Source organism: Corapipo altera, unplaced genomic scaffold, assembly GCF_003945725.1.
Source record: "Corapipo altera isolate COAL_440 unplaced genomic scaffold, ASM394572v1 46, whole genome shotgun sequence".
Classification (NCBI taxonomy): domain Eukaryota; kingdom Metazoa; phylum Chordata; class Aves; order Passeriformes; family Pipridae; genus Corapipo; species Corapipo altera.
The window spans coordinates 16,761,956-16,994,336 of record NW_020884883.1 but is presented as its reverse complement, the minus strand read 5'-3'; the positions used below and the strand labels follow the sequence as shown (position 1 = coordinate 16,994,336).

Below are 232,381 nucleotides of genomic sequence, written 5' to 3'. Positions count from 1 at the left end.
CCTCTCCTCTCCTCTCCTCTCCTCTCCTCTCCTCTCCTCTCCTCTCCACCAGCAACCCCAGTACAAGAAATATCAGGGGAGTTTCCAAAATACACCAAGACTGTGGGTGGCAGGTTTCAGGGTCTTGTCAGGCAGCATTTAACCTTCCCTTCCAGGAAAAGTATCCTCTGGAAGTTCTGTCTGGTGAGGTCTGTAGTCTTCAAGGCAGTATCATTAGGAATCACTTTTTCTGGTTTTTCAGTCAGTTCTCAGAAGCAAACTTGTCATTGCCAGACCACTTCCAGTTCCAGGAGAAAAATCCTGCACTGGCTTTGGATCCACCAGTTCTGACTCACGTTGGTTTGCTTGATCCTTCTTGAACTTTTTCTCCTAAACTGCCCTTTCAAAAGATGCCAGGAATGCACAGATGTTTTACTGGTACCATAATCACATTGGGAACTTGGACACTCAGGACAACCACACACAGATATGGCTGGGTCTGTTCCTTCAAAGCAGCACAGAGTTTTTTCCAGAAAGGAAAGAAATTCATACAAAGAACAGTTCTGAAAAACCATAAGATGCCTCTGAACTCTGCTGTTCCTGGGTGGTCTAGAGGCTTCAAAAATGCAGGAGCTGGAGGAAGGAGAACTACTTCTGTCCTTTCTAAACAATTCATTCATTTAACAAGTCCCCTCACATTGGGAATGAGAAGAGGACCATTCCTCATAAAAAAGGGATTTTAAAGACTTTTGGAAAAAATGGAATGTACAAATTACTGCCTTTTCAAAAGTCAAAGGATGTTTTTCCAGCATGGCACCACATCTCTAGGAAAGTGCTGCAGGGAGTTTTTGTTTCACTCATGACACAGAGTCACATCAGACTCCAAATACAACCAGAAAATAAACAAGCCAAGTCAATACTCTGCCAGAAACTGCAAAGGAATATACCTTTTCAAGTAAATGTCAGGTTTTTTTAAATGACACTTTCCATCAAAACCCTATAACTTGTATTTCTTCCTGACGTCATAATGGAAAGGGAAAGGTGTTTTCTCATAGCTCAAAGAAAGAAACTTGACTTTTTTTCCCATCTGCTGTCACTCTTTTTCCTCAGAAAATTTTTGGTCCAAAAGCATAAGCTTATTATGTAGGAGAAATGATTGAAGCTCTCAGGAGGTGCCAAAGTGGCAATGTTTTCATTTAGCAAAGGACACAAAACCTTGGCAGAAATAGGTTCCCCTCAAGACCGCATTTGCCCTGTTCAAGCTCAGCCTCAACATGAGAATTTCCTTCTCAGTCACCCAGCTTTGCTCAGAACAATGTCCTTTAACAGAAGAAAAACCAATCCAAACCAAAGTTTTGAGATTTTTCCTTCCCCCCCTCATCCCTGCCCCCAATCCACAATAGAACAATGGCAGATGAACTATTGAAAGCCAAGATCCATTCCAGTGCCACGACTCCATGTTTCCTCAGCAGGAAGTGGAAAACAGGTAGCACAGGTCCCTGGCCATCCAGGAGAAGTAAAGAAGGAGGAGAAGTCAGCCACGGGAACGTGGTCTGCCACAAATTACAGCTGCAGCCATAGCTGGGCAATCCATGGGGTAAAAGGAGGTAAATGCTGAGGGGTTACTCAGCAACGCAGCTGCGATGGGCCGGGCACGTCTCAAGGATGAAGGACCACCGCCTCCCTAAGATCTTGCTCTATGGTGAACTTGCCACTGGCTGCCGCATGAGAGGAGCTCCGAAGAAAAGATACAAGGACTCCCTGAAACAACATCTCAGCCTTGGCCATATTGATCACCATAACTGGTCTACTCTGGCCTCAAATCGGGAGGCCTGCAGACACACCATCTATAACGCAGCTGTCTCCTTCGAGAACACACGGAGGATCACTCTGAGGAGAAAAGGCAACGCAGAAAGAACCGTGCCTTGCAGAATACACCATCTAAGGAGTCTTTCTGCTGTGCCTTTTGCAATCGGATATGTCTGTCATGTATTGGCCTCATAATCCACCAGCGTGCCTGTAGCAAATGTGGATAGTGCCTTCCCAAATCTTCATTCGCGAAGCCTAGCCATGAATGACTCAGCAAAGGAGTAACAGGAGCGACTGCGAAATATAAAAAAAAAACACTTCCAAAGAATGATGGATTGGGCATTAGCACAATAGCAGGCCCACCTCCACTGATCAGAAGTTCCTTTAGAAGGACAGCTGATAAGAAAATATGACATATTCTTTGGAGAACTCTCTTTTAAAATTAATAGCTTTAAATCAAAATTAAAAAATCCCTACCTGACTATTTTTCCAAGTGCTTTATTTACACTCTGTTACCGTAGAATGAAAAAAAAATAAAACATACTTTTATTTGCTCAGATCTTGGGAAGGGATGATGAGGCTTTAGTTTTACCAATTCATTTTGTCATTAGGATGGGAGGGAAGAAGAGACAGCAGGTGTAACAAAACACCTGAGTGGTTTGGGAAGCAACCACGTGTTTGCAAGTGCACAAATGCACTGTGAAGCCATCACTGACAAATGCATATAGGTAGGTAATTTATACCCCAAATTATGTTTTCTCCAGCACTGAAAAATCAGACTGTCCCTCAGGTCCCTCAGGAACTGGTTCTAGAAGAGCAGGCCAGTAAATCTTGCCCTTTCTGGCAGGCTGTAGTAGTAGTAGTGATAAATATCACAGGTGCCTGGCCATAACCACAGCACCCCAGTACTACATCAACAGCCTTCTGCCATCAGAACACGCCTCCATTCTCCTGGCTCTTGTTGAAACTTCAATGCCAGGAAACCTTCTTTTGGTGATTATGGGTCTGGCAGCAAGAATCCCCTGTCCCTCATTCCCAACCTGTCAAGGGGTCCGATCAGAAGTTCAGTGTTGAGCATGTTGGTGCAGGACCTCCTCTCCTGGGGACTTTCTGGAGCTATCCACTAGTAAACAGACAGAGGGAAAAGAGAATCAGTGTTGACACCCATCAAACCTGACTCTGGAGCAGTTCTGTCCAAATTTCCAGGTACTCAAACAAGGAATGTATCTATGCCTCCCTTCAGCAAGCAGACACCTCCCAAGGGGAATCATGAGCCAGTTGCACTCTTCTAGCCTTGAGGACAAAGCCACATATCCTTCCAGGGAGGTCCACATGGGAACTGGTAGAGAATCCATGGCACATACACGTCCAAGCAGCTTTCATGGTCAGGGGTCAACCCACATGCAATTCCCAGTGACATCACACCAGTGCCCGAGGGCTTCCTGATGCAATACTCCAAATGGTGACATTGCATCACTGTCACTGTCAAAGATCCATTCAGTGGTGAGTAACTAAAAACCCCCAAAGTAACTGATTTGCTTAAATACTCCTAAACCACCACATCCACTCAGAGTGAATGAACCCCTTCAGACCAGGGGTGTAGCAATGCACACATAGTGCAACATAAAAGTGAGCTGCCATGTGAGGAACCAAAACCATTATTGCCTTTTTGATTCATTCTGTTTAACTGAGAGTCATTGAGACAGCCACAAAAACAGACTAATGGACAAAAAGGGAGGAAATTACGTGAAGGGGCAAGCTGCACCAATTCTAATGAGCGGACAAGAAAAAGCAAACACCACCAAGAATTATTTTTTGGGGGTATCTAAGGGCACTAGAACCTCAGACTGCATTATTAAAACTTCACTGCGATGAAGACCTCCATAATGATTCTGAGCAGAAGGATTTCTGGGCCAGCCTAAGATGATTAATTGCTTGTGACACCTCCAGAAACTCAAGACACTCCATGCAGCACAAAAGGAAATTCAGATTCCCTGCAGCACCACGGGCATATGCTGTATATCCTGGCAGTACAGCAGCTCAGAGAGCTCATTTTATTTGTGTAGCCCCTGGGGTGCTGGGAAAGATGGCAGGCAAGGGGTTAAGTAGTGGCACTGAGGTTTCTGGAAAGGAAAGCCATGCCTCATTAACCAGCTGGAATTCATCGAGGATATGAACGCTGGGGTGGACATGGGAAAGGCAGCAAACACCATATTACTGAGATTTTCAGGGTACATTGAACACAGGTCTGCAAAAGAGGTCAGTGCTGATGGGCCAAATGATAGTGGGAGGGGAAATCAGCCCTGAGAAGACAGGGGTAATGGGGAGTGAGCAAGAGAGCAGAGTGGGTGTCTGACTGGAATAACCTTCCTCTCTGCCATCTCTCCACACACAGTTGTGACTTCTTCTGTAACCAGCCCCATCTGTCCCACCAGACAGGAGGATAATGAACATCCAGTAGATCCTTTGAAAGCCTGACCCATCACTCCCATGTGTTTGGCTTCTCCCAGGAGGATGAACTGTAATTTCCCACCCACCACATTCATATCCAAAGCCAACATGGTACAAGCTACCAAACTGCACAGTTCTGTGGCTACTAATCCTGTAACTTGTAGAGGTGAGAAAGTATCCAGCACAGGCATTTTACTTCTCAAGGCTCATCTGCCCCAAGCCTGCAGCCCAGCTGATGGTACATGTTAACCACAATGTTGACTCTTTTAAATAGTGTCATGTGCTTCCCCCTTTTATCAAATGGCCGAGCAACTCAGAGTCTAGGATCGCTCTGTTATCCTCAGTTATAAAATTCTAAACTTAAACTGAAGCATAAAGAACAGATTCACATGGAAAATTACCTCAGCATCTTTTTAGCCAAAAGGTCACTGACTAAGAAATTCATTCATGAAACAGGACAATTTTATTTCAACTCCTTTACCTGTCTCAGGGAATTTGAATAGTATTATTCTGGAAATAATATTTCACTTTAATGTAAAAAATTAAATAAGCATGGAAGTAAGAGAGAAGAGCATAATCTCCTACAAGAGAGATTCACAGTAGGCTGATAGAAAAGCATTTATTCTCTGCTCTCTAGTTCTATGAGTGTTTTAATACTTCATATGACACGGTAAGTACAATACAAAAGATGGAAACTAGACAGGTCCAAACCTCTGTAAACTTAAGATACTTTTTTGTGGGGTAAGAAATACAGATTTGACCCAGTGAATCCAGCTCTTTTATACTCCAGGTGACTGATTTTGCTCCACTGGTAGATCTAAAGGCAAACCACCAACTCCTGTCACACGAATTTTGATTGTGTTTTGTCCCCCAGACAAATATTCAGTACTTTCGGGACAAATCCAGAAATAGTTACAGAATGACTTAAAGTCTTTTTATTATGCTCAAAGGATTGCACTTTTTTCTTCTGTCTTCTAAGAAATGCACGTCCCTGAGAACAAAAACAGGAGCCAGAAGGTATATGAAGGTATTGCACGTGCTATGAAGGCAGTGAGACTACTTGTGTTACATCTTCTTACCTAGGGCAAGCTTGGGATGGGCTTGTCTGCTCAACTCAGCTCCTTTGTATTGCAGACTTCACCTGGAAGATTTACAGCAGCACTAGCAATGCTAAGGGAGAACTGCTCATCCATTTGTAACTCAAGTTCTGTTGTGATTTACATTTGAAGCACATATTTTAATCCCTCGGATGCATATCAGGTATACTCAGATTTACCACTGTTGCTCTTACCTCTGGTCAAAAAAAAAATCCTTTGGGAAAATCATACCCATAAATCCATTCATTTATAACATTTTTAAAATCAGTTTTGCAAGCTATCTCCCAGGACACAGCACTCTAAATCTGTAAATATGCTGTACTTTAGTCGCCAAGGCTAAGGGACTGTATGGTTATAGGGAAAACACATGGCCAACAAAACTGATCCCTCTGACTTCAACCCATCATTTTGCTCCTCAACACCTTCAGCAGAGTACAATCAACATTCCAGCTAAAGCACCTGGCGATGGGAATCGAGGGCTTGGGACCTGCCTCCTACTTTATTTCTAAATAGTAGCTGCAAAATTACATCCCAGTTCAACACTGAGTGTTTTCATTTGAATATTCATGGGACCAGGACCCAGAATTGCCCTGCAGTGCTAGAATTGCCTTCCCAAGTGAAGCCACCTCTCACCAGCCAGTATGACCAGCTGCAGTTACTCAACTTTGCTCTCACCCTGCAAGAGCCAGAAGTAGTAGTTGTGGGCACTTCAGGTACAGCTTTCCTTAGCCAGGGAAAGAGCCCCATGGTGATCCCAAAGAGTGCCAAGAAGGCCCCTGGTGCCAGGGAACAGTCCCACCATGCAGCTGTTTGTCACAGCACATGAACCCTTGCAGCCCCACTCAAACATCCTCAGTTATCTTGTACTAAGATCTCCTTAAGACTCAGGGAAAGCTGTGGGTAGTCAGAGTTTTTTATCTTTATTTGCACTGTCAGCATTTGGTGAACCCTTAATATATATATGTTATATATATATAACCCTTAACATGCCTATTTAAGAGAGAGGAACAAACCCAAAGCCATGCAGGCGACAGCAGTGTCACACAGATTCTAAAAACAGCAAGTTCTATGACTGAAGTGATGTGAACTGGCACTTGGGAGTGAGCATGGTGGTGATATCCCATGGAATACTCCACGGGACAACTGAAGAAGCACTAAAACACTGCACCTTTTCTTGCATATGTTTTGGGGGTTTTTTGGTTCGTTTAGCATTTGCTTCTGGCCCACCTATGACTTGAGTCTTGGGGATAGGTAGGCTTTAGGGTGGCCCCTTGAGAACCACCACACTGCTCAGCTGCTTCTGCCCATGTACACCACAGAAGTGGACTGATGGGCTGTAGCCAAAGAAAAAAAGTGCCTCCAGTTTCCAGCATGCAGAAAACATCAGACTTGATTGCTTGCAGAGGTGTGCTGCTCTTTTAAAGCATCTCCCTCAAGCAACACTTGTGCCAAAACTGAGGATGCAAATTCAAACCCATTGAAGTAAACCAGAGTTTATTTAGCATTTATTACCCATTTTGTTGTCATGTGATTTCTTCTGTCTTGATTTTTCCTCTGGTAAACACAGACCTTTTATTTTTTTTATTTTTTTTTAATAAAATATATAAAACATTGTGCATTGCTATCCATAGGAAAACTGTAGTTTAACAACAACAACAACAAAAAGAATAAGGCACATTCCTGTGCAGCATCTTCAAATATATATATATATATATTTAAAACAAAACAAAAAGAAAACCTTTTTCAACCTCTTTGAGGTTGCTAACTTCTCACCAGTCACTGACACATCTCTTATATTACCGTAATTTCACTGTTGGAGGTGGATTGGGTTGTGTTTGACAGGGGCCAGCAGGGAGAACAGACTCAAAAAAATAATAGGATTTTATCCCTGAGGTGTCAGTAAAAAAACTAAATGTTCCCATTGAAAAGGAAGATGAAAAGACAGCCATAAATAACTGAATACACTATGGCGAACATCCAAGCACCGAGATGATTTCACGATGGAAGAATCCCCCTCCCCCCCACCCCGCAGTTCTTAACAAGTCATATTTGCTGTTGGGTTTTAATCAGGGTAATCTCATGGCTTCTGAAGTCACAAGACAATCCGTCAGGATGCACTTCCCCCTCCCTCCTCAAATCATCTTTCCAGATTTGTCATTTTGTTCATAGTGCTCCCACAGTCCTCAGGAAAGGGAAACCAAAAAATCCTAAATGAAAACCAACTCCTGGGAGACTTCTCTCCTCAGCCAAGAGAGGAGTACTCATATTGCAGCGTGCTGAACACCATATCCCATGTGGGATGACTGTAACTGTCACCTTCCTCCCTGCTACTAAGAAATGAAGCTGGCAACCACCTCTGTGGAAACCAGAAAGTGTCCATGAAGAGGGGTGATAGCAACATGTCGGGGAGAAGGAGATGGGGAAAGCTTTATTGCTGTCCATCCACACCACTCCAGGTGGCACACCTGATAGGAAAAGGGGACACACCCACAAAATATTCACCCCCCCTCCTCTATCACGTGTGGAGTAGCCCCAGGGCGTAGGGCAGGACAGTTGGACTCCCAATCACTTTAGTAGTAGCGGTTGAGACTCCTGGTCCCTGGGATGTCGGGCTGGCCGTTCATCCAGATCTCCCGGATGATGCGCTCCCGCTCCTCCAGCCGCTGTGCCCGCTCCAGCTCCTCCGCCGAAGTGAAGACGTTCATGTTCAAAGTCCTCTCGAACCTGCGGTGCCTGCGGGCGGACAGGTCAGAGGTGGTGTCCGAATCATCGTCGCTGTCACTGCTGTCGCTGTCGCTCTCCCGCTCCCGAGGAGGCTTTTTGGAGGAGGAGCGTTTGCAGTCCGTCCGGCAGGACACCCTGAGCACCAGGGCCAGCAGGGTCAGGACAAGTCCAATGCACACTCCAGAGACAAAATACAGGGCAGCCCGCTCGGGGTTTTCTGGTAGGAGAAAGGAAATGGTGGTCAAGAACAACCCTCAAAAGAACAGAACACACAGCCTTTCCACGCTCACACCGGGCACTGTCTCTGGAGGGGCAGAGTTTCCAGTGACTGCTTTTACTTCCATGCCCTCCTTTGCCTCCTCCCCCCAAGGGAATCAGGAAGGAGAATTTAAACAGCGGATTTGCTGCCAAGGCATTTTCCCACATGCAAAATGTGGGTTTGCTGCAGCCGTGTCTTGGAGTCGTCTGGAAGGCAAGAGAGCAGTCCACAGAATTAAAAGCTATTTCTCACAGGGTTTTCACCAGCATGCTGCACACCCAGCAGCAGGTAAGTGCATCTTGCTGTCACATCCACTATCTTCATAACAGGCATAAAGATGATTACAAAACTTTATATGCTCTCTGTGCTGTGGCCCAGCTGAAATGGGAGGCTTGGCAGTATGGAAAAAATGCATATTATTTATTCATAGGTTTCATTTGCTTATCTAAGGCAAGTGTGCTGGCTTCCCGCCCAGACCACCAAAAGGTATACCTGTGCTCCACAGGCATAGCTGGAGTCAGTGCACTAACAGGATGAATCCTGCATAGCCACATTTCTGAGGTGATATAACAGGACTCCAAAGGATCCACAATGCCTTTCAAACTAGGCCATCTTGTTTATTTACCACATTCTTTTCTTTTTTTTTTTCCATGGGACTACTTGGAAGTGTAATTATCATAAATGTTGTAACTGCAATTCCCCTGGGCTGAATCACCTTTTTTATAGGCACACTAAATGGGTAAAGGTGAACCCAGTAGAAGTCCCAAGGCCACTCTGCAGTGTCTGCTGAACATCCTGAGTTGAAGGATGGAGTCAGCTCCTCAGATGAGTTTTATTCCCTTGAACTGAGTGATGGATCTGTAACAGTTGAGAGCCTGAAATTTGGCCTCGAAAGATCTCTGTAGCTAAAAGACTACACTCTACTTTCACTTCCCCCACTGTGTTTTTAAAAGCTGCCCTTTCCAGCTGGTCTCCTTAAAGTAAAGTTTGCAGAAGGTGAACTGGAGACTATTTGGAGATGTTCAAAACTCAATAGGACAAAATCCTGCTCTAATTTCAAAGCTGGCTCTAAATCTGAAGTTAGTCATGTTCTGAGTAGGAGGTTGGACCGGAAGACTCCCAGAGGCCTCTTTCAACCTAAATTATTCTCTAATTTTGTGGTCAGAACCCAAACACTGTTTCGTGTACCATTCAAGGTAGTGTGTAGTTCGGTGCCTGGATGTGCTCACGGAACAGTTACAGAGACAAAACAGCATTGTGCTCTTCACTTCTCTCCCAAATGAATCTCAAAGGTGACTGACAAGCCAAGGTGGAGGAAGATGTCAAGATAGTCTGAAAATTGGCTAATAAAACATAAAACTGATGCAAGAGTGGTTGACGTGGATGAAATGGGGAAAAAATCAGGCTGAAGAGAGGGAGAAAAAAGGAGGAGGAAAGTGCAGCAGACACCTTCAGTAAGCCTAAAAAGAGAAAGAGGTGGACCAGTTTCCTGCAAACTCTGCTGTGACACAACAAACAGGACACTAAACTGAATGTGCCAGTGGGCTCATGAAGGGGAGGCTGAAACTAGATGATCTTTAAGGTTCCTTCCAACCAAACCATTCTATGAAATGCAGCAGTAGTTAGATGGAAAGCCAAGTGAGATCAAATCCAAAGGTTTTAAACTAAGATATTTTGACAAAAGTGAGATAGTCAAAATCCAAAGGTAAAAGAGAAGATGCCAGTGCAGGCATGAAGGATGTGCCAATGACCCCTGCAGCAGCCTGGCCAGTGAAATCCTTGCTCCAATGAAGCTAATGGCTACCCTGAACTCAGGAGACAGGACTCAAATTAAAACTTCAGCCTTGTTTGTGCAGTAGCAAAGCTGCTGCTGCTGTCCATCTGGTCTTGTGTGAACAGTGAAGAAGTGGCTTAAATTTCAGAGATTTGAAAACTGCAGGGAAAGCAGAATCACTCCTGATGACACTTTTACTTCCATGTGCAATGTAACTGAGGACACTAATCACCAAGGTCCTTTTGCAAGTAGCCCTAAGGAGGGCTCTGGGGACACCTGGAGCTTGGAAGTGTGAGAAGAGCAAACAAGCACAGTTGATGTGTTGGTAGTAGAAGGCACTGGGTCCAGCCTGCCTCGGCTCTGCCTGGCTGACAGGACACCAGGCACACTTTCCTGAGTACCACGTTCTGCACACACGTGGGCTTGATTTGGTTGCATTAGTTCCACTGCTTGTTCCTTTAAAGCAACTCATAAAAAAAACATGGATGGGAGCCTGAGACACAGACACATGCGGTTTCTGCGCCCCCGTTTTAGCCCGTGTCCTGCTTTTCCTTTCTCCTCCACACTCTTTTTTTTTCATGCTACTGTATCCAGCTCATGAACAAAACGCACTTCGATTGCTACTTAAGTAACCATCCTTCATCCCCTGCTCGTTCTTGTACTACAGCCCTTCATGCAGCACGATGGTTGTAATTGAATCTTTGGGTTCCAGTGGCATTTATGAGCTCCTACAGCTACTCTGTCAATATCTGAGACACTGTCTGGATTTCCTCACAAAGCTATAACCTTACATTCAACTGCAGTCTTGGCATTTATCATACGTACACTCCACTTGCACAGCAGCAGAATCTCTTTTTTTTTTTTTTTTTCACAGCAGAAAGAGCAACTTAAGCTAAAAACCATGGGCTCAATCTGTTTTTTCTCAGTTGAAGTAGCCAAGTCAGCAATAGCGTAGATTTAGCAGTTTGACAATCCATAAGTGATTTCGAGAGCCTCCCCCATTGCATGTTCTACTTGCAAAGACCAAGAGGGGCACCCTCTTCAGCAAATGGAAAAAAGTTCTTAAGAAGTGTATGGACATCAGTAGCAGGAATTAACATAATTCTGATATTCATTCATATGTGTGTGTGTGTACACTCATTAACACATAGATTTTAACCAGTATAGCTTTTTCTTCCACTGCTGTGGGTGACAGCTGAGAGCTTCTAGCAGGACCCAGTTGCCATCAATTTCTTTAGCTGGGGTTACCTTTCCCCTTCCTTGTCTTTCTCTTTCTTGGTTGAAAGCATTGATGAAAATGTCACAGATTCAAGCCTGAATTTAATCCATGCAGACAAATATATATGCTCTATATAACCCTCTATACAAAAGCCACCGTTTTCTAGGAACTTAAACTGGCCAAAAATTAGAAACACATTTTATTTTATTTTTCCAACCAAACCAGCAGCAATTACAGAGCCTATTTCCTGAGGGCTAACAATCTGCTGGGAGCATCAGCCCAGACTCTCATCAATTCCCAAGGAAATGCCACAGGCCAAGGTTGTTACTGCTATTATAATAAATTGTTTCAATAAATAAAAAACAATCAAGACATTAACGCTGCTGGCTTCCTGTGATGGCTTCATGCATTCTGAAACCTCAGTTGGGAGGAAAATTTCAGAGGGCCCCCAGTAAAAGGTGCAGCATTAAGCATGGCCAGACAAACAGTAGGAGCGATATCTTCCTGGGAACTCACCGTTAGCCCCATAGGCTGTTAAAATCCCCTTGTAGAATAGAAGAAGCTCTCCAGGAGCCCCTTATTAATAAGGCTCAGGCCAAGCAGTCTAAAAGTTGGAATGATATCTCCTGGGTTGTATTTTAGAAGCTCCTTGTTAACACCTTGGCAGCAAAGCTTTGTTTATGGAAGAAGAATAAAATAGCGATTTGTGGAGTTTTCCCTCCAACCACTTCATCCTGAGTGCAATGACAAAACTGGAATAAGTCCCTTGTCCAAGAAGGAGGCACTGGAAGAGCTCTGATACAATTTAAATGTTTAATATTTACAAAAGCATGAGGAACGGTTCTGCTCTTGCTGATAGACTGTGACTGCAAAGACTGTTCCAGCTGTCACTGAGACTGGTGAAGTCTTTCCAAACACTCAGACAAGTTTTGGAACAGGTCCACAACAAATAACAGGTCTGAGGTTTGTAGGCAGAGATTGCATCCAGTTAAAAACCTAATTCTATAATCAGCTTTCAAATTAAGGGTGTGTCTGAGTCTTGTGTAAGACTGAACTCTAAATAATGTTTATCTGTTTGATCAGCTACTAAATTCGCTCCTAATTGACACTGTTCACACTTTCTCCCTGGTTCTGAAGAGATAGATTCTGGAAGCTGGGATAAGACTAATACCTAACTGGCTTTGATACCTAACCATGATGACATGATCATCAGCTGTGCTGTGATTTTTACTACTCAGTTGTCCATATGAACATTCCCAACTTTTATATGGGAACATCAGTCAAAAAGATGGTAGAAATGAGCATGGAGGCTTTCACTAGTACTGGCACTTCTCCCCTCTGTGCACTGCAAGACTCTGCATATGGAAGTGACCAAGCCTGCAGACTCTTCGTCTGCAGCTGCCCACCCAGAACTGCCATTTTGTGCTGAAAATGTGGACAGCATTGAGCACAGAAGTGATCCCACCATTTGTGGATGCTCTCCTCAGGCTAAGAGACATCCCAGCACCAGGAGGCAGGAAAAGTAGCAGAGCGGATCATCTTTTCAAGCATTCACTTCACCTATGAAATAGCCTAAGCTCATAGCTTCTTTTTCCTGCAGTGTGTCTGAGGGTATCCACGACCCTCTGCCACAAGAAAAAAAAAACATTTTTCTATGTCGCCCCTGCCTATTTACAATTTTCTTCTGCAAGCTCCTGTTTTGAGACAAAAATCATGACAAATCCATCATTTCTGCTAAAAGCAGAGGGCTAAATTACATGTAGCAGATAAAGATGGTTTAGGACATCCACTGTTTCAATCCATGAGGAGGTCCATCAATTATTTTTGTAATAAGTAACAAACTGAATATATATATCACTGAGTCTAAAACCCATCTAACAGCCATGGTTAAGAACATCGAAACTAGATGATCTTTAAGGTCCCTCCTTTTGTGATCCCAAAACGTTCTGTGATTCTACGATACACTGTAAAACACGAGCAACCAGGTCCTGAACTGAGCACTGGAAACCAGTCATGAGGTCTCACTTCATCTATGTGACATCCAGTGAATGTGAACTCAATACAAGGACACCACATCATGAGAGGGCAAGCAACAGCAAACAAAGCAAATCCCCAGCAATAAGACAGTTAAAGCTGTTTGTGCTACAGTAAAACCTAGAGGCTCCTTCCAAGACTGACACCTCAGGAAAGGGAGGTGCCCTAAAAAACCAATGCAGAGTCAAAGAGTTCTGCTGTGATCAATGAAAGCAAAGTCCATGGGGGATGGTCAGCAACCCTGAATCATAGTCCCAACTGACCCTGACAATAAATCCCACAACCTTCTCTTGCCTGTTACTGTTCAGATGGGGAACATGATATTAAGAGCATTTTGTTTTATAGTAAGATTGGGAATGCAGGTATTTTCATGCCAAAAAGTGGCAGCTGGAGGTAAGGGAGGGAGAAGTGCATAGGACAGAAGACGTCTTCAAGGCTTGTTTCCTGTATTTTTTCCTTAGAGAAACCCACGCAAGAAAAAAATACACCCTACTCAGCTATCTTCTGTGAACACCACTAATTCCACTTAATCTGCCGGATTCTTAGAGGTGTCATGAAAAGATGGATCCTGATGACACCACTGGATGTGCAGAAGAGCAGAACTTCGTATAACCATTCATGGTCCTTTTAGAATGACACTTCACTAAGTAAAGTGCAGAAACACTCTTACTACTCAGTGACTCCAAAATGCGAAGCCCAAGTTAGCTGCTTCAAATCCAAACATTTGTCTGTAGCAGCATGGTGGCATCTCACCAAGATCAAGAGCAAGGCACCAGGAATGCACTAGTATTTAATGAATTAGCAGGACTGAATGGCACACAGACACCCAAGAAAAAAGTGACCAGAGATAGTATTTTCTGCCTTGAGAGGCTATTTAGACAGTCACCAGGGCCTTCCTTTTGGGAAAGCAGCAGAAATTGGCCTGAAATATGCTGAATTAGTGCATTTGATGCTATTCAGCCAGTGCTCCTCTATCCTCCATTTTTTGGGTTAGTTCCTTTAACTAATGTAGGCAACTAGTGTAGGCAATCCCTACTGCTGACAAGGCACCTCATGTTGTGGGAAATATTTGCACTCTATCACCTGCCTCTGCTGTCCTGTCACTACCAGTGGTACTGACCCCAAGCACTCAGTAGGGCACGCAATCTTTATTTCATAGAATCATAGAATGGTTTGGGTTGGAAGGAATCTTAAAGCTCATATTGTACCAATCCCCTTCCATGGGCAGGGACACCTTCCACTAGACCAGATTGCTCAGGGCCCCATCCAACCTGGCCTTAAACACTACCAGGGATGGGGCAGCCATGACCTCTCTGGGCAACCTGTGGCAGTGCCTCACCATCCTCACAGTAAACAATTTCTTCCTAATATCTAATATAAACTCATTCTCTTTCAGTTTAAAGTTATCCTTCCTGGTTTTATCACTTTTCTTACACCTTTTAAAGTGAATCCTTTTAGAAGACTGCTCCTCTGTTACTTGAAAGATATATGTGGGTGAAAGATAAGCTGTGATCCAAGGAAATCTTACTCTAAACTAAATTTAAATATTCAATTAAGTAGATTCTCAAGTTACTTCATCTTCACACTTCTACTGAAGATAGGCCAAATTTTCTTAAGCAGTGTAATGTTCTGAGTGCCACTTATTTTCCAAATTAAGGGACAACAAGCTTGCCTCCCTAATGAGCCAGCCTTTGATCTCCAGGAAAATGAAGCATTAGGAATAATACCACATGTAAGATTACATTGTACTTAACTGCAGATGAGAGCAAATCCAGTGGAAAGCAGAGCACAATAAACTCTGGTATGTATACTGCCTGCTAGAGCTGCCCCGGTCAGGTCTTTCAAGGGAGAGTTTGCAGAGAGACGAATGAAATACATAAGCAGTTCAAAGAGGCAGATTTAGCCTCAGGCGACTGCAAAATGAGGGTCTTCAAAAAGCTCGCAAGAGCCCAGAGAGATGGCAGCCACAAGACCTACCTGTGATGAAGGCATAGGCTGCCAGGATGTTGCTGAGCAGGGCCATCTCCGTGCTGACGCCCACAGGCTCCATGCTGCTGGTGAGCACCGGTGGTTGTGTCTCATCCACAGGAAGCAGGAGGGGGGTGTTGTCTAGAGGGTAGAAAGTGGCAGATCTCCCTTTCTTCTTCTCTGCTTTGAAACAGAAATGGAATGAGGAACGATGAACGTGACCCAGCCCTACCCTGCCCTAGCCCCACCAGGTCAGCATCTGTGTTCAGAAATCTGGAGCTGCTCAAGAGCAAGCCACACAGATTTGCCCTTTTTCGGGGGGTAACTAAACCTTCTCAAGTAGCTTCAGCTACTATCCTGCCTGCATCCAGGCATCATCTTCTCTCCCCCATCTCCTGCTGTTTCATGTCACCACTTAGACACACCCATCTACGCTACAGTAAATACATAATCAGGTTTCTTTTCTCTTACGTAAATCAAAGGAGCCTTTATCAACAGTGGGTTCAGCTAAGCTTGTAAGGAGGACTGGGAAACACAGGCAGAGCCAGCAACCCTCTGCCGGCGCCGCACTGTAGTGACCCATCCACACCTGGCAAACAGACGGGCTTTCTCTCCAGCCTTTGTGGGGAAAGGCAGACCTTGGTTTACGACTTCCTTCAGAAGCCTGCTCGTATTGTATTTCACCTAGACACCATTGCCCCTTTGGAGAGGTGAGTGAACACGGGTTAATGATTTGATTTTATTTGTTGAAGACTGAAGCTAAGGAGGCAGCTCATTCCAGGAGGCTCAAAGAGACCCTTTCAGATCTTATCACCTCATTGTTGAGGGCTCCCTGCACCTTGATCTGCAGGCAGACACCCCCCTACTGACAAAACTCTAATTGTTTTCAACACAGGAAAAAGTCAGTGCAAAGGATGCAGCTCTGTCATCCGCGTGAGTGTTTAACTGCAGTTATTACAGATTTTTGGGCTCCCTTCCCTGGGTGTCTAGTTCTGAACAAAAGCAAGCATCGGTCTGTAAAATCACAGACTTGCACCAGACTCCCAGTTATCTGCAGGTATTAAATTCAGGAAACTGCCAACTCCACCTCCAGTGGTGCCACCAGTGCCATACATACAAAGGCATTCTGTCAGCAGCCATGATGCAAGATGGTCTTTGTTCATTGGCTGCCTAATCTGTCTCCTCTCCCTGTAAATCCAGCAGTGTGAGATGTCACCTTCAGCTTCCTGCTGTGGATGCCAGGAAGCAGCTCAGCCCAGGGAAGCAGCAACAGAAAGTGAGGGGTGTCAAACAGAACAGGTAATACTGGATGGAGAGGGACTGAGTGCATGAACGTGCATGCTGTGATGCCAACTCCTCATCTGCCTCAGAGGAGAAGCGATGGGGATGGTTGTCCAGGTGTCGCTGTAAGAGATCAGCCCCAAGGAATGCGGGTGCTGCTGCATCTCTGCCACTGAATAGCTGCATGGCCTTGGGAAACCTACATTTTAAAGGCCACCAAGGTGTTAATGACTGGCCTTCAAGCAAAGTTTTTAAACATGGGTGGCTCATATCCCAACGGATAAAATATTCCAAGAACCTGTTGCTTTAGGAGACTAGAAATCACTGTGGATCACTTGTGCAAATGGAGGCAATGGGACATGGAAGGTCAAGGGCACAATCAGCAGGAAACCAACAGCAAAGTCTTAAAAAAATCTGTCAATTCAGATGTAGGCACTAATGTGCCCTTTAATCTTTCCTTTATTCTCCGTCTGGCAAATCTGTCTGTACTAGTTGTTGAATTTTTCCCTACCACTGTTCCAAAGAAATCCACAAAAGCAGGGTAAATATTTCATTTCTAAAAACTGAACCTAAAACCTGGATACTTCAGAGCAACTCATATAGCACCATGCATCTAAACTTAGGCAATGGAATCCTGATATTAGTTGAGGGATATCAGAAAGCCATTCAGCTCTCCCTGTAGCAGACACTTAAAGCTTGATGTATTTGCTCATACATAGCCATCTAAGACACCCCATGGAGGACATCCATGTAGAGATGACAGGTATGATTTAGGGGAAACTCTCACCCTTCTAGAAGCCAGGTAAACACCCCAGGTCATCACAAATTACACATTTATATGGGGATAACTGATCTTGCCTGAGATGTGTCCTTACTGAGGTCTGGGTCTGAACTGGTTAATTCAAAATCCCTTCACAATAAATGAAGGGCACCTCCAGGATATAATCACATATATATTTCATAGCCATATGTCAGATGGACACCTCTGCTGGGTATGATGCATCCCTTGTAAACCATACTGTGCAATAATAGTGTATTTAAGACACTTCTCAAGTGAGATGTAGAAGAACCTTTTTTTTTTTTTTAACTTCTAACTTATCCAAAGAAGAGATGCAATCAAACCAGTTTTAAATGAATACTCATCTGCATACACTAAACTCCAGCAAAGAACACCACAAAACCACAGAACTGGTTTTATCATTGGCAGATTGTACAAGCACAGACATGTAAGACAGAAAATAACTGGACTTATGCAGAAGGAAAAAAACAAACACACAATTTCACAAGGGCTATGTGTTGCTAAACTATGTGGTTCCCTGGCCCCACAAGTCGCTCCAGGACCATAACAGAAAACATCCCCTTTCCTCCTTGCTAGCTTGGAAAACTTGTCTATGCCTAATCAGCTCACTACTACTGGTTCTCCTCACCCATCTTAGCTGTTCTCAGTCACTTGAATGGTTTCTCCATGAATTTACACCAAAGCTGAGCAAAATTATTTCAGCCAGCAATACTATGCCCAACACCACAGTATAAACACAGCAGAGGTTATTCATGATACCAGGCTGACTTTAGCAACTAGTTTTAATAAGAGAAACAAAACAGAAGATGTCCAAGTATTTGCTTTGTTATTTTTCAAACATTTTTTTAGCTTTTAATTTCAAAATGACATCTTTGTTTGAAAAGTGGTGCATATTTTGAAAATGAATGAATAAACAATGTGAAAACTAAATAAAAGGTGTCACTTATTGAAGTGAAATGTTTAGATGAATGAAAATGAGTTCAGGATATTTTTTTTCTTGTTTAAAAGTATCTCCAAGATCACAATATTTATTTGGCGCTAACTCAAAATTCTTTTCCTTGGCGATTTTTCAGTAAGGCCTCCAAAGGGACAAATTTGTTATTGTCAGTTTTTAATTATTTGTGGATTGACTATCCAAGCTGCGGATTAACATTGTCAGGAGTGTAGACAGAGACAAGGTAGCTTAGCCCATACCCACCCTAGAGCTGATCCTCCGGGAGCACAGGCTGGAAATTTCACTAGTATCACATACTATCCACTGCATGTTGGGAAACAATGCAAACCCACCGAGTAACCCAATACATGCTCACTTCTGCTTTTCCCTTATTCATACAGCGCCTCTTCCTTCTACTCACCTATCCCTCTAGATACCTGAGACTTCATTCACATCTCTTCACTTTGCATTTTATGAAAATAGCATCATATTTCAAAGCTCAGTTCAAAACTTCTCCATCCCCTGTGAGGCAGATCTACTGTCTCTGCCCTGTGGTTTTTTTTTTTTCTTTTGCCACTGTATTAGACAGGTCTGCAAAGTATTTCTGTGATGAGTTTTGACATGCATGGCCACGACTGCTATTTCAGGAAACTCAGTGTTTCTTGAACAGTTTCACAGTTCACTTTAGCCCGTCACTGATCAGAGCTCAAAGCTTCCTTTCTGACTGTGACATGGATGGAGTTTGAGCACAATAGAGAAATCCAGATGAGGAGATAGAAAGGAACAGTTATCACAACACAGTTAAGTTTGGGCAACATCACAATAGTCACAGCTACCTGGGAGAGCTCGTCCTATACTGGAAGGAGAGACATCAGAAAGGAACACTCCGTCCCCTATAACATTGGGATCAAATACTCTTGGCTGCAGTGGAAAATGTGGCTTCTGATATCCTTGGTAATTGGTTGATCTTGGCTGAGTTTCATGTAGAAGCTTCTTGGGAACTGAAATAGAGGAGTAAGAAGAGCACAGTTGTTAGAGTGAGTTATTTCACCTGGTCACAACGAGAATTGTCACATTATGCTACGGGCTCAGCTGATACTTAATTACACCATGTGCAGCCCAAACAGACATTCATCTTCCACTATGATGAATGCTCTCCAAGTGCCAGCACAGAGACATTCAATGAGAGAATGCTGGAAACTATAAAGTGATTAAGATATTACTTATTTACAATTAAGCCTTGAGACTAGGCTAAGGATCAGATTCAGACATTTTATTTATTCACACATCTTAGAAACTTAAATGCCTAGTAAGACAGACTTTGGCCTCAGCCCTAAGCTTCAGAGCACTTCGGGAAGACACCTTTATTCCTACCATGACAGGGTGCTGGGCGGGATGCCCTATAGCAGTGGGAGCTATAGGCTATGCCTGAAACACTGCCTCTCTCCAGCCATGAAGTTGCTGGCTCAAGCCTGAACATCAAAGATTTCTGTCCACTCCATATTCACAAAACCAGACTCTAGAGGATGCTGTTCACATGAAATCATAAAGCTTAAATCATCCACCACAAAAATAAAAAATCCCACCTGTAAGAAACGCTCCCTACCCCGTGAGATCCAAAACACACTGTTCCCCATTGGGCTTTAGGGCTGTAAGTAAGCTGCAAAAGCCCACTCCCACCACCCTGAGGAGGGTGAAGACTCAGCTAATCACTACTGCTCTCAGTGTTTTGTCAGCCACAGCATTAGCAATATCCGGGCAAGATGATGAGTTAATATGTGACAGTTTTTTTGGACATCTCTGGTCTCCTCTTTGGACCAAAGCACGCATCAATAACAGTATTTTCTCCTACTCGACATTGCAAGGCCAGTTCTTCAGCTGTACATCTCAGGTAAAGAAATCAAAGCCGGTGTAGCTACCTCCAGGTACACCCTCTGAAGGTGAACCCACACAGTAAATTCACTAATTTCCCCCATAGGGACAAAGCACAGAGTCATTTACAGAGCTGAACCAGTTCTCTGCCTCAGCCACAGCCAATACCTCAGGCTATTTCAGAGCAAAGTGCTTCTCCATACAAAGATAAGAAACACGTATACAGGCCATTCTGTTCAGAAATCAGAGGAAGAGACTGATGAAAGACAAAAATAAATTAAAACTTCCAGAGGAGAAAGATTTATTTCCCCATCAGTGACTATATATTAATATATACATAAAAGCAGACAACCAAAACTTAAGTGTGTTAAAGACACAGACTGTTAAGAACAAGGCACAATTTCATTAGACCAACATGAACCCCAAGAGAAGGTTTCTGGGATGCTCATCTCCCCTTTCTCCAAGTCTAACGGCACCAACCTCTCTCATTCCAAGCAGGCTGCCACCTCCCAGTACCTCAGTTGTCCCATGGCTCCATTTGGGATCATACTATCTCTCATCTCCACTCTTCACGGAGGCGTTAAGAAGCATAATTAAAAATGCAAAGCACTTTGAGATGCTTGGCAGAAGCACGAAGGAGGGTTTGGAAAGAGTGCAACTCCAGAGCAGAAAGGAAATTCCTGCCTGCCCCCTGCAGCTAATCAGCTGCCAGACTGGAACAGGAGATTTAATCATGTCCATTAAATTTGCCTGCATCACCCACCACATTACTACTGGTGGGTGAAGTGATCCAACCACCTTGTTTACATTATGTTCGACTTACTGCCTTTACCGAGGCAAAGAAAACTGTAACGAGATTTACAGACTGACCTCCTGATTTAGGCTGCCAGGACATCAGCCTTGAAGTTTTTGCATTATTAGTAGAGTCATACTAGGTCAGGAAACAGACAGAAAACCCCACAGCTTCTGAATATCAAAGAGCTGGCACAGTGGTTTCTAGTGAATCCTGAATTGGCAACTGTTGGAAGGCAGAAAAAGAAACATAACCCCTGGTAGGAACTAGACAGAAGTGAGGAGGATACCTGTGCCAGGCAAATATCAGAAAGTCTGGGGAGGAGGTGAATAGAACAGAGATTATCCAGCAAACCATAGGCAGGGAGAACTGCAGTTCTGAGCGCCTAATTCGAGACACCCAAAGGGACCCAGAGGGCACAGAGCTCAACACTCTCCAAAAATAAACTGCCCTATTACTGTATCTCAGACTGAGGCCTGAAAGGCATTTTTCCTTTACACAGGTTTCATCCAAACTGCATCCCAGTAACACATTGATAGACATCCAATGAAGAAAATGAAGCAAAAGGGACACAATGACAATTTTTAGCAGGTTTTGACTAGTCTTTCATGTTTTAGTCTTACTTTTCTTCATAAACATCTACTTTCACCTCCCGACACTCATGACCATCTCCAGGGCACAACACAGGCTGGGTGGGCCTGCATCTTTCTTAGAAAATGTGACACCACCAGACACTTAAACAATTGAGTCAAGTAGGAGGAAGAAACATCATCTTTTCTACATTTAACACCATCTAAGCACGCCCAGGGAATGAGCTACAGCTTTTCCACCTTGGCATCTGTGCCATCACCATTCAAATGGTACCTACAGGATTAGGGGAAGAGTCAGGTAAAGCAAAACATTGTTAAATCAGTCAGCAATTGGTCAACAGCATCCCAAGGAAGAGTAGAAATGGAGAAGTATTAAGGGGGAAGCATTCATAGAGACTATTTATTGTCACCTTACTGGAGTAGGGCTGTGCTCTCATCTCTTTGGGATAGCTGAGGAAGTAAGAAGACTATTAAGTAGTCATATGGTGCCTTAAAACACAGATGGCTGTGAGGACAGATTCCCAAAAGCAGGCATGTGCTTAACATCCGTGGTTAGTACACCCTTCGGTACTTTCAAAAATCCTAAGAGGTGGCTTTCTTCACTTCAGCAACTAGACCAGTTTAAAACCCTGGAAGCAACTTCGTGCAACACAGGATGTCCACAGCATATAACCTTGGACTTTTCCATTTCAAGGGATCATTTTTCTCTGTGGACTCCATAAACATCTTGAGGACATTTTGCCAGGCAAGGCCTATCTTTGCAAAGAGTAAACAGAGAGATGGCATGCAGCAAGTCTGTTCTTTTTCTGGTTTATATGATGCTCAGCCAATACACAGCTTTCTTTTGATTTAGAAAGACCGTGAAATGGAAAGCCTTTCTCAAGCGTAAAACACCTCACAATTTCCAGTTAGCTCCTGTGTGGCAGCCAACTCCACAAGAAAGATTAAACATCTGGTTCCTTTGAAATGCCCTCCTTAAATTCTCCAGAGAGGAGTGCATCTGACACAAAGCATGGCATGATTTGAAGCAAGATGTCAAGAAAAGTTATTTATTATTAAAAGCAGCAGAAAAAAGTACCTGGGATTTTAGTCTTATCTCAGTATTAAACACAGAAATCCTGGCAGGAAAGAGTTGGCACTTGGCCTGCTCCATTCAATCAAGCAGAGAAGTTAAAGCAACTCAGTCAGCAGAAGAAGTGATGTATGTGGACAAGAGGGGAAGAAAGAGGGATTCAATCAAAGTGTTAACACACCTCATAGTCAGGAGCCTTGCACCTAAAAATGCACAAGAGAAATGATCTGGGATATTCTGGAAGAGAGGAAAAGAGTTGTTATAGGGACCTCTGGGGACTTTCAGTCATTCAGGGGGTAGCAGTCAGCCTTGAGATATGGATATTTATCCAAAAGATAAAATTCTACAGTAACTCGTGCTGGGCAGCTGAGCAGCACAGGCAGAGATGTAATTTTTCAATTGCAAGCCCTGCTCTGCCACCCACTCCGGGGTCCAACTGGGCATCACCACACGGACTCCACGTCAGCCAGGACTTGATCTGGAGAGCAAAGTGTCACCATCGCTGTGACACTCCGTGAAGGCACCTGCAGAAGTTGGTTCTAGGCTATAAATCTGCACGGCAGCTTTTGGAACAGCATTCCTCTGACATTACAGGTTTTCAAGTCCTTATATAATCCCTCTGTGTCTGCTTTAAAAGCAATGCTAACTACCAGCTCCCGCTGCTCATCTGTCTGAATCAATGTCATGCTAGCAATAATTTATACCAGTTCCCAAACCAAGACCTGCAATACCCATTTGCAATGAATTAATGGTACCAATCTCACAACAAAACCTCTCCTCCACTGCCTGGCACTTTCCCCCCTCTCCTTCCCCCAGCAGAAACAGGGTAAAGGAAAATCAAGTGTGCTCTCATGGGCAGAAGAGATCCATCAGAGTCAGTACAAGCAACCAGCAGGACAGTGTGAAAAGGCACATGCTGGTGCTGCTGACAGTATCCTTATTTGTACTTGGTGGAGACTCCTTCTCCTGGGATTTTCACACAAGCACTCTCTTGTGTGGCCAGAAAACCGAGGGCTGATGAAAAGAAAAAGTTACTGTGTCTACAAGCAGCCACATTCTGAAATACAGCGCTAAGAGAAGGAAAAGGCCAGCAGATACCTCGCCTCTGTTCATCAAGAGCAGAGAATGACAGAATGGTTTGGAAGAGACCTTAAAAATTATCTAGTCACACCCCCCTGCCATGGGCAGGGACATCTTCCACTAGACCAGGTTGCTCCAAGCCCCATCCAACCTGGCCTTAAACACTTCCAGGGATGGGGCAGCCACATCTTCTCTGGGACAACTTGTTCCAGTGCGTCACCACCTCACAGTAAAGAATTTCTTCCTAATATCCAATCTAAAATACTCTTTTTTAGTTTAAAGCCATTCCCCCTTGTCCTATCACTACATGTCCTTGTAAACAATTCCTCTCCAGATTTCTTGTAGGCCCCCTTCAGGTCCTAAAAGGTCGTAATGAGATAATTTGCTGTGTTTTCTACTACGTTGATCTATCTAGTTTTAAACACTCCAATCCTGGGGATTCAACCAATTGCCACAACATATTATTTTCAGAGGAATATTACTCTTTCTGAGGAATTCTTTTCAAATATGTTGCTGAGTGTTTTAATTTAAGGAAATATATTATTTCCCTAATCAAAACACTGGATGCTATAGCCCCCAAATTTTATGGGTGGGGAATTGGCTCAGGGACAGAGTTTTAAAAGGGTTTAAATATCAAAATTATTTGTCCCATCTCACAGAGGGAGTCTGTGCCAAAGAAAGAAAACCAGCTGACGCTCGCTGTATTTCAGCCTTGTACTCAAAATCATTCCTTCTCTTCACTAATTTGATAATTTGGTGTTTCCTGATACTTGCTCAGTCCTAAACATGCTTTAAGACTTCCACTCCAGGAAGAAATTATCCTATGACCTCCACCTTCACTGTATATACACATCAGTCAACTGGAGCGGATCAATGAAAGCTCAGGCAAGGGGGTTGTCATTCTCCAGTAGTCTGCTGTATATTTTCCTGTGCATTTCCAGCCCATAAGGTTTGCTCTCAAAGCTCAGAATGGTTAAAGCAGATCTGCAGGACCTTCGGCAAATCCTCCTGAGCCTGCTTGAAGCAGAGTGCAATTTGAAAACATGACTCCCTCACCTAGGAAAATTACAACCAAGCCTTTTATCTGGGCAGGTTGGGGCCAGGAATTTTTAAAATAATAATAAAAAAAAAAATCCTCCTGTGAGTAAACACCCAGTATAAACTACTGTGGGTTTTTAGAGGGAGTAGCTCTGAAGGATTTTTGTTTGAGACTTGAAAATGCATGGCATCCAGCCTGTAATGGGATCATTCATGATTCTGAGTTATCACAAGAAAGTAATTCCTTTGCACACATGTATGGTATGTGGCTCTCTCAGACTGCAGAATTAAAAGTGTTTTATGTGCTGTAAAACCTAAATTCACTAAACACTAAGTCAACAATGCCTATTAAAATAATAGGTCTTGGCTGTGCCAGACCACAAAATAACACAATACAATCACATAAGAAGACTCTGCACCTGGTGTCAACACTAACATCACTGTGTAGCTAGAAACATGGGGGTGGGAGATGCTAATTTGACTAACAAAAGCAAATTGAGGCACAACCTACCCCCTTGGCTTTTTCCCAAGGGTCTCAGACATGGTCAAGGAACAAGCTGAAACCTTTTCCAGTTGCCCATGCCCTATGTAACTCAGTGCTGGATGAGCCCCTTTCAAGTGAATAAAGCACCTTCTGCATCACACTGAAAGAGGTTTTGCCTCTTCTTGTGTTACATCAGACATCCAAAGTCTACCTTCAAGTCCTGACTTCACACCAGACATTCTGACGGGGGGGGCTTTTTTGGTCCGATGTAAGTATAATCACTTGATAGGAGACAATCAGATCCTACGGCTCTTAAAATGTCTCCATGAACATCCCCATGGAAAAGGCTGAGTGCACCCAACATCACCTCTCTTCTTTGTCTGCAAAGCCATATCATATTTAAAGTAAATATATCGTACAGTTTACACAAGAAGTGTAAAGGATCCCAGGAGACAACAGGAGACATGAAAGGACTATGTGCAACAGACCATAAGTCTGAAACTTGGGATTTGATCAACAAGCTGCCACGAATAACCTTCATTTCCAAAAAAAAAAAAAAAAAAAAAAAAAAAATAGAGCAGAGGCTCAACAATTGCAAGTGGTCCAGACCTCAGCTTCCATCTCTTTCAGTTATTTTTAAAAAGGCATTTTTTTCACCCAGCATCAATACAGTCTGCAATCCTGAAACCGAATGCAAAACCCAAGAGAAAGAGGGAGTTCCTCAGCCTCCTGCAGGCATGTTTTCCAGGCAAGGTGGTTCCAAACCACCAATAACAAGGAAGTGACTCATGCCAATTACAGTAAGTCCACTTCCAAGCACCATGCAGAAAGCAAGTGAGACTGTCTGGGAAAATAGCCCTGTCATAACCAAAGCCACCTACACTTCCCCAAGCCCACAGCCGGTGCCAGGGCCATCCTCCTTGCCCCTCCCTCCAGACACTGCCTGAAGCAGAAATCCATCTATTCTGCTGGTGATTTTGGGGCTGGTGGGGAAAAGTACAAGCTGGGACGCCTGACACAACCCACGCAAACTCTGCCAAGACTCCTCCTCAGACAGCCCAGATGCTTTGCCCTTTACTGTATATCCTGACAGCAGTGAACTACAGAAATGTTGTGCAATAAGAATATAAATACAATACAGACAACCCTTTCTCTTGTTTGCTCTCCTCAGAAAAGGCTTATCTTTTTCTCATGCAGCTGTAACCAGAGAAGTGATTTCAGAAGTGGAAACAATTCCAGTCCAGAAACAAAGCCCATGCAACATGAATTAGCCCAGTCTCACCATTCCTCCCAGTGAAATCTCTCGCAGGTATATGGCCCAGTGATGTGAGTGGCTTTAGGAGATGAAGGAGATTTAGGAAACAGTGCACCTCCAACCAAGACTCCACAGGGCAGAGACAAACACGAGCACTGTTCCCTCCCAGCCTCTCCCCCTCCTGCACAGGGCAGCAGGAGCACCTTCCCCTGACTCCTCTGATTTCTGCCTGCCCAGATATGCAATAAACTTATTAAAAGATCCAGTTTGCCTAATCTGGAAACTCAACCCAAGCATGCCCTGTAGGTACCAAGGGAAGAAGTCCTCCTTAAATAAGCTATGTTCCTAAGCTCCCCGTATCATCAACAGTGAAAGGTGGGTGCCTTTGAAAGCCTCCAGGGGAGATTCTGTCTACTTAAATTTAGGAGCCTAATTAGGGATAGTTAATGAATCATAATGTTACCTTTGGATTTATTCTCCTGAGTGTATCTGAGTTGAAATCTTACAAAATGCCTCACATCTTTTACTCAGATATTTTTCTTCTATGTTAAACTTTCCAAATCAGGATTTGAAGCTATGAACACCCTAATTTCTACCCAATGATGCATGTGCTCGATCTATCCACAGGCAGTTTTCCTACTGCTTTCATAGCCTTGAAAGTCATTGTTCTTCTTTCATCGTCTTAAATGTAATAACAGAATATGAAGCATCTATTGCCAGCAACTCATAAATCTCCTGCTTGATGTGGCTTTTGGTCTCCAAAGGGCACAGGGGAAAGCATCACATGCACCAGTCTGCTCCCTACATGTTCTACTTGGAAAGAAAAATGGATCAAAAGGAAGAAAGCCTTGTAAGAGATACCTGCAGATACAAAGAGTTACTTTCATCTGGCAGATTTCTGACTGCTCCCAAAGTCAGGAGTCTCCATTTTCACAAGATAGCTCATCTTGAGGAGGATGAGACTCAAGCTGAGTCTTGTCCAAATTCCAGCATGCTCAGCTACATCCCCCATGGGACCTTCTGCCAGCTGTAGCTGTAGGACCTCTCTAGCAGTACGGCTGCATCATTTCTCCATGAGGCTCAGAAGAATAAGATCAGTAAGGAAGTCAGGATCATTCTGCCAGTGTTCCCTATTCCCTGTATTTGGGCTGCATCTGTCACACACTTCCATTGGTACACACCAGCCCACTCATGTATAGATTTCTTTGGCATTTATTGGATACTCATTTGTTGGTCTCTTCAGAGGAGACTTATTACAGACTGTAATTTTATGCAGTGCTCTAAGTATACCCACTCGACTTTGGATCAAAGCAGAGTAATGTTAAATTTCGCACTTTGACACAATTCCTATTTCTTCTCATCATGTTCACTCATTTTAATCACACATTTAACACTGCAAGATTTTATTATTTTATATTACTCAAAGTACAGAACTGTTGTGACTTATTTAGGCTATAGAGCTTGGCAGAAAGTCCTTTGTGTAGCTTATCTATTTTTCAGGAAAGTATGTGACATAATATGTGGCTCCCAGGAGGATGCCAACAGAGCAGCAAGTATTGTGTATTCAAGTGTGGCTGATCCAGAGCCAGGGCATTGCTCATATGAGGAATTGCTCACCAGTAAGGGAGAGTCTCTGTGCTCAGGATGCCAGCACATACCCAAGTGGTTCCAGCTCTGCAAGTCATCAGGAATCAGCTAAGTTGTACAGCAACCAATTCCATAAAACTTGGGGCAAAAGATACTCCCTTAAATTTCAGTGAAAAGTATAGACAAGCACTGTCAGGGAAAGTGTCCCTTGGAGATCTTTATTACTACGCACCCAGAGGTAGCGGTGGGTGAGAACTATGTATCACTGTAAGACACTTAAATGAGAGCCCAGGCAAGGATATCCAAGACAAAGTAAGGAGAAAGGGGTGGAATAAAGGGCCAGAAGCTCTGAAGCACTCTAGAGCTGATGGGAAGCCAGGCCAGCCTCTACCAAGGACAGTAAAGGGATCGCAGGAAAGCCAAAGCTCCAACAGGAAAGGAAGGTACCAGGGAAAACAACATCTACAGCTACACTGTACTGCCTAAATATTTGAATAAAGCATAAGAAGCCTCATGCTTCATCATCTGAGCCAACAGCTAGCCTGATATGATCCAACCATTATATTCCAAGAGTTAGGAATATCATTTCTCCTCTGAGACTACTAACCAAGACAGACACCTAGGGAATTTCCTGTGCCCATCTCTGTAGCAATATCACCCTTTCTGTAGTCCACAGACCACTGTGACCTGTGAGGCACCAGAAAAGTGATCCAGAAAAAAACCCCATAATTCTAAGAAAAAACTACAACCAGCATACCCCTGGATGTTCCCCCATGTTTTGTCTTGGTGTCTGCTGGCAGGCACAGCCAGGAGATTCTTCCCATCTGCTCTCCCTGCCTAATTAAAATGTTTGTAATTACAGCAGTAAAACTATGCTCTGTACAAAAATATCTTCTTTTTATCTAGGTGCTACTTAACCAACGGTGTGTGCTAGTTCTTTACCAGTCCATCAGCTTTTCCTCTCTGCAATCAAACAGCAGAGAACTAGACAAGGGACTAGAATTTTTTCCCAAATACATAGCGGTGCCTTGATAGCAGGAGCTGAGGAATGTCATCAGAAAGCAGCTGGTAACCTCTGCCATTAAAGGTAGTAACTTTGTCTGGCCACACGGCTGACTTAGTGTGGCAATTCTCAGGATCCCATGAGATGCCCAAACTGGGAACCCTGCACAAGGGAAGGTTATCAATTGCATTGGGGTAAATAGTAGGAATGAACAAAACTGTGTAAGGCAGCTACAGTGCTAAATGCCCTTCAGTTACATACAGATGAATGCAGATCAGTATTTACTGAACAAAAACACAATTTATTTTGAGATCCAGAACTCAGTGTTGGGATCACTGGCTTCTCAGTGGTTCAGCACTTGGCTTATAGAAGCCAGGCTACACTAACAAACTTGAAATTCAAGGATCTGTGAACAAAGTGGCAAAACTGTTTTCAATATAAATCCTTCCATTCACATAGTCATAACCTGTGAGACATCCTCCTTTGGGGTTGAGACTTCCTGAGCACAGTGGAAAGTTTGAGGAAAAACCCTATAGATGTTTTTTAATTATGAGAGTATTAAACCTCCCCTGTTTTTTCAAAGAAGTACATTTACAGGCAGAACCTCTCCAACACACAGCATAACCTTTAAATCATTTGGCTTGGAGACTGTGAAAAGTTCTTTGCATGGTTTATGTATTTTATTTTATTTATTTTTCTGATAGAAAAACACGTAGCGTGCATCATCTTGCTTCCATGCATATCCTGAGGGAGCAGTAAGGACTGCAAGCCCAAATCTTACTACAATTGCTACTGTGAGTAACTGCCAGTTTTGTGAAACAGCAAATTATAGTCACTTTCCTGACGCCACATAAAAGCAGATACACACCATGGAAAACAATGCCAGGGTTTTGTTATAGCCCAGCAAGGATGTTACTGAGCACCTACCCTACACTCTTATGCAACTTGCCCTGCAGCTACAGTCTGGGAGCACTGGAAAGAAACTGTGGGAATACAAAGTGCTGGATGCTTGTGGCAGCTTTCCAGTACTTAATAGTGGTTGGGGTTTTTTTTAAGAGAACACAAGTTTTTTAAAGCTAAACGTTTGTTTCTATTAGGCTTCATGAAATGTTCAGCCAGGACATTTCATGCACACCGGTCTGTTCTTTTCCACCTTCACACGTGTTATTAAGATTCACTTCTATGAATATCTCCATCACAAATGAGACCTGAATTCATGCCACCTAATGGAAGGCATTTTACTGGGACGGGAGGTGGTTAATTTGTCCCTTCATCAATTATACAGATAGGCTGACTAATCCCTCAGTTTAACCACTTCAGCTAAATACCTGCATTAGTGTAAGTAAGGCTTTGCCAGACTGAGCTTCAAGCATGTAAATTATATATATGTATATATTCAGAGGTAGGACATTGCTGGGCAAAAAGCTTATCTCATTTGTTCCAAATTTAACAGAGCTAAACAATCCTGAATCAAATTCTACCCATCAATTAGTATATAAATTATTTCAGGACTACTTGGAACCCCCTTGAGTCCTCCCTAACAGACTGGCAGGTCTCTGACAGATCCTGACTACTTGTAATACCTGATTCACCAGGTTGCCACCCCAGCAAAGCCCCAGGGGTTCATTCTGGGAATGTCAGCAATTCCCTCTTTCTGGTGGCCTTTGCCAAGCACAGCCCAGTTTCTGCCTGTTTGGGTAGCAAGGCCCATCCACTGGCATCTCTCACATTTCAAAATTACTGAATTCAGCCACTTAAAAAGTGTAAATGGAGACATATCTTAACCTTCCATGTGTTTGAAAGTGTTTGTTATCACGTATTCCGCAGGAAATGCAGATTGCTAACTCATAGCCAAGGAATTCACTTCATACTGTAGGACCTCTATTTTTAGGTTTCTTTTTTTAGGACTCTTGGAAAAAAATTGAAGATTTCAACACATACCTTTGCTGCTAGTAACTTTAACCCAGAGTAGATCCTTTATCTGGCTTGCACTCAGTTTAAGTTCCCACTTCTTTCAAGTGGAATATAATGCTCTGTATTGGAGTATTTGTTCCTTCCACTGGATATCTTGAACCCACCAACCCTGATATCTTATCAGATGAAAGGATTAATCCAATACAAAGAGGCTGTGAACATCTTTTGAACAAGTAAACCTTTAACAAACAAATTTCCTGAAGGGGATATAGGCAGGGATGGTTTATGAGACCCTGTAAACAGCAAAGAAACTCATAAACACAATCCTTCAAAGCACTTCTGTCCCATGCTGGGATAATCCCTACTCATACCAGAAGAGCCACTGCCCATCTCTATAAAGACACATTCTTCAGAATTTGCTCACCTCACAAATAAGACTTGCCAGTCCTCCAAAGGAAAATTAATCCCTATCAGTGCAACTGCATAGGATAAAATCTACCTCACAACCTGCTCAGGTTATAGGGACAAGATGTAATTAATTGCAATTCCAATAACCATCCATGTAACTTAAAATGTGAAGTAATCCACCTTAATTACCCTAACTCTAACAACTGCACGGAATCATAACAGCTAGAGGAGAAAAATAGTTGTTAACTTGTTGACTGCCAGATGCAGACTGCTGATAGGAGATATATCAGATATTGAAGTATTAAAACTGACCTCAGCCCGGCAGGAGAAGGCTGTGATTCATGACCATAACTCCTGGGCACAGGAGGAGTACAAACAAATAACTGAACAAAGATCAAAGCATTAGCTTTATTAGTGGAATAAGACAGGAGATTAATCTCATTTACTCTCAGGTAAACCTCCTTCCTAACTTTCTCCCAGTTCAGCAAGAACTTCAAGTCCCATGTAGAAATCTGTTATATCGACCCTTTGTTTACACTTCTACCATTACATTAAAATCAATGTTACAGTGGAGGGTGAAAACTGGATCACTGCTCTGTCTATTCAGAGCTTTCCATGTTTGTTGCTTCAGACTTTTTTCTGTGAAAAATAAAGAACCTATCTGAAAAAATATGTATTTAAGAAAAAGTCTTGCTTGAAAGCTATTTTCTTCACCCTTGAGCAAATTATTCACTTTCAATTACGTTCCAGGTAATGGAAAGTCTAAGACAAACAGAGTTCAAAGTAAGGCCCACTGTGAAAGAGGCACACTAATTACAAACACAGTATGTAGAAGAAATGGCATTTTTGTGCTTGTACAGCAGTTGGTGCAAAGAACTGCCTGCCCAGTTTCCCAACAGCAACGTAAGCTTTGGAGGCACCTACATATTGATTTGCAGCCAAGTTTCACAGAGCTGGAAATCAAACCCCATCATCAATCTGGTCTCCCTACAGGAGGCTGATAAAAGGAGTGAAATGGCTGGGACATCATTCAGACTCAGGCATCTAATGGTATGAGTGGTAACTGATATCTCACTTGTTTCCCAGGCTCTTTTAAGGGGAATCACAGGAGTTTGCAGAGCAGGGTCTTGCACCAGCCCTCATGCAGCTTGTACCACACTGTAAATCTGCTGTCACAGGACTGAAATGACAGAGGTGACACGAACAGTCAGATTGACTCTTCGTATAATCACAGAATAGGGGTTGGAAGGGACCTTTAAAGGTCATCTAATGCAAACCCCTGCAATGAGCAGGGATATCAACCTGGCCTCGAAGTCTGAGACCCAGCCTACCTCCTTCCCTGCAGGCCAAGCAGGCAATGGAGTGGCTGGTGCTGACTGCTATGCATGAAGACAATGTCCACCCTCAGATTTTGTATTTCTGCTGATAGTCTTCAGAGGCAGAAAGGATTCTTCTTCCTCAGTGGGGTCTTGATGTCACCTGAGGATGTTTTGTTTTGTTTTGTTTAGCTTGTTCTGAAAGGTCAGAGACTAAATATACAGTATCTACAGCTATCTGCAGGCAACAAGCACCTGGCTGTAGAGGAAGAGGGATGCTGTGATCTGGAAAGGAACCCACACGTAGGAAGGATGACCCTACCCTAATCAGCAGACTCTGACCTTCAAGCAATGGGTGCCTGAAGTGATCACACAATCACGGAACGATTGAGTTTGGAAGAGACTTTCAAGATCAACTAGTCCAACCATCAACCCAGCGCCACAATAATCACCCTAAAACCATGTCCTCAAGTGCCACATCCAGACACCTCTCAAATGCTTCCACAGACAGTGATTCCACCACCTCCTCCCTGGTAACTCATTCTAATGCCTGACTACTCCTGCAGTAGAAAAAAATTTTTCTAATACCTAATCTGAACCTCCCCTGGCACAACTTAGGGCCATTTTCTCTCATCCTTTCACTTGAGACACGGCAGAAAAGACTGGCCTCCACCTCTCTTCAACCTCCTTACAGGTAGTTGTAGAGAGCAATGAGGTTCACCCTAAGCCTCCTCTTTTTCTGACTGAACACACCTCCAGCTTCTTTAGCTGCCTCTCATAAGACATGTTTTCTAGACCCTTCACCAGTTTCATTGCCCTAAACAACGAGGAAACCTGGGAAAGGAAATGTGTGTGGTCCTTCCAGTGTTCTGTTTAGACCTGTGAAGATTTTGTGATAGATAAAATAAAGATCATCTGATCCTTGAAACTGTTTACAGAAATACATTACAAAAGAGGCATTAACCTTCACTCTTACACGTTCTTAGAAGTAAACTGTGGTTACTGTGATGCAAGAAAATTAAACACACCATTCACCTGATACAGTGTGACCTTCACAGCATTAAACTCTCTTCATGTTCAAAACAAGGTGACTCCATCCAAAATGCCTGCTGGGAATAGGATGTGGTACATGCTAACTTCTAAGCCATGTCCGGACCATGCAACATCAAATGTCATTTCTACAATTTGGCAGGAGGGTGCATTGAGTTCCAGTGTCATAGGATCATAGAATTATGAAATCCTACAACGGCTTGGGCTTTAAAATCATCTAGTTCCAAGCCCCCTGCCACAGGCAGTGATGCCACCCACTAGATCAGGTTGCCCAGGCCACCTTCAACCCAGCCAAGGTGTCAAGAGCTACTGGGGTTGACTCTATTTTGTTTGTCAGTACAGACGTGTTCAGTGAAGCCCAGAGGTCAAACAGAAGACTAAGCAGCTGTCCAAGCTTGGGAGGTCACCACTGCTCCTCAGGGCTCAAAACATGTGGGACATCAAATCACAGGTCTGTGGCAGCAGAACAGACATGGGACCTGATATGTGTCAGGCCAAGCACAGAATTGGATTTTCAGTCTGTCCACAGCAAAGAAAGCTGGAATAGCCCTGTGGGACTGTACCCAGAGACAGGGCCATGACACACATTCAGCTCAGGAATGTTATCAGCTGTGTGTTATCTGAATAGACAGCCCTTTAGAAACACTGAATGCTGAAATGCTCCACAGGCAAAGAAGATGGCTGAAAAAATTTGTGTGGACTCCCCTGAATTGTCCATGCACACATGTTCCAGCCATGTCTGTGACAAAGAATTGATTTATACAGAGGTACCTGCTCCAACTGCCCATCTGTGCTGCACCATCTGCCCTCTTGGAGCAGTACACATCCCTTTAACTCGTCAGAGCTACACAGAGAGCAGCATTCAAAGTCGTCCGAGAATGAAGAGACTGAACTGAGCCAGCCCAAGCTGAACACTGTTATCAAACTACTTTACAGTGTAGAGCTGCTACTGCCCAGAAACAGGAAGGACATGCATTACCATATCTTTCCCTAATGTCCTCCTTTCCCTTTAAATATAAGAAACACAAAGGTTGTGTTAGAGAGTCCAGTAGGCTCCCGTGATTGCGAAAGGATATTATACTGGGCACTTCATCCATCAAGGACACCAGCAGGGTTTAAGTGAAAGATTGTGGGATAAAATAGTCTCCTGGGTCAAATTCAAGCCATAAATGTTGTTCCTCTTTATGTCAAAGGGAAGGTTTTGACTTTTAATCTTTCCATATTTCAATTAAATGATGCAAATGACAGATAGCTTAATTAGATGATAGATGCACAGCTAAACCGCCCCCATGTTCTTGAGTTCCTAAGATTTCTCTTTTAAATACCATTACAACCACTCTGTGAAACTACAGTGGAACTTATTCTTAAGCCATGCTTGTATCAATCCTTTGATTTAACAAGCTACCCCAAGACTGTTTCCCATCAGTGCTTTTCTCCAGTTATGGCTGTGGTAGAACCAGCTGTAGAGATAAAAGACAACTTCCTATGTTCATGCTCTCATCCCCCAGCCATTCCCAACTAGACAAGGCTTTAAAGTCACACTTGGACACAACTAATCATAATTGCATTTTCCTCTCAATTTGACTGAGTGAAAACAGAAGTCCATTTTCTGGCGAATCTCCCTCAGACCAACATCTCCATCTCTTTAAAGAAGAGTGTCCTACCTAAAGAAGGTAGATTTAGATTGAGTATTACAAAGAAATTATTTACTGTGAGGGTGATGAGGCACTGGCACAGGTTCCCCACAGAAGTTGTTGAGACCCCCTCCTTGGAGGGCTCTGCAGAGGGACCTGGACAGACTGGAGAGCTGGGTTGATTCCAATGGGATGAGGTTCAACAAGGCCAAGTGCCGGGTCCTCCACTTTGGCCACAACAACCCCCTGCAGCGCTACAGGCTGGGCACAGAGTGGCTGGAGAGCAGCCAGGCAGAAAGGGACCCGGGAGTTTGGATTGATAGGAAGCTGAACATGAGCCAGCAGTGTGCCAAGGTGGCCAAGAGGGCCAATGGCATCCTGGCCTCTATCAGGAACAGTGTGGCCAACAGGTCCAAGGAAGTGATTCTTGTGAGGCCACACCTGGAGTGCTGTGTCCAGTTCTGGGTCCCTCAGTTCAGGAAGGATATTGAGGTCCTGGAGCAGGTCCAGAGGAGAGCAACAAGGCTGGTGAAGGGACTCGAGCACAAGTCCTATGAGGAGAGGCTGAGGGAGTGGGAATGTTTAGCCTGGAGAAGAGGAGGCTCAGGGGAGACCTCATCACTCTCAACAACTACTTGAAAGGAGGTTGTAGCCAGGTGGGGGTTGGTCTCTTCTCCCAGGCAACTATCAGCAAGACAAGAGGGCATGGTCTTAAGCTCTGTCAGGGGAGGTTTAGGTTAGATATTAGGAAGAATTTCTTTACAGAGAGGGTAATCAGACATTGGAATGGGCTGCCCAGGGAAGTGGTGGATTCTCCGTCCCTGGAGGTTTTTAAGATGAGGCTGGACGTGGCACTTAGTGCCATGGTCTAGCAACCACAGCGGTGTTGGATCAAGGGTTGGACTTGATGATCTCGGAGGTCCTTTCCAACCCAGCTGATTCTATGATTCTATAATGGGAATTCTTGAAATGGGCTTCGAGAAACCCCATCTAGTGGAAGGTGTCCCTGCCCACAGCAGCAGGGTGGAACTAGATGATCTTTAAAGTCCCTTCCAAACCCAACCATTCTATGATTCTATAATGCTATTAACTCTTGCAGGAATGTTTTGCATTTACTTATTTTCTTGTACTTCTATTAGTACTTATCAGTGGTTTCCTGGCAGGGAAGACCTTAATTGCACTATCAGAAAAAACAACAGAGGAAACAGTCTTAGAGAAGTAAAGCCACATCAGCACTAAGCATGTGGAGCAGAGATACAGCTCTGGCAAGATGATCACTCACAGACATGACAAACTGCATCTCCCCACTTCCACAACAGCCAAAAAGTATAAGCACTCCAACTCTCTTGAGACAGAAATATTCCACCCAACCTAAATACAAGGTACACCTTGTGGTAAGGTACACCTTACCACATCTGTGCTCCCAGGTCTGACTCGAACTCTGGAGAGCACAACCTCATCCTAGAACTAATTATTAATGGAAGTCTTGTCCTAGAACACCTTGGTACAGAGTTTAATGGGACGTCTTACACTGGCTTCTGCTAGTGCTAGCACATGCACACAGATTGACAAAAGCCACCATGAAAGATGGACTGTCAGGAGAGGGATTAAAAGCTGGCTGTACCAGTAGATGCAGCCTTCTTCTCCTTTGTTCTGTGCTCCAGCTTTAACACTAATTGCAGAAAAGAGCTGTAAAAATGCTGCCGACAAATGTGGGCCTTAATCAAACAAAGCACTCATAATTATTTTATTAGGAATCATTTTCTTTTTACAAATATAGAGTAAATTTAAAACAGTTGTGCCCTTGTGCATTCATTGTGCAGAAGTAACCACTATGGAATTTGAACAGAGTTAGTTGAGGTTTCTGATTGCCAGGCCAGCATGAACCAGATCACGTCTTGGCCTCTTGGGAGGAATGTCTGGACACAGGAATTGCTCTTTTCCCTGCGTGGACACAGCCAGTCAGCTGGCCATGTAAAAGGCATCAACAGATTGCGATTCAAGCACTACACAGATGTCAGTCAAAAAATATATAAAAAAGGCAAAAGATTATGTCTGAGTGATGAATTAGATGAAATGAATGTGCTACCCTTGTTCCAGGAGTCAGTAGGAAAAGTCATAATTACAAACAGTGCTAACGGGAAGACTTGCTGGCTGTCATGGTTTACATGCTAAAATCATAATCAATGTCCCCTATACCCTGGGACAGCATGACTCTCATATGCAGAGACGGTCCTTCCAAAACAAGCTCATGACAGGTAGGTGATGTGTGAAGCTTTCATGTCTGAGACCGCATCATTTCTGCAAATAACCAGAGCACATCCACCCCAGGCTACAGGGCTGTCAGTGACCATAAAAAAACAAAGTAAATTTGATTTGCATTTTAGATTCAAATATTCCAGTGCCATATAAGCACTACCATCAAAACTTATGTGACTCTTGGGGATGGTCCTCTGCAGGGTCAGAAGTTGTACTTGATGATCCTTGTGGGTTCCTTCCAACTCAGCATCCTGTGATTGAATGAAAGTATTCTTTTGTCAAGGAGAAAACATTTCCTTTTAAAGTCTTCAACCAGACTTGGTCCATAGCTGACAATTACCAACTGCTTATGCTCAAAAATGAACCCAATCAAAACGTTTCCCCAAAGAGAACCATGCATTAAGTCCATGGGCACCAGGTCTCAAAGGCGCACTGGCTCACACCACAAGCACTGTCAGCTCTCAGAGTAACCACAACACAAGGGAAGATGGGGTTAGACCTGGCACCAAGCCTGTCTGGGTGCTCCCAGCTGAGTGGCTGGATACCCAGTTAAAGCATGGGGAGCACAGCATGGAGCTTTTGACATTAGTTTAGAAGAAGGTTTGAACCCCAGATTTCTACTCTGAGTCATTAATTGCTGCATCAGTACAGGCTTCAGCTGTGTGACAGACTGCTCCCCCAGGATGGAACTCCAGAGCATCCTGTGGAGCAATGCTGCGTGGTCCTCCCAGCCCTGGTGGGCTGGCACTCCTGCTGTAGGTCCACGAGCTACACCCCCTTGCAAACTGAGGAGGCCCAGGGCATTGGTCCAAGCACTAGCAGATGATCATTTGTACTCTTTAAATGTTCACACAGTGCTCAACAGAAACTTGGCCCATTCCAGCTAGAGCTCTCCCCAGTCACAGCTGGCCACAGACTGGATCACTGCCCTTGGTAGTTCGGGTACGTGTGACTGCCCTGTTTTGAAGGAAAAACATCTAGCTAGATGCAAGTCCTGTTACACCATTCATCCCCAGGATAGAGGCTTTGGCATGTCTTATTTCACAAGAGAGGTGCAGTCCCTGTGCTCTGAACAATGCCTTTTCATCATCATTCATTAACACCCTAACTCAAGGAGTTTTAGTAAGGAGTAAGACCTCCCCAGCACACATGCTCATACCTTCCCATTTGCACAAGAGAGAGCAAGCCAGAGTCTGAGCTGATTTAAATTGTCCTGAGAAATCTGGCTGGGAGTCCTGTGCTATAGAGTGAAGCCAGCTGGAAAGTAAAGCTCTCCACTGCACGCTCTGCATACCCAGCCAAAAATCACATGTGGGTAGCGTCACCAAAAACCAAACACCTTCTCCTGTCCTGCCTCAAGTTCTGTGTGAAAACAAACGTCCGCCTTCACAGTTGGAAAACTCATATTTCAACATAGTTTTGTGCTTCAGGAAAAAACATCCCGAAGTGAAAGAGCACCATTAGCTTTGGCACTGCTGAAGAGAAGTCCAAGGAGAGTTTGACTGGCAAATAGTCAGAGGAGAAGCACAGCAGATCCTGGCCCTCTGAACAACACACTCTGTAGTTTAGGCAAGTCGCTAGTTCAACCTGAGGCAACTGCAAAATGAAGTTGAGTGTCACAGAAAAATAGGGCTGGAAATTACCCCACAATAACCATTCAGACTGCTCCAGAATATCTTTCTTTTCACCACTATAACATTTTTTTGAATATAGAGCTTGAAATTCCTCTGCTACAATTTATGTTCTTATCCTCTCCAGCAAGGTGACCAATAGGTAGTCCTCCCCATCTCTGCCAGAGTCTTTTACGTATCTGAAAACTACTAACCTACTCTCTTCCCAGACTTCTGGGCTAAAAGACTACAAATTAGGATTCATATTACAATTGTACCCAAAGGCAAAAACAAGGCTGAGGTCCTCCCTAGAACCACATAAACACAGTTTAAGAGGTCCCTGCTCCAAAATGTTTATAGTCAACACAGAAAGTAAAGGGAAGATGAAAGTGAAAAGGTCAAAGAAATATATTTTCCTATTTTAAAGGTAGGAACTTGGTGCAGAGAGACGTGCTTAGTCTTTTCAAGAACTCCCACAGCTGCAAAGGAGTTTACAGAGGGCTTAGTACCTAACAAAATTATTGCATTTGAAAATATGGTTATTTCTGCTTCTACTGAGCTGCTAGATAAACTATTTTGAAATACAACCTGAAGACGTATGGATGTTTGTGACAGATCTGGGAAACACAAACCAGATCCTCCAAGTGCCCCTCCAAAGCCCTAATCTCAAAACCATTCTTCCTTGTGGGAGAAGCAGTGATGATTAATTACATTTTTCAAAGCTCTCCAAAATTCGTATTTTTTCTACAGGAGCTTGAGACAAAATGATCATAACTTACTTGAAGCACTTACATGCATCCTCCCTTGCAATGCAAACTATAACAACGAATACAGGTTGAAAGGATTCTTCACATCAAATTTACTGTACATGCAAATTTCTTTCAGACAGAACCATTAATAACTACTTGAATGGTCAAATTTAGGATTTTCTAAAAATGCCTTCTCAGTTTGTATGTGCATTCCTTATCATCCATCTGTTTCACTGAGCAATTATTCACCAATTTAATTCATTCTTTTTGACATTAGCACACACATAAATTCCCTGCTTGTTGCAATTTTATGCTTTAGCAACATTTTACATGTCCCACACTGCCATGGTTTCAAATCCAAATAAATCCCACAGTAGAGGTGAGCATAATTCCAGCATATCTACAGAATACCAGACAGTTTATGCCAATCTGGAGGACTACAATTTTAGAAATTATGAGACCTAGACTATATTGTAACAAATGCAAAGTTAATGCTAATGACCAAAAAAAACCCACTTAGGGAACAGAACATTTCTGAATAAATATAAACACTACATAGTTGATTTTGTGTAGGGGTAGAAAGTTGCACGTGAGGATGGAGTTAGACAAACAATTCGACAAAAAAAATCTGGTCCTAAAAGAACCTCGGGGGAAGCAATAAATCTTGGAATTGTTCAGATATAAAACATATCCTCCAAATAGAAAACCTGTTGCTGGTCATTGGCCCCAGAGTGTTCTTGGGTTGATGACCTCAGTCTGCTTGTGCCCACGTAACTATGGCAGCAAACCATCACTCAGCACACCAACAGCATAGGAGTCAAGTCGAATCCTATCTAAAGGATGGAGCTTTCCTTCACTGAAGGGGTGTTCCAGCATTGGAACATGCTGCCCAGGGAGATGGGGAAATCCCCATCCCTGCAAGCGTTGAAAAAGGTGTGGATGTGACACTCAGAGGTACAGTTCAGTGGTGAACACAACAGTTCTGGCTTAACAGTTGGACTCTATCTCAGAGGCCTTTTCCAACCTTAACCATTTTATGATTCTATGATTCTATATATTGGGAGAAGCAGCACTAGAAAGAAACAGAGAGGTCAGAGTAGATAAAGACTACACAGTGCAACGCTCTGCACGTTTCTTGACATAAAAGGAAGGACATGTTACCTCTCCTACGTGGAATGGGTGAGACTGAAACTGGAACATCATGTATAATTCTTTCAGTCTATTTGTTTTTACTTGGAAAAAAAATGAATGAAGACAGAGGTGAGTTTGTGGTGTGATTCAAGACCTAAAAAAATGCTTTAGGCTGGAAAATGGAAAGAGCCTGATGTTTAGTGATGAACACAGAATCTGTGAAAGATGACTGGTCTTGATGTATGATGAGAAGGAAACTGCCAGCTTCCAATGAACAGTTCAGTGTAGCACGAGTCATAATACACATCCCAAAGTATAGAAACAGTTCAAGTCTTAAACAGTCAGGATCACTAACCTTGACTATCACTGCCACAGGTATCTTGTCCAAATCAGTTCTAAACCCCTAGATGGGATGTGCTTATTGTACTGAGCTTAGTATAAAAGCAAATGGATAAGATGTAATAACATGTATTAGATCATGTTGGATGATCCCACGGTCTCTTCTGACTTTTAAACTCCACAAATGAGCCTATGACCTTTGTAAAGCACGGGTTGTACTAGAGAAGATATTTAAATGTATGTATAATGAGTTTCCCATTATGCTAAAGCATGAATCTTCAACTCTGCTTCTAAGATCACTTAACCTCATGTTTTTCCAAACATGGCTTACACTCCCATACTATCAGCTTCTTCATTGCCATTACAATTTATATGCACACGAAGGTAATGTTTCCTGTGATCTCAGCACCATAAGACTCCTTTCTTTTCTGCCAAAATTGTCTGGTCCCCTCCCCAGCTCTTCCCCATGTACTCATGCAGCCAACACTCTTCCCTCTCCTGTTCCCCCTAACTGGTGTCTCTCTTGCTGTTCCACCCTGCTGTCTCTAAGGAATTCCCTAAATGAGACATCACTTCTTAAGCTCTCTGCCTTACTTCAGGCCAGTCCTCTAGGAGCCAGATTTCTCCCAGTACACAGACAGATGAGCCTTCCCTAGCTCTTAATCCTCTCTCTCTTCCCATTCCAGACCCTGCATTGCCAACACAGACAATTTAAGGCATTTTACACAAGTTATGTTGTATCCATATCTATGTGCACAGTAGTGGCTGAAGATGACTATACAGTAAGGGGTCTTAGTCCAAAGCTCTTTAATTGTGGTTCAAATAGAAACGTCTAATTTAAAACCAGACTGGGCCAAAGCTAAAGGCTGAGATTTTCAGTAAGCAGAGAGAAAGGCTATATACACCATCTCAGCATTTGTCCTGTTTCCCAATATCCTATATGCTGCCTGCTGCAAAGCCACAAGCAACCCAATCTGCCCTCATAGCTGATCCAGCTTTAAGCAAGAGGTAGGACCAAAGCCCTTCAGAGCTCCCTCCCAACCTGACTTACTGTATGCCAAATGATCCTATGATCCTATTTCATTGCCTATTTGTGATGGAGTGCTGCCTGAAGCCACTTGCAAGAATTAGGGTTTATTTTACCTGGTTTGGCTCTGGGTGTGTTCCTGCTCTCAACACCGTAGATCACATGCTTGGAGGGGAAAAAGTAAATGAGAAAAAAGGCAGGCAGTTTCACCTGACCATACATAGTATACTAAGCAGGCAATGGAGTCTTTTACACATAAACCTCTCTCTAAGATGAGCTAAGGAGACCCTTCAGCCTAAATAAATGCATTTTGCATGTGTTTATTTCAAGCTGATGCTCTTTTCTCACATTCCTGTCTCCGGAAGCCCACTTAAAACCTTGCTGTGCCTGTATTTCTCTCATGGAGACAACATGCCAGTTACTGTGTCTTACCCTGCTTGAAAACCCAAACGCAGCCCCACTGACGCCAAGCCCCTCTTTGTTTGCTGCCTCTTTGTTTTCCTTCACTCTCGCTTGCACTTGCAAAGCGAGTCGTTAATGGCAATCACATGTGCACCCCAGCACAGCCCTGACTGGGATTTATCACCCGCCACTTCCTGGCACACCAGGCAGCTCCACATCTGGTTGTGACTAGTGCCCCGCTTTGGCTCGAGGTTCCTTTCCTCCCACAGCGTCTGAAAGCACTGAGAACCAGCAACGATAGAGGGGGCAAACCAGCCCACGCTGTGCTGGAGCAGGGCTTGAGTCTTCCCAAAAGCAAGTGGGGAGCAACTTTCAGCATCGTGCATCTACAAAACACAGTCTGTTTAATTCTATCTTTATATGACCACACACCCCTCTATGTCCTGCTGACACCCAAGATGAGGTTTGCAAAACACTCAGAAATGGCTTGTTAAAGAAAACTTATTCTCTTCACCTTCAACAATTTGAGGAGCTTCCCAGTCTGCTTTCACAGCATGCAGATGGCTTGAAAATAGCAACTTACGTGGTAGAGGGTTAGGTCAGGGTTAGATCATTCTCACTGCCCAACTCAGACATCCTAATTATCATGAAATCTAAATCCAAGATGATGATGAGCAATTCAGAAAACTGCCAGAGGGTCAGAGCTTGGCTCATGACATCGTCTACAGAGAAAAATAATCACTGATTCTATGCTGGAAACCTGTAACAGACACACCTCATAACTGCCAATCAATCAGAAGTCTGAAAAAAAATCAATCTTTAATCAACATCAGGAAGCTGGTGAATCTTGAGTTGGATCAGTTCCTGTTGGAGCTTCTAAGGACATTTCAGAAGGTTTGTCTAATAGACAATGATTGAAGTGGGGACTTCAGAGACTCAGAATTTTTAGAAGCATCATCTGGAAACAAAACCCAATACCCCAATACAGTTCTATTCTGTTCCATTAGGTAATTCCCATGGGAGTTTTTACGCCTCATTAAAGGTGCTGGTGTGACACAGTAGGTGCTGGTACACAGGTCCTTTTCAGGACCACTACATACACAATGTCAGAAGAAAAGCAATTATCACCTCTAGTCTAATGACCTGAAATGGCCTCTCAAGGCAAGAACAGACAGACAATGCTGAGAGCTCTAGTACAAGGAATGATAGCCTGGGAACAGGCCAGGGGCTGAAGTTACCATTAATGCACCTGAACTCCAAACAGAAAACACCCTTCTGATGAAATGTTTCCTTTAGAGCTTAGGGTGAGTTATTCTTCCTTTCACATTTTGGCTTTGCATGCTTCCCCAGACTGTCTTCCTGACGCAATAGAGACACTTAAGAACAGCAAGCCTTAAATCCAAGCCATAGGACAAGAGGAGACAGGCAGAAGCTGATGCCCAGAAAGTTCCACCTGTACATGAGGAACAACTTCTTCACTGTGCAGATGATCATGCACTGGAACAGATTCTCCAGAGAGGGTGTGGAGTTTCCTTCACTGGAGATATTCCAGAACCATCTGGACACAACCTTGTGCAATGTGCTCCAGGATGACCCTGCTTGAGCAGGGAGGTTGGACCAGATGACCCACTGTGGTCCCTTCCAACCTGACCCATCCTGTGATTCTGTGAAATCTGCAAAAGAGAATTGCAAAGAGATTTGATGCATAAAATAAACTGAAAACCTCTCAAGACTTGTTATCAGGAGTCCAAATCATAGAATCACATAACAGTTTGGGTTGGAAGGGACCTTAAAGATCACCTGCTTCCAACCTCCTGATATGGGGGCTGACCAGGTTGCTCACAGCCCCATCCAACCTGACCTTGAACACTTCAGTGATGAAACATCCACGACTTCTCTAGGCAACCAGTTCCAGTACATCACCACCCTCATAACAGAATTTTTTCCTTATATCTAACCTATATCTACCCTCTTGCAGTTTAATACCATTGCCCCTTGTCCTGTCTACAGGTCTTCACAAAAACTCTCTCTCTGTTTCTCTTATAAGCCCCTTTAAGTATTAAAAGGCTGAAATTAGGTCTCCCCAAACCCTTCTCTTCCCCAGGCTGAACAACCCCAACTTCCTCAGCCCGTCTTCATCAGAGAGGGGTTCCAGCTCTCTTACTATTTTCATAGCCCTTCTCTGGACCATCTTTAACAGGTCTATGTCCAGAGCCGGATGCAGTACTTCAGGTGGAGTCTAACAAGAGTGGAATAGAGGGAGAGAATCACCTCCATCAACCTGCTGGTCACACTTCTTTTGATGCAGTCCAGGAAACGGTTGGCTTTTTAGGCTGCAAGTGCACATTGCTGGCTCACGTCCAGTTTTCATCCTCAAGTCCTTCTCAGCAGGGCTGTTCTCAATCCATTCACCCTCCAGTCTGTATTGGTACCAGAGATTGCCCAGGTGCAGGACCCTACCTTTGGCCTTATTGAACTTCATGGGACCTGCCAAGGTCCCTTTGGCTGGTATCCCTTCCCTCAAACTAATCAACTGCATCGCTCTTCTTGGTGTTGTCTACAAACTAGCTGACACAAATGAGGCACAACATCAAACATGGCTGGTGTGGGAGCATGTGGCGACCAATGGCTTTTAGCATAAGGAAATGCTTCTGCTAATCAGTTTTTGTATCATTCCAGGTAAGAAAAATTAGCTCCGTTAACAGAAGGAACAGAAATTTAAGTTGAAACTAAACATACAGAAATGTCTCGCTTCATCTTTGTCTTGACTTTTTAATGTTGAAGCACCAATCTGATAAATGCTACACGTGTATTGGTCTACCATGATGCTTCACCCACTGTCAGGTCCAGTCCAAAATTTAAAAGGTTAGTTTAAACTAGATGATGAAATCCCCTATGTCACTAACTGGTGAAGACACTTACCTTCTCAAGGCAATTCAGCCCATCCTACAATAGGTGTTATGGATTCTTGGATGGACCTTTTCTTTCAAGTCAGCCACCTCCCTCCATCACCCAGAAAAGCAAGTTCTCACCAAAACAAATCAGCCATTAAAGAGTCTACCTTGACAAGAAGGAGAGGTTGTTCTTTCCTTCACTTCTTCCCTGCTTTTCTCTCCTTCTGACCCTGATTCCCTTTCTTTACCTTCTTCTAGCTATCCCCATATCCACACTTGATCTCTCCCTCTTGCCTAGTCAAATGTACACTGGTTTTACTTACAAATTCAAAGAGACACTTTTTTGCCTGTTTAGTTTTCTGCCTTTTCAGTGAATTGAACGAGCCAATTTATCAAACAATTGGCAGGAGCAAGCAGCCAGGTTTGCCCTGCTTTGGCGTTCAAGAGCTTGTAATTAGCTCAAGTCATGTCATGAAGCACGTGTAGACAGGGTTACTCAGCTGTTCGTGCAATAAAGTTAATGAGTCAAAAATCTAAACAACAAACTTGCTTTTCTCTTCCTCCACACCATAAATTAGGTATTAATAACACTCATGAAAAAAACTATTTTGAAGACAAACCTATGGCTCACGAAGCACTAAGCCTCCATCACAAAAGAACCTTTGTCCAAAGACATTCATGTGAACAGTCATGAAACTCACCTACGTGCAAGTATTAACATCTGGACTTAAAACCAAGCCTGGCGGAAGCACAAAGGGAAGGAGACCCTGAGAATAATTAAAAATGTGTATTAAAGTATTCTGTACCTTTTCTTACAATGCAAGAGTTCTGCAGCCGTTAGGTCTCTGCTTATAAATAAGACAAGTTAAGGCTCATTCTCTGACCCTCAGGGCAAGTGACACAGCCCAGCTTGTGTCCATATGGCTAAATTTTCTCCTTTGCATCCTCCCATGTGGCATGGCTTCATTCATACTGCTTACTGGGAAGAACCATGGATGGACAAGGGCTATACAGCAGTGGGCAAAGCCAGGGCAAAGAGCACAGAAACCATTTGGATGATGCTTGAGCCCACACCTTGGAGCTATGCAGTTTGCTGGTATGGATGAGAGTAGTCAGAGACACAGACAAAAAGCCATGTGTCTTTATATTTAATATGAATAAATTTTGATCAGCGATGAGCTAAACCCAGAATCTGCAATGCAAACACCACAGAAAGAAAATTAATTTTTATCCATCTCCCAGATAATGCAGTTGCACTATAAAAAAAATCTAACAGCATATTCCAGCTGAGCACTTATTTATATGCAGTATCATAGAATCATAGAATAGTTTAGGTTGGAAGGAACTTTAAGATCATCTAGTTCCAACCCCCTGCCAGGGGCAGGGATGCTGTTCACTAGACCAGGTTGCTCAGGGCCCCATCCAACCTGGCTTTGACAATTCCAGGAATGGGGCATCCACAGCCTCTCTGGGCAACCTGTTTCAGTGTCTCCCCACCCTCTGAGTAAAGAATTTCTTCCTGACATCTAATCTAAACCTGCCCTCTTTCAGTTTAAAACTATTGCCTCTTGTCCTGTCACTATCTGCCCGTATAAAAAATCCCTCTTCCTCATTTTCCAGGCAAGGCTGACTGTCAGCTTCCAACTGTGCAGCTCTTCAGAAAGGTGTGGGAACACCAACACTCATTTCTACACAGTATTTCCCTGTCTTGGGAAAGGTGTTTTGGAGAGGGAAGACTCCATGTGCCTCTAGTATGAAAGTCCATAAAATGTTCTGAAAGATGCACTGTTTGCCTTGTAGCATCAAATGCTGTGTGGTCTTGAGAAACAGAGCTGTGCTGCTGCTCAGAAAATGAGGTTAACAAAAATAAGCAGTAGCCTTCAGTGTGGCCACTGTGTGTTCTAGCATTCCATTTACGGTCTGCCTTCACCAGAGGATTAATTTGGTGCTAATCTGAACCTTCCCTATTCAGAGGCTCCACATCAGCAGTGTCCTGGAAAGAACAGCGTCTCTCAGGACCTTCCCAAAATCAAACTACAGAAGCACAGTGTGCTACTAGGGCAGGAGCTAAACTAGCTGGAAAAGTGTTTAGCATGTCGTTATCAAGGATTCATTTTTCACAGTGAAAGGATACATCAAGTGGGGTTTTGCAAAGGTCAGTCCTAGATCCTGTTCTAATGAAAATATTTTCATTTTCCTGAACACAGAGTACCTGGATGATGACCAGGATGCTGGAATATGGATAATGTTTATTACATTTGCAGATGACACCATACTAGGAAAGACTGCAAAAAGTAAGAGGGAGAGAATTCAATGTTATCTTGAGAGGCTGGACATACAGGCAAGTCCAAGATACCAAAATACCAAAATCAACCAGGAAAATTCTACTAGGCAAATGCAGGATGAAAATCAGCTTTCCACATAGCAATCCTGCAGATCACAAGGGATCTGCAGGACATCAACCAGTGATGTCAAGTGGCTGATGGATCTCAGATCAGAACCCTTTCCTTTTGCTCAAGAGTAGGATAATCTCGGTTAGAGTACTATGCCTGCTCTGGAGCTCTTGGCTGCAACTGAAACCTCCAGGAGACACTCCAGAGGAAAGGAAAAGAACTATCACTGATTTTAGACAGAACTGATACTGTCACCATAAACAGTAGAAGACTGAGAAGGACCTGGGAGACATGAAAACAGTCTTCAAAAATATAGAGGTTGCTAGACAGGAGGAAGAAATAATTCTGTTTTCTGTGCTCATTTGGACACATGGCAAGCAATGTGTCATGTGAGAAATTACATCATGAAAATTTTGGTTAGTCACTAGGAAAATGCTTCTAATGGAAAGGAAAGCATGGAAGTGCCTCCCCTGACTGAATATCTGTCAGGAGTGGTCAATGTCCATCCTGCTTGGTGACTAATAAGCTCCTAAAAGGAGCTCACAGTTGCATGACTCAGGAGTGAACTGGGAACAAGAAGATGCTGACAAAGTCCAACTCTGTTAGCACCTTTAAACTGGCTGCTAGTCATAAACACAGTACTATTACAAATCATTCTTGGTTTCCCAGTTGCTTTCCACATATCTCCACAGCCTTCCAGATTTAATTCAGGCTAATTCAATCACAGTTGTTTGCTCAGTCATCAAATCCTCTTACCTGGATGTGACAACTCAGTTTTGATCATCTCTGTTTTCCAAAGTGTCAGTGCTAAGGTCTATAGTAAGTCACCGAGGCATCATGTTACCAGCAGACGAGGAGTTTTAACCAAAACACTTTTCAACCCTGTGTCTTATAAAGTGGAGTGTGATTTGGACGAAGTTTCCACACTGAGACATTTCTAAAATCATCATGTAAATGTTGCAGAGTGCCAAAGCCTGAAATAACCAAGGACTCAGCAAGTGACCAGCAGTGACCTGATTCTGGCAGCCAGAGGTGTTGTTCTAGCAGAGGATGTTGCTTGACACTCAACCTAAATAAATACATCATCCTGGCAAAACAAGAAGAAAAAGAATAGAAGCAGACAAGGTGGCCTTTCTCTGCAGACACTGCAACAGACAGAGGAGAACTCCAGAGCTGTGACCACCGGCATGAAGGATTTTATTGGTGTTACCACATCAGCCATAGCAAAGACAAAGCCATAAGGTTGGTCCCCAGGAGTGGGAAAACCCTGGAGAAGCAGCTTGGACTCTGCCTGCTTTTTCTTTGCCCTCATTTTATTTCTCACTCCGGGAGCACCATTAAAAGTAGGATTCATGATGCAGCAATCAGGCACACGAATTTCACTTCAGGGAGAAGGTAAGTGCTTAACACTAACAAAATGAGTCACAGAAAAAATACTGATTTCCTGCTCGGGCACCTCACTAAATTTCTTCACACCTAGACTTACTTTGACATCCAAGGCTGGTACGCCCTGCGCATGCCCAGGAATGCCACTAGCTCAGCTTAGTGCCCCTGAAGGGCCCATCACCTCCAGTGGGCTCCTGTCACACTGACAGCACCGGCTTCAGCAAAGCCCAGCAGTCACAGCCACTCTCCATCAAACCAGTGCACACAACAGCCACCTTCTGCAACTTTGTCAGTGGAGCTCAGGAGGCAAGAGCTGCGCTTCCAAATGTCAGCTCAGCCTCGGGAGGACTTGATAATTTCCACACTCTGAAGGGACCAGAGAGCCCTGGTGGAGGAGTTGCTTTCTCCTCCCGGGAAAGTTCAGCTGCTGCACAGCCCTGTGCCTTTTGGGCTCAGAGCCCTGCTGTGAAGCTTCATCACCACATGGGTGGATTTGATTTTGGAGGCCCCAGTGAGGAAGGGCTGTGTCCTGACAGCAGCCAGGATGGTCCATACTGCTGCTCTTCTTCCAGGAGCATCAGCAACAAAAGCTTGGCCATCCCAGCTACCCCATCGAGGGAAAGAAGACCACAAACAGTTCCTTGCTTCAGCCATCAGCCACACAAGGCAGATGCCTACTGGGTACCTCAAGTGGGGCTGGGCCAGGGAGGCAGAAGAATTGCTGGCAGCATGGCATTTGGCTCCTGCAGCCTTCAAACTGGGACTGGGAGAACTGGTGTGTGGTTCTGACTCCTGGCTGATGCACACAAGCACAGAAGAGCTCACAGGGATCAGGATTTACACTCCTTCTGGCCTCAGTCCTGCATTCAGCAGCTCTGGGGAGGAACCAAAGCTGAGACAAAGCTTTTTAATGACAGTGAGTGGGACTTGTAAGTTGCTCTCATAGACAGGTACAGCCTTTCCCATTGCAGCACTATAGGAGGAAACAAGTGAAACCATATTCATGTTCCCTTGGACTTCCAAAAGAACCAAATTCTCCAATCTATTTCGTGCAGTTACTGGCTGGAGGAGTCTTCATAGCAAGAGTCCAAAAGTATAATGAGAAAAGAGGAGCTACAGCTCCTACAGCCCTGTCATGCTCTCAGGACTGTGTCATGCTTTCACTGGCCCCTACTACAGTATTTTTATGGTTTTCTTGCTTTCCTTTCTGCTCTCTTTCATGCTCCCCTGAGTTTCAATCAAAGTTGCATTTCCCTGCTTCTCGTTCTCCCCAGCCCCTTGCATTCCTGGAATGAAAACAAGGACAGACAGAGCTGGCTGGCTGTAAAAAGCTGTTCTTACAATGAAAGCAGTGCTTTCCAATAAAACTTAAGCAGTCTGGCTGCACTGCCTGTGCTCTGCTTCCCTGCTTTAGGGCACATCTGCAGAGATACAGCAACCTCAGATGAGTGACATAAATAATATAGAATCATTCTTAATAATCAAGCAACATCAGCATTGCCAAAAAAGTAGCCAATACACCCAATCCAACTACTGCACACTTATAAATATGTTGATCTCTGGAAGCCCCCCTTCCCCCAGAGCTGGTGAATGAACCAATCCCAGGTTTGATTTTTCTCTTAGTTGAGTTGTTTATTGCCAAATTCTAAAACAAAACCAAACAAAACACATACACACAAAAAGGCACTTTCCAAATGTGATTTATGAAGTGCCTCTAAGTAAGCACATGCTTGGACACATGAAAACACCCAGGGCTGGGGTTCCAGCTGCACAGGAAAAGCGGCAGCAGGAACTCTCACTGCATAATAAACTACCTGAGGCCCTTTGCTTCGTCTGAGAAGGCTTGAGGACAGATCTTCAGGGAGAGGCATAACTGTATCACTTCATTAGCTTCCTTCAAGTTGTGAAATTATGCCCTTTTTGTTTCATTTTGAAAAGCTTTTTTGTACACAGTCACACACACATGAAAGGCAACTATCAGTCTTCGGTAAGTTCACACTACAGCATCCCTGCATATCCAGATAGTTCAACAGTCCTAACTTTAAGCCTTTACCAGCATCTCTTCTATCAGCAAAAAGGAAGGCTGCTTAAATTTAATTTTAAAGGGCAAAAGAAAATCACATTAATCTTCAATTCATCTTTGGTTAACAAGAATGCTGTGTACTCTATCCCAAAGCACTGTCCAGGACACTCTCACAGCTATTTGCAGAGCTCTTGTATCACTCTTGTACGCTCAATATGTAAGTCACTGAGAAGCAAAACAGGGGTTTCAGCAAAGATAGAGGTCATTTGCTGTAACTTGTCTGCTCCGAGTGGCTAAATTCAGCAAAGCATTTTGAGCACTATGACAAACTCCATGGTAATGCCTGGTCCACAAAGGTGGTGTGGCAGGGTGGCAGGGACCTGCAGCACCTGCTCAGCCCTTTACAGAGCTCAAAATTGCATCTCCAGAGGTCCATGCTCTGTGCTTTACCCCGACTCCTTCTCTCCTCCCCAGGCCTGTGGAAGTTCAGATATTTTTAGCTATTTGCCATGAGTGAAGGAATGTCTTTTCCAAAGTTACCTCATTCATAAGGGCAGCTCCGCCAAGACAAACAGGTCCTAAGTGTGATTACACCAACTGCAGCCAGGGGAGAGAGCTCACACCACAGTAATGTGCAGGCTCGAATCCTAAGTACCTGGAATTATTAGTATTTATGGTGCATGAAATTACGTTCCTGACTTCCTCACCTGGCCACACAGATAGGAGAGAGAGGGAATTTCAGGTCCTTCCTGCCCTTACATGGCTGAGAACTTCTGAAAGCAAGTGAGCAGTCCTGAAAGCTCCAAGATAGATGAAGGATGGGATTCATCAGGGGGTGCTTCCTGCGCTGGGGCCTTTTTGGGAATACATGCTAAAAAGAAAGCCAGCAGCCAACAGCAACTCAATTTCTCACCTGGGAAATCTACCTCGGGCTTGTTTTGTTAATCACACACTCAACTCCATATGCCTTTACCCTCCTCTCATCAGGACCATCCCATAAGCATACAACAATTAACACCCTCCGGAGCAAAGGGACCAAGAACTCAGTGAATAACTCCTATGTAAAACTACTGTGCCTCAAACACCAACTAATTAACTCTCATAAACACCATCAATGTTGTAAAACCAGTATAGCACTTACCTTTCACGAGTGAGAAAGCCAAAACATGGAAGTTTGACATTGACTTGCCCAAGGCCACCAAAGCAAATCAGTGTCAGAGTAAACTAAAGCTGGCAAAGCCTCTTCCTTGCTCCACCCCACATTGCCTATGCGATCCCAGACCTGATGGATCATTTCATTTCATTAACATAAATTGTAATATAGGTGATGATGGACAAAGAGACAATGGCATCCATCCCCTCAAAGGGCATGAGTTTGTCCTGGTGTGTCTCCTGCACAGCATTTAGCACGCTCTCAGCAGTGACAAACTCAGGAAAAACAACAACAACAACTAAAAAAACCTTAATCCCTTCCCAGGGAGTTCTTGTCTACAAAATTCTCCTTATGAAAGACAGATGTGAACCTGCCAGTCCAGTCAGATGCAGAAAGCCCTGGTAAATGCAGGAATGAACATTCTCGCACACAGAACTGGCAAGGAATAACGGGGAGATTTGAATAATGAAAGAAGTAAATCATTTCAATATGACAGGCTGGATTTGAGAACCATTTCAGGCCACGGACATGGAAATCAAAGACCATCATCTCTGGCAATCCCAAAGGAAAACAAACCTTTCCTTTCTCCAGAAAGTAAAGTTAGGAGTGAAGGTGAAGCAAATTGAGAATGAGGAAGGGAATGATCCCTGTTCAGCAAGGCACATTGCAATAATCAAAGCACACACGTTACCAGAGACATAATTTAAAGCAGGGATCAAATTCTACAAAGCAAGACAAAAAAGAAAAGTAATAGTAAAAGAATTCCATGAGCAACAGGAAACCTCAGCACTGACAGGGCCTTGCTGAGCACTACACAAACCACATAGCACAAGCTGCACCTGAGAGGACCTTTCGTACTGCACAAATATTCAATCCCCCTGCCAGACTGCGAGTGTGATTTTGCTTTTCTTTTTATTAGCTAAGATCAAAATCCAGCATCTAATGAAAGCTCTAAGTCTCTCTAACCAGCAGGAATAAGAAAGATGCCAGCTGAATTTCCTGGATTAAGAAAAAACAACAGCAAAGTTTGGGAGGTCTAAGTCTTACCTTGGACTCCTGGCAGCAAAGTGTGACGGCACCACATCTGCTTCCCATATCTAGAAAATGCCCAAGCCCACTTTCAAGGTAATGTTAACAGCAGTTTCCCAAATTAAAAAATCACCATTGTTCAGAAATCCAGAACACCCAGCTAAAAACAGCGAGGTAACAAACATCAGCTCAGCCAAGCTCAGCCCATTGCTGGATGTCACAGCACAGACACACCGACCCCCCAGATCACTCACCCATGGAGGAGAAGCTTCCCACTCTCAAAAATGCATGCTCAGGTAGTGACTTGAAAAGCCTGAAAAATGCATTAGGATGGAGAACTCCAGGCCCCAAGCAATGCTCTCTTCATCCACCAAAGGTCTCATCCCTGCCTACCAGTTCTCCAAGGACAGGAGATGCTGGTTGTATTAATTCTCAGCCTCCACATCTTGTCTTTTTTTTTTCTTTAACCATTTTGAAATCATATTTCAATTCTCCCCTCAAACATATTATTAACTCAATTACTTTCTTGTAAGCTTCTTTCATTCATGTTAAATTGTTCTCAAACTTTCCAATCAAAATAACAGCAATTAATTTAGAAAGCTTTAGAAAGGTGAATTAGGCCCATTCACACCTCTCCAACCTGCAAACCAACCAGCTTTGACTCTTACAATACCCCTGGGAAATCAGGATCACATTTTAGGGAGGGATTCTGTGATTAAGAAAGCACAAAATATATATAGCATTGTTTGCTATTCTTGCACCTCCTCAAAGCCATTTTGGGCTAACATGGCACTTCTACACTTGCTTCCTTTGCGTCAGCTTTCACATCTGGGTGCATAAAATTTCTTCAGTCTTCCAGTTGTTCTTCTCCCCAGAGAGATGCCAAACCCTCTTCTCAAGCTGCAGGAATGATCTCACAAGTTTCTAATCACAAGGGTTTCTGCTGAGGGTGACTGCAAGTGACAATTCGAACCATGCAAGTCCTGTTCCAATACAAGAGTGTAAAAATGCAGCTGCTGCTGCTTGGAACGTGGCCACTGCTCAGCAGAGCAGAAACACAGAGTACAATTCTGGGAAAAGCAAGAGGGACTCCTTTGTGCAGCATGTGAAAGGCTAGGTAAAGGGGGGGAGATTTGCAGGCATAGAAGAGATGGCAATTCCAGGACCATTGGCTTCAACAGTACTGACTCCTGTAATGACCCCCACAGCTCTTCCTTAACGCCCTCTTCTTCCTTTAACCCCTCTGCATTCCACTGCTGAGGTAAAGAATTCAGGTGGTGACTCCCTGAAACATTAAAGACTCTAAGTACAGTGTAAAATTGCCCTTTTTCAGCCTTTCTTTTTTTTACAATGAGGATGATAAAACACTGGTACAGCGAGGCGGTGGATGCCCCATCTCTGGAAACATTCAAGGTGAAATTAGACAGGGCTCTGAGCAACCAGATCTAGCTGAAGATGTCCCTGCTCATTGCAGGGTAGTTGGAGTAGATGACCTTTAAAGGTCCCTTCCAACTCAAACCATTCTATGATTCTATGATAAAAACAATACTTGTCCTCCCCCTTCCACCCCACATGCCTGCAGGCTGCCATAGCTAAGGAGAAAAACATAGGCAGCTTCAGATCATTTGTCTCCTTCCGTGGTTCTTGTTCACCCACTATCAGTCTCCCATATATATCGCTGTGAAGTCAAGTTATATAGTTGAAAATATATATCAACTGTCTGACATTTGAAAATCTATTTACAGCACTTTTCTTCTCATTACCCTGTTTACTTTACAACGTTGATTTTATTGAAATGCCATTTTGGAATATTGATTTCACTCAAATTGCAAATAAAAATGGGCTTTCTTGAAGAAAATTAAATATATATTTCATAGGCAACAGACAGGAAAATCTCTCTGAGTCACTCTTGCATAGAGAAATAATTGGCCCATTTAAGAGGGTTGTGTAATGCTGTATAACTCAGGAGACTGAGGGCTAAATGGTGTGCTGGGGAGATTGGGAGTTTAAAACCTGCTCACAGTCCAGTATCATCAGACCCATTTAGTCAGTCTCTGTGTTTCCATTTTTCATGGTCCTGACGAGGAAAATCTCTGCAGCAAAACTTGGCATTTAACTCCTTCTGTTCTCTATATGCCACCATGCCACTAGCTCTGCAGCTCTCTCTGGAAAGCTTTTAGTAAAAGGTGAGTGAGTGGGACTGGACCTTCTCCAGCGGACAGAGAAGGTACGTGACATCGGTTCATTTTGTACATAAACATTTTGCCAGTAACACTTGGTCCAGGAGATGTGTGAAAAATCACACAGCTGACAGGGCTAAGCAAACAGTAACTCATGCTGGGGCCAGGAACTCTATTTGCTGCTTAGTTTCTCCCGTTAAGCAATAGAGTTAAACTACATGAACAAGAAGAAAAAAAAGAAAACTTCTTGGCAGAGACTAGCTATGTCTTTACTGGGAAAATGTATTAATAGAGTTTGGTTGATGGAGTTGTAAATCAAGTTAAGTAAAGCAACCCTGTATTTGAGGAGGAAGAAAAAAGGTGTCTGTTACAAAGGATGTGTTCTTTGCAGGGTTGTGAACAGCCACTAGATGTGGGTTCACCTTTCCACCAGAGGGAACCCCTAAAATCTGTGTCTGACAGATTTGAAGTGCCTTCCCACCCCAAACGGAGGCTTATTTTGGGTGCTAAACCCTGCATATCACTCTTTGCCCTACCACAGAGGGAAGTGTCCATGTGTTCAAAGAAGGAGCTTTGCAAGCCCTTATGGGGCTTCATATATGGAGCATTCCCATGCAGACTTTTGCTTAGGAAAAAAAATCCAAAACATCCATTAGAACTGTTCCAGAAAGAAACAGACCTTGAAAAGCTTAAGGTCAGAATTTCAGATTCAGGGAAGTCTTGTACATCTGAGAAAATGGGACAACTGGAAATATGGGAGCAACACAAACTTGCCACAAAGTGATCTCTGCAACTTGCTGCAAAGTTGACAGATCTGTATTCCCTCATGCTACTCCTGTGCTTAACAATGAAAATAAATCAATAGCTGTAGTTAGCTGTGTCCTGAAAGAACAGCCACACTATGCAACAAGTTCCCCACGGTGTCAGGATTGAAACTGGGCCCTGTGAGGACCCAACCACTGCTCACAGTCATCTCAGCAGCACAGCTAAACCCACAGCTGCAGGGTCAGCTCCAAGGGGATGGGATGGCATGTGCTAAGACAGCATAGCCCTGAGAGACCTTATGGATTTACATCTGGCCCCTACAGCAAGTGGGCTGGAGCTAACAACTCAGCCAAATCTCCAGCTCAATGTCTTATTAATGTAAATCCTTCCATAACGCTGCTAACTCATTGTGGCAGATGCCATCTACTGCTTACGAGAGAGGTAAAAGAAGCTTCTGGATAAGAGGGTCCCCTGGATTCAAAACTTGGTGACAAGGAGCAATGTCCCACTTTTTTGAGAGCTCATATGTTACCAATGGGCCAAGCACCAAGAGGAGAAGAATTCTGAAATTTTTGAAGCAGTTCTTTATCACAGGATCATTAACGTTGGAAAAGACCTCTGAGATCATTGAGTCCAACAGTTAATTCAGCTCTGCCAAGTCCACTAGTAAAACCAGTCCCTAAGTGATACATCTACGAACTTTTTCACACTTCCAGGGATAGTGAATCCACAACTTCCCTGGAAGTCTGTTACAACACCTGACCACCCTTTTAGTGAAGAAACATTCCATAATATTCAATCTAAACCTCATCTGGTGTGACTTGAGGCCATTTCCTCACTACCTGGGAGAAGAGATCGACTTCCATCTCCCTTCAGGTAGGTAATGTCTCCACTGAATTTACCCAAAGCTACCAGAAAGACATTTGAGTTCACTCTTAACTTTACTATAGTAAACAAAATCCCCATTAGCCAAAGCTGCCTTTGAAATGACAGACAGTATATATACACAAATCCCAGTGTATACAATAGGGGGATCAGAGAACAGGTAGCCTATACTGTAGATACTTGCCTTGAAAATGCTGTCATTGTAATGCTTGCATTTGCTCCTAATCCATCTGCAGGAAACTTTCAAATACAAAAAGTTGTTAAATACAGAAACAATAAATTATCTACAAGGAAAAGGGAGAAGAAACAGCTTCTTTAATCTCCCAGTAAAGAAACAAAGGAAATTGCATCATACCCAGTGTGGCTGGCCAGGCAGACAGAGGGATCACTGCGTTGGCATCAGTGGTATTGCTTCCACAGATCCAGACAGATGGACACAGCTCTAAAGAAGAGGGTTAACCAGAACGCCTAGATCCACCTCCCTCCTGCCCATCCAAAAGTCTTGACACAATTTTTGTATTTGGTTACTCTTTCTTATACAAAGAGCATCAAGCCCCCGGCCCTAATGCATGGCGGGAGTGAACTTTGCTATGCAGACATGTTTCTAATGTGGTTCTCAAATAACATGGGAAAGAAAAGTTAAAATTCTCTTAGGCCAAGTGCAAAGCCCACCAGCTAAAAAGCAAAGCTAAGCTGAAAAAACTACACTTGTCTTAATTTTCAGAGCAACATAAAAAAGAAATGAGAAACAGCTTTTTGACTCAGGTTTTTTTTAGCACTGTCATTTTTTTTTTCTGAACCATTATCTCATCAGTAGCAACACAGTTTATTTTCTGGCCTCCTTCCACAAGCTCTCTGGGTCAGATAGTGGTATTTGTTTTAATGCAATAAATATGGTTGTTAACCAAAAAGAGGCAGATGTTTATCCCCAGAATGTTCCCTACACTTTCCCAACCCCCCTTTCAGCAGGATTTTTTTCTGTCTAAATTAAGTGCATTTAAAAACCTGTCTGAAGTAACTACTCCAGACCCAATAAATAACTGTTCCTTACTGGAGAATGACATCCTCCAGCCTCCATTCCCTCTGGCCATGCCCCTCTGTTTAGATTTCTTCAAAGCAGGGTAACTATTGCCAAAACAGAGAAGCACCATTTCAGATTCGGTCTCAGAATCACAGGACGGGTCAGGTTGGAAGGGACTGCGATAAGTCATCTGGTCCAACCTCCCTGCTCAGGCAAGGTCATCCTGGAGCACATGGCACAGGATTATGTCCAGATGGTTCTCGAATATCTCCAGTGAGGGAGACTTCACATCCTCTCTGGGTCACCTGTTCCAGTGCTTGGTCACCTGCACAGTGAAGAAGTTGTTCCTCATGTTCAGGTGGAACTTCCTGTGCATCAGCTTCTGCTTCTTGTCCTATTGCTTGGCACCATCCTCGGACACTCCACCTTCATACACATATATACATTTATAAGAGTCTCCCCTTCTTATTGCCAGGTAAGAGGTTTTTCTATGCATCACCCCCTTGAAGACTTGATGTATGGAGGCCCTTACACCATTAGCTTTGACCCAGTTACAGTAACTCTCCAAAAAAAGGAAAGGAGAAGCAGAAACCTACAGGAAGCCATGTTCACAGCTGAAGGCAGATAGTCTGCCACTGCCTGAGACCAAACTCACAGCCAGTTACTACAGAGCCACCAAGAAGCAGTAACTACTGCTCATCTGAGCCCTGCAAAACCCTGATACTCCACCTGCTTCTGCTCCATCAGACATCAGAACTGCAGCTTCGGGCTCACCAGAGAGCACTGACAGCTGAGTCATTGATGCTCTCTCTCTGATACAAGATCCAGTTTAAGCGAACAGTTCCTTACCTTGCCTAAACTGGCCATTCCTTAGAATCTGATGGAAAACGGGGTGCAAGATGAAAGCCAAGTGTAGATCTACCTCTGGAGGAGCAGAACAGACATTAACAGCAGTGACAGGGAGCTCCAGGTTTCTTCAGGGAACTCAGCACCTACCTATCAGCCTGAATGACTCGACATGGCAGAAGTTAATAGAGAGTCACAGAAGTGGGAAAAAATTTCCGTGTAGAGGTAGGAATATTTATCAGCTAAAGAAAAACTTCCCCCTCAATTGGGATTTGCCTTGGTAAACACAGAAGGTACAAGGCAACCAAATCACCTGGCCAGCCCCTCACCCCACATCCAGCCGGCGTGCAGAGCCAGTCCCCTCTGCTCACTCCGGCAGGATGCTCTGCAGCTTTGCTTCTCTGAAGTTTGCTTACATTACTGCCTCCCTTTGCTGACATTGGCAGCCTGCTCGAGCCTTTGCAAAACTATTTTTTCTTGGATATACTTAATCTATCTTACTTTTATCCCATCTGTAAGAAAAAGTGGCCGCAGCGCAAACCGATCCACTTGGCAACACCGCCAGCCCCACGGGTCCCATGACCTCCTCACCAGGCTGCTGCAATGTTTTCTGTTTATATGGTGCTGCTCTTGTGCACTCACCCATGTCCTATCCCAAATGCATCAGGAATTTGCAAGTTCTCCTAAAGGCCTCTTTCAAGGTGAATTAACCAAGCCTCATGCATACAAAATTGCTGAGTGCGGACTTTCAGAGTTTTCTTTTTCCATATAAAGTTTTAAATAGGTTTAGACTGAAAATCTTCCTGAGGGACCTCACGTGTTCTTCACACATGGGTTCTGCAAATGAAGTTGGATGTACTCCCTGAGAGAATCTAGTGCAGCTCAGGGGGTCTCTAGCAAGGATACATGGACCACTAATGTCACATATGCTACTTCAAAGGGATACAGGGCCAAAAGGAGAGACAGTAAAGGCTGTACCTACATCAGCTGCTGGCAGTGCTGGAAATAGCACTGCCAAGAATGGTACCACTTGAAAAGCAGAGGTGGGATGCCTGCAGTAATTGCATTGGGAGTTAATTCAAGGAAAGTCTGTGGCTGCCATTATCCAGGAAGATGGACTGATTGGTCTCACCTTTCATTTACGTACCTGTGAAAACAGCTGGGTCTGCCTACTTTGTGAGACAGTGTCCAGAAGGATGTGAGAAGGTGACCAGTGATGGGTGCTACATGCAGGACCGTGCTGGCTTGCCAAGTGCTGGAAAAGTCTCCAGGACACAAGGAATCATAGAATCATTTAACTTAGGAAAGTCCTCCAAGATCATAGAGTCCAACCATTAACCCAGCACTGCCTAGTCCACCACTAAACCACATCACTAAGTGCCACATCTTCACGTTTATTAAATCTCTCCAGGGATGGTGACTCCACCACTTCCCTGGGCACTCTGTTCCAATGCTTGACCACCCTCTCTGTGAAGAAATTTTTCCTAATATCCAATTTAAACCTCACCTGGTGCAACTTGAGGCCATTTCCTCTTGTCCTGTCACTTTTTACTTGGGAGAACAGACCAATCCCCACTTGGCTACACCCTTCTTTCAGGTAGTTGCAGAGAGCAAGGAAAGTGAGACTGTTTCTCTCCTTCTGTTACCTAAGGTAAGTGCCTATGGTTTGGAAGCAGGAACAATATGTCATTATCACAAGGAGATCTTCAAAACCACTTCAAGCAACTATTTGCAAATCCATGTGTGTGTTTCTAAGTCCAAACATTTGTAAATCCACTCCCACCAGCTGAAAACATGTGAGTCAGCGACTATGACAGGCACATATCCACAATTTTACAGGAATGCAGAAAGACATCATCCTTTTTTTAAATCAATATTTCAAATCAAAATTTCCTGAAGTAAATGGGTAAAGCAAAAGTTTTTTTTATAAAACAATGTACTTAAATACTTAACTCCATCTTACGCTGTTCCCACTTCCAAATGAAAAAGCAAGACACAAGATGGTCTTTCTATTAGAAAGGACTGACAGGTCAAGTGATACTCTTACACCACTTCAACATCTTACTTTAAAAAAGTCCATATCCTAGCTTGCACAACATTACAAAATTATTTTCATTTATACATATATAAAAAACCATGTAAACTTTGAAAATTTACCTCTTTATTTTTATTTTCCCCCTTTCCTTTGCTGCCTCCTTGGCCATCATGGAAATGTACAGGTACGGGTAACCTTCATTTGTTTGCAGAATGCTTCAGACTTACAGATTAATTAATTCCAAAGAACTAGAGTACATGGAGTTCTTGGGAAGAGGGATATAATTACTGCATTTTAAGTTCTTCTGGAAAAATGTTAAAGTGGCATTTTTTTTTGAGTTAATGTCTTTTCCTGCTGCTCATTCTGGCTGGAGGCATCCTCCTATCTTTCCTGACTAGCATTCATTTGTTCCTTACTGAACTGCAGGAGATAAAGGAGATGTCTCCTGAGATTGGGTGGGTAAAGAGTTGTGGTCCGCAGGTGAAGCAGGGAAACCCAAAAGACCTGGAAAGCTCATTTTCCTAAGGATTTCACTTAATCAAATTATCACCAAACTGCAAGCCATTTCTAACCACTAATTACTCACCGCCTGGAAACTATTTTGAACAAATGTAAATGTACAAAATCTGGTTGATGATAGCCTTGAAATGTAGACCCTGGGAAGTCTGTGGAGAAACAAAAACAGACTTTCTTTTCATAACTTTGATCCTGTTCTAGGGGCAATAACACAGGCACATGTAATGAATCTTTCTTTCCTCTCCATTTTCTTGCCAAGGATGCTCTTTGGAAACACCACTATAGCTACGCTATGCTGTCTATCCTTCACAATATATTAGATGTAATTTAAATAAATGCATGCTAGAATTTTTCTACAGTGCCTCCTGGTAAACAGCAGCTCTGATGAGCCTGATGTTCAGACTGAAGGGGTCAAAAAAAACTGAAGTCAAATGGAACAATTTGGTCTCGTCCTACAGTACTAGACTCTACAGAGTGATAGATAAAATACTTAAAAGAAGGAACAAGAGATCACAGATGTTTCCCCACAAAAAAGTGCATCCTGCCTTAGCACTGACTTCTTCTCCTTCTCCTCTGAACCTTACAGAAAGGACTTCTCACTGTATATTGCACCACGGCAATGCCACAGCTGAATCCATGACCCATCCATGGACAAGGCAGGAAACAACCCCACAGACACCTTCAAGCAGCCCATGGCTCTTCCTGAGGATTTCTGAGCAGGCTTACTCCATACTTCTCTAAGTCACACAGTTCAATGGAAACATCAAGGTAGAACTTATTCCCTTAAAAGATATGGAGATTTTATTTTAAGTTTTCCCATACTATGAGTTGTTAATCTGAAGGTCCTTATGGCCCAAACTGATTTTTCAGATTGAAATAATCAGGCTGTTTTCTGTAGACAAATGTTCACACGCCAGTGGAAGTTCACATTTTCCATGTAGTCATCTAGTCCTTACAGTATCCATCACAATATTTCTGCTCAAAAGAAAATCCCAAAAATCAGAAATTGAGTGAAAGAGAGGATGGAAGAGATGATGCAGCTCCTCAGCTGCCTACCTTGAGACCAGGTCTTGAAACTATAATTGCCCAGAAATAAAATATATGGAGATAAACAGGACAAAACCACAACACAGGCAAGCTGCATCCATTCATCAGTAAAGCAAAAGCAAATATGGATGAAAGGGGAGATTTTTTTCCTGAGCTCCTGTTTGAAACTGCTTTTTCTTCCAGGGTCAACAAAACCTCCAGTTTCAAACTTTGCATATATGCTTTAAGAAACAGCGTGCTGTGAGGTCTCGCCATGGACAGCACGTGTTTTCTCAAGCAACATGTACAACAGAAAGTCATGAGGATTCTTTTCACCCTTCCCTCATTATTAACTCAAAGCAGTCACATAGAACTTCTCATTTTTCCAGCGTGTCACAAGCAAAAAGGAATGAAACCCTCTGATAGACAGCTTTGAGGTAGGACCCCCATCTTACAATTGGATAAGATGACCTTCCTTGTGTCATAGATGTTGAACTGGTGGAGGACATAAGCATCTTTGCTCTTCCAGCATTACTTAATCTCCTCCCCAAATCCATAGTGGTTCTGTGGGGCACATTAGGTCCCAAGGAGCCACTGCAATAGGGATATAATTTAGGGTGCCTGCTTCAAGCTGTGCTTTTGTGAAATAACTCTAGGCTGTCCAAGAGACATGGAAAGGTAGTACAAGAAGTTTTATGTTCACTTTTCCAGGGTGCTTGTCTCAAGTAGGTGGTTTTCTTCATATCTTTGCCTGCATTCCTTTATTTTTTAGAAAATATCTTCATTCCTTCCAGTTCACGTTGTCTTTTGCTGGTTGCTGTATGCTTTTATTTTATCTCCAAGCTGATTCAAACTATATGACCTCTTCCATGAGGTGAAAGAATCAAAGGTCGTGAAAGCTCTTGTGGTATTTCTGCGGTAGTGAGTTTTATAGTAATGAACATTTCAAGACACGAGCATAGGTTCTGGAACTTTACCATCTATATCACATGATTTGTGGTCAAGCATTAGAACAGGCTGCCTGGGGAACTGGTGGAATAACGATCCCTGGAAGTATTCAAATTGTGTAGATGCGATGCTTAGGGACACGGATAAGGGGTGAACATGGTGGTGCTGGGTTAATGGTTGGACTCCATGAACTTAGAGGTCTTTTCCAAACTTCACGTTTCTATGGTTCCATGATTTTAGTCCAAGCGTACTGGTACCCACTCAGATAAGGCTCTGCAACCTGCATGTGTCAAGTGCATGGGAAAGATGAACACCTGGAGCACTCAGCGTCTACAGACACAGGTGCTTCGACCTTCCTAAAATTTCCCTCCAAACATCCATTGTGGCCACCAGACATCAGCACTTTGTCCTAAGCACCTGTCTCAGAGGTACAGATGACGATTCACAGTTTGACATCCATCTCCCCACAAATGTTTGCAAAACATACTCACTTCAGGGTAGGGAACCTACTTGTCTGATTCTGGAATCCACTTGGACTAGTTTGACAGCATCACTTACACTTGCTTTAAGGATATTTTATATACTCAGGAGGGGGTAAAAGCAGCTTAGTGTACCTGAAAATTGGTCCCACAAAACCTCCACCTTTCCTTTAACTGCTTTTATCACACAAAATTGGAACAGCAAATGTTTCAGAGAACAAACCGTACTGGTTCAGGGTAAATGGGTGCAGAGACTTTACCATTGTTGCAATGCCAAGAAAATGAACAAATTTGCCCCCTGGGTTGAAGCTAAAGGAACAAAATTCTTGAGCCCTGCCTAAAATCACATGGTTCTGCTGGGCTCGTCTGATGTTGTTCCATGGTGATTCACAAGCACTGCTCTGCCTTGCTGTGTGATGCTTGGCAGCCAGCTGCACAGTCAAAGCTGTGCAGAGAGCAAACGAAGGCACTGATGCATACTTTTTCTCTTTTTTTTTTTACTGCAAGTAAGCTCCTGCCTCAGAAACAACTCTAGAAAACTACAGAACAGGCAAGGTCTGGGCAGAATCAGCAAGTATTTAGTGTTGCTGGAAACTAAAGCCAGATTGCATAGCATGATAGCCATATGATCCCCTTCTAACATGCATCACTTCTCTTAGGAACAACAACAGGCACTGCCTTGCACAATGTTTTGCAAGTAGTGATTAAGGCCAGCAATCCTTCTTGGGATTGTAGCCTGTCCTTTGCACCTGCAAAACCTGAGCTGTGAAAAGTTGACTTGAGGCCACATTTAATGAAAGGCTTACCTGTGTGTCACAATAACAAACCCGGAGCCACCCCACCTACCAGTGTGACCTGGAGCAACTATCTCAAGTGTTAAGGCATTCAACACAAGTCAGGAGAGCACCAAATTTCTGAGTGACTCAGAACCTGTGAGAGTACATGCAGGTCCAGGGAGACAGGGTGTCTGTGTAGGGCAATTAGGTGTTCCCTTGTACCCAGAGAGGAACTGCTGAGAGCCAGCCAGCTGGAAACACTGAGCCCAGGGATATATCTGAATAGGCAGCTACCTCCTGGCTTGCTACTCTCAGAAGCTGGCTGAAATGGCACAGAAGCCTTTCCTAAATATCATCTGGAAGTTCTCACTAGTGGAGCATGAGATATGCACCGCCTGGCACGGCATCCACCTGAAGGACAGGTGATGCAGAACCACGCAGAGAAGCACAAGCTGAAGATGGAGGATAAGGCCACAGTGTACTTCTCTTTCTCTGGGAAGGGTTTCTGCTGCCACTGTTAACTGTCACTACATAGAACCCCTGTTTTGATGGAGTTTGTCAGGAAGCATTAGCATGCCTGGTAGGTTTGCCTAGACTAGGCTTCTTCAAGTAAGCAAACAGAATAGAGGGAATTCCCAATTTTGCATGTTTAAACAATAAGACTGAAAGCTATTTAGACTCCTGCTGACCAAATCTCATACCCAAATCTTGCAGGCTCAGTGCTGTTCAAGCCTCCTTAGCAGGCTGAAGAGCACCCTTCTGACCTCTGAGTTGGAGCAGAGAAAGAAAACACTTATAGAACTGTTCAAGAAAAAGAAAGGAAGGAAGAAGGACTGGTCACCGGCAGGTGATCACTCTCTGCTTCCACCTCCTGCTTGTGGAAGAGGGATAAGGGATCTTTCCTACACTTCAGGCATATCTTTACCCTTTTACTCCTGTGTACATCTGGCACCTGGCACCACACACTGCTGTGACATTCATGGCATCATGGCTCTCAGGAGAGCTTTTTGTACTTGCTCTGTAATCTAAATCTACTAAATACATATTAATCTAATTGTAACCAGAGGAAAAGATTTAAGAAATTTCAGTTTACAATCTGCGAATTATTCAAAAAAATCAGAGATTGTGGATAGTAAACAAAGAGAAACAACAAAACAGGAGTCAGAGGAAGTGGAGTGTTCCATAGTCATTGATATAGTAAATCATCACTGCAGCTTAACACAGGCAAATGTAGGGTAAATACATTTATGTGTAATATATCTGATGGAAAGGACTGGACTTGAAAGCACATATTTAAATGTGACATTCATGCAGTACACTAGCCAGGAAAATGAGGCTGATTTCATTAAAGAAAAATAAATCTCTGAAGACTATACAAGTCCATGGAAGCATTAAAAAAGAAGAAAAAAAAAGTAATCCAAGCATAATTTAGGCTATGTCAGAGGGGAATCACAGAAACTAGTAAAATAAAAGGAGCACAAGATAGATTTTATTAAGTTCGTGAATTACATCCAGCTGGGAAATGCCAGAAGACTGTCTTACAGGTAGTGTGTCAAGTACCAGTGAGGATGAGAAATCAGCTTCAGCTGCGATCTCCAGCCTTAGTATGGTGTCTGATGACCAAGAAGGAAACTCAGATTTAATTAGCAAGCTCCCTGCATATATTTAAGGTACAGCCTGCATATTTAAACTATGACAATTTCCACTGCACCAGTCCCTATAGAAAAAAAACCCACTTCAAAGACAGAATGGTGGTCTTTCCATTGCCAATGGTCAGTGGAAGAGAGAACGCTGAAATACTGTGGTCACAGAAGAAATCAGAGGCCAGATCTGTGTTTTTTTCATAACCACAGAACACCTCTGAGAACTCTCCAAACTGCAGGTACAAAGACGTGTTCGCTCCAGTGAAAATCAGCTGCTGCTTGTGTGAAAAGGGACAGACTGTTCTGTGCTCCTCAGCTTAAGAGCAAACTAACTCTGGCCAAGGACACTGGAAGAAGATTCCTTGTTTTTAGCAATGCCATGGTTCTGCAATGGCCTGAGATACACTCAGAGATTCATCCCCAGTAAACTGCTGGGAATTTCCGTCAGGAAGATGAGGTCCAAACAGCTTGAGCTGTGATTCCCGCTAGCAGCTCTGCAGAAATCAAGTATCTTAGGGTGAACACCACAACACTGACCTTCCTCAAAGGCCAAATTTATTCTCAGCAGGGAAAGGAAAGCTCTCACAATCACCAAATTAGGTAGATCAAGAACTAACAAGAACTGGAGAAGCAACAGGAGTGGCCTCCTCCACTCTGCCTCCACAGAAAAATCTGGCTTTTATTACAAAATTCCAGCCTCGAGCTTCCTCCCACAGGATAGACCAAGGAGGCCCAGACTTGTATGAATTAACCAAAAATAACACTTCCAGGGAGGGAGAGCATGACTGAGGGAATTGCTGATGGGCTACAGAGGCCTCTCACCTCCTTCTCACCAGTTCCACTTCAAAAGTTGGGAGGAAGAAGGCAAAGCCCCTGGCTTTGAGCAATTCTGTGCCCTTAGCCAATTTACTGGGAAGCAAGGGACTGCCACAACCACCATCACATCAGGCAGCTCCAAGCCAGCGGACAGAAGAACAAAAACTGTCCTTCCTATCCCCACAATAACCTGCTTTAAACAGCTGTGAGTCTCACAGTGGCAGTGCTCAGACTGATAGTGAACTTCAGGCTCCAGCAGCAAGCATGTTTAAAAATAGCCAAAGGAAACAGGGTTCTGTTTGGGGAGGGGAGGAGGCAGGCACCTTTTTGGCTACGTTTGGCCAGCAGCAGCGATACAGTCTGGTTGATCCTGACCATCCTCACTACACATCCTCATTGCTATGGCAATGTCCCATAAACAGAGCAGGGATCAGCAGCTCCCCGGAGCAAGGAGGCAGCACTGTCCTCAGGTAGTGGCACTGCATTAGAAGAAGGAAAACAGGAGATTTGTGCAGGCGAGCTGAAGACTCACTAGAGCGTGTAAATGTTACCTTGATTTGTGCATCAGCATTTAAATACCACAAGAACTGGAGCTGGAGCTGCAGCATGAGCAAAGCAGATGAACACAGTGTGTCTGCCTCAGCCTGGGGAGACAGGGAAGCACAGGGAGCTAGGAAGAACCCACAAGCATTAGTGGGCCAAGGCTACCCCAAATGCTGCTGCTGTTCCCTGGGAGAATTCCATCAGAAACCAAAGCTGATGGCAGGCAACATGCTGCTGATGGCTCGGTGGCAGCAGTAGCACATCCTTGGAGCAGCCTCAGGCAGAACAAGGAGCCAAGCTCAAGCACTGAAGCAGCTCAGAGAAAAGGACCACCAGAGCCATGAGAAGTCACTAACGATGAGAGATCTCTCCTGGTGGTCTCAGTGGCCATCATGGGCTTCTGGAGCTGCAGAGGGATCTGGCTCAGGGTCTAGAATTAGCACAAACCCACTGTTACAAAGCCGGACTTGTTCACCCTGCCCTTGTGCAAGACAGGGAAAGGGGGAAGGGAAGCACGTGCTCATCCCACCTTCTTGCAGAATCTTCACAACCTGCAGCCTCTCACAATACTGGTTCCGCCACTGTAGTGGAGTGGCCGTAGAGAGAGGCTTTGCTCAAGGTAGTACTTTGGTGAGGTAATCTAAGACAACAGGATTAAACTGAAACAGACAATTTATGTTGTGCAACAGGAAATATTTCCAGACAGTAAAGTCTGTTGGGCTCCAGAGCACTTTCCCAAGGTAAGGAGCAGAACTGGAATTGCCATTCCTTGACTCATCTGTCAAGGCTACACGAGCACCATGTGGTGTGGAGAACACGCTCACACAAGGAGAGGAATGGGATGGGGACCTGTCTTTGCTTTTACAGCAGTTCTATGTAAAAGCAGGGACCCAGCATTTGCTTTTACATAGAACAAGTCTCCATTAACAGAAGAAAAAGCTGAGATTTAGGGCAAGTCAGAAATCCAAAAAAGTCTTGGTGGTATTCGAAACCCTTCAGTTCCTGTCATGATCTCATCCTGAGTGGGTTTTTCTCATCTTGCTTTCTCCTTTGCATGTGGTAGAAAAAAAATAGGATTAAGGGGCTGATTCTTACCTGCCCTCCACTGTCATAAATAATCAGGAGTAACTTCACTGAAATCAGTGGAGTGATGCCATCTTAAAGTGAAGTGTGTTCACATTTAAATCCAAAAAAAAAAAGGATGAAATTATGTTCATCTCCAACTATAACTCCCATAGGTAAAGTTTTAGGATAGTTTAGAAACAGACTCCCAAAAACCACATTTGAGACAAAGGCTCATCTCTCAACACCTGTATAGACATATATATGGGTGGATTTCTAAGAACTTCAGTTCCAGTCTCCCTTCAAGCACCCAAAGCAGCCCCTGAAGCACAGTTAGCCCCTCAGTCCCCTTGTGCAGGCAATGATACCATTCACCTCAGAGCTGACTTGACTACTGGATCCCTTAAAAAATGCCAGTTTGTCACACCATTTCCTTTCATATCAAGAAATACAGAGCACACCTCTAGATAAAAATACTGTTTCTTAGGCTCCTAAGAGGTGCTGAGAGCAACTCCTACTACAGCTTCTCTCCTCCCTCTGTTACATGAGCTCATTATTCTCTTGGCTATGTCTCTGCTAGTAAACTAACCCATGCCAGAGCCCATTCTTCAGCCCTGAAGCCAACTGGCACAGCCCTATGCCTATGTATTATTAAACTCTCTTACACTCTCAAACAAGGTCCCCGAATCCAAACTGCCTTTTGGAGCGTCCTGGCCCTTCCTAAATCCCAGTAACACCCAAAGGTCATCTGAGACTAACTAACGTGTATCACCAGTGTGGTAGCACAGACCCTCAAGACCAACTCAATAGTGCACATATAAGCCAGCTGTATGAATACTGAAAGTGAATACTTTTTAATAAATCAGTAAGAAGTAGCAAAGCACTTGAAAAGAGTCTGGGAGATGGGAAGACACAAAAAAGGATTTCCTACTCAACTCCATTTTAAAAAAAAGGCTTTCATACAAGAACTGTGAAACAAACTGAGTTTTTACTTAGAAACCAGCTCCAGGTAAAGCTGTCAGCAACGTCTCCTGGGTCCCCCATTGCTCATAGCAGCAAGACAAGGGATGCCAAGGCTGGTCGGGGAGCTTGAACTTTCCCCAGCCATGGGAGAATGTGCCTCTTAGAGGCTGGGGAGAAGGACGGCTGTGCCCAGGGTGAGCCCAAAGCCCCCTTCCTACGTTCCCATCTTGTACCTTCTTCCACCACATTCCCTCTAGGGAGGTGGGAACAGAGGACTCTACTTCAAAATTAGCATAAAACGAGGGGGAGTTAAGGGAGCAACACGAATTGAGCAGTGACTTGGAGGTAAACACACTGTACACAAAGCCTTAGGATTATTTTTCCCGGGGCCAACTCCAAGGCTTTTATTCCCTCACTTATAATTAGCTGGTAAATATTGTACATATAATTGACCTTTCTAAACGCTGCTGAGTAGCTGGAGGTGTTGGGAGCTAATCCTGCCTGTGAAGACCTGGGCTTGTGCAGCACAGACTCTATCTGCCGGTGTGTAATGCTCTGCAAGTGCTTTTTTCCCCCGTCATTTACTGACACATTGAGATTTACTGCCCTGTGTCAGTGAGTTCAAGAAAGCCTTTAACTCTGAAAGCTCCGGGAACTGGCTCCAGCACATGCTTCAGGATTTATCCGTCAGTTTGTTACGCCTTGTTTGTCCAAGAAACAGTCAAGACTGAACGAGTCAGGAATGACAGAAATAGTACATGAAGTCACAGTTGCTCCACTTTAAAGCACAAGCATTTGTGTCATTTTCCTACCAAATACATATATGTGTGTTCAGCGAGCAAATAAGGCAATGGCAGAGGAAAGGCATCACATGCAGGATTTTACGGATGCCAGCTGATTTGTGCCCACTCCTCTGAGCAAGTGTAACACAAATTCCAGCAAGTATCAGCTCTTTCTGATCAGAAAAGCAATCACCGGGACCGTACACACTCACAAACCCCGTGAATGCTGCCGCAAGCCAGTCCTGGGAAAAACCTGTGAACGCTAAACTGAAGCTAAAAGGCAAGCACGTAAGAGAAAACGCTGAGCAGCTCCTGCTCTTTCCCTCACCTTCACTCACTGCCTGCCCAGTTTCTGTACAGCCCCACGCTGCTTTCTCCCTCCCTTAAACAGCTCTTTTTTCCATCAGTCACATCAACTCACCAGAGTCTGCAAAAACAGTATCATCTCGCAGATGCTGAGCTCTCCTGGGGAGTGAGGCGCACGCCGGGCTCCCGTCCCTTCCCGTCCCTCCCGCACCGCAGCCCGTCGCCCACCCACCTCCGAAACACCCAACGCCAGCATCCCGACCTGCATGGACAGGACCACGGCGTCGGTGGCGAAGTTTGCAAGAGAAGAATGTTTTTGCTCTCACCGCCTCAGGTTCCCCAGCAGCCTGGGAAGTACAGCGAGCTGCCTGGAGAGGAGAAAGTTGTTCCAGCGCTCGCTTTCTTGGCGTTCCCAGCAGCGGGGTCGGGAGCTGAGCCCGTGGGGACGGTGAGAGCAGGAATGCTCCGTGACAGGCGGGAGCGTGAGGTTTGCCTCAGCCCTCTCACATCCTCCCCAAAAGCCGGCGGTCGGGAGGGCGGGCGCCCTGTGCGTCTGCGGGAGGATTGGAGAGCGGAGCGAGCGCGGGAGCGAGTGTCGAGCAGGGCAGCAACAGGAAATGACACAGAAACTTCACCAGGCTCCAATCCAAACTTGGCCCCTGACATGAAAGAAGGGGGAGGCAAGGGGGGGGGGGGGGGGGAAGGAAGAGAGAAATTTTTCCCCCTCATTAACCAGCGTAAAAATCTGCTGACTGGAAAAGAAAACATCGCTGTGACAAGTTTTATTAAAGCAAGGAATGAAAGGGGGACGGGGGGGATTCCCATCAGAGTTTATTTATTTGAGCAGGAGTGGTGTGATGATGTTAGACATTGAGAGCAAAATGCCATTTTCAGCAGTTTTCTGACTTTTCTAAGCTCCTCGAATGCTCCGTCGTGTGCCCGAGGGCAGCAAGCTGGAGCAAGGTCCCCCTCCCTGCGTTCTGTGGGGCAGCTACTGCCGGCAAGAGCCCGGACATTCTACCTGGGGCTGCGGCTCCCAGTACAAGGGGACAGCGGAGGAGATGATGGGCCAGGGCTGCTTGTGGTCCTGTGCCCAGCCTGGTGAGGAGCACACGGCTCCACACGCCTCGGGGACAAGGCAAGTGGCAGCCCAGGTACTGGCAAGATGTGACAATGGCACGACCCACAGACGAAGAAAATCACGCTGCGCATGTAGTCAAACCTTTGCTGTGAAGGATGCAAGAAACTGCCTTAATTGAATAGAATTGGATGGATACTTCAGAATCACAGTGTCATAAAGTCATTAAGGTTGAAAAAGACCTCAAAGATCACTGAATCCAACAAGCAGCACCATGTTCACCACTAAGTCATAGCCCCAACTACCACATCCACACAATTTTTAACACTTTAAAGGATAATGACTCTACCATGTCCCCAGGCAACCTGTTCCAATGCCTGACCAGCATTTCAGTAATGAAATTTTTCATGATATCCAATCTAGTGGATTGTCTAATAGCATTATTCCTAATCTATTAGGATATTTTCCTAATATCCACTCTAACCTTCCAGCAAGGCAAATCCTCTGAACACCTCTCTACATACAGGGTACAAGGGAACAACAACTATTGAACTGAGTGGCATTTTTAAAGCATACTTTAGACATAACCCCCAAAATATGTGTCCTCACAGGCAGCCCAGACCTAGCTTGTCTTTAGGCTCTTTGTAAATCCCACCTGCCATTGCAGTAGGCAGTGCCATAAACCCTTTGATAGGACTTTCTGAGGGATCCTCTTGTCTTCCTGATTTGATGCCCACACCACTGAAGAAAGGTAGATGAGATGTCCAGACTGTAGACTGAGTAGCAGGTCAAATGGAAACTTTTCACTTGGAAAAAGGTGTATCACTCCTCATCCTGCTTAAAGATGTCCTACCAGATACAGTAAACTCTAGGGACAGTTGAAACCCAAGTCTAAGCTCAGACTCAACTCTTTCCTGGAAAGAGAATATGAGCATAGTCATTCTGGTCACAAATTTGAAAGTGGTGAGAGATTTATATTTTTTTTTCAAAAACTGAGCTTTCTCAGGCTAAAGAGGGCCTCCCTGAGACCTCGTTATTTCCCAATTAGTTTTATAGGAATATAATATCCCTATTAAAATCAGAAATTTTAGATATTCCTATTTAATAGGTATATTGTAAAGCCAGGTGAGATGACTTATTTAATCATTTCAGTCACCTGGTCTGATCACCTGCGTAGCTGAAGCCACAGACTGGTGTCCCAAAACCACACCTGAGTCATTACAAATTATGGCACATGGTTCAAGGAGATATCCCAGCCTGAATCAAAGGCTTTCAGGGAAGGATGAGCCATCTCAGATAAGCTATTTCAGTGGGTATCACGCTGTCAAGAAAAAAAGCTGCTTTTTTCATCTGCATTTGTCTGGTCTCACTCTCTACCCTCAACCCTGGCCATCATTCATCAGTCACTCCAGAAAGCTGCAGATCAAGCATAAGCAGAGAAAGCTGCAGCCTACCAAGGTACAGCCCAACCTCAGTTTACCCTAAGAAGAGCAGGAATATTTCAAGCCCAGGCATAGCTTTCAATCAAATATTTTGGTTGAAAGTACCCAAGCCATGCAGCTCTGAGTGGAAACTGGAGCCTGCTGCTCCCTCACCTTGTAAGCTCAACCTTACAAAACCACAAAGTCATCTTGTAACCTTGTCCTCAATAAATAAAAATAGCTGAGCTTTTTTAGTCTCTCACAGTAAGAGAGATTTATGGACAAACCACAAAATCGTGCCTGTCACTCTTTCAAGATCCATTTCCATTGCATTAAAGTCCTTTTTGAAATGTGCCTACCAGAACTGAATGTGGTATTACCTCAGTTATGCTGTAAATTTTTAACACACTTGGACTCCTATGAAGTTGTTCCATCAGAACCATCTCTGTCTTTGCTGTGCCTTTGTGAATTCAGTAGCAAGCTAACAAGCTGAATTAGGGATTTATTGTTATAGTATCATTTTACTCCAAACTTCAACCTTAAATACAAAACACTTTAAGATTTGGCATTTATACAGTGTTCAACATATGCTTTGATCCAAACAAGGGCTTTGACCTGCCTAACCTTTGGTGTATTTTTTTCACTCCTGTGAATGACTTGAGCACAATCGTAAGGTATCGATTGTCACACCCTTAACGAGAGGTTATTTTCAATTAATCAAAGAAATATAAACAGAGCCTTGTATTGAGTTCAAATAATATCAGAATAGTTGTGTCCTTAAAACAGATGTCTGAGGCTGTGTCTCCTTTCAGATCAGAGCTCATGTACTGTCAGGAAGACATCTTGCAGATCTGTTTGCTCAACCAGCTCAAAAAACCAATCGGCTCCAAAACCTGACATACTCCAGTGTGGCCCACTGAAGTCAGTGAACAGCCCATGATGCAGATTAGGATAACCAGGCCAAAATCAGATTTGTGAGGTCTTTACAGATTAGGGAGAACAGCAGAAGGGAATTAGATAGCACCAGAGTATTTCAAAGTAAGCCTAACCCTGTATCAAGCCCAGCATACTACAGGTGTTTCCCCACAGTTCTGATTGTGGCAAGGTAAAATAAAAACAGAAGAGGAAGAGACTGCTGGTGCACCTTGCAATGAACTAAACAGGGTCAGGGCTGGCCTTTGGCCTTGAGGCCATCAGGCACAGCCCAGCCATGTGCACATTGGAGGCTAAATGCCCTTAAACCCCCCAAAGCTCTGGTCCATGATAATGTTCAAGCCATGTCAAAGACCTGCTGATGGACTGGGACAAACAGGGACTGAGATAACACTTAACGCCACAAAAGTTTTCCAGTTGCAGGGCCCTGGTGCTATTTAATTAACTTAACCAATAAACTAAATACAGCTCATTTCAGAATGACAAGTTACCCAAAAGACCACAAGACTGAAGCCTTGGATAAATGCAAGCTTGCCCTTGTGAGTCTCAGACTTCTCTGCACAGCTTTAATATCCTTATTTCTTGCACTTCAGATACTGTTTTTTGTCTGTAAACTGTCCAAGGCAAGGAGCATATCAACCCCTAGAGCTCTGCCTTTGTCATTCAAAGCACAAGTGTGGTCCTTAAATCCATGGAGTGGCTATATCTCCACTCAGCTGAGCCACCTAAAAGGTAGATCTGAACTAAATAACAGTGCTGTCTCTGTGGTTAGTAAAGAGAGACTGGCACTTGTGGAAGATAATTTGTCCTATCCAAACACAGTTTGAGACAGGTGAGGTGAATCGCCTCTGGAGCTGCCCCTCCTACTCCAGGGATTATGGAGAGACTCTAGCTGACTCAGTCTCTGCACCAAATTTTTCAGTGTCTAACATGAGGACCAAAAACAAGATATGTGTTTACCTGGAATAGCAAAATTGATATTGCATATCTATAAAATAAATATCATAATAGTATTGTCATGCCTTTTGATGCCAGAAATAAGTTATCTTGTGTAGCCTCTGAATGAGGTAGACTCTGATTAGGCTATTAGGTTTCATGCAGTTACTGCTGGAGCCTGAGAAGCTGCCTGGCACTGAAGTACATCTTCTCAGCAGGGTGTCCAGCCTGGATTATAAAGTGTCAAGAGAGGAGCAAAGCCACCATGTCTTTCATTAACTCATTATCCTGAGAGTAATAAATGACTTTTCAATGTGACTTAATCTGAAATAGATTTCTATACTTGGTTTTGTTGTACTTATACGTGTGTAACTAAGTATTTCTGCACTAGGTGCCATTTTCTCTCTATAAAAATGCTTAGTATAATCAGTCAGCTTTTTTGAAAGTTTGTTCTGATAATCTAAACTCATTCACAAACAACACCTGCAGCAATGCCCAGAAAAGGCACGGGCAACACGTTTGAGAGTAGTCACTTTGCAATTAGCTTCCTTGAAAATGAACATCATATTTCCATTTTTACCTAAAAATAAGTGTAGTGGCAGGGAAAAGCTTGTCTCAAAAGGACAGGTTTTGCCTGTTTATTTATGAGGATTTGCAGTGTGAAACTGTTGAGATTTTAGAGTGAAATAACACACTTATGCATTTGGCTGCTGTATAAAGGGAATTTTGCTTGTTTGTGTTGCTTTTATTTCCTTTTTTTATTTTTTTTAATCCAAATGGCATCATGGTCCATGATGGAAAGCTGTGGGAGCTGTGGCGGAAGGACCTGCACAACCCTGGATAGGGACAATCTTTTTTTATCTTATTGGTAGACTTATAACTAAAACCACAACATGAATCATGTGCCAAAATACTGGGTTTATTACCTATGCTCTCACCATGGCGAAACTATTTCTATTTGAAAGAGTATCTTAAACTGCTTACAGCAGCAGGATTAAGGTGTGGTGAATTCAAACAGAAGGAAAAGTCTTACATAATTATTTTTTTTTTCTTGAATACCTTTCATTTCATACTAGAATGTCTGAATCCCACAAGGAAAACTACAATGCCTCAGAGATGTATTCTTTTCTGGCTTTTGCAATTTCAGAAATCACTGCAGTTTTCATATGTTAACATTAGATTATCTGATATTTTATAAAAAAATTATTGCTATACCTTTCCAGGCATGCCTGCTCCTTCCCATGCTATTTTTGGTATTTATGAAGCCAACTACATGCACCTCACAGGCAAATGACCTTTTAAAATTAATGAAGATCTGTAACATTTACATCCTATGTATTTTGCAAAAGGAGAAAAGCTGGTTCCATCTTGTCCCCTCTCCCTGCTCTACCCCCACCCCCAAACAAATCGGAATTGTTTCTCTCAAGTCTGTCTCTCTCCAGAAAAATCTGACCTACAAATGGCTTTCTCATAACTCAGCAGACTAGTTTAGTCCTCAGATGGATTTATCATTAACCACACAGGCACATGTTGTCCATTCTCTCTGACCTAATGAATGTGCTATAAATAAAATATCTCTAAAAGCAGGTTTCACCATACTTATCCAAGCTGTTGCTGCAAGTCCTTGTAACTCCCAAACCCACTTACATTAGAAACATTAATCACTTGATTATAATTCAAAGCATCAGCTCTCTACAGCTGAAACTCCCTAGCACTTGACTTTGGCTAGACCTCTAACCTCAACTTATCACTTTCAGGCATACTCCACATTTTCTTCTCCAATCTGTCACTAATGTTGGAAAGACGTGGGAAGTCGCTTTCAAAAGGTATTTTTAACCTAGGAGTGTCTCATTAAAAAGAAAGCTTACTATAGAAACTGAAACAAAACCTTTCCCACTTCACTTAATCGTAGCAATCTGAAAATACCAGAGGTGTGTTTCATTTTAAACCAAAGCAATGTAAAGAAAAAGGAAATCCTTTTGGAAAAGACACTGTGAGTGTAATTCCTACCTACCCCACAAATATGTTATATGATCATAAGATTATCTGTAGATCTTTGTATTGTTCGTCTTGAATGAAGGAAGCTGAATCAAGCCCTCTATTATTCTGACTTGCCTGCTCATTCATTAAAAGTGTACATGGACAGTTTGGGTTGTTTCTACTTATTTCAGTTGACAGTATGGAGATCATATTCCATCTTGACCAAAGGTTTTAAAAACCCAGAGAAACAAAAGATTAATTTGGGGATATTATTTTTAAACCTCGTATGATTAAGTCTGGAAATAGACAAAGAAAAAACTCCCTGAAGGACAGACACAGCTAATGAGAGCCTGAGAGGAAATGATCACACATTCTCAATTCTTCTGATGGATGTCCTTCTAGCCTTATTAATCAGACCTTTGTGATGTTGATAAATCACTGAAGTATGATAACAGATGAAGGTGAGTTTGGATGTAAAATGATCTGTGGTGAAGGATTACAATAAAGGAGGAAAAGGAGGGAAAGCCAAATACAGTTTTATAAACTGCATCCTTAGCCTGTGAGGACTTGTAGATAATAAATGTCATTTCTTTTCCACATTATCTAAGAGATTAAGAATTTTTCTCAATGTATAACTGCTGGGAAGCCTCTGCAGCACCTTCTCCAGTTACCAGGAGGTTTATATTACATCAATTGCCTTTATTTTCCATCAATTATGATTTCATTTACAAAGAGGAACTTAAAAGTACATTTGTTCTTTTAACTTTTTTTGAGGAGGTAGGTTTCAGAGGCAGGAAAGGAGAATCCATGCAAAATGCTCATAGTTTTGACCTTCCAAGGTTTGTCAAATTCTGCTTTGAGATTCCAGCAAGTTTTCTAGTATGACCTTATCCTGCTTGAGTAATCCTATGTCACAGAGGTGTCAGCAAGGTCTCCACACCTCCAGTCACTCTGTATACAGAGTTGTTGGTTTCTATGTTCAGTAAAGCCACCCAGCCATCAATCTACATGTATCACAGTTTGCAGTTTTCAAGGAAAGTATTTCCCAGAGCACTTAAAAAGTAAATAAATGCATTTCAGGTGCTGTTACTGATTAATCAGTTCTATTCTCTGCCTTCTACTAGTGGTTTTTATACTGCAGAATACAGCCCTGGCCATCTGAAGAAAACCAAAGCCATGCTTATTTACTGCAAATTCAAAATAGAAGGTTATTGAAATGAGGCAGCTTGCCAGTAAGAGAAAACTTGCCTTAAACAATGAAAGACAGAAAGGGGTACCAGACACCCAGGAGAGAAAGGACAGAAGTGCACTGGATGTCTCTGAGGACACTCGACTGAAATACAAATTTGAGTGCTTCACATGTAGCTTTTAATTGGTTTGTGTCACAACACGGAGAGATCTCCAAGGTGATGCCCTACCAGGCTGGCTGTGCTACGTCATGCTGCAGGACAGCACTTGGTAGGGAAATGCATCAGCTTGGTCCAGATGCAGTGAAATTATGCAAGGGACACGGTTTGTTGAACTGATGAACCCTATCCAGAGGCACTTTAGCTTGGATGTACTGTGGGTGTTGTCTTACTCTGTGTGGAGCCAGCCCAAACACGTCCATAGTGTACTGTAGGATAAACTGGGGTTTGGGCAGAAATCCTTAGAAGCGACCAGGTATTCCCAAGGAAAACAAGGCAATTTTTTCCCTGTAGTGACTGCTTTGTACTCCATGAAATAGCAGCGATGGCATTTCTGTTATTTCTGTTCTTGCCAACATTTCTGCATGTAGCTGTTTAACGGGAAGTACTGAAAACACACATGAATGGACATTAAATTACACAATTTCCCTTCAGGCTTTATAAGCCATCATGAGCATGAACAGGAGACAAGTACATGTTAACATAAATTCTAAGCTGTGTCATTTTATCCATTTAGAAAAGAGTGGAGAGGAGGGAAAATTGAGAACAACAGACGAGGAAAGAAAAGAGAAGGGGGAGGGGGAACAGAAAGTCCTATAAATAAGCTCTAGCATCTGAGAAAAAGAAAGCAGAATACCTGGTACTCAGTGTTGCAGTCTGGGATCTGCAGTCTGGGATGCATAAGTCTGTGGCATAGATGTGTATCAGAAGTACTGTCCCAGGGAACACACTCCACTGGAGCAGTCTAACTGCTCTCAGGGAGTTATGTTGGACTTATAGATCTGATTCTTGCCGTATGATTCTTGCCAGATGTCTGGCTATAGACAGCTGATCACTAGCAGACTATCTTAAGATAGACTTCAGCTGAGACTCATCACTTCCATCCCAAGAGCACTTAATTCTTACAATGCAAAGAATTGAGTGCTTGCAATCAGCATAGAAATATCCATAAATTACACTTTCATGCTGCAAAGCCTCTGCTCTTGAAATATGAAGGCAGCTCAAAGAAATAAAGGAGTATCCAAGCGCTCTTTCTGTTGCTCTTGAATGAAGTATGGTATGGATTTCTAGCTCTGGATTTAGGCCTGGAAGCACATCTGGTGTTTATTCTTGTGTCTGTCCTTGCATAGTTAGATTTGTGCTACACTAAAGAAATCATGACTTCCACAAATATCATAAATGATAAATAAAATTCCTGGCCTGAAACTAAATATTATTGTTTATTATGTTAGATTGAGTCCTTCAAAGGTCTGACACCAAAGCCTTTAAGTGTCTGCCACAGAGCCTTGGACTGCCATAGCAATGTTCCTGGAAATCTGACCAAAAATCCACCATCCTGAGCTACACATCAAAATCTTCCCAAACCACATGGTTGGTCTGCATTCAGCACAAGAGCAAAAAAACCAACAAATATTAACCAGGAGTCACCTCACTGCAATATTCAACCAGAATTCCTTACCTGCAGGAGGGGAGGAATTGCAAAACAAGAAAAAGAGCAGTCTTTGGCAACACAGAACAAGACAAAAGAACAGCAAGCTCACCTGGCACAGGAGGCTTGGATAAAACACTACTGGCTTCCAGTGACAGTGATGTGATGACTGGGAAGAAACCTTCTCTTTCCTGACATGATATTTGTTAAGTTGAATAGCTAGAAAAACCTTTAAAATTGAAGGTGGAGCTACCTCTGGTCACAGAAGCAGCCCTGTCTCCAGCAGCAGCACTGCTGCTAGGAAACATTACATAAGTGAGTTCATGGCAGGTCACAATCAGAAGACAGACAGAGACACAAACACTCCAGCAGGCATTATTTTTCCACTGCACAGCCAAAAGTAGGCAAATTTTTTAAAACAGTAAAACCCCACTGTGGTTGTAGACACTGTTTTTTAATAGGATGGCTTTGTGGTCAGTTTGCACCACTGACACCAACACCATCTTTGCTGCACTAAGTTGATAGTGACATAAATTTTCAATGAGCAGTTATTTAAATTAAGGCACTGGGAGATCTTCTGTGGAAACCTCCCTGTTCTTGACACCAGAGATCTGTTCCCAAATCCATTCAGCTACTTATTCATAACTGTGTCCCATGTGCTAGAGAACAGGAGATCAAAGATTCTGTTCTTAAAAATTAAAAAAGTAATAATACACAGAGGAACAATGAAAGCCTTCATCCCTCTTATGTAGCACTGTTGAGGCTTTCTCATTTCTAACAGAGATTACAAAGGAGAGAGAAACAGAGTCCCACAGAAGTGCACACTTCATAACTCAGGGGGCTCAACAAGGAGTGTTTGCTCTGTGGGGAACCCACAAGGCAGGAGCAAGGTTTCCCAAATGAGGCTGCATCATGAGCCCAGAACTAGAAATGCTCACAGACCTGGAATTGCACAGGAAAACCGTAATGTGGCAACAAAAAGGTCTTCCCAAATAGGAAACTTTGGTAACTGCTGCTCTTAAGGGATTTAGTTAGATGCTTCTGATCATGTCTTGTCATGGGCTAATTGTTTTCAGTATTTCAGAGTTGCATTTCTACTCTTAGGAAGGTGATGAATTTGAGCAAGAGGCTTACTATATAAGCAAGATGTCAGGAAAAAAAAACCTGGACAAATAAAACCTATCTGACATCCCTGAAGCCTATAAGTTTTGCCCCAACTTGTTAGCAGATGGCAAACCATTCTCCATAACTCCAGCGTGCATCAAAACTGGCCATTGCAAAGAAGCATGGTCGTGCTCTGGGAGAAATAACATGAATCCCTCCATTTATAACACAGCTCTTCTTGGGTTTTAGCCATTAATCATTGGCCCATCTGTATACCCAGAACTCAGCTTTGCCAACATGTCCTGGAGTCTGAGCTAAGATTCCTGAATCAAGCATCCCTTCTTCCTGACTTGAGTACAGTAACATTTTAACCTGAAATCCCCAGTGCCTCAGAGAATGAATCTTCCTTTCCAGCATGCAGTAGTAGAACTGACAATGAACACTGGTGCTAAGCTCCCATACCTGCTATTTTTGACCAATGTCTGTCAGGTTGGGCTGGATAGATAAATACAGCTATGGGACAGGTATGGACACAGAGATATCTGATAAAAGAATCTCATCCAGCTGAGAACATCATGGCACATCAAGTCTCTCCTCCACTGTCTATTCCAGTTTCCTGAAGAACTCTGAAATTCTATGCCCTCACCTTTGTTGTCTGCACTCAGGACATCTGCAACACATAGTCAAGGTCCAGAAGAAGAAAATGGTTAGCAACTGTGATCCTCTGAATCAGTGGAAATAGAAAAAAGTGTCTCATCAAAATGGTGGAATGTATTCATTTAGGAACTGCAGATTACTTCAGATGTCATCTGCTTTCACTAAAGATATGTGGTTCAATTCTTAAGCATCTCCTATGTGAAATAAAAGTGCAGCTACTGCTGCATAAAAACAATAAAAAACATTTCCATAAATATATTACCAACCAAGGGAGGGACAAAGAGAATCTCCATCCTTTATTGGAAGCAGGGGAAAACATAAAGGCAAAGAATGAGGAAAAGGCAGAGGTACTCAATGCCTTCATTGCCTCATTATTTAATAGCCAGACCAATTGTTCTCAGGGCACTCAGCCCCATGAGCTGGAATACAGGGACAGAGAGCAGAATGAAACTTCCATAATCCAAGGGAAATGGCCAGTGATCTGCTACACCACTGACACACACGTCTATAGCGATCCACCTGAGGATACTGAGGAAGCTGTGGGAAAAGCTCACTGAGCCACTCTCCATCATTTATCAGTGGTTTATCAGGGAGGTCCCAGAAGATCTGAGGTTGGCAAATGTGATGTCCATCTCCAGAAGGGCCAGAAGGATGATCCAGGAAACTACAGGCCTGTCAGCCTAACCTCAGTGCCAGGTAAGGTTATGGAACAGCCCATCTTGGATGCAATCACTCGCGTGACAAACAGGGGATCAAGGCCAGCCAGCATGGGTTTAGGAAAGGCAGGTCCTGCCTGGGTAGTCTGGTCTCCTTCTGTGACAGGTTTACCCACTTAGTGGATATTGTTTACCTGGACATTAGTAAAGCCTTTAACAGTGTCTTCCACAGCATTCTCCTGGAGAAACTGGCTGCTCTTGGCTTGGATGAGCGCACGATTCACTGGGTAAAAACTGTCTGGATGTTCAAGCCCAGAGTGATGGTGAATGAAGATACATCCACCTGGTGGCCAATCACCAGTGGGGTTCCCCAGGGCTCAGAGTTGGGGCTGGCTCTGTTTAGTATCTTTATCAACAGTCTGGACAAGGGGATCGAGTTCACCCTCAGTCAGTTTGCAGCTGACACCAAGCTGGGTGGGAGTGTTGATGTGTGGGAGGGTAGGAAGGTTCTGCAGAGAGATCTGGACAGGCTCGATCGATGGGCCAAGGAGACCTATATGAGGTTCAACGAGGCCAAGTGCCAAGTCCTATACTTGGGTCACAACAACCCCCAGCAGCACTACAGGCTTGAGGCAATGTCTGGAAAGCTGCCCACTGAAAAAGGACCCAGGGGTGCCTGTCAACAGTGGCTGAACATAAGCCAGCATGTGCCCAGGTGGCCAAGAAGGCCAATGGCATCCTGGCCTGTATCAGAAAGAGTGTGGCCAGCAAGAGCAGAGATACATGGTTTAGAGGTGGTCTTGGCAGTGCTGTGTTAATGTCTAGACTCTGCAAGGTCTCTTCCAACCTAAATGTTTCTACGATTCTGAAATGTGTAAGAGGATACACATTTCACAGAAGTCAGACCACCTTAAAATCCTATGAAAATAATATGCTGCACTTAATACACTCCTCTCCAGAGGGGAGGTTGTAAAAACAATAGTTGAAAGATACACGATCATTTTGCCTAATGCACTACTGGAAGATATTCCAATGCTCATCTGACAGGTGCAGGAAAAGAACGGAAAACAAAACAGTTCAGGCCGGGTCAGGTGATCTTCCCAAAGATTTCTCCTGTCTCTTTTCTCAATAAGCATATACCCAAGAGATTCTGTATGCAAACTGCTGCTCAGAAGGGAGTATGATACAATAATAAAAACCAACAGACACATCTAGAATAGCATTAAAAATTAAAAGCCCTTAGTGAAATCCAGTAGCTGCTGTATGTATGCACCCAGCTCACTGCAACAAAATGCTTTTCTGAAACTTTGGGAAGATTTTAGAAGGAGGTAAATGAGTGGATGCTCTCCATACATCACATACATTAAAAATGGGGTAATCATCACAGGCTTGTCTGCTGCACACCAGTCCTGGGCAAGAACACAGAACATCTGTGGCAGAGCTCGACCAATAAACAATTAATACTCGTCAAAAATGTGTAATGGAAAAGGAATCTTATTAATTAATCCAGTCCTGGTTTTGATGAGCCTGGTTGAAAAAAAGTAATAGGGTTGATGTAACAGGCTTCTGAAGAGCACCAGAGTTGAATTATTGAATAATAAACTTGGCTGGTTTAAAATAAACATAGTACAGTGTAGATGAATTAGAGACCAGCTGATACCTTTCCAAATTAAATAGTAAATGGCAAATGTTCACGCAGCAACTGAACTTTCCGTCCCATATAGATGCTGGCTTACCAGATGCTGTTTATTATTTTTATTGCTGGCATGGGAGAAAAAGTTAAATTATTATTTAGTAAGTTTGTGAAATTTTGGGAAGTGGTATGGGATAAAGAGGACAATAAAGAAAAACAATCCAGAGAGGAATTCAATAAACTGCATAGAGACAACAATATTTCAGAACAGATATGTACAGAGTTCTGAAGGTAAAATTAAGACATCTTGTTTCTCAAACATGAGAAAGGAGGCCAGAAGCAAACTGGTTAAAGTCTAGCAAGGGATAGAATGTAAGTGGTTTAATACAGGCATCTTCAGCAGCATAATGCATGTACTAGAGATGTAATATCAAGTAGAAGAAGCAAAGAAATTATATAACATCCCAACCTGGCATTGGCGCAACTGCTGCTGATGTTCAGAGCCTATTTCAGAGGCTGCAGGTTCTAAGGAACTAAAAAGACACAAGAATTAATGAAGAATCGGGAAACTTCATTCTGGAGAAAGACATGCAAAGATTTACCTCTTTAATTTTACAAAGAAAACACTGAGACATTCCTTAATAACAGATTATAAGTATTTAAAAAGAGAATTAGAATTAGTTAATGAGGTTTCTTTAGCCTTAAAAGATCAGCAATGCCCAATAGCTAGAAGTTAAACCTAGATATTCAAAACAGAAATAAATTCAGTTTCTTTGACAGTTTTGCAAAGGCTGTGGGATACTTACAGTCACTGTGAATCTTCAAACTAACTTTTTAAAATTTTCTCTCCAGTTCAAACAGTAATTAATTTAGGAAGGTATTACGGCCTCTTGGTCTCAGTAACCTATCAGTGAAGTGACAGGGCTTCAAATGCTTCTGTGGGACGCTATTTTACAACCTAATAAATGTCATCTTTGGGAAAAGTTTCATGGGGTTCTGCATTTATCTTTAATACACTACTAATGGACCACACTGAGTAACTGATTCCCTTGTTTTCTGTTCTCATCAAAGCACAATTTAAATAATGAACTTTCAGCAGATAATAACACCTTTTCTAATACTTGCAAAGAATAATCAGAGAATTAATCAAGTAATTAATTCTTAGATCTTAGTCATTCCTCCTACTCAAGACCCAAACCAATGTTCACTTAAGCACAGGAATATGTGAAGAATATTTCCTTCAGCCAAGCACTGGAGAAGGAAAATAGGCATTTGTGACCCTCAGACTGCCATATTTTGTGGTATCTGTACCCAAATCAGAAGACTTCACAGAGAAAACTGAGATTCTTGCAGGGGCTGAAATAAATGTGTTTCTCTGGTTAACACTCCTTCTCTCCATCATCATTTGCTTTTTGTCTGTGTCTTGTTATTTTAGTTACTCATGCTTTAATGTGCCTCCTAATGTCAATCCTGCTATTCAGTGTCAAAGCACTGAGTATGTTTCCTTAAAACCACAAATCATAGAATGGTTTGGGCTGGAAGGGACCTTAAAAATCATCTCATTCCAGCCCCCCTGTCATGGTCTGAAACACCTTCCACTAGACCAAGTTGCTCAGAACCCCATCCAGTGTGGCCTTGAACACTTCCAGGGATGGGGCATCCAAAACTTCTCTGAGCACCCCGCTCCAGTGCCCCACTACTCTCAAAGTAAAGAATTTTTTTCTAAAATCTAATCTAAAAAGCCATTCCTGAGGGGGCACCTGGAGTTGAACCAGGGACCTCTTGATCTGCAGTCAAATGCTCTTCCACTGAGCTATACCCCCGACTAAGCAAGTTTACAATATGGAATATAAACCAGCCTTGTCAAGCTGTTTGCCTGTGAACTGAGTTCAGCACAGACCATCTCACTGTATTTCTTCCTGAGCCTTACAGGAGACACACATGGTGGTGTAGGAATGGGGGGCAGCACCACAACACCTTATGGATTAATAACGTCTGCTGAGCCTTATAGCTGGACAGTGCCAACCAATGCATTGTGAAATGATGGTAAAATTGCTCTGCATTTCCTATAACTCTCATAACTCTCTCCCTGTACCTCTTTTCAGGTATGGAAGGTGGTTACCTGTCCAGATGCACACCATGAAGCAAGCTGCACTGCCCCATCCCTTTTCTTAGCCAGCACCTGCCCTTCTCCCCTCAGCAGGACAGCTGAACACTCACAGTCAAACTCAAGAGGTAAAGATAACCCAGTGACTCTGAGGACTCAATCTCCATGTCAAAGCAGTGGTGATATTCTCCAAAGGACAGTCCTGAAGTTCAGCTTTCCCTGAGTAAATCCCAGGCCTCTGGAAACAGACTGGAAAACAGTAAATTTAGTAAGGAAACACAGACCCCACAGCTCCCTATTGCTTCGCCACCCCTCTGTCTGAAATATTTAGTAGTATCTAGATACTTGCTAGAATCACAATATATGTTCAAATACCAGGACAATGAAACAGCATGGGTCAGCCAGGAGGCTCTGGTATGGAGAATCCAGCGTGAATGAAATTGGACAAACATTAGATAAATAAGTAGGAGAGGCTGAATCCTAGTGGAAACTTTGCTCTAAATGGTGAACCTCATGGACTGAGATTTCCAACTGAAGGATCTACAGATGGGTGTATTCACTGGGACTCTCTAGGTAAGACCCCCAAACTGAACTTTTTGATACCTTTTTCTGGGATTTTGATTCACCCAAAATTTGTAAGGTCAAAAGTTGTCAGTGTTAGTGCTTTGGAAAGCATGATTTCTCTCATGATGAGCACCATCCCAGCACTGAGCTTATATCATAGCTAATCCTCCTTCCAAATCATTAATAAGGATCCTAAACAAAAACAATTTAACATTGTTCCCTGCTGTTCCCCTGAGGTATCTCCCACCAAGTGTTGGCATTTATTCATCACTATGCATTTCTAGTGCCTCCAGCTTGTTTTCAGTCTGGTTTATAATCTTCATCTCCAGTCAATCTAAATTAATTTTTCAGCTCAGTCTTCATGAAATAATATATTAATTGTGTCGGTACATGAACAGACATCTTATTTACACAGATTAAATTACCACATTTTATTCATCTATTTGGTCTGCAGTTGGATCAAACTAAGTGATTATGTCTGGATTTGCTTCTTACAAATCTGTGTATGTATCATTCATATTCCTTCTCAATGGTGAAGTTAACATGTGTAGAGGGTCTGCATACTTCCCACATGCCACTAAAGGAATCCAATTAATAACTAAAGTGTGCTTTGAGTCACACAGAAACCTCAATAAACTTTTCTTCACCAGGGAAGAGGTTTGCTTTAACTGCTTACAGATTTACTTTGTTTGGTCTTTTCTCCATTATTCCATTCCAAGAAAATTCACCCCTTCCTTTTTCCATCATTTACATTCTGTCTTGGCAACTATCTTGAGAGTTAGTTAATATACATATGGCTCCATGTGAATGCATGGGCACAGCAAATTATTCTTCTTTCCTTATTTAGACTCTTTTACTAGAGATAGAAGACAAATTTATTGGATAGTTACTAGCTCTTTTAATGACTGCTGTTTATTTGTAAAGAGCAATACAACACATTTTCCTCTGTCCTCTGTTTTTCAGAGATAACTATGTGAACCAGCTCCTTGACTAATTGCAAGAAAACCAGCAGGCAGATCTGGTTTCCCAAGTTTCATTTCTAACATTTTTCTGTTTCCCATATCCCTGAAAGTTGCCTCACAGAGGTTGTATTCTGCCCCGTTCCCAATGTATTCAGTTAATGTTAGCATCAGGAGATATCACAGAGATTCAATAAATCCAGCAGTACTTCAAGTTCTCATTCTGTGGGGCTTCCTAATGCTGTCAGACAGTTTGAGGTCTAAAATGGGATGAAAGGAGACAAGGCGAAGTAAATATGTCACTTCCACTCACAGCGCTTTATGGATGTTTCCCAACTTGGTGAAAGCCAGCTAACCCACAGGAAGTGCAGTAAGGTATATGGGCATGTGAAAAAGTTAGTGCCTACTGACACCCTTGGCAAAGACCAGAACTCTTTTTCTACCACGTATATGGGGTGACCTCAGTAATAAGAACAGGATTCTGGATCAGTTTAATGTCTGAATCATCAACTTTTTGTGATTTAAGGGGGGGTATCATGGTCATGAAGAAAGAACTCTTCATTTTTTTGTGTCATTCCACTAAACATAAATATGAATTTCCATCAGCAGACATGAAATAGTTGTTTCAACAGAGTTCCTGAAGTTTAGAGACACACGCACCCCAAAAAACAACCAAACATCTGAGCAGGAAAATGATGTAAATTGGAGAAAATTAAGTGTCCTCTACAAGGGCCCTACCCTTTCAAAGCAAACAGACTTCTCCAAAGAGTGATGAAGAGAGCAGCTTGTTCCAGCTGCCCTATGACTCAGACTGGCATGAGCATTGCATCTGGCCAGAGCAGCTCTGGACAGCAATATGGGGAGAAAATAAAGGCCAAATACTGCCTTGGTTCAGAAGATGTGAAAGTTTCAAGAAACTGAACACCAGGTTATTGAACATTTCTGGCTCCCTACTGTATCCCACCAGTCCACATACCTACTGCACACATAGGCAAGCGAAGCACAAGCTCAGATATGATGATATCCAAGTAGCAGCCTACAACAAATACAACAGTCACAACTGTCTCTGTAAGACTCCTATCTGAAAACCTCATCACTTACTTGGGTTCTGAAAAGAGAACTGAACACAGCTGAATATATGAGAAGATCTTCAAAATGGACAGTCCTTTAGGGAACTTCAACCTTGGGCTGTGGATCCTAAGAGAGGATCTCAGAGAGACCCAGTTGTGGAGTCTACCAGCGATTGTTTGTTGAGATGAGAAAAGCAAGACAAAAAGGATCAAAATGGACTAAATAAGTCTCTTGATATCAGCATCTGTGACTCTTTTGCTATCAGCATTGTGGCACTGAATTACTTTCTTCTGCTGTCTTGCCTAAGACCTATTAAAATGAGAAACAGCACTTCTCAGACAATTTGTTAAAATCACTTTAGGTCTTTGAGTGACATTAATGATCAGTGACTGAGGGTGGAGTGCAGTGAGGTGAATAGCATGATGAGTTCTGATTACAGCATCCACCTTTCTGGAGAATTTCTGTCTGAGCACCTACATGAACTCTCAATACAACTCATCACATCCTACTCTTTACCTTATTTACCTTCATCACTCCTCTGCAAAGTATCCTCACATTTCATTTTTTAAATACAGAGCTGAAGCAGAGAGAGAACAATTGACATAAATTGACTTGTCTAAGGTCTGCCCAGGTCTCCTACACTGATGCAGGCAGAGGCCTCCCTTGCACTTACGCTCAGAGCTCTCCTGCTCCCTTCCCTCACAACATCCTCTATGTTACCAGACATTGCAAAACTTTTCATGAGGTGGCAGAACAGTTAAGGGCACAAGTACCAGTGTCAGACCTTTTGAAAGTGCTTCAGGTTTGGTGTAGTGCTCTAGGACCTGCCGAATTTAGAGACTCAAGAAGATTTTTGCAGAAGTATTCACCGAGACAGCCTGTCTCCACATGTCTATCAATAATGGTGGTGTCAACACTTCCAGGCTAGGATCTGAAGGTACCCTCACCTGCTATAGGGTTGCTAATGGCCATTATTTGGTTCATAAATGGGGAAAGTCAGCCACACAACAATAAAACAATTCTTCTGCAGTAACTCATGAATCAGAGCTGGAATATAAAAAAAAAAAAAAAAAGAAATCCTGGCTCAAATATCATATATTATCTACAGAGTGATTGAACTGCTCCTCTTAGAGTTCTCTCTTTCATTCCCTTTCCATCAGCCCCACCTTCCTCCCATTGCCAATTGTGTCTCTCATTGCTATTGCCATTTCCCTTCCTGTAGCCTTTTCACTGTTCTTATCCCAGCAATGATCCCTTCCTCACAGTTCTGCTGCTGTGCCTTAGGTCTTTCCCTAAATGTCATTGCATCAGGCCATCTTCCTAGGACCAGAGCTGCTTCTCTGGAAGGGAACATGCATCTGTTGGCTGGAAAGTAGCCAGCAAACCTCTGTTCCCCCCAGCTAAGTTTCAGGAGGATGATGAGTGGTGGTGTCAGCAGAGAGAAGTAAGAAGTCTTGGCTGTATGTTCAGTACCTGGAAGCAGCCCCTAGTCACTGGAAAAAGGATCTGAAGAAGGAGGGTTGCTCCCCCTGGCCTCACCCAAATGATGTTTTATTCAGCATGAGGGAGATGTTGACAGAAGGATCTGTGTGTCTCCACAGATGAGAGATTCTTGGCTGGTAGGGATGTGCCTCCACCAGTTACCTCCACTCCAGGAAGAGGGTAGGCAACTATCTGAGGCTCCTGCTCACCCACAGCCAGAGGCTGATGCACAGCACTCCAGTCTGCTCATAAAAAGGGCTGTCAGGAAGAGCAGAGGAAGGACACAGGCAAGACAGTCAGGTCCCCTGGGTTATGTGTAAGAATCAGGGTGAAAAGTAGGTTTAATCATGGCATTGCTGCTCTGATTTGAGCACATGAGAGGTTAAAAGTGTAGTTTTCATGTAAACTTATTTTTGAACTCAGGAAGAAGGGTTGGACTTGCTACTTGTGATCACATCACTGATCTGCTCCTTGTGTCTATGAATCCACAACATCCTCCTCCAGTGCACCTCTCTCAGGATATACTTCATTAGCTTAGCCCAACTACACAAAATTTGCTCTCAGAACACACAGTGGCCAAATAATGGGACTAGTATGGCACGAAGCTGCAGGGAAATGAGTTTGAGAAGAGCACAGGTACTCTCCAAGCCTGTCTTCCCAAGCATTGTGTCTCTAAGTGATGAAATGCAATGCTATCAAATATCATGACAGAAAGCACAAATATGTAAAACATGAGGGCGCCTCTTAAAAATAAATGTTGCTCCATGATCTTTTTTCCAGGAGAAGGAAGTTTCCAGAGTGTTGGCTCTCTGCGTGTGGTATCACATATTGCATGGTCTGTTCCATATAAGCTCTCAACATATGCTACGAATCTGCCTCTGCAGTACAAGTATTCTAAATCAGATGCTTATGCCTTCTTCTGATCTTTTGCAGTCACACGTACATGCATTGGATTTTGCCACAGGCTATCCATCATTTCTCCCTTTCCAGCGTCTGAAACGCATGACCCGTAATTTGGTTTTATGTGTGTTTTACTGCAGTTTCCATATAATCACACAGGAAACTTTAATTCTCACCCTATGAGCCCAAGGCTGTAGTTCTAATCCTTGTCTTTCAGAATTGTAATGACTGTATGTCTGATCATCGACAGCCTGTATTTCTCACAACTGAAAGAAAAATCAAATTCCATTGCAAGCAAAGCCTTACCCTTCATGATCATAATTTTCTACCTCCTACCCCAAAGTAACATCTGAAGCCATTAGGCATTGTCACACTCTGTCTCCAGACTCTCCAGATTTCACCTGTGGACTAACCACTGTGGTCCTGCATGAGGTGGGTGTTTTCCATCACCGTAAGACAGACAACATCACCCTGTAATGACCCACGACGCACCACGAGTTTGTGTTCCACTGGGCCAGGACTGGGGATGAATAAACAGATTCTCTGTACCAAAAAGACCAACCTCTAATGCAGGTCATGCAGAGATGAATTAGGCACAGATTTCCTGCAGGCATGACAGGGAAGGTGCCTCATCCACTACAGACCCCATCATGTCTCAAGGCTTGCCCTTCTCATTCCTCCTTCTCATCCCTTACTACTCATTCACCGGGAATTCACTATGCCCATCCCTTTCCCCATCCCAGACTGTGAGTGGCAGATACAGCTGGTTGGCATCATCCACGTTCCAACTGCCTCTGTCTAAGGCCATAAAAAGGAAAGGAGGCTGTGGGTCACCCCAGCCCCTGGCTTACCCCAACCACTTACCAGCTGCACAAACCCTCCTGCCTCAAGGACTGGCATAATTTGGCACAACACTCACCAGAACAGTGCTGTCTGTACACACTCATGCTTAATACCTCACCAAATGATCCTGATTTCAGTAGGGCTCACCCACCACCCTCTGACATCATGTTATATGTGCCTCATCCTCTGCAATGGCACATTTCTGCTTACGGTCAGGGAATGTGACTCCTCCAGGAGGGCATATCCCAGGTAAAGGGAGATTTCTAGCACAGATATGTTCTTGTTGGTTGGGTGAAAAAAGATGGAGGATTTTTTAGGTCTCTGGAGAGGGACTAACTGGGAAGGGGTGATGGGGAAATAGTCTGATAAAATACCTGCCCTGTGTACGGAGCAGATGGCACAGAGGCATCAGAGAAGCCTTGTAAAAAACCAGTTAAGCTTTAGCCACAAGCCCTTTCATCTGCTTTGAATATAGGCTATATCACCTTCCAGCTGGGGCTGGAAAACATCAGGTCTGCTCTGCCTACAGGGCTTTGTGAATCTGTATGTCCTGAACTCCTGCCAGGAGTAACTTTGGTGCTGGAGGGATCACTGATGGGTCCTGTGCAGCGCATCCATAAGGCAGTGACTTATCCATGGAGGAGGGAATCTGGGGAAATTCCCTCCCACTCTAAACTATTTCTTGGCTCTTTACATTAGTTATCAGCCCTTGGGAATATATTTTCCTCTCTCCCTACTTTTCTGTGGTCTGCATTATCATTTGCTAAATAATAGCATGTGCTATTTATCATGAGGTCTGCAACCCTTATCCACTCCAGGGAGTTTGCAACTAAGTCACAGCAATAAATATTCTGATATTCTATGGGCTTTATAGCACTAAGAGGCACAAAGCTGAAATTATTATCTTGGAGCCTTCAACCCTTAATCTCACAGTGAAACACTCGTCACTAAAGGCAGGGAGGATGCACACACGAATGCAAGTTGTTTATGCTCACAGCAGATTCAAACTCAGGCTCAAGTCTACTTACAAATAATGATGATTACTTTGCCTCCTCTGGTTTTATAACATGTTTGAAAGGCTCAGGGAAACCACATTATCTGCAACTCCCTTTCAACAGCACGTTTGATTCATAAGAGCTGCTGGGCAAGCAAAGGAAAAAGGGTGTGTTTGTGGATTGGGGATCAGTTATAATAATATCATGGTGACCAAAATGAGCACCATGGTCTGCAATTACTGCTGTTCTTCTATGTTTATTGCAGAACAGAATCATCTGAGACCTGACTCAAAACCTGTTGACTCCAAAAGGATTTTGCAGCAGGTCCTAGGACTCGCTTGGACAAGACATCCTCTCTTACTGACTGCTCTGCCCAACATGTTCAGGGAGTTTGGACTTTCTCCCTGCAATAGCTGTTACCTATGAAGGGGTTCAAACCTTGATTAGAAAGGTTACTCAAATACCTCCATATTTCTGAATCCAAAAGACCCTTTCAGAGTCATTCGCTGTTAATGATTAGAAATGCTCCAGCTTTTCTGGCTGTGGGATCTGATCCCAAGCACCTTCAAAGCAAATCAGAGTTCAAACTCAACTGGGAACATTTAATAAAGAGTTGGCGGGGTAATTAAAAAAATGAGTTAAATGCTATTAGAATGTACATGTCCAAAGGAAACAGTGGTCTGAGGAGTCTGTATTTTTCAAAGTTATCAAATTAGCCCAACTTGGTTTCCACTGCCAATCTAATTAATGGTGGATGTTGTCCAACAACTTCTTTTTAGCCTTCCAAATAAGCTGAGAAATCATGGACAAAGTCATTAGTATCAGAGAGAAGACAACCCCCTACCCTGAATGCACCATCTGAATGCACCAGATGGAGGTAAATGGAGCAGCAGTGTCCTGGGTGTCGAGGGAACTGGTATTAGCTGGTTTTGCTTTGTTTTGCAACAAAAGCAAGAGAAATAATTGGACGAAAATATTTTAGAACAGTCCAAGACCAAAAAATGGGGCAACTTCCCCTGCAGTGCCAGGGTACAGCCCTCTCCTCTGTCCCTCTCTTGCTCTCGTACTATCAGGGCAGCCAAATTTCAGAGTTCGCTGGCCATTCCCTGGCCAGTGCCAGACTCTCCACCACACAAGAGCCAGACAGTCTCAACACTTCAATACTTCCCCTGTAACAGATTTTTTTGCAGTCCCATAGCCCTTTTTGGCAGGAAAGCTGTGCTGATCTGGAGCAGGGATGTTTCTAAGCATGCCAAGCTCATGAATGCCATATCTTGTTATCTCAGAAAGACTGAAGAATAAACAAAGAGGTACTGGAAGAATAATGATCAATAAAACTCCTTGATCTGAAGTTCAAGTCCAGGACACATCTATATTAATAAAATAAAGGGACCAAGCACTGCTTTGCAATTGCACACATGTTGTGACTAACAAAATTTCCAGAGATATTTTGGCCTGTTCTCCACCCTGGCATGGCCCAGGGGACAGGACAGCCAGGGACTTTTCACTGCAGCTACTTTGAGTATAGAGAGTTTCTCTATTCCGATGCAGGCCATGCCTTGCCACTTGCCCTTAGGGCCAGGGAATATTTTAATTGCACAAGTGCAGCCCATGGGGACTCTCTCCAGAACAGAGTTAAATGTCCAAACTGACTGTCAAGTGCAAGGGATGCCTCAGGTCATAGCTACCTCCTTGACATATTCAGACTCATCCCCTGCCCTCTGTGCTGCCTGAGAGACACAAAGACAGCAGAACATGCTGGGATCTGCAAGTTGGGGGGGTTTCCTCTGACACAGGGATTTCCTACCAGTGGGCACTGAATCAACACCAGAAACTCCCAGGACACCTCTCTGGGGCAGGGACAGTGAAGTAGCCAAGCACCGCATGCTGCAACACATCCACTGGCAGATGGTTCTGGTGGGTTTGGAGCCAGCTGGAAAAGTCTGTAATTAGGCTGTGTAGGCTTTTGCCAAGATCAGGGCTGGGTAGTCCCTGGAGAGCCTCCCAAACCACGGGGTCTAGTTGGAAGCTGCAGGCACTAAACCCTCTGCTTTGCTAGAGGGGAGAGTTTCCCTGTGTTACTAGAGGTGTGCACTCCACTGGGGGGGCCCTTGTCCCTTCCTCAGGTGACACAGGTTGTCCAAGGAAGCAGCTCCTTGCAGGCTTGGCCATAGCATGCACTCCAAATGAGGCAGGGCCTCCTGTGTTTGAACTGGGCTGCCAGGGCACGCACAGGATAGCTGGGTAGTCAGAAGGCAGGAGGGGTGTGGAGGTACTCACAGTTCTGCTGGTGTCACCCCAGCTGCTTCCATGTGGACAAACACCACACAGAGCTGATAGAACCAGACCTATGGGAGCATTCTTGATTACTAGAGTGCATAAACATCACCAGGAGTTTTGACTGTGAGACAAGCTGTTATTCTTGTGTTGGTTTAAAGCATTTCTGTCTGGAAGTCATCATGTTTTCAATGTTGTAGACTCTAGCTCTAACACCAAACCCTTGCTTCTGAAATAGGTAAGTTTCCACTGAAATAAAAGATTAGGAAAGATTTTCTTTTAACACTAACTGGCAAAAGGAAATGCCCTTCAGAAGGACATCTTCTGATGTCTCAAAATAGAGAAACGTTTTTCTGTGCGTTAAGAAGGATAGCGCTGCCATGTCCATTTTTGGGATCTGTTCTGTTCAAAGATGGGTAAAAACAAGAAATAAATAGCAACACTAGCTTCTCTCTTGCATTCTTGCTGTTCTCTACAGAGACAGCTGCCAGAGCAAGAAAACTATATTAGGACCACTGTGTCCCTCAAAGACAAACCCTTCCCAGGTTTTTTCTTTGCACAGCAACAAGAAGCTGGGAAGTCAACATATAAATGTCCACATGGGTATTCGGTGTGTGAGCTCCCATTATTGTCAGCACTGATCCAAGAATAATTCAGCTGGTCAAATACCCATGATCCGGTTAAATATGACTGTTGAGTGCTTTTGAAAGGCCTTAGGCTGAAACATCAAAGGCAGATTGTGTAAATATTAGGCAGGATCCATAAATAAACCCAATTGTCTAAAATATCACTATATGTGTATATATGGGCCACTGAGCTCTATCTAGTCAGTACAAAAATAAGTTTCCTTGGCTACACCAAGAGCTTTGATATCTCTGGACAACTACATTCAGTATCAGAATCAAAACCTGAATCCCATCCTACAAAACTGGGTTCAAACCCACAGAAAGCTAAGAACTCTTCAGAAGAGACATTATTTACCCAAATCAAATATTATTGAACTACATACCTAATTTTTTACTTTTCTGGTAATAAGACAGGAAACTACCAAAGACTAATAAGTTTCATAAAAAGAAAAGATTTGAAGCAATTTAGTAAATTTAGAATCAACAAGGCACTAGAATTCATTTAGGCATCATGAGGTTTGAAGACTTAGGAAAGTAATGACAAATAGTTTTTCAAAATATGTCAATGTGTAGCAAACACACTAAAGGTAAGAACTATCTAACCTAACTTTAGGTGTCAATGCAGATATTCACATCTGGTCTAGTCAGAGACAAAAAAACACTTGTAAGGTACCCAAGATATCTACTTCAAAATGAGATGAACTGCAACCTAGAAATGCCTTTTTCTTTTCATATACTGACTACAAAGGGAGGCCAATGTATCTAGTCCATATGTAGCTGATTATACTGTAGACGGCTACAGCTGGTCAGCATTAGAGAATATTTAATAACATACCTATTTGCAAATGCATTCCTATTCAGATCAATATGTCTGTGCACTCAATACTCCATCCCTCTACTCACGCTCCAGCTTGCTAGTCCAAACCTTTAAGTCTTGAACTTCAAAGTAGGTTGGACCCAGCTATGCTGAGATCTACAACTTTCTCAGTAAGGTCCCTCAGGAAAACACAACTCACCAAGCCAGGACAAGATACCTGAGACACAGCTGGAGACACACTGTTCCTTTCCAGGAAGTCTGCAGAGGAGCACTTCCAGAGAAACAGAGAGGAGTCATTACAAGTCCCTTCACTCAGGAAAATATTTTTGCCCTAACCAAAATGTCAGTGCTAATGATGAAATACATTTTCTTGAATAAAATCTGCTCAAGACTTCAGGAAACAAATTTACAAAGAGTGGTCATGCCAAAAAGCAAAGCAGTTTGTGTGAATCTGAAATCAAGAGCCTCACATGTGTAAAGAGGAGGTGAAGCTTTTTGCAGACTGGGAGAGGTAAATCATTTTTTGCACCAGTCTAGCTTTAGAGGCCAAAAGCCTGGCCCAGCCATGAGTGTGTCAGCGTCCCGGGGTACGGGCACAGTTTCTTGGCCAGCTGCAAAAGGAAGGTAAGTCAGTCAGCCATCCAGATCTGTAAAGCAGCAGCTCACACAGTTATTAGAGGCCTGCCTCCCCATCTGGAAATTAAATGCAAACATATGCATATGTCTAAGTGTTGCTTAAGAGAAAATCACTACCCTGACAAGGCTGAATGGGAACAGGAAGGAAAGAAAAGCAGAAAGTACAAACCAGTATCTGTGCCCTCCCCATTTAATTTTCTTTACTGTTAGAGGCACTCTCATATTTAATTAAGCACAACTTGGAGGAGAAAGAATGATGAGGTAAGGAATGAAAGAAAATCCGTTTGTTTGTTAATACTATAACTGGCTAAGAAATATCTGACAGAAAATTTACATTACACACGTTCCAAGTCCAATTTACTAGGGGGCTCAATCCTCTCAAAAGAGAGCCACAGCACAGCACCAACATCCTATACTTCATTCTTCACTGATACCCAAGGCATCTGCAGAACGTTTTGATCATTTCTAATAGCACAGGGGAGAAAATCTGCCTTTTTTCCTTGTGGGAATCATGTACAGCTTTCACACAGCAGAAGTCAGAACCTTTCAATATACAGCATGTTAAAAAATATGTGTTACTATGTAGTCCTGGGATAAACCCCAGATGATTTTATTTTTTCACTACAAAAAAAAAAAAAAAAAGTAGAGGGGAAAAGACTTTAATATTAGTTATTTTTCATAGTAATAAGTATTATTTCTTCTTATATTATAAGAAGAAACAAAAAAAAGTAAGATAGACATGAGACAGTCATCGAATTCATGACTGAGTGACAGCAATGGATGTGTCAGGCAGGAGCTTAACACCTGATCTTTCCGAAGCTTCAGGTCAATAAAGTTCAACAACAACTGTAGGCACTGAAAGCAAGGACTCATCATATCTGTGTGATCATGTCTGCACTCATGCATAAACCTAACCCCCACAGGAGGTGGTGAGGCTGCTGTTCTCTCCTGCCAGATGCTGAGCAAACAGCCCCAGGACATGGGGTCTAACCACACAAGGCAGGAGGAAGCCCAGTGACTGCCCAAAGAGCTGGTGATTAATCAGGGTTAAGCAGAAAGCCTCTTGGCCTTAGGCCACTGCCCCTCCACAGGGCCATGCTTGGCCAAAAATCAAGAGGCAATGCTTGCTGATAAGGAAAAGGAGAAAGAGATGTATTAGGGGGTTGCCCTTTTGCAAACTGGTTTTTTTTTTCTAATTTTTCATGTACCCTTGTAAAAAAGTAATGTCTTGCCCATTCCAAGAGATATTTTTTAATTCTAAAGGCATACTGCAAGAATTTCATCAAAACTTGAAGCAAATACATATGATCTGGGGACTAAATAGTCCAAGTCTTCAAGTCCCATCTACAGACTGGTCCTTGATATGTTATCTCCTGGTCTCTGCAAGCTATGAGCATCCAGGCTGGGGCAACTTTTGACCAGGTAGGTAACAAGTTTGCTGGACTCCAGATGGATCTGCATACCAACCTTCTTCCCCTCCCTGAGGCTTTGGCTTGGACCAAAATGGAGTGACACCCATCAAAGGGACCTCCAAGACTCTGCCCTCCTGCCTTTGCTCCTTCCCCTGAAGGCACTGACTCCAAGGGTCCATCTTCTTGGATTAACCAGCCTCCAGAGGCTTTGCAGGCAGCTGTGAGATGGCTTTCATAGATAAGAGATGGCCCAGGGTGGGCTCATGGGTTAGGAATTTAGTTAAATATCTTTGACAGGGATCTAGTAGGATTTGCTTTGTTGTTTATATTATGCAGTATCAGTAATCCTTAAGGCCCCAGGCCTCTGTATCTGTAAAGCTGGAAACACAACCAACCAGCAAGGGATGCTGATACTGTTCCCCATGATCCTATTTTCCCCATGCAGAAATGCTTCCCTACTCTGACATTCAGAAATTACTATATTCTTTGTCTCAGTTCACGTAGATGAGAGGTAATAAGTGAAATACTGAGCAGCAGGATACTTGTGACTGAAACTCTAGGGAGAAAGTCAGCTTTTCTTCACAGGTAATGGTGCTGGTCCTGTTTGATGCTGAAGCAACAGTCATTGCTAACATATGGCAAAGAAATTGTAAGTCTCTGCTGGACCTTGGGGGATGGGGTGGGGTAAATAATCATAAGCCTTTTCAGTGTTTGTTAAAAGATTCAGGTAGTTGTGGAAAAAAGACAATTGAGTGACTGGAGAGGTTGATTTATGAGGAAAGATTAAAGGAGCTGAAATGAATGGCTTAGCTAAACAGTGACTAAAACAGGACATGAAAAGTAGCCACTGTCAACAGTATTTGAAGTGACTGTCTGAAGGGGCATTAACTGTATGGGTGTGGATACTTTAAATAAATGGAGGTCACAAAAAGGAGGTAGGAAAAGTAAATGAAAAAAAAAATGAATGTTTAGGGAAGTTTCCTGAAGAATAAGGCAGTGGGGGTGTAACTTCCATGGCAATCTACTCCTCACTGTAGGGTGAGGTGCCCCACAAAAGGTCATCTGCACTGAGCAGATATTACCCGGGGAACTTTTGGGAGGTGTCTGCTCTTAAATGTCTCACTGGCATCCCTGTCTCTAAGCACAGTGTAGAGATGATCAGACACCAAGACTATAAAAGCCCATTCCAGGACATCCACACAACCAGAAGAAAAAATATTCATGCCTTGGGCCTCAGAGATCAAGCAGGAATGAAAAAAAATGTCCAAAGTGGGTGGGAAAAGTGTTCTCTGGAATTCTGTTATACCCCTGAAGGATGAAATGGGGTAACCTGCAGAAGGTTGCCTGAGAAGGCACTAAAATGTGAGCCTCTATACCCTGGTCTCTCCCAGACAAGAACTTGAACTGGAACAGGAGAAATGCTTTTTAGTGATACATGGCTAAAGATACACAGGTTGGCCATCATTCAGCTGTAATAAATCATATAATTCATATAAGGCACAGCATCCTACTCCTGTGTAGTCCATGCAGGACTAGTTGGTTTGATCATGGAGAGCCACAGCTCAGGTTCAAAACAGGAATAACTTAGAAACTAACTTCCCACATCCTGTGCTTTCTTTTCACTTCATATAAGAAAGGATTGGGCAGGAAATACTGCATGGTGAAAATTCCACCTGGAGAACAAAGCATGGATCTACTCATCTGACAAAAGCACCACAAAATACACATTGATGAGACAGTTGATAGTTCTTAGTTTCAGCTCCCATGACAAGAACCCTTGTGTAAATGTTGTCTCCACACATAAAATGAGGTTAACACTTTTTCCAAAGTTCGGCTGGCTCTGCCTGTGTAACCACTAAATTACTCATGGCAGGAACCATTTCTTAGTAATCGAGTGCATTGCACAACCAGTCCTTGCTCAGGTAACACTCATAGAATCCTTAGTGCACTTCCCAGCAATTAAATACACATTTGATTGTAGAATCATTTAAGTTATAAAGGGTACAAGGAAATGGCATTGTCTTGATACATTTTCAAAAAACAAAGGTAAATATATATGTTATCCATGCAAATATATCTTAATTGGTCGTGGTGTCAAACGCTCCCTTTAAATTTAGTTTAATGAGTGTTTAACTGAGCTGTCAGCAATCTCCAGTAGCCTCCGGGCACTAATGAGTTAACATCAAGGTGTCAATGCTTCTGGCATTAACCTCAATTAGGAGGAGTTAGGGTGATCACTGAATGAAGGGTCAGTCATTCATTGCTGAGACATTCCTCTGGCTGTAGCCTACAGCCTCCTGCATGAAAGGGGCTGGCAGACTGTCTGCCTACCACCTCCCCAGTAAAGAGGACTCATACCTGGCAGTATTACTGTTAATTACTATATTTGAAACCTGTACAGGTCTTGACAGGCATGGAGAATCAACAGTAAACCTATTTATGAGGCTATTTAATGAGATTCCCAGGTAAAATGTAACCTGTGGTAATAAAATTATAAATACCACTTACTCATGGTCAGAATTTTTAAAAGACCATAATTAATGGCTTCAATATGTCAAAGAATAGAAAGTTTCTACATCAGCGTTAAGCTTACAGAAAAAAAAATCACCACATAGATAACCCATGTAACTTTCATTCTGCTCCACTTACCCCTCTCCAGACTTCCTGAAATATTTCCTTTAGGTATATGGCATTCAGATGTCTTCTTGCACAATCGTTCTCGGGTAGATCTGCTTTTCTGGGCTGAAATCATGGATGGATTACAAGTGCTTTCAAGGCTGTACCCTCCCTATTCAATCGTGGAGGTCTCAGGACAGCCAGGCAGAGCCCTCTGGATCCACCCCAGGCCTGAAATCCCTTCTCTAGATGCCAGATTGCTGTTCAGCCTCAGGGACATGTGGATATTCATGCCAGAGGGAATCATTCAATGAACAAATCTGTTTAGAAACCTCAAAGGTTTGTCAGTCAGCATAAAATCTCGGTTATATTACAGTTTATTGTTACAGTTATTACAGTAGAAATTCTGGGTCCATCCTAAAGAATTCTTAAATTTCTAAATTCATATAACATATGGAAAATACCATAATGCAAGTAAAAGTCCCACCCGCCTCCTTCACACCCTTGCCATCACTCACTCCACCATGACAGACTGACCACCCTTCCCTGCAGTCTTCCCCTGTAACTTTTAGACCATAGCCCTTACCAACTAAAACAAAACAAAAAAAATTAAGGATAGAGATAAAAGGAATAAAGGCCTCAGGTGCACACACCTCGTGAACAGTCGGGGTCAGAAGTTGCAGAGTACTTTAGCTAACTCTTGATGGGACTCTTTTTCCATAGCAGGAGCTCTGTATGCCTCCCAGAGGTGGAGGACCACAGCAACAGACTAGCAAAGCTTGCCTAATTGTAAGGCTGCACTTGTCTTATAGCTAACTCTGCTTAGGATCATCATAAAAGGCGTCCTTTGAACTCCCTCTCTGCTTCCTCCATCCCCATCTTCCTTCCTCCCCATCCCCAAGGCGATGATTTCTATCTCCAACTCTCCATTTCTTCTCTGCAAGAATCAAAGAGCTTTTAAGCCTTTCCCTTGAGGTGACAGCACTACCTGCTCCTCCTCCACCTGAGATGCAGAAGCTCTCCTTCCTCAGAATATTTATCTACCTTAATCTGTGTCAGACACAGGCTCGTTCTGCCCTGGTAATGAAGAGTTGCTATGTCTGGGCCAGCCAGGCCAAACGTGTTCGGACTCTCCTGGATGTGTGATTCAGATCAAGCCACAGCGAGTTGTGCAGCAAGCAAAGACAAACAGGAGCAGCACAATGACAGCTTTCAATTACAAAATTTACCAAGCTTCATCTTAAAATTAATGAGGCTGTTTGCACCAAGTCACATTTCACATTCTTGTGCAATCACTAATGTTAAACATAAATAGCTCTTTGTCCCTGCAGCATATTCCTTCTTGGTTAGGATGGCACAGCTGCTATAGTCTGTTATTAGCAGGTGCCTCCAAGCCCACAGTAAAGTGTGTGCCCCACTCACTTTAGCACTGGTCAGCAAAAGAGATGACATCTTGCCTTTACCCTCAGGTAATCCGTGATCTCCAACAGATCTGTGCCATGAAACCAAATTATGAGAGTCTTGCTGACAGGGGTTTCCTCTCTGTTTCTCTCTAAGATCCAGGAAACTGCATCTACAAAAATTGTTAAGACAACACCACTGAAGATGATAAAGCTTCATGAGCCTTGAGCTATGTGGTCACCCATCACAGTGCAGTCATTAGTTACAATGCCACTGCTTATTTAACAGGTTCTGTGAAGTATGATGAATTCTGAAAATGAGGTCTAAGTTTCTGGAAGGAGAAACAAACTCCTTGGTTTTCCTGGATGAAAATGTGCAGAAGTCTGGAAGGATGTTCAACAGGTCCATTCGACTGCAGAAATTAGATGAGATGTTACATCCCCAATGTATCTACTCTACTCACTCTCCCATATCACCAGCCACAGTCCCTGACAACAAATCTGGTCTGAAGTCCAAAAGAAGAACAACCTGAAAATTAGTTGAAGAAGTCAGCAAATCTATTGACACCATCCTAGCTCCTGGAAATATTTAGAGAATTTATAAAGGTGAAATGTAGAAAGTGGACCTCAATCCCATGCAAAACCAATTTAACAGGAAAATCCCTCTCCACATCCAAGTGTAGAGACTGATATAACCTTGAGCTGAGGTGCAAGACACCAAGCTGCTATTTGAGAACTTTTTCAACACTAACACTCCTGGCTACAGGTAATTTCTCAAGAGCTAAAATAAGCATCATGTTCCTCTCTTACTTGGATAAATCTATAACAATTGGAGATCTGTCAAACAGTAGGAGTGGAAACCAATAAATGTAAGGAGAAAACACTGGTATTATCATCATGTGACAATGAAAATTTTGACCAAAAAAAGCATTTGCATAAGAACATGGTGGTTGAAAACCATCTAACCAGTTCATAGGATCATGGAATCATAGAATGGATTGGGTAAGAAGGGACTTTAATGATCATCTAGACCAGGTTGCTTAAAGTCCCATCCAACTTGGTCTTGAACACTTCTAGGGATGGGATGGTATAGATATAGATATAGATATAGATATTGTAGATAATGTTATCCACATGTAGACAACAGTGTGTCAGCTAAGCACCAGAAGCTCCCTTTATAGTCAGTACAGGAGAACTGTCACTTCAAATATACAGTTCACCTCTTTCAGGCACTTATTTTAGGATGAGATGATTTGTGCCTCAAAAGCAGCTGCTTCTCTCCATTACCTGTAAAAGTATTTTTCTCAGATGGGAATGTCTACACTATAAATCTCTATGGCTTATGTGTCTACACTTGATCAGATGAATCCGACTTCATGAATTTTTCATTATTTGTAGTCATTACATGAGCATTGGATAGCTTTTTAAAAATTACTCTATAGCTAAGAAGAAGCACAAGCTTGATACAAAAATTACTGGACAAACTTCTCTTACCTTAGGAAAATAAGACAAAGGATTTGAACAGATGTCCTAAACCATCTCTGAACACAATGTCTTGACAATGAAAGTAGCCACATAATGGAACTATATCATATCATTATTCTGTTGTTTATTTATTTGGTAGGTCAAACCTATGTGGCTCTGAATTTCAAATCTGCATTTGTGAGTTCTGCTTCACAGTATGATACAAGAAGCCCAGTTAAACAAACATTATCAAACATTATACATTCAGTGTAACATCCCTAGACTGCCTAAAATGTTTACTTGTTTGTAAATTTTATTTCAACTTCTGAAGAAAGAAAGTTTGCATTACACATTCTGTGTCTCTCTTTCTCTGGCAAGGCCCTGTCTGCATTGCTCTATTTCAAGGGGATGTAAAAGGCTTTTGTTTTTCCTTAGAAGTTTGGAATTGCTCCTTTCCTACTCCTTTCCAGATCTTGGAATTGCTTTTTATAGCAACAGAAAGTGGTTTTGCAGTGATAAAAATGCATTTTTTACATTCATGAATTCATACATTTTAAGAGCAGAAGGAACCATTACATTCATCCAGCCTGAGGCATTGATAGATTTACTGCACAGGAGCTAATGGACCAGAGCACAGTCCCTTTGAGATGACAGTAGAGAATTTGTGCAGCTTTTTAGCCTCCCTCCTCATCACCATCATGAGGGCAACCACGTCAGAGCTCTCTTGTCTAACACAGACCCTGCCTCTAGTCCAACTTGAGAGAACATTTATTTAAACAAAATATTTTGGAGAAAGACAGACTACTTTCCCAAGTACCAGAGAAAGCAAAAGTCAGCACACCCCCACAGCCCCAGAGCACCTCTACCACCTCTCCTTCACCCTCTTTGGTCTCCCAGCAGCACCAGACACCCCAAAACAACAGTAGCTGCTGTTCCTGTGCTCAGGCTTTGTTCTCTACCTGCACAGTTCTCTCACTGGGGTGTGAAGCGCTTGGCCCCTGGGACTCAGCTTATTGCCTCATAAAGCAGGATGGCAGGATTATTAATGTGGCAGAACTGCAGGATTTTCCAAGCTATTTGTAAGTTACCATGGCAGTTCATTAGCTCTCAGCCCAATGAGCCCTTTCTGGCGAGCATGAATCACGCAGGAGGCACGCACGCATCTGAACATATCACAGATATTCACAGATATTCACATCAAAAACACATCCACAGCCATTTTTCCTCCATTTTGTCCAGCATATATCTAACAATGGCACTAAAAAGTCACCAGTTATCAGGACCCATATCCTCAAGCATGTCTAGATACAAAGAAATTCACAGTCCCCATCCTTTTCTTTTACTCTCATGGAACCATTTGTGACCAATGTCTGTATTTAAAGAACAGCAGGTCCTTACCAGAAGGTTTACTGCACGAGGGGACTGCACGAGGAAGCAGGTCTGGCAGTTGGGACAGTAGGCACCCTGACTTTCAGTGCTAAAAATAAGGTTTCACTTTACACACAGACAAGCTCCTCATCCCCACTCAAGGAAAGATTTGAGAAAATATTTAACTTTCATGGTAATTATCCATAGGTCTTAAAATAAAGCACTTCAATGCTTCCTTGAGTCCAAGTGGCACTATATGTGTGAAAAAATTCTACAAGTTTTAGTGCAGTGCTGAGTTAGGACTTCAGCGTATGCCAAAAAAACAAGTCTAGCAAACTAGAGAGGAAAGAGATATAGAGAATTAAAGGGATCCTTTGAAGTTAATAAGTGGACAATTAAGAAAAAGGAAAAGGTCAAGACCACAGTAACTTTTATCAGTAAGTGCAAAGCCACTAGCAAGTTACTCTCAGATATTACAAATACAATGTTTTATACCAAAGAAAGACAGAGAGACAGGAAGATGGTTGGTGAAGAGAAAGAAAGAAAAGCAAGAAAGAAAGAAAGAAAGAAAATCTATTTAGTCTCTGTTGCACTATTTTTCTCACTTGCATTAATTTTTTATTTCCTTTTACCGTCTAAGATTTTCATGACATTTTAAAGAAAAAGCAGAGCTTAAATTTTTATATTTGCCTCTAGTTAGAGCTGCTACACTCAGAGATCAACCTCACAATGCCTTATGAGCTTCTCAGAATTAACTTGCCTTTCCCCTTTGAAAAAATAATTAATGCATTTATTAGTGCAGTAATGGAACCCACATACTGGAAATTCCCACCTTCCACACCATCCCATTAGCTCAGTCTGTCTTTGGGCCAAAATTTTGTACTTCAGCTCCTGCCAAGGTTAAAGTTTGGAATGTTTTCATGTTGGAAGATTTTTCACCTCTTTCCTTGGCTGGGCTAATGGGACCCTATTGCACATGGGAGATCACTGCCATTTACTTGTTTGTTACTTGTTTGTTTCAATCATACCAGTTACACACAGTAACTAGTGGCATTTCCCTCTCAGCCAAGTGATGCCAACAGGCGTTGAGCCCAAGATGCAAAGGGATATAATGTGATATGGAGAACTGCTGGCTTGAGACATTCCCACTGGCTGGAGTAATTACAGCAAATATTTTAAAAATTATACAGCTGGGTAACAAGTTAGATGACACCTTTATTTAAGATCAGATTCATCAACAAAATTGTGTATGTATGTCAGGCATTCTCATGTCCAATAAAATGTGGAGGCTAGAGGAATAAACCTCCAAGAAATATAGATATGGCTTAAAGAAAGAAAAGCTTTTGCCTCATCCATTTACCGCTTGGAGATCTGGAACAGGGCTCAGCTTGTGCTGTCAAGTTAGAGGAGAACAGTCTGGACTTGCTGACCTGAGAGACCCTTGCAGATGTTCTCCTGCCAGGACTGGGAGATAAGTCACCTCACCAGCTCTTCCCTAGGCTGTCCACACAGCCAACACCAACATTAATCCTGTCACAGGGTTCATCTCAGCAAAAGAGCTGTGATTTCTGCTAACAACACCAGTTTTCAGTTAATATTACTTTTTGTCACCTCATAAGTTACTCCCTCAGCAGATTTTTTTCATGAGTTGCTATTAGAAGAAGACATATTAGTCTATTTACAGCCCTCCCCATGCTTTAGCAGCAAGAGCAGAGTCCAGCTGCCCTGTCCCCATACTTACTACAGTTTCTCACAAGGGAAATCTCTGTATGAAGACTGTCCCACCCACACTGCCATGTCCCCCACTATACTTGCTCTCACCACCTCTTCTGAAGCAACACAGTGGGTCAGCACTGAACAAGGTCACATTGCAATTTTTCTCACAGGTAAGACCAGTGACATGGTCCAAGCTGCTGAACAACGGCAGGACATTTCTGCCACAGTCTGACAGACAGACAGAGTGGACCAGACTGACTGCAATGCCTGATCTCAGGGAGTGATGAGGTCACCTACTTGAAGCAGCAAGAAGAAGGGTTGAAGTGATGCTCAAAAAAATCCATTTTTACACCCATCACATTTCCCAAGCTATGCCAGGGTCATTCTGCATTTTTCACTGCTCACCAAAGCCATATCCTTCATTCCAGGGGTCACATGTTTCCAACTGCAAGTGGGGGAGAACAGGTATCTGTATCTAGATAAAGGCTACAGGGAAGTGCAGTCACATTTGTTCATCAAAGCCTGTCCCCTTTCACTCCCACAGGTTTTGTGAAAGTAGGAGAGCACCATACTAGAAGCAATAATGTGTGAAGCTTTATGGAAACCTGAAACAAAGAGATATCAAACAGGAGGTTCACTACACTACCATGCTCTAAACTATAAGAATATCAAACTGCTTGGTTTTATCATTTCTTCTAAAAGAATGCCAGGACTTAGTTCTGTCTGACACAAGCAGACAGGACTGGAATTTGATTTCTTGTTTATTTGGTTTTCACATTTTGAAGGATTTTGCTGTTTGAGGCGAGAAATATGTGTCTGTTGATCACAAAATCCAGCTCAGAGACATGTCTGAGATCATGGTTTTGAAAAGGAGCCATGGCCACCTTCAAAGGATGAGGCAGATTTCACCCACGGAAAAGCAAAACATGCCATTTTGTGCTCTCAAGCGTGACTCATTTCCTGATGCAGTTAGGCTAGGACTAGGAAAGCTAAGGTCAGATTAAGAGATCATTAATGTCTTTTGTAGTGGACTTTGAGACCAGGATCACAAAGCCAGAATACGGCTGTTGAGGCCTTTGAAGAAGAAATCCTCTTGGAAATACATCATGGGGCTCTGTTTGTTTTCCCTGGATTTTTGAGGGATGGAGCTCCTGTTTTGCTGCATTGCCTTCATTTCTGTCAAATCCCCATGAGGATAAGCTTCTCTCCAGTCTCTTTATGAGGAAAGTGATATAAAAACCTCACCTTCCTGACTAGAAAACTCACAGGGCTTTGCATGGATAGCCTTGCTACTTCTTGCTACATCATTTCAAACAAAACTCAATCTTCCTGCCTCTCCAGCCAAACAAAACAACAGCCAGACGAACTCGGAGCCTCCCTCATTGCTTCTGCACTGAAGTCTCTGCTCTTCAAGGTTCTGTACATATACCATGCTATAGCAATTGCACAAAATGCTATGGTGACTCCATCTCAAATGTCATCAGACTCAACCTCCTGCAGTTACACACAAGGATTGACATACAGAGCTGTTGTCTGAGGACACAGAATTCCTCCTCTACCACAGGCTCTGCCATCTCTCACCACATTCAAAGTAGCATCAGAATTTCCTCTTCCAAATGGATGCAGAAAGGAACAGAGAGATAAACCGAGCTGATCCTAGCAACGACTATGTAAGCAAAACGCTGAAGAAAATATTTTTAAATATGTCAGATACAAATGACCAAAATATCATCACACAGTAAGAAAACAGACCTGATGTTGTTTTTATACCATGGGGCTCAGACGGGAACAATTTTTCCTGTGTTACAAAATAAGATGACTAGTCAGGTAGGAGCACAGTGTCTGCTCAATACTATGACTTGAACTCCCAACTTAGAGCTCCAACTGTTTATTTTTTTTTTTTTTTTTTTAATAACAGTATTTTGTTCAGAAAAAATGTTGCAATTTTCACTTGAAGATTTTGGGAGTGACTTTCTACTAACACAGTAGATGAGTATGGATTGGTATTCATCTGATTCTAGGGTACAAAATGAAATGCAGAACAAAGTAATAAGGATCCTACTGATAACCACAACTTTGCTGCAGGGTGCCAACATTCAGGGTGTAAACTTCCACTGAGTGGATTGATTCCACCACCAGATTTTCCTGCCTTGAAGAAACATCTGAATGTGTTTATAAAATATCATTTCCACCTTTTTTGCTTTTTCTATCAAGCCAATGAGTACAAAGAGTGACAGAATTAAACCACTTCAGTGATCCACAGAACTTTCCCCTGTTGACTAAACAAGAATCACTGTGAGCCAACTGGAAGCTCAACAACTTTTTGTGTATGATAATGTCTTGTTGTTGTTCTCTACATACCACTGTTCATCAAACATACACCCCTGTGAGAGTTTAAAGTAAGAGAATATTGTGACGTACCACAGGTGTAGATGACATTAAGATGCTTTTGGATGCCTGGGTAACAAGGATCTCCAAATTCATAGGTGCTGGCATATATGCTGCAGCTTCTTTTCCCATGACAGCGCTTGATCATGAGCTGGAGAGCAGTAGATGACTGACACTCTAAAAGGGAAAAACAATACCTCTTTGTGAATATTTGTCCATTTACAACAGAAATTGCCTAGAAATAATTTACCAGATGCAGACTGAGAGCACATACATGTGAGATTTCCATATTTAAAAGTCTTTGTGCTTACATGGGAAGGTGTATCTGACTCTAACACACCTCTAATAAATTGTAAATTGATGAAAGGAAATTACCAAAAAGATCATTGAAGAATCAGAAACCCCCATGCATCTGTAGAAAGAAGGTTGCAAATAAAAGACAGCTTGTTTTTGCAGGGAAAAGGCTATCTATAATAAAAATAATTACTTATCATTCTACAAAGGTCTGAAAGGACTCTAAGATAGGTATCAGTATCTTCACTTTAATAGATGGAGAGAAACAGCTTCACAGAAAAGTAAAAAGACTAACAAGAGCAAATCAATGCAGAACGTGGGGAAAGGTCTCAGATCTTTGGAGTCTTACTCCAATGTATTTATCCAAAAACACTACAAGCTTCCCCATGCACTAAGAGACTGTCATAGCAACAGAATATATGTTAATAAGCTAATACAGTTATAATATTTATATGGAATGAATGCAGATTAATTTAGCTGTCCAGTATGCCATGGATCACAGTAACATGAAAAGTTATTAACAAATTCCCATCTCACGGGCGTAAGGGAGTTGGACATTGGGGCCTTGTTGGGGAAGGGTAAAAGTCTGATTTGATTTGGGTGTGTTGGTTTTATCCAGGTTTTGCTTGTGTGGTGGGTGGACTCTGGCTGGGGGGCACCTGGTGTCCAGCCAGGGTCCACCCACCACGCAAGCAAAACCCTTCACTCCTGATTTTCTCTGCCTCCTTCCCTCCTGTGGCACAGGGGGACAGGGAATGGGGGCTGCATTCAGTCCATCACATATTGTCTCAGCCAATCCTTTCTCTTTGTGGAGAGGACTCCGCACACTCTTACCCTGCTCCAGTGTGGGAACAGGTTGCTCTAGCTTGGGTCCCCCACAGAGTCACAGGTCCAGCCAGGAAACTTGCTCCATCACAGCCTTCCCACAGAGTCACAATGTCTTTTTGGTATCCCTCTGCTCTGATGTGGGTTTCTCCATGTACTGCAGGTGGATCTCTACTCCCCCATGGACCCCCATGGGCTGCAGGGGCACAGCTGCCTCACCATGGTCTGCACTATGGGAATCTCAATTCCTGTGACTGGGAAGGAGGAGCAGCTGCTGCCCCTACTTCTTCACTGACCTGGGTGTCTGCAGTGCTGTTGCTTTCACACATTTTCACTTCTCTCTTTCCTGGATGCAACTGCTGTTGCACAGTAACTTCTTTCCCCTTCTTAAATACGTTATCCCAGAGGCACTTCCACCATCTCTGCTGGGCTCAGCCTTGGCCCGTGGTGGTTCCTCTTTAGAGCCACCTGGCATTGGCTCTGTCAGACATGGGGGAAGCTTCTGGTATCTTCTCACAGAAGGCACCCCTGTAGGCCCCTGCTACCAAAATGTGACCAGGCAAACCCAGTATAGCTTGTTTCATTTTGAGGGGAAGAGATGAGGAGAGTTTGGATAGGCTTTTTTAGCCTTTGTAACACCCACAAGAGCTGTGTCAAGTGCCCCTCCCTGGCCCCAGCTACAGACAGATGTGATCCGTGTCCCTGTCTGCCCTTAGAAGATGTTGTATTTCTAAATCTAATGAGTTACTGTGAGGTGGAATAATTATAATATTGTCATCTACCATGTAAGTAGAAATTTGTTTTAAGCGCATTTATTCCGTGCAAATAGAAACATTTCTTATATCAGGAATTTAGAATATGGAAAGCCCCAAAAGTAAGTATTTTCCAAAGTCCTATTTTCTATCAGATGGTTTTGCTTGTCTTCTCAGCTAGGGTGAAAACAATTTGTAGAGACAAGGTCTTGAGCTTTTAGGTGCAAGACTGATAGTTTGCTTTCACAGTCCAGCCAGGACCAAGCTTAGGGGGAAGCTGACAAGGAAACATTTCTTCAACATCAAATTGTTGCTAAAAGCAACAGGACAGCTGCAGAGAAAGGCATACAAACCCCTTTAGGTCACTAATTAGGAGGGAAGGGAAAATGAACCCCGAAAGGTATTGAGTGCTAGAACAAGCACAACAACAAAAGCCATGAGAGACACGGAAAAGCCACAGAAAACCAAGCCTAGAGGGTGACATGTTTTTTTTCTCAAATCAAAGGCAGCATAATGCAAATGACAAAAGAACAAGGCTCCATGAGAACATTTTCATACTGAACCACCCAAACCTCCTTTGGGGATTTCTGATCCAATGAGTGTCAGAGGTTCCAGTGGAAACATCTGGCGTGCAGCAATCCTGATTCATTGTTTTTTTGCAAATGTCCAGTTAGAGAAATTCATCAAATCTAAGCACTGCAGAGGATTTCATGGAGGGCGCCTATTCTTTTTACTTGTTATTGTTCCCATACAAAACAGAGAACATCCCACGGCTGTCTGCTCAGGGGCCTTGCCCCCTGGCACAGGAACATTACCCATTATTTGTCCTGTGAGGGGCACAAGGCTTTTGCATATGTCATCCCCAGAGATGATCAGCCTTTGGGATGTTCCTTATGCAGGAATGTGCAGTAACTACAGACTCTGCTCTCCACCTTAACAAACTGGATTGACTCTTCAGATGTCAAAGCTGTAGATTCAGCTCACTGAAAACACTTCTAGGAGTTTTATTTGTCATATATCCTCACAGTAACATTGGCAGCTTTTCTAGCTATCAGTAGTCATGTCCTGGTATTGATGACTTCCTTCCTCCCATGCAGTTCTGAGCAGGCCGTGGTCTCCATTCATGTTGACTTTAGCAGCAGCATCTGCATTAGGAAATCAAACAGGGCTTAAATCTGGACACACTGTTATCCTTGTTTTGGTGCTGCCCTGTTCCTTAGAATGATTTTGCACTACCCCAAACAGGTAATACAGCTTGAGATATAACAAGGCTAGAAGGCCCCCACAGTATTTTGGATGGAAAGCATGGACACAAGGTCACCCAGCCACAGGGCCAGGCAGTAGCAGGCTCTTTTCACTGTATCTAGTCCAGAGCAGCTGGCAGGTGAGCACAGTCCTGATGCCACCTTTATCAGACAGCAGCTGCATTTTTTTTGGCCCAAGAGAGGACAGCCCTGCCCACGATATCCACTGAAAACAACATGCCATACTGCCTACAGGCAGCTGTGGGACCCTATTCTAGTCCCCTCACCAGCCCCACAAATAATGTAGCTTAAGTTGTAAGAGCCTCTTCCACATAGCCCTAGATACCCAGCATCTTCTAGGTAGCTCCATCATCCAGAGCAGGTCCTAACACTGCAGTCCTTACTGGTATTTTATCAATGCCCAGGTCCAGTCTACACTGTTTTGGTACATGTTCACTGGTAAATGAAAACCGGACCATCCCTGGCCCTGAGGCTAACTGTGGTGGAACAGCCCATAACCATGATATTAAGCACTCTTACCCTCCAAAAGAGAGTGATGGTACTCAGTCTCTGTCCTACAACCAACCGCAAAATGCCTCTGGAAGCATTCAAAGCCAGGATAGACAGAGCTTTGAGCAACTTGGGCTTAATGTAAGATGTGCCATGAGCAGGGGTGTTGGAACAAGATGATCTTTAAGGTCCTTCCAACCTGAACCATTCTTGGATTCTATGATCTTTGGGACAGACTAACAGGAGTGTGTTAGCTAGACTAAGCCAAAAAACTATGCCATGGATCATGCTACTGAAGATCTATTTCCAGTACCTGTGCCCAGGCCCTAGTACTGCTAGTTTACCACTCTATATGTAACCCTACATACCCAACTTCTTTGGGCACAGACCAGGCCTCCATATTCACAAATATCAGTAGTGAAGTCCTCAGCTCTCCAATTGCCAGGCTGCTCTAGCTCAACCTGCAGCAGCCAAAATGAGCAGTAAAGCAGAAGAGACTGTCTATGCTTCAATTACACATGGGGATGAAAGCCTCTAGTATAGAAAACAGAGCACCAAGATTGTAAAAGCCTCTTTTACATGGACTTTTTGCAAACCTTGTAATATATCCAGGGAAACATACACAGGGAGAAAAGTCATGTGTTGTGACAGCAGCACATAAACCATACCATAACTTAGCTGAAAATAATATATGGAGCCTACCCCATCCAACCTCCTGCCCAAAGCACAGCCAGCTTGGATATTACATCAATTTGCTCAGAATTTGTCCAGGCAAGTTTTCCACAGAGAAATATTCCGCAAACCCCTCTCCAGGTGAAGAATGAAGAATTTTATCCTTGTATCTACTCAGCTTTCTATTACTGCAACTCGTGTTCATTGCTTTTGGTGTTAGTTTGCTGGTTTTTTCTGTGTGTTTCCAAGAAGAGTCTTCTGCAGAGCAGCCCATGCAGTAGAAGAAAACAGCCATAAGGTTCGATCCTGAGCTTTCTCTTCTGGAGACTGAAAAATGCCAGGTCCCTCAGCATTCCCTCATATACTGTGTGCTCCAGCTCCCTCACCAGCGTGGTGGCCCTTCACTGGATTTGCCCTTCACCTGGAGAGGTATCACTTTATTTGGAGAACCTTGAATTGGACACTTTGGTATTCCAGTTATACTGTAACAATGGTCCTGCTCAATTTGGTACCACCTACAAACTCTGCCCCACTATCCAGGTCATTACGGAAAACTTTAAGCAATATTGGTCTCTGGCTGCTTTTAGGTGGCTGCCAGCTTGACTTCAATATAGAATGGTGGAGGTTTCTTTTAGTACCCCATTTTCTTGGCTCTTGCAGCAAATAGCCACAATTTAGGCAAGTCTTACTCTTTTCACTGACCTCCACATCCTACTGAACACCAAAATCTGGTGGATACAGGAGTGGTAGAAAGTCATCTGAATGTTAGAAGATCCAGCTAAACTCTACTGACAACAGCAGGCATTTACCATTTACCCATATGGTAAATCCAAATACTCTTCTCATTTTCCCCATGGTAAGACCTGAGCCATTCTCTTGGAAGAAGTCATATTTTTCTAGCCCTGAACAAAAAATAAATAGGCTCTAGGAACAAATTTTGACCAAGTATTTACTTCAAAGACCTTCTTTTGGTTACAAAGGGAAAATTTTCCTGGTTTTCCCTCCACACAGTTTCTAAGCAAAAATGCCTTGTACATTCCCATAAATGCCAAGGCAAGCAGCCACCAGTGTTTTGAGGGAAGACCACACCAATATGGAAATCAGCTTTGTCTCCCTTCCTGGTTTTCTTGGTTTGTCAATATCTTTGTCCTCCACATTGAACTGAAAACGTAAGAGCAGCAACCAAAACCTCCATGTGACCATCTTCCTTACACACTTCAAAGGGTTTGTGATAAGGAGCTCATTTAGCTGGATGCCAAAATGTCATATTCAAGCATCTTTATTCCCTCACTGACTAGCACTGAAGATGTCAATAATACATCTGAGGTGTCTGAGTGATAGATGAGACTACAGCACCCTCATAAATCACAGTCACCAACATGTCATTCGGAGCTCTAGGAGTGACAACATGGTATTTTCTTCTACCCCCATGTCTCAGGAGTATAAAAACACTGAACATCACTCCTGTTGGCTGTTATGAAGTGCATGTAGGTAATTTAACTTCCAAATGTAAATAAGTCCGTAGAGAACTCATTCAAATGAGAGTCCCAAGTATATTAGTACCTCTTCTGGAGGTGATTCCAGGTCAGAAGTCTTCATCTCCAGGTGTCCATTGTCAGAGCTCAGAGAGGGAATAAAACAGAGGCTCTCTTATCCATAAATCATGCAGTTAGCCTGCCAAAAAGGTGTAAGGAACCCAAGCCCGGCTATGCGGTGCAGCAGAACTGGGTTGTGGTCCCATTCAGCTGGCCAAATTCATTTTTTTTCTTCAGGTCTTCAGAAGTGGGAAAGTAGACATGGCATTCTTCTTGTACCAGATGTCATGTTCATTCAGGGAAACATTACAGTGGGACTCTATGATCTCAGAGGTCTTTTCCAACCTTAACGATTCCCTGTTCCATGATTTCCTTTCTTTTGCTGCTTGTTTGCTTGCTAAATGCAAATTACAAATGTTGTATGAGACACCACCCTGACACCAGTGAGAAAAAAGTGATCCCATGTGTCAGAGGTGTGGGAAGGACACTCATAAATGCCAACACTGTATCACTGAGTCTGAGGTAAGTACTGCTAAGCAGAGCCAGGCCCCTACCAAGAACCTTTAAAAGCTCAAAAAGCTCAAATCCCACAGTAGAGCAATAAAAACTGCTTTAAGAGAGCCCACTTACAGAGGTTGGACCAGAGTTACCCTCAGCTTTCATTAGTCTTGGCTTGCTTCAGTACACTGCCAGAGAACAAACACGAATCCTGGCTATGGTGAAACTTCCACATATGAAAGTGTTTAAAGGCATCAGCTGTGCTTTTGGAATATGGTATTTTAAAACTAAAGTTGGGGATTTGGGGGGAGTGAGATCAGCTTACTTTATTCTCTTTATTTCTGGCCCCACTTTCTAGAAGTTTCATGACCCTCCAGCCTTGCTCCTGGATCCCTCCACAAATGCAGATCCCTCCACAAATGCAGATTGCTGGCGAGTTTTATTTCACAACCCCTAGTCCAAGCCCTCAGTGGGTAATTCATCTTACCAGCTGCATTTAGTAGGATATGACGCCTTAGTCTATTTTCTTTATTAGCCCAACCTCTCTCAGGGTAAAAACCCAAATCAGGGCAGCAGAGCCACGATGGAGGGTCTTACCAGCTGCAGCTTGCAGACTGAGTTGGCTTTAAAACTGGAATCAGTCTCAGTGATGTAATGTCCATATCATCAAGCTTACCACAATGAATGGATTTTAGTCAGTTTAAGGCTGCTTCCCAGCATGACTATTTCTTTATTACCTCTTCCTGGTGAAAAAAAAAAGAAACTGGAGCCAATGCCTATTAATCACATCCTTAACTTTGGTTACTCAGTGTTACTTGTTTTTCTCTGGTATGGGAAATCTGAAATCCAAACCACACATTGCTGCTTGTGGTTGCAAAACCTATCTGGGCTTGAAAGAATGCTTCCAAACAGTTTAAATTTTGCATTTTGGTAAATCTGAGTTGCTCTGGTAGAGATTGGAGCCTCTTCCAAGGCATCAGCTATCACAGATGGATGCACAAATAGATTTAGACACCTAGTTTTGAGAAGGGTGACTAATCCCACAGTGAAATTCGGCATATTACAGGTGTTTGAGAGCATCTGTGCATCTGTTAACCTCATGATCAGACTCACCTGGCACAGCCATGTTGAGCCTGCAAAGGCAGGTTCCTGCACAGATGAGACAGGCTGTCCCGAGCAAGCAGGACCAAGCACACCTGGACATGTGAATATGCTGTAAAGCTGTCAGGTAGTGGTTTTCCACAGGCTCTCCATGGATCTGGAAAGGCAGCAGAGCACGGAGCACAACCCAATGTTAACATGTGTGCACTTAAAAATAAGCAAAATAGAACCTGAGAAGAAAACTCCACCCACTGGTCAGAGGATGCATTCTCTGAGTCAGTGAATTTGGAAAAAAAAAAATGGAGCACTCATCCTACTTTTCCAACCAACAAAGTATAAGATCTTGAAGTAACAAAAGGACCAAATGCTTGGCTGTAATTAAAGGCTTCAGAAAGAGAATCACTATTTCCAGCAGTGCATGTGAGGTAAGTGATTAGGCACTGGAACAGGACTGGTGGTACCTGATTAAGAGACGAACTCTGTGCCAAGCTTTGGCTTAATGTAAAGTCATCAGGAGCAGACCTACATTTCGAATTTGATCAGCAGACCCCTAGCTTTCCTTGCTGTCTTTTGAGGAGCAGGTGAAAGGAACAACTTAAGACACCTATTCCTTTGAGGTAAGTCATTTACAAACAATTGACAGCTCTTGGAGGACACTCCTCCCAAGCAGAGGACAGGATTTTTCTCCAAAACACTCAGCCTGATTTCTTGCTAAAGAATTAAAGAGGAAAAGTTACTTGCTGGGAGCAATGAAGCACAGAGGACAGAATGAAAAACAGAAGATGTGGGAGTCAATGATCTAAGAGGAGAGAAATTTAGTTTCTGCAACGAAAACTGGCAGATGCCTGAATCAGTGCTGTGGTATCCACTTGTCTGCCAAAAGAGAAAGCAAACTTCAATGGAATGGCAAAAAAAAGATGTAAGCGGAAGTAACTCCAAACTTGCAGGTGAGGCAGCTGCCTAAATCCTTCCATGTTTTACCTAGGAGTGACTCAAAACTGTCCCAATCTGCAAGAGAATCTCTATCATAAACAGGAGGGAGGGATGCTCTCCTGCTTTTGGACAGTTTCTCATGTATTTTAAAGATGCTCCATTAGCTGTGTTGGATACAAAGTTCAGCTTCCTCATATAGCAACAACTGCTGGAGGTGTCTAAGCCTCTGCTTCAGCCAAAATTAGCCATCCAGCAGCCTATGAAGGATGTCTCCACAGAGCATTGATGAGTCAGTCTGTACTCTGTGCAGTATATCAAATTTCGGGCATTTTCAGCTCAGTCCATGCCCGTCAAGTTTGATGTTCTCTTTAAAAGCCAGTGCAGAAGACTGTTAATAAGGATGGACTTTGTCCACTTTCTCTCTCAGTAAGCAGCCTAGGAAGTTAATTTCTATATCAGTGTGGTGCTGTCACATGATTTCTGAACTGAAATACACTGAATTTCTCTCCCTTGCCATGGAGGCACACGTGCCTCTGCAGAGAACACAAGAAGTGACTTGGATTTAGATCCACAGGAAGTGTGGAAGAGGCAGAAAACCAAACTGTAAATACTTAAGTATCCATAAGACCAAATAATGTGAAAATCAACCAATGGAAACAAATGACTGCCCTTAAAAAGAGGTGCAGAAGCAGATGTTTAAAGCAGAATGCTCAGGAGCAGAAAGCCAAAGCAATCAAAAAGTGAAGTTCCCTGCTGCTATTTGTAATAATGATAAATTGTCATCATCATTATTACAAATAGCAGCAGAGAACTTCACCTTGATGCAGCACAACATCACTGAAAACAACTGGCTAAAAAGGAAATCTATATCCAAACATTAGAAGGATGTGCAGAGAAGGCGAGCTTTACATTAAAAAGTACATTTTAAAGAAAGAGAGAGGAAAAATTAGTCACCATACACTTCATAACACTTTGGAAACTTCAGCAGCAGGCCGGAAAAGACAAAATAATCTTAAAAGAAACCAATCACATTTAGAGACTGCAACTGATGGATCGATTACAGGTTTAATTACAAATCCTATAGTTACAATTAGAAACATTTGGTTTATTAATGTGAATTTAAATCATCTTATCACCTTTGTATCTGGAATCAGAACTCATATAAAATATATGAGGCAGAGACTGACTAAGAGTGTGTAAAGTTGAGCAAATTAATAACATTTCTGGGGTTTGGGGGCTAAAGTGAGAATCTGAGGACAGCTTCTAATGTTTTCCAAGAAGTCTCAGAGAACAAAGAAGTTTTGGTCTGGCAATGACAGCAGAAATTTTTCATTTGCAGCAGAGCTGATCATGGGCTGTAAGCCATTCAAGATAAGAAGCAAAGAAGCCAACAACATTAGCCTCCCTCAGTACAGGATAGGGATGGTGCATTCAATTCATCTACTGCTCTGTGGAGTCCTTGAGTTCATTTGTCCTTTCTATTCATTACAGCCCAACAAAAGTCTTTTCCTGAATATGGAGACAGTCAACAAGTGCCTAGATTTAGGCTGAAGCAAGGTACAAACTTCAGAAGCTGTGGGACTGGCCCATTTTTTAGAGAGATTACCCAGCTAATGCAGCCTGCAAGTCACTTCTTGCCCTTGGTTCCTAAAATAAAGCGTGGCGTGCCTGCAAGCTCACAGGTTTCACATTACCTTTGTTTCTCAGGCTCAACATTCACCATCACAGTAATTTTACAGTATTCCTGAGCGACATCTGAATTATTTTAAGACAAACTTTATCAGTTCTCAACAAGTTACATTGGTTTTCATTCAGAGTAAATTCATGGAAATAAATTAAGATGCTGTAGATTTAAATCTTTCAAGTTCTGCCCTTATGTTGTTGAGTTTGTTTTTATTAATAGTTGGACAATAGGCATCTTTTATAAAATCAGCCACTAAAGAAGTTGATACTACTGATACAAATGCCTGCTTTACTTCTTCAAATATCACACCAATAGCGTCACAGAAACTGCTAGTGCTGTTTAAATCACTACTTTCAGAATTTTTATTTACAATCACTGCATGGGGTCACTTCACTGTAAAGAGTGTTTTAAAACCAACTTGAATTTAGGGAAAGATCTTGCCCAGATTCACATTTGAAAGGATTTTCTCTTTTCTTTCTTTTTTTTTTTTTTTAAATAGCTATTGTGTGCATATAAAAACAACTTCATATAAATCATTTTTATGACTCTATGGAATCCAACAATAGTTTGAGTTTTCTAGAAACAGCTGTAAAGTGATTTTAATTACCTCCTGGTGTTTTGAGGCAAAATTGAAACACATAAAGTATCTAAAATTGAAAAACAACTTTCTGAAAGCAGGCTTTGTCCCCCTTTAACTCAGCATTCTAAATGAGAATGGCATTTAATTTAAATTTAATAAGGTATGATATGTGAATTAAACAGCAACTGATATTTATTTAGCCTTCAAATTTGGATACTTGTGAGTTTTACTACATAGAAGCAGATTGGCCTCTAAAAACATGTTCTTAATCATGAGCTATACACATAATAAAGTAGTTTCTGCACCAAATGCAAATGAAGCATATATAGAGTCACATCTACAAGCAGGGGTGCTTTGGAAGCCTGGTGTGCACCTTAGAGAGGAACAACATGGTCTGACATTCCTACACCTGCTGCTTGTCCCACAGACCTGGCTTTACAGTTGGTTTAAAGTACATATGGTGAAATCAGGATGAAGCATGAGAGCATTTCAGCTGCAAGCACCTGCATCTGCTAAAGGTCGACCATACTACATGGTATTATCTGATCCCCACAGATTTCAGTGGATATCCCATCCTTTCCTGACATCCCAGTCCCCCTCTACTTCCCCCTTCAGTGCCAGAGATTACTACTCCTCATCAGTCCAGCTCCACAGTTTGGAGGCCTTTTATTTTTAAATATTTGATTAAGACCTAGATTAGAGCACAGCCACAAACTTGTACTGATGGGAACAGGGTGGAAAATGGCCATGGATGGTGAAGCAGAAAAGAGATAGAAATGCACATCTGGAGGGGCAGCAGTCTCTTAAAACCAGCTCTTGTGCTGGCAGGAACAAGTACCGTGGAATAAAATGGATATTTTTTACTGCATGTATTTCATACTTATTCACATGCTAGATCTGATCACAGATAAACAAACTAGAAGGGTCCATTATTTATATGGTGTAATAAATATTTATATGAGGGCTCTGCTTCGAGTCCCATATACATCTGCATTAAGAGGAGGAAATCAAAACAAACTGGGTTGGATCACCTTCTGTCACTAGAAGCATTAGAATGAAAAATGCCAGGGAATGAGTACCTAAAGGACTGGCTCATTTGCTGCTCTTGCATTATCAGATTCCATGAGTTAGAGAGCACCACTGACCATCTGACTTTCCTCGGGGCTTTGTAAACACATCCATTTCTCCCCTTTATAGAGGCACAGGAGAGAACTCGTATGTTGAGTGACAAGGACATTTCACTTCTTAGCAGACTACTCAGCTTAACCCACACACCACGACCCAGAGCTGGGCTGTGGAGCCGGAGTTCCCACGATCTTACACTGACTCCAAAGCCAAGCCCGGATTCCTTCTACCCAGGATGAGCAATTAAATTGCTCTGGGTTTTTTGTATATGTGATGGAGAAAGATAGGGGTCCTTGAGAAGCAGTCCTGGATCCTATGTTAGAGGTCAGCTGAACACATCCATCTCACTCTCTGTGGTTCAGAGGGGTAGCTACTGTAAAACTAAATAATGTGAACATGTCTGGTGTCCTGAATATGATCAAAGATATTGCTACACTAAGTGATAAAAAGGGTAATAATCATTTTCCATCCAAGTTCTTCCTCCTCAGCCTCCAAATTAGACCATTACCTTGCGCTCAGATACACGTAGGAAAAGGCCATTTTTTAAATTGGCTTCTCTTGATATAAACAAGTCACTTAGAGATGCAGGCAGAGGCAGCTGTAAGCAACACGAAAAAGGGGCAAAGGGCTCACTAGACTGAGGGAAATGAATGGTTCATCGCTTGTAAATAGCTCTTTCCCCAGAGACTTCCCTATGCTCTGCGTATGCTCTCTGCACATGCTGGCAGCAAAGTGGAGGCTTTATTAAGAGAGTTACAAATAAGGTCAAATTCCTTTAGGAGCTTTTCAGAGTTCCCAAGGCATTCAAGGAGGGGTCCAGCTGTTTGCAGGGGTTTCCCATTACGGTCAGAAACACAAGTTTTAGCATGTTTCCAGCTAAAAGGGGATCTTGCAGATTTTCTCTTTAATGTGACAGGGATAGGATGGAGTTCTTAGCAATAGCTTTCTCTGCACAGATGACAAGTGCATTCATACAGACATTAGACAAAGAGAAAGCATGTGTCTGGCATGGCATGGTGTGTGAAGTCTGACTTGGGGATCTTACATCACCCAAAAGCAGCACAACAATAGCTGGATTAAAAGGGCTGCAACATCACGATACCTCAGGACCCACCTGAGCACCTGATGTCTCTCATGCCTCTGGAGAATCTGGGAAACTCACTGTTGGTAGAGTTTATTTCCTTAACATTTCTACAGGAGTACAAGGTCTTGTTTTTCAAAGCAGAAATGACACAAATTGAATTATTTTTTTACCTTATATATGCAATGCTCTATTAGGCCATCTCTCTTCCCCATCTTAGACCTCAGTTCTTTAAAAGCCTCACCTGTACAAACTGTAGATTTCTAAATTCAATCCAAATGTGCATTTCTTCCACAGGAAAAAAAAAAAAAAAAAAGGAATCAAATTTTCTGAACTGTTTTTCATTTGGAGAGGAAGAAAAGATAACCTTCACCACCTTTGGGGCAAGTATGAGTTCTTCACTCATCAAGTAGCTCATTTTGCCTGGATATAAATAATCACTGCAAACTTGTCCAGGACCTAATTCCCAGCAAAAGGCCTTTTGCCAAGGCTCAGACTTGACACAAATCATCAGTCCCATGAAATTCAAACAGAATAAATCTTCCATAGACAGAACATATCTCAGTTCTGCCTTACAGGAACTAGATGCTGCCACAAAGTCTGAGTCATACGGTCATATTTGTAAGATCAGCTTGCTGTGAATGTCTGGGATCAAAGGCTGTCATGGAGCAGCCCTCCCCACACTGGAAACGTGGGAACGTGCAGGGAAACGTTCTCTAGCTAGCAAAAGCTTTGATTTATAAATTGTGATGTTTCCACCTGCTCCCAATGGAACAGAGTTGCCTGCTGGGCTAGGCAGGCCCGTGGCAAAATCACAGCTTCTGGAGCAGGTTGGAGGACCCTGAGTGCTGCTCCCACAATTACTAGTGGCAGCTGGGAGCACAACCCACTCATTTCTCTGCTGTAACTGTAGGTAGGACTGTGATTTCTTGCAGTGTGCTGTGGGGAAATATGATGTGAATATGCTTTTTGCTGATTTTGGTTGGAGATGGATCCTACACCACTTTCTCCTGTAGCTCAAAGGAGTGTTAACTACAGCCACAACTCACATTCCTGCGCTCCTGCATCACTAGAGCTCTGCCCCATTGGGTCAGCTCACACAGGTGGATGAAGGGAAGGTCGTGATAAGCAGAGACTGCCTGTAGCATTGGCAGTGTCATGCTGAGGGGATCTACAAGCTGGTGCTGGAGAGACCTGAACAACCACTCCCAAATGTAGCTGGGATTTGAGAGCTGAACTATGGGGAGTCAAAAGATCACCTGCTCACTCACAATTTTTTTTTAGTTAAGCTCATCCACACACACACACACTTCACTCAGGATTCCAGCATGCAGGGAAACATCAGTGTCAACAGCTACAGTCTGTCCTTCACCCTACACACACGGTGCCCAAATGTCTGGGAGAACCCAGGGAAGTCACTGCTTCATGGTGAGTTCCTCATCTCTCCTCCCCAGCCCTACAGGGCATTCAGTCAGCCATTGTCCTACCTACCTACCTCCTTGGCACCCCAGCAGCTCCAGGCTGATTTAACACAGATACTTGAGACCTCAGCAATCCAAACATGTGAATATCTGCTTGTGTCCAACATCTCAGTGATTTTTAGCATCAGTTCACAGCTTAAAACTTCGTGTTGGATTTTATCATAAAGCTTCCTCAGCATTCCCATCCCTGGCTTGTTGTTACAGTGCCTTGTACTGAGCCAGCTCTCATAACTACTTTCATTTAAGAGCTCACACTGGAGGAAGGCTCTGCCTCATCCCAGCAGTAGACTGTGTGCTGCATTCTAGGATCCGACACCTCATTTTCTTGGGCAAACATCCCAATTTGTAGAGCTCACAAGGCCACTTTGAAAGCAGCAGGGCATGCAGGCACTGGAGATGCTATGGCACGTGCAGCCCTGTTGTCAGACCCCACTGCTTGTTCTCCCAGCTCCACTGCCTCCCATCCCGTTTTCTGGTGTCACATAACTCATATGCCAGACAGTACAAGTTTTGTGACTTAGCACCTGGGCAAAGAAGAGTAAAACTTTACAGCTTCACATAAGGTTTTGCTTCACGCTGACACTGAAGAGCAGATCCCTGTGCTGGTACCTTGTCACTGGTATGTGCCTGTTCCTGCTCTCTCAGCAAGGACAGAGGACTGGGGTGCTCAGGTCTACTGTAGAAACCCATCCAGTTTAATGACTCAGCAAGTTCTCACCCAGCAGCCCAACCACCACAGAAACCAATGCACAACCCCTCCCAAACACCAGACAAAAGTGGTCTAAGCTAACCTGCCTCACATATCTGCTTCAGCTTCTGCACCCTGGTATCTGGGGGACAACAGAAGTACATCCAGGGACACTGGTCACCTCAAGAGATGGGAGGTAACTCGTTAAAGGATGTTGACTCTGCTGTCACTCACCTCACCCATGGGACTGTGTAGGAGACTCTGCACTGCTCAGTTGTACTGCAAGTGCTCAGGTTTTCACAGCTACACAACTTTAAGGCACTCCCCACACTGCACAAATAACCTGACTGGCCTGATTCCACCTGTGGGTTCCTATTGACACCCGTCACCTGTGTATTATATTTCCAAGCAGTCACTTCACATGCTTCCATTTGAATAGCATTTAACTCCTTAATGGCACTGCATCAGCAGCTGTGAAGCTGAAGATCTCATACAGCTGAACAGATCCCAGCACAGGCAATAGCAGCAGATCAAGCTTCCCTGTACAACTCCCACTAAAGCCTTCCCCCCTCTGGAGGCAATTCCTTTTGGAAATCATTTAATTCCCTCTCAGCTCTGCAGAGAAGGATCATGAGGAATGCTGAACACAGGATTTTGTACTGCAGACTGTTGCTCTCTCTTCCACAGCCTAAAATATTCAAAGTCATTTCACATTGGCTCAAGAATAGACAGTTCTAGCGAATGTTTTTCAATTATTTATCTTTCACTCCTGACTGTAAGAGACTATGATAGCCTAAGAGTAAAGAAGCTACTTGAAGATATTGTAAGCCAACCATAACATGATGAAACTTAACAACTTGCTTTTTTAATTTGCTCTCTTGCTTTAACTTCAGTAAAAATTTAAATGCAATATCAAGGCTTCAATGTCACACATGGCACATGACAATATGCTCCTTCATGTTATAGGTAGAGGTTTGATGTATGAACCACCAAGAGGACAGAAAATTGAACAAGAAACCCAAACACCTTCCAGCATATAATCTGATGTATCTGTTAAAAGCCTGTGACTTGATAACTTGGCTGGGACATCGAGCTGAACCTCAGTTTGGTGTTCATGATGAAGCTCACCAGGTATCACCAAGGTACCACACATCAGGAGCACTACCATGGCAGGTTTAATGTCCCACTCCTAATTTTCTGATCAGGTTTTGTGCCAGCACTACCATGATGACAGTAAATGAAATCACCCTGCCCAGTTTAGCATGCTCTGTCAATCCATCCCCCTGCTTACCAATCATGGGCATCCCTAGGTTTTGGTATGGGCACTCCAGGCTGCCTCCTTGTGTCCTCCCAAAGATAGCAGAGTAAATGGCTATCACCATGCTCTTCTTACAGCTTAGCCTCAGCTTGTCATCTTCACAGGCTACTTTACTCTTGTATTCATCTGGAAGGAAACAAACACTTAATTACTCAGCTGACCCAGAGGTGGGCACCCAGCAGGGAGGGTGGGAGCCCTCTCACCTCCCCGTGGTGTGAGCTCAGCAGCAATTCTGGGCGCACGCCCAGGGGTGCACATCAGCTACCAGCACAACCCCAGCCTTAGCACTGCATTTGCTAGAGGAGCACGGATCTTTCCCATCATACATTCTCCCTTGACAGTATCAGCACATTTAGCCTAGTACGTGTCAGTTCTGTTAAATAGCCAATAATTTCATTTTGCAAACAAATAAGTGAGGACGCATGGCAATTGAGTGATTTCCACACGGTGATATGACAAGGGAAGGTGAAAGCCTATCTTTAGGAACCTACTTCATCCATATCAGCCCTATATGTGCCAAGCATTTACTCTACATCACAGAAGCTAAAATTCAAACATCATCATTCTTAAAAGCCTTTTTTTCACAGCAGCTCTCCCTTGGCAGGTCCAATGGAAGCTATGCTAAATTGGTTAATTATGGAAACTGCTCCTGCCTGTTGCAAACACAGATATACAAAAGCTGCTCCCCAAATTCTTCTCAAAATGGTCAGCTCAAGAATGCAAAATACATTCTTGCTCTTGTAAGGTTGGTACACACAGAACAGTCACTTAATTTACATCTCTCGAGAAGACTGGACAATCATTTCATAAGAAACTGCATGTCATTCCCTCCTCTTTTCTATTATTTGGATTATGGGAACCTCTAGAGGTCCCAACCTAGAATAGGCCCTCCCCATGTGTGTCTGCCAACACATCAATGAAAACAAACACTGTTTTGAAGAGCTGAACCTTTGCAGCTAGACATCTACAACTGTGAAAGAAAGAGGCTAAGAATAAAGCAGTGGCATAAAGAGACTAAAAAAACTGAAGTGGCATGTCTGTGGACACTGCAGCCAACTTAGGGCACCGCCAGAAATACAACCTCAACCTCCCCAGCCTCTATAGAGTGACCTTGCACTTGCTTATGTTATTTACCATTATAAATGTAGCCACAACAGCATCCAGATTGCTTATTGGGAAGGGTCTGTGACCCCTGGTAACCTCCCAGGCATGATCAGTCATTTCATCTTGAATGCCTCTAGTTGTACCAGGTCAAAATTGTGCCATAGAGCACACAAGCAACCAAACACATAACCATCAGCCAGTGCCTGAGGCTGCCCCTGGCCCTGTATCATTTCCTAGCATAGACGTGATCTTTCTCTCTCTCTGACATTGTTTTTTGGTGTCTAGTATCACAAACATACACACAGACACACACACATACATATATATACATACATATATATATACATACATATATATATGTGAGAACTTATGCAGAGTCTATATGCACCAAACTATTCAGTAACTGAGAGCACCAGCTAATAACTACTTTATGGTCTGACGTTCAAGTCTTTAAATCCTGGCAGTTAACACTTAATGTGACATTTTTTTACTGTAGTGTAATTCTAGGTTCAAGAATTGTTTTTCCTTATTGGTGATGGAAAGTAATTCTTCCACCAAAGTTGAATCATAGAAGAATTTAGGTTGGAAGACTCCTCAGGAGGTCATCTAGCTTAAACCATGTTTGAAGAAGGACTAATTTCTACTTTTGGTTAGATTTTTTCAGAAGAGAACATGTATTACACCAAAACAGGAACATGCTGATTTAAAAGAAATATCTGAGAACAAAATTATTCCTCATACTCAACTTGGAAATTCCTACTTGAAGCCAAAAAACAGCCCCCTCAAAGTAGCTTATTACCTGGTGTTCAGATCATCAATTGGAATGTGAAAACGTCCAAACCTTCACAGTCCAGGTGAGAATCTTAACCCTAGACCCTGTTCCAGTACATAATCTTCCTTCTCACTCTGCAACATTTTTGCAAGAAACTCTGAAAGATCCTAGTTTTTCTCCCACTGCAGAGAAACTTTCGAAGCTTTAAAATATTTATTGAATGTGAAAACACTTCATGATCCATCGCTGTAGATGAAGACACAATTAAGGCCTAACTCATTCATGGGAGAGTCTGTGCAGAGAACACACATCCCTCAGCAGTAACTATAAAAATAAACCCATGACCAGCTGAGTATTTAAAACAGTGACAGGAATCAGAAGTAAAAGCTTTTTGCAACTTCAGAATATGTAACAAGAAAAGAACCTCATGTAGCTGTGAAGAATCAGTGATGGACTTGACAGTGTCAGGTTAGTGGTTGAACTTCATGATCTTAGAGATTTTTTCTAAATTAAATAAGCCTATGATTCTATGACTATCTTATCTATTTCATCCACAATCAACATGAAAGCATCTGAATGCTACACTGAACATACTAAGGGGTTTCATCTTCGCCTATAAATGTCTCCCGTAGGATTTTTGTTTCTTCTGTGAGGGAAATTAAGTCAAAGCTTTACCCTGCTATAAACTATAAAACTTAACAGAGTATAATAGAACTTTATAGACGTATTAGATCTTTTTTTATTTTAGGAAAAACCCACAAATTAAAACTAAAAGCGCAAGGGCACAAAACTCTCCAATAGGACAAGCTATACAAAGGTAATGTTAAACCAATATTACAGAAAAGAAGAATGTTTGTGACTGGCTGAAGTGGTTGAAATATTAAATAGTTGATTAACTTTAAAAAAAGAGCAATTTTGAAGCCTCTAATGAGAGGGTCCTCTGTGAAGGTCTTATTTCTTACAAGGCACTAACTCAATTTCCTCTTCCAATTTGGTTATTATTAGCTACATATCTCAATTAACAAGTATAACTGATTGCTTAACCACATGTTCTATGGACTCATTTAAGATCTTTAGAATATTTATTAAATTCTGCTGACCATTCAAAGTCAGAGCTTGTAATTTGGAAACTTGACTGGGATTTAAACACAGTGAATATTGCACTGAGCCCACTGGGATGGACAGACATTCACTACTGAGGGTCAGTCCAGCAGTTATGAGACAGTTAACAACTTGTCCTTATAACACCTTCCAGTTCCTAAAGGAGCTACAAGAGAGCTGGAGAGGGACTTTTCATAAGGGCATGGAGTGATAGGACAAGGGAAAATGGCCTGAAGCTGAAGAAGGGCAGGTTTATATTGGATATTAGGAAGAAATTCTTTATTGTGAGGGTGGTGAATCACTGGAACAGGCTGCCCAGAGAAGTTGTGGATGCCTCATTCCTGGAGGTGTTCAAGACCAGGTTAGATGGGGCTTTAAGCAACCTGGTCTAGTGGAAGGTGTCCCTGACTATGGCAGAGGGGTTGGAACTGGATGGTCTTTAAGGCCTCTTCCAACACAAACCATTCTATGATTCTACGAACAACAAAACACTGCCTCTCACATTTGCAGTTCTTACTCTTGTAGCCGCCCTGGGAAGTCATGTTCAGGGCTTATGGGGGAAGCTGCCTGATGGATGGCTCAAAAATCAGACTAGTGAGGTGAACCTGAGTGCACACTTCTTGGGAACAAGGGCAGTTTGTGGGTGATGTGCTCCCAGAACACTGCAGTGTGAAGTAAGAAGGCTGTGCCACTTGAAGCAGATGTCACCTCGCAGTCACTAAATTCTGCCCCAGGAAACACCTATTGGAGCTGCCAGTTCCCAAGGCTCTGGCTGAGCCCAAACTGGTTAGGCTGCAGCTGCCTGGTCTGGCACAGAGTGAGGCACTGATTTCTTAAAAAGAATTAAAAAAAAGGAAGAAAAAAAGGAAGAATGAAATACACAGTAGTACTTCAGTCTCCCAAAATGTTCCTTTAAGCTTGATCACTGGAAAGCAGATGGTCTTGGTGTTTCTGGGCAACCTGATAGAAATCTGGATAAACAAACAGATAAGAAAGTGATGCTATGGAGGACACAAGTCTCTGAAAGTATTTTCTACTTCATAGCATTGCCACCACCATCTTAACCAGGGTGAGCAAAAGTCAGACACTGGTGGCTCTCAGGCACTGGACAACAGTAAGGACTGTGACTGATACTAAAAAAATACAGAGCTAAGCATCCTCCATATATTCACTGGTACTTCACCGATAAGGACCTGACATAAATATTGAAAAGAACCGAGGCAGTGCAAGTGACATAAGAGAGCTGGGACTGGGAACGAATGTGCATTTTTCTCTCTCACTCTCCCAAGCAGAACTGGCCTCCTACAGATCACTCACAATCTGGTCCTAAGCCTGCTCTAACTGTTACAGTCTGGATATAATTCAAGCCAAACGCAAACATTTGTATTAGTGGGTTTCATGTTTCACCCTGAAAAATTAAACACGCTTAAATGGCCTCTGAAAGGTGGCAGTGATATTCAGCAAATGGCTTACTCCACTCTAATCCCCCATGCAGTCATTTGTAGGGCAACAGAGATTTACCATGATTAAGATATTTGCTAAGGATAATATCCCTTTTATTACTGCCTGGTTTCAGAGACACTGGCTTAAATATAACTGAGTAGAGAGAACCCAAGGAGGGAGCAGCTGCAGGCTTTTCTAGACACGTTTTTAAAGGTCATTATATGACACTATTATAACATAGCTTGGACAATTATGGGAAAAAATATAAATGTTTCTAACAGAAAAATGGGCTCTCTCAAACGGTAAAATGAATAAGAAGACCCATTGTAATCGTAGGATGCATACAATAATATTAACCTAAATGACCTATAGTAAATACAATTACCCAGTGTCTTAAGAACATTTTCATTTTTGGTCCACAACAATTTTCTGAATGATCATGATTCGAAGCTTGAAACTAAATGTCAATTGCCTCAATCTCTTCAAGACCTTAGAGATAAAAGATCCTCAAAAGATTTTGTGTCTAACAAAGTGATGGAATGCATTATTGCCAGAGTTCTACCTTGCCTAAAATTATATTTTTGAACAGAACTTGTGGAAAAAATTATGAAATTTTGCTAATTAAAATATGCATACTTCACATAATCAGTGCATAATAGCTGACCCTATTTCCCAGATCAAAGAACTGGTAATACATGTTAAGAGAAATCTGTTTTCCTCACAAAATCCTAAAGGATTTCAATCTTAGAACTGAGGATCTGAGCAAAGTAAGTAATTTTTTAGGAAACAGAGATGGTTTTGCCCAATTCCTTCTCACATCAGGATTGTTTCCCATAGACAACCTTCCTGCTAGGTTATAACTATTTATAAATAAATTAATCAGACTGCACCCGAGATGCCACTTCAGAACTGAACTCCATGTTAGCCAATAACTTCTCTTTAGCCCAATTTTTGCCTTGCTCACCTTCATGTCAGCTTTGTTACCTGTTCTGCTGCATATCACCCAAAACAAAGAACATTTCTCACCTCAAAACTCATAATTCTTCATTATATCCAGCCATTCCACCATCACCTCATTAAAGGATAAATGACCATGGATGGTGGTTAGTGTTGGTCTGTAAAAAAGGGCATAGGGACCACCCCCTCCTCACTCAGCCACTATGAGATGCACAGTGGGCCAGGTGGCACAGGTGGAATATGCAGCTTTTTAGTCAGAAGTTAAAATTCAACAAACTTTTATGGAAACCATCCCCAAATAATAAAGATGATAGTAATGCATGTGGTGAGATTTTGGTAATTTCAGCACATGCCTAGGCAGAATACTTAGAGTGCAAAAGTCACCACATAGCCATTTCTGGTGTCAGCCTAAAGAGAAAAGCCAAAACAGGGCTTAACCATGGAAATACAAACTCTTTACTACAGGTGTAGTCACTCCAGACCACAATTCACAGAGTCACAGAGGACAGAAAACACCCTTGGACAATGTCTGGGCCAACTCCCATGTTTATACCAGAGTCAGCTAGAGCAGCAGGCAGCTGCAGGCCATGTCCATTCAAGTTTTTAACACCTCCAAGGATTGAAACACCACAATTTCCTTGGGGAAGTTGTTCCTGTGACACAGTTAATCATGTGAGAGATGAGTATAGTGAGTACATGTTACTATCTCTTCTGCAGGAACTAGGAAGATGAGTCTCTAAGACAGAAACCTAATAAACACTAGGACAGACACCTCTAAGCAGCATCCTTGAACATGAGTGTTGTGAACATGAACAGCCCATCTTGCAAATACTCATCCAGTGCCCTTCCTTATCACCTGTGACTGTTGTTTTTATTTTTTTTCTTCCCCCATAATCAGCTAATTCCCAGGACCTTATGAAGACATACAGAATATTTTTGAGTGCATGTAGATCTAAGTCCATCCACCCAAAATTAAAAAGAGGAAATATATCTCAAAGCAGAGAAAGCAAGAGTGCCTTGGACAGCATTCACCGACTACTACACTACTCTGAGAAGATAATTGTGTTAAAAGGATATTTTCCAGTCAGTTCACCCCTTTGAACTTTTTCCTAATGCTTCGATTCCTGTGTTACATATTTACTTACTTTTCATTTCAAGAAAGCATTTGTTATTTCAGTATTGCATCCTCTTTTGCATTTCAGAAGATATAATCGGATTCTGGCCTCCAAGTCCCCAAATATAAATCATAGATTTACAGAATCCTAAAATGGTTTGGGTTGGAAGGGACCTCAAAGATGATCTCATTCCAACCCCCCTGCCATGGTCAGGGACACCTTCCACTAGATCAGGTTGCTCAAAGCCCTGTCCAACCTGGCCTTGAACACTTCCAGAGATGGGACATCTACAACTTCATTGGCCAGTCTGTTCTAGGACCTCACAACCCTCACTGTAAGGAATTTCTTCTACCCTCTTTCAGTTTAAAGCCATTGCCCCTTGTCCTATCAGTGGACAAGTCAACACAGGTCAGAAATTTTCCCCAATGGCAAATGCCTACTATTTAGACCAGTGCAAATTGCTATGGCTCCTCACTTTTTGGGGTTTTGTCCAATTTCACTTACAACAGACATCTCCCATCCTGAGTTCCAGAGCTTCCTTCTTCTCCATGTGAACCTGCTACTAATGAGAACCTTTCTTCCATATGAGGATTTGAGTAAATCCATATCAATCCAGTCAGCATTCCCTTAGGCAGGATTGGGTGGAAGAAACCTTTCCAGGACAGAAAAGTTCTCCAGAGTCCTTGAGTACAGTCCTTCCTTTCACTCCCCCACAAGCATTTAACTGTGGGCTACCTCGTCATTCCCTCATTCCCAGGGGATGTAAAAAAGATCATCCCTTTAATTTGGAGCATAAAAAAGTGAGAGTGTTATAAATTCATACATTTACATGGAAATATCTTTTAACATTATTTCAATTCAATTTTCCCTTCAAAAACGTTTTGTGAAGATGCTCTAATTTAACTTTTAAACTGAGGTTTGCTGCCCTCGATGGCGTGCACCGCTCACTTCTGCAGGAGCAAATCTGAAACTCTGAAAGATACAACTCAGATGACAGTCCAGAGTTATATCAAATAGGCAGCTTGCCAACTTCAGAAGTACCCTGAAAACTCAAGAGTGCCAAGTTTTGGAGGTCTGAAACCCTTTTGACAAGTAAGAAGATTGTTCTTTGCCAACGACCTTGTCAGATTCCTTTAAAATTACACTCCTGATGCACCCATCCAATTTGCAGTGTTTAAAAGGCGCCTCTCCCCACTGTCACTTTCATTAGTCTGAAGTAGTTGTCCTTTTATATTCTCCTGTGAAAAGGCTGGCAGGGTTGCAAATTAACTGCTACATTTCATTTCCAAAGTAGAGTTCAGATGCACCTAGTTGCACTTTCCTGTTGGACAGAGGTGCATGGTTACCTAAGGAGGAAAAAGGGAACAATATCAAAATATGTGCACTAGACTGTGAGACGAGTTAAATATAACACCTGGGAGCCCAAGACAAATTTAATTCTCATCCCACTTTTTCTGTTAATGAAATTGGGCTGATTTTCTGAAGCAGCTGTGACTTACTGTTGTTCTGCTGCCTGAGCCTCTGCCTCACCATTTATTAGTCCTGCTTCCTGAGAACCTGCTGGCTAAAGTTCAGTGAAATTTAGCAGAAACATTGAGATGACAAATGTAGTCATTTTTTGAGAACTGGTAGCCAATATCAGAAGAGAGCCAAATCAATGCCAAAGCTGTTTGTAATTATTGCACTGTCCCACCAGTTAACCTGCCTGGATGTACTAACTGGTCGATTAGCATGGATATGAATCTGGAATAGCTACACCATAGGAGGCAACATAGGAAGCATGGCCACAACTTTTGTTACTGCAGTGAAAAGATGGGAAGGATGTACTAGAAGTTACTCAAATATATAAGCAAAAAGACTTCATTAGTACCACTGTTCACAGCACTTTTGTTCTGCTCTTCCAGTGGTGGTGTAAATTAGGAGTAATGCTGCTTAAAGTTATTATTAAACTAGATGAAAGGGAAAATTCAGTCTTATATCATTAAAACAGTCTTCTCCAAATGTTAAAACAATGGTGATAATAATTCTGACACAGGAACATTAAAGAATACCTGATTGATATTTTTACATATAATCCATTGGGTTGCCTAGAACACACGATATGTGAACATGAGGCCTAGTAAATTAAAAGCTAGTTCACTACAGTCCTAAATAATTAAACACACAGTATTCCCTCAATGGTTTTACCTGAGAAGAAAAAAAATGTAGCTGGGAGAAAAACAGTAAGCAAATGCCCAAAATTCATCACAGATTCTTTAGGAGTCCCAGCTCCCAGAGATACAATTAGGTGACAACCTCCAGTGTCTTTTAAATAGTCAGAAAAATAACTGCATAAGTGAGAAAAGCTTGATGCACAATTATATGATGAAGAGCTTGAAATATCAGGAGATACCTGTTTTAAAAAATGTATAGTTAATTTGAAAACCAAATGCAGGATTGATATTGAAAAAATATTGCAGAAATGCACAGTACTGGAAAGAGTTTATTTCCATGCCTCCATCCCAGAGAAGATTCACTCCTGTTTCTTTTTTTTTCTAGAAGACGTTTATTTCAGGAGGGCAATTGATCTGTATTTTCTGTCTTGAATAAGTCCATCTACAGGATCCCCTGCAGAAGCCCTGCGTAAGTTTACTTCTCTGTTCTGTGAGTCCTACACTCATGGTTTAAAATGTGGAGTCAATATAACAGATCCAACCTTTCACAAAAGTCAACCTTATCTCAGTCTGGTTTATAAGCATATTGTTTCTGGGATATGCTTTTCCTGTCACAGTTCTTCACCAGTACACCAGAAAATTTTGAAATCTATTGTTCAGAGCTTGCAAACCTCTACCACATAGGAACGTGCTGAGATTTAGGTTTATGGGTTTCATTTTTAAAAGCTTGGTTTCCTTGTGTTCTGATTAATTGCTCCAAGGACACCTCTTGCTCTTCTGAAAAGTTGCAGATCACCAGCAGCCAAGGTAATTTCTAACACTCAAAGCACCAGCCACCACACAACCTCCATCATCAGCACAGAAAGGTGTCCCAGGTGCCCAGAGTGCCTAAGGATGGGCTAGATCTCCTGAAGTACACGAGGGTAAAGGCTCCCAGCTCCTTCTGGCAAAGCTATTGACTCACCTACCCCAGCACTGGAAGACTGTAGTCTATCCCTTCCTTGTCATTTTCTAAAAATTCATGTCTTAAAAAAAAAGATATTTTTATCCTTGTTTTTTTTTTTCCAGGACCCCACAGAAAACTTAAGTGCCATTGGACAAAGGGGATCTGTAAAAGTCATAGCTCTAGAATTTATGTAATTTAGGCAGATTTCAGAATTTGTCTTTTTCAGTGGTTCACATCTGGATACTGGACACCTGACCCAGCAAAGGGAATCCTTACACCTTCATAGTAGGAAGCATCATGGTCTTCACTGGCTCCTTGTTATGTCAAGCAGAGCTAACTGATTAAGTTTGAAAGAAAAAATGGAATTTTTTTTATTTTTTTTTTATTTTTTATTTTTAAACTCTCCCAGGTCAGTAGCAGTTTCCTTCTCCATGGGGGCAGGAAATAATGATGATAATAATAATAGTATAATATAATTACATTATTATGCTATAATAATATTTTATGTGTTGCACTAGTTAATATATTAATATTATAATCATATGTATAATTAAACAGACAATAATCTTTGCATTTGCCTACAATAGAATCACATGTTCCTCTTAATCCTGCTCCTGACAGTCAAGTGATCAGTGTGCTACAGAGGCAGGGCTATTTGACAGCTCCTGAAAACCTCTGTGCATCAACAGCTTAAAACAATATTAATCATTTGCATTAATGCTTCTCTGCCCCCAATTGTGGGCTGATGGATCTGTCCTCTGTAATTTATAACATTCCTTTATTTACACCTTTTCATCACCACAGCAGTTGCTGCCCGAGGTTTTATTGCCCTTATAAATTTCTACTCCCTGCACCATCTTAACAGTTTTGAAATAATACAGATAAGCAAGAGTGAGCTGATGAATGCAGAAGGCAAAAGGCTTGTTCTGTTGCCTCGGTGGCCAGACCAGAAGGATGTGCCCATTAACCATCCCTGATTCCATCGTGCTGCCTTGGAAAGCCTGGCCCACCAAAAAGCAATGCAGCAAACAATACAGTGAACTTCTCTTGCCACCAATAAACCTGTCTGACAAGGGAGATGAATGCTTTTCTGAAAGGGTTGATGACTACTGAATTACCAGTCTATCCTAGCACTAAAATCAATCACCAATTAAAGGAACCAGGAATACATTTAGGTCCCTCTTTGCTCTTGTCTGAAATTTCTACAAAACCTCTGTTCTTTCTATAGCCCTCTGCTCTGGCTCACAGTGCTTTGCAAATTCTGTCTAGGGAATGAAAGCCCTGAGGATGTGTGATGACATGAGGATTTTCATGCCATGTTTAGTAAATTTAACAGAAAAGATACAACCCTCAGCCCATCAAAGTCAACAGCAAAGCTCACACAAGATTCAATACTGACGGAATGGGTTGTAGGGAAATTAAAATGTGAGCAAGAGGCATTCGCTGCAAGCCTATGTGGTCCTTCCAAAACAGCCTTTTCATACTTTTCGGACAATTCAACTGAAATCTGACGAGCAGATCTGAGCAATTCACTAAGAGACATGGAATCAGAACACACAGTATGACTCCTCACAGTTCTTTGATAGATGGAAAAACTGGCACCAGTAATGGTATTCTGCCTTCACACAGGCTCTGAAGTACCACTGGCAAAAAAAATTGAACATCCTCACCAAATGGCAGACACCCCTGGGGCACAGTATGACAGCTCTATCACTGTATGATAGAGAGCATAACATTTGAAGACGACATTTTCATCAGAAGGTGATCTGATAGGAATTAATTCCTAATTGACTTTTAAATTCAGTTGCTTTCTAATGAAAATTGCCTAGGGCTGTTACCTGAGTAAGATTCTGGCAAGGACATTAGGATGAGCATTCTTATGTTTGAAAAAAAGTGTTTGACTTTTCAAGAGAATTAACTGCACCCTTAGATTCTAATTAGATCTGTAGCAAAGAGAATGAAAGCCTGTTCTCTTCAAACACGTGTCCAGGTTGATTCTCAGCCTGAAAGTTCTCCCATAAACCAAAGCTACAGGTTTCAAACTAGTACAAAGCAACCTCCTTCACCCTCTTTTCTCCTCCTATCACCTCACAAACTTTTGGCACTTCACCCTTTGCCAACAGCCATGCGTTTCCTTCCCTAATACATTTCTCAGAGCCTTGATGTGCCTTTCCTAAATATATTTTTGTATTGTCACAGAAGGATTTGAAATGCATTTGGAGCCCAGGTCACAATCCAGGTTTTCTGAAACTTCAAAGGCTTTAAGCTTACATTTATGAATAGAAGAGAGAACAGCAAAGTTTGAATTTACACTTTTTTACATCGCTGGGATGACTAACACAGGCAGGTTTCAGGCCCACCATCTTCCAATTATCACATCCAGCTGTTTCACACAGCATTTTAAAATTAAATAAAAATAATAATAATTTTAAAAAAACATTGGATGGAGATTATCCCTCCCAGAGTCCTTGAAGTCATAAGCTAAAGGAGTAACTGCCCAACAGAAAAAAAGGGAAAATTTCATTATGGGAAGCTACAACTTAGGTTCTTCAGAGCTGAGAAGGGGACAGTGCATCGAGGACAGCAGGACAGCATGGCAATGGCAAAGGAGGAGACAAGAGAAGGGCACCGTATGGGAGACTCATGGAGCAAGTCACATAAATACAGTAAGAGCCTCCTCCTCTCAACAGCACTGCCAGCAAATGGCCACACAGGCAACATATCTCATTCCAAATATTCCCTTTGCAGAGAAGGACAAGCACTTATGGCCCCATTTTGTTCAGGAGCATTGGCACTTCTGAAACAGCAAAGCCAAAAAAAATAACTAAAGAACCAAAAAGCCATTACAAGTAAGGAGCAGCTGTGCAGGGGCAGAGGGATCCCTGCTGGTACAATAGCCCACAGCAGCAACCAGCCCCAGTAAAATCAGCTGCAATGGTATTGCTGGGATGCAGAGAGGTGAAGTTATTTCTTCAGCACAACTTAGGCAGCCCCACAGATCCTGTTCCCAGCCAGGATTAGATCACACAGCCCCTCCAGAAAGTCTGGCACACAGAGCAAATATTTCCTAGCTTACAATAACATACAATCTTACACAGTTCTCTGCCTCTGAAGTGAGGGGGATGAACAAACACTGAATTGTTTGAATAATATTGGTGAATCCAAATTTCAGTTGAGGGAATTCATGTTAGACCAATTAAATAGTATGTCAATTCCCCCTAATTATCTGGTCCTGTAGCCTACCCAGTAATTACACTTAATGGGTCTAAATCAAATCAGCATGTTACCTGAGAAATAATTAGATTTATGTGCAATTTTTTAATGATTCTGAGAGATACCCTAGAGACTGAAATCCTGTGTGTGTTCAGGGCTTGATCCTAGGCTTCAGTGTGCTTTGGGTGAGGATCTCAGGCTACACTGGCCCTGATAAATTAAATGTGCCTGTTCCCTGGCACTGAGGCCCAGTGGCATGGGACAGCCCATCACCACTCTCACCAATTTTTTTAGCCTCTAGAACAGGGTGACCATATCCAGACATCCCACTACAAACCACTCCTGCCAGTGCTAAATGTAGTGTAGAATACATCTACACCAGCAGAGAACAGCTTCAGGTTTGAGTGCTACAGCAACACATCCTCACCTTGACCTGGGGGGATCCTCCTGTGGGCTCACTGCTCAGTTTGTAGACAGCAGGATGATTTGCAGAGGCACCTCCAAGTTTAGAACCACAAGCCATAGCTGTGCTCTGCTGAGACCTGTGCTATGCCCTTGAGCATATTCCCAAAAGTTGGTATATATTAGAAACTAAGGCACATATGCTATAGAAAATTAAAATAAAACAAATTGTAGAATAATTAAGGTTGGAAAAGTCCAAGATCATCAAGTCCAACCTTTGGCCAAAACCACCATGTCAACTAAAAATAAAGTCTAAGCCTCTATACACTTTCAATGGACCTTGGCCCTCAGATCACAAAGAAGCTATAAATAAATCTCGCTTGCCCCAAATTGAGACAGAATAGAGCATTTTATGGGTAATTTCTGATCTCTTTAAAAATCCTATACCTTAAAATTAGAAGTACACACAGACATAGTGTATTTATTGATATACAGGCACAGAGAATACTCAGAAGTGCCAAACTCTTGACTTTTAAAAGCAGATCCATTCCCATATCTTTACATGCAAAATGAGTGTCCATGAGATCCTAGACCCATCTATTGGATCAGAGGGGACCATGATTAGCATAAGACTTCCAAAAAACCACAAAAGGTATTGAATTTCTCACTGTTTCTCTGAACTATTGCTGTAATTTCTAGAGGAGGTGAACCACAACACCTCCACATGAGTTTTCCCTGCTTCCAGCAAAAGCAGTCTCAGAGGGGTTAGTGCAGTAGAGATCCCCCATTGCCCTGCTCCCCAGAGCCCCACCATTTGAAAAATCTGGGTCTTTCAGTTTCAGCATGATTTACTGTCCTCCATCTCCTTGAAATTCTGCCCATGAGAAACCAAAATAGCACCTTGCCTTGTGCATGAACCCCACACAGCCAGTGAGCATTGAAACCACTAGATTTCAAATGCAATGTAATGTCAGAGAGACATAACTGCAGTGACAGTGGCTGGAGGGGATGACTGCACCATCTCGTTATTCTTCAGCAAAGGTACAAGTAAATGCCACTAACTTCACTTTTGCTTTCTTTCAAGGAAGTCTTTCTTTTTAGATAACTTGATCTGTTCAGAGGCCTTTTGAGGCTCCAGCATAACTGGCAGTGAGAGGGTCTGGGTATCCTTATTTTATCTTAAAAGTGTCCTGTCTAAACTCTGCAGGCTACTTCCCAAAGCATCTCTAATACCTGTGTGCAAGAAAATTCACATTCGTTCTACCTAGATAGATGCTTAACCAAAACACCTACTTCAGTAGCAAGGTCACAACAGGCTTCCTCAATAAGCAACAGAAAGAAATGGATATCCTAAGAGGACAATTTAGCCCTTAAATAGCTTCCTATTAAAGTACTTCTGTCAGGTCTGTTATTAAGAAAGACAAATTCAGAAACAGAACTCTAAGAGCTGCATTTGTCTTTTGACAAACTTATGGATCAAAACCTGTGCCAGGTAGTGAGTTCTCAACAAGGACTCTCTGGTGCTCTTTGGTTACAATTGTGTGTGCTCAGACTTTATGGAGCAGGTCAGCACTTCATAGGACCACAGTTTTGGGGATCAACTCTTAAGCATATATTCATTTAAATCTCATAATCAATACTAAAATAGTCAATAACCCAAAAAGCCCATCAAAATTTCTCATGATGCTGTATTTTGCACTCTATGGATCCATTATTCCTCGGTCCCCTCATTAACCTTCTCCCTACCGAAAGGTAGGGAGAACTCACAAAAGAACTAGATTCTGTTTGTGAGACTCAAAATTAACATTTTGAATCATCAAGGAAAGGCAGACCATGTCCTGGTATCTTTGTGCAAAGCAAATCCTCACTTATTTCAAACATTGTTATTAATCCAGTGGGTTCTGATTAAAAGTTTGCCCTGTCACTAAGAGAAAATAATTTTTGTCAGGTTCCCCTGTTTCACCCTGCAAACTTGGAGCTGCCTGAAAAATGTCTTGGGGAAATATTTTTAAGCAGCTTCTCCTGCTCTCTTTCAGGAAAATTACCTACCCCACACACATACAAACTGCTTCTTTTCTAGTATGTATGTAATTAGCAAAGAATTCCAAGCCATAAATATTTATGCACAGATGGGTCCTGAAATACCTTCATAAGTTCAGCACAGATTTTTCAAGAGAGCTTTGATGCAAAACCTGCAGGTTCAGGAGGACTTGCCAGAACACCCTGTTAATTGCCCGTCTCGTAGAGGAGCATTTCTCACCCAACAAGGGATATTACAATCACTCACAAAAAAATCCCACAACAAATGCAGGTGCTTCATTACCTACTTTTGATTTGAATTCCTCACAGATCTTGCCAGATCCTTTCACTGCATTAGCACAGGTCTCTGCCTGCTGGGGTATAAAGTCTTATTCTGTGCTGTCAGAGTCTGAGTGTTTTTCCTTTTGTTTCAAACCTTTTCTGAAGTCAGATCTGGTTTTCTTCCCTGTGCAAACTTTTCTTTCTTGTTTCTTCCCCAGAAATTTTGCTGATGTGGTGCTGGAACCATGTTAGTTATGACATCTAAAAAGCTTGCAATTAGGCTGGTCTGAAATGCCTTGCCCAGACTTTAGTTCATAGAATCACAGAATCATAAAGGTTGGAAAGGTCCAGCCATTAACCCAGTACTGCCAAGTCCACCACTAAACCATATCTCTAAGCGTCAAATCTACACATTGTTTGAACATGCTCAATCACAGTGATTCCACCACTTCCCTAGGAAGGGCAGAACAGGGTATCCTGTTCCAATGGTTGACCACCATTCAGTGAAGAAATTTTTCCTCATATGCAAGTTAAACCTCCCCTCACACAACTCGAGGCCATTTCTTCTTTTCCTGTTGCTTGTTACTTGGAAGAAGAGATTGAGCTCCACCTCACTACAACCTCCTTTCAGGTAGTTGTGGAGGTGGTAAGGTTCCCCCCTAGCTTCCTCTTCTCCAGGCTAAACACCTCCAGCTCCCTCAGATGCTCCTCATAAGACTTGTGCTCAAATAGAAACGGATCCCATTTTCCAGCTGACATCAAATGGCACAGTTTGTCCTCCATCAAACCTGATCCATCTCTAAACTATTGTGTCTGCTTCCAAAGCACTGGTGGAGCATGGTGTCTAGGCTGTGCTAACTTCCCTGCTGGGGCCAGGAGCTGGCCAAGAGGGTGTTGGCTGTCCTGAGCCAAAGCTGCACATGACTCACTCCCAGTAGTCATGACTGCACTCCCAGTATCCAGGTGCCAGCCCCATTTAATTTAAACACAGCTAATAAAATCATGCAAGACATAGGTTAACATTTCCCAACCTGGTCTGGGAGCACTTAAAAGCTGGATTATGGCGTGGCATGGGCAGGTGAGCTTCCTGTCACACCGCCATCGCCAGTGCCTGCCTTAGGCTCCCAGGCCTGAAGGAAGCCTTCACCCATGCAAGGAGGGACCAGCAAAGAGGGGACAAGCCCCACTACCCCACTGGCTGCAGATGGAAGTGAGAAGTGGGAGCAGCCCACCCGCTGCTGACAGCATGAGCTCAGCGTTGGCAAAGGCCTTCGCTGGCACCTGCAAAAACAATCTGCAACTCAGGCTGCTGGCAAGGAGGAAGGACACGGAGCGGCAGCATCCCAGCAAGGCAGGAAGTGAGGGGGAAAGGGGAAATGCTCCACACTGGGGGGTTATGTTATACGGAAAATAAAGGTGGAATGGAATGAAAACTCCTAGAAGGCCTCTCTGGTGAGTACTAAGTATGAAAATGCTTTGGTCTCGACAGAGCAGACAGATTCAATAGGGAGATACTTACTTGGCCTGCACTTGTACCACACAATGAGGTACTTGCCAGTTCCAGGGCACGGATCTGTCCCGAAGAGCCGGCTATTGACGAGGAACTGGCAGCTCCGCCTGTCCTGGCACTCATCCAGCATCTTCTGCAGCCAGGGACACACACAAGAAACAGAGAAACAAAAGCACTTCAGTATCTCCATCAAAGGGATGGTCAAACAAAGACAAGCTGGAGAAGGACAAAGCCATCCCAGCCTCCTCACCCAGCCCTGGCACGAAGCAGATGATGGTGCTCAAGGGAGTGTGTGCCACAGGAGCCATGGACTAGGAGAAGACTAAACCTGTTCAAAGGAGCAGGTTTTAGTTTCCCCTGAATGGATGCAAAAGGAGGGATGTGAACTTGGACGGTCACAGAGATTTTGAAACATTTGCATGCAATTTAATCATGTATAAGACAATACAATCCCAAGAAAAGCAGCTTTGAGGACATGGATCCACTTTGACAGTTAAAAGCAGAGACCCAAAGTTTGCTACCACCATTCTGCTTTAGATTTCTCTGGAAATGCACAGTTTCAAGAGAGCTCTTGTTTCAGTTACATAAAAGCTGATATAAATATATATATAAACTGATGGTATTCCAATAATTAGTAGTTGTGGTGGGAACATTATTGTACAGCCAACTTAGTCAGTTTTTAATAGGGTTCACTCCTCTTCCTTCATGACCATCATGTTCCTTTTAGATAAACTCATCAAGGACCTGCTAGTCAGAGGGTCCTCCCACCACTGACATTTTGGATCCTATCCCCTTTTCTGCACTGCTTTTCCTCTAGTGCTCTCTCCCCACTTCCCCATTCATAACACTCACAAAAACTCCATCTCAGAATCCACAGGGGCAAGACATTCTGTCTCCTGCTAGAAAATAGCTTCATTAAGGAAGATTAATGATTTCTTTTAACCCTATGATCCTCCAAAGCAGTGGTGGTGGGAGAGAATATTATTAAGTGGGGTAGTAATTAAGTTTTAAATTCAGCTGGATGGCTTAGGTGGTATTTATGTACTCCTGCAGAGCCCCTGAAGTGCTAAAATTACCATAATGTTTGCCTGACACATATGAACCTGTCAGAGCATTTTCAGACCACAGAGCGAGGTAATCCACCAGCCTTGTTAAGTCCCTGCAATACAGAGCTGTGAATTCCAGTCCCAAAACAATTAATTTTCACTTGCAAGGAGGCACTGGAAAATCCTTCTTCAGAAATTCCCCTAGACTCCCCTGGTCTCTTTTGTCTTCTCCCTGTTCACTTTTCTTACACCCACCTTGATATTTGGGCTTTCCCACAATCTCCTCCCTGTGCCATTAACATAAAGGCTGTTCCTGCTCTATCATGTGCCATGCAAATCAATTTTCTCTCCGCTTCAGTGGCTACTGAGTGCTATTTTTGACTTCTCCCTGAATATATAGAATCTTTAGCATTATAACTCTGAACGTCACGCTCTGAACAACAGCTGTTCCAGTTTCAAGTGCAATTTGAAACTGCCTCATTTGCGGTTGCTCATAACTTCCTAAAGCTTTCACCTTTCAGGCTGACACATGGAAGAATTCGTGCCTGCTTCAAGAATGACCTTTATTTTAAAGTTCAAACCAAAACAATCCAAGCCTTTTCTAGAGGGCAGAGAACATATGCTGTTGTTTTCCACTTACAGCAGTAATAAAATGCAGGCATCTCATTTAAAAATAGAGGCTTTAGGACGGAAAGGCTGAAAGGTGAACACTGAAGGAGGTGCCTGGCAGCATTAGCCCCAGCTTGACCGTCACGTTAAAATGCATAGAAACAGCATATTCTTTCCTCCAGGCTCATAAGGGTTGGCTGCTCACTCAGCATGTGAAATTTAATTTAATGCAAAATCCAATGAGTTGCAAAGGAATTTAAGCAAGGATCCAGCACAGATACCTCTTTTCGTCTCAAAAGGCAAAGAACAACTGAAACAACTCTGGAGTGCTACACATATGGAGAAAAATCCTCTCAAATCATTGTGGACCTGAAGGGGTTTTCTGGTACTGGAGAGCCACGGCTGTGTTTACACCCAACTAGAACTAAGAATACGGAACAGAGGGAAAGAGGCAGCACCCCAAGTATTTACTTTCCCACAAGGAAAGCTGTCCCTCTCAAAGGCAGCAGACTCGGGTTTTTAGTCCATCTTCATGGCAGATGAATGGGCTTTTTGAGAGCCTTCAGCACTGTGTAATAGGTGCTATTGAAATCGCTGGGAAAACAATCCTGAGTTTCAGCAAAGACTGAGTTAGGCCAGCAAGAAAACCTCTTTGAAAACCTCAGCTGAGATACCTGAGCAGCACTTGTTCACCTGTTCTTAGGCTCATCACCAGGAGTGAAGGCAACAACTCACCTGCCTCAGAGTAAATGAACATGGGCAGTTTACAGGTATTGCCACTTCATCTTGGCTCTGCTCTAACTTTTGGAAGCTCTTGCTTACTCCATGTATTCCACATAAGCAAAACCTCCTGAGTTTACTTCCTGTGGCATGCAAAGTAACAAAAAGCCCTAGGAAGAAGTTTGTAATTAAATTAATGAGCAAAAGTCATCTAAGCCATTGTGAGACCACAGAAAAAAGTGAAGTGCTCTTGGGGCTGAATATGCCTTTTACTAATTTGCTTTAATGTTTAGCTACAGTTTCAACTTAATTTGATAATTGCCATGACTCCAAGAAGTTTCACGGGGGTAAAGAAACCAATATTTCCTTTTCATTCACATAATTCTATTATGCCTCCCCTAAAGAGCAACAATTTCCCTGAAAATATTAAAAAATCATTAAGATTTCTAATTTCCTACAAACTGTATAAGTCTTGGGCATAATGAAATGTATCCATAAAGAGTAAAATCAAAAATGTGTGCAATCCTCAGTAAAATACATGAGGAAGAATGCAAAGAAAATTAGCAATGGATGTTAAAGTACAAAGTTGTTACACCGACCCTAATGTTAACTTATAAACTTGCACATGTAATTTTCACCTGTCCTTCCATACACAGAAATGTTCTTCCCCACTGCTTTCATCAGTATGTGCTATATACCAGCACCTTCTTAAATGCTCTGAAACACAACAGCTATGCAGAACATGCCTGACCAGATGATCTCCCTCAAGTAGGGTTTCCTGCAGGTCCAGTGGCTCTGGTGTATACAGGATTCCTTACAAGCCAAGACCTTGGCTTTCTGGTCTTATTCTCAGAAATCATACTTCTAGACAGTGTCAGAGCTCTGGCAGATGTCAGATGTTCTTTCTGAAGTATCTGCAGATGATCAGCTAGACTGACACCAGGAAGGCTGTGAGTTCACTTGGTAGTGAGGGGATATCTTGGGCTTACATGGTTTTTGCTTAATGGCTGGAAAAATGTAGGGAATTCATTCTACGTTCACTTGTTGTTCTGGCTATCACTGTCAGCTGTAAAGGTAGGAAAACAAAACCAGAAAATCAAACAAAAAGAGGCCCACAAGCAACATGAACTTGCACAGGAATAGCAGTAGACACACAAAACCCTCTCTAACTGGGATGTACCATCAGCTCCTTATGTCACCAAATCTGGCAGACCCATGACTAATGCCAAATAAATTCACATTGGTTTAGATTATATTACAAAAAATCACTCCAACTAGAGAAGGTGAAGGAGGAATTCCTGTCTGGCATGAAAGGGGAGGGAAGACACATTAATTGCATTGTGCCAATTTATAATTGCGTTCCAGTGGTAAATCAGGCCTGAGGGCTGACAGCCAATGCTCAGGAGGGAAGCTGTAGCTGTTTAAACCCATTCCATTCCCTGGTTCATGACTGAGCTAAGAAGCTGCAAGATTTAGAGGAGATAAGAGAACAAGAAATGTGAATTCAAGTAAAACAAACACTAATCTAACCCCTGTGATTTATGCCCTGGATTAATCTCACTGCAGTGACCCAGGTCTTAAAGCAAGGGCAGCCTCAAGCTCAAAACCATGTCTTCCTAGTGGCCACTGCAGATGAAACACATTTCTTGTGCTCATTTTGTTGAGGTCATTAGCCATGTAATTGCTTGTGCTCATTAGATAACAACCATTTAAATCTGGAACTGGATGGGTCCTCAGCCATTCCCAGGGGTATGCTCATTTTTAGTCTGTCTCTTCAAATCACTCTTCAAGAAGCACTTCCCCTGCATGCTTAAAATAAACCACAACTGAGCTTAACACCCAAGGCAATTAAACTTATCTCAGTTCTTGGTCCCTCATAGCAGTTCATAGATTTAATACACTTAGGGTGAAACTTTGGGCCCACAGAAGCCAATAGTGAAACTCAATGGGAACTAGGATTTTGCCACAAGGCTGCTCTCTGTACAGCCTCCATCATCAAAGGAGCGTAAGGATGACTGCAGGGCATGTCAGTCATGCATGAAATTACACAGAGGAACCCTACTAAATAATTGCCCAAGTTGTGTCTAGCTGAGAGTAACTCAGAGAACAAACTGCATGAATGGATCAGAGCTGTGTGCAATCAAATGAAGATGGGCAGAGATTTGTACTAAGAACTTTATGCAAGAAGATATCAGTAATTTTGAGCATTTTTTGGTCAAATTCAATCCAGTCATGGCCATTATGGTGGAGTTGCACCAATACATACTGGTGCACCTCCATGGGTTTTGCAATGGGAAATAAATACAACAATCAAGGCAGCATGAATTCTCTCTTACAGCACAATGGCTTCACCTTTCATTTGAGTTTTTGTACTCTTTTATATACCCCTGAACATTGATAATACTTTAAAACACACTATAAGCTTAGTGCTTTCAACTTGCAGACTTACTTACAGGTCCTGTTTAAAATTATCTGAAGATTGAATATTCATCTTTATTCATTCACACAAATTATTGAAGTCCATGGAACAAGATTTTCCAAGAATCAGCAACAAGGAAGGACAGACCACATGAGGAAGTGAAACCCATGTTGATGAGGTACAGGTTATCTGCCTAGGGCTTCATCAGGCAATCTTCCCAGCCTGCTCCACTAGAAAGTAGTTCAACTTTGCCCAAACTACCTGCATTCCATCTGTGCATCACTTGAAGAACAGATCAAAGGCCCTGAATCCTGATTGTTGACCTGTGGCACGTTTTAGTACTCTACTATCTCTTATCACTCTCCCATGGACCTTGCAATGCTCTCAGCAGTGTCAGCAGGAGGAAACTATGCTCACATATTTGGTGACTCACATTTAACACACCAGACTGTGAAATAAAGAGCTGAAAACTGGGCACCCATTCCCTCTCACCAGCGTCTGCTATGGGAGTAGTAAGCACCAGCAGGGCAATAGGACAGGCAGCTGTGGGCTAGGATGTTAATACATAACAGCAGGTTCACCAGAGCTCCTCTGGAAGGGCCTTTGAAAGAGCCCAGAGACAGACAAAGAGCAAAAACCTGTGCATGAAACAGAAGGACCTGATACAAGCTGCATTACAAATATTACCTAATTAACATTACCTACATTTCCTAACAGTAGGAAACTTAATCTCTATGCAGGGTCAACTTCAAAGGGAGAGGAGGTCTAAACTGAAGAAATATAAAAGGATGCATAACCAAAAGTCATGGGATTAAATAAAGGGAAAGCTTAAAACACAAAGTGGAAAAAAATCATTGAGAGCAAACCATTACACTGTCAAGCAGGGTCTTAGTGGCAATGATGGAAGCCCCACGACTTGGAAAGTTTAAATTTAGAGTAAACAAAGCATTAGGAGGCTTACACCCCAGGAAGCAGTCCTGCCTCATCAGGGAGACAGGCTACACTGGTCACCTCTGCCTCCAATGCCTCTCCTTCTGCAGGACATAATCACACTGCTCTGACGAACTATTTCAGTCAAGCCAAAGATTTCAAAGACAGGACAATTTAGAGATTATCTATGACCTCTGCATCCAACAGTTCTACTTACAAATAATTAGCTGGGGGAGCTGCTTGCCAGAGAGTTCTTTTTCAGCCCGAGCAAGATTCATGAAAGAAGCTGCACTGGTTCTGTGATTTTTAAGAGCAACTTCAGCACTGCAGTAACCTCTTCTGGACCCCGAGGTCACTGTTCACCATCCTCCTGCAAAGTAATTATTACAGTCTGACAAAGAGTTGCCCAAACTGCTCTTTGATTCACTGACATTTCTGAGATTGAAATTTTCTTTGTTCAAACAGTCTTTAAGCTGTGGAGATCTAATATGCCAAATGACAAACAGTGGGTTCTTCTCCTAGTGGTACTGATGACCATTATTATTCCTTTCTATCAATCTCCTCCCTCTTTTCCCCTGACCATCGTTATTTTACATACATTCAGAACCATGAGAAAGGGTACTTTCTTATTTCTATTGAGGCCACTTATGGCTGTGACATCAGTGGGACCATGCAATATCCTGTGACTGGGCACATTGGCAGCCATTGTCCTTTGCCTGCCAAGAAAGCTAGATAAGTTTGGGTTGTTTCCTTCTACTTTGTATTTTACTCTTAATCCATAATAATTGGAGAAAATATAAACCTCTTTGGAAACAGTAAAATCCAAACACATCTTCCAGCCCTCTCTTTCTGTAATCAACAGCTGGTACATGCTTTGAGAGTCAAGCAGCTCCTGGAAAGTTTATCTCATCTTTCCATCAGTGAATAGGTCAGCTCCCCTTCGCTGTCTGTCACAGAAACCTTCCTGGTAGGTGAAAACGAAAAAGGAGGAAAAAAGGCTCAGGGAATCCTGTGGATAGCATGCAAGGAATCTGCTCCCTTTTGTAGGGCCGCTGGAGTGACAGCAGGAGATGGTGGCAGCAAAGATGCCCTGTATCTCGCCTAAAGGACAAAAGGAAATACCACATCAGCAGCACTAGTGATTCTTGTCACCAAGGACTGGTTGTCCTGGAGAGTGTTGAAAGAGACCCAGGGCACAGGCCATGTCCACACTCCCTCCCCAAATTACTAATTTGGGAGAAGAAGAGAGGCAGGACTCGGCTCCAGAGCACTTTCCAAGCACAGCCCTTCTTGGGGAAACAAGTCACTCAGTAAAACATCGCCCTTGGAAGTGCAATTTTCAGTACCCGTGTGTATGAAGAGAAGTTCGCCTACAACATCTTTGACAAATTTCTGGGGAGCAGAAACACAAAACAGATTAAGTGCCTCTCCAGAGCTTTCTGTTTTCCTTCCAAATAAGCTGTGGTTTTATTTTCTGTCAATTTACCAGAATAAGAATATTGCAGGTAATCTAGTAATAAGCAACAATTTTAGGCAAACCATTAGACATTCTTCCATACAGACCTTGAGTGGTTTATTGCTGAAAACAAGTGGCATCAGGAATACTGATCCAGAATTCAGCCTTCCAGTGCATCAAAAGGGCTTACAAGAGGGCTGGAAAGGGATGTTTTTCAAGGGGAAATGATCTAAAGCTGAAAAGGGGCAAGTTTAGATTAGATATTAGAAAGAAATTCTTTACTGTGAGGGTGGTGAGGCGCTGGCCATAGGTTGCCCAGAGAAGCTGTGGATGCCCCATTCCTGGGAGTAGTTCAAGACCAGGTTGGATGGGGCTCTAAGCAACCTGGTCTAGTGGAAAGTGTCTCTGCCCATGGCAGGGGCGCTGAAACAAGGTGGTCTTTAAGGTCTTTTCCAACCAAAACCATTCTATGAGTCTATACATGAGCAGCTGCAGAAAGCTTTATAAGCAAGCAACTCCAAACTTCTTCATCTTCAGCTGATCGTCTTCCTTCCAATATCAATGTGGCTCTATGTATTTTTGCAGGCACAGTCAGGTACTGTGAGCTTGCTTGGGAGTGATTAGGCTTCTAACTGGATGGATTCACTTATCACAAGACACTTACCACCAAGCAATGCAGAAAACTTAACACTTCTATTTCTCCTTAGTCCTCTGTGCCAACATTTATGTGTTCATCCAAATAAACATACACTGCTGCGGGGTCTGTTAATCAGATTCATTATTTCCCAAGGGGGGAAGATCTCAGGAATGTCCATACAATGGGGAAGTGTAAATGTGTGCAGTAGAGTGACAAGTGAGAGAATCATGGCTTAAGGGAGAGGCTAAAGCAGATGAGGATGATTCCCAACAGATCTCCTCAGAGTAAAAGGTGTCTCCACATGTTCCTGTGTCACCCTCTGCTTTGCAGCAATGTAATTTAGCTTTTCTCCATATTCTCACACTAAAAAATCAGACATTGGGTGGATTAAAGCTGGATTTGACCAACCCTATCTGGGTGACATGAGAAAAATTCAATGGTGAAAGCACAATGCACAGACCTTCCAAAAATCTTCAGTCTCTCAAAATTTTTAGTTTGCATAATCAGGCCAACAGCACCTGCACAAATGTTCCAAAGGAGTAAAGGTTTGTGAGTATTACAGGTCATCACAGACACCAAACACATACACAGAACCTGTTAACACAGCCAAGGCAGGACAGTTTGCATTGCATGAGTTCCTTTTACCAGAGACGCCAAAGCTCCAGATATTCCTCTTCCCTGTCCCCAGTCCAGCTTTCCTGGCTGGGACAAGGACATTTCATTCTATTACTTCACAGTCAGGAATATCCTCTGCAGGGCTCCCCAAGGAAAGTACAGAAGAGCCAATACCAGACCACACTGTTAATTATCAGCACTAGTGCCCCAAATTAGCTTCTGTTGTTAAAGGATGAATGAGAATTTTCTATACTTCCATCTTCAAAATATCTCAAAAGTGCTTCACGAATACAGCACAATACACTCTTTCCTTCCGGTCACTTACTTCATGCTCCTGGTGCTAACTCTGGGCTCCCCTGTTAAACTGAGTGGAGCAGGGGGAGAAGCATTTGAAAAGCAAATAATGTCTGGCTTTCAACACAACATTACTTTGTTGTTCTGATCCCTCCATATTCATGTGACTTGATCCAAAAATTAATAAGAGACCAACCACATAAAAGGTGAAATCCCGGTCTGAAATCCTAATCAAGGGAGGTCATTCTCCCTCTCTACTCTCGTGAGACGCCACCTGGAGTGCTGCATCCAGCAATGGAGCCTTTAGCACAGAAGTGTCATGGGCCTGTTGGAGCAAGTCCAGAGGAGGCCATGAAGATGCTCAGAGGGCTGGAGAACCTCTGCTGTGAAGACAGGCTGAGAGAGTTGGGGCTGATCAGCTGTACGGAGAGAAGGCTCCATGGAGACCTTAGAGCCCCTTTCACTACTTAAAAGGACTACAACAGAGCTGGAGAGGGACTACAAGGTCATGTAAAGATAGGACAAGGGGGAAGGGCTTTAAATTGAAAGAGGGCAGGTTTAGATTAGATATTAGGAATGAATTCATTACTCAGGGGCAGTGAGGCATTGGCACAGGTTTCCCAGAGAAGCTGTGGATGCCCCATCCCTGGGAGTGTTCAAGTCCAGGTTGGATGGGGCTTTGAGCAATCTGGTCTAGTGGAAGATGTCTCTGCTTATGACAGGGGGGTTGAAACAAGGTGATCTTTAAGGTCCCTTCCAACCAAAACCATTCTATGGGTCTGTGATGATTCTGTCAATGTCCAAATTCTTTGTGCATTTGGAAATCTCCCACTGAATCTGACATTACGGTGTTAGAGTAAGAGAAATGTGTAGTTTGGGGTCACTGCCTTAACGTCCTGGACAGGCTCTCCCAGGTGGTCTGTATTTCATTTCAAACAAAAACAAGTGACTAAAGTAAGGAATCCTGGCAGCCAATCACATAAAACTGGATTAGTAGTGGTTGTCTCAGCGTAATCAACTCTTTCTTTTCCCTTTCAACATTGAAATAATATCTGAACTGGACATTTACAGTGGAAAGAGCTTCTAAACGAGAATTTACTGTTACAGCTAGTGTTTGCAGGGAACAGTATAAATAAATGCCGCTTACACTCCCTCCAGGTCACTCCCCAGAGAAGCAGCAAATTTATACTGTCATGGGTTTGATTAGACACAGTGATTTTATATACTTAGTTTTGAAAGGTTTGGTTTGGCTGACTTTTTCAATTACTGACTAACAGAATACACACACAATTGATTCTGCCTATAGCAGCCATATATCTGAGTTACAAAACCACAAAAATACACACAATTTCCTTGTCTACAGCTTTCCAATTTTCCTACACACATGCATTTCCTACCAGCAAGCTGCAGGCAGTTTGCCATTCAGCTTGTGGAGTTCCTGGCTTACCCTCCAGAGAGGCCCCACCCCCCCTAGAACTGAGAAAGAAGATGAGATTCGTCTCTGGCATTTGGACTCACCCTACCCTGTGCAAGCGCAGCATATTGAGGGATCAAAGCCACAGCTGGGGCCACCAAAAAGCACTTCAAAGAGATGCAGGAACTCACCCAAGGTCCCCCAAGAAATTTGTGGCAGAACAGAGAATATTAGCTACTTTTTCAGCACATCTGCATCACCAAAAATCAGTTAATAACAGTGTTTAGTCTCAGTCATGTAACAAATATACTGTACAAGGGATCTGCTGCAAGGCTACCTACAGGGAACATAATTCTCACTCAGATAAATAAGGAGTGGGAACTGCAAGCAGCATAAGTATTGGAGGTAAAGCTAATGGGTAACAGCTCTAAGGATATAAAGAGCCAAGCCAGGCAGGTAAGGATTTCTTTTAAATCCCTCCTACGCATAAAACCATGGCATGGAAAGCCTAGGGAAATATCTTCCCTGTTCTCAAGTTCTTCCAGATGCCTTAAGTAGGCCGCTCTCCCACAAGGGTTGAGGCGATGCTCAAACCCATCAATCACCCTGGTAAACTAAATGTTGCAAGTAAATTTTTCAGTAAATCAATAAAAGACAGAAGGCAAGGCTAGCCTCTGCCAAAATTTTCAGTCCATGTTCTCCCACCCCAAACAACACAACCACCTTGTGTTTGTTTATTATGGACTTTCAATACTGTATCTGGGAAAACTGATGAAGCACCATGTTCGCCCACTTTACAGCTCAGTCATTTGCTGTGCAGTGCAAGTGACAGGAAGGTAACTGCAAATCTGTCACCTTAAGGGTTCCACTACAGCCAAACACCAACCTTGTGCAAATTCCTGAGAACTTACCAGTGATATTTGGAAGTCAAAGCACTCACATCAATGTTTAAAAAAATGCTGTAAATGTCTCTTCAGAACCCTGGATGCAGGAGTGAGAAGTGATGTAGGAAAGTCTGGCCTTTAGCCAGATTATAAAAGAAATTATTCACTAGCCCTGTAGGTTCATTAATCTAGTCTACTATAAATTTTTATTATGAGTTATTATTGATTCATAGCCATAAACACACTGAATGCTTGAGATCTTTGCCCAAAAATTTTCACAGTCCCAAATCCTGCACTTGGAAAGGCTTGTGCTTACTTCAACACCCGTGAGCAGACCCCATTCATTTCAACAACATCAGCCAACTCATGTTTCTAATTTTAGTTGTTCCTACTGACAGCTGAGTAACACTGGCACCTTCCAAATAATCCTTTGATTTCCTGACGTCACACGTGCTCTTGGGAGGATACATGGAGAAAACATTCCCTACACAAATGGTCAGAGCTGATTAACTACTAGAGGACGTTACCAGCTTAAGTGATGTATGATCACTTACAGTGGCCTAAGAGCCAAATGAGTCACATGAAGTAGAGCCAAGGATTCTCTCTGGGTTTCAAGTTACCAAAGTAAAAGGCTCTTGAAATAGGATCTGAAGCAAAAAGAATGCCACAGCAGTTTCTGAATGTGTTGAAAAAGCTAATCATTGGAAAGGAAAACTATAAAAATAATAATCTTTAAACTCAGTAAAACATAACGTAGTCTTGCAGTGTAATGCTTTTTCAACCACATTCCTGAACTGTTACTGAGTAGATATGCAGGAAAACTAAGAAATTCATCAGAAAATCTAATTCAGTCCTGTCTAAACTACAAAGATGAATTATCCACTAAGCTGTGTGAGATGTCAGAGCTCCCGTGCTGGGTAGCCCTGCTTAATACAGGTCAGTGCAGCACCAGCACAGAGAGCTGCTGCTTGGCCAAGGAAAGATGAAGTCCGAAATGAACAGATGCATTTTAACATGCAATACCTGAAGAGAAGTGCCAACTGAACAGGCAACATCTTCTTTAATTAAAGTTGCATAGGAGTGGGGATAGCGAGAAGGACACATCTGATGGCTTGGTACAATTCGGCCATAAAAAGAAGACTGGATGCTGATGGTGGTTCTGTGAGGACATCTCAGGGAGACATATTCTCCATCGCAGGCATGGTCAGTGTAGTTCTTTAGTACCTGTGATATGTAACCTGCAAAAACCATGACAAAAAACATCATTAGTGAAAGGTAATTAATACTGAGGTGATTTACAGCAATGCAGCCTAACAAACACAAAACTAACAGACAATGAGGGACACGGATTTTACTACTCATCTCACATACATGCAAAGAAGAGACACAGTGACATGGAGATTAGGGAGGCTTGGTGATTCGACCTTCAACCATGTTACAAATCCTTATCGGAAGCAATATTTGGATACTTCAAACTCTTAGTCCCATCATACAACTTATTTACAATGGCATAATACGAGAAGAGAGTTTCAGACCACATATATGGAGCAGCACCTTCACTGAGAGGGCAGTCAAGCAGTGGAGCAGGTTGCCCAGAGAAGCTGTGCAATCTACATTCTTGGGCGTTTTCAGGTCTTACTGGATAAAGCCCTGAGCAACTTGGTCTGACATTCTAGAGCAGGAGATTAAACTAGAGAACTGAAATCCCTTCCAACCTCACTCTTCCCATAAAATTATGATCATGGGCAAGAAAGGCCCAGATGCAGAGCCACATTCCATCCTGGCACACCAGTCACATCTTTGATCTCCTTTCACAATATACCATTGAAATGCTTCTGGCTGCACCTTCTGTTCTAAGCCTTTGACACTAAAGCTTTGCTTTCTCTTCAGTTTTGCAAAGTTTCAATCTTTTTAGAAGGAAAACAGTGTGCAGAACTAAATCTCTCCTTGTTTCTTAGAGGATTATGCTATCCACAGTAATAAAGTTGTTGACAAGGATAAAGTGGGGGACAAAGTCTCGTTAAAATTACACTTGAGTCACAATGGCTGATTGCTGTCAGGTTGCCATGGAAACTCCCAAGTAATTCTGACTTTGTCACACTCAGGCATGAGGGGAAACCACTGCGTTGCTGATCTGGAGAGATCTGTGGAGGGAACACTACAGTGTATTCCATGTCAGTGTCAGCCACAGTCCCATTCAACCCCACAGTTCTCTCTGCAATTGGTTTGGAAGTTCCCTTCCCATCAACACAAGCTTATCAGCAGCCACTACACAATGCCCTGTCCCTATCCTTCTCTTCCTCTGCAGAGGATGTGATAAATAATGAGAAACTAAGGGCTAGTCTGTTCATCTAAGAGAAATAAGGAATAAGAAGAGTGGGATCTAATTACTGTTTTACATTAACTAAAGATCCAGAGGAAATGAAACCTGCAGAGGAAGACAGAGACAGGGCATTGCGGGATGCTTGCTGGTAGACTGTTTCCTAAGAGGCAGAGTAGAGAGAAAAGACAAAACCATTAAGAGAAGCAAATAATCCCTGGACAAATACCTAAAAGGGAACCTGAGACTTCTTTTTTTTTTTTTTGTTAATTATGACTGTTCTCTTGGTGGCCCATCATCATGGCTAGGCTTTGTGAACAAAGATTTGGGAAGGGCTCTACCCACGTTTGTTGTAAGCGCGTTGGTGGCTAAAAAAGCCATTATGAGATAGACACATCCGGCTACAAAAGGCACAGCAGGAAGACTCCTTAGGTGATATATTCTACAAGGCACGATTCTTTCTGCATTGTCTTTTCTCCTCAAGGGTGATCCTGCGTGCTTTCTCAAAAGCATCAGCAGTGTAGAAGATAGTGTGTCTCCAGACCTCCCAATTGGAGGCCAGAGTAGACTAGTGATGAAAATCAATATGGTCGAGGCTGAGATGTTGTTTCAGGGAGTCCTTGTATCTTCTCTTTGGGGCTCCTCTCTTGCGGCAGCCGGTGGCAAGTTCACCATAGAGCAAGATCTTAGGGAGGCCGTGGTCCTTCATCCTGGAGTCGTGCCCTGCCCAGCGCAGCTGTGTTCTCAGCAACATGGCCTCAATACTTGTGATTGCTGCTTGTTCTAGAACAGATGTACTGGTCACATAATCTGACCAGTGGATGTTTAGGATTGAATGGAGACAGCGTTGATGGAAGCGTTCTAGGAGACACAGGTGGTGGTGGTAGATGACCCATGATTCAGATCCGTATAAGAGAGTATTGGTGGCCCATAATCACAGAATAACTCAGGTTGGTACCTCTGCAAGTCATCTAGTCCAGCCTTCTGTTCAAAGCGGGGCCAATTTAGTCCAGGTTTCCCAAGGCTTTGTCCAGTTCTGGATATACCCAAGAGCGGGGCCTCCACAACCTCTCTGAGCAAACTGTGCCAATGCTTAACAACTTCCACAGTGAAAAATTTTTTCATTCCATGCAATTGGAATTTCCCATGCTATGATTTTTTTTTTATTTGTTCTCTCTGTTTTTTTCATTGGTGCATTTTTGTACTCTTTGGTACCTTTCAGGGAGAAGACTGGTTCCGCTTTGTCTATACCTTAAGTTAATATAAAACAGTAATTAGATCCTGCTCTCCTTATTCTTTACTTCTAGATGAACAGGTCAGCTCCCTCAGTTTCTCATTGTTTATCACATGTTCCAGTACCCTTGCCTTCCTGGTAGCCAAAGACACTCTCTCTAGACTCTCAATACCTTGGCTAAACTGAGGATTCAGCTTCGTATGAGTTACCATTCATTCCTGCTTCCTCACACTCACCATCCTGCCTTCCAAGACATGACAATGCACACAGGAAAACACATGTGGTTTGAGAGAATTCACGTGGCTTGCTCAGAATCATTCCCACATCAACTCTAAGTATCCTTGTAGACACACCTGTCGGGTATATTTTCCCCACTAAGATAAACGGTCACGGTGTTTTTTCTCTGTCTCTAAAACCATATCCAGCAACTTCCTCTTGGTATCCAAAATAGTATGACCTATATCCAGAGTTTTACTGGCAGTAGATCTGCTTCCATACCAACACTGAAACCTAGCTCACGAGTTCTGTGAAAGAACACTTGTCTGAGCAAATTTCAACATGTCTAAAACAACTACAATCACTGTTCTTAAAGATAACCAACACACAGTAATTTAGCTTCAGCATCCAAGCTGCCACTGCAAAGGCTGGGTTCTCTGATTTCTCTAAATTTTAGCCTGTAGTTCTTATTTATCAGTTCTGTTCCTGCAGCGCCTCAAGGTCTGTGCCAAATAAATATTTACTCAAATCAGCATGTTAAATTCCAAGTCCTCAGGGCAGCATTTGCTCATAAGGAAAAGGCTGAGACACAGCCCGAATAATTAGAGTAAGTGACAGGGCTGCATCAGATCAAGAAAGAACACTATTTAATTTAGTACCTTTATCTCACTTGTTCAAGGAAACACTCTGGGATAAAATTAACTACTGGGGTGGATCTCCTTTCCCAGTCAGTAGAATACATGCTCTGTGGGATACTGCACACCTAGTCCTGAACTTAGATCAGCTCTTCTCCCTCAAAAGTAAAGCAACTGTACAAGATGGGTATCAGGAAAAGAAAACTGCAGTCTCAGAATATAACACAAAACGTTAAAACCCACTTTCCACACTGTTACTCCAGTGCATTAGGACTTTCCCCTGAGGCTGACCTATTAGGGAGCCAAAGAAATACAACCAAAGTGCTGTCAAGACTCTGCTGGCTCCTTTGAATATTCAATTACTGTGTCAGAACAGCCATCCTAGGGCATGCCTTTCATATTGCCAATTCAGGATTAGAGAAGGTTTCAACCCCTGCAATTAGTGCACATCACTTGTTGAAACAGCTCCTTCCTTTCGTCTTCCATCAGCAATCTTGAAATAACTTTAGTTTGCTCAAGCTCAAGATATTGAAGGGATTGAATGCTTTGATGGTGACTGACTAATAATAAGCAAAGCACAATGTCTGAAACATCTGGCACTGACCACTGTCAGAGAGAAGATACTAGATCAGGCATGGGCATGGTCAGAGAGGAGATGATGTTCTTCAAAGAGCAAAAGGAAGTGCCTGTAGAGAATTAATGCTTTTTTTTTTCCTCTTTAAATGTGCCAGATTTGTACTATATCATCGGTAGTTCTTTTGAATACGTTGGCATTTCATTACCCACTGATTCACAGTTCGCTAAACCAAAATCCAAATTATTTTCAGGACCCTTGCTGATTTTTCAGTAACAAGTCTCCAAGCGACCTTTTGTGCCATTACATGCAGTACCAGGGAGGGAATTACTGGGATGCTCCTTAGTGAAAGAAGGTGCTTGAGGACTTCATTGGCATTTGTATACCATGGTAAGAAGCACTCCATAAGTACCCAAGGAAGAGCTTACAAAGCTCTTTGACTCTTTCCTGGAAAGCATGAAAAAATCTCTTGGATGGCTGCAAGAACCTATTTTAGGTTAGTAAAATGATACAGCAGATCACCAGTAGCTATTTATAGGCGACAAAATATGGCAGTCAAGAAACTGAGATGATAAAGGTGTTATCAGATGATGTCATCATTCCCACTCAAGTTTATGTCTCTGCATCATTATCCGCGATATAAGCTTCAGTCTTACAAGTGTCTGCTCCAAACAAAGATAAGGCAGGCTACTTTTAAAGATGACCAAAGACATCTGCTATTCCTTACTTCATCCATAAATTCTAGAATGTGAAATCACCAGTGTCAGGTCTAGGACCCGAAGGCAAGGAATTATTTGAGAAAAATATTCTATGATTCTAAGATCCCATCTGTACTTCTACAGACAAATGTACTCTGTACTGTCTTGGTTCATCTTGGAATGGAAGTGACATAAATTCTCATTATTTTATGAGGATTTTTTTTGTTTGTTCACTAATCTGCCTGTCTAGGGAAGACAATATTAAAGCAACAGGTAATTTGAGCTTCTCTTTAAAAACATATATTTAATTTCAAAATACGGTAAAAGTGTAAAAGAAATCTAATGCATTAAGCTCACCAAAACTTTTCCAAATGCTACATGTTTTGAAAACCTGGGATAACAAAAGCAATTACAAAATATTTTGGGTTTAGCACTTCTCTTTTTTTTTAAGGACTGTGTCAAGGACATGGAATCTTTGATGGTAGATTTTCTTACTCCCAAGTTAAGTCAATGTATAGAACTCAAGAGCTAAACATCTCCTTGATTCAGAAGACCGGTATCACTACCAAAGCAGGGATTTGCATTCTGAAGACAGAATAAACAACCAAAAGAAACACATCACAAAAATGATAGATCATTTTTCCCTCTAACAAGAAGGAAATGTTCCTTTCAAACACCACTTGCAATTTATTTTTCCAAAGTGCAGAGTTTGCCTCCTATCAGTCATCAGCAATTATTCTTCACTAGTCACCAAACACAATGCTTAATGCTGACGGTAACTTTATCCCTCCCAGCAATGTCAGCTCCCAAGAATGATCTGAACTATTGCCTCTACAGGAAACTGTTTCTCAGTTCTCATCCAGCAGTCAGTTCTAAACTTTAACGCATAGGCAAGGTAGAGAAACATAACAGCTTCACACAGAATATCGTCATTTTACAGAAACTGTAAATCTAAACATCATCCTTTACTTACTTTCATGGAGCCCTACCTTTTTGAAACCAAAGCAGCTGATGAAGTGGTTCACTTTTAAAAGCACAGATGGTATAAGAGAGTCTACCCCATTCAGAAGTAGGATAATATACCTTCCAGTATGTAAAGGGGGCTTACAAGAAGACTAGAGAGTGACATTTCACAAGGGTATGGGACAAGGCAGAATGGCTTTAAACTGAAAGAGTCTCCTCTTAGGAAGAAATTCTTTACTGTGAAGGTGGTGAGGCACTTGAACAGGTTGCCCAGAGAGGTTGTAGATGCCACATCCCTGGAGCATCCCGGACCCTGAGCAACCTGGTCTAGTGGAAAGTGTCCCTGCTCATGGCAGGGGGGTTGAAATGAGATAGCCTTTAAGGTCTATGATTCTAAGAGTCTATGATAATAGTAGAGCACACAAACACTCATCCATATATACACATTGGTTGTCTAAAACCAGTAAGTCCTCTTCTCCTGTTTCCACTATAAACAGTTCTAGTTTTGCTTGACAAGGCACATAGCAACAGACCAGCTCACCAATCATCAGAACAAAAATGTCATCTTCCCCAGGAAACATCTCTGTGGGAACATGCTGGAAGAATAGAAACAATCACAATCACAATAAAACCAACTCTTTTTACAGCTTGGATATGATCCAAATCTTCTAATAAATTACAAGAAAACTCAAAGGATTCTAATAGTTAATGAACAACTACATATAATTAAAGCCAGAGCCTCATTAATATCTGCATCAAGCTATATCCAAGCTATTGTAATGTCTTCTTAAAGTATCCCATTTTGAGCTCTTATGGTTAAAAATACAGAAGTGCATACATATCATAGAGAAAAATCAACCTCATGAAAAAAGACATTATACTTAGAAATAAGCTATTTTCTATTATCTGAAACACATGAAGTCACTGTAATTAACTGTGCTAGTCAATAAAGTATTCCCTTGTTGCTGGTTGACACATATTCTTTTATTTTTAATCCTCTTATTTTCCAAATCCATATTGTTTTTTTCAGTATCTACTGCTATTTTCTTCTAGTTTCCTCAGCTTTCTTGTAGATGTTTTAGAGACACAATGCAAAACAGAACTTTTTATCAGGTGAGACCTTAATTGGACACCTTTCTGGAGCTCAGACTACCCCTAAACCACACTGTTTTTCAGGTAGGCTATGGATTGGAGAATTTCAGCTTATTCTTTATATGCAGAGCACTGATACTTGTAACATCTTACAGAAACAGTGCTAAGGCAGTGGAATTAAGTGACATGCCACGAGGATGGGCCAACAGGGCTGAAATGTGACCCCAGGCAAGGCTTGAAGCCAGAGCAGGGAACTCAATGAATGCATTTCATACCAGGCATTACTGATAATCCTGTGGTTGCAGCAGTAAAAGCAGCTCTCTCAAATCACAGAGCAGACTACTAGGCACAAATAGGGTTTGTTTTGCTTTGTTACTAATACAGGAGATTAAAACTTGCTATTACAGACCTTCTACAGAGAGATTTGCTTTCACTTCAGCTACTCCCCAACCCTTTCACCTTTCAGACACAGTACAGGTCCGAATAAACTTGAACATGTTGTTAGCATATTTAGGAAAATATTCTTATTTTAAATGAACAGTTCCTTGCCTGCTATCTGATATTTTGTGCTGCAGTTATGGCCCCAAATAGCATCCAGTGCTAATTCATAAATATGGCTTTGAAACAAGAGGGAATTTAGAACTGCAGCTCACTGCCAGCATTTCAAGGCTAAACAAGGTAAGGTTTTGTAAATGCTGAGCAGTATTTCATAGGTCTCCTGGGTTTGTGTAAGGATGAGAAGGTACTGGAAATTAGATTGGTGAAGGCTAGGGGTGACAGGAACGAATTATGGTCATTTTCAACTCTGCAGGCTTGAATATTACACAGATACTACTGAGGATTACTGCTAATTAATCCCTTAAATTCCCTAACTGTAAACTCCTACAGAATTTAATAAAACACTTTAGCCTTTCCACAAACTGTTGGAATTACTCTGGAGAATTTAATAAGCAACTTGAACTGCAAGTATTTGGGGTCTATAACTTTTAACAATTGGTCTAAAAATTCAATACAAAAATCTTTTTTGCTATTTGAACATCATCTTAGATGATTTTCTTCAATGTCCCTTAAATTCATGGTTTCTTGAGAACTTACTTGTTTTCAAAACAAATTTTAAAAGCCGTTATGGCTAGGGAGGTTTATTTTTTTTCTGATCTTCCATATTTTGAAAAGGGAAATGAGCAGTTTAAAAAAAAAATAATTTTTTTTTAATGCTTGTCTTTCTAGAGTCAGGGAATATTTATCCTGGAAGGACCTCCTGCAGGTCACCTAGCCCAAACTGCTGCTCAGAGTAGGCTCAATATCAAAGTGAGATCAAGCTGTTCAGGACTCTGTTCAGCCCTAAACAAGGGCTACCAAGGACAGTGACCCTCCAGCCTCTGAAACACCCATGCCAGGGTTTCACCATCCTTCTCATTCAAATGTTTTTTCAAATAAGTGCTCAGAATTTTCCCTGTCCCAACTCATGTCTCTTGCCTTCTGCTTTTTTAGTCTGCACCTTCATGAGGAGCCTAGATTTGGTGTATCTATACCCACTTTTAGGATACAGAAGGAAGCATCTGGATACTGCTCAGCCTTCTCTTCTCTGCCATCCCCTCCTACATCATGTTCTTCAGCCCCAAACTGTCCTACTGGCCCTCCCCTGTACTCCCTTTACTTTGTTTTTCTTATAATCATGTACCAGTATCATGACCTGTAATTCAAGGGGCTGACCCTTCACTTCCTTTGAATTTACGGAATATTTAAAAAACTCTTGTTTCACTATCTGTATGGTTGCAGGCAGCCATGATGTTGAAGGAAATTTGACAGCACAGAGAATTTGGCCGGAAGGCACTGCACCAGGACTTTGCCAACTTGCCACCCTCTCTCCAGCTACTTATTCCTGCTCCCTTATTTCAGATAAAAGCCTGTTCCAATTTTCTATGTTCATGTGCATGTATGGGGGTGACAGCAGCCAGAGTTGGACCACAGGTCAGAGGGTCCATGATTGTGTCCTGCCATCGGAGCAAGTGAGGGTGTGCAGTGTGTAGGTCCGTCCACCTGTGATCACCAGTGACTATCAAGATGGACTAGCTGGCAAGGAGAATAAAAGCTTTGGGAGCCAGATATGAAAGAAGCCAAAAGTCTGGGTAAAATACTGGAGAGACCAGAGAGGATGTGAGTTGTCGACAGGAGAGGCCGCGAGGTTCAGGCCAGGGAAGACCAGGCCTCAGAGAGTCAACCAAGAGACCCGTCTGCACACACACGTCTACGTGTGAGGGGACTAAGGATGAGAGACCCCTATGCCAGCTGCTGCATGGACTGTTGAAGGATCCACAATGACCGTATGTGTGCATATTTTCTACTAACAGGCTTTCATCCTGCTCAGCTGGAGAGGGGAACAGGATGAGGCCACTGGTGCTTTTTGTGTTTGCATGAGTCCCAAGTGTTTCTGCCTGTGATCTGCGTGGCCTGGCAGACTCACATTGTCAGGAACAGAAGCTCAGAATCCCAGCTGCCCACACCTGGGGACACAGGGCTGTTGCTGCCCTGCCTCTATCAGGATCATGGATTTTGCAACTCCTAACACTTCCCACTAAAAATTCCATGTGTGTGTACATGTGTATATATATAAGTCCAAGAAGCATTTGGACAACATTTTCAGGTACATAGTGTGATTCTTGGCGTGTCCTGCATAGGGTTAGGAGTTGGACTCAATTATTCTGATGCATCCCTTCCAACTCAGCATATTCTATTCTCTGATTCTATTCTATTCTATATATATAATATATTTATATGGAGACATATACATACACGTGTGTTAAAAAAAAAAGAACAACCAAGCAACCTTGCAGAATATTTTACATAATTTAAATTGCAGAAGAAGACTGAACACCACAATAACTGTGGAGTTCATTTTTTGCAGTGCTAAATTTCTTAGAATGCTTTGTTAAAATAGTGTTACAGCATTATAAATATTAATACATTATGTAATTAATATGTTAAAGTTACAGCATTATAAATATTAATGTCTTACTTTAATTGGAAAAAAGTATAATTTAGCATGCATTAGTATGTATTATGTATCAATCATATAAACTATATTGCACATAGCACAATCATATTTATAAAATATATCTTATAGCATAACCTAAAGATAATTGCCAGGTCGCCTTAGGAAGCTTTATGGGGTTTGTTCAGTACTCAGAGAATGAGAGCTGTAATTTTGAGAGAGATTTAGAGTATACTTCTAACAGCCCCTAAAGGTCAATTCCACGCTCTGTGACAAGCTGGGCACTATTTCATTCTAGAGATACAGCTGCAATAAGTGTTAAGGTCATCACTTTATAGCTGAAGGAACTACGCGGGTGATACTTCCTAAGCAGCATCAATTGGCTCTTTCTCCTTGGCTCTCAACCAAGTCCTTTCCAAAACACAGTCATCTCACACATAAATCACAGCACTGCTCGCTCTGGCCTTGCCATTACATTCAAAGTAGCAATAAAGTGCTCACAACACCAGGGTCACGTAGCTCTTCTAAATTAAGGCTTATTTTTTTCAAAGGACAGTTTTCTCTAGGTGGCTCATATACAAGAGATTTTTAACAACAAAAACTACAATTATATAATTAGGCTGCCATAATGATACCCATATAATTTTCTACAGTACATGCATAACTACCAATGTACCTTTTCTTGTGTTCATTTGGACTTGCACTTTCACAATAAAGTCCACTTGATCCCACCCCTTCTGGTGAAAATTCTTATGGAAAACAAATTTGACCTTGAAAATCAACATAATTACAAACCTGAGACGCAAATGGAAAGAACTTAGCTAAGAAAAAACAATCCCAAAGCTTTGCCCCCTCCTGCAGCAGAAAGCAGCACTGCCTGCAGTGAAGACCAAGAGCTCAAACAGGGTCTGTCCCCACACTCAGCCGTTCCTACAAGCATCGCTGGATCTTAGGGCAAGAGACTGACAGCTGTTCTTCACCTTCTGGTCCAGTCACTAAAATTTCTGAAATCAAATTTGTGCCATTTCTCAAGGACCATGGACCAACTTACTCATGTGTTGCCCACATGATTAACAAATTCTTTTGTAACAGGGAAAGGAGTGTGGAGCTGGATCCATGCACCTCCCTCAGGACATGCTCTGAGTTCACTGAAGGTCTCACTACTTATTCAAGCAGCCAAGAACATTTTATGGGGAGCAACATGTTCCTCCATCACGTAACCCATGAAATAGAATAGAATAAAGTAGAATAGCACAGCATAGCACAGGATTTCCACTTCCATGGTCTGTGTTGTCCATCTGCAAACAATCCCTGTCTCCTCACCCAGAGAAGAAGCGCCCTCTAAGTCTCTGCAGGGCACCTTATCTCCATCAAATCCCACCCACAGAGAAGTCAGTGCTGGTGAGCATAGTGCCTGACAACAGCTACCTGGTGCACCCTCATGCCCAATGAATGCACCTTCTGCTTTTTCCTCTAGTATTTTGAAAACATAAGGCTTACCAGTTCACCATAAACTGAAGAAAATTCAGTCCCATATCTTCTCTGGAAGTAGGAAACACTCAACATCTGTCATGAAAGCAGCTGCTGTCTATCTCTGGTAATGTCTGTGACAGCTCATTCATGTCCCCACACAGAGTGACAGAGCACCAACCTGGGAAGGTTGGGAATGACCCAATTTGACCAAAACACAGACTTTCACCATTGCAAACATAGAGGGAAAGGTTTGTTTCTGTACTGGAAACATGGAGCAAGGGAACTATAAATCAGCCTTGCTATAGCCATGAGCCTCAGCAGAGCTATAGCAGAAGACATGGCTAAAAGCAGCCTGCCCTTTGCCCAGAGCTTTATTGGGAGTCACAGGGAAGTATCCTGTTACCACTCAAATTAAAAGAAACCTTTTGCATAGCATATCACTCTGGGACAAAGAAAGTGGTTATTTGACCACACAAGTGACAGACAAGACTTTATGTGCACTGACCAATTCTCTTAGCAAATCAAGAATTAAGCCATGACAATCTGACAAGGGCTAAAAGACACCAACACTAAATAAACAGATTTCTGCCCATTCACAAGAAATTTTTCTGGCAGGACTATGAGTACAGAGAGATGGCAGTTTTATTTAGACTAGGGCAAATGGCAGGAGGGAAGGCAAAAGTGCGTAACCCCACAGGAGCTGCTGCTAAAACCATGACAAACAGATTTGAGTGCTATCCACACAGCACCAGGAGCCAGCTCTGGGGCTCTCAGAGTGACCACACATCCCTGAAAACAGCAGATTCCAACTGGCAGGTGAAAATGTTGAAAAATTCCTGTAATCCCAGAGAGCAAATCTGAAATCCTGTTACCTTGCATGAAATAATACAGAGTGACTTACACATGCAAATACCAACTTGGCAGTGAAAAGCTTTCCTACAGGAAAATACTTCCCATCAGGTTGTGGTCTCCCTCTCTGATTTTAACAAGCACTTCAATGCTCCAATGGTCATTTTTACTAAAAGATTTTTGCATTGCAAACTGTGAAATTCAAGGGCTCTCTCATTTGCTGCTGTCTAATGAGGGTAGGGGATAGGCAAATCTCCATCCACAAGGAGTTCAAATCACTCTGGGTTGCTTTACCACCTAGTAATTTTTCCATTGAAGAAGAAGGAAATTTGGAGGGGGGGGGGAAGACAAATTGCTACCTGTGGTGGCATGGGCAGCTACTGCTCACAGACTAGAAGCATGAGCTCTGCTGAGACACTGCAGAGGACCCACACTTGTGATTTCCCTCTAGACTAAAGACCTTGTGTTTAATTCTCCTAGAACTCATGTCCCAAGAAAATTCAAAAATAAGGCAAAAGCTCATTTCCAGCACTGGGATTTTAACATCTCCTTTTTCCTTCTGCTTTACATTCCGTATTTTATTTATTTACTCTTATTTAGGGTCAATTTGTCAAATTTAATGAAAGCAACAGCTCCGAAATCAACTTGCATCCTTTTCCCCAGGACCTGCAATAAGAACTGTGGAGCTGCCCTCCACATGACCTTCGCCTGTAAAATGCATATTTCTCTTTGCTTTGGCCAGGCCTTGGCAGCTTTATGAACCCCAAGAGAGGAAGGGAGATGAGGAGAGACTGAAGACAAGATAGAAAAGGCTAAACAGTGAAAGGATAAAACAGAGTAGGGGAAAAAAGAAGGAAATTAAAAAGGAAAAACAAAAGGAGATACAGACTATAGTAGACTACATAAAAAAATCTCTTTCTCATTTGTCAGTTAGAAGTGTGGTCCCAGCAGCTTATCCTACCAGCAAGAATCAGCTGGAAGCATTGTGGAGACTGAGTCACTTGAAACTGGAGGAACAGAGAGCAGCCTCAAAATAGTAGAAAGGAGAAAGATAAAGATTTTGAGCAAGAATACCCTTTCGTAAGTGACCTCTCTTTATGTCCCCATGTGATCAAGTTCCAAATCATACCTGCTTGCAGAAAGGACTGTGTTACTCAGAGATAAAAATTATCCAGGAAAAAAGGAAGCTCCAACTGGCTGTGAAAATAGAAGAAATAAAAAAAAAAAAAGTAGGTTTTCACAAGTCTCCCATAATTTCTGATATGCTCTATATCTGGTGACTTGGCTAAACCCCTCAAATATTGCCTTAACAGAACAAACAAGTTGTCTGCCACCAGGCAAAACTGCCAGATCAGCATCTTCTGCTTAAACCATTGACTTCATCCAACAGGGAATTTATTATTCACCAGCAACCGGACAACTTTAAGCCACAGTAAATGTTGTCAGGGTAGCAGGAATGATGATTTCAGAGGTAAATTGCTCTTTTATTGTTTGGTATAAACAATACTAACAAAAGACAGCCATCCTGAGCATCACCACTCGAGCTGTCAGGCTGACCAACCAGCTTGAAGCCAACTAACCTCAATTTACCACATACTCCTCTTGGAAAAGACGTTGCAGGAATGGACAGGAAATTAGTACTTGGGAGTAAAGGCAGGATAGTCTCTTTACCTTGGGCTGAAGATCGTTAATGCAGGGCTTCCTTTCCACTTGTTAAACAAGCTATACCTTCCTGGTGAAAAGCCTTGCCTGTCTCAAAGTATCTCACCAATTTAACTGCAGTTCTATTTTTCCTGAAGAATCACATCATTTGACCATAGAACTTGTAGTGTTCTTGTTGGGGCTTTAAAAATTACAGGCTAAATTAGTTTATCCTAATTTAGGCTTCATTATCTAGACCTATTAGATCGTTGTGCTCAGACTTGTTCTTTTTCTTGCATCTATGGGAAGGTGGCTTTGCTTCCTGGCTGGGCAAAGCCACAGCATGCAGGAAAACTTCCATTTAGAAGACTGCCCCTTAGAGCCCACCATGTATGGGATTTAGCTACCATTTGAGCTCTCTCTGTGACATCAGAAGAAAGAAGAAAGCACTGTCAGATGTGAAACATATTATTCCAAAGTAGATGTTGAACTGAGAAAAGGAGTAGAGGTCAGACAAACTGTATCTGAAACTGGTTTACCCCTCTCTGCTGAGGAAGCCCAATCTAACGAGCTGAAACATGATCCCTCTGGGGTCCCACAGATGAAGGAGGGTTTATGGCACAGCAGTGCAGTGGCTGTTGTGCTAGAACATAGTCTTTGGAGAGACTCTGGTGTTCTTCAGTCTCTGCTATTCTTAAGTTTTGTCTTTAGAACCTTAAATTACCCTAAAGTGGTTCCCACACAAAAACAGAAGAAAAACTCAATTTATGTAAACAAATAAAACATACCCAGACTCAATCCATAGCCCTGAGGGAGAAGGACAAAACACCACTAGCTTGACTGATAAGCTAAAATGACAACATTCTCCTCCTTGTCCCCAAAACAAGTGAAGTTGTCTATTTGGATAGCCTGCACTCTCCCTTGAGCCATGCCCTGACAACAACTAGGAACTTGCTAGTTAGTTCAGGTCCAAATGGTGACCCTGTATGTACAAAACTTTGGACAGAATAATTGTGTGGCAGTGGTCAGCACATCCCCCTGATGCTATTTAGTTTACTAATATAAAGGTTTAATCATACTAATTTAGTTCCGCAGGACCAAAGAGGCGTTCAGACAGTTTCTACCTCCTCCCTGTTGCCATCAATGGATTCAAGCTGAAGGAGGGAAGGGTTAGATTAGGTATGAGAAAGAAATTCTTTACTGTGAGGATGGTGAGGCACTGGAACAGGTTATGGTGGAGAAATTGTGGATGCCCCACCTCTGGAATGTTCAAGGCTATATTGGATGGGGCTCTGAGCAACCTGGTGTAGTGGAAGATGTCCTTGCCCATGGCAGGGAAGTTGGAACTGGATGATCTTTAAGGTCGCTTCCAACCCAAACCATTCCATGATTCTATGATCAAGAATTGACACCTCAGTCTGCCAGCTGAAGGACAGAAGAGTTCCCAGCACACCTCATGTGGTATCAGTTTCATCTGCATCTCAAATATCAGTTGAAGTTCCCAAATATCAGTTGAAGATGATCCCATTTCTATATTCATGGGAAGGCCAGGAAAAAAATAAGGACCTGAGAATGTGAAGTAACAGGGGTCACAGAAAGTCTGGGGATAAAAAGATATAAATGCATACTGATTTTTATCCAGGAGCACTCAGTAGCACTTCAAGACATGACAAAAGGGATGAAAGGCTACATAAAGAGAAGGAACTGCTTAGTCTGGAATATAAGTTAATAACAATAATAATGAAGACATCTGACTAACAGCGAAAAGACAGAACAGCCCCATTCTACCACATCACCACAATCATCTCTACAAAGCCAATAAGAGAGAACACAAAAGGTATTTTTCCACAAGGTCCCATTTCTCCCCACCTCTCACTGAGGCCATTCCCCATATTTGCAACTTCTTTCAAGGACAGAAATAATATTTGGCTTCCTTGGCAACAAAGAACAAAGGGACAATAGAAACCCAACAGTGGAATTTATGAAGGCACATACTGCACTAACCCCTTGTATGGGGACAGCAATCAGGCAGGGCCAAAAGGCCCCAGCAAAACAGCAGCTAGAAAAGCTTTTTGGCTAAAAGTATTTGTGCTGCTTTGACACAGAGCAGTTGTTTTAACTAACAGGATGGAGAAGGGGATTTCTTTAGCAGAGTAACACTTTGAAGGGATCTCACAGCTGTAACAGCAACTCCTTCCACAGCACACATTTTTCCTCCTATCTATTGTATTACAGGACCAAAACACACCACAGGCTCAAACATCTTCAGGGGTGGCTGCTGCGAAACTCAGTGAGAATTGTGCTCATATATGGACAGTGTTACAGTTAAAGGCTGTGATTAAACTGCAAGACCTGGGACCATTTCCCAGTTGTTGGAATTGAGTGCACTTCCTAGCTGTATCCCAGCCTCATACTGAAAGCAGACACATCATCCCTCCTCAGAAAAAGTGATTGATTGATTGATTGATTGATTATTTCTCTTCAGACAGCTTTAATCAATGAGTATCCTCTCCTATATTGTCCTGGTTTGGGACAGGACAGGGAACTGCAAGCAGCTTTTCTGCTGTTGAGGCTAATGATAAGTTTTTTGTTACACTAAGGAGCGTTTCTGAACCTGTGTGTGATATGCAGATAAAACAGAACTGGTAGAAGCAGTTGATGGACCAGATGGTTGTTCCATCAGTCAGAGGGAATCCTGGCAATCTGCAGAAATGAGCAGGATTCTCACAAATTTTAAGTAAGGGAAAATGGCAAGCCTGCTCATGGGGAGTAGTATCCCTGTGTACCATGTTGGGGAACAATAGGCTGGAAAGCAGCTTTGTCGAAAAGGACCAGGGCATGCTGATGGACACCAAGGTTATCATGAGCCAGTGAGGTGCCCTCACAGCAAAGGCAACATTGGTGGGAGTATCACAGCAGTTCAGGAGAGGAAAGCCTGCCCATGGGTGCTGGTGAGACCCATCTGAAGTGTTGTGCCCAGTTCTGGATTCCCCGGTGCAAGAGACATGGACATACCAGTGCGAGTGCAGCAAAGGGCCACAAAGATCAAGGGACTGAAGTAACTCTTACATGTAGAAAGGCTGAGAAAGCTGGGACTGTTTAGACTGGAGAAGAGAAGGTTCAGGGGGATCTTGTCAATGTATAAATAACTGATGGGACAGGGAGTAAAGAAGACAGTCAGCCTCTTTTGTATGGTATCCAGTGAGTGAACAAGAGGCAATGGGAACCAAATACAGGAAATTCCATTTAAACATATGTGTATAACTGTGAGGGTGGTCAAACACTGGAATGGGTTGCCAAGAGAGTTTCCAAACTTGCAGATATTCAAAATTAAACTAGACACGGCCCTGAGAAACCTGCTGTGGGTGATCCAACTCTAAGCAGATATGTTGAACAAGATGATCATAGAGGCCTTTTCCAACGTAAATGATCTCACAATTCTATGATTTCATTAATATCTTCCAAGCCCCGACATTCTGTGATATCAAGTCCCATCTCAGGATGGATTGAACAAGCCCCAGTCTCCTTCAAAATAACTTGGGAAAAACCTTTATCTAAAGTTGGAGTTCCGTTAGTCGTGACCCCAGGTGCATTTCAGCATCATCTCAGCTCTGCTCACACAGATGCCTATTAGTTATACTTGAACTATTCTGCGACAGAGTTCATGGAAGCAAGAAAAGGCTTTCCCAGGTACATCTCCTGGACAAGCAGCATCACTGACCTTTATAAACATTATCATTCAAGCAAACTGCTGCTCCAGACAATGGAAATGGCACTTGACACTCTGACTGCTGAGTAAGCACTGTAACAAGATCACCTTGTTTAGTCTTCACATTTATGTGTATTAATTAGATTTACTCTGATGTAGACATGGAGAGTGCTACAGCAACACAGTTTTAGATAATGAAATTTGAAAAATTTGTTATGAGTTTTACGTAATGATTTAATGCCCAGATGTTACACAACCAACAGCAAGTCTGCTTCATTACTCCTTCTGAAGTTTGCTCTCCAAAACTCAACAAATGCTTTCTTGGATCACCACAAACAATCTCTCAATAAGAGGAGAAAAATCACCTGGCAAGTGAAGAGATGATGTGACATAGTTACTGGGAAGCAACTGGTGCTTCCACAAGAAACCTCATTCTCTGCAGAGAGAGCTGCTTTCCACGTCCAGAAAAAAATGCCATGCTAAGAGTGCTACAGAAAATGTTCCAGCAGACGCAAGACACCTTGACCTCCCAAGAGAGTTATCCCCCCAAGACAGTTTCAAAAGGAAGGACAACCTGCTTGTGAGCAAATTCTATACTGATAGAAACTCTTGCACTCTGAGGTCTATTCTCACACACACTTGCTAGCAAAAAGGGCTCCATAGGAAGGAAGGTTCGGCCTCCCCTCAGGACTAGTGAAGAGAAGCAGACATTCCTGTAGTGTCTGATGCTAAAGCATACATCTAACCCAGGTCTGGAGTGTCACACACTGAAATTACTGCCAAGTATGCTGCAGGTACTGAAGTTTAGTGATAAGTCATAGAAAAAGTCAATGTAAGTAAATGCAAAGTAACGCATGATAGAAGTTCTGGAGTAGTAACAGTTCTGTGAAAACATAAAAACCAATATTCATTAATAACCAGGAAATAAATACTAGCAATTGTTAGGAAGGAATAGGTGTCACTGTATAACCATCCAAGGACTAATATCCAGAAGACTGTCTGCATTTCTAGATTCTTCTCCCATCTTCCTCCCCACTCAGAAATCATGCAGGGAACTGAGAGACATTTAAGAGAAACGTGTTAAATTGCAAATAGTCCTCTTCTACCTGGAAGACAGACAACTGGGATGTGCGACAGAAAGTGGAGGCGAGATGAAGGGATTGAAAGTGGTGTTTCTTTCAACCAAGAAAAAAAAAGAAAGAAAAAAAGGAAAAAAAAAGTTGGTGTAGAGGCCTCAAATGAGTTAAACAAAAGAAATCATTTTCTTACCACCTGGAAGTTGGTCTGTGGCACTCATGGCCACTGCACTTCTGCAGGTCTCAAACGTTCACATGGAGTAAAAACACCACATCAGTGAACGGAAGAAAAATCCATTGAGAACCAGTGAACTCACACACACTCTTGATTTAAGAAGTTCTTGAGCTGTGAGGGTGGTCAAACACTAGAACAGGTTGTCGAGAGTGGTTATGGGTGATCCTTTGGTCCAAGCTGGTACAGCTGCTCTTACATGATGTTGAAAGTGCTTACATCTCTGCAGCACTTATACAGGGAGCCAAGGATGAGGATCTCAGATATAGAAATCTGCATGGTAGACTTAGAAGAAGTTAGAACAGAGTAATCCCAACCCTATTTTACATTTAGTTCTGCTCTCAAGCTACCAAATCTATCAGAATGTAAAAGAGCACCAATAATAATAATAGTTGAAATCTCTGGAAATAAGCTGGAGCTTATTCTACTGTTACTACAGTAGAAAAGTCAGTAGGCTTCCCTTACTAGCAGATAAAGAAATAGTGGAAAGGAACATCTTTGTCAAAATCCCTTGAAGACTGGCCTTTGTAGAGCACTTCAGCAGCGGGTGGCAGGTTTATTAACACAGTCTATCCATCTGATTACAGTATTTGTCCCTGTTTCCACTGCCCAGAGCTATGGTACTGAGGTGGATTGTATTAAGCCGAGTTAAAGACAAAAGAGGAAGAAGAGTGAAACAGGAGAACAGCAGAGAGCATGGAGATGAAAGACACACAGGAAGGCATTGGATTAATGGACAAGCATTTATGTTGTGATCAGCTAATGCACAGAGATTAGCATGCAAGGTATTTTTCTGAAGAAAAAATAATGTCCTGTCAGCTACAACATGATGTACAAAAGACAAAACAGTCAAATGTCTAGGAAGCTGTAACTCCATCTTCCATTCGCTGTCTCTCACCCTTAGGGTAGGAGAGGAGTAAGCCAGGAGAAAGGTCAGGGCACAAAAACAGCAGTGGGGAATTGGCAGAATGCCTCGGGTTCTGTAGAGCAGAACTGTCCCTCCCACAGGATAAACCAAGAGTACAAAGCTTGGGTTTCCACAACATACACCGTAACAAGGAGAAAAACTTATTGGATAAAATTTCAGTGTAGACATTACTTTCCGTGCATTGAGAAACAACAGAATTGTTATATCTTGGCTAAGCAGGGGGAAACAGCACCAAACCCCTTCTATATGTTGTTTTCAAAGTCATAGGGGTCAAGCAGAATTAGTCTTCAAAGAAAAACAGAGCCTTTAAGTGGGATGGAAATCTTCCTCAGGACTGGAAAGAGTAGGACAGCAAGAAATAATCACCAAAACCAAATTACCAATTCCAAAGAGCAGCTTTCAGAGCTTAGTGACTCTAAGATCTTGTGAGACTGAGACAACTCCTCCCAGCACTTCTTGTTCCCTACAGAAAATGCAAAAATGGGAGGCTCTTGGGATATTTAATTCAGCAGATCCCTCTGGGAACACCAGTTAAAAGAGACTGATCTGCTCAGTGATTTCAAAATCAACAGTAATGCAAAAAGTCTTTCAACAACCTGACCAACCCAGGCAGAAGGGCTGGTTGGAAGAATCTTAAAGTCTGTTTCTTTCTGTCAAGACATTAGATCTAACAACAGTGCAATGGAATTATTCTTCATTCAGGCTTGGCCCAGCCTCAGTATCAAGACGTTTTTCAGATGAGACAGAGGGGAACAGGACCATTAATACTGAGGTACGAGTAGCTCGTGCAGACAGGACACATGGCTGTCATCAGGTTCTCATGGTCATTCCAATCTCTCACCTAGTTCTCAACCAAAATCATAGAGGAAGATTGAAGAGCACAGTCTTCCCAAAAAGTTCTGGAGATAGGTGATCCACAGTAATCTTTCCAAAAGTAGAAGGAAGGCTTGTGCAAGCTGGAAGTTTCTGCAGTGCTTAACTAATATGCCCATCACTGAAAAGTGTAATATTGACTCTGTTTCCACCAGAACCAACATGAATCAAGGGAAAGAGAGATGCTCCAGGCATTAACAAAATCCCCATTCTTAACATAGGGTGATCTTGATTGTATCATATTCCAGATCCCTGAGTTCCCAACGTGAGTTGGGGGAAATCTTGTGGAAGGATCTAACTTCAGAGGGACTAAAGAAAGAGCATGATATAGTAGTGGTCTCTATCCCAGTAACTACCACATGCAGTCTTGCAAATACAGCAAAAAACTTCCATGTTCAACATCCACCCTGTCCCAGAAAGAATAGTTACCTGTATGATTAAAATGGCACCAAAAGAGAGCTGTTTTCCTAGGGACTGTCTCTTCTAACAAAACCAATGCCACAAAACTTTGTCCAACCAGCCTGCTCAAAACAGTGCAGCTGTCCTTCTGTTCCCTTTACCTTAAATTCAGCCCCAAAGCTGGGAAAACTTTATTGCTCAAACCCAGTTTGATGTTTTCAGGTGACTTTGAGCTCTAAAAAAAGACAAAAATCCCTATATATCAGCACCAAATCACACTCCTCAAAATTGCTTCTAGAAAAGCTTCAGTCAGCTCGCAAAACATCCATACACCTGAAAATGGGTGTTCTCCAGAGTAAATACAGGAAATGAGAATTTGCCCAGTTCTAATACGGGTGTTACAAGGTTTACCCCCTTCTCCCTTCCCTGCCTTGAATGCTAAACATATTTACTGCTACAATACCCATACAACATCCTCATTCAAACCCAAACTGCCACACCACTGAGCAGATGAGAGCATATCTGCTCTATCCTGTTCCCACCTGACTGGCCACCCACCCCTACGGCAGATCTAAACTGGCACAGACTGTGTAAGGACTTTACCTGGTAGGCATCCACCTGGTAATAGGGCATTTAAATTTACATCAAAATCTGAACTACCAAAGTTTGCATCTCTTTAAAGTCAACAGTGAGAAGCAGTCACCTCAAGGTGACAAGCTCACAAGGACAGTTTGTGAGCTGCCCAAGATCCTTTAACCATGGCATTGTGTAATCTCTGTTCTTGGTGATACTCAAAACTCAGCTTAACAAGACCCTCACCAACTTCAAAACCTCTGTGGCTATAGCTCTGTTCCAGTTTCAAGAAAGCACTTAAAGATACTTTAAGCATATGCTGAAATCATCCTCACTTCAATGGCCAAAGGACTGATGGCTCCTATCTCCACAGCACTCACAGAAAACAGAGATGCTGAGCAACTGGAGAGAGTTCATCAAGAGGACCACCAAGATGATTAGAGGGCTGGAGCACATAACAAAGAATGAAAGTATGTTTGTTTAGCCTGGGAAAGATTAAAGGGAGGAACTAACTGCAGACTTACTTTTTCTAACGGGGTTCAAAGAGAAAGCCAGATCCTTCCCAGAAATGCACAAAGAGAGGACAAGAGGCAAAGATACAGGTTGCAACAAAAGAAAATCCAATCAAACTAAACATGACAATTTTTCACCACCAGGGAGGGTAAGTCCTGGAACAGATTGCCCTGGAGCCTGTGGAAACAACATCCTTGGGATATTTTCTGGCTCAACTGGGCAAGGTCACAAGCACTCTAAGAAAACTTTGAGGTCTATCTTTCTTTAAGCAGAGGTTTGAACTAGAAGACCTCCAATGGTTCCTTTCACCTTAAATTAATCTGTGATTCTCTGATTGAGTCCCTTGTTGTCCCTTGAAAGTGTTTAACTCTCTTGTACAGAGGTGGCTACATGGTACAGCTGCTATCTACAGGACAGATATGATTTCCTGAGTCAGGGACCTGTTTCTTTACCTCCTCTTTCCCTCACCAATTTTAATCAAAATTTCTCTTGCCAAAAGATAGAACATTTTATTAAATGTGTTTTGATTAATTGGGAGAATTAAATCTTGTAATACTAGACTAATTTCTCCATCCTACACAGTGTAAGATTCTATCTCCTGCTCATCTTCAGGCAGCTCCTAAGATTTCGATAATTATAATAGTCTGCTCTGTTGAATTGCTGAGAATTAGTTTTAATCTATAAAATTGCATTTCATAGTGCATTTTGCACTTCTGTGAGGAAGGAGGCATATAGCATGTCAGATTGGAACCAGCCCAGTGGCAACAATAGGAGCTTTTGTAGCAGGGAATGGCATGTTGCCTGGGAATGGGCCAGAACAACAAATTGATACGACAGGCTTTGCCTTCTGTGGAAGTATTAAATCTCAGCTGATAGTGGAACTATCACCTTTCTCTGAAAAGCACTGTGATCTGAGCTATGCTGTCCCTTAACCATAAAATGCAAATGACCCACTGACACAAGGAGAGTCTGGTGTAACTCCCATTCAGCCTGGAGGCTGGGAAGGTCATTTCCTAGACAGCTCTGAAAATTAAGCATAACAATATGCAGCTCTCCCAGTCCCCAGACAAGTGAGTCTCTGGAGCAGTGAACCACAAAGGATTAGATTCAGAAACACTGGTCCTCTCACAAAGCCTTTGTTTGCACATCAGTACACTGAACTCTGTTCCCCCATTAAAGCCAGTGCCAGGACTCCCTCACCTTAGAGCAGTAACCTCTACCAATGCACACTTCGCACAAGAGTAAGGGCTGGTATATTTAGCTAGAGCAGAAAAAGCCAGTAATCTAGAAAGTCCTCAAAGATACCCGAGCCAGTGTGATTTGGGTCCCTCTCTTCTCACTCAGTTGACCATTTGCATTTGCATGGACACATCCTACTGCCGAGTATGGTCCCCCTTCCATGAGGCAGCTTGGCAATAAGGGGTGTTAGTAGCTATCCCAGCATGGAAATTACTGCCTTTTCCTCTACGAGCAAGGCAGGAATAGCAGAAACGCACCTGGCACTGCACTGGACAGTTTGTAATCTAGAAATTCATGCTCATTTTAGGTTAGGGAGAGACACTTCTTAGGCATTTGTAAAGCATCCCTAAAACCAGCACTGCAGACCTGACTAGGCTATAGCAGAGTGTTCAGGGTCACCTTTCTAATACCGCCAATTTACTGAGTTGTGTCACCCCAGGATCCCTCTGTCATCCCTGGAGATGGGAGGACTCTACAGCATGGTCTTTCAGCCAACCTGGGACACAAATCAGCCTCACGTGACCTGTGTCCCTCCAGGGACCACAGGGTGTGCCCAGGCCATGTACACAGACGTCAATTCCTAACACAGACATTACTTTTACACATAGGAATGAGTAGGTTACTTCCCTCAGTGCCGTTTAAACCTTTGACAGATGTAAATCCCTCTAAAGATAAGAAACAACGTCTTGTTCATGTCTGAATAACAGCTTTAGAGATCTGAGCTGTGACTGTTTTAAATCCCATCCACGTGTTCCTAAGAAGCTGCCACTGATCTAGGACCTGGTTTGGGACAAGCCATCATGTCCCTGCTCCTCGGAGCTGAATGTGCAGAACTGGGGTGAGGGATGAGCTCATGGAGGAGAAGCTGTTACCAAACAGTGCTGTCACAAGACCTGGGGAATCTCAAAGCCTGGATAAAGCTTCAGAATTGTATCAGACCACTGACACTTCATCAGATGTGCACAGTGAAAAGGAGATGGATGCAATTTGGGATTTGAAAAGAAAAAGGAGGAAAAAAAAGAATATCAGCAACACTGTCAAAATGCACATTTAACGTTCATTTATCTCCTTACTCATTGTCTTTAATCTTTTTCAGATCGAGCTAATTAGTCCAAAGGTTTATGAAGGAAGCAAATAAAACAGATGGCAGAAAAAGACTATCCCTTGAATCTATAGAGATAACAAGGAAAGTTTCACTTAGCATTAGACCATAAATTTCCCAAAACCAACCTCTCTTCATTTTATTGCTGAGACAAGCAAGTTTCCTAAAGTCCTTGGCTACAATGGAAAAAACGTAATTAGTACACAGACTGCCTTTAATTAGCATATCTATTCATTAGAAGGGTGCTCACCTACCAAGTTGTCATGATAAATAACTGTCCTTTTCCCTCTGGACTAGGTGTGCCCCACCTGATCCCTGTGGCAGAGAAAAGAGAAGGCAACAGCTGAGGAAGCGTAGGCAGCACCTGTACAGCTCACTCAGTCTTTCACCCAGACCTTTCTCAGGATGAAAACTGGAAGAGCAAATAGGGATGAGAACTAAGAGGTAAAGGAGCAATGTGAAGAGACGGGAAACTGACCCATGTTTGCAAAAAGAAAGCTGTAGGTTTCCTCAGCAGTGAGCAAACTCACTATCAACTCCAGGCAATGGACAGGACACATCTGATTTTCTCTCTCTCTCCCCTCCCCATGAAGATGAAGGCAGATTCATAGCTGAGATTTCCACCTTTTTTAACTCCCATACGTGCCTGAGACCTGCAGCCCATGAATTACAATCCAGACAGGCTAACTCAGTGCTCTGACTGGTGGTCATCAACAGCACAAGGAGCTGCTCTGGGCAGTCAGAGTCTGGTTCCTTGCACAGATCACACAGAGAAGTAGAGCTCATCACTAAGATCAACAGAAAAAAGTGCCAAATGTACCTACTATGGGAAACTCTCTTCACTGGCTAAATTAGGCAGCAATGACAAGTTATCCCAGAGCACCCCCTCATATCCACTGTCAGTCAACAAAGCAGAAGAGGCCATGGGAGCTGTTTCAGAGAAAGTCTTCTCCCAGAAAATGGTCAGTTTGCAGGAGAGCCAAGAAATGAGGTTCATAGCAATAAAAGAGAGGAGAAGACTTGTGCCTGCAACACTAGAGCTCTTCTTCCATTTTGTTTTGCACAGTAATAACCTCACTCACATGTTAAGGGGTTTGTGGCTTCAGAGATTCACTGTCCTGTATTATATCACACTGCAGGTACAACATTTAGGGGCTTTAGGAAAATTCAGCCTAAAAGCAGCACTGGTCTTTTTGGAAGTTCTTATCAATAAGGGAGCCTCACAAAGACTCTTAGGAAGGGGGATTTGCAGGGGTTTAGGATTAAGCCAGTTTCAGTTACTGAAAAGTGAACTTCTGCCCAGGGAATTAGGGCTGGGATAACTAATTATTTGGCTTTCTTTTGCTCATATCTTTCACTACCAAACTTCAGAGAGTGTTGGGGAGACAGAAGAAAGAAGCCAGACCTTCTGAAGCCAGCAGGGCCACACATTGCCTGAATGAGTAAGGCGGGAAAAAGAAACCCTAGGGAAATGTGCCCATGCATTTATCTAGTCAGGCGTCTAAGGGGCAAAAAACCACTTCTGGGTCACTCCCAGGGCAAGAACATTTTGAGGCTGAGCGAGAAGTGAAGATGAACCTCTGCCACTTCCATGCAAAGATCTGCACAGGGATGGTCATCAAAGAGACTGTGGGAGCACAAGAGACCATCCCAGTTTCAGTTGGGACACAGCTCCCTCCACGCCATATCACACATAGTACTGTTAAGAGAAATGTGACGGCTGCAACCTTAACAGGAATGGGCCAGGAATGGGCCACTGTCTAAGAGACAAAGAATTAGACTGGGTTTCTGGGGCTCCAGCCATGTCACACCATGAACTAGTCTGTGGTGTTCTGGAAGTCTTCTTTCATTTCACGTTGTTTCCCATTCTGTCCTCTCTCTTTATGCTGCAGATTTTGTCCCTGGACAAGGGACAAAGAGCACACATCTACACGAAGACTAACAGTAAGATTCTGAAAACTATTAGACAGGTTTTGGAGAATATGTGAGCTAGAGGAGTCACCCAGAGTAATCCAGTCTCTCACAATCCATCCACTCTTTGCAGGAAGGCTGTGTCAGTCATTGCCTTCTTTGCAAAGCCCTTACAGTACAAGAAAAAGTAAATCTGCAGTTCAATTCCCAAGTTCAAAAAAAAAAAAGTCTCTTGGTTTCAATAAACTTCCCCTGCTTTTCTGTGCAGGGGAAGTTTAACAGCTGCCTACTGTTTGACTTGCTCACTTGCAAGATTTTGTTTCAAAACACCAAAGATGGTCTCTTCTGCTGTAGGTACAGTGAAAAGGCCTATTTGGTTGAAATTAATCTCAGAGAAATAAATTACACTCTTGTAAAACAGCTTATCATGACAAAGTGAAAGCTTAACCCAGAAAGGTTTCTAACCTCATAAACCACAAGCTACTAACAAGGGAAGAATCAAGAGACTTTTATAATCCAGCTCTTTGCAAGAACAGCCACTGGAGTACATCAGGCCTCTTGAGTCGCCCTGGGAGAACAAAACCACAGCAGAGAGTTTGAGGACCTAAAACTTAACAGAACTATTTACTTCCAGAGCCTTATAAGTACTGATTGTCGAAATAGTCAGAGTTTGATCAAGTGTCAAGTTCAAAACTGGTGTCATTCCTGACACTGGACACTATCTCAGAAAGAACCTAATGCTATTACATCATTTAAGTCTAAGTCCAGACAAATATTTTATGTATTTGACCTTCAATTCAGGCTAGATAAACTGCTTTTAAAAAGCAAATACACATTCACTCATTTGCCTCAGTAGACTTCAGGGCCTTGGTCTATGCAGATCTGAGACACTGAATTACCATCTCTGCCATGCTAAGCAAGGTGAACTCTGATGCTTCTACATCTCAAAGAGGGGTCTGTGCAGATGTATCTGCTGCTTGTCTCAATCTAAGAATGGCCATGCAAGGCACCATCATTTCCATTCCACAAGAGTCAAACTATCCCCCACCACCACACTAAGGTCTAACCTTCTAACCATATCCTTAATATAAATACTGTACATAATTTTACAGCAAAAAAAGAAGTTTAGGAGCTCAGATCCAGAACCTCTTCTTCAGAAAAAGTGCCACAGCTTTATTACAAGATTAGCAAAGTTTTCCACAGCCGAATATAACTGCACTGCAGCACCTTCTTCAGTTCAAATTTCACACTATCATCTGTCTGTTGGCACTCACAGCCCCACGCATGCCAGGATATCTCTGGTGCTCTATCTTCCCTCTCTGCATCCACAGTGAGGAGTTCCAGGCTGCCTGGGGAGACTGTGGAACTGTGTCAAGAATAAGAAAGGAGACGGTAGGATGTTAGCAGACAAATCCACATATCATCCTAGGCACAGACCAACAGGGAAAGCACACCTGTTCCCGTGATTAGTCTTACAGCATGAGGTTGTTTCAATGTTCTGCTAATCAAAAGTGCATTCAAAACTGGAATATGACATAGGATAAATGCCAGACAGATAATAATGCTGATTATTCATTTCCATGTATGAAGAAAAGGAGACCCAGCACAGCTGTCTTGCTTATCATACCACACAGGTAAAATCTCCCTGCTTGAACCTCAACAGTCCCTCCCCATTCTGGCCTCCTCTAGCATTTATTCCCACCTCCAGGCTCTGTGTTTTGTCTAGCAGAGAGCAGGTGAGATTGGCTGTGTGGCCTCACAAACAGAGTAATCTTTAGCCCAAACTTACCTGCTTGATCCTTCTGCCTAACAAAAACAAATAATTCAGCTCTCAGCCTTGTTTATGTGAGTGCTTAGAAGCATCTCAGTTCAGAGATCAGCAGCTCAAGCGCCCCTCACAAGCAGGGTGAGAGAAGTGATGCCCTAACTGCCCCAAAACAGGGGTTCTGGCACAATCTAACTGAGGAGCCATTCACATGCAGCCTTCAGTTGTTCCCTTTTTTCACCACAGCCTTCCACATGGGCTCAACAGCAGCCACAGCGTAGGGCACATGCAAGATGTGGGGATATTTTATAGGGCAGGTGTGCCTACCTGTGTAGCTGTGGGCTGGAAGACCCACAACCCATTTTAAAAGAACAAAGATATTTCTGTCGGTAAGGATCCAAAGAAAAATTCAATATTTCCACACTTCCAATCTTGTTTTCATTATGATTTCATTTTGATGGGCACATTTCCTGACTCCCAAAGCAAGACACTAGAACAGCTGCAACCTTAGGACAGATAAATGAGGTGATATGGAAGTCCCTGGGCTGTCCTATTGGGACAGCTTCTTGTCCATGAATTCTCTCTCTCGGACAACTGACATAACTACTGCAGTCTTATCACAGAATTATTTACACTGGAAAAGACCTACAGGACCATCCAGAGTCCAACCTTTGATCGATCACCACCTTGTCAACTGGACCGTGGCACTGAGTGCCATGTCCAGTCTTTTTTCGAAGATGGTGAAAACCAGCTAATATCCCATTCACCAGAAGGATACACCAAAGGATAGAAGAGCTTCAGCTGGGGGTTAAAAGAGAAATGTACTCTACAGATTGGGCCTTCAGGCACTTGAATGTGGCTCTCCAGCTCCCAGGTGAAAAAAGAAAAAGAAAAAAAAAAAGTTCATTCTAGAAAAAGAAGTAAGGGAAAAGAGTTAGTGTCTCTGATTCTGAAAAAGTTAAAGGATCTTCAAAGCCAAAAGCCTCAAAACATTCCATGACTACAGATTTGTTTTCTGCCCATCCATATCCAAGAGGACTCAATATCTCAAGTCCCCATGTTGCCTTTGAAATACCAACCTTAACTTACATGAGCCACTGTTTTCCATACATCAAATTAAGTCAAGATAATTAACTGAGGAACAGTAAATAAATATCTGCTTAGATTAATACTGTTCTTTTCCTCATAAAGAGAGGCCAAGTTAGCCCAATGTGAATGACCCCATCTATCACTAACAAGTTGTTTCACATTTACTGAAGACTCGACCATGGGTGACTAAGTGGCTTGTTCAAAATGAGGACAGCACTGATTTGTAAGTGGAGGAAAGATAAGAGACCTCCATTAGTATTCCCCCTGCCTGGTTGCACTGATTCCCAACCAAAAGAGAAGGAGGATTTTCTCTGTGTTTTTTCTTTCTCCTGTCACAACAAGAGTTTTAACTAGACTTCAAGTAATGTTTGGATGCAAAACAGATGTCCCTTCCTCCTTATATCCCCCTGAAGGAATTTGGTGCTGTTTTCATGTGTGCTGTCTCCCAGGATCCTGGGGATATCCAATTTCCTATTCAAACACAAGCAATAGAAAAAGCTGAAAGGCAGATTTTTGTGGATTTCTCTTCTGTCCCATGCCTGAACCTGTAACATGAATGAGGCTTTTGGTAGCTTTGTCCTTCCTTTTTAATAACAACTCCATTTTCCTCTTAAAAAAGCCAGTCTTCTTTCCTCATTGCAACCTCCTAATAAGATTACTCCCACATCACTGAAGCCCAGTTGTGCCCAGAAGCTGGGTTATTAAGGAAACAAGAAAGTTTGGATTACAGAACTGTTCCTGCCGGCATTCAATGCCACGGCACCCTACACACACAGCTCAGCTCTTCAGCTGGGAGAGATCCTCCAGTGCCACTTCCAGAGTGGCAGGACAGGCTGAACATCTGCATACTTTCTCTCCCTTCCCAGTTTACACCTTTTACTTCTGTGGTGGGAAAGAGAAATCTCTTAGGTGAGAAGCTAAAATTCTGATGAGCCAATAGGCCACTCCCCCTCATCCATTCACTACATGCCCTGGTAAAAAGTCCCTGTCCAGCTCTCTTAGAGTCCTTTTAGGCACTGGTAAGGGCTTTAAGGTCTCCCCAGAGCCTTCTCTTCTACAGACTGGTCAGACCCAGCTCTCTCATCTTGTCTTCATAGGAGAGGTGCTCCAGCTTTGTGATCAAAATAAAACCTCCTCTGGACTCATTCCGACAGGTCCACATTTTTCTTGTGTAGGGGACCCCAGAGCTGGATGCAGCACTCCAGCTGGGGTGTCACAAGAGCAGAGCAAAGGGGAAGAATCCTCTCCCTCACGCTGTTGCCCGCACTGCTTCTGATGCAGCCCAGGACACAGTTGGCTTTCCAGGCTGCAGGTCATGATGAGCTTTTCATCCACCAGCATTCCCAAGTCCTTCTCACCTGGGCTACTCTCAATCTATTCTTTACCCAACCTGTTTTTGTGCTGGAGATTGCTCTGATGCAGGTGCAGGACCTTGCACTTAGCCTTGTTGAACTTCACAAGGTTCATGCAGTCCCACTTCTCCAGCCTGTCAGGGTCCCCCTGGATGGCATCACTTCCCCCCAGCGTGTCAACTGGACCACACAACTGGGTGTCATTGGCAAACTTCTGAGGGTGCACTCAATCCCACTGTCAATGTTGCCAACAAGGATGTTAAAAAGTTTCAGTCCCAATATCAACCCCTGAGGAAAGACACTTGTCACTGATCTCCACATGGACATTGAGCCACTGATTGCAATTCTCTGAGTGTGACTATCCAGCTCATTTTATATCCACTGAGTGGTCCATCTATCAAATCCATGTCTTTCCAGTTTAGAGATAAGGATGTCATGCAGGACAACATCAAATGATTTGCACAAGTCCAGGTAGATGACACCTGTTGCCCTTATCTTCTCCATCACTGCTACAACACCATTGTAGAAGGCCACCAAATTTGTCAGGCATGATTTGCCTGTAATGAAGCCTCATTTTTTGAAAAATGGTGCCTTCCCCCTTCTGTCCCAGGTTCCCTGTCAGGCCACAGAGGCATTTAGCTGTTACGAGTTGCAGCTGAAAACCCACACCATTTTTTTTTTAATGAGTGCTTCCCCCTTTTTTTTCCTTACGGAAAGTCACTGTCTTTTCCACACCCAGATGCATTAAGTAGACAAAATGGAGGGATTTATTTCCCCTGTAAGTATAAGGTCTAATTCAGAGCAGATGATAGAGGCAAAGGAAGAGGGGAAGAAGAGAGACACGGAGATGAAACTCAGGGAGTTCACATTGCCATTCAGTGCAAGTAGCAGGGAACAGAAGCCCAGCCCTGTGCCTTTCTGATACTGCTCTACTCATCTCACCATTAGACCACGAAATCTCCTTTTTTTCATGGCTGAGTAGAGTTTGAGAGCTCTAAGCAGTAATAATGGGAACAATTCATTTGAGTATCCTAATCACAAACTTTGTCTTGGGCCACTTACTACAACAATATAGCTGTACCAGGTCACAGTGTTTCTGACACTGTGTCACACATGGATATCAGTAATAACAAGCTCATTTCAACTCACTTCCATCTGCTTTGATGTTTTCTTACACCAAAAAAAATGAATTAAACGGAGGAGAGCAGCATTTGGCTACTCAGCATTTTGGCTGCTTTGAATTTGGCTGCACAGTGCAACTCTGACAGCTTTGTAATAAACATGGTAAATGTTCTGGAGTGAGAGGCAGGACTTTGCATTCATTTCCTTGGTCTGAGATTGTTTGATTTTTATCACATTCATGCAAAGCAAGGTGTGTAGACAATACACGGCAGGGAGACAACTTCGAAGCAAATTCCTCTCCACAACTGAGTGTGGGGTCCCCTCAGAAAGGAACTGTTCCACTTGTCAGGACAATTAGCGGCAGCTCCGCCATTTTGGTGGGAGAAGTAGGGGAGAGGGTCTGATAGGGAGAGGAATGAAACCCCAGCATGATTCTTTGAATCACCCCTGAAATATCCCAGGAAAATCTGCATGCAGCAACATCTATTTCCTGCAGACATAGTCAGCCCATGTAAAGAGGCTGCCAAGAAACACTGGGTTTGTAGAAAGCCCAGTTCTTCACTTCACACTGACAATCACTGAGGGACCTTGTGTAGAATTTGCCATGGGAAATCAGGGAGAAAGGCAATGCACTTCAACTGTTTTTCCAGATCCCCAAGCCTTTCACAGTTCTAAGCAATAATAAACAATATAAACCAGTGATTCACAAGGAGTCAGGCACTAGCACCTAAATTAGAAGGGGCGAAACAAACCATCCTCTTGCCATCCATTAAAACAGCTGAAGTTTCTTAAGTTGAAGCTGATACTTACAACACTCACATCATGGGACTAGGGATAGCAGCTATTGGACCCTCTGCCTCCCTGGGGACACCTGGTCCAAGTTTTGTGTGACAACAAGTTATTTTCTAAGCAGTCTGTAACAGTTGGGACATTTCCTCCTCAGGCTGCCCTTAGATCATGAGAGAAGGGCCAGAGGAACTGTTCCTTCTTCCAAAAAGGACAAGCCCATCAGAGCTGATGGCTACATAAAGTTAACCCAATCCCTCAGCTCCTGAAGAGAACAACATGTTAATGATCATTAAAATGGTATTAATATCTGTGTCTACACTTTTACACAAGATTACTCTTGCTGCTCTGCTTGAGGCCAAATTTGAAACTGCCCACCAAACCTGACCTTCTGCAATGGCAGCACCAGTGGAGCTTGTGCTGTTCAAAGTAGCCTTAAGAGCATCCTAAATCTTAAATGGCACTCAAGGCCATGCCCATCTCACATCTTTTTCCCTTCTGACTATCCAATTTGCCTTTGCTGTAATGGTATATGATAGATACTGCCTGGAGATCTTTCTAAAAGGGATCTCTAACAGCCTTCTGCCAGAGCTGGAGAGATCCACAATCACCATGATTTCAGCACATCCAGCACATGCTCCAGGTGCCACACCATACAGTCACTCAGCTTGGATATATATGGGCCCTACCAGTGACTCCATCTTTATCTGACCAAGCTGATTTCCTAAGCAATTTGGGCTTCACACATGTTGCAATATGTCAAGAAAGGATGCCCATTTTTCTTGTGCATCCTCAAAAATAATAACTATTGGAGGGTTTACTTCTTTTGCCCCAAGACAACTGGCATAGCCTGGCCTTGGCTGTATGGTTAAACCCTTGTAGCCTTCAAACCAAACCAGCACTCTGGACCCCACATTCTGATTCCAGAAGTTGCATACAAACTATTTAACAAAGTACCAGGGGACTGTCTCTCATACTGTCTGACAGTATGAGAGATTGTCAAAATACCCGGCACTACGGTCATGATCCATGATGTCTTCTATAAATCACGAGGAAAAATAAGCTACAGAGAGAGTATAGTCAATACCAAATCTAGGGCCTAGCAGGAATCTCTCAGGAGCACCATTCAGTTGTTACTGTACTTTGTGCAGGGCCTAAAAGTGACTGGAGGAAATAATTCTCCAAAATCTATGGCAAATAATAAAACCCAGGGAGAGTTACAAATACAGAACTCAGCACTTCAAAATATCACCTGCTATAGTGGGCTGACCCTGGCTGGATGCCAGGTACCCACTAAAGCCACTATCTTACTCCCCTCTGCAACTGGACAGAGATGAGAAAAAAAATCAGCCAAAGATTCACGAGTTGAGACAACAGCTGGGAGAGGTCAGTTACTGATCACCACTACAGGCAAAAGATTCAAAGTGGGGATATAAATTGAATTTATTACAAACAGGATCAGAGCAATGGAGCAAGAAGTAAAATAATCTTAAAAACACCTTCCCCCTACCCCTCCTTCTGTGTTCTCCCTCCTCCCCACCCCAGCTGGGGGGGGAACGGGGAATGGGGGTTGTGGTCAATTGTTGTTTCTACTGCTGCTCAAAGAGAGGAGTCCTTCCCCTGCTCCCGTGGGGTCCCTCCCATGGGAGACAGTCCTTGATGGACCTCTCCAGCGTGAGTCCATCCCTCAGGCAGCAGCTCTTCCTCAACTGCTTTCCTGTGGGTCACTCCTCCATGGGGTCAGTCCTTCATGAATGAGCTGTACCAATGTGGGAACCCCACAGGGGCCACAAGTCCTACCTGGGAAAACCCTGCTCCAGCATGGGCTTCCCTCTCCACGGGCCACAGGTCTCCAGCAGGACCCCACTCCATCCTGGGCCTCTCGTGGGGTCACAGCCTCCTTCATGCATCCACCTGCTCCAGCATGGGCTCCTCCATGGGCTGCAGGGGGGTCTCTGCACCCCAATGGTCCTCCATGGGCTGCAGGGGCACAGCTGCTCCACCCTGGTCTGCACCACAGGCCGCAGGGGCCACAGCTCCGGCGCCTGGAGCGTGTCCTGCCCCTTCTTCTGCCCTGACCTTGGTGTCTACCTTGTTATTCCCATGTTCTCACTCTGCTCTTCCCTGGGTGGAATTTATTCTGTGCAAAGACCTTCTTTTCTTAAATATGTTATTGCAGAGTCGTTACTATTACTCCTAATTGGCTCAGCCCTGGTCAATGGCAGGAAGTCCATCCCGGAGCTGGCTGGCATTGGCTCCACGGGACAGGGAAGCTTCTGGCAGCTTCTAACAGAAGCCACCTCTGTAGCTCCCCCTGCTACCAAAACCCAGCCACAGAAGCCCACTACACCTGCACATTAAAGTACTCCCACATGTCAGAAAATAAGATTAAAGAACAGTGATATTGCACTCACAAAAGCAGGTCTCTGTTTCTTTGTCTGAAGGGACATCTTATTATTCAGCTTCAGAAAAAGGGCTCTGAACATTTCTGTATTATTCAGCTTCAGAAAAAGGGCTCTGAACATTTCCAAAAGCATGAAGCTGTGTGATAATTTGATTTCATCCCTTAGGTGGACTATTATTGGGGTAGGTGTTTGGTCTAAACTCATAAAAACAAATTCAGGGCTCCAGCTGGGTATACGTGAACATTTTTGCCTGCAGAAGCAATAGCTATTTTTCAGGCTGAACTGCCATCTTTTATAATCTTCATTATTGATTTTAGTGTTGGTTTAAAAACACCTAAAATATTTACAAATTCATTGTGACCAAAGGCCCTACCTGTCTTAGATTATTAAAAATAAAAACAAATGAAAAAACGTGACTGTGCACTTCACTATTGATTTTTCTTTTCTTATCAGTTTTCCTCCCAAATTAAAAAAAAAAAAAATCCTCTTGAGAAAAAAAGGGGGGTCGGTCTGTTTTCTTCATTTAAATTTCCAATCTTATTTGAAATTTTCAGGTTCAAAAACTGGGGAGGGGGGGAACTCATAGAAAAAAAACTTGTAGAACTTGTTTTCCTTTTTATTTAAAATAAAAACTGTGTCTGTTCCTTGGTGTTACACTAAGTGAGATGTTTTTCCACCACCACAATAATAATTGACATTTTTGAGTAGTCATTTGTTACTGTTTGAACTATTTGGTTGGTAGTATGTTAAGGCTGAGGTGAAGTCATGGTCCTCTCAAGAAGCCAAATTTTCCATTAATCTATTTTCGAAGAAGTCTAGTGGTGAATAGGCTGGATTTCTCCCCATAAAACCTCCTCCCAGGATCTGCTGTACTGCATTTGTGCATAGCAAGCTCTCTCTTTGGAAGCAGAGCACTTTCCAAGCAAACTCCTGCTTCCCCAAACACCACAGGAGAGCACATCCAGGCCAGCCTGGGAGGGAAGAAAAGCAGCCAGGGCAGGGGGCACAGCAGGGTGCAAGGGCTCTGCTGCCCATGGATTGGGGGGTTCACCTCTTTCAGGACTTTCTTTTGAAAGCTATCAGAGCCAAAAGAGAGTGGTCTATTCAAGCTCCAAATACACAGGGTCTCTTTGGTATGAGTTTTTTAAATTGATAAAAACCAAATCCAAGCCCAGCGTCCCTGTGTGTGACCCAATTATGGAGATTTCAAAGCCAGGCAGGGCTATTAAGCCTGTTTAGCCAGACCTCCACCATAACACAGGTCTTAGGTGTTCACACGACAAACCTTTCACTGAAGCTCAACAACTTCAAAAAGAAGTATTCACTGAGCAAACCCTTGCATTTCAAATTGAAAAGCTCCAAACAAGCAAAAATCTGTGGCATACCTTCATAAGCAACACTAACAGTTAATTACCATCCTTGTTAAATGCTCACGTCTCGTTTCCAGTGACAATTATTCACAACTGGATACAGGCCTAGGCGCTCTCTATCTGAGGTAAATGAGTGTATTTTTCTCCTCTCAGTTCCTTTCCCTATACTTCTGGAATACAAAATGAGATCCCCTCATCGTAATTGAGCTGTTGACAAGTCTTCCCAGCCAGGAACGTAGAATTAGTGTTTCTAACCTTCATAATTTAAATTACAAACCTAACAGTAATTGGTGTTTTTCTTGGAGCTCCATCTCCTGGAGATAGGTGATTATGGGAGAATCCTTATTTTACTTACATTTAAAGTATATTTTAGACACCGTGGAAAAATCTAGAAGTACCTTGAGTAACTGTAACAGATGTATGGGTACACCCAAAGACAGATTGAGTTAATTATCACTTTACTTATTTCTCATTAAAGTAATTATTACTGCTATAGCAGATGTCATGATTTGCCACTGTTGAGTGTTTGGAGGGAGAGAGACTGCAGTTATCTCTGATACAACTAAAGGCTGAGAATATCAAAGGAAACCAAAAAGCCCTTCTGGGACTGAGAGGAAAAGGGATGACCATGAGTTTTCAGGCTTGAACAGTCACCACAAGTAGAAATGATGCAGGCACCAAGGGAGCTCACATCAGTGTTGCTGGCAACTCTGGGATATCAAGTATCAACTCTCATCACTGGAAAAGTCTGAGGACTGCTTTGCCAAGGGAAATTTTCTCTGGCCAAGAAGACCTACAAAAAGTCTTTACAATGAGGTGCTGGAACAGGTTGCCCAAAGAAGCTGTGGATTCCCCATCCCTGGAAGTGTTCAAGGCCAGGTTGGACAGGACTTTGAGAAACCAGGTCTAGTGACAGGTGTCCCTGCCCACGGCAGGGGGGTTGGAACTAGATGATCTTCAGGATCCCTTCCAACCCAAACCATTCTGTGATTCTATACCTATATGCAATATCAGTTGAGACAGAAAAATCATCATGCTCCTGATTCGACCACATCAAGGTAGATGTATATCCTGCAGTTGTTCTGATATTAAAAAGCAAGTAGTGGCACAGGACAGGCAAGTCCTACACAGTAGCTGAGAAATGATGACTACTATAAAATATCACTGCTACTACTTAATCCATTAACTGAAAACGACTTGTGCTACTCTATTATTTGAATGTGATATTTGATTTGAACTAGTAAGTTTAAAAGAAGACAACAGAAATGTAGTTGAAACGTCCCTGCAGGCTGGTCCATGTGGATTCTGAAAACCAAGACAAACATCTTTTACAATAATGTACAGTGACCTCCCTGATTTAACAAAAGGTAGCACCAACTAATCTGCAAGAGCATTCAGGACCTTCAGCTTTCACATTCCTCACATGTTTTTATTCTTCTGAATCTGCACTGTCAGTGTTTGTCTCCCAGTTCAATTTGCCTCAAGGGCAATATAACAGTCCTCAGGTTCTTGCACTACACAGGGTTAAGTAGTGCCAATTCAGTCCATCTCCCACTGACCTCAGACAAACAGGTCCACCCCAGGCAGGGGAAACCCACCCTAAGAAGGACTGCACACTATTAGTAGCAGTTGACACCCCCTTCTATCAATAAGATAACATTTTCTACTGTCTGCAGTAATCATGGAAGGTATTTTCCCTGGGAATTCAGCCTTCCCTGCTCAGTTGGAAAAAGATCTTACACACAAATAGCAAATTTATGCTTTATTTCTGACTATTCAATAAAAAATTCTACTCAAGGCATGGTAAACAGATTATTGGGTGCTGTTTTACTGAGTTACGGCTCTGCAGAAAACCATTTGATAGATTATCTCTTCCTTGGATCTGATCCCAGAAGACAATGCCAGAGGTCTCCTCTGAGTAAATGCTCCTGTTCAGCCTGTAAATGCTTCACCCTTTTTGCTTATTTTTACTTTCAGCGTGTGGCAGACAGGAAGATGATCCCACAGTCAGGTTGCAATGCATAATCTCACTATGTGTTTATGTGATTTCCCCATTTACCTCTGTGCTGCACCAAGTCCCACCTTACCTGCTCCAAGCCTCATCATTCCCAGAAGCATTTCCCCACTGACTCTTCACTTAACTGACAATCCCTTTGATAACTCTTGATATTCAGATAGCATAGTCTAAAATACATATCTATAAAAGGTTTAATTGTCCTTAATTTATTAACTCTGATTTCCCTTTTTCTCAAAATAAAGCAAGAGAAAAATAACTAACTTCCACCTATGCTGCTTCTTCAGCAACAGCATCAAATAAGAGTCTGCAATGAATCTCTAACTTACAAGCACATTTTAAAAGCACTAGTAAACCCCGTTAGAAGTTTTAAATAAGCTTATATTTAACTTGTATCTACATGTTTTAAAAGTTTATTCTCCTCTGGATTTTTGTTCCAAAAGTGGGGTTTGTGTGTAAAAGTTTAACAAAAAATGTTTCCAAATAGGGAAATCCAATTTGATTTGGCTGTGCTGCTGCTCTGTTCTTCTTAGAATTATATAGAAAATATTTATTTATTTATGACACAATTAAATATGTTTAAATATTGATAACTTTATACAAATTGAATATATATATTTTTTTAAAAAAAATCCAGATACACATCAAAATTTAGCATTTCCATAGAATTGTTAAATATTTTTTGAGTCTCAGTCTTCTTTACAAGTGGAATAGATGCTACAGATACCTCGAAACTAACAGAGGGATAAATGAGGAATCCAGGATTGCTTTTAAAAGTAGAGCAAAAAGAATATATCCCCCTCCTAGAACTGTCAGTTGGCATCAGCTTCCAGCTACATTTGCACAGGTTTATAAATGGGAAACAACAGTGCAGAATGACAATCTCTAGCTGCACCTGATCAAGACAGCATTTTCAACTGTGACAGCTGAAAACACCACGGAATTGATGGGAAAGGCAACCTTTCCAAAGGCATGTGCAGAAGCATTAGGCACCTGTTTGCTTTATTGACAGGGCGGGCTTTGTTTCAGAAGAATAGCAGGCATATTTAATCTTCATGTCAAAAGACACAGTGGCATTAAAGGGTAGAGAGTTACCTCAGGGACAAAACTGCAGTCTTTAATCATCCCGATCTCCATTGTTTTGGTCACTGGAGCTTGATTCAATAACTTCACCCTTGTGTTCTTTGTCCCCTCTTCCACTGCGCTGACTTCGAAAGGTTGGGGACTCCAGCCCTCGTTTTAAAGGTGGTAATTACACAAAACTGGCAACACCAACAGACTCTGGTTCCAGGTCAAGTAACACCAGAGAGTAAGAAGGAGATATTAATTATAGAGAGTGGATAATTGCTTCCTTAGCAGCTAATCCTCCCATTTATCCACCCAAAAGGTCAGATCCAGAAACCCGACACCCTTTCAAAGTACAGTGAATAATCTGCCCTTGTGGCCCTACGCCAGAACTCTTGACTCTGCGTTAATCTGGACTACTCAAGGGCGAAGAGCCTGCATCAGCATTTAAAGAAAATGTAAACACTCGTCTCTCTTCCTGGCCTCTTGAAATAGGCACCTTAAAACCATCAGAAATAGGCTCAAATGCAATTCATCACAACCTATTTCTGTTGTTTAGCCAAGACAAGTAATATTTTGGTGTCTCATTATGCAAAGACAAGGCAAAACACAAGGGCTGCCAGTGTGTCTCCACATAAACTGGTGTCAGACACAACCGTGTTTAAGTAAAGATCTGCTGGGTGAAGCACTCAGGTGCTCTTCTCTTTCCCATGAGGATAGAAGGCAGATTTTATCAGTCCTGCCAATACTGAGCACACAACCAGCACTGCCAAAGCACATCTCTGAGCAGACATACTCCCACTCTTCCAATCAAAGCCATTTGCCAAGGGAATAGTCTGGTTAGTGACCTCTGACTAATCAGAAAAAAACAAATAATAAAGTTAACATTGATTTCCTCTAATGAATCCTATTAATCAACCACCTTGGATGTATGACATGCAGAAAATCACGGTGAGGTCTTTAAGGCAAAATATTACTGTCTTTTTTCACTCTTTGAAGAGCCCGTAGCACCCATCAAACAAGCAGACCTGCCCCACTATCTCTAGCTCTCACCTCCAAGCCATGTGCTCTATTTTATTTTGGTCAAACTATTCTTACATCCCCATTCACAAGCCTTCTCGTGGCAGGCAGAGGGACAGCAAGCCACATCACAGGGGAAAAGCCGTGGGGCCAGGAAACAGTTGGAAATCTGCTCTGTGCTGCAATCCCTTCCACAACTCCTGTACACATTTTCCTCCATCCCAACTGCAGAACAAGACTACACTTCTGAATTAATATAAAATTAAACCCATCAAACTCAGTTTTAACAACTTTGAACACACAGAGGAAGTTCTTACATTACAATGTTGCAGAATGTGGATCACAGAAGCCCTAAAGTCAGATTTCCTTTTGGTAAGATTAGACTCCCATAGCAAAGTTTTGTTCCATTCATTATTCCAAAGACAAATAATCCAGCAACTTAAAGCTCAGATCCAGATTCAACACAATATTTAGCTCTTGGGTCCTGCTTGAAACCCTTACTTTCCACAAAAAAACAACCAAGAAACCAGGAGCCTGAGCAGGAGCTAAGGTCCTACTTGGTTAAGATCTTACTTAAATCTCAATTCCTCCTCATTCAGAGGAACTAATTTCTGGGACTGCATTTCCCACCTTGATGCCCATTAGGGAACTATAACAACACTGAATGTGGAAGAAGCTAAATTCCAGCCCCCCAGGTAAGGAGACATCATTGCAAAGCAGTATTTTCACACAAGAAACCACCTGAGACCAAAGCAGAGTAAGGTAATTTTGCTCTATATCCTGTAATATCTAGACAATTCAAATAAGCCTTGATAGTTTCTTACACAAAATTGGAGAAACAAAGTAATGGGGCCCACATAAAAGATAAATTAATGCATCAGGCATAACAATTATGCCCTCCATGACACTTTAAAATGATGCAATATCTTTTATTTCATGTGTCATCAACAAGTCACATCTGTTTTCTTTTTTGATGGCACCTTTTTCTTCCCACAGAGATCAGAATATCAGTTTGTTACAGGACAACAGAAATTCTTTTGCTTTTGTTATTTAATATCAGTTTGTTTGACACATGTGGAGAGTATTTTGAAACGTCGTATTTCCCAGTCTCTACTCTGCTTACTGATCAGGAAATGACTCTGAAGAGCTGGGAAAAACCAAAGCCAGTGCCTCAGCAGCAGCTGGCAGAGGTAACAGCCTGTTCTTCCCTCTTCAGTTATGTGTTTGCTGCCTTGGAAAGAAAGAGCAGGAGGGAGAACTTCACAACATCAAATTTAGGCAGGATTTGATCTTCCCTTCAACACAGGAAACACCACAGAATCAAACTCTGTAAAAAGTAAGTCAGTTTTCAGCTACAGTCCTGTGGCAAAGACTTCACTATCTGAAGAGTGCCAACTTTGCATCTGAACCACACATTTTGGGTTTCCCCCCTGGTTTTAGTCTTTTCAAAACTCTTTTCCCTCACCCTGCTTGTGAGTCAATCTCTGCCTGCAACATTCATCAGAGAAATGCCTTTGTTTCCTTTCCTGTTGGGAAAATGCCTGTCGTACAGTGGGCACCATCACGGCCTAGTAACTTGGCACTTTGTTAGGCTTTTTCACTCCAACAGCTCCCTGCAAGCCATCAGCTGCAAAACAGCCTACAGAGGCTGCCAATTAATTTACTGGGCCATTAATCAATGTATCCTACACCAGTACCTTTCAAACAGATAAAAGCTATCCAGGACCAGAGCAGAGGCTCCAGACTGCCCATGCTTGGCTAAACTGCACTTGATTCAGTTTCTTCTAAGGGTGAAAAGGGAGAGGAGAGGTTGGAAAGCAGCTGGGAGGGCTCCAACAGACGTATGGTGGTACATTAAAATCAGATGGTCGAAGCTATTTTCCTGCCTCCTCTCCTTTGTTGGAAACATCAAATTCACACACAAATTGGCTCCTGAACTGCCAGTTCTTACTGTGTTTAGTTGAAGAGGTGACCAACCTTTGGCTAGGACAAGTCAAACAGGCTGCTTACTTCAAACAGCTTTATTTACAATGTGAGCACAAACCAGATGAAGGACAGGACATGAAAATCATACCTGAATCCCAATATCCACATTTCTGTCATGCATATAAAAGTGACAAAGGCATTTGTGTTTGCATGATATAACACTTGGACAAGTGCCCACCAGGTGACATGAGACCAAAAGAGTCCCTCTGAAAGACTGTGACAGGGAGAGGTCACAATAACAGTTCAGGTGGCCAGAGGATATTCCCTGTCCACATGTTGAGGATATTCAGTAAAGAGGATGCTTGGGAGCAGAGAAGGTCAATTTTTCTGGCAAAGACCTCCACTGCAGGAAATTCAGGAAACCTCAAAATGCCTGTCCTCCTGACCACAGTCCCCAGACACACAGTATATTTACATCTCACTTCCAGCTAAATCATCGGGGCTGCCAGAACCTTAAGCTGGGTCGTTGGGGTACCTGAGGCACAGAGCTGGCAATGAAGTGTGAGAATCCTCCTCTGCCCAGGAGTAGCAGCCCCCTGCACATGCTCAGGCTGTGTGGGCACAGGGTATGTGTGTTATATATGGATGTATGTATGCATGGAAAGACATGACCTGCTTCAGGCATGGTTTCAAGCACATGCAACAACCACCACCCCAAACAAAACCCATCCCCTCTGTGAGGGAACCACAGTGCTGAACAGCATCGTCCCTGGACCACCAATACTGCTCTCAATGGGGGCTAACTCCAGTTAATGTTTATGTGGGGTTTACTCTGCCCAATTCCTTCTAGGCTTTTACTACCAGACCAATCTGAATTTCCACTGTTAGTTGACACAAACATTACCAGAGAGAGGAGCACTGAATGTTTCCAAGCCCATTTACCTCCCACCTCATAAGGTACAGGGGTGGGTCCTGTATAAACAGGTTTTTTGTTTGAGGGCGCCTGACAGAGCAGAGCCTGACCTTTCCACTTCGGGGGAACAGCAGGCTTCAATCAAACCTTGCTGAGGGCTGGGGCTATTTTCCCTTCTTGCGGGTCAGGGTGATGCTTGAACTCTCCTTGCCTCGGCTCCCCCACCCACCCCATCAATCTCCTCTCTGCCCCACCCGACATCTGGGGCCACTGTGACCTACAACAGACTCCCCCGAGGCTGTGTCTCCACAGGGACTTTCCCTGCCACTGCTGAGTGACTCCACTCACTGGACTGCCAGGCAGTCAGGTCCCCTTACAACAGCAGAACCCAGACCCTTTGCAGGAGATGACTTGCCAGATTAAAGTTTTCCACATTAAATTCTACTTCCAGCACATGGCCTGGTCTTAGGAAGGTGTTAGGTTGGAAGTGGCTCAGCTGTATGCATTGTGTCGAAGTACTGCAGTGTGCAAGGTACTTATGGCTAAAAAATTTGCTAATTCTGCCCCATGATAAAGTAAATAGGACTCAAGATGGGGGCTAAGAAACCACAGCCCTTATTACTCTTTGGGGGTGGTAAAGGATACTGCTATGTTTAACCAACTCTCAGGCACTCTCAGGTTGTACACAGATCACTATCACTGCAGCATCACTGCCATCAGACCTACTTTATTGTACACTCGCTGAAGATTCAGCCCCAAGAGCTTTCATAATACCAAACACACTCAACTAAAACACACTAAAAAGTTCCTCCTTTCCCTTCTGCCAGGAAATACAGGTGCTGACTGGCTGTGTTCCAGTTACAAGTACATTTTTCAATAAGATTTCTTATCATAAATACACTTTTCATTATTTCACTGGCCATCATTCTGGACACTTCTTCAGGGACTAAGAGCCCTTATCAGACTGTTCCAAGTTTGGGTACTCCTCAGTAGAACTGCTGCAATGGCCCAGAGCCCAGGACAAGCTTCTACCTGCACTGGATGCTCACTAAAAGAAAATAGCACTGGGGCGCTGCCAGGTAGAGTCGCCAGCACACGCAATTGGATTTCCTCAGCTTTTGTTTTAGGCAATACAGCCAAGCTTGGCAAACCCTTCTCGGTTTTTTTCCTGGAAAAGTGTTGGTGAGGGTAGGTAAGAGAGGTAAGGAATGAGTGCTTGTGTCAACCATGGAGCAAAGTGCAAAAGGACTACAACTTCTTCCCACTTACCTTTGGAGTATCTCTCGTGGCACAACCTTGCAGAGAAACTCGGGATGGGAAGTGCCTCAGTGTGTGCTGGTGCCAAGCACAGAAAAACTGGATGAAAACTAAAGGAGTCAGTGGGTCCTCTGTGAAAGCAAAACCTGGTGACAGTATCTCAGCTTGGGCCAAGCCAAAGAGATGTTCCTGCCTCAGAGATCACTCTTGAAAACTGCAATTTTTTTTCTACTCTATTTTTTGTCCTCCATACCTCTATCTCTTGCCTATTTTTGTGAGAATGAAAGGACTGATCCCAGAAAATGAAGAGCTGAGCCGAGACAAATCATTATGCTAAAAGAGCCTACAATCTCATCCCAAAAAGAAATATTGGGATTTCTGAATCCTAAGTATTACCCATTTGCGGATAAGGGGACACCATAAATACAACCTTCCCTACTAAGATAATTAAATAATCAGCCACTTCCAAAAGAATGAGCAGTCAGGACTATTTCCTCTTGCTGAGCCACAGATCATACAAGCACAGCAACATACTGCCAGTGCCTCATTAACTTTTGCTGGAGGATTGTCTGTTGCTGCCCAAAAGTGGCCAAAAAGGCAAAAAAAAAGGAAAAAAGAAGACAGCAGGTCTGGATGGATCCCACAGGCCTCCACTCAACTGAGAAATCACAAAAACAGCTTTTTAGCTCAGAGAAATCACATGCCACCTCTTGCTACAGCTTTTGCTCTTCAAAGCTACTGTTGGCTCTCCTTCCTCCCAAATTAGTGGACCCACTGTGCCAGGCCATCTGGCACATCAAAATTTATCTTCATATTTCATTATCCATCCCACTGATCCCAGTGTTTCCTCCCATTGACTAATGAGATTAGCCCATCACCTCCTAATTGCAGCAGTTACACCTAGTCTGTTTTATAACACCCAAGAAAACAAATCCCCAGGTTGTTTCAGAGTGAATGAACATCATTCTGCTCTTCAAACAAGTGCAACATTTCTAAGAATAGGAGATGGCACATACATCAAAACAATGAATGGAAATCCTTAGGCTGAAAAGTGAAAACTAGAAAACCCAAATGCACTGATCCCAAACCACTGAGGTCACTGTCAATCCTTGGGCTTGTTTGGCTCCATCAAAGCAGTACAAGGAGTTTTACCTCATATTTCTTGGGGGAGGGGAGCAACTGCAAGGCTACCAATCCACTGCACAGACATTACTTGTAATGTCGTACCCCACCTCATACCCCCAACAGGAAGTTTCCTGAAAAAAAGAGTCCTAAAAAGAAAGACAGAAGGAGTTACAGAATCCCATTATATCCGTTTGCATTTCAACAACATGCCAAGAACTAAAACAGGCCAGGAGATGGGCTAGAAGCAGATTGTCAGCTTTGCTGCTCCCCACTTTAGTAAGGTTTTGATCAGGATTCATCTAGTCTAAAGGAGCTGTGTGGATCCTCTTTGAGTCGATGGAGAGGAACCAGCAACCCTGGGATGCCAGTGATCTCTAGATGTAGCTGCAAGGCAAATCAGATGAAGTATCCCCTAGAAATCCAAAGGAACAACTTAGGTGAGATGAAGGTGTCTTTGGAACAGTTAAGGAAAACAATTCCACTGCCAATGGTACAATCTGTGCCTCAGTTTCTTCATCTGCAAAATAGTGCTATCGGTATTTATTCTCTACAGCAAAATCCTTCTACAGCCATGAATGATCAGTGACCTGCAACTGTGAGTTCCTTTTGAAAGATTTATTGAATGTGTTTGGTAGCTGGAGATCTGCTGGAAATTCAGAACTAGAGGGAGAAGAGGGAAGAAACATTACAACTCACAAAGTAAAGCTAGAAAATTTAGTTAAATAACAAACAAAAAGCACCTGGCCTGTCTTGCCTTGAAGGCCAAGCCCCCGAGGTGTTTAATTTGCAGGCTTACATTTTACTATTGCAGGTTTAAAAGTTTCCAGAGCAATCTTAAAAGCCTCATTAGACACCAAAAATTATTTACCCCTGAAGTACTAGCATGAACAAGCCATCAGACTGGGAATAAAACAGCCTTCCTCAGACTGTTCAAAATACACCAAGTTTTGCTTGTGCATGGACATTAGGAAGGCTGGATCCTCCCTTCACACAGCCAGGCAAGATTAAGGTGGAGAAAAGCCTGGGAGAGTAAATTTTCACCTCAGTCCACCAATTTCCTGCATGCTCAGTCTCTGTTTAAATATACCATCTGAGAGGTATTTCCCTATCTCTCCCCACCACATTTTTGTGATATGTGTTCCCTTCATATGCCTGATGTCTAAGAAAACTTCTTACCCTCATTGCACATCCCACAGTGGCTGGAGCATGGCTGAGCCCTCTTATCACATGAGCCAGACACCATTTACATGACAGCTTCTTTACAATGCAAATCAAGCTTATTGTCATCAATGGAAAAAAACCTGAGTGAAAAGTTATTGGCCCTGGTTAGCCAATCCTTCGAGAGCAGAAAAAGGTGTTGACCTCACTCTTGCCCCATCACCAGGTCAAGTGTTCAGGGAAAAGCCTGATCTCTCCACATTCATCAGTGCTGCCATTATGCCAATGGCATACAGCTGGGATGGAGGCAGCTCTGATGTTCTCCAGAAAACCATACTAGGAAATGGGCCAGAAAGGTCCTGAAACAAAGGATCAGGCATCCAGCCAGCTTCCCTCCCCATCCATCATTCTGTAGCTTGGGCTGCTTTGGCCAGCAGACACAGAAATGCAACTTTGCACTAATCCACCAATACCAACAAGGCTGAGAAGGGCTTTATAAGGCAATTCCACATCCAACAGGCATGGACACTAGGGTAAATCTCACTAACAGCAACCTGCAGCCCTCTCTAACCCCGTGGCAGAAAAGTAGTTTTCAACCAGTAGAAGATATTTGCACAAAGGGACAAGTCTGAGTTTAAAGACAATTCTGAAATCTCAGAACCACAGAACAGTTTGGATTTGAAGGGACCTTTAAAGATCATCCAGTCCAACCTCCCCAACACTTTTCACAAGATCAGGTTGCCCAAAGTGCTTTCCACCATAACCTTGAATGCTTCCAGGGATGGGGCACCCACAGCTTCTCTAAGCAACAGCAACCTGTTCCAATGTCTCACTATACTCGCCATTAAAAATTTTCTTTCTTATGTCTGGTCTAAACATTTCAGTTTAAAACCATTACCTCTTATCCTACCACTGCAGACCTTTGTAAAAAATATCTCTCTGTCTTTCTTATTAAAAGAAAGTACTGGAAGGCTGCAACAAGATCTCCCCTGGGGATCAAGTTGGGTCAGGCTGATTTGGTCCTTTGTAAGACAACATATGAAGTTTGGACCCAGGTAATTCTGATACTGCACTGGGGAGCAGAGGGGGATGGACCACAGCCTCAGTGGTGAAAAAACATCAGTAGAAGTGTTTAGTTCTCTACCATCTTCACAAGAGAGACATGGAGATATTGGAGAAAGTAATATCAGAGCCCATCATCAGGCCCAGCTGACAAAGGAAATGGTCCTACCAGCCACATCTGCATGATATAGGCAGACAGCCAGCATTGATCTTGGAGGGTAGCAACTTGCTACTGCAGTGTCTCATCAAAAACAATGTGGGCAAACTTCACAGATGTGGGCAAACCCTCTGTATGCTACTTTTGAGCCTATTCCAATATTCTGGACTGTAGCAATAAAAATAAAGGCATCCTTTCCAGGATTAACTTCATCTACCTAGTGACAGACAGGATCATTCACTTGAAAGCAGCAGATAGACCTTCTAGATAGACAGACTGTCTACCTAACCATCTGCTCAGAGTTATCTCTCTACTTTAGGAGACCTTTTTTGTCCCAGAAAGTCTTCAGAGAGGCAGCACTATTAGTGGAGGAGTACACACCCTTCAACTTCCCAAACTATAGAAGTTACCGCAATCCAGGTAACAGTGGAATTTGGGCTCCAAGAAAACCAGCAAGGACTCAAGTTACAGTAAAAGACACATGGAGACAATCAGGGAACATGTAATGAGAAGAGACAGGCATGAAAACAGAAACTGGGTCCCATAGGCCCCAGCTCTCACAATGAGTTTCAGGGCTGTAAAGGCAGGGACACACAGAAGGTTTGTGACAGTCTCTTTAATCACAGGCTCCCCTCACACTTGAACCAGGCTTGGGGCTACAGCCTCAGACTTCAGGACACCCAAGGATTGTGGCTCCAATTGGCTTGATGATTTTTCATTTCACTGCATGTGAACTCTTTCCCATATGCCTCATTCCCTTCTGTGCACATAAAGGATGGAAACCTTGAAAAAATGGCTGAGAGAAATTCAAGGTGGGCATTAGTTACTCTTTTTGACAGCACTAAAACAATATATGAAAAGGGGTTTGGGTTTTTTGCTGTGATTTGTTTTCCCTGAGTTGCAGCTTAGAGGGGGAAAATAGAAGACAATGTCCCATCCGATGTCTGCCTGATGGAGTGACAGGGGCTGGCTCTGCCACAGTACTGCAGTAGTTGTGCTTTTGGGGGAGTATTGTTTTTATTTCAGGAGAAGAAAAAAAAAAGGAAATGAGCAATCCCAGAAGGAAAGGGTCTGAATGCTTGCTCAGGCTGCACCATGAAGAAAAGAGATTGCTATTGTCAACGGGTGTTTCATTGTTCTGGTCTTTCTGAGAAACCTTAAAATATATCCAGAAATGTAGCAAGAACAGAAAACAGATCTGTTTCTTTGGCTGCCCATTTGCAGCCTGGCTGGTGAGAGACAGACTCTAGCTTAACAGTGCTAATTACCCTGGTTAACCCTTGTTCTTGCTTATGACACATATTTAAAAAAACCCCAACTTCATATTCATCTGGAGTGGGTATAAGTGAATAGCCCCACTGCTTTATATTGAGTTACTCACCAGGTCAGGCCTCCTCACCACTTCAGCATTAGCCTCCAGGCTAATCAATTGCAACAAATTACTACAATAACTGGCCAGGCTCCTTCTTTAATTGGTGCCACTTTCAAACACTGGCCACAGCCTGCCCTCCCTTGACAGATTGCTTCAAGCACAAACTTCCAAGCCAGGAGTCAAGCTTGAGGCAATACCTCCAAGACCAGTCAGAGAAGACATAGGAGAGTTGCAAGGGCACAAGGATTTCCTCAAGGATTTCCTCAAGAAAAATGCACTTTAAGCCAGGAAGAAGTGGGATTTGCCCCTGTTAGCATCGTTAGCATGGCTTCATCTCATGGCAGTGGTTAGAATCAGCCAGGACTGTACCTTAAATCTCCCAGAGTTGAGGGAAATCAGGAAGAGGAAAAATTGCAGATAATACAAATAAGTAGACAAATAGACAGACAGATAGAGTGGATGGCAAAAGCAGAATGTGAGGATGCAAAGGGAAGAAAGCAAACAACAGACAACAGCAGCAGGTACAACACCAGCACTGAGTTAGGACCAACACAGTCAAACCCATGAGCATCCATAAGCAGCACCCCCACAGCTCAGCACTGCTCCTGAGCCACAACATCTCCCAAAGATCCTGTTGCAGGCACAGTTGTGCTATTCTCTTGCTGGCACTGGTGTGCACAGTCATCTCAGGGCTCTCAGTCCCAACTGCCTGATAAAGCAGCTTGGACAGTCCACATGCAACCCACCAGGAGCCAATAACCAGCACTAAGAAGGACAAATGGGTCACAGTTGAAAAGGTTTGTCTTTCTTTTGCCCTGTGTTTAAATGATGTGAAAACTGGTGTGAATAGGTCCTGATTTTCTGATCTGTAGAAGACAGTAACACTGAGAGGCAGAAAAGGATCAACTTCTGTCTCACAGGTCAAGCAAGTGAAAATTGGCCCTTAATCTTCAAAATGGTACAACAGAAAACTTGGTCGGTCTGGTACTGCCATGCCTTGAATCAAAAGAAACATTTTAAAAACACTTTATCATTCACATTATGATACCACACTGGCCAATCAGCTTCCTTTTCACCCCCCCCCCCCCCAGCAGGCTTTGCTTGAGCAGAAGTAATCACCCCCAGCTCCACCACACAGATGTAGAGCGATGGGAAAGCTCAGAGGAGGCTGAGTGAACAAAGGGCACTTCAGGCCTGCTGGGGTCAGAATGTGGATCTGTATGGTAGGCTGGACTTTCACTAATCCAGCTCTGTTTCTAATGAGATTGGTTCCCACTACAGCAAAAGGAGGTCCATGGCTTGATTTGCCAAGGGGACTATTGTCATGCAGCTTAGGGAAGCAAAATAATCTTATCAGTTTGAACTTGAACCTTGCCCTCCAATTATATGGACAACGTTTATGAAAAGAGAGATAAAGTGATTTTCATTTATCTGGCAAGAAAAATGTATTGTCTAACACCAAGCATTCAGTTTCCTGCAGCTGCTGATAGACCTTTACACTCCAGCCACTGGCTGTACCATTGCCAAAATGCACTACTATCTGTGCACATTAACTCTGAACCAAACCCATGGCAAATGACACCATCCGCATTTACAGTGCAACTTATAGGTATAGCAGAGTTTCTACTCCTGTAGTACAGCCAAAGTAAAAGCCTGGGGCTGTCAGCTAAAGACAAGCAAACCCAAAGGGCAGGCAGAATCAGAAAAATTTTTCACCCCTTCGTGCTGACCCTCTGTCTCTGTGTCCCCATCCAATCCATCAGCACCCCCTTGGCTGCTATAGAGACCATCCTCTTCTGGGAGTTCTGCATCCCCCACAACGCAGCTAAAACAAAGAACATTTTGGCAAATAACAGCCAGGCTTCATCTATTCTTTTTTCTATACAATTCATTCCATCAAAGTTGTTTAGCTGAACAAAACCCCAGCGCTCTCCTTTATTGTGAGGCCAACAATAAACTAACATGTGAGCACAGCGTGGGTCACAGATGTGTGCGCTTCATCATCAACTGTGGAGCCACTTCCTTGTTCCACTCACTTTTATAAAGCTTTAACTTCTTTGAGCTGGAATTCAGATGAGCACATAAACCAGGAAGCAAACAGCGTTAACACAACAGAAGCAGCCTCTGTACAAAAGACACATGAGGAGAGGGACGTGCTTTGGAAACAGTCAGATCAACAACCTCGGTTTCCAAGGGGTTACCCACACAATAAAAATCTAGGGAGAAATCAACTGAACAAATCCCAGGGGCTCTATTTTTAGCAATATCACTTGCACTGCAGGATCTTTATTTGTGCCTTTGAATAGACACATTTACTTTTTTTTTTTCCTTTCCTATAAAGTGACAGAAGCAAGCAAAAAAGTTTGGAGGAAGAATGTCTTCAAAACTCATTTTTATAGATCTCTTAGAATATGTTCCAAGGACAGATCCCAAATTTGCAACCCAATTTTAAATACTGCTATCTCATCCCAAATAAAGTAACCCTCAAAGCATGAAGAAAATCCCAAACAAACAAACAAACAAAAAAGGCAACAAAAACTATGCTTCCTGTAATATCCATCCACTCATATTACACATAAAATACAAGTATAATGTTGCCCTTTCCTCAGTGTACTGGGTCTGGCTGTGATGGAGTTAATTTTCATTGTAGCAACTTGTACATGCTGTGCTTTGGATCTGTAACCAAAACAATACTGATAAAATATTAACGTTTTAGCTATTGGTGAACAGTGTTTGCACAGCGTTAAGTCTTTCTCTGTTTCTCTGCCCCCTCACAGTGAATAAACTGAGAGTCTGCACAAGGGGTTGGAAGGAACACAACCAGGCAGGTGACCTCAGCTAACCAAAGAGATATTCTATGCCATACAACATCATGTTCAGCAATAAAACAGAGTGGAGCAGGGTTTAGGTCAGTCAGCCATCCATGCTTGGGAATTGGCTGGGCATCAGTCTGCCTGTGGGAGGCAGTGAGTGATTGCCTTTGCATCACTTATTTTGCTTTCTTTTTTATTTCTTCCACTTCTTTCATTACTTTTAGCTCAACCTATGAGTTTATTTGCTTTTACTCTTCACTTCCCCTTTCATTTCTCCTGTCCTACTGGGGATGGGAAGGGGAGGCAAGCAAGCAGCTGGGTGGTGCTCAGCTGTCTCTGGGTGCTGACCCCCAACATTTAGTTATGTGCAATTGACTTTGCAACTGTAACGTTCATTTTAACCTGTGCAATCCATTTCCATGCAGGTATTATAGGGTTGCAGAAGAAATTCTGTACTGAGTACCACATATTTCTTCCTGCCTGTCACAGCTTGAGAGAAGGGTAAGGGGCTGCTCCTAGAGAAAAAGGTAGATCCTGAACTATCTCTGGAATAGTGGACAGTGGGAGCTCATGATGCCAATCTCTCTGCCTCAGATTCTCATCTGTGCAACGCAGGTAACATTCCAGACTCTCCTTCCAGAAGGGTAAGTACATCCCTGTTTGTTGGACACTTACAACAAGCAGAATGGGGTTTAAATAACAGAATAAGGTTTAAATAGCATTAAACACATGGTAAATAATGCCCCAGGGCCATAAGGATTAGAAGAATAAAGAAAACAATTGTGAGGCAACTGTCCCTTGGGCAACACGGGAGTCCTACAGAGGTGGAAAAAACAGTATATTCTCATTAAAAAGTAACACATAACATAAAAAGCTGGATTTAAATAAGTAAAACTACTTTTATTTTTAACATTTCTTAATTTCCAAATGTTCGATTTGCAAGCTTAATTCTGTTATTCGAATGTTCCACACAAAACCTAAACTTTTTCAAAACCAAAGTGCAGAATTTTGTCCCACATCCTCGCCAGGGCCACAGCAGCACTGCATGTACAGACCCCACACAGACCACAGGGGGAAGAGATTTCCCAAAGACTGAGGCCCAAAATAATAATCCATAATCCAGCTACAGCAGCTCAAGTTACCACCTATCACTATAATTGCACTAAGCGTCTGCACTCTTGGCCCAACACAACTTTAAGGGAAGTGTGAGCCAAAAGCCTTTGCAAAATACAGCAAACATGGGAAATAAATGTCAGGAATGGCACCTGCCATAGAGCAACTTTAATATAAATGCAGAGGAGCAATCAATAAATGATCACAGCTGAGCCCACTAGTCCAAGGCACAAGAAGCAGGTCACCCCAGCCCACAGTGTGATACAAAATGCGCAGAGGAAACATTAGCAGAAAATCCCCCCACTGCTGCATTTGTTTTAATATTTATTTGTTGGAGTAAAAGCCCACTTTAAACCCTGGAGGCTAATACAACACGTGTTGATAATATCATAGCAGCAAAACCACAGGCATCTGATAGCAGATGAAAATAAAATAACACAAGCACACAGGGGGTCTCAGGGTAGGTGGTCTGAATGGCCCCTTTTTGACAAGCAGCACCATCAGATACCCAGTCTGTCAAGGGTTGAGTATATCTCACCTAAGTCAGCTCTCTCTCAAACCCTGATGATTGTGGTGCCTTTACGTGCTGCTGGAGGAGTGAAAAATGTCTCTGCTGGCAATTAGTGTGTTGATACCAGGTCAAAAGTTGGTGCACGAGAATACATAGTGAAGTTCTTTGATTGCAAATGGCTGATTAATCTCCTCTGGCTCTCTAGGCCTTCTTCTCTTAATGTAACATTAAAAAAGGAAATATATTTTTTTCATTTTTCTTTCTCTGTTGTTAAGGATGTGGGATACTTTGCCAGCAGCTGGATGTGACCTCCCCTGTCCACTACAACTAAAGTGCTTGGACAACATCTACTGCAAACTCTTTAGCAGCATTCTACATCCATCTGTTCATTCACACTTCTGACACCTGACCACTCAGAGTTTGCCCAAACTGTGGGTCACTCAAACAAGGCTCCATCTTCATGCAAGAATCTAAATGGATCCAAGAGTGATTATTGAATAGCAAGCCTTAATATCCACAGGAGCCCCATTAACACTGATACCACAGCATTTACCAACCAAGTTCAAGAGCACAAAGTATATCTAAAAAACCTCAGACAAAATTTATTTTACTGTGCAACTCAGAACTACCAAACCATCATTGTCTCTCTGATGTAAGAAGACACACACTGGGGTCCAGGCAGCCAGGCATTAAGTATGCCTGAAAGAGCAGACATTCATAGTTTAATTACTACAAATGAGCTCATATCCTCAGTTAGTGAGCTGAGCCAGGCATACTTGGATCAGCCCAAACCCAGGTTGAGAGTCACAACTCACCATCCTTCCTCAGGCAAAACGAGCAGCTAAGTAAATTAATAATAATAATAATAATAATAGGTAACCCAAGCAGCTCTCTTAAAGATGTTCACAGTTAGGACTTCTACACTAGTTTCAATCAGCAAGATGAGTTGGGATTATCTTCTGTGCTTCTGTTCATCTTGCAAAGCTCTTGGCAAGTCAGCAAAGTTGCCTCTCAGCTGAGCGGAATTTGGCCCTTGCCTGTCTTTTGGAAAGAGCACAAAACCCCCAGACAGCAGTGCTGGATCAGTGATCAGTGAGGCACAGCACTGGCAAGGACACAAGGAACCTTGTAGTATTTTACAAAATCAACCTGACCAAAAGTCCTCTGGACTACTTTGAGGAGCACACTGAGTCTGTTCCTGCAGGCAGTCACACGCCTTTCAAGGAACAGAATCTGTGAAGGTCTTGGGTATCTATATAAAGAAATTACAGGAGTACAAAAATCTCAAAACAAATCAGTGGTAGTTGTTTCCAATGGTCTCCCCCAGGGACTGGGGTTGCTATCTTGGAACAGAAAGCAGAAAGTTCAATCTGTACCTGCACAAACACGCCAAGCATAAGCAGCCAGTCTCAAATAAGACATGTAAACAGTCCTGGTGTTTGCCACCTAAATCACTGCACACCCACCTAAACACAGTATAGCCCAATCTTCAATTCTGAACACTGAGCACTTTAGGAGATCAGGCCATGTTTAAATTAGCATCAACAAAAGGATCAGCAAAAGTGCCAAGTGTAAATACATAGTTTTCCTCTTCCTGCAAAGACTGAGCTTATTCTCACCACCCCCACAGCTTATATGGTGATTTTAGCTTCCAAGTATCTCATTTGAAAAAGGGATAAGTTAAAATTCACACTTGTGTTTTTTTTTTAATTGACCAAACTCTTTGTGATATATAAAATCTGCTTTCATAGCATCTTAAATCAGGGAAAATTTTTACCAGAGGATATAAACCGTTGCCTTTTTTTAATTCTGCAGCATTTGTATCCCCAATAAGACACAGAATGCTGCAAGGACAATTTCCTCAAATAGTCTGCGCATCTAGTGGGCACAGATACATAACCTGGGATACTTTGAAGTGATTAAAATTGCCACAGTGGATTTTTCTTTTTGCTAATAATGCTAATTAAATAAAATGTTCCCGGTACTAACAAAAGTTTGCATCTGTGGATCAGTTTCTGGGCCCCTGCAATTAGTAAATACTATATAAATATTGCTAATCATCACACAGAGGTCAAGATCCCTGAGGTCCCTTGGCTCTTGCTGACAGCTCCGATGGCTAAACCAGTGGATTGAGCCAGATGCACACATATGGCTCTTGAGCTTGAAGTCATTGCCTACATGAAGTTTCACACAGTCCCCTCTTGAGACATCCTGGTACCCACAGCAGCCCCAACCATCCCTCACTGACGATGTCTCCTTTCGCTGGCACCGCAAGTACCGACCTGCAGCTGGTTTTTCACAGCAGTAACACCAGCACCCCTGGTCACAGCCCAGGACCACAAACACATGGAATTGGAAACACGTGTTTCTCTTCCTGAAGCTCAGTTTGGTCCCTTCAGCTGTCAGTAAAAGTAAACACTGAATATTTTTTAGAGCCAGCCAGCATCGAGTCCTCCCTCACGGCCTTTTTGATCACAGCTGTTGGGAAGTCCACGGTGTTTTCTCTTTGGGACAGGAGTGCACAGACACCTGTATCTTTGCTTAACATGGTGTGTTGATGCCACAGAGTTGCACCCCAATGATAAACTGGAATAACTCTCTAAGGCACCAAAATAACCCCAGCTTCTGTGCTGCTCCTCCTCCTCTCATAACAGCAGCAGAATTGGCACTCATCCCCACACTGATTTCCTCCTCCAACACCTCTCAGCTCTCTCAGGTCTTTAGACTGTTTTCTGCTGACAGACAGACATACATGACACAAAACTCTTGCATCTTCCCCCTGTAAGAACCCTCAGCCGTGGCTCCCAGACCCAGCTGTACCCTTTAACTCCCTCTCCTTGCAAACACATCTCCAGAACGTTACCAGGAGAGGCCAACAGTGGCTTTTAACTAGCTTTGATGAGGTTTTGGATTTTGTCACCTCTGCAAAGGAGAATTTCTCTACCCCAGCACAGACAGCTTACCCTCAGTAAGCCAAACTGCAGCTATGATGGATGGGTTGGCACATAAGGCCTCCAGCTGAGGACAAAAATATCACCTGGGAGGCAAGGACCTCTTTGAGCAACAACCTGAGGCCCATCCAACCTCATCACTCAGAAACCTTGCCCAAGAGAAGGTATGGAGGTGGCCTGGGTTTTGCACAGTCTTTAAACAAAATCTAGAGCATATCTGTTTGTCCCTGGGGTCAAAAGCTCCTTACTGAGCTACACCATCACACAGGAAAAGAAATTTTCTGCTTTTTTCTTGAAAATCCCACTTTCACAGCCTGCAATCTTCAACGCATGGCCCACCCTTGATACCATGGATTCATTCAGGGTTGTTAGGCATTCAGAAGCTGTTAGCATGTAGATTTTGGTGATAATTTGGTGAATAGAGTTGTCAAACAAATTGCCTTTATTACAGACTGATTAAATGCAATCAGAGAGTGCCTTTCCCCTCCCAACCCCAGTCCTCATCAGCTCAAACAAACACACTGAGCCAATTAGCAGGGAGGTGGCAAAAGCAGCTTTCACTTGAAACCTGATATTCTTGGGGGAAAAAAAAAACAAAACCCAACTCTTTGCACTTTCAAAGCCAAGAAGAGCCTCCAGGGAGAGATCCTGCAAGCTACCCAAGGCTCACCTGCAGGGTGTGGATGGGAGTTATCAGCATTCATCTGGCTGGATGCCAGGTCAGCTCCCTTAAGCACTGTGCTGCTCACGTCCAGCTTGTGCCAAATATAACGCGAAGAACGTAAATATTAAAGCAGGCCTAAGGGGAGCAGCACTACCAGGGCTGTTTTTCCTTTGGCTGCATTCTCCTGTATCAAAACAGGTATGAGCTCCTAGCCAAGCTATTTCCATGCCTAGAAACCTAAATTTTTTCGATTAGGTCCTTGTAGTGGAATCTCTGGTGTCTGCAAATGCCTGAGTTCACAGCACAACACTTTCTGCAGTAGTGAAGGGACCTGTCTCCATCAACATGAAACTCATGGCATAGATGAAACTCATAGATCTGCTGGCACTACGCTTCTGTGCCTGAAATTACAGGGCATTTCATAGAATCACAGAATCAGCTGAGTTGGAAAGGACCTCTGAGATTATCAAGTCCAACCCTTGATCCACTACCACCGTGGTTACCAGACCATGGCACTAAGTGCCACATCCAGTCTCATCTTAAAAACCTCCAGGGACAGAGAATCCACCATTTCCCTGGGCAGCCCATTCCAGTGCTTGATTACCCTCTCTGCAAAGACTGTCTTCCTAATATCTAACCTAAACCTCCCCTGGCAGAGCTTAAGACCGAGCCCTCTTGTCTTACTGAGAGCTGCTTGGAAGAAGAGACCAACCCCCACCTGGCTACAGCCTCCTGGTCAGGTATTTGTAGAGAGTGATGAGGTCTCCTCTGAGCCTCCTCTTCTCCAAGCTGAACATCCCCAGCTCCCTCAGCCTCTCCTCATAGGACTTGTGCTCAAGTCCCTTTACCAGCCTTGTTGTTCTTCTCTGGACCTGCTCCAGCCCCTCAATATCCTTCCTGAACTGAGGGGCCCAGAACTGGATGCAGTACTTGAGGTGTGGCCTCACCAGTGCTGAGTACAGGGGAAGAATCACTTCCCTGCTCCTGCTGGCCACACTGTTCCTGATACAGGCCAGGATGCCATTGGCCTTCTTGGCCACCTTGGCACACTGCTGGCTTATGTTCAGCTTCCTGTAAATTCAAACTCCCAGGTCCCTCTCTGCCTGGCTGCTCTCCAGCCACTCTGTGCCCAACCTGTAGCGCTGCAGGGGGTTGTTGTGGCCAAAGTGCAGGACCCGGCACTTGGCCTTGTTGAACCTCATCCCATTGGAATCAGCCCAACTCTCCAGTCTGTCCAGGTCCCTGTGCAGAGCCCTCCTGCCTTCCAGCTGATCGACACTCCCCCCCAGCCTGGTGTCATCTGCAAATTTGCTAATGGTGGACTCAATCCCCTCATCTAAACCATCAATAAAGATATTAAACAGAACTGGGCCCAACACTGATCCCTGGGGGACACCACTAGTGACCGGTTGCCAACTGGATGCAGCACCGTTCACCGCCACTCTCTGGGCCTGGCCCTCCAGCCACTTCTTAACCCAGCAGAGTGCCCCTGTCCAAGCCGTGGGCTGCCAGCTTTTTTGGGAGAATGCTATGGGAGACGGTGTCAAAGGCTTTGCTGAAGTCCAGTCCAATTCGAAGAAGGGGAAATTTATTGAGGAGAATTGGAGCACGACATCATAATCACATAATCCTAATTCCTTGCAGGTATGCAGCTGGAAGTTAAATGGTCACCTTGGCTGACAGCAGGCAAAGCAGAATTCAACATGTGTTGGCATGATTCAGCTTCAGAGACAGGAACATCATGGCTGGAGCAGAGACAGCACACAGGATATGAGCAATAGTTGTTGACTAAGCTGTCGACTTTCAATGCCTGCATTTAAAGTCAGCACCAAAGCCTAATTTTGGTCCCATTAGTCCCTCTAAGTAGCAAGGCCTGTACACTGCACATGGATCGCTGCTTCCCAGAGCCTATGCAGAGGAGCTGTGGCATAGCTTCCTCCAGCAAGGCAAGGACTTTGCTTTGTCTTGAACTCCTACCACAAATAAAAAGGGGCTAAACCAAAGTTTTGTTAACCAGCAGGGATTTTGGAGAGTTCATTGCTGGGCCTGAGGTTAGGACTAGAGGCTTCCAATTAAAGTACAGGGATTCAAAACATCAGACTCTTACACCACACCATGGTAGTCCTCAAGTGTCACCTTGAACATAAGGGGTAATCGACACATCAAGACACTGTGTTCTAAGCTTCAAACAGTCCTGAGCAGAAAAACTGATCACAGAATGAGATTAGACCAAAAGCCCATTCTACAAACAGTCATAGAGAAAAAGTCCAGGCCTTCTTAAGAAGTGGCTGCAAAGTGCCTGATAACTTCACTCTCTCCCTCAGGACCTGCTTCCTACCCCCACACTCCAATGCAAACATCAATGTTTAAAGAACTACTAAAGAAAACAACTTCAAAACTCTTCACATAGTTCAAATACTTCACTTAAAAGGAATTTGAATTCTTACATCTCAGATTGCACCAGTCCCCAGCAGGACACGCACTCATCATGTTCCCGTTGTAGCAGTTTGAGCTGTTCAAACAGGAGGGACGGAGCCACAGCAAGAGACCACGTGCTCAGGCAATGGAGATCCCCACCAGCCCTGCCTGTGCTTTCCTATGACAAACTCAGTTCATCACATCACAAGTTCATCACAAGGCACCTCTCAGGGTTCCTTGCTATGACTGAAAACCTCCTGCAGCCAAGGGACACACACCTTGAAGACCCAGCCAGTGGGAGAGTACTGGGAGCAGTGGGACATGGGTGGATGTGCAGTTCTTGGTAAGCCTTTTAGCGAGTCCTACTGCAGAGCTGCAGCATGAGAGTCAGGTCAGTGCTGCTTGTGATTTACTTAGAGCTCAAGACTGGCCGTTCCTGAGCTTTCCAGGGCTGGATCCACACACTTTGTCTGGCCCACTACAACAAGGCCATGACCTATTACAAACAGCAGCACCTCCCTGATAGTGCTGAGTCAAACCAAGCTGAGAAGCCAAAGAAGCTTTTCTGCTAAACAAGGTCTACAGGACTGAGTTAAAAAAAAAAAAGCCATTCTTCTCCGAAGAGTGTCAGCTGCTCTCTCTGGACAGTACTGCTATTTATTTGCAAGCTGGAAGAGCCTTTACATCCCAATAAGCTGTGTCATCTCCCTGCAGCACAAAACTGCTGCAGAATCCTCTGGCATCACAGCAAGCCTTGCATTCCTCAGCAGCAATAACCAATACAAATCCATTCATCTCCTTGGGATGCAGACCATTTATGTTTTAGATGCACCACCTCTAGGTGTGATGGCATATGGTAAAGCTATAAACCTTCCCCAAACACATTCACCTGCTCAATTCCAGCCATGACAGAGAAGAACACAGAATATCCTGAAGTATGGAAAAGGTATATAAGAGTTTAGAAATCCCCCCCCTTCCTTCCATTCCTCACACCAGCTGACAATTCATATGTAGGGGTAAGAGTGACAAACAAGCTGCTCCATGAGGTAGGAAGGTTTATCTGGGCCACTGCTCCTTCAGAGAGGCACGTGGTCCATGCCCTCATGCACTGGAGGGAGTCAAATGGAGTATTTGGAAAATATATTAGGGAAGCATGAGGTGTGATTTGGGAAATGCTGTACCCCATTCATCTTGTGGCTACCCAGCTCCTGAACTTCCAAAACTAAATTCGAGCTGCTATACACCGGGCACAGCCCTTTCCTGCAGCAAGCCATGTTTCCTGTCCTGCAGGGTACACTCAGTCCAACAAGACTGGGAACATTTCCCAAGCCTTCTAATCAGCAAACATAGCTTGGACCTGGCAGAAGGTTTCAACAGTTGTAGAAACTCATGGAGATTGTGCTATTGGAATTACAGACCTTGCTTCAGAGTATAGCCTCACCACACACATACACAGGGATTTAAGCCACCCCTTTTCTCCCAAAGTGTGACAGTACAGTTGGATGTTGCAAAAAACATTTTTTTGGTATCTGCAACCTTCTTATCCATTTTTTAAAAGGACAGCATCTTCTCTGGACAGCATCACCAAAGCCTATTGAATTTCCTTCCATTGCTCTGGCTATGTTGTACAAACAATGTGAAGTATCATTGCCCTGAGACATCTGTATCTGTACGTGTTTTAATGTTTAGTAATTTGGCCTGACTGGGAAACCTTTATCTGTATTTCAGAAGGATGAGTCCTTTCCCCACTGCACCTTTAGCTCCTGTCGTTCCCACTCCATGAACCCCTTCTCCATCAACTTGCTTGCAAGGAGGAGCATAGAGAAAGCCCAACACCAAGAAAAGGAGAAAAACACACTAGAGACAGGGAAATGCCTCAGTCCTTTACATTCAGAGGCAGATCTGCCCTGAATGGGAGCCCCCAGGACTGATCTGTCCCCAAAGGAAACTGAATCACCGGCAAGCCAGCCCCCTTCAATTCACATTAAGACTTCAAACTACGGTATATATTCTCCCCCCACTCCAGCACAAGCTTCTTCTTTCTAACACAAATCTCTCACAGCACACAGACACATGTGCTCCCAGGCAGTGAACAGCAGTACTGTGATGTGTTGAAACCCAAGTCCAGTGAGATTCAGCCCTTGCAAATGACAGTTTTTCATCAGCAAATTATAATTGGCAGCTCTTATCTGCTACAAGAGTTTTGCAACACACTCCTAAAGAATATGCCAGACTAGTTCTTCACACTAAGACCCAAAATTAGAACTAATATCCTAAAAGCAAAGTGACCCTCACCAGGAATTCCCAAGCAAACTAATCAACACTGTAGTTTTAAAACGAGCTCTGTTATATTTTCTCAGATCCACATGCACATCCAGAGAGAACAGAAGCAGAAATGTAATTTTAAAGTGATTGATGCAGCTGTAGAGTTATTAAAGTCATATAGGACTCCAGACTTTCTGCTGTGCACAAATCAAAATAAAATTGTAGACCCAGAAATTATTAAGAAAGGAGACACTTTTTCTCCTGTCTTAAGAAAACAGCAACTGAGAACATAATTCATTCTGTGCATGTAACATTTCCTTTATCTCAGCTCGGGAGGCTTTTGCAACCATCAGGAGCTGTATGTTAAGAGAAGGGAATCTGGCCCATTACAAAATAATTGGGGCTTGCTGTATTAGTTTTAATTTATGTCCTAGACCTTCACAGTCTCCTAATCCAGCTCTTTTCACTCCACTGAGAAAAACAGCACAAAACCTGCCACAAACTTTCACAAGAGTATTCCTTTCCTTGTTCCCAAAGTTACTCAGACTAACTCTGCTGAAGTAGTTTTGCTAATTATCGAGAAACGCTTTTCATCCACTTATTTTTAGAAGATTAAAATCACTCCCCACATAATTTTCCCAGATCTGCTCACATCCCCTTTCTTTGAGCTGCTCCTGAGCACTGGAATAAGAGCTCCTATCCACGAGCAGCACATGAAAGGATCGGCGTTTCTCCCTACCTGAGAAGTCTGCAGAAGTCTTAGCAAAGTTGCTGAAAGCTGTCAAGCACATGAGTCCCAGGAGGAAGATGGAGGTGGGAGACACGTCTGGGCAGCACATCCTTAAGTGTCCTCACGGGTCGTTTTCTTCCAGAGAAAAGGAAAGCGGTTTCTGCCCCAAGCCGGCACTCCTCATTGCCCGGAGAACAGTGTTAGTCCCACTACTTGGAAGGCTCGCAGCCAGCGGCAGGGAAGAAAAAGCACTCGACACACACACACTCACACACACACATGGAGTGAATGAATCCCGGCTGACGAATGAGACAGACCTACCTGAGCCCTGGCGGAGTTCCCAGGGTCCTAAATGCCACCTCTTCGCCCAAATTTGCTGCAGACTGTTCCTGTGCAGCTGTCCGGCGGAGCTGCTGGGGGGTGATTGTTCAGCTGGGGGTGGGGGTTGCCCGGGGGGCTGGTTTGGAGAAGCCCGGTTGTGTTATTAGATTACTTATCCAGGGATCTTGTCTGTATTGCTAATAGACAGAAAGATGGGCAGAGTTTTCAAAGGAGGGAGCCCAAAACAAAGCACCTGAATTCACATGGGTTTTTGGCATGACAGGTATTTGGAGCTGCTGCTGAAATCAGTGCGAGCAGTGGTGTCCTGCCAGACTGGGGACAAGACAATTGTTCTGTGTCCCCTGTTGAGAGTGATCCTACAATGGAAGAGACTTTGCATAGGCCCGGGGATCAAACCCTCCTGAATCTCATTGCAGGACTGGGACTGGTATCAGCCACGTATCCAAAAATCCTCCTTTCTTTTGACAGCAGACAGCCATGCCAGGTGCCCTTTATCCCACTGGACCCCTTTCCCCTCCATCAAAATGAACAGAGGGTTTTCACACAGACCTAAACCTGTGGTTTTCCTAGAATCATAGAATGGTTTGGGTTGGAAGGGACCTTAAAGATCATCTTGTTCCAAGCCCCCTGCCATGGGCAGGGACACTTCCCACTAGACGAGGTCGCTTCAAGCCCCATCCAGCCTGGTCTTAAAACTCAGAAGACTTGTCTCCTTCCATAGCAATTACTTTAACTTCCAACTAGCACAGCCTTAGATGCTCACTCAAGTACTTCTCACCCTGCAACGTTAAAAGAAGGCTCCAGCTCACCTGGAAGCATATCCAGTACTTGATCCTGCCTGATTTCCATCCATCTCTTGGCAGCATCAAGATGCTAATTTGTAAGAGCTGAGCTGAGCTCTGGGGACACTATTCTCTGTGGGCACAGGAAGGAGATCTGGGCTTTGGTTGCCAGCATTATCTGCAGCTCAGGCATAGGTTTGCATATAGACAGTGGGCATATCCAACATATCCAGGCTAGAGCAGAAGCTGAGCATCAGTGCAGAGAGCAAGGGGCAGTTTTCACAGGCAAAGCCAACACCAGACATTTAGCAGCCTGTGTATACATATATCCAGACCTACAGAGCAGCACTGTGTGCGGCTGCCAGGGAAGGGCAGATGAAGCCAGGCACACACACAGCTGCTGAACAAAGCTGCAGCTTCTATCCAGCAAAAATAACCTCAGTGGAAACATCTGAGGAAAACCACAACTGTTTTTTACTCCTCTGTCCCATTCATCCACATGGAATTAAGTGAAACTTTCCAAAAACATTGACCCTCGAGCTGAAAACAAGTGTAAGAAACGTCAGCCTGAAGGGCTCTGGGTTTTTTTCAAAGCTAAGTGCACTTGTAAAGAGTTTCTTATGCTGAAGTTTCTAACAATGTTTCAGCTGTTCTCAGATGAAAATCAGAGTGGCTGCCTGATTATATGTGAAAGACATTTTCAAGAGTGCTGCCATGAATACCAGAGCAATTTTTTCCACCAGAAATCTGTCCTGGGATGATCTGTGCGCTAGAAGCCAACTCCAAGGGGAGCTGTAAGTCCTGTGGCCCTGTTTGTTTTCTACCCATACAGCCACTTGCTGAAGTTCCAATCAGCCACACTGAGGATGAGGATAGTGTGGTTAAGCTGGAGTTTGAGTTCAGATCCTGTCCCTGACTACAGGAACAGGAGGCAGGTCTGGCCTGAATTGCCCCTAAGCAACCCTTTTTCCATCAACAGCTATTCACACACTGAGGGTCTACAGTGAAGGTGCAGATGAGCCTCCCCGAGGACAGTGGTGGCTCTGGGCTGACCTGACAGCACAGACATACCAACCCAGCAGGCTATGTACAGTCTAGCCCCAGTCCCTTCTCTCTGCAGACAGTTCTGCCACCTTACCTTTTTGCAGAGGGCTGCTTAAGCAAGATCAAAACCCGGAACTTCTACAGGCTACCTTACTCTTTATTTCACCTGATACTTGAATCCCACATACTGGACCTCCCTGATCCATATTTATCCAGGGTTGACTTAAGTTTTAAAGAGAAAATACCAGGTCATTTGATTCTGAGCATCTATGTATAATTCTTGTCTCACCTACTTCTGCTGCCCTTGCCCAGAGGAAGATTCACCACTGTTGCCTTATAAGCATGAGATAACCATACCCATTACCAGATTATCAGTCAAAGCTCCTTATCAGCAGGACCAAGAAACAATAGGACCCCTGGAAATTTATCAGCCTCTGGAAAAGAGAAGCACTATTTGCTGAAAAGAGCCCACCCTGTTAGCAGGTGTTGATTTTACTGATTAAAGGGTAATTAGGTTTGGCTGACTCAGTATATGGGGAGGAAAAAAAACTCTGGAGACAAAGGGTTTAAGGCTGAACATGGGCAGCTTGCCTGAGCTGCCCTTTAGGTTATTGCTAAAAGAGTCAAACCAGGGGGGAGAAAGTTTACATCAATGTCCTATCCTGTGAGGACTTTGTTTTTAAGCAAGTTTGTAAAGATACCTTCTTCCAAAAGGAAAGAAGAAAGCGGCTCTTGCCAAAGAGAAAAAAAATAGATATATTGGCCTTTGAGAAACAGACAATTCAGTTAAAGCCCATCTCCATAATGCCCTTATTCCCTAGAGCATCTGGGAACATCAGCTGTGTGTTTCAAACGGAAAGAGGCCACCTGTCCCCACGGCAGCACAAACAAAAGATGGTCACTCTGTCATGGACAGTCTCATGGGGTAAACATGAATCAATGGGACACTAATATGGAACTTTATTTTTAGGAGTAACAGCCCTTGAAATCCACCCATGCTTTCAAATATGTCTCTGGGGATAGATAATAATGCATATAAAGAAAGGATCTCTTGGATCCCTTGTTCTCAAGGCCACCCAGAAGTGGGAATAGGCCAGTACTGATGCAGTTCAGCATTACATCTTAGCTTGGAGGAATGATTACTTAGTCCCTTTCCCTCCACAAACTGACTGTGGAGGAGTCTCTGTAACTAAGTCTAGGATGCTTAACAACTGTACCTCAGTCCTCTTTTTGACTATGATACATAAGTGCATTTTTCTTTCTCCTCCCATACTCCTCTCTTCTGGATCCTCTCCTTCTCCTGCTACAGATAAAACGGTAATATCTGAAACATGCAAGTAAATTCCCAAAGCACTTTAAAAGCAGTTAAGTTCAACTACAGCTGGCGAAACCAAGGCACTGAGAAGTGAATCAATTAGTCATTCAACTTTGTCACCCCAACCATACAGTTTATAAACAGAAATCAGTTTGGGTGTTCCCAGTTTAATCTCATATGTGCTGGTCTTGTTTCCTTCTAGGGCTGATTTTTGGTAATGCTTTCCCATTTTTCACTGACCTTGCACCATTAACCTCTTCCTTGCGGACTAAACCATCAATGGCCTGAAGAAGGGCTGGTCAGTAGGAAAGCTGGACCAGGAATAGCTTTCAGCTAGAGAACCATATGTAGGATTGAAGCTCTCTTTCTTTACACAGCTACAAACAGGTTTATTAGTACAAATTTGCTAGGGCTAGTCTCTTTCTAACCCTAGTAACAATACTCACTTCTTACTGTGTTTTCCATAAGGTCTCAAAGCACTCTCCAAAAGACCACTGTTGCATTCTGCCATTTCACACATGGGCAAAGCACAGTCATGTTTGAGGTTACTACTTTTTCAGTGTCAGCCAGAGGAAACTGTCAGAGATAAGAAAATATTAAATACTTTTTATCTTTAAGTCCAGCTAGAGCTCTTTCCACTTGGCCACATTGCCTCCTGAAAAAGAATATAAATTAATGGCAAACTATATGTGCATTTATAGCTACAAAAATATATGTAAACTGGGTGGTCAGAGCTTCACTGTAAAACAGCAAAGCTTCCCTGCAGAGGACAGTTTTTTGTTCTCCTTTTTTTTTAATCTTTCCCCTAAAAGTGTCTTATGGAAACAGATGGGGTTATTCATGGAAGTAAGAGTTGTTTGCTTTCAATTTGAAGGCAGAGGACTTCACATAATGCAGTTTTGCAATACAACACCAAGTACTCACAAGTAAAATCCTCCTTTCTCTCCATATTCAATGTTAAACAACAGCTGTGCAGAATATTCAAACTAAAAGGCCTTTGAAGTTTTCACATTTTGTGTCACTCAATCACTTCAGGTTGCAAAACGAATATAAAACCTGTGGGACTCTGCTCCATACTGGGACAGGTTTGGAGAGGGAGTGTTGCTTTAACAGAATTCCATGTAGAACAAAAGTCCCAAGTGATGAACTCATCTCACTAAAACATTGGGAAACATTGAACAGAGTGGTGCAAAACTTTCCAATGCATGGAAATGTCAAAAATAAAATATTTGGAGACTACAAAGTGGTCCACAACAAAGCTGAAAACTTTCTCCTCGTGTCTGCACCAAAAATTGATGTTAAAATTTCTCTCAACTGAAATTCTCTTTAGTATAATGGTTCCATGTTCTGTGTTAGAGGATACTGCACAATCTGATGATTTATCTAATACCAGCATATCTGATTGGGTTTAGTTGGTGCCTTGTGCACAGGATGTTCTTGGGTTAATCACTGTACTAGAACTACAGGAATTTGGACTCATCTTCAATCTTCATCTTTGTACTACACTGCAAGTCACATAAGGATTTAGAGTCAAGGATTTCAAAGATCAGACTTCCTCAGATGTGAATTGGATCTCTCCTTTTCCCTGTGTTTCATTTGTTCTGCTTGCTTGGATGTTGTTCCCCGAGATTTTTTCTATGTGGACATGCAGCACCAGCTGAGACACTGAAGTTCGTGGAGACCTTCAGGACTTGCAGTGTCTTCTTATATCTGTAATGTGAAACTATTCTCCATTTGACCTAACTCACTAGTCCTTTCCTAACAGTTTTCCTGGGTAGAGTTCTGCATTAATTGGATAGAAACTGGGAATCATCTCAACAACTCATACTCAATATGATACCACAGGCACTTATTCCAAACCTCAGGGGAACTTTGGAATCCACCTTGAAGACATGCAAAGTGCAGTAGCACGAAGGACAACAAAAAAGCACTTAGCACTCCCCTAGATCCTTCTGTACCTCATGGGCACACATCCTACACCCAATCACAGCCCATCCTTACTGCAGCTTGCACTAGAAAAGCCATTTTTGTTGCCAGAGGCCTTTCCCACAAAACTGATTGTTTCCAAGCATTATCATGAAGCCTTTGCATAAAATCCACATCTACAGTAATAGGCTAAACCAAGCAAGGGTCTGGACACAGGCACTGTCACTCACTTGTTGGATTAGTCCTTGTTATACTTTCAACAAAGGCTACCTGGCATCCAGACAATTTCTGAGCGTGGTTTGGGAGTTGGCAGGGACTTTGGCCATTCCCAACAGGCAGAAAGGAACCCAACTGTGGAGTTTGATAGCATGAACACAACCAGATGATGGATTCTAAAAGAACCACCAGTGTTTCAGAAGTTTTTAATAGCTTTGGTGAAAACACAGTGGCACAGGCTAAGAATTGAATAAATAACCCCGGACCCAGGACAGACCGTCTGCCAGTGCTACAGGCGAGCCTGATTAGACCTTCCCAGGAATGGCAGTCCAGACTACAGCACAGCTACAGCCCAAGCTCGGACAGATCAGCTTTCACCTCAGGCTTATCATTGCCTGGGACACAGGGTATTTCCCTGACATTTGTACAGACAGCAAATTACACAAAAACCTCTGGCTCGCAGATCACAAACTGGTAAGAAATCAAAGGCAACCAGAGGAAATACTTTTCTGCTGAATGGGTAAAATCAATCCCAAGTGTAATTTCACTGGCATCAGTGCAAATTCAACAATGCACTGTCTGCCATTTGCAAGAACAGATTTGTGTTCTCCTTTCACATGTGCTTAAACACACATTTTCCTTTTGCTTTCTAAGTATTTTCCATTTGAAAGGACTGTTTCAAGACTAACCATATGCTTTCACGTGCATTTGAGTACTCAGGACAACAATATCACCAGATATTTTTTTTTTACAATGGTCTCAAGAGACTATCCAGTGACAGAGTCCAGGTGTGCTGGGCATTGCACATGGTTCTGGACTGTGTCATCTAAAACAGCCCAAGGAACTTACAATGGCATTGAAGTTCAAGCCATCCAACCTTTGCACTCTGCAGCCACAACACTATCATTAGAGAACTCCAGTTAACTTGCTTCTAGGGCAAGAGATGCTTCTCTCTGCAGGAAGCTCATACTGGAATTACTGCATTCATTGTCTCTGGTTCACGTATCACTGATATCTAATGTGGTAACATTACCTACCAGACCAGCTACAAAGAATGCAGAGGAAGGAAGGAAGGAAACTATACAATGACCTACAAGAGATTTGCAAATGTCAGAGTTCACCAGGCCAGGCAGTGTCTGGAGTGGCAGCAGTGTTCTGTGCTGTCATTAGCTTAGTGGTTGCATGCAACAGGGAACTACATAAGACTAGTATAAAAAGTGGCTTTTATACACACAAGTAACTTGCCTCAGAAACAGCAGAAGTAAAAAGGGACTAGAGCCCACTTGCATTCCAACACCTTTTCAATTTTTGCTGGACTATCCGTTTGTGAAGATTGACAAGCCAGTAACACCCTCCCAGCCTTTCCTTGCCCACCAGTCTGATGCTTGTGCTCTGCCCTTCCTGCAGTTGTCCCCTGGGGGCTATTTCATGGACAACCTTCCCCTGGTCATTCCCAACCTCAGATGTTGTTGCTCATGGACAATCTTTACTAGTTATTACTACCTGAGGATAATTTCTTGCTTCACTTGCCAACCCCATCACGGACATACATAACTAGCCAAACCTCCTTCTCCTTTTCTACAGTGGCAGGTAAAATAATTTATTTTCATTTCCCTGAATCTACCCTGACACAGCACACCAGCTCTCTTCCACATAACCTCCCTCTGCAAAATGAACCTTCTGACATTAGAGGAAAAGCATCTTTGTTCACTAAAAGGAATCTCAGTCCTAAGTGCTCATTCGATGCAGTTTGGTCTCCACCAAAAGAAGACTGCCACAAATGGTGCTGTGAATAACCAGGAGAGATGAGGGCTTCTTCAGCTGGTTTAGGAAGCCAGTGTCCAGAGCTGCTGCTGCTTCAATGGAGGAAGAGGCAGAGACACAAAGTTGTAAAGCCCAGTTTTCAGGTAAAAGCCTTGCTGTGAGTCCAGGGGAAGCTGAGTGAGATGTAAAACAATCTTCACACCTATGTGTGAAACAATTTTCCCACCTATCTTCACACAAGAATACTGCAAACAGCTGAACCAGTGCACTGGAAAATAATGTTATGATTTCTAAAGGGGTTTTGCAAAACAAAGGATATTGGATCACATTTTCTTTTCAGTTCAGTCACTATTAATACAGTAATGAAGAGCAGAAGTTGGTTTGCTTTGTTAAAAATAATGAGAAGCCATGACTTTGAGCAATTCGGTCATAAATTCTTGTGTTGCTTTTCCTCCTGCACGAGAAGATTGAGATAGTAGGTATAATTTATTGTGACAAACCACTAGCATTAATGCATTAATCAAGAAAAACAAATGGTCCCCCTTTGAAATCTCCTGCCCACCTAGAGAGAGTAATGGAGTTATAAATGGAGAAAGAACAAATATTGACTCTATGAAATGTAAAGGTACCTGGGAGTTCACCCATCAGTCTTTAGATTACATTTGCCTTTCAAGATGAATGGGATTTCTTTTATAATACATTTGGATCATTTTTTTTTTTAGCATCTCAGGAAACAGGATGGGGACATCAGTGATCTCTAGGTTTTCAAGATATTCCATACTATTTCTGAAGGACAGTACCTCCAATTTCTGGAATGACGTAGATGCTCACAACCTAAGAGATGTTTCTTAGTTTGAGATAAGTACTGAAGGAGCTGCCTGGACTAGTCAATGATTTATTTTTTTGATGGTGTTTCTGGTGAAGCTTTCTATAAGATGGCTCCAGAACTCACCCTCCATCACTTAGACTCTAGAAACTCAGGGACACAGACACCCCTTAGCATCTGGACCCATACAGGACTCATGAGGACTCAAATATTTACTGCCTAAGGGAAAGGCCTCTGGCACCATTTACTAAACTTAATCTTACTTTGTCACACACTCTTCATAACTTTTTAAAATCATAATGTCTGTCTCATTTAGCCTCCAAAGTCTTCCACACAGATTGTTGGATTAATTTCGACTCCTCAATTCGACTTCTCTTAAAAATGTCTTACTAAATCAGAAAATTAGGAGAATTGAGTGTTTCATAATTGTTGAGATCAGCCAGTGTTGTTGTCCCTTCTGTAACCTGTAAGGATGCCAGGCGTCCCACAGGGAACTCAGTACTGAGCGGAGACATAATTAAGAGCAAAAATCCAAGAAAAACTACAAAGCCAGTCACAACTTAAATTCTCAATGATCTGAAAACACCACAGATTCCAAGTGGAATTTAAAGACACTTCTGACTGGACACAGCACCAGTGTCTACCAAGGCACTGGCAAAGATGCCAACAGACCATTTCACATTTCATATATCCCCTGCACCCTGATAGAAATCATTGGCACCTGTTGTTTTTCTTCTCCCATAAAGGTTATAAAATAACAATTTACCCTTCAGGGCTGGAACACAACAAAGGAAAAAGGAAATGGAAGAACATAGGTGTGCATGAACACAGTGGTGATGTACCATGGAAGCCGTGCCCATTGCCTGGAGCCCTCCAGGAGCTTCCGACTCAGGGGAGCAGATGTGACCACTTTTCCAGCAACTGCACGGGAAGCAGAGAATGTGCAGTTGGCCTGGCAGGGTTAACTGTGCGTGGCTCCAACAGGATGTATGCTTGAAAACAACCGAGGCCTGGGGGTGTTTGGACGTAATGAGTGGAAGATTTTCCAGCTCATCGCTTTTCCAAGCTCAGTGCTGAGATGCTGTGTCTGAAGAACAGTTCTCTCTCTCCTCTTTGCTTGCTCTACAGTAAAGTAAAAAATGTAATTGTGGATGCTTGATGACCACCTTAATGAACAGCTGTTCTAGCCAGAAGGGTCTGGCACCTTATGTTATTTGAAGAAACCTTTTGGAATTTTTCTGATTATTTTCAGCAAGGTGAACTCACCTTCAGTTAACTAATGACTCGTGTCTCATTAAAGGGAAGCTTCCAGAAAGACTGGAGCTGCCAGCAGATTTTTTAAATGTTCTAATAATATCCACTATACTCAAAAGTTCCTGGAGTAGTTTATGGAGCTGCTTTGATATCTGGGATAAACAGGCATTCCCCAGTGTCCATGCTGACATGGTTTTGCAAGACAGCTTGAAGGATTCAGATACCCCTGGACAGTCTGAAAGGAGCTACATCTGCTCCACCAACCACTGCTAAGGCTACTGAAACCACAAATGACTTGACAGTTGTTCAGCAAAGAGCACAGTTTACGTAGGACAAGAGCATACTGTGTGGGCTGACGTCTCAGGAAGATGTCAACATGCAAGCCATGGATCTACTCCATACCATGGAATCTGTCCTTGTCCTTCCAGCTGGGCCTCCTTTCCACCACTGCAAAAGCAACTCAGAAGTGTGGGATAACAGCCCAGCATCTCCTAGTAGTAAGGGTCCACTGAATGTTGGAGGGGATTAACCTGTACACATTTTGCTCCCACTCTGACATTTGGATGACACCTCTGTGAGCAGGGATGATTTCCGGGCCCTGTACCTGGTGTTACAACTGTACAAAACAATGAAACACAGATGAGAAGGCCAGAGATGCATTTGTGCCACACTGTTGCATAAATGTCAGGGGAAGCAGTTTCACTTCTGAGGTAATAATTGCCAAAGTAAATTCATTAAAAATGAATTACTGAAAGCAATGTTTCCAGTTTTAAATCTATCTGAGACCAAACTGTGCCAAGCCTTGAGGTCTGTATTGAACCAGTGCTCGTTCCCATTCATGAGACAGATGACCACAAGTTTTCTGCACATACCACAGAACACGGGGTGGGGAGGCCCTCCATGAGCCAGTCCCATTTCTTTTGTAACCCAGGGACATCCAGCTGCTTCTTCTCAACCCTGAATGGACAACAAACCACATCTTCAGAGCAGCTCAGCCTCTTGTAGACATCTCTTTCTGTTTAGAGACACGATAACAATAACAGCAGGTGTTACCACCTTTTGCTGTGTTTCCCATAAAAAGACATCCAAGTTCCCTCAGGCAACATAAAAACTCGCTCCCTGCTTCACACCCTCTGACACACCACAAACAGCTGTGTTGGGGTTGTTGCAATGTGGCCTTAGGTGTTTAGACAAATCTCAGGGATTTCGGTCTGAAATGCAGACTTTTTCAGAAGATGATCCTGACAACCCTGATCCTGGTGCTGCAGATATTGGTGCTGGGACTGAAGCATTGTATCCCTGGCCTCATGGGGACATAAGCAGCTTAAATCCAGACAGCATGTGCTAGATGCAGGTAGGCAGCTCATGTGAGGAAGCAGTCTGCCAGTGTTCACACGAACCAGAGTAAGAGCCCTGCCCCAATGCTGCTATCAAGTTTTGGAGTTTCTTAATTCACATTTAGTGTTATACAAACCCAGATGTGTCCTAAACCTCAAGCAGCTGTCTCTAAACTCGTTCTGAGCTACCACCAGTACAACCTGTTGGGTACATCAGAAAGATGTACCACTTCCCTATTTGGCCAAAAGGAGCATACAGTCTGAGAAGGTCTATTCTTTGGGCTTTGCTTACAACAAAGTGGAGTTAAAGCACAGAAAACAAGAAAATCAATGTCTCAGAGTCACAAAGAAAGGGTGGAGCAAAATGCAAGCTCTCCTTCATCTTTAAACATTGGCCTTTTTTCCTCTGCTGAGCAGGACCATAATTCAATTAAATCTTTAGCAAGGAAGTGTGAAGAGGGATCAGTTATATTGCTGACTTGGGAGAGAATCTTTTGTCTTTATTGATACATTTGTAGGACACAAACCTCAGAGGAGGAAGACAGGTCACTGATATGCTGATGCCAAAAGAGATTTGGTTTTGAAATAGGCTGGAGGTGGGAGCATATCTAGCTGCATAACTGAGTCAACCCAACCTCTCAATGCAATGTCGTGGCCAAAAGGCCTTACCTCAGCACCAGATAGAAACACAGTTGGAAACTGTGAGCTATCATATCTCTGTGTTTGAGGTGACTGTGAGCTCTGCTGAACCACCATGTTCAGTCTTAAACAGCTCAAGAAGGATATTGAAATAATGGAAGAGACTTCAAAGACAGTAACATGAAGGACAAGATTTAGATAAGATCTTGGCACCATCCTATTTCCATAGGTGAGAGGGGATCAAGCTAAGCACTATTTTCTACCTCTCTGGGTTTTCTTCCCAAAGAAACTCAGATGCTCAGACTCAGGGAATTGCAGTGCATTTTGGGGGCAACAAAAAAGAGCTGCACAGCATCCCTACATTGATGCACAGCTGCCTAGACATTGAAGAAACACAGCTTTAGTGTTCTCCGTAGGATGTCCCAGGGTAGATTTGTCCAAAACTTCTTACCAAAAGAACTTAAAGAGTGACTTGAACAGGATTACATGAGAAAAAGACACACATTTAGTCATAGGAAGCTGCAATTCATTCTGGGCAAGCAATGACAAATAAATTTTGTATAGTAGTAGTAAGGAACCAGAGATGATCTTCCCCAGGATCTGACAGGGCAGACTAGAAATACACTCAACTCAGTAAGAATCAGTTCAGAGAAGTCCCAAAGTCTGTTTAATCTTTGTTAGATCTCCTGAGAACAGTGATGCCTTTAATTTGTGAATCCCACCCTATTCCTAGAAGCATTTTATGGAAGGGATTAACTCATGTGATCATAAAGTGATCCCTATTTTCACAGATTTTGTTATATAAGTAATAACCTATATAACCTGCACTTGTGCACCTTAAAAATGAAAAGCCAGGGTGTACCTGACTGGTTTGCCAAGCAAGTTGTCTGTGTCTTGGTACCAGGATACCTTAATAACCCACACAGGAATTAGGCACAGGGTGCAGGGGCAAGGTGCTGGGCCTTGTGAGGCACCTCAAAAGTAGTAAGGTTCACTCGGGAAGTGAGGGACAGAACTTAAAAAAAAAAAATAAATCTTGAAAAGGAATCTTTGCTCCAAGTGATGTGCTCAGTGTTGGTGGAGATTTTTTTGTATTTTAAAGGTCAGAGTGCCCTCTTCTGTCCCATCCATGTCCTGATTATTAACTCCTGTGTTAAATCAGATTATAGAGAAAAACTGTGACTTCTTTTCTGCACACTTTATCATCTTCTCTAGCACAGTTGAGAAACCAAACAGCCGATCACAAACTAAGAAATAACTCCTGTTCATTTGAGGGCTTGGCAGTCAGCTCCTACCGATAAAAGGGGCTGAGGGAACATCACAGGCAACATGATTGATCTAATTAGTTTATGAGTTCAAGCATATTTTGAAGTGAATCTCTGCAAAGTTTAAACAGTGGCCCACACTCTACGTATAAACTTCACCTTTCTCCTGCCTGTCTAGCTGCTAATTGAATCCAAACTGATGACTGAGGAAATCTGACTGACACAAACATGTTAAAGGTAGCTCAACAGTGCCCATGCATATAATAATTTCTAAAATAATCTTGGTGAAAGCACTGGGACTGCAGTTTATCTGAATTACAGATGGAGCTAACAATGGCCTGGAAAAAAATTTGTAGCTCAGCGTTTCTGTCATGAAAGTGTGTTTCTGGGAAACACATCACCACTTTCACCACCACTTTCACGCGGCAAAGCCAGAATTAATAAATTATGTGGTGGATCCCTGTGATGTCTGTGATGTCCAAGGAGTTACTGCAAGTGTGGCTGGGCTGTGTTCCCGCACTCACTGATGAGCTCCAGCTCTGCATCCCAGTGACACAACACCTCTGTGGGGGATGGGGGTGAAAGGAGCCGCTTTGTTTTGTTTCATTTTTTAATAATAGAGTGTTTTGAGTTGGAATGGACCTTAAAGATTACCAAATTGTAATTCCCCTGCCATGGGCAGAGACACCTTCCACTAGACCAGGTTGCTGAGAGCCCCGTCCAGCCTGGCCTTGAACACTTCCAGGGATGGGGCAGCCACAGCTTCTCTGGGCAACCTGTGCCAGGGCGTCACCGCCCTCACAAGGAAGAATTTCACCCCACCATCCAACCTAATTTAATCTTCAATTTGGCACCGCCCCGTGAGGGAGTGTTTTGTCCCTCCGCGCTCGCCGTAGCGGACGCGCCGCAGCCGCCATGGCGGCCGCCTGTGGGAGGCTGGGGCCGAGGGGCATCGCCATCGCCCTGCCCGCCCGTGAGCACCGCTCAGACCCTCGGACCTCATCCCTCACCCCTCCGGAGCATCCCCCCCTGCCCGCAGCCCTCCTCATGCCCGGCCCTGGCCCACAGACCGGGGGCGAGAGGGGGTGTCCTTGTGGCGGGATGCCCGCTCCCTCTTTTGGAGGGCGGGGGGGGGCGGATCAACTTGAAATCACGGGGGTTATATTTATTTTATTCATTTATTTTATTTATTTTACAGGGTGTTTTTCCCTCTCGGGGTGTCGAGCGAGCGGCGATGGGAAGCCAGCAAAGTTCCAGCCGCCGCCGAAGCCCGTCATTATTGACAAGCAGAAGCAGAGGGCGGAGAGGAGGTAGGGAAGGTGGGGTGTCTGTGTGTCCCAGAGGAGACAGGGAAGGTGG

General features: G+C 43.0%; 2 protein-coding genes and 1 non-coding gene across 8 annotated transcripts in view; 1 reads left to right on the top strand and 2 right to left on the bottom strand.

The window, feature by feature from the left end:
• Positions 1-6,528: 6,528 nt before the first annotated feature.
• On the bottom strand, positions 6,529-164,792 carry EVA1A (eva-1 homolog A, regulator of programmed cell death). Of its 6 annotated transcripts, XM_027641176.1 has the most exons (8): positions 164,729-164,792; positions 155,671-155,885; positions 143,633-143,756; positions 126,580-126,732; positions 110,319-110,462; positions 19,165-19,329; positions 15,324-15,497; positions 6,529-8,277 (listed from the first exon to the last, which is right to left on the bottom strand). In XM_027641176.1, exons 1-8 carry the CDS (start codon positions 164,736-164,738, stop codon positions 7,907-7,909), a joined length of 1,356 nt encoding a protein of 451 aa, XP_027496977.1. In that variant the 5' UTR covers positions 164,739-164,792; the 3' UTR covers positions 6,529-7,906. The 6 variants fall into 6 exon arrangements, with proteins under 6 accessions (XP_027496977.1, XP_027496981.1, XP_027496979.1 ...); XM_027641180.1 differs by lacking the exons at positions 110,319-110,462; positions 126,580-126,732; positions 143,633-143,756; positions 155,671-155,885; positions 164,729-164,792 and adding an exon at positions 80,707-80,768; XM_027641178.1 differs by lacking the exons at positions 110,319-110,462; positions 126,580-126,732; positions 143,633-143,756; positions 155,671-155,885; positions 164,729-164,792 and adding an exon at positions 71,738-71,984.
• On the bottom strand, positions 86,396-86,467 carry TRNAC-GCA. Its single transcript has one exon. It is a non-coding gene; the product is annotated as a tRNA-Cys (tRNA).
• Positions 164,793-231,908: 67,116 nt separating the features above from the next.
• The window catches only part of MRPL19 (mitochondrial ribosomal protein L19), a 5,364-nt gene continuing 4,891 nt past the window's right edge, over positions 231,909-232,381 (top strand). The window contains exons 1-2 of the mRNA XM_027641056.1: positions 231,909-231,995; positions 232,221-232,332. Coding sequence (XP_027496857.1) covers positions 231,938-231,995; positions 232,221-232,332 — 170 coding nt within the window. The 5' untranslated portion in view covers positions 231,909-231,937. The remainder of the gene's footprint in view (positions 231,996-232,220; positions 232,333-232,381) is intronic.

Coding starts and splice junctions, on each gene's coding strand:
- EVA1A (XM_027641176.1), bottom strand. Junction 126,733..143,632: donor GTGGTACAAGTGCAGGCCAA/GTAAGTATCTCC, acceptor GTTTCCTTCCAG/ATGAATACAAGAGTAAAGTA. Junction 19,330..110,318: donor TAATGTCATCTACACCTGTG/GTACGTCACAAT, acceptor CCTCTATTTCAG/TTCCCAAGAAGCTTCTACAT.